This window comes from Dromiciops gliroides, chromosome 4 (assembly GCF_019393635.1).
Source record: "Dromiciops gliroides isolate mDroGli1 chromosome 4, mDroGli1.pri, whole genome shotgun sequence".
Classification (NCBI taxonomy): Eukaryota; Metazoa; Chordata; class Mammalia; order Microbiotheria; family Microbiotheriidae; genus Dromiciops; species Dromiciops gliroides.
In genome coordinates, this window is record NC_057864.1 from 25,864,280 (window position 1) to 26,103,089 (window position 238,810).

Below are 238,810 nucleotides of genomic sequence, written 5' to 3' on the forward strand. Positions count from 1 at the left end.
ACAGCAGCTTGTCTGAGGAACATCTAGGAGAGGGGAGTTAGTGGACTGTGCCGTGTGTCAGCCGTGGGACAGGGCAGCCAAAGGGATCTCTCACGTCATTAAGGGAGGTGCAGCTCCTAGGGATAAGCAATCTTGCACTGTGCTGTGGTCAGACTCAGGTAGAGTTCACCTGTTCACTTGTCGGGCACATTATAGCAATGACATTGATAAGCTGGAGACCACGCCAAGGAAGACAACCAGGACAGGGAAGGGCCTTGAGGGCACTCGGTTTAAGGATCCGTTGTGAGAACAGTAAATGCTGAGCTTGTAGCGGGGAAGGCTGGGGTGGGGGACGCGATAACCACCTCTAAGCACCTTCAGGGTTGACAAATGGAAGGACTTGCCTTCCTTGAACCCAGGAGCCAGATCTAGGACCTAGGGGATGAGGGGGAATTGCAGAGCGGCGGGTTTGGTTTGATATAAGCATTTTGTTCTCTGGACACCAAATGGGTTTCCTCTAAAGGTAGCGGGTTCGTCTCCTCAGTGAACAGAGGCTGGGTAGTCAGTGCCGGGGACATGGAAGAGGACATTCTTGTTCACGCTTGCCTGCAAGTCTGAGATCAGGAACTCTGTGAATCTGTGCAGTTCCCAAGCTAGGACAGACTCCTTCGGCCTCTGCTCCCATAGCCTGGTCTCCAATCTGTCCTCAGTCTTCGGATGCTCTCCGGACAGTCACTGACCTCCCTAAAATGGAACATCCAGAACAGAGCCCAATACTCCAGAGCTCTAAGCAGGACAAAAGGCGGGAAGTCTATCGAGTTCTTCACTGGAAACGCTGGGCTTTGTCGCTGGGTGGTCCACGGGTTTGGTTGTGAGGACACCTCCCTGCCTCCACGAGCAATTTCTTTATACAAGGGGCAGCCAGGCGTGCCAAGAGAGAGCCTTAGAAATTGGCACCGGGGCAGAGACCGTTCCTGAAAGCTGTCTGGGAGTGTCCTGCCCATGACTCACCTTCCAAAACCTGCACGTAATGAGCATATGAAGCACATCTCTCCAGAGGCAAGGTGGGAGTCCTGTCCGGCTGCCGGCAATGTTTCCACCAGGATCGTCCCACCCCTTGCAGCTATGTGAGCTAGACAAGGCTGTCTTTGTTCAGAAAGTCCTGGCTGTGAGCGGGAGGTGCCTGAGCCCTCCACCTGGGCTCTGGCTGGCCCAGGGGTTCAGGATTGGAAGTGCCCTGAACGGGTTCGACCGTTCTCAGCCATGCCAGCAGGCACGAGCTGGCACAAACTAGCACAGTGACTCGCAGTGCCTGAGCACTTCCAGACAAGGATTGCTACCTTGGAATAGGCTCAAAATTTGGAATCAGAAGATCTGAGTTCTAGGCCCAGCTCTGAACCAGCTGTGCAACTGGAGACAAGGCCCTGAACTGGTCATGAGTCCCATGGAATGGGCCTGAGCCTCAGGGCCTTTCTGAGGTCATCTGTGTGACAACATGGAGTCGTGGATAGAGTGTGGGACTTGGAGTCAGAAATGCTTGAGTTCAAGTCCTGCCTGGGACACTCATTAGCTTAGTTCAGCATAGGTGCTTAATCAATGGTTATCAATTGATTGTGAGAACCTGGACAAGTCATTTTATCTCTCTGGACCTCAATTTTCTCAGCTGAAAGATGGGTTGGAGAGGACTTGGTGACCTCCAAGGTCCTTTCCAGCTGTTTCCATCTGATCCTCTGGCTCTCTGAACAGGTTAGTTGGGGGCCACTCTCTGCCCCCCTCCCCACTGCCTTCCTGCAACCTCCTAAGAGCCTGCTTGCAGGGTAGGCTCCAGATGATCTGGCTTGGCTCACTGCCCATTCCCAGCCTTCGTTCTCCCCTGGAAAAGCCTGGGCAGTTTTAATATTAATGATATGACATCACACCATTGGGAAAACAAGAACACTTTACTTAAAATAGTAAACTTGTGATATGAAAAAGAAAAACTAATACATCCTGGGTAGACCCAGCCAGGCCAACCCCTGTGACCCCCAGCCCACCACTCTGCATCCTCTCAACCCCTAGGGAGAACCAGGGAGTCCTGAGCCCAGTCTCGTGGCCCCTCTCCAGCCTAGGGGTCAAGCTAGGGAAAAGAAGCTGGAAGGGTTGGGATAACAACTTCTCCATCACCATAGCAATGGAACATGTTCACAATCTGGAAATCACTGCTGTTGGAGGGAGGCTGGACCCTGCTCCCTCCCGCTTGGGAGGCGAGGCCTGCTGGGGTCTGGAAGAACCTGGCCTTCACGATCCCACGAGCCGGGTCTGAGCCAGGGCCAGGAAACATTCCGGCTCTACATGAGCTGCCAGCAGGCAGCCTCAGCAAGAGAAGAGGGGGCATGTGCAAGTCCCCCAAACCTGGCGGAGTGTGGCCCAAGGGGCCTCTCACTTCCCTAGCTTTCTCTTCCTCCTCCTCCTCCTCCTCCTCCTCTTCTTCTTCTTCTTCTTCTTCTTCTTCTTCTTCTTCTTCTTCTTCTTCTTCTTCTTCTTCTTCTTCTCCTCCTCCTCCTCCTCCTCCTCCTTCTCCCTCTTCTCTCTGCAGCTCTCTGTATCTCTGTCTCTTTATCTCTCTGACTGTCTCTCTGTGTGTCTCTGTCTCTGTCTGTCTCTCTGTCTCTCTTTCTGTCTGTCTCTCCTTCACTATATGTTAGTACAGCTCTCCAGGGACCAGCATTTATTCCATTAGAATCCATGCTGATGTTACTCTGCCACTTTTGTCCCTTATTAGGGCAAATAGCACTATTGTAAACTCCCAGCAGAAGCAGTACGGTGTTAGTACCAAAAAGATGGACTTTTTCCAATGTAAAACAATAATAATGGTGATGACAGTGCTGACAACAGGCACTAGGGTTTTTTTTGTTTGTTTGTTTTTGTTTTTTTAGTGAGGCAATTAGGGTTAAGTGACTTGCCCAGGGTCACACAGCTAGTAAGTGTTAAGTGTCTGAGGCCGGATTTGAACTCAGGTCCTCCTGACTCCAGGGCCGGTACTCTAACCACTGCACCACCTCACTGCCCCTTCCAACAGGCACTGTTATAGAGAACTTAGAGTTGCAAAGAATTTTACATGTTATTTCATTATATTCTTCTAACAACATGAGGAAGTGGGTGTAGCTATTATCTGCATTTTACAGATAAGGAAACTGAGGCAGACGATGATTAAATGAGTCGCTTCATTAGTGTCTGAGGCAGTGTCTGAAGGCAGATGTCTCTGACTACCTTACATCGATAACAACTCTTCACCATACAATTTATTTCAGTTCAATAAACAGACATCAAGAGCTTTACACAAGGAGTTTACATTGTGTTGGACTGGGGAAGATCTGAACCAGACACTCATATATCTGATACCAGGTTGGGGGAGACATGGGGACAAAAGAGAGATGATCAGGGAGTACTGAACAACAGAGAGGTCGCTCTAAGCTGGGGGCACCAGGGGAGGCTTCATGGAAGAGGGCAAGCAACCTAGTGATTGAAAGAAGAGAAGAATGCAGACACATGGAGGGAGTGCCTATATGACCTTGGGGGACACACAACTTCTCTGGCCCAAAATAAGAGGGTTGGACTAGATGGTCCCATGAGTCCCTTACAGCTCCAACCCTGTGATCCTAAGACCCCATGACATTAGAGAGAGGCTCCTGTCCTCAAGGAGCTCACAGTCCAGTGAGGGCCCTGATCCCACAGAGTTTTTCAGTGCCAGGGAGGACATATGGTTCTGGGGCCAAGGTCTGGGCATTCTGCCTTACTTCCTTTCCTTTTCTTCTCTTTTCAGGAATATGTTTCCTGCAAACCTAGTTGAAGCCACCTTCAAACAGGTGAGTAGGTTAGTGTTGGGATGGGATGGGATGGGATAGGGTGGGATGGGAGGGAGGCAACCCATAACAGTCCTACAGGGTCAAACTTGTCCAAATTGGGAAGGTGGCAACATTTTCAAACAATGCCCTTACCTCTCCCTTCATGTGACCCTTTCCCACTGGGCATCCTCCTGTCCTCCCTGTCCCCCCACCATCAAATACTCATGATGCCCTGGTATGGCCACTTGATTACCCAAGACCCAACCTTCTCTTTCCTCACCGACTTGCTCCCAACAAAGAATTCCATCTGCCCAAGGGTCTACATTCTGCTTCCTGAGCTGGGGTTCTTCATGGATCACAAATTCAATATCCATCAAAAGCATTTTGTTTCTATCTGTGTATCTGTAGCACTTAGGATGGAGCTTGGAAAATATTAGACACTTAACAAATGTTTGTTGAATTAAATTGAACCAAATCAGAAAGTCTGAGTCAGCAGCTAGTAAAAAGAACAGCCTTGGGTTGTCCACCATCTACAACAAGGCAGAAGCCAATCCCATCCTCCTCCTCCATGGTCAGCTCACACCCAGAGTGGTCTCTGCAGTTCTAGACCCAGGCTTTTGGAGGAATGCTGATGACCTGGGATATCTCCAAAGTAATCAGGACCTTGAGCGCATGAGGATCAGATGAATAGACTAGAGAACAGAAGACTGCTCTCTTCTACTATCCAAAGGGTCATCAAAGAGAACAGGGAACCGATTGGCTTGGGAAGGGGGCGTGGAGGAGCAAGGGGGGGAGAGTTATAGAGGGGGAGGAAATCTCTGGTTAATATAACCCAGAACATCCTAAGAATCCGAAATGTCCAAAGCCAGAATGAGCTTCCCATTTGGTCTCGAGTTCCCTCTCCCTGGAAGTGTTCTACCAGAGGGTTCAAGATCCCCTTTTGGGAATGCTGTGTGACCCTGGATGAGTCACTTCCCTTCTCTGGGATTCAGTTTCCTTGCTTCTCATGTGGGAATAATGATCTCCATCCTGTTGAAACCAACAGGGCAATTGTGAAGGCCAAACAAGATCAGGAATGGGAAGCGTAAGTGTAATAAGTAGTTGTTATATTAGTTAATGTGCCACTGTCATTAAATATTGATTAAAAATTCTATTTGGAGCTGGAAGGGAAATTAGTGGCCACCGAGTCAAACCCCCTCATTTTTTGTGGTGAGGCAATTGGGGTTAAGTGACTTGCCCAGGGTCACACAGCTAGTAAGTGTCAAGTGTCTAAGGCCGAATTTGAACTCAGGTCCTCCTGACTCCAGGGCCAGTGCTCTATCCACTGCACCACCTAGCTGCCCCCCAACCCCCTCATTTTAAAGATGAAGAAACTGGAGCAGACTGAAGTTAAGGGACTTGCCCAAGGTCACACAGCTACTATGTAAGGTGGGATTTGAACTCAGGTCTTCCTGACTCTAAAGCAAGCTCTGCATTTGCTACACTATGCTGACTCTAATAATGTCTTAATTATCTAATGGTATACACGTATCATGATTAATAATTATCAAAGCCCCTTTTTAAGCCCAACCCATAATTTTATTGGTATAGAAAACTCTCACTGACGAAACTCCCCCTACCAATTCCAATCAACACCTGCTTTGTACCTCTCGGTCTTAGGGAATTGTCTGAGGCACTAACAAGTCAAATGACTTGCCTAGAGTCACACGGCCAGAATGTGTCAGAGGCAAGATTTGAAACCAGGTATATCCAACTCCAAGGCCTAGCTTTCTATTGAACGTTCTACTCTTCCTCTTTATTATTATTATTATTATTAAATAATGATGTTTATCATTATTATAATCACCATATGGTTTAATAATCATTCAATGCCACAAACACTTATTAAGTGCCTACTGTATGCATAGTACTATAGGTAACAATTCTCTGACCTTCCCTTTGCTTCCACCCTGACTGCTTTCCTGGGACATGGTACGGATGGGGATCTTATCCAACAGTACCGTACCAAGACCACCCCAATGGTCAAGTCCAACAAGGCAGTGGCATCAGAGGAAGCCCCTCAGCGGATCCTTATCTACGGGGTCCAGGAGGAGAATGGCTCCCAGGTACAGAACTTCGCCCTGGACCTCACACCTCCCCCAGAGGTGGTGTACAAGTCAGAGCCAGGCACCAGCGATGGCATGAATGTGCTGGGGATTGTCATCTTCTCAGCCACCATGGGTAAGTGTCCTCAACTTGGGTTCAGAGTCACCTTTCCCTGAGGTCTTTATCTCCTGGAGGCATGATCAGGGGAGGTAGAAAAAAAACCCACCCACACCTGAGGCCTACCATAAGTGTCCCTGGCTAGGAGAAGGGAGAGCTGCACTTTGTCTAACTCACAGTATGACCTTGAGAGAATCACTTTTCCTCTCTAGGCCTCAGTTTCCTCATTTGTAAAATGAAGGATTAGAATAGAGCATTGATGATGGCCTTCCCAGTTCTAATATTTTCTGTTCTACCATTCTCTGCTCCGACATTTGATGTTCTGAGGTTCCTCCCAGCTCTTTCTGTGTAGAGGGTATTCTCAGGAAAATCCAGGTAAAACCTTCTAACATCTCTCTTGTATCAGAGAAAGAGGAAAAGGACACAGAGGCACAAAAACATTTATGGCAAAGAATGGGACACTGAGGCAGTGCCCATCAATTGGGAGACAGCTAAACAAGTTATGGTATAAGAATGTGATGGAATTCTATTGTTCTGTAAGAAATGATGAAAGGGATGGTTTCAGAAAAGCCTGGGAAGACTTGTATGAACTGATGCAAAGTAAAGTGAGCAGAACCAGGAGGACTATTTACAGAATGGTCAAAAGAATGAAAAGGAAAACAAATTTGAAAGACCTAAAAAAATTACAAAAAAATAAGGAAAGACCTAAGCTTCCTGATCAATGTAATGACCAGCTATGATTCCAAAGGACCTCTGATGAAACATGCTGCCCACCTTCTGGCAGAGAGGTGATGAGTTCAAGGTGCAAAATGAGGCATACATTACTGGGTACAGTCAATGAAGAAATTTGGGTTTTTGACTATGCATATTTGTTACAAGGCTTTTCTTATTCTTTTAACTGTTTTTGTTGTCTGATTGGGAGGGGATATATAAATACTTGTTAACTGAACAAAGGAAAGCAAAACAAAATTGAATTTTTAAAAAATCTCCCTCATCTCCTTAGGGAAGGGGGGTAGTAAAATCCCTCTGAAAATACTAAGTCCTTACAGACCAAGTTAACACAGATGAGGCCTTCCTTCTGTCATTGAGACATGTCCTTGACAAACCCTGGCTTTCATTGAATTAACCCCCATCATCTCATTGCTGATAATGTTAACACCCCAGTTTGTCTTTGAACTTGGATAAAAAAAAAAAGGAGAGTGAGATGGGACTAGATCAACCCATCAGCAAGCATTTTAAGCATCTGCTGTATGCCAGGCATTCTGCAGCTGTATGTAGAATGGAAATAATCTCTAGGGCAGCTAGGTGGCGCAGTGGATAAAGCACCAGCCCTGGATTCAAGAGGACCTGAGTTCAAATCTGGCCTCAGACACTTGACATTAACTAGCTATGTAACCCTGGGCAAGTCACTTAGCCCTCATTGCCCTGCAAAAAAGAAAAAAAATTGGGGATGAGGAGTAGGAGTAGACAGGAGGGAAGGAGAGCTGAAATGGACTGGAGAAGCTGCCCAGAAAGGGACAGATCTGGATGAATAGGAGTGAAGCTTGTGAGATAAGACCACTTAGCCCCATGACCCCTCAATGTATCCCCGGGAGAGAAGAACCACAAGACTCCAGAGAAAGAAAGGAACCCAAGGCAGCAACAGAACAGTGAGGAACGTTTGGACCCAGCTCATTGACTTTAAGTTGACAAAATACCATCTTTTCTCCAACCTTTCTGGAAAATCTGTCCTCCAGTCCTTTGTCACACATCCCGGTTGCCATGATATTTCAAAGATCTTTAACAGTGGCTCAGAAATAGCTTGCGCCATTCCTTCCATGATGCAAGTTGGAGCCCCGCCCCCTTCAGTTCTAATTCCTTAACTCCCCCTTGAGTTGGCAGGCCAGGTGCCCAGAGAATAGTTGATACCAGTACTTTCACTCAATGTTCTTGGGGGTAACTCTGAATGGGCTCAGAGTTTCTAGAACTGTTGTTCACAAGCCCCCACCAGCGAGCTCCCCATTGGTTACCAGTCAGGATTGATTAGCTTTGAGTAAGAGTATTTAATAAGCAGATATATCAAAAGCAATTATAGCCATATTTCCCCAAACTAAACACGTACTCTCCCCTTGCATGCAAAAGGTTCTGGAGAGAATAGGCTTGACCTTAGAGCTTATATGTAGACAAAACGTAGGCTCTTAGCTCCTGATTAGTGAGAGTTCTTTTCTCCCTTTGTGGAGTCTTCATGAAACTCCCTTTGTGTATCACTCTTTGCTGGGCTCTAAGGATCAATGTCCTTGTGGAGTTCTAAAGCTATCTTTCCTCGGTGTGTCAAGTTTGTCTTTGGCATGTCTCTCAGTACCTGATGTAGATGCTTCCATGAGCCACTGCTGCATGAAAATACTTACTGATGCTGTTGGGAAGTCTGGATCTCCCAAGTTCACCTGGTCAGCGCAGAGAGAGTCAAGGAGAGAAAAAAATAAAACTCTCTTCTCAACCCTCCCCACCCCCGCAAAAAGGCAATTTGCTCTAAGGAGTCTTCACCATTGGATTCAACAAGTATCTGACTGAATGGCTACCAGAATGCATAGTTCTAAACTTACTTTCTGTTGTATTCACAGCCCTGCAGGATATGACTAATTCTATTCAACCAATTATAAGATATTTCCTGTGTGACATCATTTGTTTTTAATCCAATGACCCAAAGCCTTTCTGGTTCTTTCAGATTAATTAAGAATTTGTCCATGCCTCATTGACTTTTTGTTTTGTTTTGTTATTATTATTGTTATTGTTTTCGTTTTTGTTTTCGTTTTTTGCTGGGCAATGGGGGTTAAGTGACTTGCCCAGGGTCACACAGCTAGTAAGTGTCAAGTGTCTGAGGCAGGATTTGAACTCAAGTCCTCCTGAATCCAGGGCCAGTGCTTTATCCACTGCGCCACCTAGCTGCCCCCCCCATTGACTTTTGATTGACTGACTGATTCAATAGAGCTGTTTGGGCCTTTTGGGATTATTTGGGGTGAGGGTGGACACCCACCTTTATGCTAAAGTGTAGTTGATATGACCCATGTAATTTGAAAAGGATTCATAATTATATCAATAGATGCAGAGAAAGTCTTTGACAAAGTATAACACTCACGTATGCTAAAAAAAATAACACAATAAAGCATAGGAATAGATGGGCCATTTTAATATGATAAAAAAAAACATCCAAACCCCAAATATACTATTATTTGCAATGAGGAGACACTAGAATTTCCCAATAGATACAAGAGTAAAGCAAGCATATTCCCTTTTCCCACTGGTATTTGACATAATTCTAGAAATCCTAGCAATGACAATGAAATAACAGAAATGAAAGGTGTAAAGGTATAGGCAAAAAGAAGACAAAAACTATCCTTATTGGATGACAACATGATAGTTTATTTGTAAAACCCCAGAAAATCAGCAGAAAAACTGGAATGGGGGGCAGCTAGGTGGCACAGTGAATAAAGCACTGGCCCTGGATTCAGGAGGACCTGAATTCAAAACCAGTCTCAGACACTTGACACTTACTAGCTGTGTGACCCTGGCCAAGTCACTTAACCCTCATTGCCCCACACAAAAAAGAAGAAAAAATTTAAATAAAAAAAGAAAAACTGGAATGAATAATTGCTTCAGTAAATTTTCAGGATACAAAATAATCCCATGAAACCAACAGCATCTGATTTCTATAGAAATCAGAAAATCTAGAAGAAAATGATAGAAAGGAAATCACAGTGAAAATAACTACAAAATGCACAAAATATCTAGGAATCAAACTACCAGAGCAACTCTTTAGAGAAATAAAGAACAACTTAAATAATTGGAAAGCCAGTGATGATGGCTGGGCATGCTTGATACAATACAAATGGTAATAAATATTAATTTATAGATTTGGTGCCATATCAAACTATCAAAGAGATGCTTTATAAAGCTGGACAAGATAATAACAAAATTCATTTGGCAAAATAAAAGGTCTAGAATCTTAAGGTTTCAATAATTTCAAAAGGAGAAATGAAGGAGAAATAGCATTTTCAGACATCAAATTATAGAATAAAGCATCAATTGTCAAAACTGTTTGGCAGTGGTTTAAAAAAAAACACCACCAAAAAAAGCAGGTGAATTGAACAGACTAAACAAGGAAGAATCAGAAACAATTGACCACAATAACTCAGTATTCAGTAGACCTGAGAATATTAATAACTTGGAGAAGAGCTTCCTATTTGACAAGAACTACCAAGAAAACCGGAAAGCAGTTTGGCAGAAATTAAATTTAGACCAACATCTTATACCATATACTACAATAAGCACAAAATGGACATGTCATCTGACTATTAAGAGATCACACTACAAAAAAATAAAATAATCACATGAAGGACCTTTCATAACTATTGTTTGGAGAATTCTTGACTTGAAAAGGATAAAGGGACATTTTCTAAAAATAAAAATAGTTTTGATTTCATGAAATTAAAAAGGTTTTGCATGTACAAAATCAACACTAGAAGAACAAGTGAAGCTGTCACTGGCAATGGCTTTTCCCCAAATATCTCTGACAAGAGCCTGATTGCCAATGTATATAGGAAATCAATACAAATACAAATATAAGAACAAAAATCGTTCCTTAATGTATAAGTAAGTGGAAAGAAGATATGAATAGTTTTCTAAAGCAGGATCACTAATTATAGGCATCCATATGAAAGATTTCTCCAAAATATTATTAAGAGAAATGTAAATAAAAACAGCCCTGACGGGGCAGCTAGGTGTCTCAGTGGATAGAGCACTGGCCCTGGAGTCAGGAGGACCTGAGTTCAAATGTGGCCTCAGACACTTAACACTTACTAGCTGTGTGACCCTGAGCAAGTCACGTAACCCCAATTGCCTTACTAAAAAAACAAAAACAAAAACAAAACAGCCCTGAAATTTCACCTCACAACCTGATGATTGGCAAAGAGGACAAAAGTAGGCAATAGTCAGTATTGAAGGGGTTGTGGAAAGACAAGCACACTAATATACTATTGGTGGATCTATGAATTGGTCCAATTGTGAAAACAACTTGGAAAAAGCTGTGAAGAGGGTGACTAAAACACTGACAACCTTTAAGGCACAGATTCTGCTGCATGGCAATGACACCAAGGTGGTCAATAACAACAACAAAAAAAAGCCCCATATATATCAAAATATGTATAGCAGCACTTTAAAAAAAAATGCTATTTTCTTAATCACTCTTTTTTTTTTTTGTGAGGCAATTGGGGTTAAGTGACTTGCCCAGGGTCACACAACTAGTAAGTTGTCATGGGTCTGAGGCTGGATTTGAACTCAGGTCCTCCTGAATCCAGGGCCAGTGCTCTATCCACTATACCACCTAGTTGCCCCAGCACTTTTTATAGTAGCAAAGAACTGAAAACAAAAGAGATGGCCAGCTAAAATTATTGTTAATAGTACTTGTGTGTGTTATACTTCTGCATCCATGGATGCCTGTGTCCACTGCAGGGATCATGCTGGGCCGCATGGGGGACAGCGGAGCTCCCCTGGTTAGCTTCTGCCAGTGCCTGAATGAGTCTGTTATGAAGATCGTGGCTGTGGCTGTGTGGTGAGTGTGCAGGGACTGGAGGCATGCATGCTCAGAAGAGCTCACCTCCCTAGGTTACTTTACAGACTGAAAAGTGTTTGCATTAACCCTCTGATGGAAGGAGTGCAGGGTTTATCACCCCCATCTAAAAGAGGTTCAGAGAACGGAGGAGACTTGTCCAGAGTCACACATTTAATGAATGTCAGGAGTGGAAACACGGTGAAGTGGACAGAGGAAAGGACATGGGATCAAGGGAGATAGTATCACCACCACCATCTTCTTTACCATTATCGCCATCACCACCATCATCACTGCCACAGTAACCATTGAGGTTCACAAAGTGCCTTACAAATATTATATCACTTGATCCACATAACAACCCTGGGAGGTAAGTACTGTCATCATCCCCATTTTGAAGAGGAAACTAAGTTTAGAAGAGGTTAAATGACCTGCCCAGGGTCACACAGTAAGTAACTGAATCAGAATTTGAACTCGGGTCTTCTTGACTCGAGGTTCAGCATCCTATCCATTTCACTGCTTGGCTGCCATGGTTCAAATTCTGCTTCTGATACTTGATGAATGGGACCCTGGGTTTTGTGCCCCAGTTTCTTCAGTGGTTAAATGGGGATTAATAGTATTTGGAATGCCTACCTCCCAGGGTCATCTGACATTCTATGTTACACTTGGTTCTAAGGCTCCTCCCAGCTCTGACACTCTCTGTTCTAAGGCTCCTCCAGGCTTTGATATTCCATGTTCTAAGGTTCCCTCCCAACTCTATCAGTCTGTCTCCTAACTCCAGGCCCTCTCTGATCAGTGCCCACTGGGGAGATGCCCAAACATGGCTGTCCAAGTTCCCTTGGAGCCTCAGAGAGAGCACAGTGGGCTAGGGATGGTCAGTGAAGGCTGCCCAGGGAGGTGGTATCTATCTGGGCAGGGTTTTCAAGGCCACATCGTGAGAACTGCCTGCTGTGCTCTTACAGGTACTTCCCCTTCGGAATCGTGTTCCTCATTGCCGGGAAGATCTTGGAGATGGACGACCCCACGGCCATCGGGAAGAAGCTCGGCTTCTATGCTGTCACTGTGGTGTGTGGCCTGGTGGTGCACGGACTTCTCATCCTCCCCATGCTCTACTTTGCCATCACCAAGAAGAACCCCATCGTCTTCATCCGGGGCGTCCTTCAAGCCTTGCTCATCGCCTTGGCCACCTCTTCCAGGTAGAACCATAGGCTTAACGGCCCCCACCCCGATTTTAGAGTTCCAAGTATCTGACGCTCTTAGAATCCCAGATCCACTGAATCTGATTTAGAACCATAGTCTCCTAATGTTCTAGAACCACAGAATGACAGAGTCAAATCTTGGTTTCAGAAAATTTTAGTCATAAAGCTTAACCTCATCTTGCTCAATTCTATCAGGAGGCTCATTTGCCAAGGACACACAGCTAATGTTCAGTAAGACAGAGATTGGAACCAAAATCCTCTGCTTCCAAGTCATAAGATAGAGCTGGAACGGAGTAGGGAGCATGGGGATAGTATGGGAGGGGTTTCTCCGGATTGGAGTGCTGCTAAGAGGTCAGGGCTAGTCTGTGCCTGCAGAAGAAGCCATTTCCAGATAAATTTGGCTCTTGGCTAAAGTCCTGGCCTCATTAAACCCAGGCATCTGGGGCTGGTTAAAGGTAGGCCTTGCTGCCATCGCAACCACCACCCTTGGCCCGTTGGCTCCAAACCTAGACTCCTGGGCTCAGAGAATAGCAAATCTGGGGAGGGTGGGGGTAGAATGGGTCCTAGAACAGAGAATGTCAGAGCTGGAGGAATGGGGGGTGGGACTTAGAATAGGGACTGTCAGAGTTGGGAGGGGCTTTAGAATAGAGAATATCAGAGCTAGGAAGGATCCTAGAACATAGAATGTCAGAACTGGGAGGTGCCTTAAAACAGAGAATGTCAGAGATGGGAGGGAGCTTAGAATATATAATATAACTTGGGGGAGGGGATCTTAAAAGGAAAACAGGGGCAGCTAGGTGGCACAGTGGATAGAGCACCAGCCCTGGAGTCAGGAGTACTTGAGTTCAAATCCGGCCTCAGACACTTAACACTTACTAGCTGTGTGACCCTGGGCAAGACACTTAACCCCAATTGCCTCACTAAAAAAAAAAAAAAGGAAAACAAATACACTGAACCCAATTCTATGATCTGGCCTGAGAATTTCCTGGAGCCAGACCACACACTTGGGTTCAAAGAATCATCTTTACAAACCACTTCAAAAACAATATGAGTGGGGCAGCTAGGTGGCGTAGTGGATAGAGCACTGGCCCTGGATTCAGGAGGACCTGAGTCCTTAACCCCAAGTCACTTAACCCCAATTGCCTCTCAAAAAAAAACCAAAAAACAATACTAGCAAGGAGTAGTCGGACAGTAGTTATCCTGAGCAAGATCTGAGGGTTGTAATGGACCACAAGCTCAGCAGTGCAAGATGGCAGCCAAGAACTCTAATACAGTTGGGGCAGAGCTTAAGGAATAGGAACGGGATTGTGCCACTGTCCCCCACCTTCATTAGACCTTGTCTGGAGTCCTGTGTTGAGTTCCAGGCTCCCCAGTTTAAGGACATTCATTACCTGGAGTGTGGAAAGAGGAGGGGTAACCAGCAGGACCCTGAGTCCATGTCACAGGATGGGCTGTTTAGCCTGGAGAAGAGAAGACTTGTGGGGAGGAGCAGGACATGGTGCCCTCTTTGAGTTCTTGTCTTGTGGAGAAGAGATCAGCCTAGTTCTGTGTGGCCCTGAGGACAGAACCAGGAGCAATGGAGGGGGGGGGCAGATTCAAGCTTGAGATAAAGAAAGCTGGGCCCAAGGAGAATGGACCGACCTGACAGGTAGTGAGCTCCCTGTTACTGGAGGTGTTCATGAGAAGGGCAAAGGATCATTGGTTAAGTACATTATTATGGGGATCCCTTTTTAGTTTCGAGTGGGACTCGCTTGCCAGTGGCCTTGAAGGTGTCTTCCAGCTCTGAGGTTCTGTGAGGGCCCCCCAAGCTCCACCAGGTTCCCACAGGGCCCAGCTTATGGCTGACCCTGCTCCCTCAGCATCATGTCTTCCATGGGTCTAAAGGGGAAGAAAGAAAGGTTAGTGAGTCAGTCAACAAGCATTTTGCAAGCACCTACTGTGTGCCAGGCACTGTTCTAAGCAAGAGGGACACAAAGAAAGGCAAATATGCAGCCCCTGCCCTCCAAAGCCGCCTCCTTTCCCACAGCTCAGCCACTCTGCCCATCACCTTCAAGTGCCTGCTGGAAAACAACCACATCGACCGGCGCATTGCCCGCTTCGTGCTCCCCGTGGGCGCAACCATCAACATGGATGGCACGGCCCTCTATGAAGCTGTGGCGGCCATATTCATCGCCCAAGTCAACAACTATGAGCTGGATTTTGGCCAGATCATCACCATCAGGTGCCAGCCCCCAGCCCTGCACCCAGGGAGCACGGAAAGGAGGAGGGGGAGGAGGGCAAGACCAGGGTCAAAGCCCCTCCCACCACTCACTGTGGGAAATCTATCACAGTTAATGTTCTAGGGACCGCTGCACAGGCGGCTGAAATGACTGCCTTTCGTAGCTCAAGAGGGCTAGTAGGGTGTAGTTATAGCATTGTTGTCATTGCTCCTGTCCTCACCCATGCCCCTGGGGGGACTCGTTCTCCACAGGAGTCTTGTGCATTGGGCTTTGCTGAGAGCAGCCTGAGGCCTTCACATAGAGAGCCCCAGAGGGCAGGGGATGACTCTGCGTCACGAGGGCAGTGCCGGGCGGCACCCTCTGAACCTTTCTTTCCTCCTCTCCCCGGGGACCATGTGTCACAGGTCACGGAACCTGAATGTCAAAGATCATGGCGCCCTCATTGGGTTGGGCTTTCTGATGGGCCCCAGCCTTGTGTCTCCTCTCTCCCTCTATTCCTTCTTCCTGCTCTAGCATCACAGCTACAGCGGCCAGCATCGGGGCAGCGGGGATCCCACAGGCAGGGCTCGTCACCATGGTCATCGTGCTCACCTCCGTGGGGCTGCCCACCGATGACATCACGCTCATCATCGCCGTCGACTGGGCCCTGTGAGTCACCCAGTCTCTTTGGCAGGGGTAGGGAGAGTCCCCGTGGGGATCACGTAGGGGTGCGGGCATAGCAGTGGCCTTAGACCCTTTGACCCCTGCCCATTGACCTTTGCCCAGCCCAGTGCTGGACTCACCCATAGAGGGATTATGCAGTTTCCTGCATGGTGTTTTGCTGGGTTCTGGGAATGTCCCAGTCTCCGTGTCAGGTCGGAGACATTCGCAAAGAAGATAATTTGCAATTAGCACCTTGTTGGTCAGCCAATGGTTGCTTCCAAAGCGCTTGACCCAGAGTTTGTCCTCAGGAGGCTCAATCCTCTCCTCCCACACCCTCAGCATGCTGCCTATTTGGCTCATTAGCTTGGCAAACCCTTTTAGCTCAGAGGGCAAAGGCACCATTTGGCCCAGGGAAGAGCTGAGTTACCTAGGGACGGATCCCCGCAGATGGGGCTGCGTGACTGGGGACCTGAAATCCGTGGTTTGGCTTCTCAGAGACCGTTTCCGGACGATGATCAATGTCCTGGGTGACGCGCTGGCTGCCGGCATCATGGCTCACATCTGCCGGAAGGATTTTGCCCGCGACGCAGGCACAGAGGTAAGAATGAGGCTCCAGCCTCTTCACTCCCCTCCTCTACCTGAAGCCAGGCCTGGCCGTCCCATCTGATCCCATAGACCTCAGTGACACTAAAGCTCCCTGCCTTCTTGTTCTTAAAAACCAATAGGGGGGCAGCTAGGTGGCGCAGTGGATAGAGCACCGGTCCTGGATTCCGGAGGACCTGAGTTCAAATCCGGCCTCAGACACTTGGCACTTACTAGCTGTGTGACCCTGGGCAAGTCACTTAACCCCCATTGCCCCACCAAAAAAAAAAAACCAATAGTGATAATTCTATAAAAGGCAGTGTGGGAAAGTGGTCAGAGCACGTGGCTGAGAACTAGACTCAGTTACCACCTTGCTACGTGACCTTGGACAAGTCACTTTTCCTTGGGCCTCGGTTGGCTCCTCTGTTAAATGGGAATATTTATACCCACCAGCCACATAGGCTTGGCCTGGGCTCAGAGGAGATGACAGAATAGAAAAGAATTTCCAGAGTTTAAAAGCACTACATAAGAAAGAGCAAGAGCTAGGAATTATTTAATGACAAATTAAAGGAACGTTTACTAAGCCCCAGCTGCGCTGGCTCCTGGCAGAGACACCAAGGCTGGCTAAAGCAGCGTCTCTGTGCTCGCGGATCAGACGGTGTCACTGGACGATGAGACAAGGACAGAGAGGAGCGAGACAAAGGAGGCGACGCATGCAGCAGAAGGCTTTGTTGTTCAGCCATTTTCAATGCCATTCTCCGTGACCCCGTTTGGAGTTTTCTTGGCAAAGATGCTGGAGCAGCTTGTCATCTCGTCTCTAGCATCAAGGAAAGCTTTACAAAGGCGGCTAGGCTTTACAAGATATATGGGAGTTCAAGAATCAGAGAGCAGGAAAGAGGAAAGGAAAAAAACCTTCTTAACAACTGCGCTACCCCAGAAGTGACAGGGGCTGCTTGAGGGGGAGTGAGCTCCCTGTCACTGGAGCCCTGCAGACTGAGGCTGGATAGGCTGCTTGTCTTGTCTCAGGTAGGAGGCTGGTCCAGGTGCCCACTGAGGCCCATCCCAACTCCAACCAGCTGGGATTCTGTAAGAGATTACAGGGCCTTGTCACGGGTCCCATCTCACAAGATGCTCTCAACCACCCTGTGGCCAGGCAGGCGCTATTGTTCCTGTCCTACAAATGAGGAAACTGAGGTCCAGAGGGAGCAAAAATGACTTGTCCCAGGTTACCCAGTGCATTAGAAATAGAACAAGTACAGGGACCCAAGTTTCTGGCTCCCAGCTGGGGTCTTTTCTCCCACTCTCTCAGCTCTGAGATGGGCGTTCTCCCCACCTGCAGGATCTGGGAGCTGTCAGTCCAATCTGTACCTGACCAAGAACCGCCCCCCCACACACACACACAATAACATCCTGACAAGGGTTATCCAGCCTTCACCCCTCCCATGTTGTGGGAAGCTCACTACCTACTATCCCAAGGCCACCCCTTCTATCTTGTCTGGACAGCACTGCTTCCTTGTTCTGGATCAAGAGTTAGTCCCCCTGTCACTTCCCACTGTTCCTTGTTCTGTCCTTGGAGGCCAAGCTGAACCAGCCTCATCCCTCTGAGGTCTAACCTCAATCTCTCTTGCTGCTACCACCAAGCCTCGTTGCCTCCCCATTCCTTTTCTGTCCCTCCAGGGCCAGAAGCCACCACCCTGTGACACCAAACCTGTCAGCTTGGAAGAGATCGTGGCATCGCAGAGAAATGGCTGTGTGAAGAGTATGACAGGGGCCCATGGGCCAGCCCTGGACACCGCCCTCCTCTCTCACCATGTCCCCGTGCAAGTGGAACAAGACGACGAGCCAGTTCGGCCCGGGTCCAGCACGGATCACTGCACCATCGAGATCAACGAGCTGGAGACCAATGTCTAGGCAGCCTCCCCAGCCCACAGCCCAGTGCCATGGGGAGGCCCTCGGAGGCTTCCCGGGGCCTCCTCTCTGATTCAGGATTCTGAGGATTGCCCAGAGCCTGGATCAATGCTTCAGGGAGGGCCCATGCCTTCGGGAAGTCCCTGCTCTCTCTGTGCCCGGAAGCAGCCTGACCCAGCCTTGCTCTCTGGCTCAGTTGGCTTGGAGGCATTATCTTGGTAAAGCAATGCCTGCCTCTTTTCCCCTGGGCTGCCCAGCTCAGACCTCCGGTGACTCCTGGGTCCTAAAACCCCAGCCCCTAAGCCACTCTTTGCTGGGGGCTTCATCAGGGGACCCTGACTGCAGCTCCCTGCCAGAAACCGGGGGTGCCCTCAGGGGCCAAGGGAGAGGAGCCTGTGAGAAGCTGTGGCCTTCGGATCCAGAGCCTGGGCTCCAGGACCTCCTAGGGCTGCACTTTGCTCTGCCCAAGGGCATTCCATAGGGACTCCAAGTACCCATCAGCTCTGGCAGGGGCTCCCTCAGGGGGAGGCTGGGGACTGTGTCAGGACCTCTGAAAGTGGGGTCTCCAGACACCCAGCCCAGCAGCCCTGCTTCTGTCTCTCCTGACATCAACAGGACATGTCAAACTGCATCCTGGGGTTAAAGGATAGGCATATGCATTGGGAGGACAAGGACAAGACTGCTCCTAATTGTTGTGGGAGTGTATTTATAATAAACCTGAAGCTTGGGGAAAAGCCTGGATGTTTGAACCAGAAGGGAAGGCAGAGGTGGGGAAGGTGGAAGGTGACGGCAGACAAGGAGGCAAGGGGAGGGTTATTAGCAGCAGCAGCAGCCTGGCTGGTGGGTAAAGAGCCATCTTTGGAGTCAGTCAATAAGTATTTATTAAGTACCTACTATGTGCCAGGCACTGTGCTAAGCATTTTATACATATTTTTCCCTTGATCTTCACAAGAACCTTGCAAGGTAGGTGATATTCTTATCAACATTTTACAGTTAGGAAAACTGAGGCAGAGGTTAAGCAGCCTCTAATAAGAGCCTAAGGCTGGATTTGAACTCAGGTCTTCCAGGTCTAGTGCTCTATCTACTATACCACCTAACTTCTCTCAAAACCCTTTATAAATATGTATGGTCAAGTAAAATAAATTTCCTCCTTAGCCACATCTGGGGTGGGGGTGGGGGAGCTTCAATCTATCACCTCTCTATCTGGAGGTTAGTAGCATCTGGGAAAATGTTACTATTCCACATTAAATCTAAAAGTGTACTGTGTATTTTTGGAAAGTCAGTTGTTAAACATTTTCAGTATGCCCCCGGTCTATTTCCACAAGACACAGGACGTCTGGGTCCCAACATTGTAGCAGACCATCATTGAAGGTCCCGCACTCTCAGGACCTCCCTTTTCTCCATCAGGATGTGAAGGCTTCCACTGACCTTAAGGACCCTTGGATAAACTTCAGGGCAAAGTTCACCATCCCTAAGAAATATTTGTCTGGATGCCCTCAGCGTCCATCAAATCCAGCTCAGATATGGAAGGAATCCCTCCTCTGACACAGCTGACAAGGAGTCGTCCAGCCTGTGCTTAGAGGCCTCCAGTGAGGGGCTGCTGGGGGGAGCCTGTTCCACGTCGGGACCGCTCTCATTGGTGGAAAGGTTCTTCTGATCCCAAGCCTCTGCTGGCCCCTCTTCATCCTCCCCGTCCTCCCATCAGGCCCTCTGGGGCCAGAACCTTCTCCACCTGACAGGCCTTCAGATACTTGGGGACCACTCCCATCCTCCCCCCTACTCTCCAAGCTGAACAGCGCATTTCCTTCCACTCATCCTCACATGACACAGACCCAGGGCTCTCCACCATCTTGTTTGCCTTCTCTGGACACTCTCCAGCTTACTGTGCCCTTTTTAACCACAGTGCCCAGAACAGAACCCAATAACCCGGGGAAGAGACCATGTCACCTTCCTCTTCTGGAAGTTCGGCCCCTCTTGAGGTGGCCCAGGTTCTCATTGGCCTTTTGAAAAGCCCTTTACCAAGGATCAAAGACAGAGCTAGAAGGCTTAGAGGACATCTAGTTTAATCCCCTTATGTTACAGAGGAAGAAACTGAGGCACAGAAAAGTTGAGGGATTCACATGCTCCTACTCACCCAGGTTGATCTGCAGTCCATCCAAAATGCCCATGTCCCTTCCAGAATGGCTGCGTCAATCCTTAATGCTAGCAGACTGGGCTCTGGTGAATGGCTCAGACTATTATTGATGGAAGAGCTGCTGGTTGAGTGTTCCCCAAGCCTGCCCCAGATGCTCTTGTTTATGATGGTGAGAAAGCTAATGGACCCCCAGGAATTCCCAACATGTTGGTGAAGATCTGCCAACGTCCATTCCCCCATGTCCATCCATCCTTAACCAACTGTGATTCCTCCAGAGTGGGCGCTCTCTCCTCAACACAGCTCACAACTTCCCCAGGGCTTATTAGAAGGCCTTAGAGAAAGCCCGGAACTAAAAACTTCATGCTTCTTTAGCCAACCTGAGGTCGACAGTCTTCAAACTTACCTGGGATGGTCGTCAGACAAGAGAAAGTGTCCATCACTGGGCCTGTCCAGAAAGCCATTCCAACAGGGGAAGACTCATCCTAAGAACCCTGTCTGAGAATCCAGGGTCACTCCCACACCACAATAAGGCATCCGTGGAGGTGAGAGCTGTCAGCGCTGCATCGGTCAAATGCTGGGAGGTTCATAAGTGTCCCTGAAAAGGGCACAACCAAGTATACATAACCCCTGCCCATCCCTGGCACTGATTCTAAGGGGTTAGAGGCCCCACACAAACTTGGCTCGTTAGAGATCCAAGCTCCCTGTACACTACCCATAGATCTGAAGCCAGTGGAAAGGGATATTGGCTACGGATGGTGACCTGATTGAGGCCTTGGCTCTTGACTCAGGGAATCTGGCTCACTTTATTCAAGAGGACCTGCTACATCTGTGACTGAGAAAGGCCAAGGATCCCCTTGTTAGCCTCTGCTCAAATCTGTTCTCACAACACCTGGGTCTCTTTCTTGCATACTGTGCATTTGTCTGTGTGCTGGGGTGGGAGTAATTATGATGTGGAGGTAACTGGGCAATCTGCTGTGGCCTGAAGATGTCCTGTAAGTCTGAGTCCTTAGAGAGGTGATTGTAGATACAGCAGAAGCCGTCTCACTGGTGTAGGGGTGGGAGGAAGGAAGGAGAGGGCTTACAGCACCCTGAGCTCCAAAGGAGACTGGGATCGTCTTGCCTGGACACTTGCCCCCAAATCCACCTCAGATACAGCCATGTCTGCTCCCTCAGGGTTGTGGGGAAGGGTGACCCTCTACCTGGCAGGCCAAGTCAGCAGGTCTCATACCTCACCAGGCTCTGTCCAAGGTACGCAACTGGGCAAGAAAAGCTTTGCAGTGTCCTGCCTTAAATGTGGTGCCGAGCCAGATATGGTGGGTCTGGCCAAGGTAGAGAGAGAATGGGGGACTATCCTTTCCTTGCTCCTGATAGCTATGCCCCACCCCCTCCCCACACACAACGGAGCCCAAGATTGTGTTCAGGGGCTCCCAAGACCATAAAATCCTCCAATTTTTTTCAGACAAACTGCTGTCCAAGAAGGCTTCCAGCACCTCTACTTAGGAAGCAGATTTTATTTAACCCAAGTGTAAAACATTTGTCCAATTATTACATTTTTACCTTTTTTAGATTTAGCCCATCTTTCAGTCTGTCACTATATGGATCCTGATCCTGTCATTGAATGTATTAGCTTGCTTCAAATGTGACGAGCGTATCATCATTTCCTCTATCTGAACGTATCATCATTTCCTCTATCTGAACCTTTGATTTTAAAAAATATATCAAACAGCCTCAGGCTCTCCAATGGTCAGTCCTTCCAAGGTGACGCTGAATCCTTGGCAACTACTCTGTAGCTCTGACCATCCAAGCAATCTGGCCTCCCTCTACATAAATTAGGGTTTAGCCCTGATCCCTTCCTCTTTTCCATAAGGGCAGCAGGAGAGGTTCTAGCCAATGGTTTTCAAGATGTGCAGTTGTAACATCTTTGTTTTGTTTTGGGTTGTTTTTTCCAGTTGTAACATCTTTGTTTTGTTTTGGGTTGTTTTTTTCAGTTGTAACATCTTGTCGTGACGGGGCGGGGGTGGTCAGGGGAAGAGGTCGTTTATCGGCTGGCTGGAAGACACTGACAGGCAAATGGCATAGTGTAGTTCTCAGCCTGGCAGAACTGTCCCACAAAAGGATAAGGAAGTTCAAGGTCAGAGGGATGAAGAAGGTAAGATGACATTTGAGGTTTCTTGGTTGGCCTATCCTTGACCACATCCCAAGGCTCCCAAGGAAGATGAAGTGAAGCAGTCTGCAGCCCAGCCAGTTCACAGAAAGCCAGGAGGCAATGGGGAGAAGATGAGAGGCTACCCCATGATAGAATTGGGAGCAGAAAGGCCCATGAAAAGAACAACAGGGGACTTCTTCTCCCCCCCCCACTCCAACCAACTGCGACCCTCTGGAGTCATGAGTTAATCAGCATTTGGGGACATTTTATTGTATGAACCTCCTTGGTGAAATGCTAGGTGGGGTGGGGATAGGGAAAACAAAAAGTGAGGCCAAACAATTTAGCTGAGTCCCTAAATGGCTGGGTTTGGAGCATGTCTATAAACTGGTTATCGCCGTGGTGAGGCCACTGGTCCTCCTTGAGAATGAAGGATGAACAACAAGCTGATTAAAGACTGCCTCATGGGGCAGCTAGGTGGCGCAGTGGATAGAGCACCAGCCCTGGATTCAGGAGAACCTGAGTTCAAATCTGACCTCAGACACTTGACACTAGCTGTGTGACCCTGGGCAAGTCACTTAACCCCAATTGCCTCACCAAAAAAAAAAAAAAAAAAAAAAAAAAAAAAAAAAAAGACTGCCTCAGCCTGGGAAAAGTTATTAGTATTGTAGCCATTTACATATATTTCCAGTTAAGTTCTTTTTGCCAATTCTCTATCCAAGTTAAAAAAAAAAAGAAAAAAAGGAAAAAAAAGACCACGGTTCAATACACTTTGGCCTGTCTGGGTGGGGTGCCATCAGTGACATGGAACAGATTTGGGGAGAATATGGAATTTCCAAGTGGGAACAGGGTCTGACTGAGTAAATCCACACTAACCCTTAGACAAATACTCAAAGCCAACTAGAAAGAGATGGAGCCGGAGGGGAGAAGGTGGCTGGTCCTCTGGGGATTGCCAAGGATTTAACACCTTCCTAGAGATTATTCTGGCATTTGGTGAACACATAGGCATCTAGGTGAATGTAAGACCTCCCAGAACCTGGTTCTTTTGGGGACTTGGATCGGGTTAGTGGCCAATAACGTCCCCTGGTGGTTAAATGGCATCTAGCTCATTCCCCTGATGTACCAATTTTATAATCCTGTCAAAAAGGGAAATAAGTTTCGTCTAGAGTGAGATCTGCTCTTGATGAAGCTCTTTGTGATTGTTGTAAAAAACATTTCTAAACGTTTGCTGTTGCTTTAACAATGCATTCTAGAACTTTCCTGGGCACCAAAGTCAAGCCTATTGGCCTACAGTTGGCAGAGTTCACTATCTTTCCCTGTGTATACACACACACACACACACACACACACACACACACAGAGTCACCTTCACACACACTTACACATACTCAGACTCTCACACACTCACCCCTTTTTGAAGAATCAGGGCATTTGTCCTTCTCCAGACCCGTGGTGCCTCTCCTGGTTTCCACAATCTTCCAAAGATTGTGATAGACACAATTATGACTCAGCAACCATGTCTGTATTGTTGGAGAAAAGGTCTACACGGACAAGGTCACTGAACCATCTATATGTCTGGGTCCTGACAAACCAGGGAGGGTGGCCTGAATGGGGGTGGACCTCAAGGTTGTGCCGCGAAACAATTGCCCGGAGAAGACTGAAAGGGGACAGCACCCTATCTGTGTGGGAAGGGTTGTCACAGAAGAATTGGCACCAGAAGGCAGGATTAGGAGCAAAGGGGGCGGGGAGGTGACAAGGGGGTAAACTGAGGCTTGTTGGGGAAAACTTCCTTACAAATAGGCAGGCTTCCTGCTTCCACAGGGAGTGAGTCTCTTGTCATCTGAGTTTCTGTGATAGCCGGAGATGCTGTAGGGGATACTCCTGCCCAGAGAGACCTTCTAGGATATCATGAAGCCATCTCTGGGTGAGAGGAAGGTGTCTGTTGGGCTGCAGAGAAATGGGCGGTGATAGCAGAAGGACAGTGGCCAGGCTTTTGTTTTCCCCTCATCAGTGGCCAAGGGTGAGCAGGAGAACCCTGACCCTCTCTAGACAACACGAGGCTGCTATTCCACAGGCAGAAATCTCACTGGCTCTTTGGGTGTCTGTCTATATCCCACTGTTGACTCATTCTGAGCTTGTGTTCAATCAAGAGTCCAGAGATCTTTTTCTCTGCTTTCTGATCCCTTCACCCAGTCCTCAATCTCTCCCACCCTGGAGTTTCTGAAGCCAAGTGAAGGGCGCCTAACAGTCCTTCTCTCCCTGCTGGTTTCAGCCCAGTCAGTCAATAAGCATTTATTAAGCACCTACTGTGTGGCAGGCACTTTGCTAAGTATCCAACCTTCCAACCCATTAAAACACCATTATTACAGGGTAGGAACACCAAGAGACCAGAAACCCAGAAGGAAAGAAAAAATAAACAAACACGTACACATGCAGGCACCCAGGGCCAGAAGGGAAGGAATATGCTTTTTATATTATTTTTTTCTTTAACAAGGCAAAAAATGATTTTTTTCTTTCTTTAAAAACAAAATTAGACAAAACATGAAGAAATCCACCACCACTGAACCTGATGGAATTAAACGATACTTTCCAAAGGGTGGGGACTGACCGCATTGTGGGAGGGAATCTCTGCCTGCCTCTTTCCCCCCAAATACCCAGATCAGCCACCACCCCAAGCCCCCCCGCCTCACAACGAGGCAGCCGGAACATCAAGCCTAACCCGCCTCCCCCCCCCCCCCCAGGACAAGATGCCTTCAGCCACTGTCTGGTCAAAGGCCCGGCAGAGCCCCGGAGGTTTTCTCAGAGGCTGAAGAAATCTTCAGGCACTGAAAATGGCCCTGGGCTCTGTAAAGAACACTGAATTAGAGGTATGACCTTGGACAAGTCATGGGGCCTCCCTACTGGGCTCTACATCCTCTGAAGCCTCGAGTTCAGGGGCACACTTGTCACTTTGGGAGAGAAGGCAGGTTAGATAAAGGGTGAAGATGTTGGCACCCAGCCCACACTTGGCTGGCCCAGGGTTCTTGAGGTGGTGGGAGGGGGCAAGGAGAGGGAGGAGAATGGTGAAGAACCTTCCCAGGAGGTTCCTGCTCACAGGGAGGGGAAGGAACAAAAGCCAGCTTTTGTGGAGTGTGAGGCCATGGAGATTGGGAGATCCTGAGCCTTTTTCCATTGGGGTCTGGAAATGGCTGGAGATGGAAGGGCCACATTGCTCTCTTCATGTGTGGAGCTAGTTCTGAATGTCTGTCTATCTGGGCTTGTGGGTGACTGGATGCTGACGTGTGAGACTCTACATGTGATTGCACATGTGGCTGGGGGGCTGGGGTGGGATGGAGGATGACTGCTTAAGCGTAGCTATGATTTTGTGTACGAGTGAGAGAGACAGAGACAGAGAGACATAGAGACAGAGACAGAAACAGAGACAGAGAGACAGAGACATAGAGACAAAGAGAGAGAGACATAGAGATACAGATAGAGACAGGCAGAGAGAGACAGAGAGACAAAGAGAGGCAGAAGAGAGACAGAGATACACAGAGAGATGGAGAGGCTGACTGTGTGGGTAGGTAGGGCTATGACCTGTGTGTCTGGTATAAATAGAGAGAGGCATCACTTTCCATCCGATGTCCTGTGGGAGACACAAGCAGAGACCAAGATGAAGTCTTGTGAGGCTGACTGGGCTCATGCCCCTTTCTTGTGGCCCCTCCCTGACTTCAGAGACTTCCCTTAACTTAGCATCTAGTTAGCAAAAGGCTCCCATGAGATGTGGAACAGCCTGATCTAGCCCCCACTGGACATACACAGGGACACAGCCACAGTAACACACACACACTTATCATGGATACATTTACACCATCATACCCCACCCTCACATACTCCATCACAGTCACACACCTACATGGCCATAAAGCAACACTCAACCATGTACAAATCCACACAGTAATACATTGTGTCAACAGTCTCCTCCATGCTCCAACCTCCTAAATGAACAAATGACATGCCACAAGCCCTGGACTCCACTAAGAGTAAGACTGCTTCCACCCCAGTGCTCCAGCAGAGTCCTGCCTAGATCTCTTGCCACAGCAGGAAGAGGCTTGAGACTGTGAGACTCTAGGAAAAGGGGAGCAGGCTAGAGTTAAAGAGGAATTTCGGGACAGGAAGACATGTTGGAGAAGCAGGTGCCCAAAGGAGACAAGAATCTCCCACTGCCCAGGGGGTTCAGGGGAGGAACTCTGTCTGGGATGACCCTTCTTGGCACCTGGCTGGGTTGCTTCCTACCTATTAGTCCAGCCCTGCCTGGTACCTGCCCCCCTGCCCTGCCCCAACCCCACACTTACCTGGGCCAGTCCAGCTCATGTGGCTATCTCATTTCCTCCTCCTCTTCCTCCTCTTCTTCCTCGCCTTCCTCCTCTTCTTCTTCCTCTTCTTCTTGGCGCCCACGGTTCTTGGACCCCTCACCAAGCTCAAAGTTACCCTCAATGTCCAGCACCTGCAGGTGCATCAACCTTTTGAAGGTACTTTCCCTCACGGCCCCCACAGCCAGCTTGTTAAACCTGCACAGACCAATAAGATGAAATTCAACTGGGATAAATGTAAAGCCTTTAGAGGCAGGATGGTGGAGTACACAGAGAGTTGACCTTGTAATCAGGAAAACCTGAGTTCAAATCCAACCTCAGACACTAGTGATGTGATCCTGGGCAAGTCTTTGAACCTCTGCCTGCCTCAATTCCTCAACTGCAAAAATGGGAATAATAATAGCACCTACCTCCCAGGGTTATTACGAAGATCAAATGAGAAAATAACTATAAAGTGCTTAGCACAGGTGGTTGATATATAATAATAACGTATCAATAAATGGTTATGAAAAAGTTTAAATTTAAATGGGTTTTAAAAATCCATTTTATAAGATATATATCTTATATAGAAGTATATCTTATACCTAAATACAAGTATAAGACTTGGCTGGATAGCAGTTCATTAGAAAATGATCTGGGGGCTTAGGTGGACCAATGTCATAAAGCAGTCAAAAAATAGGCTACAATCAGTAAGAGAGGTATGGGGTGTAAAACTATTGAGGTGATAAGAAGGTCAGACTACATTTGAAATGCTCGTTCCCCTTTGGGATGCCACATTTTAGGAAAGATGATTGATGAGCTGAAGACTGTCCAGAAGGCGGCAGGGAGGATAATGAAGAGCCCCATGAACCCGCCAGAGAAGGATCAGTTGCAGGACCTAGGGACGTTTAGCCTAAAGAAGGAAGCTTGAGAGCATATGATGTTTGTCTTTAAGCACCTCAAAGACCATCACAGAGAGAAGAACTCCACCCGGACGTGCTTGGCACAGAGGCCGGAACTAGGAGAGGCAAAGGGAAGCTGCACTCGGTTCTTAGTCAGAAAATGCTCCAGAGCTCTCCATGCGTGGGACGGGCCACCTCTAAACACGGCGGCAGCTTCTCCTCACTGACAGTTCTGAAGGAGAGGCTGGATGGCCTTTGGTTGGGCTTGTGCTTCTTCAAGCATGGGTCAGACTGGCCACTGCCGATCTCCCTCCCCATGCTATAAATCAGTGCTCAAAGACTTGGATGTGGACTCTTGGACCAGGGCTTGGGTGCAAGAATGACAGGTTCTTGGCCAGGACTGTTGGTCATCTAAGAAGGGCCAGCAAAGCGATATTTGCCAAGAGACTTGTGGCTCTGATCCAAAGTGGTTGTGGAGGGAGAGGGAGGAAACATCCCACATGCATCTGCTAATCCAGAGACCACAAGGAGTAGAAAGCAGGAGGAAAGACATCCTGGGAGAAGGCCCGTAACACTCAGAAGACGATGTCTAAGAGGAAGGGGAGGGGTTGGTGCTATCCATCCGATACTCATGGCTGGAGGCATCTACCCACAAATGTATGGGTCATCAGCCTTGGCCTTCAGGACCCCAACAGTACAGGGGTGATACAGGATCAAAACGGTGCAATGGAGAGAGCTGCTGTGGTTCTTCTTTCAATCTAGTAGTGTTTGCAATGACATAGAGAACTCTGGTATGAGGGGCTGATGCAAAGGGGGAATTGCTTGCAACTTAAAGAATCCTACATTTAGACCTGGAAAGGACCTTAGAGGTTGAATCCAGCTCACTCATTTAATGGCTGGGGAAACTGAGGCATAGAGAGGTTAAGTGACTTGTCCCAAGTCATACAGTTGGGAAGTGTTTAAGGCAAGACTTGAACTCAGGTTTTCTTGATCCACTATGCCCCCTAACTTCCTCATTGTCCATATTCATACAACCAGTATGTGTCAGAGGTCCTTGAACCTGATACCAAGGCTGTCCCCCTATCCACTCTACCAGGGCCTCCTCTTTTTTGTGTCTAGGACCCTTTTGTCTGAAAGGATCCTTTTTCAGAAGGCTTTTTTAAAGTGCTCAAAACAAAAGCCATATGCTTACAAAGAAAACCAATTCTATTGAAGTAAAGATGTGATTTCCCCATCCAAGTTCACCTGGAATCTCTCCATGGACCTATTTCACCCCAGGTAAAGATTTCTTCCAGTACACTGAGATGTAGAGGCATGGAAACATGAGATTTCTTATTTAAAACAAAGAGAGTGAACTGAAGGGGAGGTGCAGTATATCAAGAAAATACACCATGTGAAGAAATCCAAAATCTGGAATGGGGAAGAATGGTGGAGAGCATTTGGGTGAAGAACAAGGGAGAGGGAAACTGACCCAATAATGTGGGAAAGGCAGGCTACAGATGATCTAGCCAGAAAGAGGAAAGAGACTGTGAGTCCTGGAAATAGAAAGGATAGGAATCTTTACCATAAGTATTGTGGGGAGTGGCAGAAGGGAGAGTGTTGTCTATGGTGTGATGCACACCTGAGATCTGGGAAGAATAAATTTCAAAGAAGTCAGAGGAAGGAGTTCATTTATGAAGTACTGTGTTCCATTCTGGACAGAGATTTTAGAAAAGACCTTGACAAGATAGAACCGGGATAGGGGAGGGGAGGGTGTCAAGTATGTTGAGGGGACTCAGGACCATGTCAAAAGAGGCTCAACTGAAAGAAATGAGGGTGCTAAACATAGAGAATAGAAGTCTTGGAGAGGACATCATAAATGTCTTCCAATATCAGAACCAGGAGTGACCAGCAGAAGTTGCAGAGAGGTCAATTTCAAATCAACATAGGAAGAACTTCCTAGCACTGAGCTGTCCAGCAATGAAAAGAGCTGACTCTTAAGGTAGTGGGGTTGTCCAGGAAAGGCTGGCTAGCCCTTGTTGGAGCGGCTCAAGGAGAGAATTCTTGCTCAAACATGGATCAGACTAGGGGGCCTCTGAGGTCCCATTCTATTTCTGAGGTTCTGGGGTAAGACCCAAGAAGCCTAGCCAACTCACAAGGCTGACAGTCCCTTGGAGGCTGAAGCTCCATTTTCTGTTTCTCCTATCTCTCCCATAATTCCAAGTGCATAAATGGGCACACAGCAGGTGCTCAATAAAGACTTGTTGGTGGAGCAGCGAGGTGGCGCAGTGGATAGAGCACTGGCCCTGAAGTCAGGAGTACCTGAGTTCAAATCCGGCCTCAGACACTTAACACTTACTAGCTGTGTGACCCTGGGCAAGTCACTTAACCCCAATTGCATCAAAAAAAAAAAAAAGACTTGTTGGTTCTAATCTTGTCTCTGAAGCTAACCCATTATGTTATCCTGGACAAACAAAGCCTCCATTTCTTCCCCAGTAGGATGGGGAGGCTGTGTTGAATAACCTTCCAGTTCTCTTCCAACTCTGATATCCTGTGTCCTAATTTTATGTTCTAAGGTCCTGTCCATTCCAATAGTCACCATTCTAATGTTCTGTGCTAAATGATTTGAACAAAGAAAATCTTGGCCAGGGATCTGGGGAGGGGGGCAGGGTGCAGCGAGGGGGGTGCTGGGGAATAAGTAGAAGGAGAAGTACTCAGAGGAAGCCCAAGGTTCCCTGGGTGTGTCCTGGCCCTGGATCCTGGGGGCCCACCAAGCCTCCTACCTGAGAAAGATCCCCTTGAGATTGGGGGTCGACTCAAAGGCATTTTCAGACACGGTGCTAATCTTGTTGTTCTGTAGGTAGAGGTACTCCAGGGACTCGGGCAGCCCCTCTGGGATCTCTGTGAGCTGGTTCCCGGCCATGTTGAGCAGCTGAAGGGGGTGTGGGGAGGTGGGGAGATAGATAGGAAGGGATTAAGAGGAGAGGGATCGGAATTAAATTCCTCTAGATTTGGAGAAGAATCAAGAATGAGGTGGGAGCAGGAATACCATCCCAAGCCTCCAGATCCCCCACCCTCCCTCTGCCCCACGAATTGACTCACCACATTAGCTCTTAAGAGATAGGATTGAATACTCTGTTACACAACAGTGCAAAGGGTGTGGTCCCATTTTACAGAAGAGGGAGGGAGCTGCCACCCAGAGACTTTCCCAGGTCACATGGCTGCAAGGGGAGAGCCAAGCCTGGAGTGTCCAGCTGTGAGCTAGGAGACCTTCAGTCAGTCAGTCGATTCAGTTCAACAGATGTTCAGTGATGCTACCTGAGTGTAAGGCATTCTAATGATCACAAGGTTGTAGCTTTGGGGAATTGAGAGCTGAAAGGTCATCTGGACCAACCTTCTCTTTCACAGATGAGGACACTACTGAGGGTCCAGCAGCTAGTCAGTGTTGGAGCTGGGATTTGGACACTCAAGTCTTCCTGATCCCAAGCCCAGAGTTTTATACACTGATCTGATGAGAGGGAGATGTAGGGGGAGACAACTACTCAAACAACTCCAATATGAGGGGCAAACATGATAAATACAAAGAAGGAATTGGTCCGGGCAAATTAGTACAAGAAAAGTTGGAAAAGTCAGCATCATATCCAGGAGGGCTTCCTGAGGGAGGTGTCTTCTGAGTTAGGTTTTAAAAGGAGGGGACTTTAGCAGATGGGGAGGGAAGCTGGAGGGGGATGGAGTTGATTCCAGGCACTGAAGATGTCATGAGTAAAGAAACAGAAAATGGGAGAGAGATGAGGTGAGATTCAGTTCCTCTTGTTTCTTGTGTGGGGATCTGGTCTCCTCCGTTGAAGTGGAAGTTCCCTGAGGACAAGGACCGTATCCTCCTCTGCTGTCCCTCTCCCCAGCCTGCCTCTGATTGGTCTCCTTGACACAAGCCTCTCCCCGTTCCAATACGCTCTCTCCACAGACACCAACTGATGTTCCCAAAGCCCTGTTCTGACCGTGTCACTCCCCTGCTCAAGCAGACGCAGGGGCTCCCTACTGCCCACAGGAGCAAACACAAATTCCCAATTGGCTTTTAAAGCCCTGCACAATGTGGCTCCAGCCAGAGCTTGCACACTTGTTGCATGGGATTCTCCTTTGCACACTCCCTGACTTGGCCGAGCCGTCCTGTGGGCTGTTTCCCCTAGCCCATCCCTGCCTGTGCCCAGGCTTGCCCCTCACACCGAGAATATGAGCTTCATCCTATCTCTGCCTGAGGGTTCCTTGGAAGCTTGGTGCAAGTGCTAGGATCTACGGGAAGGCCAGCCAGATCCTGCCAATCCTGAGTGCCCCCAAATGACTTTGGATCAAACAATCAAAAGATAGTTACTGGGCACTTTTTTGCGGGGCAATGAGGGTTAAGTGACTTGCTCAGGGTCACACAGCTAGTGTCAAGTGTCTGAGCTCCGATTTGAACTCAGGTCCTCCTGAATCCAAGGCCAGTGCTCTATCCACTGCGCCACCTAGCGGCCTCGCTGAGTACTTCTAAGGACATAGTACTTTCCCCCAAGAGAACAGAAGCTCCCTGAGGGGTATCATTTCTTGTCTTTGTAAACATGCCTAGCACATAGTAGGTGCTTACTTAATGCCTGCTGAACTGAACTGAATCCTGACTCCATCCTGGAGGATCACAGGATCACAAACTTGGAGAAAATGGAGTCTATTCCCCGCCCCTCCATTTTACAGCTAAGGAAAGTGAGGCCCAGAGATACCCAAGGCCACACAGGCAGTAAGAGGCATCTGAGCCAAGGTCCTCTGTTTTCTAAAACCGCACCCATTCTCCTGACTCTCAGCCAAGTCATTGATTTAAAAAAAAAGTTAGGCAGCAGCACAGGGCCAAGCACAGAACCCTGCGGTACTCCACTAGAGACTTCCTTGCACCCTTCATTGAGCCATTAACGAGGACACTTTAAGGTTGGACACTGCTTCAAAGTCACAGGCTGTGCTTTTGCCTTTCTTCAAATCCTCAGCATTCAGTACATTGAAGGGGCCCAAGGTGAAAGAATGACAAATGCTTGTTGACTGACAACAGAACCACAGGACGGTATTGAGGGGGAGGGGCTCCAGAGGGCACGAGTCTCACCTGCCTTTGAGCAGGAGGAAACAAGCAATGGAAGATGACAGCAGAAGGAAGGAAGGGCCTGATCAAATCCCACGAGGTGTCAGCAGTGGGGAACCCTTCTAGGGACCTCAAGGGGACCTGTAAGAACTGCCAGACGGGAGGACTGAGGGAGTTGGGTGGTGCTCTAGTGGCCTGGAGGCAGGAAGACCTGAGATCAAATCCCGGCACAGACATTTAATGGCTGTGTGACTCCAGGCAGGTCACTAACACCTCTTTGTGCCTCGGTTTCCCTATCTATACAATGAGGATTAGAACAGCATCTACCTCCCAAAGTTGTTGTAAGGATCACAGGAAAGTACCTTGCAAACCTTAAAGGGCTACACAGATAGAAGCTCTCATCATCTTCATTCAAAGGTCCATTCCCACTCATTCACTGAATAGAGTGTTGCCCATGGGGAAGCGCTCTAGAACCATGCACAACATGATTTCTCCAAGGTCAAGAGCACGGAAACCCCTGGAGAGCAGGCTCGGCTGGTCTCCTTCCTGCCCTGTGCCCCATTTCCTCCGAGCTGGTCCTTCAGATGTGGACCACCAGGGATCACAGTCTCGGACCTTCTCTCATCCAAGTGAACAATACAAGCCGTGTCATAGAGCTGTGCTCCTCGAACGAGGCCCTCACTTCACCGAGAGGGCAAGGTGCAGACAAGACCCAGACAAGGAAAGTGACTTACGTAGGCTCACCCAGCTGGAAAGCATCTGATAGATTAACCTACACCAAGGTGATTGATGGCTTAGCAGGCATCCTGTGTACCTTCCGAGGTTAGGCTCTCACTGGGACCATACACAAATGATGCTCCATCTCTCAGACCCAGCACAGGCTGTGCCCCATTGACACCACCCTTGGTGAAAGCCAGGGTCCCGTCTACACCAACAAGGAGACCATGAGTGGTCCTCTCTGCCTACCTATATCTTCCAACGTGCCAGGGGGCCTGGGATCTCACTGATGAAGGCGCTGCCTCCAACCAAAGATCCAAGCCCATCCTGAGAGCCCGTGCCTTCATAAAAGCCCATCCCAGGTCACAAATGGACATGGCTAGAGAGGTGGCAATGTGTAATGACAACAATAATAACAATTACTAACATTTCTGTGGCACTTTAAGGTTTGCAGACACTTTATATGTGTTATTTCATTTTATCCTCCCAACCCTGATGGGTGGGCACCGTTATTATCCCCACTTTACAGATAAAGAAACTGAGGCCAAGTGAAGTGAAATGACCTACCTATACTCACACATCTCACAAGTGTCTGAGGCAGGATTTTAACTTATCTGTCTCTCTGTTTCTTTCCTTCTTTGGGGGTAGGGTCAGGGAGTCTGGGCCCATAATTTAATCCACATAGAGAACTCCCAGTGTGCAAATTGCCTCCACCAATGCAGGTCAGCAGATTTTCTGTAAGTGATAGAGCCTCAGTGAGCTGCCCCAGCCACTGAGGTCAGATGACTTGCCTAAGCTCACCAAGCTAGTTTGTTATCACAGATGGGATTTGAACCCAGGGCTTCCTTTCTGCTGAGCCTGCTAACGTGGCTGACCCCATCCTCAGGTCTGTATAATATTGTACATATTGTGTGCCTGATGTACCTGACCGCTTCATGATAAATATGTGTGTGTTGTATATATGCGTGTTAGGAGACTGAAGTGAAAGAGGTGGCTGGTTAGATGGTGCTGGGTGGGAACACAGCCCAGACCCTCCCCATCCCCATGCATGTTCTCTTAGGTCCCAGGTTAAACTGGACCAGACAAGGTGGGCAGCACGCAGTGAGTGCAGTGAAAAAACCACCACCTTTGGAGTCCAAAGGTTCCCAGTCCTAGTTTGGCCAGTTATCACCTGTGTGCTCTTGACACAAGCACCCGGAAGGGGAGAGATTGGCCTAAGTGATCTCCCAGCTTCCTCCTAGCTCCTCTGGCAGCTCCCAGGCTGCCAGCTCCTGGGCACCCAGGGCCCCTGGCCAGGCTGTGGGGCTGGGGGGCAGCTGGCACGGCTCCCTACCTGGAGGCTGGTGAGGTCGGCCCAGGTCCGCGGAGTCAGCGCCCGGCTCTTGAGACCGTTGTTGGTAAGGTACAACTCCCGCAGCTGGGCCATGCCCGCCAGGGCCCCTCGGGCGATGGCCCCCAGGTAGTTGTTCTTCAGCTTGAGCACCTGCACGTTCTTGGGCAGGCCCAGAGGCAGCGTCTGCAGGAGGTTTCCGGACAGGTCCAGGGACTTGAGCAGCCGCAGCTTGCGGAAGGCGTCCCGGTGGACGTGGGGGCTCGTGATCTTGTTGTAGCTAAGGTTGAGCTCCTCCAGGAAGTAGGTGGTGGCGAAGTCATTGCGCGCAATGCCGGAGATCTGGTTGTGGAGGATCATGAGGGTCCTGACCCGGCGGGGGAGCCCACTGGGCACGCGCTCCAGGACGTTGTTGTACAGGTGCACCGTGTGAAGCTTCTTCAGGCCCTGGAAGGCCAGTGGGTGGATGCCCTTGGCCTTCAGCTTATTGCTGTGGAGCAGCAGGTACTCCAGATTCCGGATCTGGGTCAGCACATCGGGACCCACCGTGCGGATGGCGTTCTTCTCCAGGTGCAGGAGCACAATGTTCCGGGGCAGCCCTGCGGGGATCTCAGACAGGTTGTTGCTGGACAGGTCGAGGTACTCGAGGCTGGAAAGTTTCCTGGGAGGGAAGAGAGAGAGAGAGAGAGAGAGGGAGAGGGGGGGGGAGGGAGGGAGAGAGAGAAGAGGGTGAAGGGGAGGGCAAGACTGAGACACATCAGAGCTGAAACCCAAATTCTAGCAGCAACATTAGTTCCTACACGGAGTCTATAGAGAGCAGGCCTTGGAGACTGGGTTCCAGTCCCTCTTCTGACCACCCTACACAAGATCCTTCACCTCTCAATGCTCTAGATAACTCTACTTTACAAAGGTGACACCTGCATTGGTCAAGAGACTTTCCTCGCCTGGGAATTCTCTATATCAGTGAAATCCCAAGCACGGTCCCTGTTCTCCTTACTCTTCTGTTACCAAGATTAACTATTTAAGTAAGGCCTCAGACTCATCTGTTTGCTCACTCGTTCTCATCATCTCAGATGGGTGCAATGATCTCTGCTGAGTCCAGCAGGCCGGCCCCAAGGTCTCTTATGAGCTGAAGCCCAAATTCACTCATTGCCTGTTGGACAGCTCCACCCGGATGTGCTGCACTGGCATCCAGGACAAACTCGACGTGGCCAAAGTGAATTTATTCTGTTCTCCACCAAATCCATCCCTTATTCAAACTCTCCTATTTCTCCGTAGGGCATCACTATCTTTCCAGTCACCTGGATTCACAAACTCCAAATAGACTCTGGCTTCTTTAAGAATATTTATCCACTTAACTAACGCCCCCCCCTCCCCCCCACTTTTTTTTTTTTAGTGAGGCAATTGGGGTTAAGTGACTTGCCCAGGGTCACACAGCTAGTAAGTGTTAAGTGTCTGAGGCCGGATTTGAACTCAGGTATTCCTGACTCCAGGGCCAGTGCTCTATCCACTACACCACCTAGCTGCTCACACACACTTCTTAGGTCTAACCAGTTGCCAAGTTTTGTCCACAGCCACTCTCAATTCTTCCCTCCTCTCTACTCACACAGCCCCCAACCCATTTCAGACTCTTACATTCACCTCGAACTAGGCTACTGCAATAATTGGTCTTAATTGGTTTTCCTGCCTTGAGTCTCTCCCCTGCCCAATCCATCTTCCTCATAGCTATCAAAGTGTTATGTCTAAAATCCAGGCTTGATCACTCCCCCCTCAAAGATCTTTAATAGCTCTCTACTGTCTATGGGTTAAAATACCAACTTGTTGGCCTGGCATTTAAAGCCATCCACCATCTGGCTCTGGCCTAACTTTACACATTTGTTTCTTTCACTCCTTTCCCATGTTCTAGCTGGTAGTAAGCTACTTGCTGCCCGCCAAACTCAGCAGGCCATTTCCCATCTCTTCATCTTTAATGTTTGTTGAACTGAACTAAACTCTGGGAGTTAAGGAGTCATCTAAGCATTATCACCCATTTTACGGAAGAGGAGGCAGACTCAAGTGACATGCCCTCAGTCACACAGCCAAGAAGGGTCAGAGATGGACACAAAACCAAACCTTCCAAGGACCCCTGACTTCTCCTTCTGCTCTGCCACTCCAGGCTAGCTACCCTGCCTACCATCTCCCCATCCCTGCCCCAATCTTCTGCCTCGTCCCACTTTCCTCCAAAAAGGCCGTGTTCAGTCCACGTGCCTCCTCCTCCTCCCCTCCTCACCCTGGGGACTGGTGGAGTCCAGAATTCTCCCAAGTTCAAAAACCCTAACTCTGCCTGTAGCCAACTTCTCTGAGGACAGGGGAGTTACTGGAAATGCCTGGGAGGCTTCTGGCTGGGAGCCCCAGTGTGGCCTGACAGGCCCTGGCCCCGTTCTCCAGCACAAGACCCAGAGGTCAGCAGCAGACCAAGGATTTGGCACTGGCCCCAGGTCATCAGAGAACTGGCCCTGACCATAGGCCCTCCAGCTAAAGCTGGGGGCATGAGAGTGGAGATGGTGGATTTCTCCCTTTCCACCAGCCTCATCTCCACAATACAGCACCCTGTCTTGTACAATCCTAAAGATTAGACTTTGTTTCCATTTTATAAAGGAGGAATGGCTTTGCCCAGGGTCACCCACAGGATGGGAGAGCCAGGCCCTGAATCCCCATTCCTAGTGCTGAGTCTGTATCACACAGCTCATACTTGACTCTGGGCCTCAGTGGGTCGGCTTTAAATAACTGCCTGGTGGTGGGGGCAGCTAGGAGGCACAGTGGATAAAGCATCAGCCCTGGATTCAGGAGGACCTGAGTTCAAATCCAGCTTCAGACACTTAACACTTACTAGCTGTGTGACCCTGGGCAAGTCACTTAACCCCTATTGCCCCGCAAAAAAATAAATAGCTGCCATGGGAGAGACTCCTCCACCCAGCTGGACACAAGTTCCTTAAGTGCAGCTCAATGCCTCCTAAAGGTTTATCCCAGAACATAAAAGCAGGGAATGGGAAAATATAGAACATTAGCACTGGCCAGGGACCTCTTCTCATTATTATCTCCTCCAACAACTTAAGGCTTACAAACCACCTTTCTCGCAAGAACTCTAAGAAGCATCAAGTGCCAAAATTACTCTCCCCATTTCACAGATGGATGAATTGAGTTTCCAAAAGATTAAGTCCCTTGCTCACAGAGCCAGGACTAGAACACAAGTCTCCTGACTCCCAGACCAAAATCCTGACCTGCCTGGCCCATCTAAGCCAGGATGAGGGACAGATCCGCAAAAATCTTCTTTTCTTTCCCTGGCTCTGAGCTTGTCCATGAATGTTTCCTTTGTCTTGGGGCGGGGGGGGGGGGGGTCCCAGACTCAGAGCCACAACACTAACCTCCAAGGCTTCTTCTGGATATGGCAAGTTGGTGATTGGTGCCCCTTCTGGGCTCTCTGAGTGTCCTGGAGTGTGTGTGTAGGGGGGTCAGCAGGACCAGAAGCAGCCGCTCACCAGGCCTATCCACGATGCTGCTAATGCTGCCTGTTCTCTGCCTCATCCCAGAGACTGACTCAGGTGGTTCCTGCTCTCCCCTGACCTCACCCATGATCCACCATCTTCCATCTCCATGCCTCTACCTTCAGTGCCCTCTGTGTCAGGTTTGCCCTCCTCATCTCCATCTCTAAGAATCCCTGGTTTACTTCACAACTCGGATCCAATACCACCCTTCTGCAGGAGGCCTTGTTTGGGCCCCCAGATGCTAAACTTCCCCTCCACAGCTGCTCTGTATGGGTCTGGCACACACCTATCCATGTACAATGCCATCTCCCCCAGTGGAATGGACCGTTTTCCTTTCGTCTCTGGATCCCTCTTACTTAGAGGGTGCTTCATAAATGCTTTCTGATGATCGATCATACTTCTGCTAATCCTGGTGGAAACCACCATATATCTGTGAGCCAGCCCTGGCCTGACATCGGAGGATGCTGAGCAGGGGACGGATTGGTCAGCTGGCCTGGTCAGCTGCCCTTGGCCCACATCCAGACCCTACAGTGACTCTAGCACCCAGGGTGGGCCAGGGGAGAGAGAGTCCCTAATAAATGGGGCTTGGCAGAGATACCCGTGAGCCGTGTGAGTGCAGGCAAGTCCTGCCACCTCTGAACCTCACCATCAACTCCCACCTCTGTAAAGTGGGGATACTCATATTGACATCAGCTGCCTCCCACGGGGATTATGAAGAAAACATTGTGTAAACAAGTCACCATAACAGTTCACTTTCCTGTAGGATTGTAAACTTTGCCAAGTGCTCACCTGATGGGAAGCCCAATTTGTAAGGCATGGAGGGTAATGGAAATGTGCACCACCATTAATGGCCAAGGCCTGGGAAGGCGCTCTTCCCAAGGGCCCCACTTACTCTTCAGCCTTCAAGCTCACAGCTCTTGCCTTAACAATGGGCTTCCCCAAGAAAGGGGGGTCATCAGGGTGGGAGGGGAGAAGAGCAGCCAGGCTCAAGAGAAGGAGCCTGCCCAACGATGGGGCTGGCTACAGTGCAGTAGTTAGGAAGCCAAACTCGAGAGTTGGGAAAACCTGGGTTCAAATCCTATTCATCCAAGCCTGGGAAAACCCCTTCCCATCTCTAGGTCTCGGTGTCCTCATCTGTGAAAGCAGAAGGGTGGCCTCCAGGGCTCTAGGGCCCTTCCCAGTTCCAAGCTCTGACCCTGTGCAGAGGCTCACCAGAAGGTCTCGTTGTCCATGCCCTCATTAGTTAGGTAATTATTCTGCAGGTAGAGTTCCCGAAGGCTGGTGAGCTCGCTGAAGGCTCCCGGGGGGATCTTCTCCAACTTGTTATTCTGAGGAGGAGAGAGGAGAGCAAGGTGGAATGAGAGGGGCTGGGGCTGGGTGACTCCAGAGCCCCAGAAACCCTGGAGCCATAGCAAGGCAGGAGAGGAGAGATGCCCTGGAGAGGGGGCAGGGTCCCAAGAGGAGGAAAAGGGCCAGGCATTCAGATACCCAACCATGGGGATTATGAAACTTCTCTCCATCTTCAACCTCATCCTTTCTTGAGCCTTTTATCTTCTGGTTCTCACTGAGACCTGGCTCCTTCCTGATGGTACAGTCTCCTGGCCCCGCTTTCTCCCAGTCCTCTCTCCCCCCACTCACAGGCTGAGGCTGGGGGTGGGGTCGGACTGTTCCTTGCCCCCCACTCCCCATGGTCGCTTCCAAGCTCACCCTCTGCCCCCATAACTCGGTCACCTCTCCTCCTCTGAGATTCGCTCAATCCACACTGGCCAGCCAATCCAGATTCTGGTGGCTCTTGTCCCCTGACCTCTAGGACGCTGCCTTTCCTTCCTCAATGAGTTCTGTGCCTGGCTCGAAGTGCTTCTCTCCTCCTCAGCTCCTGCCCTCACTCTAGGGGCCTTCAGCCTAGATAGTGACACCCCCGTAATCACTCCAACCTCACGGGTCCTCAGCTTGCTCATTTCCCATGACCCCTCCTCATCCCACCCCAGCTGCGCAGACTCCGGATCTCCCCATCAACAAAGACACCACATCGGAGAACTCTGAACTCCGTCACCACTGTGCCTCTTCCTCCGCCCTGTTCTCTGTCCACATCATGGTCCCCCATCCTCTGACCCCTCAGCTCCTTCCCAGACCACCAGACCTGGCCTGGCTTACTCTCCTCCTTCATCCATCTTGAGCCCTTGGTGACCCAGTCCTCTTCTTTGCCATCTTGCTAACCTCACCAGCCTTGGGTCCCTCCCACAGACCACTGCCTTTACACCCACTCACATGCTGCTGAGTGAAGATGGGGAGAATCAGGAAGCTGCTGCTGCTGCCCCGAGGCCCCTTAAGTGGACCTGGGCTGAGCAGCCTTTTACACCTCCCTAATTAACTCCCCACAAGTAGCTCTTCCAAAGCTCTCCATCCCCTTCAAGCCTCCCAGAGCTCCCCTTCTCCGTCCTCTCAGATGAGAACCTGGTCTCATATTTCACTGAGAAACTGAACCACTCACTAACCTTCTCTAACCCCGCTCCTCCTCCTCTCCCATCCCCCAGAAGCCTTCTGCCACCATCTCCTCCGGGAAGGCCTCCAGAGCTCTCTCCTACCCTCTGCCCCTCACAAGTAGCAGTTTCGACCCTCTCCCCAGGGCCGGGGTTGCTCCCAGCCCCCCTCACCTTCAGGTGCAGCTTGTACAAGGCCCGGGGCAGGTTCTTGGGCACATACTTGAGGAAGTTGCTGGACATGATGAGGATCTCCACGTTGTGGGAGCCATTGAACATGTTGTCTGGGAGCCCGGCATCGGCCAGCTTGTTATTGTGAAGGTAGACAGACCTGAGGGAGCAAGGGCCACACTGCCCTGAGGCAGGGCCTATGTGGCAGCTCTGAGCCCCCCCCCCACACACACACACACACATACATACAAAGCTTATTTCCAGCCCACCCATGGCCCTCCCACCCAATAATGCAACTGGAAAGATCCAGCCCAACCCCCTTCCACTCCCAGGAGCCCAGCCCTCCTGAGGGCTTATGGGTGGGCTCTCTCTACCATCATGCATTACTCTCTAATTTGGGGCAGCTGGAAGGTCATCAAGGGTGGGAACCATGTCCCCTCCTTTCTGTCTCCCCCACAGTGTAAATCAATACAGATTTGGATTCATCCCCTTGTTAACCAAAGGGTTGGATACACAAATGAATGAATACAGTGAATGCATCGAGTGAATGAATGAAGAATGTACCAAATGAATGTCCAAAGACTATTGTGCACAGAGGGAAAAGGAGGGGAGATGTGTGTGTAGATGGGACATTGGGTTCACACATTTATTTCAGTCACTCAAAGGCTTCCAGTCCAGGCTGCCCCTAAATAGAATGGTCAGCAGGGGAGGGGTGTGGAAGGCTCCCCCTTCCTGGAGGGCTTCAAGCAAAGACTAGACGCCCACTTGTAAGGGCTGGATGTTGAGCATTCCTGCTGGATGGAGGATTCCTGCTCAATTAAGACTGGATGAGGGGGGCAGCTAGGTGGCGTAGTGGATAAAGCACTGTCCCTGGGTTCAGGAGGACCTGAGTTCAAATCCGTCCTCAGACACTTGACACTTACTAGCTGTGTGACCCTGGGCAAGTCACTTAACCCCCACTGCCCTACAAAAAACCAAAACAAAACAAAAAAAAGATTGAAAAAGACTGGATGAGGGGGGCAGTTAGGTGATGCAGTGGATAAAGCACTGGTCCTGGATTCAGGAGGACCTGAGTTAAAATCTGGTCTCAGACACTTGACATTTACTAGCTGTGTGACCCTGGGCAAGTCACTTAACCCTCATTGCCCTGCCCCACCCCCAAAAAAAAGTAGACGGGAAAGATCTTTTGGGAATACGGAATGCTAAGAAAAGCAGGTAAGTAGTACAGTGGACAGAGCCCTGGGCCTAGAGTCAGGAAGTTCTGATTTCAAATCTAGCCTCAGATACTAACTCTTTGAGCCTGGACAAATCATTTAACCTCTTTCTGCTTTAGTTTTCTCATCTGTAAAATGGGGGTAATAATAGCACCTACCCCCCAAGGTTGTGGCAAAGGTCAAATGAGATTATAGTTGTAAAAGCACTTTGCAAGCCTTAAAGCACTATGTGAATGCTAACTATTATTATTATTGTTCTTGCTGAACAAGAAAGAACTAAGGTCACCAAGTATTAGAGCCAGAAGGGGCCTACTCCCTTGTTTTACAGATAAGGAAACTGAGGCCCAGAGGGGAGTGGTGGCTTTCCTAAGATCTAAGCCATGTGACTCACAGTTCAGGGCTCTCCCCTCTGGGCCATGCCAATAGCTGGCACAAAGGCTGTTGGAGAGCAAGTCTATGTAGGATGACTGCTGCTGGTTTATCATTCTAGGTTTGTGCAGGGTGAGTGTTGTGTGTGTATGTGCTCGAATGTGTGTATAAGCCCCAGTGTATGTCTGACTGCACATGAATTTGAGTGTGAGTGAACAAGTGTCAGGGCGTGAGCATAAAGGTCAATGTGGATGGGTGGTAAGTCTGTGCAAATGACAAGAGTGTGTGCAGAACAAGGGAGTGTGAGCAAATGGGTGTGAGTGGGTGGGTATGAACGTGTAAGACACACACACAGAGACAGAGACAGACACAGAGAGAGGCTGTATTCCAAAACTGACGATGAACAGTTAAAGTCATTTAGGAAATTCCTTTAAAAACCCAAAACGTTTGTATTGAGTGTAAATGTGATCAGGTTAATAAGCCAGTCTCCCAGGCTCCGGAGCCCAGAGAAGGGAAGCCAGGGCCTTGTCCCTCAGCTTCATGTCCACCTTCTTGGGCTTCCAGGAGGGGCAGGGGCAGGGGCAGGCGGGTGGTGAAATTCCCATTCTTGGTCTTTAAGCCTAGGATCCCAGAAGCTTTGCTGGGCACACAGACAAGCCCATCTGCAGACAGGCTGATCCCCTTCTGCCTCTGGGCCCCGCCAGGTGCCCCAGGATAGGCTTTGTGAGCTGGGATATGGGCGAGGTACAGGAAATTCCACAGGCTCAGCCCTTCCTATCCTCAAGCTCTCAGCCTCCCCTCCCCATGGGAAGTGCCAGGAGAGGGAGAAAAGTGGCAGCCACTGAGAGAGGAAGCTCCCAGTGCCACAGTGACCCCGCACCAGTGAGCTGAGGCTGGAAGGGGAGAAAGAGGCTTGGGTTCAAATCCTGACTCTGACTAGCTTTGGATAAGTCATTTCCTCCTCTGAGCTGATTGCTCCCCTGGCCCCCTTGCAGCAGTACCTCCTTCCCAGGGGCATCAGGAAGGCATGACTAGAGATCATTCCCAGTGAGGCCCAGAGTCTTCTGGGGTTCTTCCCCCTGCTACTGAGCCAGGAGGGGTCAGAGGCCTGAGGGGAGCATCGATCCACCAACAAGCAGATAGCTTAGTCATATCACCTATGGTATGTTCTGTTTGTGCTTTCCCAGAAGGAGAAAGGAAAAGGGGAGCAGGGGCCTGACCCCCAAAGAACCCCTGCTCAAGACGGGCCTCTTGGAGACTCGGCTCCCCTATAACAGACTGCCAGCCTCTCGCCAGTCTGCCATCTTGGAAGAGGCAGCAGCAGTGGATTAGTGGAAAGAACACGGGTCAGAAAATCAGGCTCTTGGCTCTGCCACTAACTGGCTGGGCAACCTCAGACAAGCTCCCAGACCTCCCATGGCCTCCTCTGTAAATGGGGGCTGCATTAGATGTCTCTGGGGTTCCTTCCAGCTCTAAAGCTAAGATCTTATGAGGCACCGAAAGGGGAAGTGATTGGTCCAGGGTCACACATCGGCCAGGAGAAAGTTAACTCTCAGCTTTTCAGTCTGGCTCTCTCCCGTCTCATATTTTCCCCAAGGGAAAAAACAATTAGCATACTGCATCCCCTTCCTTCTCTCTCTCCCTCCCCTGATCCACCAAACTGAAGAAGGGTTGGTCAGTCGGTCAGTCACTCAACAAGCATTACTAAGTCCTTACTATGAGCCAGGAGCCATGCTAAGCCACACACTCCCATAAAATGGACGTGGATCCATCCCAGGACTCCTATGGGCCACCCCCCCACCCCACCGTGCTGTGAACCCACTATCACTGCCACGACCCTGTTCCACTCTGACCTCTGACCTCAAGTTTGGCTTCTGGCCGAAGGTGAGCCCGTAGATCTTGGTGAGGAAGTTGGCAGCAAAGTCGGCACTGACCAGGGCACTCGGCAGGAACCTCGGAGCCAGAGTTAGCTGGAAAGGGGGCCGGATCGGGTGGGGAGAAGATCAGAGACAGATGAGTGATGATGGATGGATAGATGAGTATCTAACAGGATAACAGACAGACAGACGAGTGGGTGAGCAGACAAGAAGACAGACAAACAGGCAGGTAAATGGACATGTAGATGAGTGGATGGACAATTAGATGGATGAGGAGAAAAATGGAGCCCGGAACAGGCCAAGAGCAGTGCCAAGCCCTTCCCCAATCACATTGGCAACAGGACACTGGCTGGATGACTTCCCACTTGGCTCCGGGGAAGAAAATGGATGCCAGGTGGCTTCAAAGTGCCTTCCCAGGGATGAACAGGGAGGAATTGATTTCCAGCCCATTCCATTGAAAGTTCTTGGCTTCCCCTCTTAAGAATAGATTGATGGCCTTCACTTCTCAATAAAACCATTTCTGACTCGACTCTGTCCCTGAGTTTTGCAGCAGGTTCTAGGGAAGAAAGATCCTCCCCAAACCATCCCCTCACATACCAGGCTCATTTCCCCCCACCTGCCCCCAAGCCCTGCCTCCTCCTTGGAACCTCCCCTGGAGGTTTTCCCCTGGAGAAGCTGGTGACAATGCTGGGTCAGAAATATGCAGATGGATATTTCCCTCCAGGTATGGAAGAAGCACAGGAGAGCTCTGTCAGAGCTAAAAGGGACCTTGGAGGTCCTGGGGCCCAAGCATTTTACAGAAGAAGAAACTGAGGCCCAGAGAGAGGATAGGGCTTCTCTCTGCCCCCCCACTCACCATGAAGACCTATTTGGGAGGTCAGGCTTTGGGGTAGAGGCCCCCAGGGGCTTAGGCCATGACAGAGGGAAGGCTGCCAACCCTCATGCCGCTGGCAAGGGGCCTTCACAGAATTCCCTCCAAAACAGTCTCACATTTGAAGTGAGCTCAGAGGCCACCTATTCCAACCTTAACCCTGAGGGAAGAAATGATTTTTTCCAGACATCTAGGAAAAGGTGAGCTCAGGGCAGCCGCTAGAGCCCAGCAGCCCCTACCACCTTGCGGTTAATGACGTGCTAGATTCTACCTGGAGCCTGTTGGCGGCCAAGTCCAGGCTCCTTCTGCCACCTGCTCAGAGAGGAGCTCTTGGCCATGCCTTACATGAGCCCCCTTCCCAAGCCTTGTGGCCTGGAAGGAAATCAGGCCCTCAGAGAATCTGCGTGAGCCAAGCAACTCCTCCCCCTCTCACACCACCCCCCCAACTCAAATCTCACCCCAAGCCTACCTTGTTGTTGGCCAGGTACAGGTAATTCAGGTTTGTCAGCTGCTTAAAAGCTTCCTCCGGGAGCCCTTCAAATGAATGAATGAAGGCAGGTCAGTACCTTGGACAGAGGAGGATGCTCAGGGCTAGAGAGCTAGGCACATCGCCCCCTGGGGTCTTAGCCTGGCACTCAGGGCTCCACTATAGGGTCCCAGTCAAGCTTTCCAGCATCTTCCTCTTCTGCTATTTCCAGTCTCATCAGCTTCTAGAGTTAGAAGGATCAGAGCTAGAGGCAGCTGGTGAGAGTCTGGTCTGGGGTTCAAATCACTGTCAAGACATCAGTGAACCAGGGCACCCTCACTCTACCCATCATCCCCACCTGAAACTTGGGCTCCATACCAAGAACCACTGTAGCCTCTGATAGGGGAGTTGTCCAAGCTTCCAGCTCACTTCCCAGCCACCTCCACACCACACGGCCTGCTCTCTGGCCACCAACACCCCCCCCCCCGACCTTCTCTGGTTCCCCTCCCATGTATTTGTTTCCCATTAGAATCTAAGCACCCCATGAACTGATTCAACCTTTCTAGAAAGAGACTTGGAACCCTCTTTGTCCATCAATCCCACTACTAGGCCCATACTCCAGAGAAAAGGGAAAAGGACCCATGCATTCAAAAACTATTTAGAGAAGCTCTTTTTGCTGTGTCAAAGACCTGGAAACTGAGGGGGGTCCCCATCAATTAAAGAATCATGGTTTCAGAGAATCGTGAGAATACTTGCATGAACTGATACAGAGTGAGATGAGCAGAATCAGAAAACAATGTATCAAATAACATTGAACAACTCTGAAGACTTAGAAACTCTGATCAAGGCAATGATTACCAAGGAGGACAGAAGATGCAGAGAGAGCTGACAGATAGTTCTTTGTCTACAATACCCCTCTGAGGTAAAGTCCTGAAAATATCATTCTACCCATTTTATAGATGACAAAGCAGGCCCATAGAGGTGAAAGGATCTGCCCAGAATCACACAACTAGTAGGTACTGGAGCAAGGAAGATTTGAACCCAGGTCTCTTGGATCTAATTCCAAGGTTCTTTCTACTTGACCACCCAACCTGTAGGCAGTGACCAGAGTAACTATACAGATTTAGGATCTCTGTGGCCAATTTCTTTTTAAGTTTCTTATCAAATATTAGAGAGGCAGCCACGGGCTAGTTCAAAGAGCGCCTTGCTGGAAGTTAAGGGACATGGATTCAAATCCCACCTTGGCCACTAATTTGCTGTGTAGCCCAGAGCAGGCCAGGCATCATGACTCTCTAGGACTCAGCTTGCTTCTCTGTCCAATGAGGAAGCTCTCTTACCTATCTCCCTCCTAGGAGGGCTGTAACCTTAGGCAAGTCATTTCCCCGATCTGGGTCTCAACTTTTTCATCTCTAAAATGGGAACAATGGGACCTGCCCTGACTCCCTTAGAACTTGTTTTGTTCTTTTTCCTTCCCTTTCTCTTGGAGGGTAGTTATGAGGATTGGGTGAAGTAATGTGGAAGTGCTTTATGGAAAAAGTATAAATGATTGGAGAGATGGGAGGGAAGGAGACAGTAACCATGATGGATCACTGCCTTCAGGAGTACCCTGACCTTAGGCTGCATCGGAGGTAACACATGAGGAGGGTAGAAACAAATCCAATAGGGACAAAGGTAAAGGATTCCACAAGGGCTTAAAAAAATCTACTTCACAGATACTAGGGTCCTGGCAAGACTGTTCTTTGAAGAAGATCAAGGGGGCTGAGTGGGCCACCAGTTCAATATGAATATAGAGTGTGATGTGGCAGTCAAGACAATTCAATTCGATTTTGGGCTACATAGAGAAAGGCCCAATGTCCAAGAAGAGGTAGGAGACAGTTCCACCATCCTGAGCCCTGGCCAGACCCCATTTGGAGTCCTGGGCTCAGTTCTGGGCATCCCATTTGAGACAAGTCATTGATAAGATGTCCAGAGAAGGGCAGCCCTAGTGATGGGGGAGGGGCCTCAAGAATCTGTGTCACATGTAGCCCCACACGTTTAGCCTGAGGAAAAGAAGCTATTGGAGCCAGGAGAGGAGGGGGCAGAGTTTGGGACAGTGTGAGAATATCTATCAGTGGGATGGCTTGCCCCAGGAGGTAGTAAGCTCCCCGTCACTAGAGAGATTCCAGCCCAGCTTGGATGAACCCTGGGGGCTCTGAGGCACCTCTCACTCCAACACTCTGGGATTCTACCTGTTCTCTTACTCCTTCTCTGGTCCTTCACTTCTCAGGACTGGAAGGAGACAAAGCACATTAGGAATCTCCAAAGGAGATTTCAGAGTCAAGGTTGCTGAGTGCCAACCTCCCCACCATCCTCCCGACCCTGGAGGACCAGCCTTCCTTTGCCCTGGGTTGGTGAAGACACTCCCAAACACCCAGGGCAAGCCATAGGCAGGCGCCTCCCCCCTCCCCCAGCCAAGGCTCATGCCCTGATACCTTCAGTGCCCCCATCCCACACTCCTGTAGGTCTCTCTAGTCCTCTCCCTACCCAGGGCCTCCTCACCTCGGGATGTCAGCCGGTTATTCTGAAGGTTGAGGGTCTCGAGCCTGTGCAGTCGAGAAAGCTCATCAGGGTAGATTTTCTCCAACTGGTTATTCTGTTCGAGAGGAGATGGGGAATGTTAGGGACCTCCAAGGCTTTCTCCTCTCTGAGCCTCAGTTTCTCTCCCCAGTAAAATGACAGCACTGGACCAGGCCAGGATTTCCCACACCAACCCAGTGACAGGAACCATCAGTGACCCTAAGGCGTGCCCCGGGGGCAAAGAGCCAGCAGAGAACCAGATGATGTCATCATGGGGGCATCCCAGGGAGTGCCCTGCACACAGAGAATGAATAGAGGAGTGGCTCAGAAAACAGATCCCCAGCCTGGCACAGATAGCAGCAGCATCCAGCAATGGCAGGGACTCCAGCTACCCAGACTCTCCTCTCTCTGTCTGTCTCTCTGTCTGTCTCTCTATCTGTCTCTCTGTCTCTGTCTCTCTGTCTCTGTCTCTGTCTCTGTGTATCTTTCTGTCTCTATATCTCTCTGTCTGTCTGTTTCTCTGTCTCTGTCTCTTTGTCTCTGTCTCTGTCTCTCTGTGTCTGTCTCTCTGTCTCCATCTCTGTTTCTCTGTCTCTCTCTGTATCTGTGTGTGTGTGTGTGTGTGTGTGTGTGTGTGTGTGTATCTCTGTGTCTGTCTGTCTGTTCCTTCTCTGGAGATGGATAAGTTTTTCCAGGCTTTTCTGAGAGCATCCTGAGATTCTGAGGGCACCCAGGGTGATGATTTGGAGAAGAAAGGAAGATCAAGGGTCATCTAAAGAAACAGATGTGGATGCTCAGGGAACTCAGCAACCAGCTGAGGAGCAACAAGGCACTGAGCAGTTAAGAAGCGCTGACTGTGCCCCAGACCTCTGGCTAGGAGCTGAGGATACTGAGATGAAAGTAAAACAGCCTCTGCCCTCAGGGAGCTTATACTCTGCTCCAGGAGACAACTTGCACACATCTAAGTACATAGACAGGAATAAAGGACAATGCTCATGGGGGGGAGGGGCAGAATCTGGCCTGTACTGTTCCAAGCTGAGCTGTAAAGGAAACTAGATTCTCACAGGGGGAGAACAGGAGGAAGCTCCTATTTCAGGCATGGGAAACAGCCTGTGCAAAAGCCCAAAGATGGTAAATAGAACATCACATGTGAGGAAGAAGGCACAAGGAGGGCATGAAGGGGAGTAATGTATAATAAGGCAGGGAAGGAGGTTGGAGACAAGTCGTGAAGGGCTCTAAGCATCAAATGGGGACTGCATTTCATCCTAGAGCAGGAATTCTTAACCTGACCTGGACCATCAAGGAGTCAATGGGTAGAGTTCAGAGGAATCTATAAATTTGGATAGGAAACACGTTACTTTTTCACTTAAATATAATTGATTTCCTTTGTAATTCTATGCATGTAAAAAAATCCCCATTATTTCTGATGATGAGCAGGATGCTCTCAGGTAAACCTGGAAAGACTTACATGAACTGATGCAAAGTGAAATGATCAGAACTGTAACGATTGGAATGACGCCACCTGCTGGAGACTTACTGTAGAAGAGTTCCTCCCATGAAGCGAAGGTCTTTGAGGGCAAGACCAGGAGTCTTTTCTTTGGCGTCAGGAAGTGACGCGGGCTAGTGGGAGGAGGAAGAAAGAGACTGGCGCTCAGTCTCGTGCTCTTTCCTTTGGACTCTGGTGGAGAGCGGAGCTAGAAATGTGCTCTCCCTTTAATAGATAGAGGAATCTAGGCCTTTCTTCTCTCTTTACCAAATTCTTATTCTCCTTAATAAATGCTTAAAAGTCTAACTCTTGCTAAAGCTTATAATTTATTGGCAACCACTCATTAGATATTTTAGACAGACTAGCTAGAATTTTAGCCCTTAACAACACACACAAAAAAGGTTAAGAAACCCTGTCCTAGAAAATATAGGAAGATACCATAGTTTATGGAGAAAAGAAGTCACATGGTCAGATCTTTACTTTAGAGAGAGCATTTTGGCAGCTGTCTGGACTCCTTGGAGAGGGGAGGGTCCAGGTGAGAGGTGATGAGGGCCTAAACAAGGGCAGTGGCTGTGTGAGTAAAGAGAAGAGGACAGAGGTGAGAACTGCTCTGAAGGCACAGTCCAGAAGACTGGAGTTTCAGAAAAGCCTAGGAAGATTTGCATCAACTGATAGAGTAAAGTGAGCAGAACCAGAAGAACAATTTATGCGAAAACAACTATACTAAAAAGACAAACAATTTCAAAGGACTTGGACACTCAGCTGGACACAAAGACCAACCATAATTGCCGAAGGCTAATGATGAACCATGCTACCCTCCCTCCTGATGGATTCCAAGTAAAACTGGGGTGGGGGGGGCGGGGAACACAGTGAACATGGCCAATGTGGGAATTCGTTTTGCTTGAGTCCACAGCTAGCTCCTGATGACTGCAAATAATGGTGATTATTTGAATTTGCGTGGTATATTTCCACTGGACTAGAACAATTACCACATTTTCCCTAATTATAACTTTGAATGGTATGAATTCAAATACATGCAACCACTTCATGGGACTCAATATCTGCACTGATTAGATCCTCGCTGTACATGTTTGCTACGAGGGTTGTTTTTCTTGCTTCCTCAATGGGCTGGAGGCAGGGAGGAGGTGGGAAGGTGAGAATAAAAATAAAAAATATCTATATTTTTAAAAGACAGCAACTGATGGAATGTGTGGGTGAGGATGAATACATTAGCATTTTATTAGCATAAGAACAAACAGTCAGGCATGACTCAGAATGAGAGGAAGACATCAAGGAAAGCTGGACAACCCCACAATAGGGAGTTGAAGTGATCCTGAAGGAAATAAGAAGCTCCGAGAATGACTTCCCAATGCTTGGGTTGCATGGGGCAATGAGAACTGACGAAAGAGAGAAATGCAATATTGTTTGACTCTTAATTTCTTTTTTTTTTCTCTGACCAAGCAGGATCTGATGCTCACAATAAGTTAGGAGACAGTAAGGAGCACTGAATAGCACAACATCCTGGGGCCTGAGAAAACTGGCAGATGGGATGGCCTTCTCTTTCATGATAATTGGAAAGTTTGCCCCTCTCCAGTCAATCAAATCAAACTGTAGGCCAGTGAGCTTGACTTAAATTCCTGGGAAAGGCTAGAATGAATTATCGAAGTGATGATCAGTGATCCTCTAGAAAAGAGAGCAGGAGAGACCAAGGGCCAGCCAACCTTCATCAAGAACAGGTCGTGCCAGGCTAACCTCACTTCCTTTTTGGACAGGCCTACTAGACTAGTAGATGAGGAGAAAGCTGTGGATCTGGCTTACCTAGATTTGAGTGAAGCATTTGATAAAGAAGCCCAAACTCTTCTTGTGAAAAGGATGGACATATGTGGCCTGGGTGATAATATCGTTAGATGGATTCAGACCTGCATGCATGGCCTCAGTCAAGTAGGAGTCATTAATGCTATAATGTCAATGGGGTGGTGGAGTACCGCAGGGCTCTGTGCTTAGCTCTGGGCTGTTTAATATCCACAAGACAGACAGACATGGAAGGCTTATCAAATTCCAAAGAAGGCTAGAGCATTGGGTTGAATTTTTCAGATGAAATCCAGTAGGGATAAATATAGTTTTACCCTTGAGTTCAAATAACCAACTTCACAAGGACAAGCTAGGGGAGGCAGGGCTAAGCTGAAGTTTGTCTGGAAAAGACTGGATTTTATTAAACTCCAAGCTTGTTATATACATCAATCATGTGATGGGATGGTCAGAAGAGCTGATAAGCTCTAATAAGCTGTGAGGCAGCAGCATTAAAGGAGGCCACCCTTCCAGGAAGAAGGAGGTCCCCCTGTGGTACTCCCTGGTCAGTGGACATTGGTAGGACTGCGTTGGGTTTGGGGTGCCCAGCTTTGGGTGCCCAGGATAAAGTGGAGAACATCCAGAGGATAGTGGTCAGAAGGAGGAAGGGTCTTGAGTTCTTTGTTTATGAGAATCACCTGGTCTTGGTGAGCCTGGAGAAGACCCAGGAGGCACATGATGCCCAGGTCTCAGGTCTAAGGCTGTTGTTCAGAAAGGGCCAAGATTTGTTCTGTTTAGCCCCAAAGGGCAAAAAGAGAGCAAAGAGGAACATTGCAAATTTAGGCAAATTTGGGTTTATCAGGGAAAACCTCCTAAGAATTTGAACACTCCCAAAGAGGAATGAGCTGTCTTCCCCCTTCTGGAAGATGACCAAGCAGAGGTCACATGACCACTTACTGGGTACATGGCAGGGGGAGGGAGTTGAAGGGAGATATCAGGGAAGGGGTTGGACTAAGATGCCACTGAGATGTCTTCCAACCCTTCTGGATTATGAATCCACTACCCCCCTTCTCCCACATACAGGGAGATAGCTTAAGGGAATGTCAAAACTGATGAATAGAAATTAGAAATCATAAGAACTCACACATGAATATAAATTACTATTGTAAATTATAATTTTCACACCCCAAAATGTTGCACTTAATAAGTATTTTCAATAAGAATCAATCAAGCACTGGAATAGAAATGTTGCATTTAATATTTTAGAAGGGAAAATAGCACTGGGATTGGCATTTTGGGGGGGTGGGGGAAAGGGGGTTAAGTGACCTGCCCAGGGTCACACAGCTATTATTAGCTGTGTCAAGTGTCTGAGGCCAGATTTGAACTCAGGTCCTCCTGAATCCAGAGCCGGTGCTTTATCCACTGCGCCACCTAGCTACCCCCTGGGATTGGCATTTTTTAACAGAATTCTGATCCATGTGTAATTTGGAAAATTCTTAAGAACATTTCAGCTCCAAGACTCTATGTCCTACACATTTTATGTTCTTGGAATCACAGGACTTAGAGCTAGACCTCGGAGATTACCTAATCCACCTCCATCATTTTACAGATAGGGAAACTGAGGCCCTAGAAATAACAGCTAGCATGTCTATAGCACTTTAAGGTTTAAAAGTCGCCAATGATCTCCTAATTGCTCAATCTAATGGCCTTCCCTCAATCCCCATCTTTGCTGACCTCTCTGTAGCCTCTGGCACTGTTGATCCCCCTCTTCTCCCCAGTTTCTCCTCTGTATGTTTTCATGACACTGCTCTCTCTTGGTTTTCCTTCTTTCTGTCTGACTGCTCCTTCCCAGTCTCCTCTGCTGCTGCTTCCTCTAAGTCATGCCCACTAAACACAAGTGTCTGTCCCCAAGGCTCTGTCTTGGTGCTCTTCTCCCTCCATATTCTCTCATCTGGTGTGATCTGATGTGATGAGATCACATCAGTTCCTATGGGTTTGATGATCATCTCTAAACAAGTCATTCCCAGATCTATTTATCAAGCCTTAACCTCTCTCCTAAGCTCTAGTTTCACATCACCTACTATCTCTTGGATATCTTTTTTTGTTTGTTTTGTTTTTTGTTGTTGTTTTTTTTTTAGTGAGGCAATTGGGGTTAAGTGACTTATGGGGTTAAGGGTCACACAGCTAGTTAAGTATTAAGTGTCTGAGGCCGGACCTGAACTCAGGAACTCCTGACTCCAGGGCCGGTGCTCTATCCACTGCGCCATCTAGCTGCCCCTCTTGGATATCTTTAATTGAATGTCCTATAGGCACCTCAAATTCACCATGTCCAAGACTGGATTCATTATCTTTCCTCAAACTTTCTCAATTATCTCTCCAATTTCTTTATTCTTGTTGAAGGTACCAACATCCCCCCAGTCACTTGGGCTTGCCACCGGGAGCAGGCAGCAAAGCACGTTCTCTGTAAACATTTAGATCAACTAAAGTGTCACGGGAGAGGCAGAGATGATTCAATTGCAGAGCACAACAAAGGAAAAATCACGTCCAACTGGGGAGACCAAGGAGAAGGGAGACAGAACAGCTGACAGTCTGGCAGGGGAACAGGCAGAGACCTTACATTGTATGTTTAAGAAAAGAGCTTGAAAGAGTCCAGAGAAAGAAAAGGGAGACTTACAGGGGGACAGGGAAGCTTCTTGGAGGAGGGGATATTGAAGGACAAGGCAGATTCCTTCAGGTGGAGGTGAGCAGCGGGGCAGGGAGACCAGATACGGGTAAGTGCTTTGACCAAGAACCAATGACAGCACATCTTGGGGCTCACTGGTTTGGGGGATGGAGGTCACTTAGCTTATCCAGAGAACAGAGGGTATCTTACAGCTTTGGAGTTTTTTGGAGTGGGGGCAGAGTGCATCAACACCAGCTGGGAAAACCCCCTGAAAACTTTTTTTAAAGCATCATACAAGCATCAGTCATTCTCACATAATATCTATATCTATATATGTCTACATGCACATACGCGATCTTAGGTTCCTAAAAGTAAAGCTGAGAGGTACCTTACAGCAGAGGCTCTTACCCTTGGGGATAGATTTCAAGGGATCAATGAATTTGAATAGTAAAAAAAGAAATCTTTCAACATAATGGGTTTCTTTTGTAACTGGGTATTTTACGCTTTTAAAAACATGGTGCTGAGGCTTCCCCAAACCATGACACGAGAAAGGTTAAGCATTCTTGCCAATAGAGTGTCTAGACCAGTTTCCTCAACTTACAGAAGAGACTGAGGTCTAGGGAGGTTAAGAGTATGTCGCTGTTTGCATGTAGTCTCCTTCATTAGAATGTGAGCACCAGGGGCGGCTAGGTGGCGCAGTGGATAGAGCACCAGCCCTGGATTCAGGAGGACCTGAGTTCGAATCCGACCTCAGACACTTGACACTTAGTAGCTGTGTGACCCTGGGCAAGTCACTTAACCCTCATTGCCCTGCAAAATAAATAGATACATAAATAAATGATTTAAAAAAAAAAGAATGTGAACTCCTTGAGTGCAGGGACTGTCTTCTTGCTTATCTTTGCATGCTCAGCACACTGCTTGGCATGTAGTAGGTGCTTAATAAATGTTTGTTGATTGACTTGTTGAGTTGATTGAGGTTGTATAGGTAGGAAACAGTAAGGGTGGGTTTTGAACCCACATTTGCTATCTCCAAATGCAACACTCTTTCCTCTCTTTCTCCATTAGGTGTCGGATGTAATGGATAGAGAGGTCAGTCAGGGGCAGCAAGCACTGGCTTCAAGCCCCATCTCACCCAACTTAGCTGTGTGACCCTCAGCAAATTTCTGAATGTAAATTCTTGGTGCATTGATGATTAGCAGCTGTGGAGGGGTTTTTCCATACCGGAAGTTTCCTACACTGATTAAACTCTCAAGTTTGGATTTTGTCCCAAATATGTGATGTTTGTAAGGTGCTTCAGTTAGGGTCAAGATCTCGCCTGGAGACCCGGCGGGGTTGTTATGTGACAAAGGCCGTGTTCCTAGTGTGTAGAGGGAAGCGTCCTGCTCTTACCTGCAAGGACAGGTGATTGGTGTACTCAGGGAGGTCCCCAGGGAACTCCCGGAGGTCAATGCCTCCACAGTCCACCACACCCTCTTGTGTGCACACACATTCGCGGGGGCAATCGAGGCTCCCCTGACCCGGCTCCGGCCTCAGAAAAAGGATGGGATCCTCCAGAAATTCGTTGTCTTCGTCGGTCTGACCGTGAGCACCGTGGGGCCCCCAGGCCCATGCCCAGAACACCACCAGGAATGTCCTGCTTGGGACCATTGCCTCTGAAAAGGAAGGAAAGACACTGTGAGGACGGCTGAGGGCTGGAGAACCTGCTCTCCTCTGGCCCCTGGCCCCCAAACACACCTCGGCGCTGGAGGGAGTCCGGAAGCCTTCTGGTCCAGCCCATCCTCGGTCGAGAATCCCCCCCCCCCCCATATGCTGAGGGTGTGCCCCTCCCACCTTCTCTGAAAGCCCTCAGTGGAGCGACCCAAGGAGGCCCCTGCCACCCCTAGGTGTCACCAGTTCTAATCCAGACCACCATAACCCCGACTCTTAACAAGTCCCCCCCCAGGCTTCTTCGCTAGAACCACAGTGCTAGATGTGTAGTTGGGAGGATCTGGGTTCAAATCCTGATTCTGACACTTGTGAGCCCAGAGTCATCCCTCTCAGCCTCAGTTTCCTCATCTGTAAAAGGGCATAAAAACTCTTGGCAGTGGTGTCTGAGTCTGTGCATCTGTCAGGTTCTTATGGCACTGAATGTGGTGCATGGGGAGGAGGCGGGGGGGGGGGGCGGGGTCTGGACATAGGAGCGTCTATTTCTGTTTATGTCTGGACCTCCAGGTGTCACAGCGATGCATCCATGGGGACACATGGCTCATACGGATGGGCTGAAGGGAATGGAGCTGATGATGGCTGCTAAAGATGAAGTGGCTGGTGAGAAAAGATGGGGAAGGCCAGGACAGGCACCTTCTAGGTGGGACTCGTGAAACTGCCCACTTGCTGCTTCCCGGAGGATTCCGTGGCTCGCCTCGTGGGCTCTGCTGTGTGCCCACATGCCACAGGCACCAGCTGGGAGGTCCATGAGGTGGCAGGAGCCACGTTGGGCACCAGAAAGCTTTGGGGCAAGGGGTTGCTTTGCTTCGTTTTTTGAGCTACATGTCTTACCATGAGGATGAAGCTCTCTTGTTCTCCTTAAACAGGCAATATTTAGGAGGGCCAAAGCCTCCCATGGAGGCCTCAGCTCCTTTTCCATAGAATTCAGAACTCGAACACCCACTAGTCTGGGGCTGCCCCCCCCTCCCTCCCAGCCACAGGGCAGCAAGCAGGATGATCCCTCCTGGGATACAGACTACCAAGAGCAAGCCCCCTGGGGCCTAGTCAGTCACCACACATTTATTAAGCCCCTGCTGTGTACCAGGAAACCCCTGGGGATACAAGGAAAGGCAAAAACAGCTGCTGCCCTTGAGGAACTCCCAGTCTATGGGGGAGACAACAGTTAAGGGAGCAGGTACATGTCAGATCTGCACAGAAGAGAGAAGAGATCCTTTCAGAGGGGAGGCATTGGGGGAGGGGGAGGGACACCTAGGAAAGGCCTCCACTTGCAGGTGGGATCTGAGTTGGATCTTGAGGAGAGACTAGGAGGCAAGGGGCAGAACCTTTCAGGCACAGGGGAAGGCCTGTTAGAGGCAGGATGTCCAGGGGAACAAGGAGGCCACTTTGGCAGCATTTCAACTTTGCTTGAAGAGTGTGTGAAGAAGAAGAATGGGGCTTCAATGGTGGCCAATGCCAAGGTATGCCAGGCCTTTGAGAACCAAGCTGAGGAGTTTATATTTGAACCCAGAGGAGACAGGAGGCTCCTGGAGCTTACCGAGCAGGGGAGGTAACACAGTCAGACCTGGGCTTGGGAATACCAAAATGGCGGATGTGTGGGTATAGACTGAAGATCTGAGGAAGGGACGGCTTCAGAAAGGGAGGTGATGAGGTACATGTCAGACCAGATTGCCCCCCCTCCCCGACGCCTTCCAGTCCTCAAATGCCCCAATGCTGCGACAGCCTCAGCCCCACTACACGCACCTGCATGCACACCTACACACATGCCACCGTCCCACATTCTCATCCCTACGTCTGTGCCCTTGCACTGAGGACACCAGCCCTTGGGAAACTACAGCAGCGGCTGCTCCCTTTGACATAAACGCCTCTTCTGTGCCCCTTTGCCTTCTGGGTGCCCAGGCTCCTCAGGCCGCCTACCACAGTGCCCACATCTTTGGGTGATCCCAAGTTATCTCCCCCGACTTTCTCCATCAAAATGCCCAACTCCCATCAGGGGCAGTGGGACTTCAGGAGACCTGGAGTGAGAGACACCAGCTTCAGCTTCCTATACCATCAAGCCATCCACTGGGGCTACATTACTATGCACCCAGAACCCACCCACTGACCTGCTTCTCTCCACCCAGGTCATCTTCCTCCACACTGGATGTGAGGCCCAGCCTCCATACCCAGGCATTCCAGAATCCAAGCCCCAGTGCCCAGGGAAGTTAGTCTGCTCATCTTTAGAGTTCAGTACTTCAGTCCCTGCTGGCACCTCCAGTGGTGGTGCCCTCATTGCCTCCCAAGGCATCCCATTCCAGCCAAGGGTTACCACAATCATAGTCAATACATTTTTATTAAGCACTTACTATGTGCCAGGTATATCATCATAATAATGCTGTTCAGTCACTTCAGTCATGTCTGACTCTTGGTGACCCCATTTGGGGTTTTCTTGGCAAAGATACTGGAGGGGTTTGCCATTTCCTTCTTCCAGCTCATTTTACAGATGAGGAAACTGAGACAAGCAGGGTGAAGTGACTTACCCAGGGTCACACAGCTAGTAAGTGTCTGAAGCCAGATTTGAACTCAAGAAGATGAGTCTTCTGACTTCAGGCCCAGCTCCCTGTGCACTATGACACCACCTAGCTGCCGTAGTAGTAGTAGTAGTAGTAGTAGTAGTAGTAGTAGTAGTAGTAGTAGCTAATGTTTATATATTACTTTAAGGTTTACAGAACACTTTACATGTTTTATTTCATTTGATCCTCACAAGTCTTTGAATTAGGTACTAGTATTATTCCAAATTTACAGATAAGGAAACCAAGGCTGACAGTAGAAGTCAACAAGCATATATATATATATATATATATATATATATTTTGGGGGGGGGCAGGGCAGTGAAGGTTAAGTGACTTGCCCAGGGTCACATAGCTAGTAAGTGTCAAGTGTCTGAGGCTGGATTTGAACTCAGGTCCTCCTGAATCCAGGGCCGGTGCTCTATCCACTGCGCCACCTAGCTGCCCCCAACAAGCATATATTAAAGGCTTACTATGTGCCAGGAATCGTACCGCAGGCTGGGGATGCAAAGAAAGGCAAGAACACAGTCCTTGCCCCCTCCCCCAGGAGTTCACATTTTGATGAGAAGACAACAAGCAAACAACTATGAATATACCAGCTCATGGAGCAGGTCAGGGCTTCCCGGTTCCAACACTCTACCCACTGCACCACCTAGTGGCCCAGCTGATTCCCCCTGAAGGCAGGGGTCAACGTGGTGAGTTCTCCAAGCTGGGTTAGGGGGGTCCTCAGGCCGCATACAGTCTCTTGGTGGCTCTGTCCCCAAAAGTCTTTCCCACGGGGTTCAACCTGCCAGGGTGGCTCCCGGGAGGCCGTCTGTGTATCCCTCTCACAACACGCCTAGCCTTGAAAACCCCCAGTGGGGGCGAACCCACTCCATGCCTGGGCAGCCTATTTGACTTGTGAACAATTCCACTTGTAAAGAGATTTCCCCTGGCATCTAGCCCCCTCCCCTGCCTACTCCTGGTTCTGCCCACAGGTACCAAGCAGAAGAGGCCCATACCTTCTTTTACAAGACAGCCCTACAAGTCCTCCAAGACACCTTCTGCAGGCTAAGTATTACAACCTCATATACCGGGGCATTAAGGTCCTTCGGTTCAGCAGATGCCCATTGTGCAGTGTGAGAGGCAGTGGTGCCTGCCTGCAGGCTCTGGGGCCCTGGGACCCTTCACTCCCCAGTACTCAGTGCAGGGAAGGCTCCAGCCTACTCACGGGTTCTCAAAGTGTAGGCCAGGGACCCCTGGGGTCCCTGAGACCCTTTCAGGAGATTTGCAAGATCAAAACAATTTCCATGGGGGCAGCTAGGTGGTGCAGTGGATAGAGCACCAGCCCTGGATTCAGGAGGACCTGAGTTCAAAGCCGATCTCAGACACTTAACAATTACTAGCTATGTAACCCTAGGCAAGTTACTTAACCCCAATTGCCTCACCAAAAAACAAACAAACAAAAAAACCACAAACAACAATTTCCATAATAATGCTGACATTTTTAACTTCTAACATGTTAAATATTGGCAGACTTAATGCACTTAAATAAAAGCTCTTTGTGGGGCGGCTAGGTGGCACAGTGGATAAAGCACCAGCCCTGGATTCAGGAGTACCTGAGTTCAAATCCAGCCTCAGACACTTGACACTTACTAGCTGTGTGACCCTGGGCAAGTCACTTAACCCCCACTGCCCTGCAAAAAAATTTTAAAATAAAAAAATAAAAGCTCTTTGGGGGATTCATTAAAAATGGAAAGGAAAAGTCCCGAGATTTAAAAGTTTGAGAACCTGCAGTTCTGACACATAGTATACCAATGAAACCCCTAGTCCTCTGTCCCTATCCCTACGCGAAAGACAGTGTGTAAACATTGGGCATACAAAGACACAGATTAAATAGTCCCTGTGGCACCCAACACATTCACACACCAAGTATTGTGAGAGGGAGCACTAGCATGCGGGGGGGGGGGGGAGATCAGGGGGGTGAACGAGCAGGAGGAAGGGGGCACCGGGGATAGGTACGGTTCAGACATGGGCAAAGACCCAAAATGCGGTGTAGGTGGAGAGAGCCATGGGGCGACTAGGTCTCCGTCCTGAGCATGCTCCTCTGGAACTGCGGCAACATGGTCACATCCTTAAAATGGGGATCCCAGCACGGAGCAGGATCTTCCAGCGGGGCCGGGGCAGATCAGGGCAGAGGACAGAGGGGCCACAGCCCCTCTCCTTCCTACCCCCCAAACAGCTCAAGATCTCGAGGGGGTTTGTGCTGCCAAACCACACTGTTGATTCATGCTGAGCTCGCAGGCCGCCGTCTAGGCTGGCCTCTGCCGGCTTGTATATGTGAGTGTAAGTGTAAGAGAGTTTACATTTCTTCCTATTAAATTCCATCCTTGTTATAGCCTGTGAAAATCTTTCTGCATTCTGTCACCGAGTGTGGTGACTACCCCTCCTAGCTCTGCGTCATCTGCAGACCTGATGGGCCTCCCATGCGTCTGTGTCGATCCAAGGCGTTGATAAAAATGTTTACCAGCGCCAGGCTGAGCCCAGACACCCGCAGCTCTGCACTGACAGCAGCCTCCCAGGCTGACATGGAGCCATGACACCTGCCTTCCAGTCAGGCCTCAATACCCCCACCTGCCTGTCTGTCTGCCTCTCCTTACTTTATCTTGTCCACAAGAACAGAGTGATTTTCTACCACAGGTCACAGGTATAGAACTGAGAGGGACCTCAAAGGTCCTTTAGTCCAGTCTTTTACATATAAGGAAACTGAGGTCTGGAGAGGGAAAGGGATGTGCCCAAAGTTGCCCAGGTAAAAAGTTTCTGGGGTGAGATTTGAACCCAGGTCCTGTGACCTCAGGGACGGAATCTTATCCACCATACCACAATGTCATCCATATATAATACCAAGGATGAAATAGCTATTGTGCTCCCTCATAGGGCAAATATTTTGTGAAAAACTTGATGCGACATTTCTCCCATGCCAATCACAAGAAAGGAGAGTGGGGAACACCTGAACCCCAGCCTAGGCACCCTGAGAGGCAGAAGCAGCCACAGGTTCTAGTAACCCCCTTTACAAATGGGAACACAGGCTCAGAAAGTGCCCTGCCCGGCCCAGCCCATCTGCAGGCGATAAGGAAAAAGCTTTTCTAGGGCTCCCCGAGTCCCAGAGTTCCTCGTTCTTCAGAATCAGCTTCAGGGCCTTCCTCTGATCAAGTTAGTCCCCCAAACACGCATTAAGGTCCCGCTCTGTGTCGCACACCCCGCAAGGTGTGAGGAAAGCCAGAACAAAACCAACAACCACAACACTCACTGCGTTCAAAGAGCTTGTCATCTGCTGGGAAGGAAGGTTACAGGGGCCCTTCATTCCAGGTCTGGGCTGCATTCTGAACTTACAGCCTCCACTGTAGCCCCTGCTCCCTGGGAGTCCCTTAGTGCAAAGAAGGGAATTCGCCTGGGCTGGGAGGGAAGTGTGACAAGCTCCAGCCTGGGGTTCTGGATCCAGCCCGAGGTTCTGGATCCAGCCTAGGGTTCTGCATCCAGTCTGGGGTTTGGGCCCCACCTGCCCCGGATCCACAGAGGACCCCAGGAAGTCCCCTCTCCTCTGGGAGCCTCCATTTCCAGCATGAGGAGTGGGTGACCTCTGAGCTTCCTGCCAGCTCTGACATGTAGGGGCTCTGGGGGGTTCGTCAGGGGCTTCTGATTCCACTATTTCCCAGTGTCCTTGGAGGTCTAGTCTCTGATCCCCAGGTTTGATGTTGGCCCTGAGCTTCCTGGGTGGCCCGCCCACCTCTGACTGAAGAAACAGTAACAGATGATGCAAAGAATAGAGGAATAACAAGGACCATGTGGCAGCTGGTGAACAATAGGCATAGATGTGATGTGGACCCTGGTCTCTGGGGCCACAGAATATTGGAGGGTGAGAAGGACAGGAACCTGAGAATAGAAATCTTCATCAGAGCTGGGGAGGGGAGCTTAGAACAGGGAAGGTCAGAGCTGGGAGGGCCTTAGAACAGGGAAGGTGAGAACTGGGAGGGGTGAGGTATAACAAGGGCAGCTGTCCTCTATCCTCCCAGACCAGAGGCACACAGGCCCCTGGAATACACAAGGTCTTTGCAGAAAGCACGAGTGGCCAAAGGGTGCATTCAAGGCCTCTGGTTCCCGGGAGCGCTCGTCTCTTCTCTTCTCCATGAGTCCTACAAAGGTCACCCCCAGAGAGAACAGGTCTTGGCTGGACTCCAAAGGCAGAATCTTGTAGAGTCCCAACGCTGCTGGATTCTCCTCCATATCTCAAGTCTGACCTCTGTGTCTCTCAGTTTCCAGGCCAGGCCATCATGGTCCCCCGGGGCCCCTGAAGGACAGAGCCTAGGGCTGAGGTCGATGGGAACTCCCCTTCCGAGGTTCAGAAACTCAATCCACCTCCCCTGAGGTACCTCTCTCTCAGAAGTCCATCTCCCGCCACCGGTGCCAGGGCTACCAGAGCCCTTGATGCTGAACAAGCTCCTGGGTCCTAGAGAGGCCCAGAGTGGGGCCAATTACAAGACATTTCCTGTCTGCTGTGGGCTCCCTTCATCTCTCAGATTGATTGTATGCCCCTCATTCATATTTTTGATCAATTGATTCCATCCAGCTGTCAGAGCTTTGGCGATTAAGAAAGGAAAGATAAGCCTCCACCTTATATAAGGAAATGCAGAATACACAATAAGCACCATAAATCAGGGCACTAGAAGGGGCGGGATTCTGGAATGGCTTTGTGAAGATGGTAGACCTTGTAGATGGTGGTTCTTGAAGAAAGAGGGATTCTGGGAGGCCGAGAGAAGAGGGGAGGGCATCCCAGGCGTCTCAGGCAACCCCTGGGCCAAAGGCCTACCCAGGAGATGAAGCGTCACATGTCGGGAGCAGAGAAGGCCAGAGCTGGGCTGGACAGCAGAGAACTGGGGGAGGAGGGATGTCCAGGGAGGCTGTGAAGAGGTCAGGGCCAGATTCTGAGAGCCTTGGAAAGCTAAAGAGAGGGATTTATGCTTGATCCCAGAGGCAACAGGCCCTGACTGGGCCGGGGAGTGAAAATCTAGCGACTGTGAAGGATGAACTGTACAGAGACACGGGGTCATGGGGTCATTCATCCTGTCACCAGGGAGCCACTTTCTACCTCCTGCTCTGGGCACAGTAATCAAATATGATCTTAATCACCTGCCCTACTGATCAGCTCACCCTCTGTACACAAAAATGAGGAAGCTGACACACCGAGAGGTTGAGGGACCTCCCCAAGGTCACGAGCCAGGCTCCAAACCTGACCTCAAGCACAGCACCCTTTCCATGCTCTCTACCACGCCGCCTCCCCGAATATGGGTTCCAGTCCTGCCTTTCCACTTATTACCTGAGAGATCTTGAATAAGTCATTGACCCCTCTGGGTGTCAAGTTTATCTCCTGTAAAATAAAGGGGTTTATAAAGTTCACAGAATTTAAAGCTAAAAGGAACCTTAAGAGACCATCCAACGTCAAATGGGGAAGCTAAGACCCAGGAAGGTTGTGGCTTGGCCAAGGTCACACGGTCAGCAAGTGACAATGCTGAGATCTGAACCCAGACCAATGACCTGAGGTTCTCTGCACCACACCGCACCATCTAGGCCAGATCCAATGGACTCTGATGCTCTTGATGCCCTTCACAATACCCTATAGTCTGCACTAGGGGTTTCAAAGATGCCTTCCACTCCAATGCTTGAGAAATATTTAACAAAATAAATAAAAATACAACAAAACATAGGTAATATTTCATTTTAAAATTAAGTCAAGGGTGGCTAGGTGGCACAATGGATAAAGCACCGGCCCTGGATTCAGGAGGACCTGAGTTCAAATCTGGCCACAGACACTTGACACTTACTAGCTGTATGACCTTGGGCAAGTCACTTAACTCTCATTGCCCTGCCAAAAAACACACACACACAAACCTAAGTCAATAGGCCTGCAGGGTGCCTTCTGTACACATTGTTGTTCCCATTTCTATTTGAGTTTGACACCACTGATCTACAATCCAGTGACTGCCTTCCCTTCTACAAGGCTGATGTTGGTCTTCAAGGATCTGAAAGGCCAAGAAGCGGAATAAAACCTGTTCGTCCAAAGAACAGAGATGATAATAATAATGGCATTTATACTGCACTTTAAGGTTTGTAAAATTCTTTACAAATATCGCCTAATTTGATCTTCACAACAACCCCGGGAGGTCATTGTTCTTTATTATTAACCCTATTTTACAGATGAGGAAACTGAGGCAAAGAGCAGTTAAGTGACTTGCCCAGGGTCACACAGCTAGGAAGTATCTGAAGCGGGTTTGAACTCCTGGCTTCCTGACTCACAGTCCTGTGTTCTCTCAGCTTAGACACCTCGCTGCCTAAAAGCAATAGACAGAAGCTTCAGATAAGCGAATTCAAGCTTAATGGACAAGAAAAACTTCCTAACCATTCCAGCTTTTCAAAAGTGCCATGGGCTGGCTTGGGAGGGAGCACTTCCCTTCCAACTCTTGAGTCTGTGAGTCCATGAAGGCTCAACACTCCCCCCTAGCAAAGCCTGAAGCATTGTCTCCAGAAGGTCCCTGTGAAAATGTCCGTGTTCTTTTAAAGGAAAAGAAGCAGCTAGGTGGTGCAATGGATGGAAGTGCTAGGGTTGGAGAGAGGAAGCTGCGAGTGCAAATCCTGCCTTGGACATTTAACTCCTGTCTGCCTTAGTTTCTCATCTGTAAGATGGGGATAATAATAACAGTTGTAAAGATCAAAGGAAATATTTGTGAAAGCGCCTTTGAGACCCCTCAGGCGCTATAGAAAAGCAAATTGTTAATGCTATTCTTTTTCTGTGCTCTTGGTCTCTGAGGGGCCTCAGGCTTGGGCCATGAGCGCCAAGGGCAGAGTTAAGACTAGGAGAAAGCATCACGTGGGCCCCAGGGCGCCTAAGCCAAGCTAAAGTAACCTGACTTCTCTGTGGGACCGGCCTCTGCTTGGACAGGGGCATCTGGGGGGAAGGGCCCGAGGGAGCCATCTGTTATGTCAAGCGTTGCAAGCCTTGGGAGCATGTGTGCTAGAAAGCTGTAGGTGTGGGCGTGAGGGGGGGACTCTGCCACCGACTCTTAGAGTGACCTCGGGTAAGGCTGTTCTCTCTGAGACTTGGTTTCTTCATCTGTAAAATTCAATTCAATTGTTGAAAGCCAAATCTGTTTTTACATATATTTTGGAAAATAAAATTCTAAAAAAATAAAAATTCAATTGTTGAAAGCCACAATCTCTAAAGGCCCAAGTCTCCCTAGCTACAAAATGAGGGTGCTAGACAATCTCTCCCCAATTCTATGAATCTGGGTATGTGGCCAAAAGGGAGGTTTTCACCGCTCATCTGCTGCTGGGGCTCAAACATCAGCTGAGCCAGAAAAGTGGCCTCCCCTTCAGAAAGGAGCAGGTAAATTCTGTCTCAAAGGGGTGGTCAACCGCAAGCATTTTTTTTTACACGCCTACCAAGCAAGTGTAAGGCAGGGCAGCTGTATGGCTCAGTGAGTAGAGCGCTGGCCTGGAGTCAGGATGACCTGAGTTCAAATCTGGCCTCAGACACTCACTAGTTGTGTGACCCTGGGCAAGTCACTTCACCCTGTTTGCCTCAGTTTCCTCATCTGTCAAATGAGCTGGAGAAGGAAATGGCAGACCGCTCTAATATGGGCCAAGGAAGCCCAAAATGGGGGGCCTAAAGAGATGGGCACAACAAGACCACTGAGCAAATGCCAGGCCTGTACTAGGTTCTAGGCTTACAAAGACAACAGGCAGTTTACAATCTCACGGGGAAAACCTGGACACATTTCAGTATATACAAAATAGATGCAAGTGAATACAAAGTAACTGGGAGGTGGAGTGAAAGGAGAGGGAAAGGCCCCACTCATCTAGAAAGGTGACCCTTGGTAGAGATGGGGAAGGGAGTTACTGAGAAGCAGATTTTGCCAGAGTATAATTAAGAACTTGTGTGTTTTCGGGGCTGTCCAAAAGGGAAATGGGATGTCCCCATGGAAAGTGGGCTCCTCATCCCCACCGGGATCGGAGCAGAGGCTGGATGAGCTTTGGAGGTCTGTCGCACAGTAGATTTCTGCTCAGGTAAAGAGGCGTCTAATAGGTCTCTTCCAGCCCTCAGATGCTATGACTCACTGAGGTAAGGGATGAGGGAAAGAAAAAAAGGGGAGATAAAATAATACACATTTCTTGAGCACATTAAGACTTACAAGTCTTACAAGGACCCATTTTACGGGTGAGGAAACTGAGGCCAGGAGATAGTGTGGTACAGTGAAAAAGATCAATGGATCGTTAGTGAGAGGATCCAGGTTCAAATCCTAGCTCTCTCTTCCACTTACTAGCTCTGTGACTCTAGGCAAGACAGTTGCTCTCTTGGACCTCAGTTTCCCTCTGAGGTCCTTTCTGGTATCCCGGTGACCCTCTGATTTCACACACACACACACACACACACACACACACACAGAGTACCGCGCGTGTGCCAGGGCTAGCCGCCAGACCTTTCAGCTAAGAGCTCCGAGCTCCGAGCTCTTTCCACCCGATTTCATCTCTGACACACTCCGACCAGACTGCAAACGGGCTTTACGGTCCAATCCAATCAACCTCATTAACCCCCGACCCCTTCTCTCTATCCGCCTCTCTACCAACATCTGTCTGCCCAGGGGCAGCAGGCTAGAGCAGAACGAGCGAGAGCCCTTCCCCGGAGGTTGCCAGTGGCTGAGCCCCAGAGTGTCGTGTGCGCCCGGGTCCGGGGTCAGGCTGCGGAGAAGGCTGGAGAGGCAGCGAAGCGAGCTTCAGCTCCCGCGGCTGCCCCCCCCCCCCCCGCCGCCCCAGCCCCTGCAAAGGTGTCCGTCTGACCCGTTAGGTCCCTCGCCCCAGCCCCACGCAGGGCTCCCCGCCCCCAATCCTCCCTCCAAAGCCGATCCTTTCCAGATGTGAGTCAAAGGAGAGGAGGGGGGAGGCGGGAGGGCGGAGTGGGGGTACTGCCTCCCTCCGGGCAGAAGAACCAGCCCCGCTGCCCCTTTGCCGCAGAGAAGCGGAGACAGAAATTTTCCAAAGCCCTGTCTGAGGCTGGGGGTGGGGTTGGGTTGGGTGGGGTGGGTGGGGTGGGGTGGAGAGAGCAACGGAGCCCGAGAGCCCCAGCCAGGGACCCCAGCCCTATCCGGGACAGGGCAGGGCAGCGCGAGGCGGGGCGGAGTGGGGCTGGTTGTGGACTGCTGTGTCGCTGCACCCCACTTCCCTTCCCAGCCCAGCCCTAGCCTTCAACGTGAGAGAAGCAGCAGCCCGGCTTTCCCCCTTCTCCCCCTTCTCCTCCCCCGCCGCCGCCCCCTGCCCGATCCCCGATCCCGGCTCCCGGATCGCCGGATCGGACCTACCTGCGGCGGCGGCCGCTTGCTACGACTCTCCCGGGGCTCTGCGCTGGGCTCCTCGGGCACTGGCTCCTTCCATTCAACTCAAGGCTCCCGCTCCGTCAACACAAGTTTTGTTGTCGGGTTTTCCTCACACACACCGCCCCCCCCGCCCCCCCCCCCCAGCCGCCTAGGCATGCATCTGCTGGACCGCTTCCTCCTCTGGACACAGGCGCAGGTTCCTGAACGCCAGTGTGGGGAGTGATTGGGTTTTTCTCCCGCCTCCCCCTCCTCACCCCTCTGCTCCTCGCCTCTTTGGCCTGTTCCCTTTCCTGGTGATTCAGAACCGTAGGACCGACCCCTCTCTGTCCCCCTGCTGCTGCCTGGTTTGGCCACACAGCTCCTGCCGCAGGAAATCCTGGCTGGGGGTGGCGGGGCAGGGATAGGACGCTCTGCTTCTGGCCCCCTCCCTGGTCCCCAGAGGGCTAGCCAGAGGGGCTTCCCTGCTGTGCCCCAGACTTCCCCTCTCCCCTAAGTTAAAATCCCAAAAGGATTTAAGTCAGGAACATTTTATTAAAGAAACCATGCCCCGGCTGGGAAAAAATACTCCAAGAATGGAAGCGAGGTCTTTGAGAAGAGACCAGAATCCCCGCTTCTCCAACTAGAAGAGGCTCATCCACTCCAACTCAACCCACGGCTGCCCAGAAACCCTTTCACCAGCATCCCCCAGAAGTGGTCAGTTTCTCAGCCTCCCACGGAGGGGACTCATGCCCATCTACCAGTCAAAATAGTACTTGCTTCAATCCGTTGGGAAGTTTACTAAAGCAATACCGATGAAAAGTTAGGGGGCTACATCAGCTCCAGTAGGTCAGCCTCTTTCCACTCACCCCCAGCCCAAGGGAGGTCTGGGGACCTTCCTAACAGAATAGGAACAAAGCTGAATTTTCCTGGAAACTACCCCTTCCCCCACCCCCGACATGCCCCCTCTCCTCTGCTCCCTGCCCCCCCCCTTAGACAACAATAAATTGGGCAGGGAGTCAGAGGTGCCTGCCTACCCCAATCACAAGACAGGGGAAGCAAACCCTCTCCCTGAACAGTGCCATATTGAGCCAATGAGCCAAGAATATTTCCAAGCAAACTAGTATTAACTACTAACAGCTGAAGCAACATTTTGTGTTTTGGCCTGAGTTACATATGTATAATGAACACAGAGGTGGTTCAGGCTTCACCATCAGGCCAGATGGCAACAATGCACCAAGTCCACAGCTCCTGGGGTGGAGGTGGGAAGGGGGGGAGGCTTCGACATGCATCCTCCTCTTTGCTAAGCTGGCCAGGAACAGAGCACTAGGCTCGACTGCCTTCTGACTAGGGCTAGCTAAGAGCCAGAAGTACCCCTGGGTGGGAAGGGAGGCTGACTTTCTGCCACCAGAAGAGGCCGGATGCTACCTGGACACCTGGCTTGTGCATCCCATCAATCTCCCCAGGCAGCATGCCAGCACTTGGGCTGCCTCTTGATTGGCTGCTGAGGCTCAGAGAGCATGCCTCCTTCCACCGGCTCCTGTGCCTTTGGCCAGAGGGGACTCTGCTGAGGAGGATTTTCACACGTTACCTCGGAAGGCAGATGAGTCAGTCAGTCAATTGGCCTTTATTAAGAACCTACTATGTGCCATGCACTCTGCTAAGCTCGGGAGATACAAAGAAAGGTAAAAGACAGACAAATAGTGCCTGCCCTCACAGAGCTTACACCAACTAGTTATAAACAAGCTATACACAGGATTAATCGGGGTAGTCTGAGCGGGAAGGCACTAAGATTAAGAACTTGGAAAGAGGCTTGAGCGGAGGCTTGAAGGCAGCCAGGAGGCAGAGATGATGAAGAGCATTCCAGGCCTGGGGCACAGCCAGTGAAAATGGCGACTTGGTGATGGTGACGTGCTCCCCTGGCCTTCCCTGCAGCCTGGGACAATGTCAGGAGACAGCAGGGGCAGGATGGGGCAGTCCTGGGAAGAGCACTGCCCGAAGCCACAGGACAGGATCCAATCTCACCTCTGACGCCTACTAGCTCTGGGATGGAGCAAACTCTTCCCCTCTCTGGGACTCAGTTTTCTCATCGGGGTAAAGAGCCTCTTGTGTCCCTTCCAGCTCCCAAGCTGGGATCCTCTGGGTCTGAGGTGAAAGGACCAGAGTGTGGATCCCAGCTCTGCCACAACTCAGAGAAGTTGCTCAGACCCCCCAAACTTCCCCTATAAAAAGGAAGGGGTCCCCTCTGCTGAGGCCCCGAGGAGATGCTTTAGTCACTAGACATCACTGCTCTCCCCTCAACCTGCAGCCCCACGATGGTCCCTTCGCCAGGCATGAGGAGAGCCCAGACCAGCTGGCTTCCCAGTGAGGAAGGGTTGGGGTGGTTGCTGAAATGGGGTTCAGGTGTGAGCCAGAGAACAAAGAGCTGCCAGGCCCACCACACACTGAAGGTCAGTCGAAGATTCTGTTAGGGAATGAGGGGAATACAAAAATAAGAGAGATGCTCATTAATGACAATAGTGAGGCAATCCATACTGTTAAGTCTTAATCATAGATTAATTCCAATTTAACAAACTTTTATCAGGTGCTCATTCTTTAGACACAAACATCAGTAACATACTCCTTGTCCACAGGTGCATACAAGACATGCTCAGGTAAAAGCTAACCAAATTAGACCAGCCCTGTCTTGAATAAATTTTAAAATACTAATATCAGGAGAAGAAGAAACCACCTCTGGTTGAGTATCTCTCATCATTTATTCTTAGATTCTAGTTGTACAAGTGCTCGGCTTTGGGAGCAATCTGCCATCCTTGGGGAGAGAGCCTGGCACACCAATGAGCTCAGAAAAACTCAGCCCCAGAGGTCTGTGGATCGAGGGAAAACCTAAGCAAGTTGTGACCCAGCCTACTAGGTTCTGGAGTGGTAGCTATCTGTACTGGTGAAGGGGATACACTCATGTCACTGAAATCACAAATCTTTTGAAGTAATGAAGTACCAAAAAAAACCAAACTATCTGAAAGGTTGCAAGGTTTTTGCTAATTTAAGACAAGAGATACTTGTGAAATCCATCTAAAGCTAGATAATCTCTCTGGAGCTAAGTCATCGGTGTTGCTTTCCCTTCATTGATACTCAGAAGCATTTGCTGTTTGCTCGTTTGTTCTTGTTCTTTTAGTTTTCCCTCATAAGGAAAGAAAAGTGATTTGTTTTTTAAAAAAAGGAAATCCTAACAAGAACAAACATCAAAACAAACTATTCACAGTCAAGAAATAGGAGGGAACAATGATCTGGAGATTTCATCTCCCTCCCAACACCATCTCCCCAAACTTAAAGAGAAAAATGGACTTTTGCTTTGGAGTCAACCTACCTCTCTCAGTCTTGTTCCAGCCCACACTGTCTAGAGAATGCTCTCCCCTTCATCCCCCTCCATCTCTGGGGATCCCTAGCAACCTCCAAGACTCAGCTCACAAGCCAACTCCTGTGCTTCCTGAGCCTCTCCCCGCCTCCCCAAGTTGTTAGCACTCTTCCCAACTTCCAAATTGCTTAGCAGAGTGTCATGGCCTAAGACCTGGGCTCAAGTCCCAACCCAGATACATACTAGCTGTGGGATCCTGGCCCATCAGGGAACTAGAAGGTGCTGACCAATGAGATCATAGCTCTAGCCCCTCACCTCATCTACTTACACAGATAGACTGTGCTCTCAGGAGAATGCAAGTTCTGGGGGGCTCCTCTGGCTAGGACCCACACTCCAAGCTTTCCAATCACTTTGTAAATATGTTATATGTAGGTAGATAGATAGATAGATGAGAGAGAGAGAGATGATAGAAAAAGGAAGGAAGGAAGGAGGGAAGGGAGGGAGGGAGGGAAGAAAGGGGAGAAAGGGAGAAAGGGGAGGAAGGAAGGAAGGAAGGAAGGAAGGAAGGAAGGAAGGAAGGAAGGAAGGAAGGAAGGAAGGAAGGAAGGAAGGAAGGAAGGAAGGAAGGAAGGAAGGAAGGGAGGGAGGGAGGGAAGAAAAAGAAAGAAAGAAAGAAAGAAAGAAAGAAAGAAAGAAAGAAAGAAAGAAAGAAAGAAAGAAAGAAAGAAAGGAAGGAAGGAAGGAAGGAAGGAAGGAAGGAAGGAAGGAAGGAAGAAAGAAAGAAAGAAAGAAAGAAAGAAAGAAAGAAAGAAAGAAAGAAAGAAAGAAAGAAAGAAAGAAAGAAAGAAAGAAAGAAAGAAAGAAAGAAAGAAAGCAGGCAGGAAGGCAGGAAAGAAGAACTGGGGACCTGAGCCAGTATGAAGATAAAGGGGAGCACAACCATGGCCCCGGGATCCTCCATGAAAGAGTCCCATGCTGCCCAAGCAGTCCCGAGGCGGCTGGGTAACTGTTTTCCTGTAGTATGTCGGGCTTTCAGTGGGAGACGGTGAGGATGAAGCTGGAATCACTGGAGAAGAGTGAGTTCAGGGTAGAGGAGCAGCGCCCTCCAAGGACCAAAGGCTTAGAGGCAAAGCGCCCACAGGATTCGTGTCTGTGGAGTGGTCACCAAGCATAGTACCTGCCCCTCCTGCGGGCCCAGGGCCAGGCTGAGGATACAAAATCAGAACTGAACACAGTCGTTGCCCTCTCTCCGGGAACTCACATTCTATGGGGGGGGGGGGGGGGAATAACCAGCACAGAAACAATTATATGCAAAGCACATAAAATAAATACGGGGTGGGTGGGGGGCACTTCCAGCCAGAAGGTCCGCAGGCCTGAGGCCGGGCTTGGAAGGGAGCTAGGCCTTCAAAGAGGCCGGGGTTCCGTCAGGACTTAGCTCAAAGCCCTTTGCCAAAGGTCTTTCAAGGTCTCTCTGCCTCACGGTCCCGTCCCCAGCCCCCACAGCGGGCGCCTTCTTTCCCATTTACAACGTCTCTGTCTTGAATGGAGAGTTGTGGGGACCTGTCTACCCCATTGGAATGGGAGCTCCTGGAGGGCAGAACAATGTTTTTGCCTTTCCTTATGTCTCCAGGGCATGGCGCTGTGCCTGGTATACAGGAAGCACTTAATAAATCCTCGCTGATGGTTATTTTGAAGAAGAGCAAGGTCAGTTTGGTTGTACTAAACACTTCACCAGGGGAAGGATCTGATGTATAAGGCGGCTGGAGAGGCAGTTTGGGATCAGGTTGTGAAGAGCTTTAAAGGAGAAACTGAGGGATCTGTCATTGATCTTAATGCAACCAGGGAGCCAGCGGAGCAGAAAGTGACCCCATCTGGCAGCAAATGTTAGGCTTTACGATTTCTTTCCCTCCCTCCTTCCTTCCTTCCTTCCTTCCTTTCCAGGGTAATGAGATTTAAGTGACTTGCCCAGGTCACATAGCTAGTTAATGTCAAGTGTCTGAGGCCGAATTTGAACTCAGATCCTCCTGAATCCAGGGCCAGTGCTTTCTCCACTGTGCCACCTAGCTGCCTGGCTTTATGATTTCTAACACATTTTCCTCACAATTCACCTGAGGTAGGGAGTGAAAGTATCTTTATCCCCATTGTTCTTGTTCAGTCGTGTCTGACTCTTCATGTCCCCATTTGGGGTTTTCTTAGCAAAGATGCTTGAGGGGGTTGCCATTTCCTTCTCTAGCTCACTTTACAGATGAAGAAACTGAGGCAAATGGGGTGAAGTGACTTGCCCAGGATCACACAGCTAAGAAGAGTCTGAGTTCAAATTTGAACTCAGGTCTTCCTGACTCCAGGCCTGGCACTTTCTCCACTGCACCACTTAGCTGCCTGGCCCCACTGTACTGTTGAACAAAACTAAGGTTGAGAGGAGGTACAGTGACTTGCCTAAGGTCACAAGGCTAGTAAATTACTGCACTTGGACCCAGGTGTGTTGACTCTGCATTTCGTTGGGGGGGGGGGCGGGGTTCTACTACACTATGCTGAACTAAAAGAATTTTTATAAACAGGAGTCACAGAGAAGCCCAAAGTCACCTCTACCAGGGGTAAATGTCTCCCTGTGAATCAGCCACACTCCATTTCTGCCCCACCCACCCCCAACCCACCTGGATCTGAGTGTCCCGGTGAACAGAACTCTGGTCCTGATCCACAGCTCACCAGTTTTCACCCTTGGGAAGTTCTCTCTGATATTCAGGCTCCAATTTCCTTTTCCTGTATTTCCTCCCATTCCTCCTAGTAACCAGGCAAAATAATTCCTCTCCCTTTTTGGTGTTTCCATCTCCTGAATATTTGTGAACTGATATCATGCCCTGCCCTCAGTTATCACTTTGCCAAGCAGAAGGCTCCTGCCTTCTCGAGTTAACTCGTCTCTCCGGCGCTGCTTCCTCCTGGGATGTTCTATCGACCCATGTACACACAGAGGTGTCCGTAACCCAACAAGAAGGGGGTCCGTCCATGCTGAGGAAGGCTCCTCCTGCTAAAAGTCAAGTAAAAGCACTAGCCTTCCACCATCAGGGAAAGAAAATAGGCACAACCGTCTGGAGAAATCCAGTTAGTTCAATGTGTATGCCTTTGTCCACTGGCAAAGAGGCTGGGGTTTGAAAAGAAGTGAGGCATGGTGGGAAAGGCACCAATGTCCTAAGATCAGATGTTACTTCAGGAGCCCCGATGGAACTCCGTTCTCCCCCTACTTTGCATAAAAATGTGAATCAAGAAAAGCCTCGGGCACTGAAAGGTAGAGCCCAGTCCAGCCCGGCTCCAGGCAGTGAGTGACCCTCTCCTCCCTGGAATCTAAACCCTTAGACAGAGAGCAAGGCATCCGGACCAACAGAACTGCATTCTCAGTCCTGCTGAGATTTATATCAATCTTAGTTCTTCTCAAATCCACGAACTTCTCCCAAAAGTCCTGCTAAGTAAGACTGTGGTTCAGACTACACTCACTGCCAAATGGAATCACGTTCCACATTTCCTGAGAGCTAAAATTCTCAACCAAGATTTTCTGTATTTACAGTGAACTGGGGATTTGTTCTATTTGCTGCAATATTAAGACAAAGATAAATGATGGGCATGCTCAGTGGATTCTGTAGCTTACGATTAAGAAGAATCCCTAATATTTGGCCAGATCCTGCTAGTAAAAAAAAAAAAAATCTGCTTCCTGGGAGGACATAAATCTTTCAGCCCCTAGTTAGTATTCAGTGCATTATGTCTGGCTTTTGCCAGATCTGGCCAGAGTTTCCCCAAAGAATCAATGGGTCTCTCCCCAAAGCCATCCTGCCAGGTCACTCATGCAATGGGACCACCTGGTTGCCCACCTTTCCTTCTGTTTGATGATTTCTTAGGCTTCCTTGGTGCTTATGAAAAGAAAGCACGTCTGTCAAGGAAGCGAGCTTTCTTTTCAAATCCTGGCTCTGCTATCTGTGTGATCTTTAAAACCCAAACTTTGTGAAAGCCAAACTGACATCTCCTTTTATAGAATGGATAATCATGGGGTGTAGAGCCAAAAGGTTCGTTAAAGAGACCGCTGTTGGCACAGTGGATGGGGTATTGGGCCCAGAGTCAGGAAGACCTGAGTTCGAATCCAGTCTCAGACAATCAGCTAGCTGTCATCCTGGGCAAGTCACTTAACCTCTGTTTGCTTCCATCTTAAATAACATCCCTTAACTCCCAGGATTACTGTGGGGATTGAAAGAGCTAATGTGGGTAAAGTGCTTAGCACAGTGTCTGACACATGTTAGGTATCATAGAACTCTTCCCTTCCCCTTAGAGATCAGCTAATCGAACCCCCTAATCTTATAGATAAGAACAGAGGCCCAGACAATTTGAGGAGCTTCCCCAGGGTCACATGGGCTTGTCAGAACTTTTAAAATCTACTTAATCTGGAGCAACCTATAAGAAACTAGACAGTCAATACAGATTTGAACTGACCTTAACTCTGAAGCCAGCTACAATTAAACGTAAAAGGATTCCCAGTAAATGCTCATGTTAAATAAACTGGTATGCCTGGGACAGACCCTGTCCCCTCTTTGCCCACACCCACCCCTTTCCATGGGGACCTTTTTCGGTTAAGGATATCCCATCCTTCTACTCACCAGCTTCTCTGTAGCCCCAAGGCTGTCTTCACTCTCTGCCACCTCCCCACATCTAATTAATTGCCAAGTCTTAGCAATTCACATCTCTCACTTGGGTCTCTCCTCTTCTGTACTCACTTGACTCCAACCACCTCTGGCTGAATATTACAAAAGGTCAAAAACCAGGCTCCTAGCCTCCAAATTTCTCCCTCTTTAATGAATCTTCTATATCATCAATTTAGGAGACCGAATATTGGGTTCTAGGAACAGTGAGGGGGCCAAAGTGAATGGTGAGGATTAAGGGATAAGACTGGACACAGGCGCGCGCGCGCGCGCACACACACACACACAAAGACTGGACAAGTAGGAAGAGACCAAGGTATGAAGAACTTGAAAAGCCCAACAGGTGTTCATTGAACAGGAGATTATGTTAAGATGACCAGTCTGGGGGCTGAATGGAGAATGAAGTGGAATGGGGAGAGACTTGAGGCAGGCAGAGACACCCATGGCTACTGCCATAGGCCAGTTGTGAGGTGATGAAGAACTGCACTGGGGTGGCAGTGTCAGAGGCAAGAAGGAGGCATATAAAAGAGATGTTATGGAGACAGAAACAAGATCTGTCAACTGATTTGCTGGGGGGGGGGGGCGGACAAGTGAAGAATGAAGGATGATATATCTAGGTTGCAAGCCTATGTGACTGGGCACTATGGTGGTGCCTCCAACAGTATGAGTGGTTTTGGACATGTTGAGTTTAAGAAGTCTACCGGACGTCCAGTTGCGGAACCGGATCTGAGAATCACCTGCATAGAGATAACTCAATTTATGGGAGCTGAAGATTTCACAGAGCTTCCAAAAATGCAGATCTGATCACCACTTCACTGCTCACCAACCCCACTGACTTCCTATTGCCATTAGGATCAAACTCAGACTCTTCCCTTTGGCATTTAAAGCCCCTCACAGCCTGGCTCCAATCTGTCTTTCCATGCACGTTACACATGACCACCCATCACTCTTTACTACCAAGGATAGTGGTATGATCCCATTTAGACTTTAAAATCAGAGGTCCAGGGGGCAGCTGGGTGGCGCAGTGGATAAAGCACCGGCCCTGAGTTCAAATCCGACCTCAGACACTTGGCACTTACTAGCTGTGTGACCCTGGGCAAGTCACTTAACCCCCATTGTCCCACCAAAAAATAATAATAATAATAATAAAAGGGAGTATTTAAAAAAAAATCAGAGGCCCAGACGTGTAAAATGAGGAAGGGGCAAAAGCCCTGAAGAAAACCCATATGCAGACAGCAGCTAGTCTAGACCAAGCTCACAAAGAGAAGGTCCTAGCTGGAGGTAACATAATTTATGAAGACGGAGAACAAACACTTAGAGGACATCTGCCTTCTCATCCAAAGGAGGCCACTAACTGTTAGCCCGTTCAGCTAGCTCACTTTCCCATCTCTACCCGATTTTTATAAGAATCACTTAAACGTGGGGGCAGCTGGGTGGCGCAGTGGATAGAGCACTGGCCCTGGATTCAGGAGGACCTGAGTTCAAATCTGGCCTGACATTTGACACTTACTAGCTGTGTGACTCTGGGCAAGTCACTTAACCCTCATTGCCCCACCAAAAGAAAAAGAAAAGAAAGGAAAAGAAAAAAGAAAGAAAGAAAAGAATCACTTAAACGTGCATTTGAGGCAATCTATGTTCAAAGGAGATGAGAACAGGCAAGCTCTGGCTATTTTCCACTGAAGACCACATTTTTATAGGGACACATCTGACTGAGAGATACAGAGAATCCAAGCTCCCACAATGGTGTCTGCCGACTCTGAAAAAGTCGTTGCCCCAAGAAAGCAAAGCCCACCCCTCTCTTCCAAGAAGAGGTTTTCCCAAGCATATAACGAAAGCTTCCAAGGTACAGGGAGTTCACTTTATCCAGGACCCTGCTGACTGCTTTCAAACGAGGCAGAAAACAGGGATGTGCTCACCACAGGTCTCTGTCCCCATCTAAATGCATCCTTTATAAGGGATTCCCTATGGATGGTACCATCTGGTGTGGTCCAGCCCACTGCAGAGGTCTTAACTGAGATCCATAACCACTTACAAGAGTGTAGGTTGTAAGTACTTGATTCAAATGTGGAACCTATTCCCAGCAGGTGGAGTAGAGTTCTGGACCTGAAGTCAGGAAGACCTGAGTTTGAATCTAGCCGCAGACACTACCAGTGTGACCCTGGAAAAGTGTTTTAATTTCTGTTTCCTGCCTCAGTTTTCTTGTCTGTAAAACAGGGATAATAAGAGGACTTGCCTCCCAAGGAGGTAAGGGAAGAGCATCACCCGAGGGAGGACTCCTTAAATATAGTCTGGGGGTGTGTGAAGGAAAAATGAGGTAGCCAGGGTACCTGGGGGGAAGACTGCTAAAAGTAGAGGAGATCAGAGGCAGCTAGGCGGCACAGTGGATAGAGCGGCCGGCCCTGGATTCAGGAGGACCTGAGTTCAAATCTGGCCTCAGGCACTTGACACAGCTAGTAAGCTAGCTGTGTGACCCTGGGCAAGTCACTTAACCCTCAATGCCCTGCCCCCCCCCCAAAAAAAATGTAGAGGAGATCTCTAGTGTTACCTAGAGAGGGAGAGAGGACACCTGAGGAGGGGCAGGTACAGTCAGCCCCACCCCCTACCAAAAACAAAAGGCTTTAGTAAAGCCAAGGCCCCCAAACCCATCCTCTGAGCAGATATTTCCAGAGCACTTGGCTCCAAGCCCAAGTTGAACCCTCCAGAACCACAGTCAAGGGGAGAGGCAAGATCACAAGCCAGTAAGGGTACAACACGCAGGAGTACAAGGGCCACTTAATGTGATTTCCTACAAATGCACATATTTTCACGACAAAAAAAATCTGCTCTCTGTGGCCTAGGGGAATTTCTTTTACGATGTCAGCCTGAATTTCTGTTGTTCATTCATTTCAGTCCCGTCCAAATCTCTGTGCCTCCATTTAGGGTTTTCTCGGCCGTTTCCTTCTCCAGCTCATTTTTACAGATGAAAAGACTGAGCTGCACAGGGTGAAGTGACTTGCCCAGGGGTCATACAGCTAGTACAGATCTGAACTCACCAGATAAGTCCTCCTGGACCCTGCATTCTATGTGCTGTGCAGGCTTCTGCCCCAAGCGGAATCCATCACAGTGACACAGAAAAGCCTCAGGGGGCTAGGGCAGGGACTGTCTTCTGCCTCATCCTATGCCCTTGGTGAGTACTACAGTGGCTGGCACACAGTAGGCACTCAATGCTTATTGGCTCACCATTCAAACTTTGCTTCGTCCACAAGTGCCTTTGTCACGGCTGTTTCCTTTCTCATTTTCCAAAAAATCCCAAGCAAAAAGAGCACACAAAATCAAAATAAAAACAAAGGAAACCAGGAAAAGCAAATTTAATCTTCTAGTAAATCTTTGATCAAAGTCATTATTTACCTCCATCTTAGGAAATTACAAGAAAGTTAAAAAGAAGTGTTGCATAATTAACATTCACACACCAGAAAAAGTAAATCAGGTTAAGCAATTTAACATATGAAGTAGTAAAGTTATAAGGAAGGAAGAAGGAAAAGTTTGCTTAATGAAGTCAAGCCAATAAATACTGTGCCTCTCAAAGCAATTTTATTGCCCACTTAATTGTGTTGGTTCAAGAATCTCACACACCTGATTTTTCAAAAAGAAAACCTCCCTCCTCATAAAGGGGTTTGATTTTAAAAGAGATGACAGAGGTCTCTCTCTCTCCGTGACTCTTTACTGATCCCTTTCAGTGACACAAAAACAAAGAATTAAATTCTTTTTAAAAATTCAAGTTCCATTACAGCATTTTTAAAAATATGAAGGAAAATAGATTAGGTTTTCAAGTGTACAACACTAATTACTGCCCAGCTAGTGGTATTTTGTTTCATCCAGTTCTCCCAAGGAAAACTCTAAAATTGAAATCTCAGCAGAATGATCCTTAAATTATTTTAGAAGCAAGATGAGATCTTTTGTTTACGGAGTTCTTGGATTTTGCTGCTCTACCCTGTGCCTCAATTTAAGCCAGACTATAATTACCCCATTAACTTTTCAGTGCCGAGTTTTATGTAATTGGGCAAGGTCACAGTAGTACTGCTGAGCTCTGTTAATACAGGGCTTAAAGAAGGACAAGGCCAATGCCCCCAATGGTCACACGAGTGCTGATCCATTGCTGGCTAGCTTCTGCCTGTGAGAACACAGACATACATGCATGTGTGTGTGTGTGCACACATGCACGCACACATAGTACACACCCCACACCAAATCCCATGCACATCCACAACGTCTCGATGGTCTGGAGAAGGCTTCTCCACGGCACTCAGAGTTTCGCTTTGCCAGGCTGCAGCTGGAGGCTCTGCAGCTTCATGGCCAGCCCCATATTGCCAGTAATTTTCAGTTTGCCTTGAAAGAAAGCCTGTAAGAGCAAAGAAAAAAAGCGTTACTTTGTGTTGTTCTCAGGCTCCGAGGCTTCTGATGTTTCCTGCACTTTCATGTGCTTGGATCGGCGGCTTATCCAGCTCATCTGAAATCCTTCACACACTGGGCTCGGCTCACGGGAAGCTGGGCTCAATTTCTTTCCTTTACAAAGCTTCAAGGAGAACCAAATTCCTCAAAAGCCACAGACTTTCTGAGCAACCATAAGACACTCCTGAGGCGTGTTCAAAGGGTGACCGGGGAGACTCTTGTGAAAGGCCTAGAGAGGGAAGAGGGGGAGAGGGCAGGATTACTGTATCCTCATGGACATGGAGGGCTGTGTGAAGAGTAAGGCGGGTCTTGTTCAGCCTGGCCCTTCGTGCAGAACCAGGAGCAAGGGGTGGAAATGAAAGAGAAGCTCAGATGTGTCCAGAAATAAAAATGACCTGGCTGCCTTGTGGGTGGCAGAGTGCTTCAAGACCTAGAAGAAGGTCCTAGTTCCACTGGAGGAGCACACCCTCTACCAGTGCAGACTGACATCCCTTTCCGTCCACCTGGACACTCTTCAGGAGTTGTGGGGGCTGAAGAATTCCTTCCCAGCAGCCCCTTAGGTGAGGGGGCCTCTCTAAATGAAGCCATGCAGGACAGACCTTGGGTGAGAAGCATCTTGTCCCTTGTCAGGCCCAGGCTCCAGGCCTTCCCAGAACTTGAGCCCCACTGGCATGACCTGAGAACCCAGGGCCAAGCACAAGGAGGACGTTGGTGGAGGCACACCGCTAATGATGGACACTCAGACAGGCTTTGCATGGACTATGGGGCAGTCGGATCCAGCAGGCAGCACACTGAACTTAGATACCAGCTGTAGGAATTCACCAGGGCAAGTCACCAAACCTCTCGTTTGCAGCTGTCTCATCTCTAATGGAAATGATATCTGGAGTGTTCACCACTGATTGTGAGAAGCAAATGGGACAATGTATGTGAAGTGCTTTGCAAACCTTAAACACTATATAAAAATCAGTGATTACTGTATTATTTAAGACTCAAAATAATCCTGTGAGGCAGGTGTTTTTGGTTTGGTTTTTTTGTTTGTTTTTTGGTGAGGCAACTGGGGCTAAGTGACTTGCCCAGGGTCACACAGCTAGTAAGTGTTAAGTGCCTGCGGCCGGATTTGAACTCAGGTCCTCCTGACTCCAGGGCCGGTGCTCTACCCACTGCACCACCTAGCTGCCCCTAGGCAGCTGTTATAGGTATAAGAATGGTAGGATCACAGATTTATAGCTGGAAAGGACCTGAGAGGCCAATATGGCCAACCCCCTTCTTTCTATACATGAGGAAACTAAGGCCCGGGAAGTGATGTGACTCACCCAAAGTCAGTCAGTCTGTCTGTCTCTTTGTCTCTGTCTCTCAGTGTCTGTCTGTCTGTCTGTCTGTCTGTCTCTCTCTCTCACACACACACACACACACACACACACACACACACACACACACACACACACACACACACACACACACACGAGCTTGACTTCCACTCGAGTCTTCTTACTCCAAACAGTGCTCTCTACTAGTCGTCACTGGGGATCCTTAAGAAGGCGTCAGACCAGCACACAATATCAGGATTTAGGAGTCTCAAGTAACTCAGTTGAAGGTCTCACCGTCGAGGCCCAGGAGGGTCCGTGGCCAAGGTCACCCAGGCAGACTCAAGGCCAGTGCTTGCATGCTTTGCTTGGGTCTGACTAGACGCCTTCTGAGGCTCCTCCAGACTCTGTGATGCGTCTGTTCTGCTGTCCTGAAGAACAGGCGAGAGAACCTTCACCACTACCCCGTTCTTTGAAGCCAGTTCCCACTGGAGGCCCCTCCAAAGGGGACTCCAATCTGCAATATTTGGCAGAGCAGGCCAGCCATCAATTTTCTTTAAAATTACTACACAGGGACTTGGTGTATGGAACTGCATCTACTGCAGTTGTTCTTTTTAGAAAAGCGCCAACCAGAATATATTCACAAGCCCTTGGAAGGCAGAACAACGTGGATTAAATATCACCTAATTCTTGGGCTGCCTGACAAAGGCTTTCTCCCCACAGAAGGGGCCCGCCAATTCAGGGGCACTCCTGTTACCGCTTGGCTCCGTGAGGAAAGTCAACCCAAGTTGTACTGGGAAGCCATCTTAACAACTACTAAATTTACCAAGTAATAAAATCGCAGGCAAACCCAGGAGAAATGGCAGAACTGGGAACACAGCATGCTGGATGTTTTTGATGCTTCGACACCCTTAAATCCAGAAATGTTTGGATGAAAAGTGCCTGGCGGGCCCCGCTTTTTTCAGCACGGAAATAAAAAAGTCACCGCATCACACTGGGGAATGTAAAGCACTCTGGCTTGCCCTGGGCTGCCTGGTAAGGATGACGAATTCCATTTTTCCTCTGTCTGGACAAAGTAAATGTTTCCTTTCTATATGGAATGGAGCCTCCTGCCCAGAGCTTTAAAGGGCAAGGGCTTCAGAGTGCAATCCATCGAATAGATGTCTTTTTAAAAAGAGCTCGCTGATGGGACGGCCGCTGAAGCCCCATCCCTGGTGACCGAGTCAGGCAGAACAAGTCTGTGCTTACAACAACGCTTCCTGAATTCGGCTCAACTGTATAAAAGCTGGTGGTGGACGAATCCACATGTTCGATGTTGGGCTGGCATGACCAAGAAGTTCTCAGAGATTCCCCTCAGCTGAGAAAGCAGGGCTGAGTTTTTTCTGAACCAGCCTTGCAGCACTTCTTCTACCACTGTGGCTGAGCTCTCAGTCAGGAGAGATGCCTGGGGACCCGAGAGGCCTGCCCAGCGCCACGGAGCCAGCACCAAGGTCAGAGGCAGTGTTAGAACACCCGCTGGGCTGAGCTGCTCTCTGGCAGAACATAAACCCGAGTCATTCATAAGGTTAGAATGGCTCTTGATGATCATTTAATCCAACCCTCTCAGAAGTCAAATGACTTTCCCAAGGTCACACAGCCGGTGCGTGCCAAAGCCAGGACCTGACCTCTGGCTCTGAATCCAGAGCTCTTCCCACCACGCCTGGCTGGCACCAGGTATTCTTTATGGGAGTTTTCTGTTGGTAGCAGAAAAGCATCCCCTTGTCTGAGCTGGAACCAGAGTCAGAGAATTCTAAATGATCAGTGTCCCACTGCCTCTGGTGCTTTCTGTGGGGCCCAGTGGAGCACTTGAACACACAAGAGAGGCAGCTGCTGCTTCTACCTTTGACAACCACCAGCACTTCTGTCGGGCCTTAAGGCTGGCAAAGCACCGTCCGTATTTTATCTGCTCTGAGCCCTACAACCTTCAGAGACAGATGAAGAAACTGAGGCAGGCAGAAGTCAAGTCACTGTACATATCTGGGGCCAGATGTGAACTCGGGTCTTCCTGCCTTCATGCTCAAAGGAGAGGAGCTTCCCCCAAAGCTGCTGCCCCCCGGCCAAATGGAAGGAGAACATTCTGGGTCTGGTGTAGCTCCGGCCCTGGGCTATCCATGGGGCCTGTGGTGGTGGCCTCTGACCCCCGCCCTCCCGACAGCATGGGTGGGGCTGGGTGTGGGAATGTGAACTGGGGGAGACCAAAGGGAAACTTCTTGCTGGTGTTGGTCATGATGCCCAAACCCCAGCAGCTCCTTGAGTCTAAAATAAAACAGGAGACAAGAGGAGAGAAAGGAGGACAGCGAGGGCTCTGCATCCACAGGCACGTCTGGTGGGCCTGCGTAGGGAGGAGCTGCAGGGAGGACAGTCTCTGTCATGGTCGGTGCTGTCCCCAGAGCATGGGCTGCCCCTGATGTGGTGGCTGTAAAGAGAGATGGCACGACCACTTCTCGGGGACGGGACAGGGGGCCTTACTCCAGGCCTGGGCCCCTGCCCACTCTGCAGCTCTGTGAAGCTGACAGAGCCGTCTGAGCCCCCACCAGAGGGCGCCGTGTCTCCTCCTCCACCCCACCCCCGCCGGCAATGAAGGTGATATTGTTTCCAGGCTCCTGGAGGTTGTCATTGGCCCACATGGACACGGCTACTAAGCAGCAGACCCAGATTTCTAACCCAGGGCTCCTACTCCAAGCCCAGGACTCTTTAAATGATCTCCCTGCCCCCTCTCCTAGCACACAGGCCTAGGGCCTAAAACCAATCAGGCGGCGGGCAGAAGAGCATCTTAATGAAAACAGAAAGATGCCTTGAAGTTCTGATGCTCACATGTTATTGCTTCTAAAGCACTAATATAAGGGAGGCTGGTAGGGTGGCACAGTGGGTAGAGCACCGGGCCTGGAGTAGGAAGACCTGAGTTTAAATCCTGCTTCTGACACTTCCTAGCCATGTGACCCTGGGCAAGTCACTCGATTTCTCCATGTCTCAGCTTCCTCACCTGTAAAGCACAGACAGTAAGAATAGCAGCTACTTCTCCCAGGGTTGTCGGGACAACCAAAGGAGGTAATCTGTGAGAGTCGCTTGGCCGTGTCAGTCACTGCGATGACCACTGTCATCATGTACACCAAGTGAAGTTTCAATTCTGTGAAACTTCCAGGGAAGAGAAAGCTCTGATCAAAGTTTTTAATCTTCACAGACAGAAAAGCAGCAGAGAAGTGCACAAGAGTCAACCTGACAGCCTTCTGCAAGTTACTTCCCCTCTGTGGCCCTCAGTTTCCCCATCTGCGCAATGAAGGGACAGCGGGGTGACCTCTTGGCCCGCCAGCTCTGACGTTCTGTGAGTGAGGGCAGCTGCTGATGAGTCGATGAGACTCACTTTTTTGTTTTGGGCGGGGCAATGAGAGTTAAGTGACTTGCCCAGGGTCACACAGCTAGTAAGTGTCAAGAGTCTGAGGCCGGATTTGAACTCAGGTCCTCCTGAATCCAGGGCTAGTGCTTTATCCACTGCGCCCCCTAGCTGCCCCTGAGACTCACTTTTTAACCTTTTCCCCTCTATCGCACTCACCGACTGCGGATTCATCTTGCCAGTCATTAGATCCAGTAAGTCCGTGTCAGCCATCGTAATGGTGCAGTCAGCCTTCTTATCTGTAACAGAGGCGGGAAGGGGAAGAAAGGAGGAAGGTGAGAGCACGGGCTCAGGAGCCAGAGCTCTCCCTCAAAGGGCTACTGTCCCAAACGACATCACCACGGCTAGACCAAGAGGATGTGTGGAGGGTCCCCCCTCTCTGACAGAAGCCTGACAGCCCTGGTCTATGGGGATGGACACACAGACAGCTCAGAGCCAGCTTCCAACAGAAATGTTCAAACGCTCTACAAACACCCACATGAGAAAGTGCTCCAAGTCCCAAGGAAGAGACATGTAAACTGAGGTCTCACGTCCTAGTCTGCAAACCGGCAAAGAGGAGAGACACGGTCAGCTAGAGGGGACGAAGGCTGGGCTGCCAGCCAGGGCAGCCGATGGTGTGGAACTCGCCTGTTCATTCCTTTCTGACCCAGCTGACCTCATGACAAGGGAGAGAGAGAAGTTCCACAGAGAGCAAAGTATTTAAGGCAGCATTCTCTGTAGCAGCAAAAAACTGGGAGTAAAGTGGGTACCCGTAAAGAGGGAAGTGGCTGAACAAACTGCCAACGTGGGAATGCAATGGCACATCAGCCATGACAGAGACATGGACAGACTGATGTGTGTTCACATGTGGGGACGGTGCCCACCACGATGTGGCGAGCTGCCCTCTGGCTGGGATGACCAGCCCCGGTCCAGAAGGACCAGGGGCAGGCTGTTGGCTTCCTGGCCACCTAAAGGCAGGAGGCTCTTCTGTGCTGCCCTAAGCTGGAGGCACAGGGTGGCCAAGCCTCAAAAGAGCTCACAGGATGCTCTGGGAAATGTGGTAAAATATGAAAGTTTTTAACAGTCGGTTAGGATAACTGAAAGACGCCAGTTTTTCAAGGACCACCCTTTTGGGGAGGAGATGAACAGTCCGCCTGCTGCGCATGTCAGACTGCCTGCCGGGTACAGTCCGCCTGCTGCGCATGTCAGACTGCCTGCCAGGTACAGTGCGCCTGCTGCGCATGTCAGACTGCCTGCCGGGTTTTTTTTTTTTTTTTTTTTTTTGGTTTTTGGTAATCACACCCTTGTAATCACAGAAGGCTTCCTGGGATCAGATAGGCCGTCAGTGCAGATCTGATGGGAAGGTGGCACAGGGGTTCTGGAAAGATGGATGGAAGGGCACCAAGGCCTGACAGACAGGGTGGGAATGCATGTAAGTCACTCTAACGCCCCACCTGCAGAGGAGAGTCTGAAGGTACTTAAGCGAACAAAACATGTTTTAAATTGAAAGCCATGAAGAAATAATCCATGAATACTAAAGACTCCAAGGCTTAGAAAAGCAATCACCTTCTCCCGTGGCGGTTCAAGTTGGGACATGCTAACAATGCTTTAATGTTGCTGCTTTCGAACAAACAGTCACTTGTTGGCCACATAAAAGGAGCAGCCACGCCCCCAGCTCCCAATGTCCACGTGCAGATTTCTAGTCGATCCCAGGTACCCACGAGTGTCAAGTGTCAGTTTCAGGGGGTTATCCTTGCCTGCAGGGGCACACCCCATGGGGGAGTCCTTAAACCGACACCAGTGGCCACCAGTGGCCACCAGTGGCCACCAGTGGCTGGGGCAATAATAAAGTTGTTGGATGTCTTTCCACAAGAGAAATATCTCTTAGGTGGGGAAGGGGGTGCAGTCAGTAGGCTTTTTATTGGACCTGAGAGCCAGGGCCCTGGAGTTAAGGCCCTGTTCCATGGCTGGACTCGCTGTCACCCTTGGGGAAGCCACTTCAGCGATTTGAAACTTAGTTTCCTCATCTGTCACAGGGGACGAACACTGACCCTGACAACCACTACACAAGTCTTTTGAGAATGAAATGAAATGTCAGAGGCCACCTCCTGCTCCCACCCACGGCTGCTCCCGCCGCCGTCCTCTATATGAGCTAAATCTACAGAATCCCGGCATCTCAGGGAGGCCACACAGCCTGAGCAGACCCTGAATAAGGGGCTCTTGGGAGGCCCGAGTGGCTGAGTGATTTTCTCATCCCCCCCCCCACCCCAATTCGCCTCCATGTACTCTATATCCCAGCCAGGCCAAAAACTCATAATTCCCAGAACGCACCTGGAACTTTGACAACTTTGTGTCTTTACTCTTCTGTTCCCTTCACTTGAAACATCTCCCCTACCCCCCCACCTCACACCTCCAGGAAGAAGCCTCCTACTTTTTGAGCCCCAGTGGGTGGGTTTGTTTTTTTCTGGTGGGGCAATGGGGGTTAAGTGACCTGCCCAGGGTCACACAGCTAGTAAGTGTCAAGTGTCTGAGGCCGGATTTGAACTCAGGTCCTTCTGAACTCAGGGCCAGTGCTTTATCCACTGTGCCACCTAGCTGCCCCCTCAAGCCCCAGTTGGAATGGGCCTTCCCTAGTCTCCCACCCTGGCTCCCACGGGCAGCTCCCCTCAAGGCCTCTACAAAGCCATCTGTCACTGCAGACCTTACCTCCACAACTTCTCATATCTAGGTGTCTGTCCCACCCCTGCTCCCCTCAGCCAGGCACCAGCCCAGTCTAAGCCTCCATTCCCCCTCACCTCCCTTCTGCCCATCTTCCACAGAGCTGTCATCAAGGCATCCTAAGAGCACAATTCTGGCCTCATCAGCTCAAGAACCCCCTGGGGCTCCCTGATGCCTTTAGGATCAAACCCAGGTCTGTGGCTGCCCAGCACACAGTGGGAGCGCAGCTGCAGCATGACTGACCTGAATTCACTGCCACGGAGCCTTTGCCATTTTTCACATCCACCACCCAGGTGGCTTCTTTCCCGCCGGGGCCATCTTTCACCTTGAAGGCAAAAACGCCACCAATTTTCTTCACATACTGTTCTCCTTCCTGTAAGTGGGGAGGCAAAATCAGAGTTAGAGGCTGGTCATCTGGAGGGGCTGGGTTTTGGTAAGCCCCCCAGACTCCTTAGGCACCATCCCCCAGGGAGCTCATGGGACGGCTTCCCCTCACAGCAGTGACCAAAGCTACAGGACGCCACTCGGCTTTCAAGTGGCCCAGTGACTCCACCACTCCATAGGCAAAAAGGAGGATTTTCTGACTGACCCAGCACTCTGTATCAGATGAAGAGCCTGGCCTGGCCTCTGATTGTGCTCACACAGCGTCCTGCACCCCGCTCCGCTCTTCCATCACAAGGTCACAGGCCAAGCTGGGTCAAAGCCAATTCGGTGAGCACCAAGGGCCTCCTGCATGCAGTGCACCAAGACAACGAGGCTCAAACGAATCCAGGCCCTTGGCTCAGAGGGTGGGTGGCAAAGCAGGAATGGAAAGGAGGACAGAGAAAAGGAAGGGTACGAAGCAGAAAGAACCCTGCACACAGCTCGAGGCCTCCCCCTGTGTGCTGAAGAGCCGCCGGCCCCCACCCCCACGGGCTGCCTCCCCCCCAACTGAACTGGTTCCGAGCAGGGTTACAGAGGGTTTTGCCAACAAGGACAAAAGTGGAAAGAAATCTCTTCTGGAGCTTCCTTTGGTATTTCCTAGTAAACACTGATTTACCAAAGGTCCGGGCGAGTCTCACTTTCTCCTGCCAACCAGAGGTGCAGGGAATGATATTCAAGAAACTGACGGTCGTGGGAGGAAGAAATCACCAAGTGGGAAGGCCCACAGAGCTGGGCCTTGGGCAAAGACCCAGTCCAAATGCTAGGGCAATCCTGCAGACGAGGCTACTGGCCGGCCCAGTGACGTCAAAGGAGAAAACTCTCAGGATGAGAAACCCCAAACCCTCTCTGACTCCTCACAAACTCCTCAGCAGAGGAGCTGAGGAACAGAGGAAGTGGCCTGCCCTGGGCCACAAAGCCAGTAAGTCAGCGTCAGAGGCAGCATTTGACCCAGGCCTCCCTGACTCCCCCCACCAGGCCCCGCTATCTCTACAACTCCAGGATAATCATTTGGGGCACTAGTTTATCTTTAAGAAATTAAATTTCTGCGGCGCTTGGCTCCTTCCTCCAGAGCCCTGTGAAAGAGGCAGTGTCAGCACAGCTCTCAGCCCCCCTGTCTCCAGGGCCCCAAAGCACCAGGAGGGCACTAGGTGGGGGGCTAAGTTACAATCCAGCCCCCTGGGCCTCTCGGTTGGCACCTAGGACGGTCCCACAAAACTCCCATCTAATCTTTCCCTCTGGATTGGACTGGGTGGCCTGTCGGCCCTCCTCAGCCACAACAGAAAAGAAGCAAAAGAACAAGAGAATTTTAGAAAAAATGAAAGCTCTTGAATGAACCTCGATTTTCTTGAGGGAGTTAAGGAAGTCCAGGTTAGAGCTTCATGGAAAGCAACTCCCTTGGCTCAGGGCCCAAACCACGTGAGCACTGGCTGAAGGAACTGGGGCCCTCAGCTTGGGGAAGAGAAGCCATGAGCGAGGACACGAGAACTGTCTCCTATGTCTCTGAAGAATTCGGCTAGAGGCTTCTGCTTGGCCCCCGGGCCAAAATGAGGCCAAATGGGTGGGGAATGCAGAAGCAGGCTTCCGGCCACTTGAGCCAAGACTTCCTAACAGTTAGAACCAACCCCAAGAGAAACGGGTAGCCCTGAGACACAGAGAAGCCCCCATCGTTGGAGAACGTCTTCACCAGCAGACTGGATGATGCTTATGCAGGTGACACTGGGTGGCAGCTGAGGTTCCTCGTCACTTGGGATATGTGAAAACAGAATTCTCCCAAACACATCCCTGGCAGAATCCAGAACACTGGGCCACGTGGCCTCCTGGACCAGCCGGTGTGACATCTCTTACGTTCTAAGTTTCTAAACTGCAGGGGGTTTCCAATTCACTTCCAGTTTGAGTTACACATGCCTTTTTTTTTAAATTCTGAGGATTTAAAATAACTCTGCAGCCATGTGGCGGCGCCTTCACCCCTTGGGCTCCTCCTTGGGCCTGTAGAATGAGGGAGGCTACATCGCCTGATCTTTGTACTTCAGATACTTTTGGGGCTTCCTACTAGAAAATGTTACAAAGGAAGTGCAAGGGAAGAAGGGAATGGATGGAGAGCCCCGACTCTTCTGGTTAATGCCATACATAAGCAAAGGGCAAGTGAAATAAGCCATGCACAATGGCTGTCTAAGTATCAGGAAAAGAATAGTCTTGAGATTTCTTTAGATGCAGGCACACAAGCCGCCAAGCACAGCAGACACATCTGCTCCAGCCTTAAAACAAGGCCTGTTTCCTAAAGGAGGTCTGTCCAGTCCTTATGTCCTAGGCACTAAAGCACTGATCTAGGCTCAGAAAATCAAACCGCGTTCCCCACCGGCTGACAGGACACACCAGTCCTGGTTGTCTCCCTGATGCAGAGGTAACCCAGAAGGTGCCCAGGGCTTGTCTTCTCCCCTGCCCATTCCCATGGCGCATTCATACTTGCTGACTGACCGGCCATCTTCCAGTCGCTTGCATTACAGAGCCTGGGCCTTTGGGACTGAGAAATGGAACTTGTAGGCCAGACCTGGCATCACAGGAGTGACTGAGACCCCTGCTCACACAAGCCCAAAGGCAGGACTGGACCCTAGGGCCTCGGCCTCCCTCTCCAAGGCTCCTCCCGTCATTTTCCATCCAAACCATCCCATGACTGTGTCGAAATCACCCATCTCTTCTCCTTTCCCTTGGGTCCTATCCCCTAACCCAGATCCTTCAAACAAAGAGGAGAAAGGTTACTGACCTCTTCCAGCTTCTTCTCAATCTCTTTAAAGATAAGATTTGCCTTAAATCCATCAGATGCTGCATGGGTGGGAAAAGCTTCAATTCGAAGACCTCTAAAAGAATGGAAAGAAACCATTCAGTTTACTTAACATTCCAAGCCAACAAGCACTCATTAAGCATCCCCACGTGGTAGGTGCTATGCTAGGCAATGGGGACAAGACAAAAACAGAACAATCGCTCCCGTCAGGGAACTCACAGTCTTTCAGGGGAGACATGTACACATCTAGGTACCTACAGAATAAACACAAAATAAAGAGATACAAAGCAGCTGGGCAAGGTGGGCATTAGCATAGAAGCAGGGGTCAGGCAAGGCTTTGGGTCCAAAGGAGTGATTGAAAGGCATCTGCATGGAGGACAGCAGCATGGGGAGCCATTGAAGTTTCCTGAGGGGAAGAGTGACACAGGGAACATCACATGATGCAGCAGACCCTGGAGCCCTGAGTGAAGAACAAGTGACAATTCCGCCTCAGACCCAGACCCTTATCCATCGTGTGCCTCAATTTCCTCATCTGTAAAATGGCTGGGGGGCAGAGGGGACCCAATGGTCGCTCCCTAGCTACGATCCTAATAGATGGTCAACTTGTACTTTAAGAAGATCCCTTTGTCACCTGGGCACAGGACAGACCAGCATGGAGAAAGGCCAGGCAGGGAGCCCAAATGGGCAGCCTTCACCCCCTCCCACCTGACCTGATGCATGAGCAGACTGGATGCATGGGGAGAAGTGGAGTAAGGCAGCAAGAGTAATACAAGCCCGGATCAGGCATGACCGCAGCCCTGGGGGACTCTGGACGCTGAGGTCCCTGTCCCTCCTCAGTGATAGCAAAGAGCTGGGGGAAAGAGAACAGGGTCTGCTCCAGCCGTGCTGAATGCGAGATGCTTCCAGGCTCCCCAGCAACAATGATGCTGAGGCCGTCAGGCCATGTGCGGCCCAGACCTGTGATCCCATCCGTGTGTGAAATGGCCACAGAAGCACAGCCTCTTAGGTCTGGAAGGGAAGCCGGCCCTTCTTCCTTCGGGCAGCACTAACCGCTAGCTTTTGTCTCCTTTCATCAAGCTGAATCGGGGGCCTTTGGAGCTTCTCCCTGGTTCTGCTCCTGGTTCTGCCTGCTGGGAGCACCGAGCAGGCAGACAGTAACTAATAAATCCATCGACCACCATTTCCTAAGCCCCTGCTGTGCATCAGGAACCATGTCGAGCACCGAGGATGGCCGGGCCCTGAAGGAGCATTCTAAGCCTCCTGACCTTTTGGGGATTTGCAGTCAGAGATGTTGCGCTACAATCCATCACTCCTCCCCCACTCCAAGCCTGGACTCAAGTACCTCCGAGGTGCCTTCTAGCCCTACAGCGATGACCCTACTCAGCTCTATCGTCTTCTCCAAGATCACAAAGAACCACACCATGTTAGAGCTGGAAAGAACCCTAAGCATCACCCAGGTCAATGCTCTCATTCGTACAGAGGGGAAGCTGAGGCAGAGAGAGAAGTGACCTGTCCAGGGTCACTCATGCTGGCCCGTTGCCGCTCTCTCCCCCGACTCCCTTCCGATAAAAACATTTCGTAGGCCAGCCAATGGGAGGCGGTCTGTATGTCCTCAGCAGCCCCCATGAGTGTGACCGTGTCACAGAGGAAGGTCAGCAGACACCGCAGTGAATGATTTACAGGTCTGCTGAGCTGGCACTCCCCTCTATCATCTCAATCACGGATAAAAATGGCAAGGGACCAAAGCTACCAAAGCTCGATCAGTACTTGAGAAGTCTCTCTCCAGGCAGAAGCTGAGTCAGACGGGACCTCCAAGGTCACCCGGTCCCACCCCTCCCAGGAGCCCCCGACAGACCGATCCCTGATGGGCTGAAGTCAGCCGGCCTCCATTCCACTAACCTTTAGGAGGCTGCTGTTGTACTAGACTGTCTCCTTCTATACTCGTCTCTGTACCGGGCTCTGGAGACAAGCAGAATCGAGCCGCTCTCTCTTCCTCAACAGCCTTTCAAATACAAGAAGGCCTTGAGCACTGGCATCACTGCCCCTGTGCACTGCTGACTTCTTATCTCAAATGTGGTCCACTTAAAAGTAAAATCAATGTGTCGAATTTTATAAAGTGTTTTTCTAAAAAGCCGAACTGTGGAAAACGATTATTTGCAATAAAGGATTCCCCTCAGGGTTCCCTCAGGCACCAGGTCACCCCACTGCATTTAGGGCTGAATAACTGGAAATGGCCCACAATTTCAGTGAGCCCAAGGCCTCTGATGTCACTGCCTTGGGAGCTAGCTCAGCAGCTCCAGGTCCGGAACTGCACCTGCCACACTGCTCTCTGCTGTGGGGGCACTGGGCTGCCCCCTTATCTCATTCTGCTCTATCTGTTATCAGGTTCTTCTGATTTGTACTGTTCACCGAGGGATCGATCACAGAGAACAAAGTTCTAGGACAAGGCCCATTGGCACTTAGCAGCTCCCTCAAACACTCCCCATCACCTCCAAAGTCATATGCTCAAAAAAGGTCATAGGCTCCTGGGTACCAGAGAAGTTTAAGACAAGAGAAAAAGCAAGTAAAAAAATGAACATCTTTCTACCCTGACAATGGCTAAGATGTTGGCAGCTACCAACCAGAAAACTGTTCCCCAAACAGTTCATCAAAGAGATGATGGACAAGCAAGGCACTGGGTGCAAATTCCTCCTTTGCCTCCAAGACCAGAAGAACGACGCTCTGCGGGAAGCAAAATACCACATTCTAACCAGACACCAACCCTGGAGGTCAACAAAGAAGTTGGGCTCCATGCACGTGGGGCAGCCCCGGAGATTTCTAAAGTATCACAACTGGGGTTAGGGTGGATCCTTGTTCCAAAAGCACCTCCTCAAGCCAATATGACTCCTGTCCACAGTCTCCAAGAAAACCTCCACGTGGGGGTTCACCCAACACGCCTGAGGGACCTTGCTCCAGGTCCTAGCACATTCCATGGGCTTCTGTTTGCCTCAGTTTCATCATCTGCAAAATGGGGATAACAGCACCTACCTCCCAGGGTTATTGTGAGGACCAAATGACATGTGTGTAAAGCACCCGAAACAGAGTGAGCTAGATACACCCTAGCAACCACTATTATGCCTCCATTCACCATCTAACCAGGCACCTCCTTTCCAAGCTATACAGGTCTTCATGAGCGACGTGCACCACGGAAGATGTCGATGTGCTGCTGCCCGTTTGCGCCCACCACAGGGCTTCCCCCCAAATCCAAAGGCACTTTTTCTGACCACACCAGTGTAAGAGTGGTCTTGGTCAGGAATGCCCTCGGCCAGGGCACACAGGGGCCTTTCCGACAAGTCGGCCTCTGAGAGCTCCCCTGGGGCCCTTCCCAGAATCCCTCAGCTGACACACGGCAGAGAGAAGCCTGGAGTGAGGCCTTCCTAGCTCTGCAGGCACCTCTCCGGACTAGAAAGAGCTCCCAAGGCCTCTCAGAAGGATCCTCTTGTTTTGTTGGGTGGGGAGGGAAGGTCACTGGGGTCCCTACAGAATCTTCCAGATACAACCCAGCCTGTTCTAATCCCATTTCGTGCCAGACCAGCTGGGGCAACTCAGTGAGATGCACCTGGAAGACACCCCCCCCCCACACACACACACCTCCAAGGAGCCCCCTCCCATCTGGAATCTGTGCTGGACATGTACCACCCCGCCCCAACAGGCACAAACACCTTTGGGGAGTCTATGCCAGCCTCTCCTATGCCTCGCTTGACATAATCTGAAGTTCATGCCCAGTTTTCTCTGTTGTGGCATCTGCTCGTGAAGAATGTAGGACTTCAACATGAGAGACCTGGAGAGCCTTGAAGGCTGTGTTTTCTTCTACCAAATCAAATGTGTTTTCATAGACAATAAGCAACAAACAGAGTGGGATCTCGCATTCTCTACCACAAATCTGTGAGAGACACAGAGAACCATGTGTCACACACACAGAGACAGCGTCGGTTTGACCTTAAATTGCCAAGTCAACAGAGCGTGTCCTTGTCACCAGACTCACATTTGAAGCCCTCCCAGTATAAAAGACAAGTCCTGTGAGTGGTTTTCCAGAACCCAGAGTCACTTCCACACCAGAACCTTGGTGGTAATGGGGCACAAAGGTGAATAACCAGCTGCTGGCCTAGCAGGGGGCAGAGGTGGGTCCCCAAATAACAATTCCATTATAATGTGCTAAGTGTAATAGAGCAGGCCAAACAGGTTCAAGAGATGGGGCAAGGGATCCCTTCTACCTTACAGGGAGCTGGAAACAAGGTCCTGAAGGAAGAGAAGGCTTTCAGGAGGCAGAGATGTGGCAAAGGCCATTCTAGGCTTGGGCAATGTCACAAGCAAAGAGAACCCAAGAGAATGGGACAAAAGTCCAACAGCAGCTACTCATTCAGTTTGGCTAAAATGCAGACCCTGTGAAAAGGAGCATGGGAAATAAGTACCCTGGGGACAGATGAGAGGAGGATTTAACGCCAGAATGAGGCGTTGGGTTTATCTCACAGGAAATGGGAAACCACTGGAGATCTGAGCAGGGGGCGATGTGTCACTCACAGGACAGAAAGAGGACTCTGACCACTGTGTGAAAGACAGACTGGAGAGAAAGTGGATGGATGGGAGGAGGCAGGGATGACATTCATTTAATACAGGCCAAAGGTCACAGAAGCCCAGATTAGTCAGAGGGAGAGATAAAGAGTTTTAGCAAATTACTAGATGGGGGCATGGGAGGGAGAGGGAAAAATGGAATACGATTCCAAAGTCTGAGGGCTGAGTGATGGGGACAATGGTGGCAGGGATGAGAGGGAAAGGGAGAAAGTCAGATTTGGGGAAGATGAGACCAGTTAGGGGCATGTTAAATGTGAGATACCAGCAGGGCAAAGGAAAATCAGAGCCTGGACAGGGAAGGCCAAAAGGCCCAACATGCAAATGACCAGAAGAGCAGGCAAGATAATACGAAGACCACTGAACAGAACCCAGTGGTATAGAGGTGGGAACTGAAGCTATGGGAGTGGAAGAGGCTGCCCCGGAGAAGAATAGAGAGGGGAAAAAATGAGGCCAGTCCACACTCGCAGGGAAGGGAGGAGACCAAAGAAAGGGCAGAGAAGTAAGAGGAAACCATGGTAGGACAGTGAGGGAAGTCAAGAAAGACAAGTCCCGAAGACAGAATGGTTACTGGTGTCCAATGCAGCACAGAGTCAGGAACATGAAGGTCATCTGAAAAGGCCATTTGCTCAGGATTCCCAAGTCCTCTGTGACTATGAAGAGCCAAGTTCCGATGGTGAGCAAGGAAGCTAGAATGCAGGGAATCCAAGAGAGGACTGTCCAAATTATTGTTTCTAAAAGGCTGGATGGGGAGAAGCAGCAACATGGGACAGTAGAATCAAGTTTAAACTTGCAGTCAGCAAGGACAAACTTACTGGCTGTGTGACCACAAGCAGCCACTTCCCTAAGCTTCGGGTTCCCCATCTGTAAAATCAGGACAATAATTCCCCGAGCTCTGGCTGCTGAGAGGATCAAACAAATGAAAATGTGACATGTCAGCTGGCATTTGGGGGGCAAGTTAGTTTGAGGGGGTAGCAAGGTTAAAAGAAGAGGGTTTTTGGAATAGTGGAACATGTTTGTAGGTAGAGGGGAGTCAAGAGAGGGAAGATACAATAAATATGACAGCTAGAAGAGTTTGATATTAAAAATCAGCTAGAAGAGTTTGATGTTAAAAAATAATGTACAAAGCACCGGCCCTGGATTTGAGGACCTGAATTCAAATTCAGCCTCAGACACTTGACACTAGTTGTATGACTCTGCACAGCTGGGCAAGTCACTTAATCCTCAATGCCCCAAACACACACACACAAAAAAGTAATATACTACTGTGATAAACTTGGCTCTTCTCAGCAACACAATGATCCGAGACAATGCCAAAAGACTTATGGTGGAAAATGCTCTTCACATTCAGAAAAAGAACTATGGAGTCTGAATACAAACTAAAGCATACTGTCTTCACTTTTGTTGTTGCTTTTTTGTTATTGTTCTTGTTTATTCTTTCTTGCATAAAAATGCCATAAGGAAAACCTTTTGTTCTGATTAATGTGGAATATGTTTAACATGATTGTAATGTATAACCTATATCAAATTGCTTGCTGGCCTCGGGAGAGGGGAGGGCAGGGAAGGTGGAAGAAAAATTTGGAACTCAAAAAATATCTTTACATGTAATTGAAAAATATTAAAAATTAAAATAATTTTAAAAGTAATGTATCAGACCACAGTTTCAAAATATAAACCTGTTCTAATTCTATACTTGGCTAGATCTCTTACTTAAAAATAAAATTCACATTTTCCCCAAGAGAAGGCAACACCCGGCCACGTTCAAAGCTGGTCTAAATGAAAGGAAGGTCAAACTACAAGACAAAAAACTCTCGAAGACAAAAGAAACGGGACTGCTCTCGTTTGGCTTTCTTCTTTAAAGACAGTTTTACCATCTGACTATGAGAGCAGAGTTTGGACCGACTGTTCTGATAATCCAAATACAATTACCATTATTGCTTTACAACGGGAATATTTACTGTCCTTCCCCTAATTACTAACAGTGAAATATGGGCCATTCCATTTAAGCCAGTGATAAAATGAAACTTTGTTCTTCTGCAGTCAAGGATATTTGATCTGGCTAACCAAGTCTTCCAAGTGACTCCTTGGTTAGGAAAGCCCTAGGGAAGGAACCCAAAATTAAGATCGAAGACGATAACAACTCCTCAAATGGCCATGGGAATTTTCCTCTCTGAATTGTATCTTGGGTAAAAATGAGTTTTCTCCCAATTCGATTAATTATAAAAGAAGATGTCACCGCCATAAGGACAGACAAATGGCTTCTCTACAGCAGAGATTTGCTTCATGGCAAGTACCAAAACAGATCACTTTAACATGCTAAGAGACTCACTCTAGAACCAGTAAGACCAGTAAGAGAACTCAGAACCCCCTGAGGCTTCAGAGGCTCCTCGAGGATTGAGACCAGCACAAGTCGCGACCTACCTCAGGGCCTTATCATCCTGCACCATCTTTGTCCCTGTTATCCTAGAAATCCTCCCAAGAGGCATTTCATACCAGTGGACCCTTGGGCCTTCTCCCTCATCCTCACAAGACTGGCCCAGCTGCTTTTGTCTGGTGTGTTGATTCTTTAATGACATCATTTGTGTTACCTTCTTCTTTTTTTTTTTTGGTGAGGCAATTGGGGTTAAGTGACTTGCCCAGGGTCACACAGTCAAGTGTCTGAGGCCGGATTTGAACTCAGGTACTCCTGAATCCAGGGACGGTGCTTTATCCACTGTGCCACCTAGCTGCCCCTGTGTTACCTTCTTACAAAGAAGCCACCCCTGATTACACACACTTAACACGGTGAGAAAGAAGTAGGGAAAGGAATTCACTTCAAGGACCCATGCTCCATCTCAGCAAGGGCCTGTGTGTAGGAGCCTGCTCCAACAAGCCAGATGCCCGGGCTTCTCAAAGGCAGCAGCTGGCTTAGCAGTTGCCTGAGGCTTGCCCAAGACTGGAGGCAGAATTTGAACCTGGGTCTTCCTGACTCAAAATCTGGCTCTCTAGTTTTATCCCATGCTTAAAGTAAGGGATGCTGTCAATAAGATGTACACGAGGGAAAGGGTGCAGTCAAAGACCTGGAGGTAGGCAGGCCAACAGCACAATGAACAGAAGCCTCACAGACAAGAATCATGCAGCATCTGTACCTGTGAGGGAGAACCCCTATATCAATGGCAAAGAGATCGTGAATCCAGTCGAGGATTATGTAAGTAATCTTTCTACAGTCATAAGAAGTAAGCATCTCTACTCAATGGCCACATAGGCTTGGGTCCTGGTATTTATCTCTATCAAGCACCTATTTAGGAATAATAAACAGCAGATCTGAGAAGCACACAACATAAAGAGAGGTGGACAGGCATTCTTCCAAAGTTTCCAGCCAGAACTTTTGGATCTAACAAGCCAACATGTTACGTAAGAAGTCAAATCAACAAATATGTACCAAAAAAGAAGAAAATATTTACTGAGCAGGATGGTGGGATACCAAGAAGTATAACACTCAGTTCTTGTTCTTGGAAAAAGCCAATTAGAAAAGTGACAAACACAAAAAGCTAGCCAAGTGCACAAACGACAAAAAACCCTCTTGACAGAAATGGAAGAACCAAAACTTGGTACATTAAAATTGGCACTTAATTTGTCTAAGCCAACTTTTATAGGGTCTGGGTAGGAAGATAGCACAGGCTAATTTCCACATATATTTTATGCATTTTAAATTAGGGAATGCATAAGAGATCTGAGAGTTAATCTATTAACCTCCCACCTATATGCGTATATAATTTAAATTTTGACCCAGAATAGACCAACACTGGAAGTTATTCGCAGTAAAACTTTACTCTTGGATAAAAGACTCAGTCAGAGTGGGCTTTTAAAGGAACATAGTCTTACTGCCACAGAGCAAATTGAATGAACAGAATATGCCTTAAACTCTGGATAAAATCTGACTTAACTGTCTACGTGTAGGATGCCCCCAATACAATGTAAATTCTTTAAGGCCAAGAACGGTTTCCTTTTCATCTTTGTGCCCCCACAGCGCTCAGCCCAGTGTGATGCTGTCCAAGCAGTTGGTCAGTCAGAGCCAGAGCCTGCGCCAGACCCCATACTCAGCACTGGGGAGACAAGACAGTCCCCCCCACCTTGGAGAAAACTAATGGGGAGACAACAAGCCAGCACAGATGTACACACACCCCTCTATTAAGAAGGTTCTTGAGAGCAGCTAGGTGGTGTAGTGGATAAAGCACGGGCCCTGGATTCAGGAGGATCTGAATTCAAATCCGGCCTCAGACACCTGACACTTACTAGCTGTGTGACCCTGGACAAGTCACTTAACCCTCAATGCCCTGCAAAAACAAAACAAAACAAACAAAAAAAGAAGGTTCTTAATAACTGCTGAATCGAATGAGCTGGGCCTCTTCAACAAAGAATGATTCCTAGTGCCTCTGTGAACAGAGTCTTCAAAATGTTTTGAAACCCAGGATGTTTGAAATCAATTGCCTCAACACTTTCTTGCGTGCCCTACATAAGTGAATCCTTTTTCCCAGCCACTTAAATGGGAAATTCCACTCTCCTCCTGTCAGACTGACAATCATTCTGAGTTAAGTGCATCTTAATGGATTTAGTATATAGTTAGAAAAAATGCTGTCTCTTCTCTAAAGTTGTGCTTCCTTCAGCTACCACTTAAAAGCAATTCATTAAAATTCACCCAATATTTTTTTCTAAAATTATATAAATTCTGCCTGGGACACAACACAAGGTAAATATTAACTCAGGTAACACAGGGGTAGATATCAGGGATTTTTTGGTTTTTTACTTTGAAACAGCTTTATTGGTTTGTAAGACTTTACACATTTGTTTTAATTACTCAAAACACTGTGCTATCAACTTGTAATTTTTTTCTATCAACCCCCACTTCAGCCTTAGCCTTTGTTAGTCCTCATGTTTCTTGTCTGTGTCACTCATAGTTCCGAAGCAGAGAATTATGTAGCGAGGGGCTTCTTTGTATGTGTATATTATCAGATGCTTTATAATGAACTTTTCTCCAATACTGGTTCAAAAAGGAATGATTTCCCCCAGTCACTAAATCTAAAACTCAGTTCAATTCAACAAACATGGTTCTGGGGATACAAAAATCGAGGATGACACAGTTACCACTCTTGAGAAGCATTAGCCTACCAAGGGAAACAGAAGCCCCTCATGGTTGCCTGCAATAAGAGGAAGGGGAAGAGGGCACTTGCAGTCTGAGAGCATGAGGGAGAGTTTCAAGGAAGAGGTGCCCGGAGCTTTGCCTGGAAAGAAAAGCGACTTCAAAGAGCCAGGACCTGGAGCAAGTGCTCCGAGCATGGGGGACACCCCCAGGAATGCAGAGGCGGAAATGTAGGATGAAATGGAGAATGTGGAGAAGCCCAACCTGGCCGAGAGGGCCACAGGTGTAAAGGAACAACGTGAAATAAGGAAGGAAGTTGGAGTCGGCCTCTAAAGGGTTTGGGGGTTGTCATTTATTCAACAAAAAATGACTGACCATTACAACACAGACGGACTTGTCGTCAGTGTTCTGGGAGATTCCAAGAGAAAAACCACGTAATGTAGAGGGCAAAATGAGTGAGTAAAAGAGATTCTAACAAGGCACTCCTCGAGGTTCAGAGGAGTGAGCAAACGTGATACCTGGGAGAGATCAAGAAAGTCTTGGAAAAGGAGGTAATGGATGAAGTCGTGAAAATGCGGGGGGCGGGTATTCAGAGGCAAGTCAGGCCAGAAGGGCTAATGGCACATCCTGGGATGGGTCACACAGCCAGTGACAAGCCTAGGTCCAGATGCTGCCAGGGTGAATAGGCAGTGACAGAAGAAAGCTTCAGAAGAAGAAGGAATTGTGGAAAAGAAAGCTGCCCTTTTAAACTAGGTCAACCCATCTGGGATTAAATACTACTTGGCCACACTCTGTGCCTGTGGCTACTCTCCTATGGCTACCTAGGAAAGCTGTACCTGGAAGTGCCCAGCACTTCGAGGTGATTCCGGATGCCAGGGTCAGAGGCCCGCTTAGGGGAAGCTCCTCTCCCATCCTTCCACAGAGGAGGAAACTGGGGCCCAGAGAGATGAACTGACTACCCCAGACAGAGCAGGGGGTGTCAGAGGCAAGATGGGAGCCCAGGGCCTCGGAGCCTGGGGCCCGTCCTTTCCTGACGTGGCCTCAGCACTGGCCTCTGATGCGGGATATGAATTCTGGAGATCTCTTCTTGCTTCCTCCCAGGCCACTATCCCTAGTGGCAGCTCAACAGGCACTGGGCACACCTTCTACACTAGCAGCTCAGCAGGCACCAGGCACACCTTCTACACTGGCAGTTCAGGAGGAACTGGCCACGCCTTCTACACTGGCAGCTCACCAAGCACTGGGCACACCTTCCTCACTGGCAGCTCAGGAGGAACTGGCCATGCCTTCTACACTGGCAGCTCACCAAGCACTGAGCACACCTTCCTCACTGGCAGCTCAGGAGGAACCGGCCACGCCTTCTATACTGGCAGCTCAGCAGGCACCAGGCACACCTTCTACACTGGCAGCTCACCAAGCACTGGGCACACCTTCTACACTGGCAGCTCGGCAGGCACTGGGCACATTTTCCTCACTGGATCCCCTCGACAGCCCGGAGGGAGACCTAAGGCTCTGAGAGGACCATCCCTTGTCCAGCCACTCAGAGAAGCTCTAGTATGAGCCTCCTGACAATCTGGAGTCTGACCAGCTCCATGGGGATGCCTCTAAATGCCCCTCAAACAAGACCTGCTGGTAACTGGGTCCAGGTGTGGGTGGCACAACAGCTGCTTGGTGGAGATTCTAAAAGGTAATTCCAGGAAGATACAATCAGTGCTGCTTAATGAGGCTACGCTGGCAGAACTTCCAAACCGACAACTTCCAACCAAGTAACTGCCTGTACTGACTTGAAAGGGACAGAGAGCTCCACCTGCCAGGGCCAGCTTTAAGTAAAAACGCCCAGCCATTCTTTAGGAAAAAAGGTCCTTCCAACAAATAACTGACCGTGCCAACACTCTGGTGAGAGGCCGAGGTCACTCTCTGTTATGGGCGATGCCTCACTACAGCCAGAGGTGTCTAGGTGACCAGGAAGCAGAAAAGGCCATAAAAACCTTCTTGTTGAGAACAGAACATAAGCTGAGGCCCTCCGAGTTTTCAAGGAAGGAAGATGAGCCTAAATGAGCACAATGGCCTGGTGACCGTCATGGAGAGCTGGCTTCCAGCCCTGGCTCCTTTGGTAACCTCCACATGGCCTGAGTTTGTCAATGACCCTTTAACTGAGAAATCCAGCGGTCTTTTCTCATCCTTCTTGACCCTGCCGACCACTTCCTTCCTCCTGAACGCTCTTTCCTTGCTCGCTTTTGATGCCGCTGTTCTCTCCTCTGGCCCGTTGGACATTCCTCCTCAGTCTTCTTTGCTGAGATATCCCCAGTGTCCTGCCCCTAATGTGTATCTCCCAAGGCTCTGTCCTGGGCTCTCTTCTCTTCCCTCACTACACTTAGTGATCTTCTCAGTCCCCACGGGTTCAACGATCATCTCTCTACAGGTATCTCGTCCAAGTCAGTCTCCTGGTCTCCAAACCCATATCACCAAGTACCTACAGGACATTTACAAATGAACGTCCTATCGGCACATCAGATTCAGCATCCTGCAATCCTGCTACTATTCACTTCTCCCCACCTGTCATGTACCCAATCAGCTGTCAAGCATTTCTTAAATTTTCTTTTATGAAAATCCCTCTCTCCTTACCACCACCCCCCCTTGCACTGAGACTGTAAGGAACACAAAACCCATATTACAAACATGTATACTCAAGCAAAACAAATCCCTGCGTTGGCCCTGTCCAAAAAACTAAGTTTTAAATTGCAGCCTGATTCAATCACCTTTTTATCTGGAGTTGGGGAGCATGTTTCATCATAAACCCTCAAGAATCGTGATTTGTCCTTGTGTCGATCAAAGATCTTAAGGCTTTTAAAGTTGTTTGTCTTTACAACATAATTGTTATTATACAAATTGTTCTCCTGGTTCTGCTCACTTCCCTGCATCAGTTCACATAAGTTTCACCATCTTCCTCTGAAATCACTGTCTTCATTGAGCAGCTAAGAAAGAGCCCCCAGTCAAGGTGAGCTCAAATCCAGTCTCAGATGCTTACTAGCTGTGTGACCCTGGGCAAGTCACTTCACCCTGTTTGCCTCAGTTTCCTCATCTGTAAAAGGAGCTGGAGAAGGAAATGACAAATCCCTCCAGCATCTCTGCCAAGAAAATATTAAATGGGGCCAAGAAGAACTGGACAAGAAGATATGAAAAAACAACTCAATGACAACCCAAAATCATCATGTTTTAAAACACAACAATGTTTCATCACAAACACGTCCAGCCATTCCACTCAGTTTCCAATTCTTTGCCCTCACGGAGGGAAGCACTATAAATATTTTTAAAGTTCACCTTGGACCACAGACTTAATGGTGTCACTGGGTCAAAGGGCATACCCGGTTTGGGGGGCATTATTCCAAAGTGCTTCCCAGAATGGGTGGCCGGGCTGACAGCTCCACCAACCATGAACTAGCGGGCCTCATCTCCTCCAGCCCCTCCAGCACTTTATCATCTTTCTTCTACATTAGCTTGGCCAACTGGAGGCTTGTTTTGTTTCCATTTGCACGTATCTAATGATCAGTGATCGGGGCATTTCCTATGGCTAAGGACGGGTTTCTTCTTCTCCAAGTCGCCAAGTCCTGTCTTTGCACCGTCCACCAACTGGGGGATGGCCGGTCGCCACACTTGCTTCTACTTCTAAAACCTCTTCCACTCCGTTCTCCTTCCCTCTGGTTAAATGTCCGTCACCCCAGCCCAGGCCTCCCTCACCTGCCCCACGGCGCTGGGCCCCTGTCCCCCCACGGGCACCGGGCACACCGAGGGTGCTTAAGAGCTGCACCTGCAGGAAGGTGGGGGGCCAAGGGGCCGCTCCCGAGCCTCCCCTCCCACCAAGCAAGTTTGGGGGCGGAGGGAGCCTCATCCCGAGCAGGGCGCCCCAGGTCCCTCCCCGGCCTGGGCCCGCACCTCACCTGCCGGCCACTGAAGCATCGTCGGGGAAGCCCATCCTGTACAGTGTCACCACCGCGGCTCCGCCAAGGCCCAGGTTATGCTGCAGTGCGACCTTCGCCCCCGGAACCTGCCTCGGGCCCGCCTCCCCGCGCAGCTGCCAGCAGAGCTCAGCGCACTGCGCCAGGCCTGCCGAGTCAAACACAGAGACACAGAGCGAGCCGTCAGTCAGGCCTGACAAGTCGCACCCGGAGCGAGCGAGCGAAGAGCGCCTGCCCCAGACTAGGGGCCGCCAAACCTACTTGGGGGCCGACCTCCAGAGTGAGAGGAGCTCTAGGCCAAGCCCCAGGCACCACTCTCCACCTCCCTCTCCCCACTTTCAGACCCTCAGGCTCACAACCTAGGAATTACCTTGCACTCCTCATTCTCACCGCCCCCCCCCCATCCAAACTGCTACCAAGACCAATCATTTCACCTCTGCAGCATCTTTTGCCTATTTCACTTTGGTAGCATCTCTTGCCAATTTCACCTCTGCTGCATCACTTGCCAATTTCACCTCTCCAGCATCTTTCCAATATGCCTCCTTCTCTTCTGACACTGCCCCCTCACCCTGGTGCAGGCCCTCATCACCCCATCACCTGGACTAGCTGCTGGGGGAGGGAGGGGTCTGCTGGCCTCCAGTCTTGCCCCGATCCAGACCAGCTTTCATTCAGTGGTTACCAACCTATTTCCAGACTGATTCCAAATTACTCCTCCTTGTGCTCTCCACAGTGTGGAGTGTACATGATGCCCAAACTTGGCCTGCTCACTGGTGCCCATACATATTTTCCCTGACCCGACTCATAGTTTTGCAGTGGCTGTGCCCATGCCTCTAATGTACTCCCTCTTCACCTCTTCTTTTTAGAATCCTTAGCTGCTTTCAAAGTTTAGTTCAAGTGCCACCTTGTACAAGAATCAGTCAGCAAATAGGTTGGTGTCTGAACAGGAAGGGCTTGAAAGGCCAAACAGAGGTGCCTGTAGTTTAACCCAGGGAAGCTAAGAGCCACTAGAGTAGGAAAGCATAAATTCATTCTGAGTAGGAGTGATGTGGTCAGATCCACACCTTAGGGCTATCCATTGGGCTATTTGGGAGGATCAATTTGAAAGGGAAGAGACTTGAGACAGAGCAACTAAGAATTAGGCTACTAGAGTGGGAGGAGGGCTTATTAATTCACCCCTTTGGACCTCAGTTTCCTCATCTATGAAACAAGGCTTAACTGAGCTCTAAGTTCCTTTCCAGCTCTGCAGAAGGATCTAGTATCCCATGAAAATGGTGAAGATCAGAATCGGTCTTTTTCCTTTACCTGGCTCCCAATTTCTTTGCCAGCACAGCTCATTGGAATAAGTCAGACTGGAACTCCTGTCACTGCATAGTCTTCTTCCTATTGTTACCCTTCCTTTTCATTTAGAGTTGACCCTGACTTCTGCGTCAATTCATCTGTGGTCTGACTCCGCAAAGACAGATGACAAAGCAGTGATTCCCACCTTTGTAACCACTGGGCTTCTGTGCTGGTCAAGCCTGACCACCCTGTGAGGCAGGAACAGCGCTAGTCTAACTCCATCTTAAAGATGAGGAATCTGAGGTGAGAGACCCTGGTCAGCGCCTGAGTCTTTGCCAAGGCCACATCCAAAGCTCCCTCCACTACGTCAGGTTACTGTGCATTGAGGTTACTTGGATATCTGTTATCAGCCCTTAGCAGCCCTTAAGGACTATGAAGGCACAGAGACCAAGATCTCATCCCTACTGCCTAATATAGCACACATGCAGGCCCTGATAAAAACTGAATCTCTTCATCTTATCAGTCACCAATGGATGATTATCACAGAGTGTTCTCAACACAGATGAAGTCCACACATACCCTGTGCTACATATATCTGGGAAGTTGTTTTTATTTAAACAATAAATCCTTTATTTCCTTGTCATTTTTCTCACTCTTACAGAAGTTGACAGCAGGTAGGAAATCTAGTTCTTTCATCTTTTTCATTGTTTATTCCCTCCCACCCTTTTTTGCTCTCCAAGAATGTTTCTGGGTAAACAAGAGTTTACTTGAGAGCCCCAACCTCTGGGAACAACAGAAATCAAAAGCTGACCTCAGAAATCCACTTACCCAGAAACCCTCACAGTCAGTTACTAAAAGACAAAATATTTTATAACAAGTTGCCTTTTGTTTTATTTCCTTATATAATCACCCCCATGAAACAGCTTTGCTCCCCTAAGCTTGGGGGGAAATATACTGTCAAAACATGGTAATGATGTCCTTATAAATGAAGAAGATTCTTTATTGGGGCTCCATCTAATCCCATTATCTAATTAATGGAAAAGAATGTATAAATGTAAAAGTGTTATACTCTACTGCTCGATTTCCTTTCTTATTGTCAATATCCATGCCTGAAGCCTAGTATAGTGGATAAAGAGCTGGCCTCAGCATCAGAAGATTTGGGTTTGAGTCAGGCCTCTTATGGCCACATTACGCTGGTCGACTCATTCTCAGAGCTCCATCAACTACCTAAGACTGAGGTGTGGTGAAGACAACACCCTGACTCGGTAGGAGAAGTTCCTCACCTGGGGCTCCCTACACTGAGGAAAATCAATGGTCCAGTCCAAAAAAAAATACCATTCACCGAACACCTCCCTACCTCTTTTGAATGGCCCATGAGAAGACTTATGGGGCACATAAAGATGAATGGGTCTGGGGCAGCTAGCTAGCGCAGTGGATAAAGCACCAATCCTGGATTCAAGAGGATGTGTGTTCAAATCTGGCTTCAGACTCTTGACACATACTAGCTGTGTGACCCTGGGCAAGTCACTTAACCCTCATTGCCCCACCAAAAAAAAAAAAAAAAACCAAACCAAGGTAAAATGGGTCATACCTTCCAGGAGTTTAGCAGAAGATACCCCAAAGCATAAATCAAGGCAGAGCATGATAAGTGCATAAGAGAAATAAACAGAGCTACGAAAGTTCAGAAAAGAAAAATCATTTGTGACCAGGAAGAAGCAGGAAAGGTTCCTGGAGAAAGTATTTGACCTAGGTCTTAAAGGGCAGAATTTCAACAGAGGGAGATGCATCAGCCCCCAGTCCCAGGTCCACACCTTCTGAGAAGTGAGATTTCATCTGATCTTGTCCAGAAAAAAAGCCACCAGGCTTCTTCCCAACCATCTCTAAACTGTGTCTCCCTCAGTCCCCCTCCCAGCCCTCTCCTCCCCCCTCAATGTGCTCTCTTCCCCTATTAGAGAATGTTCCTTAGAGGAAGGAGGGAATGCTTTGTAAATGCTTCTCCATCCCTTCATTCACAGGTGGGGATATTGAAGGATGCCATAAGTTCAGGCAAGAGAACAGAGGAAGAGATGCCCAGGACATATCTGGGGCCAGTCCTGCTGTGGCGTGGTTGGCTGGAGCTCACAGTAGGTGAGAGATGGGGGTGTGAACTAGGACTGGAAAGCTTGGATGGCCCCAGAGCAGGGGCTCTTCAGCTTCTTCACAACCTGGGCCCCCTGGGGAGTTAGTCTGGGGAAACCTTTCTCAGAATGTTTGTAAATGCATGAAATAAACTGCAGAGGATTACCCAGGAAAGCCAGGGTTAGCAGAAATGAGGATGTCGCTGCTTTCTCACCCAAGTTACCCGCTGACTCCGGGTTAAGAATCCCAGATGTGGAATACCAGGCAAAAGCACAAGTTTGGGAGCAGGGTAGTCACATGACATGGCTGGTGGCCAAGTATAGGCGTATTTGAGGAAAGAAGGGCCTTCTCAGGCTAGGAGGTGATTGCAACATTACAGACAAGGCAAAGAAAGACTAGACCAGGGCACTGGAAATATCAAGTCAGCCTCCTTAGTTGTACCAACGTTTTACTGTCCAGTCCTTTCAACAAGATAACCCGGAGCTGAGCAGAGGAGGATTGAGCCTATGGATGCCACAGGAAATCCAAGCAGGTCATCAGCTGATCAACGTGATAATCACTACAGTGGCAAAATTTTATTTTGGAAGGTACAACATCATGTTGTTTTAGCAGATCAACCTTCCTCATGCATTTCTGAGTTTATCTTTTTTTGATATTAACTACAGGCCAATGAGTCTGCCTTCACTTCGTGCATTATTTAAAGCATGGTTAGTAAACATGAAGAAAAGGCAGCAATGATCATTAAGGGCCAGTACCGCTTTATCAACCACAGATAAACCAGATTATCCTAAGGTCCTTTGGTGACAGGGTCACTAGGCTTGGAGATCGGAGTCACGCTGCACAAACAGCTTACCCAGACCAGAGCAAAGCCTCTGACAAAGTCTCTCCTAACAGAAAGGTGGGAGCTAGATGACAGGATGGGTAGGTGGGCTGAAAACTGGCTGAAGAGCAAGAGCCCAGAGGAGTCATTAAGGTCCATCTCCATTGCATGCCCCAGAACCTTCTTCCTAGCCCTGTGCTGTCTAACTTTTATCAACAACTTGGATGAAGACAGAAGAAAGGCTGAGGGAGCTCACAGATGATGGTGTCTATGTCTAAAAAGATCTCAACAGGCCAGAGCACCCTGGGCAGAATCCAGGAAGGCAAAATTCAACATAAAGTCTGAGGCATGGGTTCCAAACATCAACCTCACAGGGGTAAGATAGCCTGGAGAGCCAATAAGGGCTCAGTCTGAGCCAACACTGCCCTGGCAGCCCGGCTCTATTAAAGCAAGAAGAGCATCACAGGCAGACTTAGGAAGGTCACACTGCTCAGGACAGACCGAGAGGCCTGCTCTGCCACTTAACGGCCTGCGTGCCCCTCACCAGAAAAGTGAGGAGGCCGGATTAGGTTACCTCTAAGCCTACAGCCCAAATATATCATGCTAACATTGGGCTCCCATCTAGACAACACATTAATATAGTGGGCAACTCCCAGAGAAGGGTAAGGAGGCTAAGAAGGGAATGAGAGAAGGAGCAATGGAGGTAACAGAGGATGTTTGATTTACCTGACGAGCAGAGCAGGGGACAGGACAGGTATCGTCAGGCATTTGCAGGGAGGTCATGGGCAAAGAGGATGAGCCTTGTTCTGCCTGGCACCAGTGGGCCAAGCAAGAGCAATGGGGAAGAAGCTGAAAAGCAGCAGATTTGGGTGATATTGAAGAAAAAGCGTCCAAACTTCCAGAGAATGACCCAGAGTGAGCCTCCCACCCAGGGCTTCCCCGTGGCCTCAGGGCCCCTTGGATATTTCTGAAAGGGGATTTTTGTTCTTGTACCTAATGACCTTGATGGTCTCTGGAGGAAAGCCCCTCCAACCCAGATCCTGTGATATCACCCAAAGGAAATCCAATCTGTTTCAAACATTCATATTACAGTGAGATTGGATACTAAAACTTAGCTTGTTTCCCCAAGAACTCATTTCATGGGAGCTGATGAGAGAAAGCCTATCATTGAAAATTTACTGTAACAAGTCATATGCTGAAAGCTAACGAGACTTCCAGTTAGCCGATTTTCTACTTCAACAGACTTGATCGGCGCCAGCTCTTAGCTTTTAGCCAAGTAAAAAAGTGTTATGTAACGGAGGGGGTCAACTTTTTACCAGTAATACTACTACTGTACATTTATTTCTAAGTAGCTTGACTGGCCAGGCCTAAAAAAATTATCTTCCAGCTATTTCCAAGAGGAATTTATGTTTACAATTATGTTTATTAATTTCAAGCAGATGAACAACTTTATTTTAGTCCCCCAAATACTCTAACATGTAGCCAACTGATTGTTCTGCAAAGTTATTATTCCATTAACAAAGATATCACCAACTTTGCCAAATCTGATGTCCCTTGCCCCACCCCCAAATGTATTAAACATAGCCACAGAAATAAGGTGAAGACAGATGTCAATTTTAAACCACATTCAAGTGTTTTTGCTATTTATTTAAGATATCATGATCAGATGCAAAGGTCATGAAGGCACTGTTCCAAAATCATCTCACTTGAGCATGTATTATGTAAGAAAAAGCTAACTCCCAAGCCTCATGACACATGAAGGAGATCAAATCACATTGTGCTAAGTATTTTAAGGGGATTCAATTGTATGCAATCCATCTGTTGCTCAACGGGAACACTCAATTGTGCAATCTGAACCTTTCATCTGGAACATGTTCCCTCTCTCCTGGAAACCAAGCCTTTTATTCAATGGCCTCTTTAAACTGCTCTGTTAAAGGGGGCAAACAAGGAAGTCTGTTTCCAGTTTAAAGCAACAGTCAGACATGACACAGAGGCCAAGTCTCAAACATCCTAAGGAGGCTTCTTCAGATCAAAGGTACTAGTCAACCCAAGTTCTCCTATCCATCAACGGACCCTTCACAAGCGTTTGTTAAGCACCTACTATGTGTCAGGCACTGGGGAGACAATACAAAGAAGGAAAGACTTCCTGATGGGAAGGACAACAAACTAAGGAAGAGACAAGAACATGTTGCCATAAATAATCATGACAACAGCCCATATTTAGATAGTGCTTCCTATGTGCCAGGCACTGTGCCAAGCACTTTACAAATACGATTTCACTTGATCCTCACGACAACCCTGGGAGGGAGGTGCTATTGTAATCCCCATTAGAAACAGGCAAAGAGAGGTTCAGTGATCTGCCCAGGGTTACACAGCTGGTAAGTGTCTGAGGCCAGAAATGAGCCATAAAAATGGAGCACAAACATAAAGTGAATAAAGCAGCGAGGCCCCGAGAATGAGATCCCCCGGACGTCTACACTGTGTTGCACAGCAGTCCAGGATATTGACTTTCCCCAGGTTACATACAAAACTCTTCTGAAATAAACTAAGCCTCCATCCCTACCGGAGGCAGACTGAAAGCAAGGGCGGGTGGTGCTTAGGCCACCCAGGGAGAGAAGGGCACTGGACTCGCCACACCACTGGCAGAGTTCATAGCACTCCCCGTGACACTCAGCTGGCAAACAGGCCCCTCTGGCTGCTCCCGAGCTCCTTCCTCCATTGCTGGGATGAATCCTCCCCTCCTCATCCTGACCCTTCAGAATCCTTCCCTTCCTTCAAGGCTAACTCAGATGCTGCCTCCTCCGCGAAGCCTTCCCTGATCCTACCTAGCGACCTTTCTCTTCTGAAGTCTTTCTGGAGATTTGACCTCTCTACCCCTGTGGTGTGCTGTGCTTCTCTAGCTGTGGATGGGAGCAGCAGCTTGGCACTGGACCCTGGGGCTCACATCGGGTGACCAGATACTCACTGTGTGAACACAAACAAGTCAACTCCTAGTCTCAGTCTCCTCCTCTGTAAAAAGAGGATCACAACACACTGCTGCCCTCAGGGAGTCATTACAAGGAAAGCAGTGGGAGTTTGGAAGCTCTAGATAAATCCAAGTTGTGATTTGTGTTCTAACCATCTCCCCCAGGAGAACACAGGCTGCCCCAGCGTTAAGGACTCTATATCCTTCCCCGAATAGGCAATGAGGCAACCAGACTGAAATACGGACAACAGACAGCCCAGGGAAAGTGCAAAACAACATGTGGTAAGAGATAGGAGCTGATCTGGGCAACAAATGCCAATGCTGGGGAGTGAGGCGGGTAATTCTTCCTGTAAAAGATAAGCAGGATTGGTATTTATAGTCTGCTGAATTCCTTAGAAAAGTTAACAGACAGACGGATCATCCAAAGTGTGGGAACAGCAAACCCCTCATCCAGAAGATTTTCAAATCAAACAACTCTTTGGTGTACCCAAGATGGATTCTACTCTGTCACCCTAAATCCCGAGAAAGGGAGCCTCCATTCCAGGTGGATTCTTCACTCTCCTCTATGCGCACCCTGCACTGTGATCAATCAGGCAAAGGAGCACGACTGAGCATTCACCCTGTGCCAGCAAGGACAGTGCTAAGCACCAGGGCCTCAAAGATCAAACTGAAGCCGTCTCTGCCCTCCAGGACATTCCACTCTAATTCAGTAGCATCGGCATTTACTGTGCCTATAAACCGAATTTCAGTTGTGTCTGACTGTGACCCCATTTAGGGTTTTCTTGTCAGAGATACTGCCATTGCCTTCTCATTTTACAGAAGAGGAAACTGAGGCACACAGGGTGAAGCGACTTGCCCAGGGTCCCACAGCTTGTAAGTGTCTGAGGCTGGATCTGACCTCAGGAAGCTGGGCCTTCCTAACTCCAGGCCGGGTGCTCTATGCACTATGGCACCCCCCAGCACACAAATCAAATCAAAGGTAGCCTTGGAGGGGAGAAGACATTAGCAGCCAATGGAAGGACCAGGATGGACCTCATCCAGAAGGCAGCACTAGACCTGAGTCTTGAAGAAAGCCCAGGATTCCAGGAGGCACGAGTGACCATGACGATTTCAAGGGTTGGACCACAGCTCTCAGGACTGTCTACCTTTAACATCCCATGTGATTCTGTCTGTGCATCCCTAGCACTTAGCACAGTGCGCCGCACTGAGTAGGTGTTTGTTGACTTATCCTGTGACTTCGTGGGTTTTCATTATCGCCTCCCTCAAATGTCTCTTCCACATTCATCTCCAACACAAGCTCCAGCCACAGTTCTTGTCCCCTATTTCTTACCATTGACTAGATCTCTCCCCAGCCTCCCTGGCATCTAAAACTCAATTTATATTTCCCCCCAAATAAACGAGTCCAGCCCTCAGATTCTGCATTTCGGTTGATGATGAAATCATCCTCCCAGACACCCGACATGCTAACTCTGAAGTCGCCTCTGACTCTTCCCTCTCCCATCATCATTTAATCAGCTGTCAAGTCCTGCCTGGCATATCTATACATCTCTTCTATCTGTCCCCTCCCTTGCAGGAATCACCTTAATTAAAACCTGTCAGTCTACTGACCTCCACTATTCCGGCAGCAAACTAACTGGATTTGCTGCCTCTGCTCTCTCCCTTCTATAATATGCCCCAGATAATCTTTCCAATCTATTTCAACCATCACAGCTCTCCTCCAACTAACACCCCCCCCCTCCCCATGCCTACAAGCTAGGTGGCACAGTGGATAGAGCACCGGCCCTGGAGTCAGAAGGACCTGAGTTCAAATCCGGCCTCAGACACTTAACACTTACTAGCTGTGTGACCCTGGGCAAGTCACTTAACCCCAATTGCCTCACTAAAAAAAAAAAAAAGATAAGGAATTCACTCTGTAGCCTAGCCTTAATGCCCTCCATCATCTTTTCCCAGCTTTTCACCAGAGTCAAGCTGAATTTTATTCCATTCTCCATGTTCTTTTCTTGCCCCTGTTGCCTCAATGGTTTGGTTATGTCAACCACCTCTTCTCATTCCTGCGTCTTCCTGCAAGGCCCATCTCGAGGACCACATGGGCCATGACATCCTCCCTTCCCTACACTCATTCTTTCACACCCCCAGCTCGCAGGGCTCCTCTGCACTAATCCTACTGCCATGATCATTCCCCTCAGACAGAAAACTCCGGCGAGAAGGACTCGTCTTTTCTCAGTATCCCCAGTCAAAAGGATAGGGCCTCGTCCATCCATCTGAGATCTTACCCATAGAAGGAATTCCCGGTGTGGAAATCCCCTCTACTCTTAGCGAGCTGCCCAGGGCCCTGAGAAGTTAAGCCCTTTGCCAATGGTCACATAGACAGGACGTGTCAATGGCAAGCCTTGAACCCATGCCAGCCTGATTTCAAGGTGCCCAGCTCACTGTCCATTATACCCTTGCTGCCTCTTTGTCCATTATAAATGCTTGTTGACATATAGCCTATATCAGATTGCTTTCCATCTTGGGGAGGGGGGAGGGAAGGGAGGGTGGGAGAAAATTTTGGAACTAAAATCCTATGAAAACAAATGCTGAAAACTACATGTAACTGGAAAATAATAAAATACTTTTATGATTACAAAAAATAAAAATAAATGCTTGTTGGATTGAACATAACAGTGAGGCAAATGGTTAAAAGTGATTCTGGGGGCAGCTAGGTGGCACAGTGGATAGAGCACCGGCCCTGGAGTCAGGAGGACCTGAGTTCAAATCCGGCCTCAGACACTTAACACTTACTAGCTGTGTGACCCCGGGGAAGTCACTTAACCCCAATTGCCTCACCAAAAAAAAAAAAAAAAGTGATTCTGGCCTTGGGTAGATTAGATGGCCCAAGAAAAAAGACCAACAGTTCAATGGTGTTAAACAAATGGGTACAAGCCACAAACTAAGGTAGTAGGAGCAAAAAAATAGCATCCTGTCCTAATTCAGAGATCACAAAACTATAGCTGGAAAGAACTGAAAAACAATAAGGTTTTAAGCAGCCTTGAAAAGACCCCCGAGAGCAGGTAGGTGGCATAATGGATAAAGCACCAGCCCTGGATTCAGACAGACCTGAGTTCAAATCCAGCCTTAGACACTTGACACTTACTAGCTGTGTGACCCTGGGCAAGTCACTTAACCCTCATTGTCCTGCAAAAACAAAACAAAAACAAAAACCAGAAAGGCTCCCAAATCAGTGACTCTTCCAAAACAACTCTATTAACATTTGTAAAGATCAGCTGATTTGCTGTAATTTCTCAGTTTCCTGGGTCAAAATTGAAGAAAATTCTCACTAAAAGAAAACTGTCTGCATCTTTTCCTGGTCCCTCTCCCTGGCTCCTCCTACTCAAATGGCCTTCCATCTACTCACATCATATCTTCTCCATTTTATCATGACCTCCTTGGAGCAAAGCTTGTTCCTGCCTTTATGCACAGCAGCTGGCAAATAGTAAGGATTTAAAAGTGCTCATTCACTCTTTCTTAGCTGAAGAGGCAAAATCGACCAGTTTAATTCAACAAACATTTATTAAAAAAAAATAACCAAATTTATGTTTTAAACTGGCAGTTAAGCAGAAAATACATCATGTAAGCGCTTCTGCCCATTTGTCCTGGTTGGACAGTATTAAAGCAACTAGAACATCTCATTGATGCAGGCACCACATTTTTAAGGCAAATTCTATGGAAATGTCTAGCTCCTACCCAACTGGGTATGATCTCATGCCTACCCTGAGCCCATTCAGGTCCAGACACCACCCCCAACCATCCTGTCTTCCTGCCGCACACGTGGGAGCCCTCACGAGCTTCACTTTCTGATCTCTCAGAACCCTCCGCCATTCACTTTTCAAATAACCAGCAGAACAACAACTCAGAGGTCACCATCCCAGGGCACTTTCCAGGGATCTAAATTCTGTTTTGTGTGGCACTCCAGCCACTGGCGACACCTCACATGTCCTTGAAAAGTGGCCAAACTGTCAATATATGTCAAATAAGCATTGACTTTCCAGCATATCAGCCCCTTTCAGATGACTGAACTCATCAGGAGTTCCATGGTCTCCCCCCAGGAGCAGCAGCATCACCAGACACTTGCCCAAAGACTCAAGCACTGGAATGGGCCCCACCAAGGAATGTTGGGAAGTCTTTTTTATCTCCTGATAAAAAGATTTCGATCTAGTCCTGTCCACAGCCAGGAATGCAGATAAACTGACCACCCAAGGTCTGGAACAGTCTCTCTACACGTCTGCACCTGTTGCAATACTCCCCAGTCCCATGACCCAACTCTGAGGTCACCTCCCCCACGAAGTTTCCCTGATTGCAGCTTTAAAGTGATCGACCGCCTCCTCAATCTCTCCTACACACTGTGTTAACCTCTCCTAGGCACTCATCACACTATCACAGGAGTCAGAGTTCCCCATGTACTCCTCTCACCAAGGCCAGAAGATGCCCCGTGTTCCTTCTTTATCTCACCATGCTCAGCACAGTCTATCAAAAGCAGTAGGGGCTTAATCAGTGTTTGGTGAATTGAATCTAGTCTCCTCTATAGTTTTCACCTTCTGGGGGTGGTCAGTGACTATATCAAACAAAGGAAAAGGGATAAGAAGAGTCCAGTGTCTATAAGGTATGAGGCACAAAAGCTCCTAGATGATTGGGGTAAATATCATGAGCTATTTCACTGCACTGAGGTACAAGTGGACGAGCCAAGGAAAGTGGCTCAGGCCAGCTGGGCAGGAATGCAGACTGGGAACCCCCGGCACTTTGAGCCTGGCCAGGGAGCTCTGGGAGCCCGCTAACCTAAGTTAGCAGAGTGGATGAAATGACCAAGGCAAGGAGGGCACTGACGCAGAAGGAGTGAGGCTGGAGCCGTGAGGAAAATCCATATTTAAGGGCCAAGAGAGGAGCGGTTGGAAGGGCAGGAGGATAACCAGAAGGGTGCAGCACCACAGAAGCCAGGAGACAAGAGGCAACCGAGGAGTGAAGGAGGAGAAGAAGCGGGGCAGGAGGACGGGGGAGCCTCCAGACCTAGAGAGAAGGACACAATCTACCTCTTCAGCTGAGTGGAGCGGGCAAACACCAGGCAGAGAGAAACGAGGGAGAAGGAGCGCCCCCACTCAAGAGCAGGGGTCTTCATCTGGACCATGGGGAAAATCTCAGGGGCCCACAAACTTCTTCACGGACATGGATAATGGTCTTTAAACACAACAGATTCCTTCACGGCCCTACAGACTTGATGTGACGCACTTAACAACACCATTCTGAGGGGCCATAGGCTCCCCCAGACTGACGGCCCAAAGAAGGGAGGAATCCTTGCTCTGGAAGCACCATCCCAGCTCAGGGAACACACATTTCCCTTCAAACCACTCCCAGGACCACCCCGTTTGATGCACAACCCGAGATGAATAAGTATAAGATCTCTACTTGGGGATTACCTGTAGCCCCAAGGGGGTGGCCCTTGGAAATCAATCCACCGCTGGGGTTTATGACCCACTTCCCTCCATAAGTGTTGTCTCCTCTGTCAATCAGCTCTCCTGCCTTTCCTAAAAATAAAGGTCAAAAATGAAACTGAAGCTGACAGAAACACTTCTCAAGTTTGATGTTATGGCTGGGAACTTATTTAAGCAAACATTTCATATCGACGCAAATTAAAAACAGTTTTGACAGAGGGGAACTGGCACAATGGCATACACGAAAGAGCCTCCACTATGAGACGATCCAAACCGGAGGCTGTGAAATTGTCAAGAACAAGCTTAGGACCCAAGAAGAGAAAGAAAAAGACAAAAAAAAAAGGTCCCTGCTCTTTGCAGAACGGAGGGAGGGGTCTGTGGGCTCCCAATGCTGCAACTCCATCTCAAAGGGTTGATCGGTTTTACTGACAGTTTTTCCTCCTCCTCTTTTTCTGTTTTAATTGTTTGTGATAAGGGATAGCTCCCTGGGACAGGAGAAGGTGAGGGATACTGGGAGGAGAAAAAAGGCCCTTGTGTATTGAGCCGGAGGAGGAGCCTCTGGGCTTCCATGCCCCAGGAAGGTGCCTGTAACTTCCAACAGAGCTCTGGGTAGGAAGCCAGGAGCAAGGAAAGAGTTTACCTGGGGGCAGCTAGGTGGCACAGTGGATAAAGCACTGGCCCTGGATTCAGGAGGACCTGAGTTCAAATCTGGCCTCAGACACTTAACACTTACTAGCTGTGTGACCCTGGGCAAGTCACTTAACCCCAATTGCCTCACTAAAAAAAAAAAAAGAAAAAAGAAAGAGTCTACCTCAGTACAGTCAGTCAGAAGTAAATGGTAAAGATGCCGAGATCCCAGTTTGACAAAATCAAAGTTCACATTATTTATCTTCCAACCATTTTCTGTATTCTTCATAAACATTTACTAAGGAATCATTTAAGACTTCTCTATTTTCCACCAAACCCTAATTGGCACAGTGGCCATTCATTACATGTCCCTTACGTGTCCTTTAGCTATGAAAGCACAGGGCAAATTCTTCCCCACACCGTTCCACACAAATACAGAGGTTGACTTTTCCCGGACAGGACAAATACACCCCCCAACAAGGTCTTGTCATTTGGGCCCCAGGGTCCAAGAAGTACAGCACTGTATTGGGGGCTCAGCAATGACAGCTAAGTCTGTGCTAAGGGCCCAGAGCGCATCGGCCTCATCTTGGTCATCAGATTTTTTCAGGTTTTATTTCTAATCGTCCAGTTTTGTGTGTGTCAAACCTTCGTGATGGTCTCTCTTGGAAGAAGATGCAATGAGGCTTCATAGCAGTCAAGCAAGAATGAACCAGAGACAAGGGCCGCCCCTTGGCGTTCCTGGGTAAACGATGAGAGAGCGAGGGTACAAGGCAGCCCTACAGGGCCATGGAGGCACTTGGGGGAGCAGTCAGAGCAGCAGAGAGTAGGGCTATGCTGAAGCCCTTTCTCCCAGAGGGCATCTTTGACATTGTCAAAACTGGCACTGCCCCTCCTGATATTACCAACAAAGGAGTCTCACCTCACTGGGAGCCCCTCTAAATGCCTCTGGCCATCACATCCCTGCAGATGTGCAGTGTGCACATGCCCATTCATGCCTAGGGTTTCCAAACTATAGTCCTCCTCCTCCTCCTCCACTTGGCTAAGAGAACAATACCTGGGCACCTGCCCCTCCATTGGGGTGCTTGTTCCAACTGTCATGGGCCTTCTCAAAGGAGAAACTGCCAGAACCTGGTGCCATCTAAGAGCCTTCTCTCTGGATCCCGTGTCTCTAGTTCTTTACGCACACGGTTCTAGATCCAGAGGCAAGCAGGCCCCTTCGACCAGGACACAACCTCCTCATCTGACAGAGGAGTACAGCAAGGCCCAGAGAGGGGAAGCACTGCCCCAGGGTCACACAGCTACTAAGTGAGGACAGAGGATTTGAACCCAAGTCCTCTGACCCCTCTGATGCACTGCTTTCTCCCACTCCCCGATACTGCCTCTATATTTTCAGAGTCCGTGCTGAGCCCCCTTGACTGGGATGAAGATCATAGTCAAAAACTACAGTCAAAATGCAGAGATATGTTTAATGGGATTGTACATATATAACCTATATGGGATCACTTGCTGTCTTGGGGAGGGTGGAGAGTGGGAAGAGAGGGAGAAAAAGTTGAAACTAGAAATCTTATAAAAACAAATGTTGCAAACTCCATCTACATGTAACTGGAAAATAATAAAATACTTTTATGGAAAAAAAAAAAGAAAAAAACCATAGTCAAAGGTCACAGACTCTGAGGAGCTGGATATTTGTTCCCTAACCACAAGGACTAGATCACAGAATCATGGGAACTCAGAGCAGCAGAGCCCCCTGAGGCCTCTAGTCTAGCCGGGACAAATGCCCTCTACAGCACCCATCAAGCATTCTCCTCCCTCCTTTCGGGGAGGCCCTCCCCACTTCTGGCCAGAGCTCACCGACTGACTTTAACACAAAGGCTGCTTCTCTCAGGCCTCTGGCCCAGCTCCTGGCTCGGCCCTATGGGCCAAGCCAGCCAAACCTGCGCCGTCTGCCCATCCTTGAGCACAACCTTCCTAGCTCACAGAACCTCAGAGCTGGAAGGAGCCTCAACACCCACTCTTCCAACCTATTCCTGAGCAAGAATCCCCTTCTCCGGCCCTTCCGGGCTCTCCTCCTCGGCTCCACCTTCCTCCTCAGCCCTGATCAACAGGTGGCAGTGTGGGGCCCCCAGCCCAAGTCTCCTCCAGGCCAGGCATCCACTGCTCCTTCAAATGGCCTTCAGGGGGAAACAGGGGGGAGGGGGGACCCACCGCAGCTAAAGAAAAGGTGGGAGGGGAATCACCCTGATTACTTTGATTTCCCAAATTCCTCCCATGTTGTGGGTCCTAACCCTCAACAAGGCCTTAGGAATACCTGACCCGATCCGTGCCTCGGCCTAAGCCCAGCCTGCAAAGGGAGAAGTGGGAGTGGCCATTAGGAAGTGGGACAAGCCCTCCTCCCAAGGGTCCTGTCACCAACTAGCCCAGAAGGTCATGGGCCTCTTGTCAGAAGCAGAAGACACTTACTAGTTGTATGACCCTGGACAAGTCACTTAACCCCTGCCTGCCTCAGTTTCCTCATCTGTAAAGCGGTTAATAATAACACTGACCTCCCAAGGCTATTTTGAGGATCAAAGGAGATCATGAGGTCATGGGGCAAACCTGAAAGCACCCATAAAGGTGACCGTCCACCTTCCCCAGGACCAGGCATGCAGAGCGCCACAAATAGCAAGGCACTGGGCGGCTCGTACCTTCGGCACACAACCCCAGAGCTTCGTAAGTGATGAGCTCATTAGCAGAGAAACAGTCGTGAAGCTCAATGACATCCACATCCTTCGGCTGCAGCCCAGACCTCTCATAGCACCTTCTGGCTGCTTCTTTACTCAAGTCAAAGCCCACCTGAAGCCAAAAGGAGACACGGTAACAGCATCAATGTGAGGTCGCTTTGGCAAAAATCATTTACAGAACACGGTGGCCCTTGGCTAACTTGTACTTGGCCCAGCAGCAGCAGATCTTTGACCCGGAACCAAAGGGGCTTCTGCAGGACCCCCACCCCCGACAACGCACAGACTCTGTCTTGAAGCACAGGCCCCAACACCGTGCCTTACACACTCACAAACCCTCATCTACTACAGAACAAGCTCTAAAACATACCTCAGGTCCCTCCAGTAACACACCAATAATCAACTCATGTCTGCCTTCCACATACAGGCCTGTCCTGCCCATTGCTGACTGGCAGTGAGTGCCAAGTGCCAGTGACACAACAGCAAGTTCTCCATCTCTAGGGCAGCATCTGGTTATGAGATTGACCGCGTGCTACACGGGATGTGCTTAACTGAACCTCCACCCTCCTAAGCAGCATCTTCTGGAGGGATCCAGTTCAGCGAATAATTTCATTTGACTGGACGTTTTTCCACTAAATGCCCAGGAGCCCTGGGCTTGGCTAATGAGCTGATGATTGTGTAGGTGAATTCATTTTTTTTGTCAGACAGGTCTATGCTGGTACAGGAAACTCCCAACATTAAAACTTCCTCCATCGATGGACTCCAGCCATGAGTCCAGAGGTGCCTTGGGACCTGAGAAGGTAGGAGGCTTTCCTGCATGTGCCAGAGGAAGGGCCCCCAAGCCCGAGGCCAGCCCTCTGCCCGCCACGCCTCCCTGACTGGCATGTTAATTTAACAACCAGATTAAAACAAGAGGAAAAAGGGCTGCGATGACAGATAATACAAAGACTGTGTAATGATGATCATCTCCCAAGAGAAGACAAAAGAAACACTGAGTATTTCTCCAAAGAGAAGGTCTAAGTGGGAACAGAAAAGCTGCCTTCGAGTATCTGAAGGCCCCTCTTATTCTGCTTGGCCTAGAGGAACGAACTCAAAACCACGGGGAGACGGGACAACAGAGAGAGTCAGACCCGATGGGAACAGACACCAACTTGCCAGCAATCAGTGGGTCTCCCTGGAGACCTTCAAGAAAAGCCAGTAGAGCTCCTAGTTGGTGCCGGGCGGTCTCCAGGGGGCCCCCTCCCAGCCTAAGGATGTCTGTGATTGGTGAATCGAAGCAAAGGAGAAAGCAGAAGTGCAGACGCACCACTTTGATCATGCTGTTGTCCTTGAAGGTGCTTGTGAGGTCTGTCACCATCTCCTGGGCCACAATCTCCACAGCTCTGGACTGCAGGTTATGCTTGAGCACAAAAGATTCACTAGCTAGGATCGCTGCGGCCGCACCATCCGAAGTGGGACTGAAAAAAGCACGAATCATCATTTCCTCCCAGACCAAGCTCAGGCTTGGGAGGCACCCTAGGGCAGAGGCCCCTTCAGTGCCCAGGGCCTCCCGAGTGGACTCTACAGGTCCTGGACTTTCCGCCCTCCTTCCCTTAGTCTACTCCTACTTTGAAATGTTGGGTCCCAGATAAAAAAATAAAAACACGCTGAATCAAATGCACTATCACCCACATTTCTAGTAAAATGTTACAAACTGAAACCTGTATGAAGCAGCTATGAGGTGTGGGTCTCACTTCTCTACTCCGTCCCTACCCCCAGTGCACAGGATGCACCTTCCTGCACAAAGGCCAAAGAGGGACGAGCACCCAACAAAGGACCTCTAGGGGTCTCCGACTGCCCTGTGGCCAAGGTCAGCTGCCAAGACTGTTCCACATGCACACCCCGAGCCACAAAGGGCCTGCCTCCATCACCACCAGCCCCTTCCTGGGACCCTCCAGGGCCAGCCTGGAATCTCAGAGCAGGCTGCAGCTGGGGGGGGGGGGGATTCACCAGCAGCCAGCTGCGAGGGGCTGAAGGGTCACACTGCAGCTTCCTCTCAAGGGGGTTCCAAGCAAGAAAGTGAGGAGGTTCGGCACAGTATGACCTGAAGAGCTGAGGCCAAAACGTGCCCCCTTCCTCTAGGCACAGCTGAGAATGGGGCCACGGGCAGCCAGTGGGGCTGCTGGGTCTCTTAGTTTGGTTATAAGGAAAGGTTCAAGCGGAGGGAAGACATTTAACAGGAACTTAAGGATAGTGTAAGGATTAAAGGTAACAATGACACTGGGTGAAGACACGGGAAAGCGTCTCCTTCCTCCCAGCAGAGGCAGGGTTTTGCTTATGGCCCGTTTGAACGGACTGAGATGGGGAGGGTGACACCAAGAAATGACTGATGCAAAAACAACCTAGCTAATATGAGAATGGTTTCCATGACTACACATGTATAACTTATTTTGAAATGCTTCAGTTCTAGTGGGGGGGGGGAGGAAAATTTTTTAACAAGGAATCGATAAAACTTAAAAAGAGAGAAAACCCAATGCTCTGAAATGAGGCATAAGCTATGAAAACTCAACAGAGAACCAAGTAAAGGGAAAGGAAATTCCCTAACAGTTTGGAGGTAAGAGAAGAAAGAGGGAAAGGCAGCAGTTACAAAGTGGCAGGGCAAGAATTCTGGCAGCGGGCTCCCTGGCAGAGTGTGCCAAGGCTGGGTGGTGCCCGCCCACCCCAGGACATAGAGTTTGCTGCAGATGCTACACAATAGTGGAATGATCATTCTTACCAACACTGTAAGACAGTCAGATAATCAAAGACTTTTCGAGAATTCATCACCTCGTCCAAGTTATACTTCTGCTGGAACTGGGAATACCTAAGGACGAGACGGACAGTTACTAGCGCATGGGAGGCCAGGGCTACCCAGCTGGAGAGGGGAGGCACAGAGGGAGAGAGCTACCACTGCGACAACAAAGGGTCTCTGGGAGCAGCTCCAGTGTTCATCTTCCCGGACGCAAAAATTAATTAAAAAAAAAACCAACCCTCACCCTTAAATGCTTTATTTTCCTCTCAAAGGAAAACATGATGACAAGTGTCAAAGCCAACCCAGCTGAAGCGGCTCCCTGTGGCCAGACCCTGTGCCATGTGGAGGAGTCATCTGATGAAGACTGAGCAGACAGAGGCCTCCTCCCTCCCTCTTCCTCCCCTCCCTCCTCCTCCTCCTCTTCCTCCCCTCCCTCCTCCTCCCTCCCTCTTCCTCCCCTCCCCTCCCCCTCCCTCTTCTTCCCCTCTGCCCACCCCTGACTTCCGGACAAAGCCCCGAGGCCTTGGCTGCCATCTCGCCTTGGAAGATTCCTCCAAGATGCCTTCCCCTCTTGGTGAAAGGAAGGGTAAAAACCAGGCAGGCTTCACTGCTCTCCTGGCTCCACACGGACTCTCAGTCCCCTCTTTGGTACCTTCTCAACTCCCTTTTCTGGGGGGTCTTCCCCAATTAGAATGTTAGCTCTTTGAGGACAGCCATTCTTTTCACTTGTATTTGTATCCCAAGCATTTTGCACAGTGCCTAGTATATAGTAAGCACTTAATAAATGCTTATTGTTGACTTGATTAAGTGCCTTCTGTATGCAGACCATTGTGCTGGGCAAAGGGGATTGCCAAATTCAGATATAAGAGGATCTTTGCCCACAAAAATCCTATGGTCCAAGAAGGTGATAAGATCCAACAAAGTACCTCATGCACAACAAAACTGCCTAAGTGCCTCGGGAAGGGATAAAACAAAGTCCTGTCCGAGGTCCAAGGGGGAAGGTAGTTACTGCTGGGGAAGTGATGGAAGGCCTCATGGAGGAGGTGGTCTCTGGGCTGGTCTTTAAAAGATGGGTAGAAATTCAACCCACAAAAGGGGGAGGGAGGCAGGCCAAGGGCACGGATGACCTATACAGAAGCATTACTGTGCTGTTCCAGCATTCTTTCTTGACCGCAATTCACAGGGAAGCTGGTGTCATGCCCCGTGGTCCCCTGAGGCCACACACGCAGTTGGGCTCAGCAGAGTGGCTAATGACCAGCATGAAGAACCAGTCACACAGGATGAGCATCGGGCCCACGCCCCATCTCTACCTCCAGAAGGAGACCACCCTCATCCTCTCTCTATGCAGTGGCCTCTTCCTTGGGCCTCCTGCCTCAGGCCTCTCCCCACAGCATCCACTCATTCATTCAACATTCAGCTCACATTTATTACTCTTGCCCTGTGCCAGGAACAGTGCTGGGTACTGGGCATACAAAGACACTGCCCTCAGAAACCCTACATTCCACTGGAGAGAAACAATACACACACAGCAAATTAAATACACACAAAGAAACTTCTAGGGAGGGGGCATTGTTGTCATCTGTCCTTCATTCTGGAAGAAGACCAATGACATCTTGATTTGTGAGTGACTTGGGGTTAAGTGAGGCAGAGCTGGGCAAAGGGAAGGGGAACTGGCAACTAGCAACAGGGCCCCTGATGTGGCACCTGAGCTGAGGCTTAAAGGGAGCCAGGAAGTCCATGACCTCGAGCAAGGAAAGGCATCTCAAGCACGGCGGCCGGCCAATGTGAGATAGCGGGGAGTCGGGGAGCAGCAAGACACCCCATTCAGTTGGCATTGAGTGTGTGTGAAGAACAGGCAATGTGCAATTGATCCACTTCTGACCACTTAAATTGCACAGAATAAGTGTGGCTGTTCCTTCCACGAGTTCAAACATCTGGAGACAATTGTCACATCGCACCGTTTCCAGCCTCAAGAATTTCAGCTCCTTCAACCATTACTAAACACACCGTGATTTCCATTGCTCTCACCATGCCATGGCCTGTGACCCATCAATGCTTCTCCTCAAACATGACTGGACTGAACAATCAGAGTCCAAAGGGGCCTGGCGCATAGCAGATGCTTAATAAATGCTAGTGGACGTGACTTGAACCTTTCATCTTATCCCAGTACCTCTGATCCACCCTCTTACTGGTGGCTGGCTTTGTTTCTGTAGAGAAGACCAAGGGAGGCAATGGACAGAGCAGGAAGAAAATTGGGTTTGGAGTCAGAACATAAGTCAGATTCTTGGCCCCTGCTTTATTATGAGCATTAAAGCTTTGCTTATCATTGCAGGAAACCCTGGATATTCATCCCACCATGTCTCAGGAGTACTTACGGGTTATTGATTGAATGCTTGTGATTCTTCCAAGCAATTTTTGCAAAATGTTCAATTTTTGTACCTGTGGAAAAGGCAAAGATCTGTTAAAGCACATAAATATCTCCCACCACTTTATTTACAAAACACTAATAAAAGGTAATGGTACCATAAAGTACCGGCCCTGGATTCAGGAGTGCCTGAGTTCAAATCCAGCCTCAGACACTTGACACTTACTAGCTGTATGACCCTGGACAAGTCATTTAATCCCAATTGCCTCACCAAAAAAAAAAAAAAGGTAATGGTACCTTCTATCTAACTAAATCATTCCACATTTCCTTCCTTACATGGAAAGCAGTATTGAATGGGCCTACCACATAAAAATCTATTCATAATTAAGTTGGAATGTACTTATCAAATTGAGTCAGTTAGTAAGCAGAAAAAAGTAAGGTGACCTGACCCAATGCTTAATTTCAAAAATGGTTCCTGGGGCTCACTAATAAGCTAGCAAAAACCCATGGGAGTCCGTTGGTAGCAAGAAGCTGCCAGAAACCCTCCAGAGATGGTACAATTTCTACCTTCCTCTGGATTTCTTTAATTTACAGTCATTCTTTAAGACCTATTAGATAGCCTTCCTCTTTCTCTCACTCAAGACCCTTTATAGGAGATTAGTGAAAACAAAGAGGAGGGGTCTTCAGCAGCAGGGACTGGATCTGAACAAAGGACTTCATACAGTGTTCTAACTTCTACTAGCACCCCAGCTGAAAAAGCAAAGCAAGGCTCATTCACTGGCAGCACTCAGATCCCATCCACTGTGGGGGCTGCCTGGATCAAAAAGATGTAACACCTCGGTCTACACGGTCAGCATGAAGAAGGGAAGACTCAGAGGGAACACAATTCCTGCCTCCCCACACCACAGGAAACACTGGATTAGGCCAGATCTGAGACCAACTAGTGGAAATTCTAAGAATGTGGATTTCATCAGCCAAATGAAAGGACCTTCCCAAAACTGGAATGGGGTTATGTCTCTGGAAGACATGAGCATCCCACCCATAAAGGTTGTTAGGGAGAAATTGTGCATGAGGAATCAAGGATAAAGTCCTCCAATTTCAAACTCTCAATTTTCTCATTTTCCAAATGTTTAGAAACATTAATAATCTACCGTATATGCTTGATAGGCATATCAAGAGCTCTTAGCGATTCTAAAACAACATGTGCAAATTCTGATAAAGTCTCAGGCTCAGTGAGAGGTCACGGGATGGGAAATCATATTCCAACTAAAATGTGTTTCCAATTTTAGTATTTTCTTGACATTTGTTTTTAATATCATAAAATCTGAAATAAGAAAAACCTTCCCAAATGGGGGATGTGTATACTAACACCCGGGCTGCCCCTGCCACCCACCATAACATGATGTGGCAGAGACACAGGACAATGGAGAAAGGCAAGGCAGGAAGAACTGCTACGGGCCTCTCCACGGGATATAGGGCAATCTCACCCAGCTGGACTACATGAAAGCTGGACTGGGAGCCCATCCGAGTTACACAGGAACCAACAGAGTGTCCCAAGGGAGCCCCGTGTGGACCCTCCTGCCCACAGGAGGAGCCGAGCAGCTGGCACGTGGCCAGCGATGTGTGAGCTTTCTGAGAGAGAAGACCACAGCTCAGGCTCCCCTCGGCCTCCTCCCTGCACAACAGAGACCCCAATGGCCAGGTTCTCCCCCACGTCTGCCTCGCCCAATCACGCTAAAGTATTTCAGAAGGTACCATATTTCTCCATGTGTTCTTTGCCGGCATGTCCAAACAACTGAGCTGCTACAGGAGCTGAGGACAGGCCATACTTGTCCACCATCATCTCCACGTGTTTGTCTATTGGATTGGTCCGGTCTGAGAACTGAGAGAAAAACAGAAATTCAAGGAGCTGACCAAATGATTCCTTCCTGATGGATGTGAAAGGGAAGCATGTTATTGTCCAGTACAGACTTGTGGGGAGACAGAGGGTGAGGAATAACTGGCCCATAAGGGTTGAGGACCAGGAAGGGCAGGAATGTCCCTGCCCCGCATCGTCCCAGGAGAGAAGCATCAAGTTCAGTCACCAGATCTATTCTAGAAATTCAATTCAACTTGATAAGCATTGATTCGTCAGCTGCTAAGAGCAAGGCACTGGGCTCACCCCCTAAAAGTCCCTTTCCTCAAAGAGCTTACATCCTAAAGTATGGCAGAGCAGAGGGTGCTGCATTTAGGGTCAGGAGGCCGTGACCTCAGGCAGTTCACTCAATCCCTGTGACTTCTGGGGCTGAGCCCCCACGGGCTCAGCATTTAAGCTTTTGTGCTAGGGAATACAAAGCAAACACAAAGTCATGGGGTGGTGGGGCACAGGGAGAAGACGGACAGGAAAGGGAGGGATTCCCAGGGCTGGAGGGGAAGGTGGGGACAGAGCATACCAGGAATGAGGGACAGTCTTGGCAATGACATCAAGGTGCCGTCACTGAGAGAGAACAGCAGGGGACCTGGAGAGAGGAGGGATGATGGGCAAAGTCTGGAGAGGCAGACAGGAGCCAAGGAACAAAGGAGCTGGCATCTCCACCTAGAGGGGCCCAGGGTGCTCCCTGTAATGATTGGAATGACGCCACCTACTGGAGACTTACTATAGGAAAGTTCTGCCATGGAGTGAAGGTCTTTGAGGGCAAGACCAGGAGTCTTTTCTTTGGCGTCAGGAAGTGACGTTTGCTTATGGGAGGAAGAAGGGGGGAGCCTGGTGCTCTGACTGGGCTCTCTTTTCCTGGGGATGCTGGTGGAGAAGGGAGCTAGAAATGCACTCTCCCTTTAATAGATAGGAATCCAGGCCTTTTCTTCTCTCTTTACCAAATTCTTATTCTCCTTAATAAATGCTTAAAAGCCTAACTCTTGCTAAAGGTTATAATTTATTGGCTACCACTCATTAGATATTTTAGACAGTTTAGCTAGAATTTTAGCCCTTAACATCCTGAGCAGGGCCGTGGCACCCTCAGCCTTGGGTTTTGGCAGCTCTGTAGAGGACGGAGGGAGGCCTGGAAGAGGCAAAATGGCTACGAATTCAGGCAAGAAGGAATGAGGGTCTGTCTGAACCAGGGTGGTGGCTACAGGAGGAAGAATCACCAAGCCGTGGGCCGCCAATGGCTCATTTGAATGGAGGCCTACTCCAGCCAAAGCCTACAACACCCCAAACTCAACGGTCACAAAATTCAACGAGAAACTGCAATAAAGGAAGGAGTGCATAATGAGGGCCAGAAACAGATCAAATTATGGGACTTGTTCTACCCCCAAACTGTGCTAAAAGTCAGCCAGAAAACCCCAGGCACTGGGGAAGGGGACTGCGACAAAACCAGACCAGACAAGTGAACCGGCATCCTCCCAACACCGCCCCAGACCAGTCAAAGACTCAGGGAGCCTGCAAGGCTCTGTCTCCAGAGGAAGAAGCACAAATAAAGGTCTCCCCTGAGAAAGTTCCAGGACTGTCAGAAGCCCCCAGGGATCAACAGTGGCAACACCAATGACTTCAAGGACCATAACACTGTGCTGAGATGCCAAAGACCTGAGGTTCCAAACCTCAGAGAGCCTGGAGGAGCCACAAGCAGGCTAGAATGAAGTGCGCCTTAGAACCTCAATGTCTTCAAAAGGTATCAAGGGAATTGAAGAAAAACACGACCTAGGAGTATATTGGTTCTGTACTGAGGGTTTTGGGAAACTGTTTTTACAACTTAGTATCTCCCTAGATCACCATGCATTGTCCCACTCTACCTTCATTTCCCCTTCTTTATCACCCCTCCTAGAAATTCATCCCTTATAACCAAAAAAAAAAAAAGAAAAAAAGAAAAGAAAGAAAAAAGAAAATAGCAAAATTGATCAATACATCAACAATAATTTGACAATACTTCCAACATTCCACACCACTGATACCCCACCATACACACATACACACAAAGGGGTGAGAGGTGTCTTCTCCTTTCTCTTCTTTGGGGTTAAGCCTGTCCTTTGTAATTTGGCAACATCCACCTTCGGTTGTCTCCAGGTGGTTTTTTCTTTCCACTCACATTGTTGTCCTTACTGTTTTCTTGGTTCTGCTTTCTTTACTTTTCCTTAATCCACATAGGTCTTTCCATGCTTCCTTCTATCCGTCCAATTTTTCATTGCTAGCAGCCCAATAATATTCCACTGAATTCGTGTGCCACAATTTGCTTAGCTAATCCTTAACTGATGGGCTGATGTCCACTTTGTTTCTAGTTATTTGCCACCACAATGAAGTGCTGCTAAAAATACCGTGAGTATATGGCGACTTTCTTTCTACCAGGGATCTACGTGGCATGTGTGGACCAGAGAAATCTCTAGGTCAAGGGGTATGGCCACGGGAGCCATTTTACGGACACAATTCGACACTGCTCTTCCAGAAGGGTGGTACTCATGCAAAGAGTTCTACCAATTCATGGATAGAATGACATTTCTTAAGCACCTACTGTGTGTCAGGCAGTGTACTAAGCACCATACCAATATTAACGTTATTATATTATTATTATATTATATAATTATTATATAATATAATTATTATTATATTGCATTAACGTGCTGGTCTTTCCACAACTCTAAAGCTCTCCTAGTCCCACCTCTGGCATCTTTGCCAATCTGTTGGGTGTGAGTCTGTGAAACCTCTGGGCTGTTTTGATGTGCCTGCCTCTTATTATTAGTGACATGGGGCACTGTCACATGGCTGTTACTCATGTGAAATTCTTTTTTTCTTTTTCTTTAATTTTTAATTTTTTGTTTTTGTAATTCATCTTTTGGGGAGTGTTTGCTCCTATCCCTCCACCACTTATCTGCTGGAAATAGCTTTTGGCCTTGTCAACTACTGAAGGTGGATCTTGGATACCAAACCTTTATGTGAGAAATTTAATTCATATTTTTCCCCCTTTGACCACATTTTTTTTCATCCTAGAAGCTGTAGTTTTGTTGAAATGTTATGTAATCCGAATAATGTATTCTATCTTTTATAATTGCCTCTATCCCTTCTTTGGTTAAGAATTCTCTTACCACGAGGTATGTATTCTGTTCTCTTATATTCTGAGGGGTTCAAGAGAGGAAAACAAAAGAGAGATGAAAGGAATACACTAGCTTGAAAATAAAGAAGGCAGGGCTCCTGCTTTTTCTCAGAATTGGGGGGCATCAGAAGGGTGTGCAAACAAACCAGACAGAGGAGGTCGGGCTCTGTCTCTCTCTGTCTCCCTGTCTCTGTCTGTCTGTCTGTCTGTCTCTCTCTCTCTCACACACACACACACACACACACACACACACACCCCAAAGTCAACAGGGAGACACGGTGGGAGACAAATGCCAGAGACAAAGTCCCGATCCAGAATAGGGGAGTAAGAGGAAAGAGAAGAACAGAGTTCTGGAGTGGAAGGGCCACCCATCCACTAGGGAAGAGCTGAACAAAGATGGCATCTGAGTGCAAAGTAATATAGGAAATGACATGAGGCAAATCCAGAGAGTCCTGGGAAATGAAGTGATGCATAGTCAAGTGAGTAGAACCAAGGGAACAATCGATATGAGGGATGCGAACCTTGTGAAGAAAACAACTTTGTTCCTGGCCTTAGGCGGAGATTGGCAAGGATGAAAGCACTGCCCACCTTCTGCCACAGAGGGGAGATGTGCAAGATGGGAAACAAGACTTCTTGTTTTGCTTGTTTGTGATGGGAGATCTGACTGTGTGTTTGTTTTTAATTAGAGGGCAGGTATCAATAGTGATGTCAAAAACCAAGGGTCATTAAAGGACCACAAGCACACAAAAGGGGATTCAGAAAGAAGCATGGATGGGTAAGGAGCATACGGGACAGAGAATGTGCTTTTTTAAAAAGCAGGGAGGATGAAAGGAAGAGTGACAGTTTCATTGCAGACCTTTTTTTGTTCTGCTGTTTATGGAAATGCTATTTTTAAGTTCAGAAAAGAAAAATAATTTTTAAAAAAAGAAAAGAAAAAAGGGGGCAGCTAGGTGGCACAGTGGATGGGACACCAGCACTGGATTCAGGAGGACCTGAGTTCAAATCCGAACTCAGACACTTGACTTACTAGCTGTGTGACTCTGGGCAAGTCACTTAACCCTCATTGCCCTGCCAAAAAACAAAACAAAACAAAACAAAAACTTTGCAGTATTAAAAAGAAAGAAAAAAAAAAAAACCACAAGACTTAGCAACCGATTGAATACGGGAGTGGGAATGAGGGAAGGGTGTTCGATGAGTCGGAGGCTACAAACCTGGAGCTCCCCCGACAGAAAAATGAGTTAGGAGGCAGGGTGGGGTCAGAGGGCAAAGCTTAAGTCTGTGTTCTACATGAGGAATCAGACAATGAACTTCAGAGATTACCGTGCACTAGGGAGAGGGGGACGTGCACATTCCCTTCTTCCCTTCATCAATCATTCTCCATGGTAGGGGAAAAAAAAAAAAGGCAGAAGAGAATCTAGGTGAATACAAGGAAGAGGTTAACAAAAAAGATGATGAACACTGATAAGGACGGTTATGAAATCTCCACAGTTGGCTACACAGATAAGGATCTTGGGTAGCTTCACCCGCCAGTGGGTGGTAATCTTGTTTTTCTATCAAAGACTAAGAATAGCCCACATTGAGTTCCACACTGAAGCAAAAAAAAACAAAAAACAGCTTCTTACATGGACACAACCACCAACATTCAAACCACCAGCTTTTTAAAAGAGGAATAAAAAATATAAAGGTGTATTAAACAAATTCAGCTCTACATCATGTCCAGTAAAGGAAAGAATGTGAGCAAGAAACATTAGGAGCAGAGACAGAAGAAAAAAAGGACAGAGACCAAGAGGGAAAAAGACAGGGAGAGGTTCATGGTCAAGGGGGAGAAGGAAAGGAAGTGGCCCCTACGAAGAGATTGTCTCCAGAGAAAGGCAGAAACAGAGGGAGTGCAGACAAAGGCTCAGAGGGTTCGGCTGAATCCTAATTAAGGTCAAGTACTTCTCAGGCCAGGCTGTTTCCAGGAGCACAGGGCTCAGTCACTGTGGCCTTCCGAAACTCTATTAGCTATACAAAATAACACCAATATTGTCAGATGATCTGCTGTGAATGACTTGGTGATTTTCAGCAATGCAATGATCCAAGATAATTCTGAAGGTCTTATGAAAAATGCAATCCATCTACAGAGAGAGAACTGATGGTATCTGAATACAGATTCAAGCATAATTTTTTTTTGTTAGCTCCTTTATCTGTTTTCTTTCACAACCTGGCTAACGTGGAAATATTTTGCATGACTGTTCATGTATAGCTTATACTGAATTGCTTGAGTTCTTGGGAAGGGGAGGGAGGAAGAGAATTTGGAACACAAAGTTTTAAAAAAAAATATGTCAAAATTTATATTTTACATGTAATTTGGGAAAATGAAATTCTTAAAAAAAAAAAAAGAAGAAGAAACTCTATCACCTGATATTGATCAGCGCACACACAGTTCTTCCAGGCTCTAATCTTGAGATCTTAAAAACCACCAAAATGAGTTGGGACAGGCATAACAAGTCCAACAGGGGAGACGGTATTTCCTTGAGAAAATCCGCATAACCTGGTGGCAAGTGAAAAAAGCAGAACCCGGAATACACCATACACAACTTTGATAATAATGTAAGGGAAAACAATGCTAAAAGGCAGCTGAATCCAACTGAAATGCAAGGATCATTCTTGCTCCTAGAAAACAGATAATGAAACACTTCTCTTGATGGAGGAGTGAGAGACTATAGGGGGAAAGCTACATGTGCAGCCAGACATGATGGCTGACTTGACTGCTTTTGATTATTTTTCTCCAGGCATAAGAGCTGACTGGGGAGGGGGTCAGGGGAGGGGAAGCACCAATAAAACTTTTTTTAAAAAATTAATTTCTGGGGCGGCTAGGTGGCGCAGTGGATAGAGCACCGGCCCTGGATTCAGGAGTTCCTGAGTTCAAATCCGGCCTCAGACACTTGACACTTACTAGCTGTGTGACCCTGGGCAAGTCACTTAACCCCATTGCCCCATAAAAAAAAAAAAATTAATTTCTTTGTGCTACAGCCTCGGGGCCAGAACACTATCCCGAAAGCTTCCTACCTGTAGTTTACACATTTGTCAGATGCCAAGAACCACAGGCTGATCCTTCTCCATGCTCCCCATGACAATACTGAACAAATGAGAAGAAGCCCCAGACCTTAGAGAGCTCCTGGCTTAACTGGGGATCGAAGACAAACAGACACAAATGAAGAAAGACATGAGCCATCTCTGACCAGTCTTTGGGACTGACGGGCCCTCACTCTGTGGGTGAGCGCTTTTCTCTCCCAGGCTGGCTCCAGCAATGCCATCCGGTGCTCGAGGAACGCATTAACTGAAGGTACGAATGGGAAATGAGTAGAGAAGAAAAGCAGACAGGCAGTAACACCGGCACAAAGCTACATAGAAAAGTGCAGATGGAAAGAAAAAAAGGCAGTGGCCAGCAGGGACCAGGAAGGCCTCTGGGAGAAGCCTCAGTCACTCTCAGTGGAGCTCTGAGCTGAGTCCTGAAAGGTAGATATACACTGATGGGGGTCTGTACCTTGAGGTATAGAAATGATGGGCTCCTGGGGCAGCATGAAGTGCCTCTGAGCGGGGAAAGGGGAGCAAGAAAAATCTATTGGCCTGGAGAGCAGCAGATCCAACTGAGAGGCCTTTAAACTGAGGGCAAGGGGCAACTGGGGGATGCCACAGGGCACAGAGACAGGAAGACCTGAGTTCAAATCCAGTATCAGGCAATTACTAGTAGCGTGACCCTAGGCAAGCCACTTAACCTCTTCCTGCCTCGGTCTCTTAATCTGGAGGAGGAGGAGGACAAGAAGGACGACGACAGCTAACATTTACAGCACACTTGCTGTGTGCCAGGCACTATCCTAAGCATTTTACATTTACCATCTCATTTGATCCTCACACAAACCTGCCTCCCAGGCTTGTTGTGCAGATCAAATGACAGAATATCTGTAAGTCATTTTGCAAACCAGAAACAGCAGTAGGAAGACAACTGCCCATTGGTAACACAGAAAATAATAAATCCTGATAGGCAGCAGATTAGGGGCGGAGAGGACCCATAATCCTCAGGAGACAGCAACCAGGAAATAGAGCACAGGGCCCATTCATTGCCTTAAACCTCCACAGAGCAAACAAGGCAAACTAGAAAAATGAAATCAAAGCAGTAAATTGAACTTCATCCATCCCCCTGGGCCTTATGCTACGTGACCTGTCCATGGAATCTGGCCAAGGAACGGCGAGTCACTTATGCTTCCCCAGCCCCCAATCCCACACCTGTAAAATGGGGATAACAACACCTATAGGACGCAACTCAGAGCAGGGCAGGGTATGAAGCTCAGCTGAGATAACAAAGGCAAAGGGCAAAGAGCAAGAAGGGTTATCAAAATGTCAGCTTTCAAATGATCATCACTTCTCTTCTTATCACATCTTATTCAGAAGGAATTAAGCAGGCGTGTGTGTGTGTGTGTGTGTGTGTGTGTGTGTGTCTGTTATAAACATGTCTGTATCAAAAGGATTATCCTGGAAAAGAGCGTTTAGACAAGTCCCTGTCAGCCCCTAAAAGCAGAATCCAGAACAATAGACAGAAGTCCAAGGGCTAAATGTTTAAGGAAAAACTTCCAAACAATTAAAGCTACCTCCAAGTGAGGGGCTGGCCCATCCCCAGAGGGCTCCACTGTCAGGCAGAGCAGAACCAGGGTCTCATACAGGTGGGGCAGCTTGGACAAGGCCCCTCTGAGATCCCTGCCCATTCAGAGACTTTGTGTTACTGCCCCTCAGTCAGCATCCTGCCACAGCAGGGGATCAGGGTAGGCCAGGAGGGGAAATCTGGGCATAGGCCAAAATAGCGTTTGGCTGATAGGCAAGCCTTCGTCATAATCCTGCATACATCTCACATCACAAACTACAGAAGGAGATAACGTATGACGCACTAGAGAAATGCTCACCGCTGCTCTTACCGAGATTGTATCTGACACATAAGAAGCTGGGGTCAGTCTTTATACCACAAAGACCTGAAACACTCACTTTAATTCCGAGGGAGCCCTTCTCCATCTTCTCAAACCCAAGCGCCAACACACAGTTTGCCAAACCTGAAGATAAAAGTTAGGGGTTTATCTCCAAATATTCAGAAGCACAGGAAACAAATCCAAGTTCATTAATCCTGGGGGGCAGGGACCCCTTGTATAAAGTGCAGGGTGTGCTTAGCAGGGCTTACAACATTTTCTTTTGAATACCAACATTCTCCCATTGAGATAATGAATGATTGAGTGTGTCCACTGGGTGGTGCTGTGCACAGAGTGCAGGGCCTGCAGTCACAAAGAATCTGAGTTCAAATCCAGCATCAGATACTTCCCAGCTGGGTGACCCTGGACAAGTCACTGGCCCTCTCAGCCTCGGTTTCTTCATCTGTAAAACTGGGGTAAGAGCACTCACCTCCTAGAGTAATGGCAAGGATCAAATGAGACATAAAGTACTACATAAATGCCAGCCGTTACCTAGTGATACAATGATCTTTGAACATGCAAAACTGCAGGAGGCCCAAAGGGCACACAGGGGAAGCCCCAAACAGTCACCGAGAGGTGCGAGCATATTGTTCACAGGCACGTACACAGCTTTGAAGGGTTCACAACACCCAATATACGTTCCTTTGTGTGCGTCCCCGCAACAACACTAGGAAGCAGAGTAGCACAGGTCTGGGTATTCCCATTTTACAGATGAGAAAACTGAGGGTCAAGCAGTGAATTGATTTGTCCATGGCCACATAGCCAAGAAGTGTCAGCTGAGATGTGAGCCCATATCTCCCTGGCTCCAGGTCCAGCCATTTATCCACTATGGTGACTTAAATGAGAAAAACAGCACAAACAACACAATCGAGGACATGTAAGAACAGAAAAGGATGCAGGAAATATAAAAAAATGTTTGTAGAGAAACATCTCCCAGCTGTGTGTAAGTGTATGAGTGTGTGGATGTGTGTGTGTGAGGACCAGAAGGGATGGCTGGGCTGTGATCTGCACCAGGGGAGAGGAGGAACACACAATGCAAAGCGATGAAGTGTCTTATTGGACAGTTGCCTATCAAAGGGCTAAGTGGGGCCTGCGGGAAGGCAATGACTGACCACAGAGACTCAAGAAAGGCTTCTTGGAGGAGGCAGTACTTGGGTGGGCCTGGAAGGTAAATAGGGATCAATAGCCATCAAGGGGAAGAAAAGGCACACCAGGCTTAGGAAAGAGCATGAAGCCAGGAGAGGCCAGAGCCAGGAGAGGCTCTCCTAAGGTAGTGAGCTCCAGCTCCATCTTGGGGAAGTGTTAAAGCAAAGGCTGAATGAACAGCTGTGGGATGGGCCTCATGCACCAAGCAGGAGCTGGGCTAGGGGACCCATGACACCAAGGGCCGCTCAGAAGCCTCTGCAGTGTCACAGGAACAGTCCCTGGCCCCTGCAGCTGTGCAGGGTCCGGTGCTGCGGGCACCAGGGGCGGGCTCTCTGCAAAGGGGTGTGCGTCCAGTTCTCTCTCTGTCCACAACAAGGACCTCAGCTGTCCTGCTTCGTGCGTGTGGCAGAATGACCAAAAGGGCACTGACACATCCAAAGGGCCCAAAGGGGCCACGCCGACAAAGCCCGCCGCGAGTCCGGGAGTCTTACCGCCCTGGACCAGCTGTCTAGCCATATACAAGGCCGTGGAGCCGGTGGAACAATTGTTATTCACATTGAAGATCGGAATTCCGGTCAGTCCCAAGCTGTGGTAGACAGCCCTCTGGCCAGAGGTGGATTCACCTGCGTACAAGAGAGCGACAGAAAGGAATGATGAAGGAGGAGCAGCGTCCCACAGCAACAAGGAGGCGCTTCTGGGGAGGTAAGATGCCTCAGAGCAGAACCCCCACCGAGCCCTGCAAGTGTCTAAGGAGCCTTCCACGGGGGCGGCTTACAGCAAGAGGAGGCACAGAGACACCGAGCTACACAGTACATAACGACAAGAGGAGTGGTGGTGAACAGCACGTTTAACATGGACTCTGTACTTCACAAAGCACTTTATGACAATCCCGGAAAATAGGGAATGCGCTATTCTTCCTGTTTGACAGATAGAGAAACTGAGGTTCAGAGACTTGGGAAGCGACTTGGCAAAGGTAGCTGGCCTGAGGCCAGGGTCAGGGCCTTCTCGGCCACCCTGAGCTACGGTCTGCAGTGTGACGTGCTCAGTGCAACAGGGAGCTTCCCAAAAGACAGGGAAGGCCTCATGGAGGAGGGGGCAGCACCCAAGTACTGGCTGCAAGAAGCAGGAAGGGCTGTCCAGGGCATGGTCAGGGAAATTAATGATGATGACAATAGCTAACATTTATACAGCAACAACCCTGTGCCAAGGACTGTGCTAAGTGACTTACAGTTATTATATCATCCTGAGAGGGAGGTGGAAACTAAGGCAAACAGAGGCAAAATGACTTGCCCAGGGTCACACATCCAGTTAGTATTTGAGACTAGATTAGAACTCAGGTCTTCCTGACTCCAGGCCCAGCACTCTATCCACTGCCCCATTTACTAATCCCCACTAGGAAAACGACAAGAGAGGGCTCTGAATGGTAGGTACAGAAGCTTGGTCCTTACTTTGTAGGCCATGGGGAGCCATGGAAGATTTGAAAGTGCAGTAACATGTCCTCACAAGAAAGATTATTCTGGAAGCAGCATGAAGATTGGATTAGAAGAGAGAAAGAATGGGGGTGGGCCCTTTGGGAGGTTACTGCAAAGCTCTGGGTGAGTGGTAACTGGGGGAGGGGGGTGGCCATGAAAAGAGAGGAAAGAGACAGATGGAGAAACATAGGAAAGGCGGAATCCACACAAATTCATAATTATTTGGGTCATAGAGGTAACAAGGAGGCAAATGCCGATACAGCAAACATGCTGGACACCAGGATACAAAAATGAAGCTTCATCCTGACCCACCCGAAGGCTCTTCTAGTCTAACCAGGAGATACATATACTCAAACGAGCTTCAGAGCGTGGTCCGGGGACCGTCCAGGGTCCCCCAAAACCTTGAAGCAGGTTCAAAACTATCTCCATAATAAAAGTAATAATAGGGTAACTCACAACAGAAATAACCCACATAAACAAAAGCTCTTTGGTGTCCTCGAGAATTTTCAAGAGCCCTGAGACCAAGAGCCCTGAGAGCTTAAGAACCACTGAGGTGCCCAAGTCACTCCAATGAGATTAGTGCATGGTGAATGCCACGAGAGGACAGAGGCGGAGCACTGTGGGGGACAAACAGCGAGGTCACTTTGGCTGGACCACTGGCATTTACCGGGAGGAGACTAAGGCGGCATTGAACAAACGCTTGATGACTTGGAGGACAGATTAGAGAGAAGGCTGTGAGGCAGAGAAACCAATGACGGTCTGGGTGTGGGGCCCTTGGGTCAGGGCCTACCAAACCCCGGTCTAGGAAGAAGTTCATGAGGTAAGTAAGGGTGTGAGTAACTATAAGGAGTCAGGTGTGAGAGATGGAGTGAAGACAAACACAAGAGCTGAGAGCTGACTGGATGTGCACAGTGAGGAAGGCGGAGAAGCTAAGGATGATACCCCAGCTGAGACTGCGGGAGACTAGAAGAAAGGAGACACCCTCAGAAACAGGAGGAAAGTCCAGAAGCAGAGTGGAAAGATCTCTTTTGGACATGTTGAATGATGAGACTTCTAAGAGGCTGCCAGGTGGCGCCATAGTACAAAGAAAACCAGGCCTGGAGTCAGGAAGACTCGTCAAATCTGGCCTCAGACACTTACTGGCTGTGTGACCCTAGGCAAGTCACTTCACCCTGTTTGCCTCAGTTTCCTCATCTGTAAAATGAGCTACAGAAGGAAAGGGCAAACCTCTCCAGTGTCTCTGCCAAGAAAACTCCAAACAAGGTCACAAAGAGTCAGACACAACCGAAAGGAACACGAAGCATCCATTTTTAAATGTCCAGCAGGGATCTGGCAACGTTGGACTGGAGCTCAGAATAAAGCCCGAGGCTGGATACGGAGATGTGGGAGTCATCAGCATAGAAAAGATCGCTGACCCATGGAGAAGAGGGTGCGGAATAGGGCCTAGAGGTGCATCGATGATGGGCCAGAAGAGACGCCTAAGGAGGTGCGGTCAGTCAGGTAGAAGCAGAGCCAAGAGGCAGCAGAGCCATAATAGCCCATGGGACGAGAGCAGTCAACAGGGACAAATCCTCCAGGGAGGTCAAGAAGGGCCAAGGAAAGCAACTGGAAACATTCCCTTCTCCAGCCGTCTCTCTGCAGACACAGAAGTCCGTGGGCATGGGACACCATATCTCACGTCACACTTTTGTATATCGGGGTGAGTTTTCCAGAACGGGTTTTTCCATTGAAATGAGAGATAACAATGATAATTATAATGGTAACTGACCATAAGCTTTTGCAAAGGCTTTTCATGAGGTTCTTGTTGCTCGTTCATGTCCAGCTCTTCGTGACTGCATTTAGGGTTTTCTTGGCAAAGATACTGGAGGGCATGACCATTTCCTGCTCCAGCTCATTTTACAATGAAAATATTATTGCCCTCACTTGACAGATAAGGCAGTGGTAGCTGAGAGGTGAGGAGACAGCTAGAGTGAGCATCCCAAGCAGGAACTGAGCCCACGTCTTCTTGACGCCCATGTCCAGTCGTTACCCATGAGAGCGAGGGGTGATGGCACTAACTCACCATACACATAGCCGACACATGCCTGCTCCACTTCCGAGTAAGAGATCTGGGCATCAGCCAGAGCCTTCAGGCCTATTCAAAAAACAATATTTTAACAAAAAGATTTTGTGAACTGACACTTAATACAAGAATTAAATTCTAGCATTCTCCAAAGTTTAAACAGCAAATCCATCCTTATACAGTCTCTCAGAGTCAAGCTTCATACATGTACCTTTGGTCTAACACAGTCATTCCTTCCACACTGTGACTTTGCCCATTATGGTTCCGATGTATCGTGGGTCGGCATAAGAAATTAAATGGGAATTTGGGGGAGTTTGGGGGAAGCCACAGATGATATATGAAAGCTTGACAGAAAAAGTTTAGAAACTTAGAAATGCATAAAATGTATGTATAGTATCGTATAGGATCTACATATTTTCTTTTAATATCATAATAATTCAGACGACTTCTCTGGTATGAAGCGAGGGCCAAAAGTTGTACACAAATTTCCCAGATTGCAGGGACGCTGTGCCCTTAATCCCCACCATGTGGAAGGGATGACTGTATAATAATTAAGGAACAGTTTAAATTAAGTCAGGGAAGGAGAAATCCAGCAGCTAGCTGATCCTGACATAGGTCAAAGCGCCAGAAGCCTCAGTCAGACAAATGGATGACCTACACCCTTTTTAGTAAAATAGCATTTAACCCCCCCTGAAGTCCTGAGGGAAGTGAGGGAAAGGGGAATGAGAGCTGTGTTACCCACAGCCAGGATTAAAGACTGAAGCTATAAGCAGTGAGGTCCTTCCACAGAGCAGGGCATCCTCAAGGAAGGGGTGTGACAAGGACAACATGGTGGCACCCACCACGGTGGAGATCTGTCAGGCAGGGCTCTCCCTCCAGACACAGAAGGGCAATCCCAGTTTGCTTGGTTAGACAGCTCAGGGCAGAGCACGTGTTCTGAAAGACTTTTTTGCACTAGGATCAGGAAACAGTCTGTCTGAACACTTCCCTGCCTGGGTTGCCGAGGGGCCACTTGGGCATAAGGATACCCAGCAGGCAGTGAGAAGCTAGGTCTCTGCACCACTAGAGCCCTTCTACTGAACCGCACTGATTCTCTCAAATGTCTATTTCTTAATCTTCTGATGAATTCTTTCTTACCCAGTTCCTGTTTGCTGATCTCTGGGCACCCTGATGCCCGTTCCTGGCCCGGCCTGCCTGACTCCCACTTGGGCTTTTTCACCGTCCATACACGGTCACACTTTTGGGGTCTCCCCTCACTGACACACAGACCATCGGTCCACGACACCAAGAAAGAGTAAGCACAGCTCAATTTAACAGATATTCCGCTTTAGGGTTTTAAAATGGTCCTGACTCAGGCTCCCAATCTCATCTGCAAAGCAAGAGCATTCCCTCCCCTAAACCAGGCTGGTAGTCTTGATCCCCCAGCACAGATGAGGGCCCATTTTCAACCAATACACAGGGCCGCCAACTGCAGACGACAGAGACCCCGCGCAGTCGAGTAACAACCATCCTACTGACCATGCAGCTGCCAAAAATGTGGGAAGGACAGCCTGACCCCAGGTGGAACGCCCTCTCCTGCTCCCCCCTAACTCATTAGCACTGACTCCTGGCACCAATGCCAGCCTGTGCCAGCTACAAGGCCCCCCCTCCCCTGAGGGTTTGGGACTTTCTGCACCAGAAAAAAAGAGGGATTAGAGATCAGCTTCTCCATGGGTTGCTTACCTGCTTCTTTTGCCAGGTCAGGGTAGTCCACTGAATCCTGAAGCCCAGGCTTCTGAAACTAGAAAAACAAGAGGAAAACAATCAGTACATGGACCGTGTCTCGATTTTACCAACTGGGTCTCGTAGATGCTAGAAATTCACATCATAAAGAACGGGGAGTAATTTTTCTTATTTTAATAATGACCGTGACCCAGGGAACAGAGATGTTGGTAATTTATTCAAATGTTGCTTGGTTATAGAGTTCAAAGGTCTTTAATAGTTAGCTATGAGAGAGGGGAGGCGGAGGTAGAGGGAAGTGGGGAAGAGGAGGCAGACAGAGCCTCAGGCCTGGCTGGAGGGCGACATACAAGCAAAGCATTGTCTTTGCCTGTTGGTTCTGCCCTGTTAAAACCCCAGGATCTGTAATAAGATGCTGACCCTACGTTTCCCATGTCCATCTGACGGCTCATTTTCATTGATGGTTATTGAGTTTATAATTTGATGTTTAATAACAACAATCCCCATCTTCAGCTGCTATGGCCAGACATTGCCTTGGAGCCTCCTGGCTTGGGCATGTGCCAACCCAAGCTGAAGCAGGAAGAGACAGAACCCACATGGGGTTTGCCCCCCCCCACCAGGGGGACACTCTGGAGATCAAAGTCATAGCTGGTGCTCCTGTCCCCAAGCTCCTCCTTCCATGTCTCTCCACGATAATTCTTGATGTTGTCCCTCCTTTCCTGCCCATTTCTCCATCCAAGACACTCCCCTATATTCTACTCCCCTTCCTATTTACTATCCTCAGAGCACTGGGTCTGTCTGGTGAAAAAACAAGGATTACTGCTTCCTCTGTCAGGCATCAGGCCAAACACTGGGGGTACAAATACACGCAAGAAGACAGCACCTGCCCTCAAGAAGCGCTCATTCTAATGAAGGAAATAACATCTAAAGGAGAGCATTCATCTCTTTGTCTTTACAACAGATTAAAGCAGGTTATTTACAACAGTCACTATTGACAGAACAAAATCAGAATTCTGGAGTTGAAAGGAAGCTCGAGAAATCAATTAGTCCAAAGCTTCTTAAGGTGTGGGTCGCATGAAGGGTCCTATAACTGAATGTGGGGGGGGGGGTCACAAAAAACGGCAACATACCTCCTATATACGTAGGGTAGCATAAAAATTTCGCAAGCAAAAAGGGATCACAGGTGGGAAAAGTTTAAGAAACCCTGATTTAGTCCACTCGTGGTTACTTTACAGAAGGGAAAATGGAGACCCAGGCAAGTGTGGTGGTTTGCCACGGGTGATGGTCAAAAGTGGTCATCTCCTGCCTCCTATTAGTTACTGGAGGTAGTACAAGGAGGCACGAAAGTTACAATTTTGAAAGTGGGGGGAGAAGGAGCACAAAGGAGGAAAAAATACTAGTTAATTGAGAAAAATTTAATTTTTAAAAAGACCTGTGAAAGATGATTCACATATGGCATTTCACTGTGGTGGTCATATACTGCATAACCAGAGCCACAGGCGCACCCCCGCCTCCAAAATCAGCCCCTTTCTATGGGAAGCGTTGGCTTCCGTACCTGAAAAGCACTCACTCCTCACCTTCAAGGTCTTAGTTCCTCCACAAACCCTCTCCCAATTTCCCCCAGGCATGAATGCCCTTCTACCTCGGACGTTACTGGGTATGTATGTTGCATTTATTTATCTGTGTACCTATTGTTGCCCCCAACAGAATGTATTTCTCCTTAAATTCAGGAGCCGTTTCAGGTTTTATTTTTTGTATTCTTGAGCAGTGCCCAGCACACAGAAGTGCTTCATAAATGCGTCCTGAATGAATGAATGAATGGATGGATGGATGGATGAATGAATGAACGAATGAACGAATGAACGAAAGAATGAACAAACGAACGAATGAACAAACAAACGAATGAAGCTAGTGCATCCGGCACAGCCCCTGCCAAGCCAGGTCTGTGTGATTAAGGGCCTTCGGAGCAAAAAGAAATAGGTCACAGATGGCTTGGGATAAGTGTAAGATGCTGTTGAAGAAGGCCTGGGTTTGGGTTCAAGGACCCCCTGACAGACTATGTGGAAGCCTCTTCTAGTTGTTCATGATTTCATGTGTCTATGCCCTTGTTTCACAAAGAGACTCTAAGTCAGCTCCAGAGCAGAATCGTGTCCTTCCTCAGCTTCTTCTGTATTACCTACATCACCCAGTAAAATGCTGGTCATACAATGAGCACTTAATAATTGTGTGGATGCATGTTAGGTATGAGGTGCCCTATAGGAAGATTCCTCAATTCCTGGTCCCATAAAGAACCAGTCTTGGAATGGTTTACAGCCCTTTGGACTGGAATGAACAAAATTAATGAATGAAAAAAACATTTATTATGTGCTTATTGTGTGCCTGATGGGAATACAAATAGGAAAGTGAGAAGGTCCCTGCTTACAAGGAGTTCCTCTTGTAATGGGAGGAGACAATATCTAAAGGGTCTGCCACAGGTTAGGATGCATCAGCAGGGCAAAAGGTAAGGCCTACTAGGGCAAAGGCATAGCAGCAGAGTTGAGTGTAATGCCAAGATAAACATGACTAATAACAAAAATGACTAACAGGGAGTCAACACTAGGCGATTAATAAATGTGTGTCAGTTAACTGATTGGTTAGATCTAAACCAGGAACTACTAAGAGAGAACCTAGCTGTCCTTAATGAATTCGAGCCACCTGGCTCAGATGAACGATAACGTCTGAACAGAAAGTCCCCAAACTCTCAGTGATGTGGGAAAGGACCCAAGAGTTAGGAAGGCACCAAAGGACTAGAGAAGGGAAAATAATCGACTTAGCAGAAAAGTAAAAAGAGCAGTTGCAAATTATAAGCCAATGACACAGACCTGGATTCCTGAGAAAATCTGCGAATGGGTCACTAAAGGATGGTGTCTGTCTAGAACAGGAAGCGACAACCACAAAGTCAGACTAGAGACACAATTCATCAAAACCAGGTCTGGCCAAGTGAACCCAATGTCCTTTTTTTTTTTTTTTGACAGCATCATTATATGAACCCAACATCCTTTTTATTATTTCAGGACAACATTGGCAGAGCAGGGCCACATAGCAAGCACATAGGGCTTACCTGGGATCTAATAAAGCATCTTCTGCCATACTTGTATTAAAAAACAAAACAGCCCCATTTCTCAACAGCTAAGTGGGCAATGATAGGAACAAAGCATTTTCAAAGGAAGCACGAGACAAATGAAGCCAGGAAACGAGCTCCAAATCACCAGTGGTAGGGAAATGCCCACAACGGAGGCTTCCCCTCACACCCTACAAGCTGACAAAGATGACAAAAATCAGGAACAGTCCATGTTGGAGAGGCTGTGGAAAGCCAGCAACACGAGTCTGCGGTGCATAAAGCTAGGAATGAGCCCAGCTCTTCTGGACCCCAGTTTGGAAGGATGAAAGAAAAGGGACTGAACTGCTCCCATCCTTTGAGAAAAGGAGCCCACTCTTGGGCACATGCCCTAAACACGGCAGGCCAAACACGGGCCAAAGTGCCAGCAATGCTGCCTCGGGCAGCAAGAAAATGGGAACAAAGGGAGCATCCATCAGTGAGGAAGTGGCTGGAAAAACCAGCTTATGAGCCCAGTGCAGTATGACTGCGCAGTAAGAAACAACAAGGAAGAGGAATTTGAAGAAGCAAGTCGGGAAGCGCTGGGGTTGTGGCTCTGAACAGATGAAGAGTCCAGCAAGCAGGACCAAAAGAAGACACAAGGACTACATCAGTGTGAATGGAAAGGTCACTCAAACTCAGTCATCAAAGACCAGAGCCTAAAAGACCTCCCTCCCCAAACAGAGAAGGGCAGAATGCTGTGTGCAGTTTTAGACAGTCACCGTATCCAGTGCTTTGCCTGACTGGTTTTCTTTGCTACGAGGAATGTGTCAAACTAGAAATGACTGGTGTAAAATTAAAAGGCATCAGTAAAACTCTTGTTAACGGGGACCTGGCCGATGGGAGCTGAACCTCAGAGCATGTGGGGCATTCTGCCGGCCCACCCAGAAGAGGGGGGATGACATGGAATGGAAGGCCCCTGCTCCCCCATCTGGAGCATGGCAGATATTCTGTTGCTGACTCTGGTCATCCTCCCCTGTGGTAAAGAGATGGGTTTCTGATTGGCTGTTGAGTGGGGCCTGGCATACGTTCAAAAGGCACTCATTGGCCAAACCAAGCCTCCATTTTGTGCTTTCCCACTGTAAGCCCTTGGTAGAAAGAAAAGCCTCCCTAGCAGACCACAGGAGAGCCATGAGCCCACGGCCCCAGTATTGCTTCCCTCTCTGCTGTGTCTGTACTTGCTGCTTCTAAGAAGCATGGGAGAGATAACTATAATTCTGTGAGTATCAAAAGGTTCCAATATCAAGCCCAAGAAACCGGGTGCTAGCATCCCTACCAGGACACCAAGTACCACTGAGGAGGTACATTGAGACAAGTACAAACCTGTCTGAGCAGCCCAGAGAGAGCAGAGATTCAGACTCATGTCTGTGACACACTTGGACATGAACCTGATGGGGTGAATGCTTTGTAGAAAAAGCTAAAAGTCTGAGCTCCCTATTCCTAGGTTTTGAGGTAATAGGGAAACATTAGGAAAGAATTAACTGAGGAGATATGGAAAAAACAGAAGTTACAAAGACTTTCCATCCCCCCCCCCATGCTCCCTCCTCATCTGTAGGATCTCACTCTCCCAAGCATCAAATCTTTCTACATTCGTGTATTCCTTTTACTCTCCCATCTCTTTCCCCTCTTCAGACCCTCATAACAGGGACAGCTAGGTGGCGCAGTGGATAAAGCACCAGTCCTGGATTCAGGAGTACCTGAGTTCAAATCTGACCTCAGACACTTGACACTTACTAGCTGTGTGACCCTGGGCAAGTCACTTAACCCCCATTACCCCACAAAAATAAAAACAAAAACAAAAAAAACAAAAAAAAAACAGACCCTCATAACAGAACCAATACACCCCCAGGTCCTGTTTTTCTTATTTAAACCCCTCCATACCCTGGGAAGATATGAAGGTGCTGGAGCGACACCTGTTTCCTCTCCTGCACTGGTGTTAGCACTATATCATTGTATAGTTCCTTCTAATGGTCCAAATAAAGTGACCCTCCTAGGTTGCAATGTGGCTACTCTGCTCTGGTCTTTTCATCAGAAATGCTTGAAAAGTCCTGTTTCACTAAATAGCCATTTGTTATCCTGTAAAATGATGCTCAGCATTTCAAGATAAGTGATCCTTAGTTGTAAGTCACATCTTAGGCCTTATGAAATATGCTTGTGTATTCCAAAATCAATCAGCAAGTCTTACAAGGCAATGGCAGAACGTGTCTAGAGGGAAAGTGTCCTAGAATGAACACCTTGGAAATTCTGATTGCAGGAGGAATACAGAAAAGAGAGAGACCAGATAATTATAGGAGTCATGAATCAGAGAATGAGGGTCTAGAGTAGATAGAGAGAATAGATAATGAAAAGAGAGAAATCCTTTTTGAAAAAGGGGCACCAAAAAATGAAATTTTTTAAATGAATGAACAGGACTAGCTGAAAGTGAGGAGAGAAAAGGGAAATCTACTTGACTGAAAAGAAAGAAGAGGGAAAATTATATAACCAGTTAAAAGTAGGAGGGGAAAAGGAACTAATAAGCAAAACCCCAAAAGGAAAGAAAGAGGAACAAATAGAAGAGGGGGTGGGGGTAAGGAGAAAAAAGCCAATGGGCACAGGGCTACCTTAAAAAAAACTAAAGAAACATAATAATTTGTTTACATCAGAAGGAAAAAAATCATAACTTGAAAAAATCCTCAATATTAGAGACTGATGGAAGAAAATATAAACCTAACTCTTATAGTTTTAAATGTGAATGGAGATTCAACAATCCCATAAAACAAAAAAGAGTAACAAATTGGATAAGAAAACAAAACCTTACAATCTGTTGCTTAAAAGGCACACATTTTAAAAACAAACATACACAAAAGAAAACTGAGGATACAGGGAAAAATTTTACTATACATGAAGTGAATCCAAAAAAGTAGGAGTTGCAATCATGCTATCAGATAAAGAAAAATCAAACATTCAAAAAAAATAAAGGGATAGACAAGAAAATTATGTTATGCTGTTAAGTGGCAGAGGCACTAACTTGTCCTTGGATTGTTTAACATTTTTATCAATGCCTTAAATAAAGTATCAAATTTGCAGAAGACAAAAAGCTGGGAGGAATAACTAACAGGATGTAGGATAGAATCCAGAAAGATCTGACAAGCTACAAACACTGGGCCAGACCTACTGAGATGAGAAAAATATAAAGTCTCATACACAGATCAATCACCTCACAAGTTCAAAGTAGGAGATGTGTGCGGGAGATGGTCTTCTGTAAAAGCTCTGCAGGATATAGTTGCTTTGACCACCTGGGAAAGAGCTTCAAGGAAGATAGAACAGCTTCTTCGAGAACTACAAGGGCTGCCACCTGGAAGAACAAGAGTCCCCATTCTGCATGTCCCAGAGAAACAGCTGTGAGGAAATGGGGAATGGTCTCCTCTCAATAAGTACATAATAGTCACCATTCAAATTACACTCCCCAGGACCAGTTGGAGGAAAAAGGTCTCAGTCCCCCTCCTTCCCTTCCAGCAAACAAGATCACATGGTTCAAGGAGCCCTGAGCTGGTCTCAATTAGGTCCTCTCCTGGGCTGTGTCCATATAAGGGAAGATTGAAGAAATGCCCCTGGGTCACCTCCCCTATTGGCTAAGAACCCAAAGAATAATTATGGAAATTAAGGTTAGGAATACTTCGTTCTGGTTAGCTAATTTTTGTGCATAGATTGTAACTCTTGAGTAATCATACCAGTGATGAAAAAGGGGAGGGGCCATTTGCGTTAGGGACTAGGATCTGCAAGCCCCCATTGTCTGCACCCACCATCGGCAGACTGAATTGCCCATTCTGGTGATAATGACAATAAATGAGCCTTTGACACATCACCTATGCTGAGTTCCAGAGAATTATTGAGCAGGCATCGTTTTCCTCACACGGCAAAGGCATATTTTAGGTTTGAAGGAAGGAAAAACTCCCTAATGGCCTATCCCGGATGGTCACTGGGCTCCCTTTCAAGTCCTGTGTTTCTTTTTTTTTTCCTTTTTTTTTTTGCAGGGCAATGGGGGTTAAGTGACTTGCCCAGGGTCACACAGCTAGTAAGTGTCAAGTGTCTGAGGCCGGATTTGAACTCAGGTACTCCTGAATCCAGGGCCGGTGCTTTATCCACTGTGCCACCTAGCCACCCCCAAGTCCTGTGATTCTATAAACTATATTCAGAAGATGACAAACAGCTGGCACATCAGGAACTGGCTGGATTTTATGCAATAGTGAAACCCACTAGAGAAATCACCTGACTGGAGAACATCATAGGAGTATCACACAATGTTTGGGGTGGAAAAGACCTAAGAGGCCACTGAAGCTCCAAATTGGAAGGACCTCCAGAAACCATCTACTCCAACCCCCTATCCCCTAGCCTGAGTGTCAGCCCAAGCCCCAAACTGATTAAAATGTAGGGGCAGCTAGGTGCCGCAGTAGATAGAGCACCAGCCCTGGAATCAGGAGTACCTGAGTTCAAATCCGGCCTCAGACACTTAACACTTACTAGCTGTGTGACCCTGGGCAAGTCACTTAACCCCAACTGCCTCAAAAAAAAAAATGTAACTGGAGAATATTTGACAAAATAAAGATGCAACAGAACATGGTTGCCCATCCTCTGGCATGGTTCCCACAGCCCTCAGGAATAAAGCTGGCAAACTTGCCAGCTTCAAAAGACACATAGAGGGTGAGTGCCTTTTCCCCTGGGATTCCACCTTGCTCCCCCAAGGGCTTCTGGGTCCCAAATGCCACCTTCTGTGGGCATAGAGGAAAGAACACTTTCCTCTAGATTTGATGTCCGGAGAGCTGCATTTAAACCCTAGCTCTGGCACTAGGATAAAAATGGAAAGTGCCCTGTGAGTGCACAGCCTGAGTTCCAATTCCAGCTGCAGCTTGTCTGAGTTGTTTTGTTTTCTTTTTTTTCTTATCACCTAAAGCCTGGCTGAGTTACTTACAATGTGGGTGACCATGAGCAGTCATTTCTCCCTTTTTGTCTCTTAGTCTCCTCATCTATAAAATAAGGAGGGTGGATGAGAGGCCCTCTAAGGTTCCCCCCCCTCCCAGTCCTAAATCTGTAATCCTCAAATCTCTCAGATCTAAATCCTATGGCCCTATAACCCTCCCCCTTTTCTCCTAACAAGTGTCTACTGGGTGCCAACTATGTGCTGACACCAGGCTCCAATAGATCTGAGGCTTCGCAAGGAAGGAGGCTGTTTTTCCCTGACGTTAAAACTGGACCCACAGGAGGTGCTCAGTAAATGCTTGTCCTAGGGGCAGCTAGGTGGCGCAGTGGATAGAGCACCGGCCCTGGAGTCAGGAGGACCTGAGTTAAAATCTGTCCTCAGACACTTAACACTTACTAGCTGTGTGACCCTGGGCAAGTCCCTTAACCCCAATTGCCTCAACCAATCAATCAATCAATAAACAAATGCTTGTCCTTGACTCCTCCCACTCATCCAACATTTCCAATTTGTTGCCAACGCTAATCGTATCTGCACAGATTATGCGCCCTTTTCTTAGCTGACACTGCAACCACCCTGGGTAGATCCTTCATCCCCTCCCACGTGGCCAATGACAATACCTGCTGGGGGAGAAGGGGAGCGGGGGTCTCCCCGTCTCGTGTCTCTCCCTTCCAATCCACCCCCCATCCAGCCCCCAAAGTGATCTTCCTATAGCGCAGGTCTGATCCCGTCACCCTCCCTCCACTACTCTGTAAACTCCGGGGATCCCTATTGCCTCCACAAGCAAACACAACATCGGCTACTTGGCATCCAAAGCCCCCTCTCCTCCCGGTCCAGGCTTCTTGCGCCTCCCCGCCCCCCCAAACCCGGCCGTTCCTTGCCGTCCACGCTCCATCTCCAGACTCCGGGCATTTGCCCTGGCCGTGCCCCGTGCCCGGGTGGCCTCTCTTCCTCCGGCTGAAATCCCACGTCCTCCGGGAAGCCCTCCCCCACCCCTCTTGCTCCCGGCGCCTTCCTTCTTGTGAGTTAGCCACATTTTATCGGGGCTCCCCCATTAGGCAGGGAGCTCCCCGAGGGCAGGGCCAGGCTGGGCCGTTACCTTGGTCATCCCCACGCCCACCACGAACACGCGCCGGGAGGGGACGCTCGACCTCGAGAGAGCGGCAGCCATGGCGAGAGGGCGCTGAAGGCCTGACCTCAGGAACTCACTGACGGGACGGATTGACAGGACAGGAGAGCAGGCTCCCGAAGGGGCGGGACGGCCGTGGGGGCGGGGCGGGGGCGGGGCGGGGGCGGGGCGAGGCCTCTGCGTCATCCGGCAGAGCCGAACTCGAAGCCCTGGGACACATGCTCCTCCCATCGGCGCCCTAGGGACGGGTGTGCGCGTGCGCCAGTCCGGGCCCAACTCAAGTCGCTTCTTGGCTTCACCCTCATCCACGCACAGGCACCCAGCCCCCACCTTCGTGCCCTTCTGGGTGCGCGTGCGCGTCGCCACTCATTGCCCAGCTTGTTCTTGACTCAGTCCTCCCTTGTTGGTATAGGTGTGCGTGAAGTTGCAATCAATCAAACAATCCATACACGTTTGTTAAGCGCCTAGACTGTGCCAGGCGCTGTGCTAAATGCTTTACAAGTGCTATCTCCTTAGAAGGTAAAAGCAGCCAGCACTCTGTGGGCACCCCCCCCCAGGGGGAATGGATGTTTGGGAGAGTAGCCTAGAGCCCATTCTGTGCTTGTAGTCACCTTGCAGCCCCCGCAGGCCCCTCTTCGATTCATCCTCCGATGTCGCCGCCGCCTGTAACACTTGCTGGGAGCTGAGGAGAAGGGTAAAAGTGATGGGCAAACAGGTATAGCCCAAAGTCAGGCAGAAGAGGACCTGCTCCAGCAGCCGGGAGCTACGGAGGAATGCAGAGTGAAGGAGTGTAGAGAGGAGCTAAGGCCCTCAAGAAGCTGGCCTGGGTGTAGCCCCTCAGGGACGGCTGCCCAAGACAATGGCTTTATGGAGCAGAGGCCAAGCAGACTGTTGGACGATGGGGCGCATAAAAGCCTGTTCTTATTTCCCAAGAGCCCTGATCTCAGTTCTGTTTGTTTTCACTGACCTGTAAATAAACTTTGCTTATTCATGGAAAACACAAAAACTCCAACCCTTCCTTCAAGGCTGGCCTCCAAGAAGAAGCCTTCCCAGGCCACTCTAATCCCCAGGTGGTCTTTTTGTCCACCACAGAATTGATGATCCTTAGACCACTTTTTGAAGGCTCAGCATGGATGTCTGGCATATTCATAGGATCACAGATATCTATAGGTAGGAAGAACTTCACAGGCCATTTTACAGATGGGGAAACTGAGGACAGCCAGGGAATGAGGAACAGAGCTGAGGGTCTCAGCCACTAGAACCAGTGTCCTTGTAGAGGATGAGAAGAGAGGGAGAAGCAGCACAGGTCTGTCCAGAATGCTGGCTCCCCAGGCTGCCCCATATGAAACCAGGCACTCACTCCCCAACCTTGGACCTGGACTCTGACTGGAGATTGGGGCCCCACCTCCTGGGCTGTTACCAGCTGGCAGACAGACTTGGACCTGGCTGGACCAGGTGCTGCCTTGATCCCTGCAATGGGCAATGAGGCAAGGCACTCACACCACGCACTGTTAATTTAATTCCCTTTCCTTTTAGTGCCCCCATCTCTCAATCACCTGTAAGAAGAGGAACAAGACAATCCAATCCAATGGACCCTCAGCTCTGAGACAGAACCTTTCTCCTTATCGTGCTTAGACCAAAGCCATTTCCAAATTGTCCTCCTCACCCCCTTCCCACCAGCGCTCAGACTTTAACTCTCGGACCCTGTTCTCTGACAGGCAAACTCACCTTGACTTATCAGGAACCAGACCACCAGATTATTTTCACCCTCAATATAATATAATACTTTAAGGTTGACTTAGTGCTTTTATCTCATTTGATCCTCCAAAGAACCCTGGAATCTAGGCCCTATTACTATTATCCTTTCACATTCTTAATATGAATGTATGGATCACCTGGATTCGATGGAGGTGCCTTATTATCCAAAAATATTTTTGATGAAAGCCTGGGTTAATAGGAACAAAATGTCCTTCAACTGAACTCCAAACTGAACCCAGATAGCTGGCAGATAAAAGTCCCTACCTGGTGACTTCTTTCCCTAGGATAGTAAGTTCCTATCTTATGGGAACATCTGGGCATCCTCATCCTTGCCAGACTCCTTTTTGGAATCCTGTAATCTTAACATGATGTTTCTGTATTTTCCCCATACTTGTTAAAACTGAAATTATTAAAACTGCTTTGCATTACATCTATTCTTTTTTATTTTTTTAAGGACCTAAGTGGTTTTTTAATCCAATCCCTTCATTTAATTTCATTCATTTATTTATTTGTTTATCTATTTATTTATTTATTCCTCTACTTATGCATTCATTCACTCACTCATTCATTCATTTATTTGTTTGTTTATTGTGGGGCAATGAGGGGGGGTATTTGTTTTTTTGCTTTTTTTTTGTTTTCTTTTTGTTTTTGTTTTTTGCGGGGCAATGAGAGTTAAGTGACTTGCCCAGAGTCACACAGCTAGTAAGTGTTAAGTGTCTGAGGCCGGGTTTGAACTCAGGTCCTCCTCAGCCTCCTCCAGGGCTGGTGCTTTATCTACTGCACCACCTAGCTGCTTTTGGGTTGATTTGTATCATGCTAATAAAACTGACACCCTGAGCTCCCTTCTTAGGAAGGTGTCTCTGAATGATTCATGCTGTTTCTTCTTGGGACAAATAAACTGGTACTATGTTTTTCCTGTCTGTCTCTGATCCAGTTTTTCCTTAAGGAGACATGTTCTCCAATCTGGGGATTTTTTGGTAGTGATGTAGGAGGCAAAAAAGGGGTTAATAGAAAAATATAAGACCCAAGCTCTAGTACAGATATTAGCTCTAAAAGGGAGTCAGATCCCAGTTAATAGATAACTTATGTTAGGTTCTTGTACCCATAGTGATCAACATCCATAACGAACCAGAACGGGTCAGGTCAAAATAACAATAAAGGAAAAAGACAACCTATGGAAATTCTAATGAAAAATGATTATATTTTGAAACTAGCCATGGGAATCAGAAAGAGACATGCGCAGAAAAGGCCAAATTTGTCCCCATATTCACCTTATGACATGTAAACCCCCAAAACACACCTCCACTGAAAAAGGTACCTCGGGGGTTGGCTTAAGACACCCAGGAACTCCAAATTAGGATAAGCCCTCCCTTGTAACACCCCTAGGTGGAGATTATTATAATGAGACTGATAATCAATTTATCCATACTATAAATATAACTGTCTTTCCTTTCCTTATTTGAGAGATACCTTTCCACTTTTCTGGTTCTCTCCCTGTGGTCACTCACAGTATTACAATAAAACTTAGGAAACTGAGTCATTGAGTCTTGTAATTCTTTTGGGATGACTCACAATCAATTTGACCCCAAATTCTAGCCCACGTCAGTGGGAGAATAGGTATGGGGCTTTTGTTTTTTGTTTTTTGTTTTTTTGCAGGGCAATGAGAGTTAAGTGACTTGCCCAGGGTCACACAGCTAGTAAGTGTCAAGTGTCTGAGGCCAGATTTGAACTCAGGATTTGAACTGAGGCCAGTGCTTTATCCACTTTGCCACCTAAGTGCCCCTGGGGAGGACAGGTATGGAAACAGGAGATAATATAAAATTAATTTCTCTGATCTGTTTAATTTTTTTGTAGGAGACAGGCAAATAAAAACTATATTTAATTTTTGACAACATATAGGGAAACTGAGGCTAGAAGAGATTAAGTGACTTGCCCAGTCTCGGCTAACAAATGTCTGAGACAAGATTTGAACTCAAGTCTTTCTAATTCCTGGTCCAGAGTTCTAGCCATGATGCCAACTAGCTGCCACAGCTGCTTTTTATTAATGACTTAGATCAAAGGTCTCCATATTTTTTGTTCAAATACCCCTTGCAGTAAAAACTTTATATCTTTATGTCTTTACTTATTTAGAAATCTTATACATTTACTGCTGATGTTATTGTTTGTCCTGTGTTTTTGAAAAGGACTTAGCTTGACTTATGTGTGAATTGGATTTAAGTGAGGCAGTTACATAGTCAGCCTCACTGCTCTTCCTGACTCACCAAAGTCTAGTGGCAAGACAAAAATCAAGATGACGGGCGATAGCCCAGGAGTCACCTTGATGTCCTCGATGCCTGACCAAGCTCTATTTATTACCAGGTACATTATGAAACCCACACAAAAATAGGAATTTTAACAAGATGAAATAACACTCCATCCTCCAGTCAATGGGGAGCCAGAGTTGTTTATCAAGAATAGACTGGGAAACAGAGATTTCAGGCAGGAAGATCAAGGAGGAGGTTTGGCAATGGTCCAGGCGAGGATCGCTGGGGGCCTGAACAAAGATGGTAAAAGGGGCACAGATGTGAGAAATGTGGAGGAAGTAGAAATGGTGAGATCTGACAATAGGGTGGGCATGAGAGGTCAGGAAGAGTGAAAACTTTAGTCTGACACTTGGGTTGTGAGTCTGGGTGACTGGGAGGATGGTGGTGCCCTTGACAGTAAAAGGGAAGTTGGGAAGAGGGGAGGTTTCATGGAAAAATGATTGAATGAGAGCTGTGAGATATGACAAGCCATTCATGTCTGCTCACCCCATGAAGGCCGGGCTCCTGAGAACATATAGTCCGCCCCTCAAGGGGTTCCTCTCCCACCATGAGTTAAGTCAATCTCGGGGTTAGGGGAGGGGAATGATGAGGGGGGAGCAGGGATTTTCCTAAGGACATCTGCAGCATTCAAACATCCCAACAAAGCTAGGCTCAAAGTCCAGAAAAGAGAGATTAATAGATATAGGGCATAAATATAAAGCAAGCTTAATAAGGAACAATAAACTCTGAGACTTCCAATAAAAACTGAGTTCTAGTTTATTTTATTAATACTAATAATAGCTAACATCTCTATAGCCCTTTCAGATTTGCAAAATATTTTTATAAATGTCATCTCATTTTATTCTCACAAGTACACTGAGAGGTACTTGGTCTTATTATCTCCATTTAGCAGTTGAAAAAATAGAGCCAGCCGGAAGTTAAATGACTTGTTCAGGATCACACAGCTGGTCAGTATCTGTGACTGGATTTGAGTTCAGGTCTTCCTGACTCCAGGCCCAAAAGCACCATCTAGCTGCCCAAGTCTTTTAAAAGTTTCTTAGGGTTGTCATAGTTCCTAAAAGTGCAGATTTCCTTGAAGCTTTGTTTACGGATCTGCATGTCCAGGACTGGAATTTAGCTAAAGCAGCTGGAAATTCACTTTTTAACTTCTATTAAAAGTGTAGCTTGGATCCTGGATCTTCAGCCCTTTTCTTTTTTTTCTTTTTTTTTTTTTTTTAGGCAATGGGGGTTAAGTGACTTGCCAACGGTCACACAGCTAGTAAGTGTCAAGTGTCTGAGGCCGGATTTGAACTCAGGTACTCCTGAATCCAGGGCCGGTGCTTTAACCACTTCGCCATCTAGCTGCCCCCTTCAGCCCTTTTCTTTTTTTTTTTTTTTTTGTTTGTTTGTTTGTTGTTTTTTTTAGTGAGGCAATTGGGGTTAAGTGACTTGCCCAGGATCACACAGCTAGTAAGTGTTAAGTGTCTGAGGCCGGATTTGAACTCAGGCAGCCCTTTTCTTAATGAAAGGTAACAATGCTTCTTTCCAACATCGTGATCTGGGCAGGGAAGTGAATGTCCCAATTGTCCTTTCTGCTGACTTGAGCACTTGCTCCCTTAGAACCTGCTCCAAAATCTCAGGATCAAAGGCTGTAGCTTCCTGGAAGTCTTCTCAGTAACTTTATAGCTGTGGTCTTGATTTCCTGTGATAAAATAAGGTGACTTTCAAGTCAAGTCCTGGACTAGCGTTTAGTAAGTGCCAGCCTATTGTAGGCTAGGCACTGTGCTAAGCCCTGGGGATGCAAAAAAGGACAAAAACCAGGCTTGCCCCAAAGAAGCTGCCAGTCAAATGGCAGAGACAACATATAAACAAGTCGTAGACAGGATAAAATCCTTTCTTCATGGACATTTTGGCATCGTCTAATTGCTTCTAATTCAATTATGTATATGTGTATATATATACGTATATATATATATATACGTATATATATATGTACAAACTGTAACGATTGGAATGACGCCACCTGCTGGAGACTTACTGTAGAGAAGCTGTGCCATGAGGTGAACATCTCTGAGGGCAAGACCATGGGTCTTTTCTTTGGCGTCAGGAAGTGACGTTTGCTGGTGGGAGGAGGAAGGGGGAACTGAGTGCACTGTCTCGTCTCTCTCTCTTTTCCTGGGGACTCTGGTGGAGAGCGGAGCTAGAAATGTGCTCTCTCTTTAATAGATAGGAATCTAGGCCTTTTCTTCTCTCTTTACCAAATTCTTATTCTCCTTAATAAATGCTTAAAAGCCTAACTCTTGCTAAAGCTTATAATTTATTGGCGACCACTCATTAGATATTTTAGACAGAATAGCTAGAATTTTAGCCCTTAACAATACACAGATATACATAATTCTATATATCACATATATATGCACATATATACACATATATGTATAAACTCTTTGAATTCTTAAAATTCTATTACTTTAATTCCATTTCTATAGAACACAGAACTTTTTAAAAAATAAAATTATTTTTCAGTTAAATATAAGGATAGTTTTCAACATTTGTTTTCATAGGATTTTTAGTTCCAAATTTTTCTCCCACCCTCCGTTCCCTCCCCCCTCCCCCAAATGGAAAGCAATCTGATATAGGTTATATATGTACAATCACATTAAACATATTTCTGCATTAGTCATATTGTGAAAGAAGAATCAGAGCTCAAGGGAAAAACCTCAAAAAAGAAAGAAAAAAACAGTCAAAAAGTAGAAACAGTATGGTTCAATCTGCATTCAGAATCCATTGATCATTTTTCTGGATGTTGAAAACATTTTCTATCATGAGTTCTTTGAAATTGTTTTGGATCATTGTACTACTGAGAAGAGCCATGTCTATCACAGTTGATCATCACACAATGTTACTGTTACTGTGTACAATGTTCTCCTGGTTCTGCTCCTCTCAGTCAGCATCAGTTCACGTAAATCCTTCCAGGTTTCTCTGAAATCTGGCTGCTCATCATTTCTTGCAGCACAATAGTATTCCATTACATTCATATATCACAACTTGTTTAGACATTCCCCAATTGATGGGCATTCCCTCAATTTCCAATTCTTTGCCACCAGAAAGAGAGCTGCTATAAATATTTTTGTACATGTGGGTATGTTTCCATCTTCTATTATCTCTTTGGGATACAGACCTAGTATGTACAATCCCATAGCCCTCTGGGCATAGTTCCAAATTGCTGTCCAGAATGGTTAGATCAGGGGCAGCTAGGTGGCGTAGTGGATAAAACACCAGCCCTGGACTCAGGAGGACCTGAGTTCAAATGCAGCCTCAGACACTTGATATCCACTAGCTGTGTGACCCTGGGCAAGTCACTTAACCCCCCTTGCCCTGCCAAAAAACATAACAAAACAAAAACAGAATGGTTGGATCAGTTCATAGCTCCACCAACAATGCATTAGCGTTCCAATTTTTCCACAGCTTCTCCAACATTTATTATTTTCCTTTTTTGTCATATTGCCAATCTGATAGGTATGAGGTGGTACCTCAGAGTTGTTTAAATTTGTATTTCTCTAATCAATAGTGATTTAGAGCATTTTTTCACATGGCAATAGATAGCTTTGATTTCTTCATCAGAAAACTACCTGTTCATATCATTTGACCACTTCTCAATTGAGGGATGACTTACATTCTTATAAATTTGATTTAGTTCCCTAGGTATTTTAGAAATGAAGCCTTTATCAGAAATACTGTCTGTAAAGATTGTTTCCCAGATTTCTGCCTCCCTTCTAATTTTGGCTGCATTGCTTCTGTTTGTACAAAAACTTTTAAATTTAATGTAATCAAAGTCTTCCATCTTGCATTTTGTAATATTCCCTGTCTCTTATTTGGACATAAATTGTTTTCCTCTCCATAGATCTGAGAGGTAAACTACTCCTTCCTCTCCTAATTTATCTATGTTATCACCCTTTATGTCTAAATCCTGTGACCATTTTGACCTCATTTTGGTATACAGTGTAAGATGTTGGTCTATGCCTAGTTTCTGCCATTCTATCTTCCAGTTTTCCCAGAAGTTTTTGTCAAATACTGAGTTCCTATCCCAGAAGCTGGAGTCTTAGGGTTTATCAAACAGTAGATTACTATAGTCTTTTACTACTGTGTCTCCTGTGCCTAACCTATTCCATTGATTCACCACTCTATTTCTTAGCCAGTACCAAATAGTTTTGATGACTGCTGCTTTATTGTATAGCTTCAGATTTGGTGTGGCTAGCCCACCTTCCTGTACATTTTTTTTTCACTAGTTCCCTTGATATTCTTGACTTTTTAGAACACAGCAGCTTTAAAAAAAAAGAAAATGTAGCACAGTAATTTACCATATTCCAAATCTGTTTGAAAAATAAAATAAAATCAGCGACGAGGATCTCAGGGGAAAAAAAAGAAAATAATTTCACTCCTATGCTCTCATCACCATAGATATAGGGATGCATAGTTATTAAACTTTTCCATCATTGATACAGAGAAGTTTAATATAAGATGTAAGATGAGGAGGGTGGAACATTGTTGAGACAGCGTTCAATTTAAGTCAGTTCTAGGTCCAAAAGTCACAGACTGACCTTTTAGAACAAACTTTCTCAGTTCTGTTGGATCTGGGTGAAAGGTCGTCAACCTTTTTGGAATTGCTGAGTCATGTTTGTTGGTGTGGAAAAAATTCTTTTCATAACTGTCTCCTATGGAAAACAGAATGAGAAATTCATGGAACGGATCAGAGAGCAGTTAGGAAAACACAGCACCAGATTATTTGTCCCAAGAGCAAGTAGGTATGTACATGTGGAGACGCCTTCCAAAGAAAAAATTCAAAGACTCCTTTTTTAGTGAAAGTATATGGGGGCAGCTAGGTGGCTCAGTGGATAGAGCACTGGCCCTGTAGTCAGGAGGAGCTGTGTTCAAATCCGGCCTCAGACACTTAACAATTATTAGCTGTGTGACCCTAGGAAAGTCACTTAACCTCAATTGCCTCACCAAACAAAACAAAAAAAACAAAAACAAAAAACAAAACGAAAGTATATGAACTTTCTCTGCTCACTGGTGACAGAGTTTTAGTTTAAGCCATCTCCAATTGTCCTGATGTATATGTATCTTGCCACTGGACCCAGATGGCTCCAAAGGTGAGGGAGGTTGGTGACCTTGCACATCCCTGCCTCACTTAAATCCAATTCAGTTCAAGTCATGACACCACCTCCCGATGTCATGGGAAAAGAATGTATATGAAGGACAAACAAGCAACAACAACTACAACCCCACAGTACCAAGAGATTGACCTCATAGCAACCTGCAATGTTTTCAATGAAAGTAAGATTCAATCATCTATAAGTTGCCTTCAAAGGGAAGCAGTGTGATGTCTTGGATGGAGAGCCATCTCTAAAGTAAGGAAGACCTGGGTTCAAGTCTCACCTCTGTCAGATCCTGGCTGTGTGACCCTGAACAAGTCATTTAACTTTCAAGCAAACTCTCAAAAATTATACATTGCAGAAAGTATTACCCACCCAACTTTGTAGAGAGATTTTCTTCTTCTCAGAGTTCCCAGGTCCAGTCCCTGCCCCTATAAATCAGTACTTCTGGACACCTCCTCTGCTGACATGTAACCTGTAATCATGAAGAGAGCTGTTATACCTAGAATTCCCACGGGCTGCTTTACTTCCTGGGGATCAGAATCAACAGCAGAGAAAGTGGGGGGTCGCTGGCAGTGCCCATAGGCATGTATATCCTTTTGTCCTTTCTGTACATGCCATCCGTGGTTTGCATGTTGTCAATAAGCCAAGAGTATCCCATTTAAGAAGTCAAAGGCTGTATTTCTAGCCTTTGAAATCTAGAGCTAATCCAACAGAAATCCATTAGAATATCATGAGCGTGTCCTTGTTTTCCCCCATAGCACTGAAGTATTTGGTTTTACTCCACTCCATTACACACACACACACACACACACACACACACACCAGCCAGAGAGATGTTTTTTCCCCTCTAGGCTTTTGCACTTGGCAGTTTGCTAAAGGAAGAAGTCAAATGACTCTCAATTCATTGGCAAACCTACAATCCAATAGCAGACTCAGACAAATGTCCTCAGACAGACATGGAGGTTTGAAACCTTGAGCTAACTTTCTCTGGGTTTGCTTTTGTCTCCCTGGTATTCATCTCCTCTGTACTCTGGAGCTGAGACAGTTGTTCCCACATTTTTTTCCAGCTCTCCCCGACCCCATAAAAGCTCCAGGCTAAGTCTGATGCTCAATCCTCCATGATCACTGCAGACACAAAGCAAGTCAGGGGGGGTCCTCCTTGGCCTCAGAGCCAGCTTTCCAGAAGCTGACATTTTCTGATATTGTAGCCCTTACCTCTCGCCCTTCTCTGTCAGGCTTCCCAGTCCTTATCTTCTTTCTCTTGTCCATACCTTTTCATACCTTCCAACCGTAGTAGCAGCCTGATAGGCCTGGGTCTAGTAAGGGATGTGACACTCTGGCCATGGAGAAATGCGGTTGATCAGCTTGCTGGGGTCAGTTAGAGATGACTCTTTCCTTGGAGAAGCAAAGTCGTTGATTGACCAGGGAGTGGTTGGTCAAACAGATCATAAAGCAGCCACTCAGAAAGCTGGGCACCTTGAATTTACAGCATGAGCTTAGTTGGGAGCCAGTTGTGTTTGCTGTGTGATTAGGACCAGGTAGTGACAATAATCTCAAGTTAGAAATATGGAACTTTTATTATTCATATGTCTAAATAGCGAACATCATCATTTTCAAACTGCTGTCACTTTTCAGTCTTAGGTCTCTACCCCCACCCCCTCCTCTCCTCTATAAAACTGTCACCTTCTCTTTTGTTCAGGGAGTTGAAGTCTAGGCTTCTTCTCCCGACCATGCCTCTGTGTGCCAAATAATAAAAACTTTTACTTAAATTTTGATCAGATTGTGTGGGCAAGTAATTCTTTGAAAGAGGAATGTTGTCAAGAACCAATCGAGGCAAACACAACAGTGGTCACAACTGGGACACCACTATTCTCTTCACTGCTTCCCCTAATCCTATATGGTCCTGGGGGGGCAGCTAGGTGGCGCAGTGGATAAAGCACCGGCCCTGGATTCAGGAGGACCTGAGTTCAAATCCAGCCTCAGACACTTGACACTTACTAGCTGTGTGACCCTGGGCAAGTCACTTAACCCCCATTGCCCCGAAAAAAAACCAAACAAACAATCCTACCTGGTCCTCATTATTGCCATGTGACTCAGCACCCCACTCCTGGAATCAATCGATCTGGAATCAATCCAGTCATACTGCATAATTTGTTATTGTTCAGTCGTGTCCAACTCTTTGTGAGGTTTTCTTAGCAGAGATACTGGAATGGTTTGAATTTTCCTTTTCCAGCTCATTTAACACATAAGGAAACTGAAACAAACAGAGTTAAGTAACTTGCCCGGGGTCAAACAGCTAATAAGTGCCTAAGGTTGGATTGGAACTCATGAAGATGAGTCTTTTGATTCCAAGCCCAGTGTTCTATCCACCTTGCCCCTAGCTGCTTCACATCTATTAAGTGTCTGAGGTTGGATTTGAATTCAGGTCTTCCTGACTCCAGGCCCAGTGTTCTATTTGCTGCACCACCTAGCTTCCCCACTGGATAATGCTCAAGTTGAAATTATAGGCAGCTTGGTAGTGCAATGGTTAGATTGCTGGACTTAAGAGTCAGAAGGACCTAAATTCAAATCTAACCTTAGACACTTATTAGCTCTGTGACCCTGGGCAGGTCACTTAACTTCTCTTGGGCCCCTTCCCCATCCATAAAATGAGGAGAAGGGCCTCTGAGGTCTCTTCTGATCTGAATCTACAGGCTGAAGGCTTCAGAGGTGTTAGCCATTTTCTCCTGTCCTTTCAATCTCTCCCTGCTAACAGCAGCAGCAGAGAAGCTCAGAAGAGGCTTGTTTCCTCTACCCTTCATTAGCATTGCCCCTGGAAACCAGACCGTCCTCCCTTGGTCCTCTTCTCACTCCCAAGGGAGCCCCAGAAGCCCTTTTGGTGGCCCCCTCCATCCTTGGCAAGCCTTAGCCTATCCCTAACTTTAGCCTCCCTGACCGTACACCACTTTCTCTAGTCTTCCTCATTATGTGCCTCCGCTGCCATTATTTGTACCAGCTCATGATCTGGGCTTATCAATCAATAGTTTCCATCCTGACCCCTGAAGCCATCATTTGGGTCAACAACCCCTGGGAGAGGGGCCCATCATCTCCACCACCTGCCAGCTCTGGGGAGATGAGGGAGCCTAATCATGCAGCCAGACACCTGAGAGAAAGACGGGAAGTGGCATGTGCCCGTGCAATCAGATCTCAATCCCAGCCTCCTCTTGGGCCCCAGTGGAATGGCCCAGGCCCCTTATCCACAAGTCTTGAGGAGAGCAGAGCCCCCGAAATTAAGGGCTCTGTGTCCAGCCACAGCTACACAGCCCTATTGAGGGAAGCAACCCCTGTGGAGAAGGGGCCCATCTTCCTCAGTACTACCAATGTCGAGTTCTGACAAACAGGAGTGGCCATATACCCCACCCCCAGCAAAATTCCCAAAGCCATTATCCAGGGAAAAAACCCCAGTGGAGAAGGAGACAGCCATCCCCACGACCTACAGGATAAGCTAGCCAGCCTCGGTGAAACAACAAGGCATAAAAAGCATATGCTCCCTCCTGTCTCTCCCTTTGTATGCATTGAAAGTGAAGTATTGGGGCAGCTAGGTGGCGCAGTGGATAGAGCACAGGCCCTGGAGTCAGGAGGACCTGAGTTCAAATTTGGCCTCAGAAACTTAACACTTACTAGCTGTTTGACCCTGGGCAAGTCACTTAACCCCAATTGCCTCACTAAAAAAATAAAACAAAACAAACAAAAAAAAAAAGAAAGTGAAGTATTGAAGCTGATATCTATTTTAAGGAAAAGTAAATATCTAGAGGTTAGAAGTTTGTTTGTAATCTTGTGTTCCTATTCTACTGTACATATGGGAATGTTTCTTTTATTCGGTATTTAAATTCAATTTTTAAAAAATCATAGAAAATAAAAAGAATGGTTAAACAAATTATGTTATACAAATGTAATGGTGGAATCTTGCTGCTCAGTAAAAATTAATGAATATGAAGAATTCAGAGATGTATGAGAAGACTTATATGAACTGATGCAGAGTGAAGTGAGCAGAAATAGGAAAGTGTTATACACAATGACAACAATATAAATGAGAAGACCAAGAATAAGAAGAGCAAGAAGAACAAAAGAATCAAGAAGAACAAGAAGATTGTTGATGCTGTTAATGCAGGCTAGGGGTCCCTCAGCCCCATGGCAGATGGGAATAGTTTCATGTGCTGGGGAAAAGAATGTATAAACTCTAATAAACCACCAGAAGTCAACATGCAATTGGAGAGAGAAGCACTTGTAAGGCTCAAGGAGAAATGCAATTAGGAAAATGTTCTGGGAGTTTATTTTGAGCTGCAAGACCACTAGTCATGACAAGTTCCAGAATTTTCTCTCCTAAGGGCTATATTAGAGATCTAGTCCCCCGAGAAAGGGGCCAACCACCTCCTGCTAGAAGCTAAAGGGTACTACAGGGAGATAAATGTCTGGAAGCCCGGAAGAGCAAAGGGAGAAGAGGAAGGAGACATTTGCATAGATAAAATGATTAAGTCCTTAGGACCTGGTGAAGACTCCAAGGAAGAGGATACAGAGAGATAATACAGAGCCTGGGGAAATACCCACAGGAGCCAGGATATGGATGATGAGTCACAAAAGCAACTGAGAAGGAGCAATCAGATTGGTAAGAGATGAACCAGAACAGAGCAGCATCATGAAAACACAGAGAGAAGAAAATGTTCAAGAGGAGATTATGAACAGTGTCCAAGGCTGCAGAGAGGTCAAGAAGGATGAGGATTGAGAAAAGGCCATTGGATTTGGCAATTAAAAGATCAGTGGTAACTTTGGAGAGGGCAGTTTCAGTTAAGTAATGAGGTACAAAGTTAGACTGCAGAAAGGTGACATGCAAATGCTGTGTGCCTCTGGACAAGAGTGAGTAGATCTCAACAAGTGGAGATACAGGCAATATCGGAGGAAGAGGAAGGTCGTTCTTGAACAATCCCAAGACATAAGCTCAAGGTAAGGGGGCATTTACCACTCTGGTTTGGCCAGCACCTTAGAATAATAATAAGGTACAATGCCTTTTCTGTGTCCAGTCCTAGAAACCTATGACCCAGAGCTGTAGTGCTAAGATCACACATACAAGTGTTATTCCTGAAGCCTCCTTAATAACCCTCATGTCTTGGAGTTTCCCCTAGAAACATCAGAATGGTTCCAAGCAATCACTCAAGCTAACAAAATATTGATTATAAGAGAGTTTTGTTCATCCTTCATACACATGAAATTACACAGAACTCACACCCAAACCCATAAACAATCAAAACAATTCTCCTTCCTTCTGTGGTGGACCTCTGGCTCACCACGATCAGGTGTGGTTCTACAAATTTAGAGTACTACCCTAGATGGGGCTCCCTACCAGAAGAAATTCAGGGTTGATCCAGAGTCGGAAAGAAAAGCAGGACTCTTTTCTGGCAGGTCCCACCTTACTTAGGACCTCCCCAGGCCATGTCATTCATAGGACCAGCCAAGGGGCAGGCCTAGAGAGCTCATTCTCCTTGTAGCCCCTGTGCTGCATCATTCTTTCTCCCCCTTTCCTTCCTTCTCCCCTTCCTCCTCTCCTGAGTACTCTTCCATCCCCTGAGGTGCTGTTCAAATCCCTGGGCCCCTCTGCAGGGCACTTCCTGTTCCTGTTTGTAACTCCCTCCTTTATGTGGGTGAACCACCCACAGGTTTGCCTCTGCTCCAAAAAAAGAAACCAGTCATTCAACCAGCCTAACTCTAGCCTCGGGGCTCCTAACCTAGCATTGGTGGAATAAAAAAAAAAAGATAATTGTATTTCTTTTTTTTCCTTCCCCCCCCCCCCAATGAGGGTTAAGTGACTTGCCCAGGGCCACACAGCTAGTAAGTGTCAAGTGTCTGAGGCTGGATTTGAACTCAGGTCCTCCTGAATCCAGGGCCGGTGCTTTATCCACTGCACCACCTAGCTGCCCCTCCCCCCCACCATTTGCTTAGTTCTTAATTGCTTTCCAGAATATTTGGACCACCTCACATCTCCAAGAGGGCATTAATGTGTCTGTCCTCCCACAGCCTTTCCATCAATTGTCATTTTTCCTTTTTTGTCATTTTTGCCAATCTGGTGGCTATGAAGCAGAACCTCATAGTTGTTTTAATTTGCATGTCTCATTTACTTCGTGCATTTTCTCATATGGTTGTTGATAGCTTGTCTCTCTTATTTTGAAAATTGCCTCTTCAAGATGGCAGAGGAAAGGCAGTGAGCTCCTGAACTCATGACACAATCGCTCCAAAAACCATTCAAATAATGCCATAGGAAAATGCCCGGAGCAGCAAAAGTCACAGAAGAATGTGCTGAAATCATCTTCTAACCAAGAACGGCTTGGAAGGTCAGAAGGAGGGAGCTGCTGTGCTGATACAGGAGTTGATCCCAACCCCACAGACACCCTGACACAGATCTAGTCCCAGGAAGTCCTCACCAGAGAAGGAGACCCCCAGAGCCTCTGAATCAGCTGAAGCGCCAGTGTCATCTGGAACTAAGCTCACAGTCTGGTGAGTGGGCTGAGCCCTGGGCAGGGGGGAGACTACAGGGGTCTATGCTGGTGCTGAGGCAGAACTAGGATTTTACACCCCTGCTGAGAACCAGCAGGTAGGCTCGAGTAGAAGTGGCCCAGGTGGGGGAGGGGCACAGGCTCGTTGGAGCTAACAACCACAACACACAAAGCTGGTTGATTGGCAAGTTGGTCTGGGGTCATCTAAGGACCAGGGAACAGACCGGCGAGGGAAGAACCTGAGGGACTTCTTAAGCTTGGGATACTGCAGCCTGGAAATAGTGCCCCACTTTAAGGAGGTAAAAGTCTAGTAAAAGAAAGGCAAGATGAGCCAACAGAGAAAGGTGAGGCCCATAGAAAGTTTCTTCAGTAACAAGGAAGACCAAGAGGCACCCTCAGAGGAAGATGTCAGCATCAGGGCCCCTATATCTAAAGCTTCCAAGAAAAATATGAATTGGTCTCAGGCCATACAGGTGCTCAAAAAGGACTTTGAAGATAAAGTTAGAGAGGTAGAGGAAAAAATGGAAAGAGAAATGAGGGGGATGCAGGAAAGACATGAGAAAATTGCCTCTCCATATCCTTTGACCTCTGTTTCTTTCTCCCCTTGCTTTCTCAAAGCACAGTAGGGAAATACCTATTACTTTTAGACCTGCCTAACCCCCTTCATAGTGATTGCTAGGTGACACAGTGGATGGAGGGCTGGACCTGGAGGCAGGAAGACCTGAGTTCAAATCTGATCTCAGATACTAGCTGTGTGAGCCTGGGCAAGTCAATTCACCCTATTTGCCTCAGTTTCCTCTTCTGTAAAATGAGCTGGAGAATGAAATGGCAAACCACTCCAGTATCTATCTCTGCCAAGAAAACCCCAAATGAGGTCATGAAGAGTCCAACACGACTTGAAGACTCAACAACCCAACAAAAACCCCTTTCTTTCCCCTCAGGCCAGCTGGGAAGAAGTGGGTGGGGAGAGAATAAACCCAGGCTTTGGCCTACTAGTTGAGATATTGTTTTAGCATTTATTTAAATTTCTTCCAGCTCTATGAATGTATGAATCATCACATTGTAATTAACAGAAAATCTTGAGCCCTATGAATTTGGGGTTCAGAGTTGAGAGGATTAAATGAGATAACACATAAGAGCACTTTGCAAACTATTCAACTGGATCTGATCATGAAAAGTAAAGAAAATTGAATGAGAAATAAGATCTATTGAACCTGGGACATCAGCTCACCTAAGAGGGTTCAAGCCTTCTTCTGAGGCATGGTGGCAGTAGCTACTCTCAAAGAGCTGGAGCGCCATCTGGTGACGTAGACAGTATCTTACAGCCAGCTCCCTTAGCTGATTAAGTCATATTTGCTGGGCTGTCCAAAACTAACAAACTCCACAAATTCACAGGAGAAGAGTATCCTTGTGCCATCAATGGATTCCATGAATTTTATTTACACTGACTATCTCATGAACCCCCAGTCACTGCTAAAGCTGAAGGGGAGCTGGGAACTTCCTAGATATTTGAGTAAAATAAACTATAATTAAGAGAGGCAGCTAGGTGGTGCAATGGATAAAGCACTGGCCCTGGATTCTGGAGGACCTGAGTTCAAATCCGGCCTCAGACACTTGATACTTACTAGCTGGGTGACCCTGGGCAAGTCACTTAACCCTCATTGCCCTGCCAAAAAACAAACAAACAAAAAACTATAATTAGCTGTTGACTTTTAAAATATTTAATACCTTTGGTTCCATTGTTGTGTGGAGATGGCAGGGAAAGGGATGGAGGTCAGAAGAACTGTCAAATTCATTACAAAGCAGATCCCTTCAGCCCAAATCTGTTTCGCACCCACAAAAACAATCACCACATCTTTTAATAGCTCTGGGAATCTTTACACCAACTCCCACTGTTAAGTCAGGTAGGTTGGAGCAAAGCTAGTCATAGCTCCCCCTTAGTCTATGGGAGAGTCAGAGTGGTCTCTGTCGTTAATCAGTTTGAGCCCCCGTTCTGGTTTGTTGTCCTCATTATTAATTGCCAATGATTCCTGCCCCAGTATCATTAACACCAATTAGCTTTTACAAAGAGATAGCTGCTAAAAAAAAAATACAGTAAAAGGGAGCAGCTAGATTGTGCAGTGGATAAAGCACCAGCCTGGGATTCAGGAGGACCTGAGTTCAAATCTAGCCTCAGACACTTGACACTTACTAGCTGTGTGACCCTGGGCAAGTCACTTAACCCTCATTGCCCTGCTCCCCCCCAAAAAGATACAGTAAGAACAGAAGTACAATTTCCTGGAGTAAGAAATGGAATATCATTCCAGTATCTTTGCTAAGAAAACCCCAAATGGGGGCAGTTAGGTGGCGCAGTGGATAGAGCACCGGCCCTGGAGTCAGGAGTACCTGAGTTCAAATCCGGCCTCAGACACTTAACACTTACTAGCTGTGTGACCCTGGACAAGTCACTTAACCACAATTGCCTCACTGAAAAAAAAAAAAAAAAAGAAAAAAGAAAACCCCAAATGGGGTCATGGAAAAAAGTTAGACATGACTGAAACAACTCAGCAACAAAAAGAACCATTTCCTTCCAACACCTGGGGGGATACTCTCCCTTAGACCAGGGCTTCTTAAACTTTTTCCAGTCTTGACCCTTTTTTGCCCGAGAAATTTTTACACCATCCTGGGTATGTAAATATGTAAAATAAGTATGCAAATCAAACATTTACTGCCAAATTTTTTGTGACCCCCACATTCAGTTACACACAGTTTAAGAAGCTTTGCCCTAGACCACCTCAGTCTCACACTTAAAGCAGTTCCTACAAAACCTTTGTCCCACCCAGTTCAAGTCCAAATGCAGCATTATAGCATGATGTAATGGATGGAGCATGAAGACCTGTGTTCAAGGACTCCCTTATTAGGTGATTATTAGTTTGTGACCCTAGCCTAGTCAATTTCTGTGTCTCAGTTTCCTCAAATGTAAAATGAGGGGGTTATATTTAATGGCCTTCTAGCTCTAAATTTATGATCTTAAGTATGTCTAATGCAGATTTTGTTGATTTCTCATATTGTGATGACAAGATAAAACTTAGACCCCTTGTTTTCCAGAGTTAAGGCCCAGCAAGCAGACTGCACCCTGAGCTTGGCAGGACAATCCTTTGTGAGCACCCTCTGGGTGATCTCACCCTCTGAGCTAGTCACACAATTCACCAGGTGTCCTCTGATCAAAACCAAGCACTGGACAAAGTCAGAACGCCCTGTCTGCATTGAATTGAACTTGTCACATGCTTGCTGCTCCCTCACTGTCAGAGCTACTTACAGCTCACTGGGCACCAGCATAAGTATGAGATCTCTCCACACTTCCTCCGGTCCCCTCCACTAGGGGCAGGGCCCAGCACACCTGTCTACAGCTCCTCCTTGCTAACAAGCCTCTTTCCTCACTCTAACATTAAACTTCTAATTCCAGACTATTCTGTGTGGTTCTGGCCATTCCCAGGTTAAAGGCCAGCTCTGATCCGGTTGACAGTGAAAATGTCCCAATAGAACCGGAGTCTATGGAGCTTCATGCCTAGAGCTCACCTGTTGTCATCTCACATGGGTTGGGAATTGACAAGTAAGGGGAGGGCTCTACTCCCCAGCTCCGAACAAGGTGTGCTGACTATGTCCCATCCCCTTAGGGTGTGAAGATGAGGAGGCTTCTGATTGGCTGGATTGACCTGGAGGTGAAAATGCTTACACAAGTCATTTCTACTAGCCTTCCTGGCTGTGTTCAAGTGAGTAAGCCCTTGGTAGATCAGGAAGCCCAGGGCCTTTATCTCTACACTTCAGCCACTACCCCCTGGCCTGGGAGCTTGTGGGTCTGACTTTCTTTGTCTCTACGGTGTCTATTTTTCTTCCGTTTAGGCAAAGCAATAGTGGAGTGGGCTTCATGCTTGTGAGCTTCAAAAGGTCAGAATAGGGAAGTGCCAGAGAGCTCAGATCCCTGAAGGTTTTACCCGAGGCTGAGCATGGGGGAGGCCCCAGGAGGAGCCCTGAAGCACACTCTGCTTGACCCAGCCCAGTTTGGTCCATTGGCTACCACCTTGGGCCCGCCACTGCCCTTCACTGGGACTCGGCTTCCTGCGCTGTGAACTTGCTAGATGGTCTTCCCGCTCCGGCCGAACAGCTGGTGGGGTGAGCACCCCCACCGAGCTATAGGTCTAGGTGGGAGAGGACTTCAAAGAGCAATTCATTTGGGGGGGGGGGACGGGACCAAACGGTGCCCTTCATCCTGCCCAGGACAGGTAGGCTTGGCGTTCTCCCCTCCCACCTCACCCCGACATGGGCCCCTAACTGGGAGTCCAGGAGCCCGGGTTTGAGGCTGAATCATCGAGTGAGAACGGGAGGGGTGTCTTGATCCCCTTTATATTTATTCCGGAGGCACGTGCGGAGACAAACCCAGAAGCAGAGGCCTACAGAGACTTGGTGTCTCTTCTTCGGGAGGAGAGTTCCCTGAGGGCGGGGACCGCTTCGGCCCGGGTCTCACTGGGTTTAATTCGTGCTGCCTGAGAGGTTCTCCTTAGGGCCCGAGCAGCCCGTAGAGGAGAGCGGGCGGGCCCGGGGTCTGTCCAGCTGAGCGTCCGGCCCCTTCCGGCCCTTGGGCAAAGTCCCTGCCCTCCTGGGGCCCTCGGTTTCCTTTTCGGGAAGCAAGGGGGTGTGTCCGGAGGCGCCCCCTCCCTCGCTCCTGCCCGGCCCCCGCGGCAGCCCCGCTGCGCGTAGGTGGAGTCCTCGAGCCGCTGCCCCCCGCCCCGCCCACGTGGCTGCCGCGGCCATGCTGAGGACGCTCCCCCGAGTGCTGCGACCCCTGGCCCCCCGGGGCCCGGGCCGGAACACGGCCCGCGGCTGGGCCTCCCGGGACGAAGCTCTGGGCGCCGAGATCCAAGTGGGCGCCCTGCGAGGGGAGCGGGATGCAGGTGAGCGCGCCCCCGGGAGGGGGAGCTTCGACTTCCGGCTCCGACGGGGCGGGTGCGAGTCCAGCCGCGCCCCCTCCTTGGACCTCGGTTTCCCCGTCTGTGAAAGTCCGAGCTCGGACTAGGCCGCCGGCTGACCTCCAGGCACCCCTCCCTCTTGTAAATCTCTGCTCCTTTGGCCGGGGTGGGGGTGGGGGTGGGATGGGGGGGCGAGGGGCTGACCCCTCTCCTGGGACACCCCCCAGGGTCCTAGAAAGAGCCCGGGCTCGTCTGCTGTCCCTCGCCCGGTGACCTTGGGCAGACCACCGCCCCTCTCGGGAGTTCGGCCCCCTCCCCTGGCCAGGGAGAGGGCTGGCCTCCGGACCTCGGACTCTGCGTTCTGGGTTATGATGGTCTCAGCGTGGGACCTTTGGCTTCCCTTTCCTCGGGCTCTCTCACAGCCTCCTGTGCTCTCCTTCTGGGGGGGGGGTGTCCCAAGAACACCCCAGTCCCTCCCCCACTGCGTACCCTTCCCACCCAGCCTGACGTCACGACATCACCTTCTGTCTGTATTCTAATGTAGTATGTCCTAAGGTATTCCCTGTTCTAAGCAACCCCCGCCCCCCACTCCTACCCCCATGTCCCCTTTTCTAAGCACCTCCCCAGCTCTGGCATTCCCTGTTCTAAGACTCCTCCCAGCTCTGTCATCCCCTGTTCTAAGGTCTCTCCAGCTCTGACATTCCATGTTCTAAGGCTTCTCCCAGCTCTGACATCCCCTGTTGTGAGGCCTCTCTTGTTCTGACCTTCCCTGTTCTAAGACTCCTCCCAGCTCTGACATCCCCTGTTCTAAGGCTCCCCCAGTTCTGTCATCCCCTGTTCTAAGGCCTCTCCAGCTCTGTCATCCCCTGTTCTAAGGCCTCTCCAGCTCTGTCATCCCCTGTTCTAAGGCCTCTCCAACTCTGACCTTCCCTGTTCTAAGGCTCCTCCCAGCTCTGACCTTCCCTGTTCTAAGGCTCCCCCAGTTCTGTCATCCCCTGTTCTAAGGCTCCCCCAGTTCTGTCATCCCCTGTTCTAAGGCCTCTCCAGCTCTGACCTTCCCTCTTCTAAGGCTCCTTCCAACTCTGACCTTCCCTCTTCTAAAGATCTCATCTCTGACCTTCCCTGTTCTAAGGCCCCTGCCAGTTATCACTCTAAGCACCTGTTCCAAGGCCCTTCTCTGGTCTGACACTTCATGTTTCCAGATCCCTCCCAGCTCTGATGTTCTCTGCCTTAAGGACCCTCCCAGTTCTTACCTTCCTTGTCTTAACCCTCCATCTCAGATAGTTCTTGTCCAAGATCCTTTGCACCCTGCATGGATGTTCCCTGTTGTTACAGTTTCTTGGCTGATCTGTCTCTTCTAGCTCCTAGCTCCTGATTCAGAGCTGAGCCCAAGAAGGTGTCCTCTCTGGGCCCCGGGGACCCTGGCATCCCTGTCCCCAGTCCCCTGCAGTGACTGTAGCCCCAGGCCTGACAGATGTCTGAGTCACAAGTTTGCCCAGCCCTGGGGTGGGGGGAGGAGGGGTGGTGGAAAGTGGACTGACATAGGGCAGGGGCAGCCCCCTCCAAGGGAGAGCTGGCATGTGCCAAGGCCTGCCATGCAGGCTCCTTTTCAGTTAATGGGCCAAGCAGCTACCTTGGCCTTCACCTTGCCCTTAGGGGGACTGAGCCCCTCACCTCCCAAAGCAGCCCTTCCAGAGGCTGATTGCACTGGCTAGGATCCCCCCATAGCAGGACAGCCTGCCCTCCCACCCAGAGGCTGTGGGAGCTCTGAGTAACAAGTGGGGAGAGGGCCTGGGATTCTATCTAGGCTCTGCCCTTCCCTCTCTGGGCCTCCTCTCTGAATTGGGAGCCCAATCCCTCCAGATACTGTAATAAAATTAGAACACCAGGGTACCTACCTCAGGGGCTGGGTGGGTGGAAAGAACCCGGTATAAAAGTCAGCTCTTGCTTTCCTCAATCAGTGGGTGTCTTATCTTCCCAGGCCTGGGAGAGGCCTGAGGGTAGGGACCCAGGCTTCCCAAACTGTCTTCCCCCACCCCCTACCCACAATGCCAGGGACCCAGTGAACCCGAGCTCCTGGGATGGCCCAAGGGGGAAAGATGACCTGGGAAGGGGTGGGGGAATTAAGGTGAACTCTGAAGGGAGGGAAGGGCATGATTTTAAAGGCCCAACAGTCAGCTCCAGAAGGTGCCCAGGAGGGGAAGGAAGACCAGCCTCCAGAGCAATTTGGAGGCTGCCAGAAGACGATGGTGGGGAGGAGGGGAGGCAAGGCCTTGCAGGAGGGAGAGAGACAGAGAGAACCGGGGAGGAGGGAGAGCATCTGGCGAGGGGCACAGCCAGAGAACATGCCCAGTGTCTGGAGATGGAGTCTTTTGTGCTAGGAACGGTCCTGGACTGGTGCAGAGCAAAGGGGAAGCTGTACGCAAGTATAACTTATTTTGAATTGCTTGAGTTCTTGTGGGTAGGGAGTGGGAATGGAGGGAGGAAGAGAATTCGGAACACAAAGTTTTTAAAAATTGATTTTAAAATTTGTTTTTACATATATTTTGGAAAATAAAATTCTATTTTAAAATGTTAAAAAAAAAAAAGGACTGGAAAGCTGGGGGAGGGGCAGTCACCGAAGGCTCTCAAAGCCAGATGGAGAATTTCCCTTGTGATCTTGGAGGTCACAGGGAGCCCCTGAGGTGATTTGAGCTGGGACTCTAATTCCCTGCATTGGATAGATTGTGACTGAGGGGCCGCCTGCACCCCTGGGAGGTGGGGTCCATTGTTCCAGTGATTCCTTGGATTTCACAAGTGGCCTGTCCTCCTGACATCTAGCAGCAGATGGAGCTGTCTCTCTCCTTGATCCTCTCCCCTTTGGAACAGAATGCCTGGAGGGCAGGAATGGGGTTGTCCTTTATGTTCCCCATGCCAGGGTTGGATTTTGCCTGGGCTCAGTAGGCATACTGTTCTTTGGGGAGAAAAGTTTTCTTCTGGACCCTGCTGCAGCCAGAAACCCTCCCTAATCCTCCCCTTCCCCACCCTCCCTCTTTCAAAAAAAAAAAAAGACCTGCAGTTAATAAGTGGCAAGCGGATAGCACCTGGCAGCAGGAAGATCTGTTTGGCCTTGAGCTGTTTAACTTTTGAATCAATAATAGCAAGTGTTTGTTAGTATAGATCACTTTAAGATTAGCCAAGTGCTTACCTCTGTTAACTCATTTGACCCTCACCAACGACCCTGTAAGATAGGACTTGCTATAATCCCATCTTACAGATGGGGAAACTGAGGCACAGGGAGGTTAACTGACTTGCCCAGGGTCACATAGCTTGTAAGTGTCTGGGATCCAGATTCAAACTCAGATCTTCCTCACTCTTTAGTTAATTAATTAATTTATTTAAAGTTTTGAGTTCCCAATTCTACCCCTCTCTCATTCCTTCCCTCCCCCCAAGGTTGTAAGCAATTAGTATAGGTTATACATGTTCATGGTCTTTCTCACTCTTAAGCCCAGAACACTCTCCTCTGCGTTACCACCTGCCTCTTGAAAGTTTGCCAAGCATCTGAACTCTGCTAGGGAGAGGCTGATTCCCTCCAAGGGGTCTAGGAGGCAGAGAATGCTTCCCGGTGTCTAGCATTTCTCTGGCGGGAAGGTTGGCTTTCCCATGACCTGGGCTTGAGGGTCCCACGTAGACTCTTGGTAGTCATCACTGCCTTTCCAGCATGTTCACGAACTCTCTCCGACTGTTCTCTGATGTTGTCAAGGTCAAGGTCACCAGCTTCTGCTTGTGGCCTCCATTCACTTCCCCTTTTTGGGAAATCAGGCTGTGAGTACAAGACCTTGGGGACTTCCAGTCCACGCCTCTGTGACCTTTCTAAGGATGAGATCATATTTGTAAAGCATTTTGCAAACCTTCAAGCCTTTTATAACCACATTCTTAGTTTGGGCCCTCAGAGGCACTGTTTACTGCCTTCGGGGTTCTAAAGGTCTGGGGTTTCTAACACTACTTACAATGCGCCCCCACTGGTGGGCTCTCTTATTATTGAACAACCAAGTGAATTCCATAAGCTTTTAGGAAAGGGAGAAAGTATAGCAACAATATTTGGTACAAAACATTCCCCTCAAACCAGAGATGCACTCTCACCTTGTACATCCAGGATCCCTGGGGAGAGTGGGTTCAAGCTTAAAATACATGGTTATTGAGACATGAGTGTAAGATAGGGCACAAGGGTATCTCCCAGCTCCTTGCTCCTGGAGTCTCCTCCTCTCTTTGTGACACTGCTCTTGTTCTGTGCTCCTCCTGTATGTCTGGCCACATCTTCTTAGTGTCCTTTTCTGGGTGTTCCTCCAGATCCCATGATCCTCCTTCACATATTGGCTGCATGTCCCTGGGCAAATCACTTAAATCCCAGTCAAGAAACTCTTACGTTATGGAACAGTTGTGGATTTCAGTTAGTAAAAGGAGCTTCCTCACCAGATGTTCCCTATCTATGCTAGTGAAATGACAGGTTTAGACTCAACAAAATATAAATGAACTTAGTTATCTCCAACAAACACATAAACACTGAAACAGAACTTTAAATGATGATCATGTATGAGGTTTTTACTGTTTGCAAACCACTTCACGGTTTACAAAGCACCTGATAGTTTACAAAACTGTTTACAGCATCTTCTCTCCTGGCTTTCTAGGTATCGTTGAGATCTTGATGAATAGACCTCAGGCCCGAAATGCTTTGGGCAAAGTCTTTGTCAGTGAGGTGAGTGAACCTGGCCCTATAGTTTCCTCCAGGGTCTCCCTGCCCAGGTATGACCTTCCTATGCAAAAGGGCAAGAAACAGACTCCACAGGCTGGTGTCAGAGAGGGCAAACCCAGAGGGGTTCCCATCTCTATCCTTAGCCAAGCATCGCTTTGGCACTGGGGATTTGGGAGAGGACTTGAAAGGCTGTTACATGAATATGGATTATTGGCCTTGGTCTGCTTGGCCCCAGAGGGAAAACTAGGTACAAAGGGGGAAATTATAAAGAAGCAGATTGAGGCTTGAGGGCAGGAAAAAACGTTATAAAAATTCCAGAATTCTGGAATAGGAGAGCATCCAGCTAGACCAACTCACCCCATTAAAAGAGACCTGAAAAGTGGTCACCCTGTGTCTGCTTAAGGACAGCCGAGGAAGGGGAGGTAGCATTGTCCCCAAGGGGAATGGCTGCTTTTCAGTGGAAGATAGTGGGTCCCCTGCTTTCTGGAGGTCTTTAGGCAGGAGCTGGATGACCACTTGGGGATGTTGCAGAGGGAGTTCTCGACCAGGTCTGGACTGTACCTGGCCTCTGAGGTTCTGTTCAGGGACTCTGTGATTAGGAAGTTTTGGAGATTTCCTAATGTATTCAGTTCAATAAGCATTTATTAAGCCCCTACTGTATACAAAGGACTGTTCCAGGCCCTGAGGAAGCAGATAAAATGAACAAGTCCCTGCCCTTACAGAGCTTACATTCTATAAGAAAGTTAAGCAAGTATACGGATGAGGGCAAGAGTATTTAAGGGAGAACAGTAACCACTGGGGGTATCAGGAGGGCTCTCACGTCAGAGCCAACAATCTCGGAAAAGAGTTGGGGATGTACAAGGCAGAGGTGAGGAGGGAGTGTGCTCCACTCAAGGAGGGGACACAACTGGAGCAACGGCAGAAGGAATGCCAAGTTCTGGAGCAGCAAAGAGGGAGGTTTGTCTGCCACGCCCCCTCCAATCACAAGATCCCTGGCGTTCTCTCAGTGCCTCCCTGTGGGCTGAGGGTACTCCAACTCCTCCCTGGTGACAGACCAGATGTCTGTCATCTAAGGTCCCTCTGGGCTTGGGTTGAGGCAGGTTCATGGACCATCCCAGCTACCGTCCCCTGTAGGCTCCCCACCACACACTCAATGCACTACTAGCCCATCAGCTCTCCTGAAGGTTCATCATGAATGATACCCTATCTTCCATTGGCCATCCCCCATGCCTGGAGCCCTCTCCTCCTGCACCCCTGCCTCTTGGGGCCCTCCCAGAGCCACTCTTTCACGATATTTAACCTCCCTGGGCCTCAGTTTCCCCCTCTGTAAAAGTGTCTGAGACCCTTCCAGCTCTAGCTCTCTGCCCCCTCTCCAGTCACTAGGGCCCCTTTATTTTGATGTTAGTTTTTTTCCCACTCTCCTTTGCCCCCTTGGTAAAAGGTAAATTCGTGGAGAGCAGAGACTGCTTTGTCTTTTTGTCTCTGGATCCTTGGCACCAGCACATGCCTGGCAAATAAACGCTTGTAGAATTGATGACCCCTCTGAGGATGGAGCCCCCAGGAGGGTGGATAGGATATTCCCGATGGGCTGGGGCAGAAGACGCAATCACCTCCCTGGCTCAGAACACCAGCCCCAATCTCAGTCTGAGTTCTTGGCGACAGGCATTGATTTATGAGTCGCTTACTAGGTGCCAGGCACTATGCTAAACGCTAGGAAGATACAAAGACAGACAAAAACAGCCCCTTCCCTCCAGGTGCTTACAGTTAACATGCAAATAACTACAAATCGAATTACTGTCTACTGTGCAAATAGAAGTAATAGCGGCAGTTTACACAGTTACTCAGACACATTCTCCCCTCTCTCCCTACAACCATCTTTGGCTCTTCCTTTCCCTGGGCCCTTTTTTATGTGCTAGTCATCCAGATTGTTTTCTCTTTCAGTTGTCAGATGCCTTGGACGAGCTTCGCCTCGACAGGAGTGTCCGAGTGGTCCTGTTCAAGAGTGGTGTCAAGGGGGTATTCTGTGCAGGTGAGTGACATTCGGGGACACCTCTGAGATCAGAGGTCCCCATGTCCTTGGCCTTCTGACTGCCTGTTCTCTCTGTACCTGCATCCTTCCTAATCTGAGGTGATACCAAATAGGGCACTCACTCCAGTCCTCACCAGGGCAGAAGGCACTGAGGTTCAGTCCAATCCAACAAGCATTTATTAAACACCTACTGTGTGCTGGGCACTGGCGATATAAGGACAAAGAACAAGGCAGTCCCTGCCCTTGAGTAGTGTCCATTCTCTTAGGAGCACACTACCCACACCCCTCAACCTAATGTGGGTCTCCAGACAGTAGAGGTGTAGTAACCCAGATTGGGCTCCTCCATGGCCCTGGAGAAGTGATCTCCCTACTCGAGAGGACACCATCCTCTCATCACCTCCTGCCCCCGGACAGAGCCACTGAGCCTCCGGGAGCCCCCTCCCCCTCGTCAGCTGCTTGCCTGGAGGAAGAGGCTGGCCTGGGTATGAGCCCGCATTCCTGGCCTGGCTTTGAGCCAGTACAAGTCAATTCTTCACTGTCAGGCTGGCTGGGACTTGCTGCCTCCCTGCTCTGGGGCACGAACGTCCCTTGGGAGCTAGGAATGGGGCTAGCAATGCTGTACTGCTCCATCCTGCTCCCTGGCCCTCCTCCCCAGTGTTTGCTGGATTAAGGGGCCCCCAGAAGCCAGCTCATCCAGCCCCCCTCATTCTACCGGGAGGGGAAGGGATTTGTCTGACATCACACAGAGCGTGTGGAAGAGGTAGAATTTGAACCCAGGCCCTCCAGCACCAGCTCTGCTGCTCTTTCTGTGGTGCCCCACTGCTTCCTATGAGAGGAGGGGACAGCAGATGGGGGACCCAGAGACTCTTTGACGACTAACTGGGACTGGACCTTCAAGGATTCACCGATTCTTAGGACTTGGGGCCCTCACCGAGGCTCATCCTCCAGCCTACCCCGACAGGCCCCTTTGCAGCCTCCCTGATCAGGGCTGCCAGAGTGTCTCCAAGCCTCAGGGGGTGCTCCTCTAGCTCCTCCCGCTCCTCTCTAAGGGCCCCGCAGAGGCCCAGTCCTGACCCCCCTCCCCCATGTGCTCCGGCCCCTCCCAGGTGCTGATCTGAAAGAGCGAGAAAGAATGAGTGAGCCCGAGGTGGCCACCTTTGTGCACAAGCTCCGGAGTCTGATGAACCAGATCGGTAAGAGTCACAGGGGAGGAAGGTACAGGGCCCAAGGGCCCAGCCCAGTCCAGCCGGTGCATCCACGCCCAGGCATGGAGTAGGGCTCAGGCCTCACTCAGGTGGAGAGCTGGCCTGGCCTCTCATGGTTGCCCAGCCCCTCCTTCCTGAAGCAGCCCTTTCCACACTGGGACAGCTCCCTGCCCCTTCCCTCACTGTCTGGTTCTGTCCTCTGAGGCCAAGCAGAGCCAGGCTGATCCCTCAGCCCCTCAGATAACTGCAGACCGCTCATGTCCATCTCCCCCAGGCTGATCATTGCCAGGTCCCTCTCCTGATCCTCAGATGCCAGGGCCCCTGGGGGCCCTGGCCCACTCCGGCCCCCTGCCCCATCCCGCCTGCTCTCAGTGGTCAGGACTGTCACCCATTCTTCAGATGTGGAGAACTCTTGACGGGGCAGCCCAGGGCAGGCTCTGCTCTCTCACCTCCTCCGGAGCCAAGGAGGGAGGACCTTTCCACCCAAGGCCTCTCCGTCTAAGGCTTGGGCTACTTCCCGGGACCACACTTTAGAGAGCCGGTTCAGGGCAAAGGCTTAAATAAAAACTTGGTGGGGGGAACCGCCACCCTGGTGCCTCCACCCCCATCTCTGATGGAATAATCCTGGTAATGATCAGAGGCATTTCTGCTCAGGGCCTTCACAGATGCTCTCTTGTTATCTGCCCAACAGCTCTGGGAGATAAGGGCTAGAATGAACCCTCGTCACCGGTGAAGAAACCCAGGCAGGCTGGAAGGGAGGGGGGAGTGAAGCAACTCCGTCCATTTTGCTGAAAAGCTTTTTTTCTCTTGTTCTTGGCCACAAGGGATGGCTACTTGAATAGAGGAGGGGGAGGGACATATTCAGAAATGAAGGTCATGTAAAAAGAATCGAAAGCCCACCCCTCCAGGATGTCAAATTGTATTTAAGATGAATCGGGAATATACAGGTAGTTAGGAATGAGGGAAACCGCTCCCAGGGGCTTTACTGGGTAACAAAGAGAACTCTTTCTCTCCATTAGTAATTGAGCTCTTCTCGGCTCTGTCAAATGTGCCCGTTTTTGAGTCCAGGAAACTGAGGCCCAGGGAGGCTTAGCAGTGTGCCCAGGTGCTATCCTGAAACCAGCTGTGGCAGACAGAGTCCCAGGAGCCTTGGGCTGGGCCCTTTTTTTTATTTTTTGGGGGGGGCAGGACAGTGGGGGTTAAATGACTTGCCCAGAGTCACACAGCTAGTCAGTGTCAAGTGTCTGAGGTCGGATTTGAACTCAGGTCCTCCTGAATCCAGGGCCGGTGCTCCATCCACTGTGCCACCTAGCTGCCCCCCCTTTTAAAATTTTAATTTTATTTTATTTTATTTTATTTTATTTTATTTGGGGGGTTGGGTCCTTCTGATGGGGACAGTATTGAATCCTGTCCTTGGCCCTACCTTGGCCATAGGTCCCAGGCTGTGTCCTTGCATGTGTCCATTGTCCCCACAGCAACATTTCCTGCACCTACCATTGCAGCCATCGATGGGTTTGCTCTGGGGGGGGGCCTGGAGCTGGCCCTGGCCTGTGATCTCCGTGTGGCAGGTATGCTGTAAACAGGGTGGGGAGCTTGGAGGGGGGAGGGGGCGAGAGTCCCAGAAAGCCGGAATCCTGTCTTCCCTGAGGGAAGGAGAGCCTTGTGTGGGCTGGAACGCCCTAGGCAGAGCCAGCGTGAGGGCCGCCTTCAGAGGTCAGCCAGACCAGCCTCGTTTTACTGAAGAGGAAACTGAGGCCCAGGGAGAGAAAGTGACGTGTAGATAGCAAGCAGAAGAGACGAGGTTTGTCCTCAGGGCCTCTGGCCCCAGATTGGGTTCTCTTCCTCTCCCGAGACCCAGATGTCAAAGGTCACTTGCTTAGGGTCACATAGCCAGTGACTGCAAGAGTTGAGATTTAACCAGGTTCTTGGCACAACAGCATCGAACTGCCTCTGAGGGGGAGGGGAAGGCAGGGGAGGGAACAGCCTGAAGAGAGGCCCTGAGGTTGGAATAAGCAGGGCTTGAGAGCACAGGCCCTGGATTCAGGAGGACCTGAGTTCAAAAGCGGCCTCAGGCACTTGACACTTACTAGCTGTGTGACCCTGGGCAAGTCACTTAACCCTCATTGCCCTGCACCCCGCCCCCCCCCCAAAAAAAAGGAATAAGCAGGGCTTGAGAAATGAGGCTAAACAGGTGGGAACAGAGAGAAGGCCTGAGGGCAGGCAAGGAGTCATGAGGAAGTGGTAGACACGTCCTCCTATGTGCAAGGTGCTGTCCTTGGTGCTAGTGTGAGGAGAGAAAGGTGAAAAAGGTCAGGTGGTAGAGAGGCAGTGTGGGGGAGGGATGGATGGATAGATGGATGAGCAGTGAATGAATGAATGCATGAATAAACAAATGAATGAAAAGGCCTTTTTAAAGCACTTACTAGGGCAGCTAGATGGTACAGTGCATAGAGCACTGGCCCTGGAGTCAAGAGTACCTGAGTTCAGGTTGGCCTCAGACACTTGACACTAGCTGTGTGACCCTGGGCAAGTCACTTAACCCCAATTGCCTCACTGAAATTAATTAATTAATTAATTAAAACTAACTAAATAAATAAAGCACTTACTAAGTGCCAGGTCCTGTGTGTACAGACAAGCTAATGGATGCCAGGTTGGGTCTTACAGGTGTTAAGTTGGCATCCATTAACTTGTTTTTTTTAAATATTTTTATACTTGTAGTTCAGTACAATTGGATTCCTTTGTCATCCCATGCCTTTTATTTTATGTGTTTAAAAACATGATTCTGAAACAGGACCCTCGGCTTCCCCAGGCTGACTACCCCCAGAGCCCGGGACACTGGAGAGATGAAGAGCCCCTGGCCTTAAAGGCATTCCTATGAAAGAATAGGGGTGTAGGATCCTAGATCTGGAGCAGGAAGGGACAGTGGAAGCCATCTCGTCCAACCCTCTCATTTTATAGATAGAGAAACTGAGGCCCAGGGAGGTGGCATCTTGCCCAAGTTCACTCACTAGGAGGAAGTAACAGAGCCTGGGTTTGAACTCAGGGCCTTGAACTACATACAAATCCCGGGTTCTTTTCACAATGTCACTTCGAGCACTGGCCTTGGAGTTGGGAGACCTGGATCCAAGTTGTGTTTCTGCCTTTTAGCCGGGTCACCCTGGACAAGTCATTGACGGTCTCAGTTCCTGATGGGTAAAATGGCACGGCAGGGTCCCCCAGGCACAAGCTCCATAAACTGAAAACAATGACAGAAAAGGGAATTGTGGTCATTGCAGAGGCCCTTAAGTGAATGCCAGGCTGACAAGTCTGGCTTTTGTGTGCACAGGCATGGGGTTTGGAGAAGCTTTGCCTTGGTAGCTGGGGGGATGAGTGACATGGCAGGAGGCAGAGAGGTGAGTCATGGTGTCTGGGGGGGGAGTGGCCACATTTTGTATCCTTTCCAACTTCCATCTCCCTCCACGCTGACCCAGAGCAAACAGAGGAGCCTGGAACTTGGGAGCCTGAGTGGCTTAGGGAAAGGGCAATGGGGGGAGGGAGGCCTGGGGAGGATGGCAAGGGACTTTGACAAGGTCTCCTGTTTAAATAGCTTCTTCTGCCATCATGGGACTGATAGAGACTACCCGAGGACTCCTTCCAGGGGCAGGTACTTTGAGCCTCACCCTCCCTAACCCCATCCCCCGATTCCTTGTGTTTCTGCCACTCCCCCACCCCCACCTGGGCAGTCTTGGTTCAGCACCTCCTTGTGTTGGTGATGGGAGGAAGGGTGGGGCCTCGCCTTAGAGGAAGGATGAGTATAGAATTTGCCTCCCCTGGGAAACCTGTCATTGACCCCACCCCCCTTCTGATTGCTTTTGACCCTGCCCTCTGACCATGGCTGATGCCCCAAGCCCCTCTCTGCCTTCCTGCCTGGGCCCACACTCCCTTCTTGCAGGGGGGACCCAGCGCCTACCTCGGTGTGTGGGCGTGAGCATGGCCAAGGAGCTCATCTTCACAGGACGTCGAATCAATGGAGAAGAAGCGAAGGGCATTGGGCTGGTGAACTATGCAGTGCCCCAGAACCAGGAGGGCACTGCTGCCTACCACAGGTCCCTAGAGCTCGCCAGGGAGATAGCTCCACAGGTGATGGAGCTGGGGGGTAGGGCTGGGCCATTCTGGGTACTTAGTCAGGAGTAGGCCAAAAGTGTACGTGTCAGGAGTGAGGGGGAAGGCAGTGATTCAGAGTCCCAAGGGCCTAGAACGTGTAGAACGTGCCAGGCAGATAAAACCTCCTAGTCCTTCATTTGCTGGAAGGCTTGTTTTGTAGCTGGTGACTCCCAGCTTATCCAAGGAGTATATAAGCAGTCATATCTACTGTATAGGACTGGAGGGACTAGGAGAACCTAGCCAAGAGCCAATGGGAAGCGGGGAGGGGACCTGGGGCTCCAGGCGGCGTGGGGATGGGAGTTGGCATCTAGCTGGGAAGGGGGCATGGGCCCAATGGGGGCTGGAAGATCCCTACTGCCTGCTGTTCCTGCCCAGCACCCCCCCAGCGGGATCCGGGCAGGGGGAACATTGCCCAGTGATAACGACTGCCCCCTGTGGGGTTCGTGTTGCTGGTGGAAGTGTAGGGAGGGGTAACTCCATCCTCCCCACCCCCAGCTGCTGTTCCTCCTCTTCCTCTTTGAGGGAAGGGACTTTTTCATTTTGTCTTTGTGCCTAACACATAGTAGGTGCCTGTTGAATTTATTTCATTGGGTCTGTTTGCTCATTTATAAAATGAAGGTGTCACTTCTCTCAGGTCCCTTCCAGCTTTGATATTCTAGGACTTGCTCACGTTGGTGCCTGAGAGAAGGACTAGGAAATGCATTCATGAGTCTGAGTGGAGCACAGAGCTTTCTGGGTCAGGGCCCTGGCCTGGCTTAGCCTCATCTGGCCTGCTTCATGACTCAAGCCTGTCTCTTTCCCCTTGTAGGCCCCCATCGCAGTGAGAATGGGAAAAGTGGCCATTGACAAAGGAATGGAGGTGAGAAGGGGGTGGGGCTCGGCAAGGATAACTGAGGTGGGACCCAGGGGCTGCAAGCACAGGCTTCTGAGCTAGCTTGGTATGGGGAAACGAGCCCTGGCTCTGCCGGCAGAGGACCCAGGTTCAAATACTAGCTCGCCTACTCTGTGACCTTGGGCAAATCAATTTCCTGGGCCTCAAGTTTCTCTGCCAGGAGGCTAGACTAGATCCATGCTGCTGCTGCTTCTTTTTTTTTTTTTTTTTTTGCAGGGCAGTGAGGGTTAAGTGACTTGCCCAGGGTCACACAGCTAGTTAAGTGTCAAGTGTCTGAGGCTGGATTTGAACTCAGGTCCTCCTGAATCCAAGGCCAGTGCTTTATCCACTGCACCACCTAGATCCATGCTTCTTAACCTTTGTGGGTGCCCTGTACCCTTTGGTAGAGTCTGGTGACACTGTGGACCCCCTGTCAGAAGAGTTTGTGGATGCATAAAAAGGAAACATTTTATTGAAACAGTTATCCAAATGAAAAGATACAGCAAGTTCACGGCCCCCCAGAACTAGAGGGGCTCTAAGGTCCCTGACTGTTTGTTCCAAGTCTGACTACGTGGAAGTCATCCATCCAGTTTGTGAACAAGATGGCATGGCTGTGGTCACATTGGGGCATGTTTGTTGTGTGAAGCCAGCAAGGTTTTGGGCACTGCCTGGTCCTCTTCTACAAAGCAGATGCCTCAAGCCTTTCCCTGGCTCTGCTGAGGGGCTCTTCTCATCTGCAGGAGGATGCAGATAAAGGCCTTTGGAACTCAAGAGATGGCCTGTGGGTCCTGTCCTGTGCCCGACCCTAAGGCCCACAGGCATGTGGTGTGTACTTGGAGGACTGGAGACATAGCTTGAGTCAAGGACAGTGGTCCTCATCTGGAGCTCAGGTCTAAGATTCTGTAATCTCTAATGTCCCCTCCGGGCCTAGGGCCTGACAATCCCTGTGCCCTGTGCCTGTCTGGGTGTGAGGAGCAGAGGGCAGGAGAGCAGCCCTGGGCACCTGGCCTTTCTCTGGCACGCATAGCAGACACGGAGGGCTCTGCTCTGGGCCCTCCCTGCAGTGGGGAGGCCTTTGTCGGGGGGGACCTTGTCTTGGCTACCATCCTCTGCTCTCACACCCCAGGGGCAGCAACTTGGGAGAGGGAATACCTCATGAAATCCCCCAGGGGATAAGTAGGGATGGTTACCCAGGAGCCTTTTGCTGAGGAGGAAGAGGCTGGGGTCCATGACACAGAGTAGATCGGGTGCTTGAACCCTGGGACCAGGGAAGAATGAGGAACAACTGAGTCAGCCCCATCTGGTAGCCAAGGCTGTGCCAAGCTCTCCTGGCCTTTGACCAAGAATCTGTTCCTGTTCTGGAGCCTGAGTATTGACACAGGCTCGATGGTGTACCTGCTAGGAGTGTTAGCTAGCCACCAGGCTGCATCTGTGCCAGGCCCTACCTTGTGTGCCCACAGCCCGGGGCTGTGTTCCTTAGCTAAAGAGCAAGACACTGTAGCCCAGACACAGAACAGGTAGCCCCTGGGCCTCCCTCAGAGCCAACCTAGCCCAGCCTGGAAGGACCCCTAGGGACCCCCTGAAACTTCAGGCCAAATTGGGGAGTAGGGAGTTGTCAAGCCATAGGCCAGAGCCCAGCCTGGGCTGCTCCTGCTGAGCAAGGCCACAGGTATCGGAGCTGGGCTTTGGAGTCTGTCTGTCTGATGGAACCTCAGAGATCCTGGTTCTGCCCCCTTCATCAGCAGAATGAGGGTGTGAAACACAGCAGGGTTTCTTCACCTTTTCTAGCTCCAGGACCCCCTTGGCAGTGAGTCTGGTGAAACCTATGGACCCGGGGGCAGCTAGGTGGCGCAGTGGATAAAGCACTGGCCCTGGATTCAGGAGGACCTGAGTTCAAATCCAGCCTCAGACACTTGACACTTACTAGCTGTGTGACTCTGGGCAAGTCACTTAACCCCCCATTGCCCTGCAAAAAGAAAAAAAATAATAATCCCAGAAACCTATGGGCCCCTTCTCAATTATGTTTTTACAAACATCAAATAAAATACATAGGGATTACCAAGGAAACAAGTTCTGTTGAGTTGTTAGCAAAATACTTTTTAAAAAGCTCCTGGGCTGACTGACCCTCCTTGTTCTAAGAACTGGTGGGTCAAGACAGAAAGCTCACTGGCTCAGCTGGAGGTGCCTCTATTCCCCACCCCCTCGCCCGCTCCCCCCAGCCTCTCACAATGTCATCTGCATCCCCACAGGTGGACATCACATCCGGAATGGCCATCGAAGGAATGTGCTATGCCCAGGTATGTTGTGGCCAATGTATGCTGGATCACCTCCCCTGACTAGTCTGAGCTTGGGGCTGGGTGCGAGTGCTCGCCTTTCCCCCACCACACAGCTGTGTGATTTCAGGAGAGTCACGTCCCATCCCCGGGCCTTTGTTTCCTCAGCTCTCCGCCGAGGACAGTGCTTTGCTCACCCTCTAGGAGGGTGGGGAGAATCTCGTAGCTTTAGACTCTCTAACAGGGAGAGCTATCCCACAGTGCACTGGGCTGCCTGGGGAGGGGGTGAGCGCTTCGTCGCCCAGGCGGAGGCCAGATGCACCACTTGGCAGCTGCCTTACCACGGGATGCCTTTTCAGCTGTCGGTTGCACTTGGCGACCAAGGAGGGCCCTTTCTCACTCAGATCCAGTGATACTGTGAGCCATGATCTAGAGAGGTCAGAAGTGAAGGGTAGCTCTCCCACCAGCCCAGGACCCTGCCACTCGAGGAGACCTGGATGAGTTGTCCATCCACAAGATTTACGAAGTGCTCACTGCATCAGGACCCCTGATTAGACCCCAGAAGGGCCCAGGGTAGAGGCTAGTCTGGTCTGCACAGACCAGAACTCCAACGGATATCCCTGGACAGCTGTAGAGCCAGGTATTAATCATGGGGAGGTAGAGCCCTGAGGGGTGTGTGTATGTCCGTCTGGGGCTAAGGAGTCATTGACCAGAGGCTGTGTCTCCTCACGGACCCAGAGGCGTGGCTACAGGGATCCTGCCGCACACCTTCCCTATGCCAGCTGGACACTGGAAAGAATTACAATCGTGCATTTTTTCTCCCCACAGAACATCCCAACCCGGGACAGGCTGGAGGGCATGGCAGCCTTCCGGGAGAAGCGGCCACCCCGTTTTGTTGGCGAGTGAGTCTCTGACGGTGTGTCCAGGGGTGTCTGCCACCCTGCAGCCTGGGCCCCCAGAGGCAGGAGCACTTAGGAAAGTCAACCCTCTGTTCTGTCATAAAATCCTTCACTTTGGTTGGTACCTGCTTTGTTTTGTGTTCCCCCTGCATCATCCCTTGCTGCTCTGGCAGAACATTGGAGGCCACTGGGGCAGGGGGCCTTCTCCCATCGCAGACACACAGGGCCGTCCATCAGGATCCCTCACCCACCACACCCCTCAGCCCTACAGGTGTACCAAGAGCTCAGGGGGCAGGAGAGACTCGGGGGTCCCCTTTCTGGGTTTCATCCTCTCCATTAAATAAGGGATTGAACTAAAGCCCGCAATAACTAGCATCTGTGTTGCACTTTTAAAGTATGATCTTGTGATCCCCACAACCACCTTGGGAGGGAGATGCGATCCCCTTTTGCAGATGATTAAGGGGCTTGGGCGTGACCACACAGCTAGCCAGGGTCAGAAGTAAGATTCAAACACTGTGTCCTCCTGTTGACAGACAGACAGACAGGCAGACAGAGACCAGGCTGGGGACTTGGGGCTGACATTTTCTGGCCCAGCCTCCCAGGTACTGAGGAGACACTAACAGGCTGGGGCGCTCTCCTCCTATACCAGGGGTAGCTTTCTCAGCTTTGCCGAGCATGACCTTCAGAAGCCAAGTGTGCTCTTGGCCACGGGTGCCAGAAATGGCCCGGAAGGAGTGTCCTGTTCATGGTCCCTCCGTCCCTGACAGGTCCCTGACCACCCTGGGGACTCAGAAAATGTAAAACCTGGGCTGTGGGAAGTGAACTCATGGGTGTGGGCAGTGCCCACCTCATGGCACTAGTATAACCCTCATTTTTGGAGCCCCAAGGGGGTGAGTAGGAGAACAGCAGGGACACATCAAGTGTCCCTTCCTGCCCTCCTATATCTCAGTACTTGCGATCTCGTGAGGCAGATGTCACAGAGATTGTTATCAACACAGCTCCGACCCTGGCCCTCATCACTTCCCACCCGGATGTTGCAATTGCTGCCGGGGGGGGGGGTGAGGGAGGGTCCTGCCTGCCTCCAGTCTCTCTCCACCCCCAAAGCACAGTCTGAACATGTCCTGTGGCTCCCTATGACCTCCCTTCCCAACCTGACCCCCTCCTACCTCCCCAGACTTCTTACACTTTATTGCCCTCCCAGCATGCAATGATCTTGCTGCTGCTCAAACCAGCATTTGTCACCTGGCTCCTCACCATGCCTCCGCCTTGGCTGTCCACTGTGTCTAGAGTCCCAGCTAAAGTCTTTCCTCGGTCCTCTTCAATCTTCATGGCTTCCCTCTGAGATTATCTCTACTTTATCTGGGCCATGCCTTGTCTCCCCTTCCCCATGAGAATCTGAGAGCTGCTTCAAGGCAGGGACTATGTTTTTGCCCTTCTTTGTATCCCTGGGGCTTAGCACACTGCCTCACACAGTAGGTACTTCACAAATCCTTGTTCACTTGACTAAACTAGAAGATGAAAGAGTCCACAGCTAAATGTCAGCAGAGCACTCAGGTTCCCTGTGGAGAAGTAAGGGTGAGAAGACAGCCAAGATGGGAAGGAACCGAGCTTTGAAGGGCTTTAAATGCAAAACGAAGCTTCATGTGTGGTGACACAGGGGATAAAGCACCAGCCCTTCAAATCCAGCCTCAGACACTTGATATTTACTAACTGAGTGACCCTGGGCAAGTCACTTAACCCTCATTGCCCCATACACAAAAAGGGAAAAAGAAAAGAAACTTCATGTGTGATCCTCGTGCCACCTGGAAGCTACTGAGATTTACTGAGTAGGGGAGGTGACATCCGTCCACACCTGGGCTTTAGGAAATGGACTTTGTCAGTTGAGCAGAGGAGGGATGGGAGGAGCTGCAGACAGACAGGGTAGAAGTCCATAGCAATAGTCCAGGTAAAAGGTTCCAAGGGCCTGAATTCTTGAGACGTGCATGTCATTCCTTCAGAAAACTGGCATCAGCAGCCAGCAAGAGTCGAATCTCCTGGCTTTTTCTCAGTCCTCACCCACTTTGACCTCTCTGCAGCCTCTGACTCAGTGGATCTCTGTCTTTTCTCAGATACTCTCTAGTTTTTGTAGCACTGCCCTCCCCTGGTTCTACTACCCTGCCTGACCTCTCCTTATTACTCTAATGGCTGGCTCTTTCACTAGGTCACACCCACAGGCCACCTTTTCTATTCCAATCAGACTATCTCCTGTGTAATCTCACCTCTCACTTCATCTCTATGCACAGGATTCTCAGATCTGCTTATCTAAACCTAACCCTTTCTCCTGGTTCCCAGACCCCCATCACCCACCTGCATGTCCCATCTCAAACTGGATGTCCCAGTTTGGAAACTGGAAATATTAAAGTCAACATGTCCAAAATAATAATAGCTAGGGTAGACGTAAAACGTATGCACATTTTAAAAAATGTGTGTGGAGAGTAGGAGCTATGCTCAGCACTTTACAAATACTGTCTCATTAGAGAGGTAGGTATGATTACCCTCATTTTACAGCTGAGGAAACTGAGGCAGGGGTTAAATGAGTTGCCCAAGGTCACCCAGTTAGGAAGCATCTGAGGCCAAATTTTAACTCAGAACTTCCAGACTCCAGGCCCAGCACTCTATCCACTGCATCACATAGCTGCCTAAAGCTGAATTCATTCTTCCCCCCAAAAATGCTGCCTTCTTCTGAATTGCTTTTTTGTATTTAAAATTTGTTTTATTGATTCATTTTTCTTGTACATTAAATGAATTTCTGGATTCATAGCCACCATCATCACAACACAATAAGCACCCCCTTGTAAAACACTTGAACACACACACACACACACACACACACACATACCCCAAAACCAAACAATACAGGCACTATAGATGGCTACCAGCCTTTTCATCCTTGCCTCCCAGCTCACCCTCTGCCACTGCCCTGAAGTTTTCCACCTTTCTAATATAAGATTGGAAGGGGAGAAATTTTCTTGAAATGTTATATTAACATAGAACTTCTGAATTACTCTTAAGGGTGCTGTCACCCTCTTGGTCATCCAGGCTTACAACCTGTCACTTGGACACCTTACTTGCATTTACCCTGTTAGCACATCAGTTTGTTGCCGAATACTGTCATTTCATTATCTCTTGCATACATACCCCCTTCTGTCCTCTGACATTGTAGCCCCCACCCACCCAATGCAGGCCCCCATTACCTCAAGCCTGGACTATTGCAATAGCTGCTGGGGATGGGGGTCTGCCTGCCTGCCTCAAGTCTTTCTACATCCCATCCATCCATTCGACTGCCAAAATAACCTTCCTGAATTACAGGTCTGGGCCTGTCAGCCCCCTGACCACCTCTAAGGGCTCCTCACTATCTCTAGAATCAAATATGAAATCCTGCTTGGTCTTTAAAGTTCTCCACAACCCATTCTCACCAATCCAGTTATATGGGGCCTTCTTACCTGGCTCCTTTTGTTATCCTCTGGGCTTGTTTCACTGGCTGTCTCTCCCACACACCTGGAAACCTTCCCTCCTCACTTCTGCCTCCTGCTCCTGCTCCTGCTCAGATACCACCTTCTGCAGGTCCTTCCCATTTTCCCAGGCCCTCCCTGGATCCCTCTAGAACCTTCCCTCAGAGATTACTTCCAATTTATACTGTATATATCTTTTTTGGAGGGGCCAATGAGGGCTAAGTGACTTGCCCAGGGTCCACACAGCTGGTAAGTGTCCAGTGTCTGAGGCTGGATTTGAACTCAGGTACTCCTGAATCCAGGGCCAGCGCTTTAACCACTGCGCCATCTAGCTGCCCCCTAAACATTTTTTTTTCATCTTAAAAGTATTTTTTTCTAGTTACATGGAAAGATAGTTTTCAACATTTGGGGACAGGACAGGGCAATGAGGGTTAAGTGACTTGCCCAGGGTTACACAGCTAGTAAATGTCAAGTGTCTGAGACCAGATTTGAACTCAGGTCCTCCTGAGTCTAGGGCCAGTGCTCTATCCACTGTGCTAACTAGCTGCCCCTTCAACATTTATTTTTATAAGATTTTTAGTTCCAAATTTTTCTCCCTTCATCCCTTCCCTCCCCACTCCCCAAGACAGAAAGCAATCTGATATAGGTTATATATGTACAATCACATTTAACATGTTTCTGCATTATTCATATTGTGGAATAAGAATCAAAACAAAAGGGAAAAACCTCAAAAACCAAGTAGAAACAGTATGGTTCAATCTGCATTCAGATTCCACAGTTCTTTTTTCTGGATGTGGAGAACATTTTCCATTGTGAGTCCTTTGGAATTGTCTTGGATCATTGTATTGCTGAGAAGAGCTAAATTTATCACAGATAATGATCCAACAATGTTGCTGTTACTGTGTACAATGTACTCCTTGTTCTGTTCACTTCACTCAGCATCAGTCCACTTAAGTCTTTCCAGGTTTCTCTGAAATCGGCCTGCTTGTCATTTCTCACAGCACAATAATATTGCATTACATTTATATTCCACAACTTGTTCAGCCATTCCCCAAGTGATGGGCATTGCCGATTTCCAGTTCTTTGTCACCACAAAGAGAGCTGCTATAAATATTTTTGTACATGTGGGTCCCTTTCCCTTTTCTATGGTCTCTTTGGGATACAGACCTAGTAGTGGTATTACTGGAGCTCTAAGGGCCAAATTTAATATGGGGAGTGTTAATTAGGCGGCTTGCTGTAATATTGGGGTAAGAAAGGAGGTTAACAGCCTCTTAAAAAAACAAAACAGGGTTTATTAATGGGAACAAATTTGAAAACACAAGGTTAATAGAACTAGGGATAAAGAAAAAGGGAATTAGGGGAAGGAAAAAAATACAATCCACATTGTACACAGTATCATCAACATTATGTGTTGATCAGCTGTGATAGACTAGATTCTTCTCACCAATACAAGAAAGTTCCAAAGGACTCATGATGGAGAAGGCTCCAAATCCAGAAAAAAAGAACTGTGGAATATGGATGCTGATTGAACCATACTATTTCTTTTATTTTTGGTGCTGTTGTTTTTATTTTTTGAGGTTTTTCCTTTTTGCTCTGATTCTTCTCTTATAACATGACTCATGCAGAAATGTTTAATATTACATATATATATATATATATATATATAACCTATATCAGATTACCTGCTGTCTAGGGGAGGGAGAAAAATTTGAAATTGGAAATCTTACAAAAACAAATGTTGAAAACTATCTCTACATGTAACTGGATACAATCTACAACTCAGCACCACCTGGAAATCAGCAATTTCAAAGAGAAACCCACTGCACGGTGCTCCAGCATCTCGCTTCCTCCACAGCTCACACCAGAGTCAATCTCTCTTCCCTTCTCTCTCCCAGGAAACAGGGTGGCCACACACACACACACACACAGCCCCAAGCTAATTGACTGGAGGCCCTGATTGACAGAATTAACAGGCGGCTGTACAACTGCCAGCCTTCCCAACTTCTGGATGCTGAAGGTCACCTGACTCCCCTCACCCCAATTCTAGTCATGGTAATTTGGCCAGGCCCATGTAGGCGTGGGCACATGGTGATGACATGAGCTGCAGCACCATGGCAACAGCTGCAGTCAGTGGATAGAGCATCATGCCAGTGTGGAGGCAGCAGTGCCTGAGGCTGGCCCGGGCATGTGCCCGGGGCTTCTAATTTTAGCCAAAGATGGGGTCATAGAAACCTCAAATCACAATTCTTTACAGAGCAAAGGGTATGCACAGCCTCATAGCCCTTTAGGCATAATTCCAAATTGTTCTCCAGAATGGTTGGATCAGTTCACAACTCCATCAACAATGCATTAGTGTTCCAATTTTTCCACAGCTTCTCCAACATTTATTCCTTTTTTGTCATATTAGCCAATCCCATAGGTGTGAGGTGGTACTTCAGAGTTGTTTTAATTTTGCATTTCTCTAATAATAGTGATTTATCCACTGTGCCACCCTAGCTGCCCCCTCTCTAGTGTTTTTAATAGGAATGAGTGCTATATTTTGTCAAAACCTGCACCTATTTAGATAATCATGATTTGGGTTAGTTGTGTTACTGATGTGGTCGATTATGTTGATAGTTTTCCTAATGTTTAACCAGCCCTGCATACCTGGTATAAATCCCACCTGGTCATACGCTGAACATTTCTTCACGCCCAATAAAACTGGCAGCTATTCAAGTGCCAGTCTGGCCTCACAGGTATTAGTTGTGTGACCCTGAGCAAGTCACTCTAAACCTGCCTCGGTTTCCTTAAATGGAAAATAACGTTCTTTACCTCACAGGATTCCTGAGAGAATCAAATAGGATGTTTGTAAACCACAAAGTAGGCACTTAAGCGATATTTGTTCCTTTCCCATTACATTCATGTTCCATATTGGGTTTAACTGTTCCCCAATCAGTGGGCACCTGCTGTTTCCAATTCTTTGCTATCACAAAAAGATGCTGCTTATCCATAGCCTCCTTGACATCAACCTAGAATAGAATCTTTGGGTTAAGGACGTGGAAGGATTAGTCACTTTATTTGCATAGATTCAAACTGCTTTCCAAAATGGCGCCATCAATGATACCTCTCCAACACTGACTCCTCCCATCTTGTCATATCTGCCAATTTGGTGAGCATTCAGAGTTCTTTTGATCTGCCTTTCTTTTCCCAATGAGGAGAACACATGGGGAGGAAGGGAGACCAAGACAACTTTGTGAGGGGCAGGAGATGGATGTTTGGCTGAACTACGGAATGGATGAGTGGGGAATACAAAATCAGGCTAAAGAGATGGGCAAATGACAAACAAAATGGAGCCCTTAATGATGTGGTTAGTTCTGAGCTCTGGGAACCCAATTTAGTGGCCCTGTGGAGGAAGGCTTGACTGGAGATCAATCAGAAGGCCCCCACAATGCCAGGGCTTGGCCACAGGTAGCTGGGAGCTCCCATCAAAGGGAGAATGGAGATGGAGTCAAAGCCATCTGGCTGATAATGGTGAAGGGAGGAAGGGGGGGGGCAAGTGCCAAGTTGCATACCTGGGTGACTGGAAGGGTGTGGTAGGGAGACAGGTGGATGGGTCACAGAATCAAGAGTCTGAAGGGACCTCAGAGAATCAAAATAAAAACTATTGAATGGACCTCAGTTTACCCGAGGAGAATACTGGGGGCTGTGGGAGAGGGGACAGGGAGGCTGTTTCCCCTGCTCAGCCATCCTGTCACTGAAGGCCATTGTATGTATGTGAAAAGAGAAAGTCAGATCTGGTGCTTGTTGGCCTGGGAATCTAAGGAGCTGGAGGTGAGGTCTACCTCTGCTCCGGACAGCCTTTGGGACTGAGAAGGGAGATAGGGCTCCTCTTTGTAGGCTTCAGTCTTGACCAGTAAGTAGTGTGAGCGCTCACAACCTAACTAGGTTAGTCCCGGCCTGGCAGACTGGGCAACCATGGAAAACTCTTCTGTCACCCTTGGCCAGCCTGTCCCAGCCCCCACTCCAGCTGCTTGTGGGCAATGACATAAGAATAAGGACAGCGGGCATTTCTGTACCACTTTAATGTTTACAAATGCTCTCTTCACAACAACCTTGTGAGGTAGGTAGTGCAAGGAATGTTCCCATTTTATAGATGAGGAAACTGAGGCTCCAAGAGATTGGGTGATTTGCTGAGAGCTATAGTTTGGAGCGGTGGAGCTGGGGTCCAAACCCCAAAGGAACTGTGGGCCCTATTCTGGTGTCTGGTGCAAGCACCCTATCTGGGCCTTTAAAGTTCTAGACAATGGCAACAAAGATCAAGTACCGCTGAATCTCCAAAAGAAAAAAAACAGTCCCTGAGACTTTTGGTGGCCCTTTCATATTTTCAAAACCGAGACACATTTTTAAAAAAAACTTTTATTAAAAAAATGAAAGCCAAACAAAGGTTCTATTTCTAAAGTGACACATTATCGGGTGACTGTTCCAAGGCCCTTCACTCCAGGACCAGTCCTGGAATGAGCTGGGAGCCAGGACTTCCAAGTGAAATGTGGGGTCCCCCAGCATCCCTGCCCAACTGCTCTGTGCCGCCTGGGACCTCCCCCACCCTCCGACAACCAAGCAAACCAACCCAAGCTGGGAAACAACTCTCAGTGTCCACATGGCTTGGAAACAAACAGCCTTTTAACAGGCACTTTCCATTGTGGTCTTGCGAAGAGTAATATTATTTTGGCTCCAGCTCAGGAGTTGGTCGACAGAGAACGCCTGTGGCTTCTCTTTCCCCCAAACCGCCAGTAGAGGCAGAACCGCATTCCCTGCCCCTGGAATCATCTGACAGTGATTCTTGGCTGTGCCTGAGCCATGCTAAGCCAACCCTTTGTAAACCTGGACAATCCGTGATCGAGGTCGGCTGTGTGGACAACTCACAAACTCAAAGGCAGCATCCTTTAGACAGACATTCAATCGAAGGCAGGCAAGTGAGAAGGCAGAGGGTGAGAGCTCCTCTGGGAGCCCCCTTACGTCTGAAGAGGCATTTTATACATAGGGGACTTCTTGTAACTCATAAAATGCATGTGGAAGTCTACAAGGATGGATGCAGCAATCTGCTGCACGTGGGGCTCTGCCTGGCCGTGGTCCCGGATAGCCTGCAGGAGCTGCAGCCCACCCTCCTCGATGAGCATCCTGCAGTACTTGGTAGCTGGAAAAGTCAACACAGAAAGGACAGTCAGGGAAGAAGACATCCCCTGCGGCCGTACATGCTCAGTACTCAAAGACAGGGCTTGTGCTTGCTCATACTGCTAGCAACTCCACCCCTAGTCCCCATTTTCTGGTCTTTTCTCTTACAGTCATTCTCATTACTGGAGAAGACAAAAGCCAAGAACTAAGCAATCTGGCCCTTGTTTTCTACTGGGAAAAAAAAAGCCAAGTTTCCCCTTGCATCTGCAGCCATCACCAGTCATCTTGACTTCTGTCTTGCCACTGGACCCAGAAGGCTCTGGAGGAGAGAAGTGAGGCTGGTGACTGCACAAACCTCCCTTACTTCAATCCAATTCACCGCAAGTCACAATATCGCCTCCCCATGTCCTGGGACCTCTTCTCTATTCACATCTAGCAATGATCCCATCCCTGCCCAATACTTTTTTTTTTAAAGTGAGGCAATTGGGGTTAAGTGACTTGCCCAGGGTCACACAGCTAGTAAGTGTTAAGTGTCTCAGGCTGGATTTGAACTCAGGTACTCCTGACTCCAGGGCTGGTGCTCTATCCACTGCGACACCTAGCTGTCCCTGATACTCTTCTTTCTTACAATACTGATTCAGCTACAAACACCCCACTTCTTCAGACACCAGCCTAAGCTCATCCTGACATTACTTTCTGTATTCATCTCTTTCTAGATGTGTGTATCTCACTGATTACCTATTGTTGAACGTCTTAAAATTGCAGGTCCTGGAGACGTCTCAAATTCAACCCACCCAAAGCTGAACTTACTACCTTTCTCAACCAGCCTGGCTCCCTCCCCACTGTATCGCTGACTGCCACCCCTCTAGTTTCCCAGGTTACCAACCATGAGCTCCTTCTCACCCACATACCACATGCCCAACTCTGCCACTGCCATTTCTAACTCCTAAGCCTCTCCCACACAACCCTTCTTCTCCATTACCCCAGTGACCACTTTCCTCCCACTGGTGACATAGATCACACAGCAGCCTCCTCATTGGTCTGCCCAAAGGGATTTCCCACAGGTACAGATCTGACCTTGCCACTCTCTTACTCAACCAAAGTCAGTGGCTCCCTATTACCTCCAGGATCAAGCAGAACCTCCTGTTTAGCTTTTAAAGCCCTTCACAATCTGGCCCTAACTGCTCTCATCTCACTGGGTGTTATTCTCCCATGGGCACTCTTAGATGGAGCCAAAGTGGTCTTTTCTAGGTTCCTCTCTTCATTCCCTCCCATCACACACCGCCTCCCCCTCCTTCCCTGCACCTCAGAGTCTCTCTCTTGATCTAAGATGCAGCTCAAGCACTGTCTTCTGCATAAAGCCTTCCTGACATCCCTAAACCACTGGCATTTTAACTACTTTGTATCCACTTGCTATTTATGCTGGGTACATTTACACGTGTACATGAAATCCACCTTGCCATTACATTATGAACTCTGTGCAAGGAGGGACTGTACCCCCAGAAACCAGTACAGGCCTGGTACTAAGGAAGCACTTACTAAGTGCTTTTTGCTTCTGTTACTTGTTCTTACCTTCTTCTTTTAAAAATATAAGTAAATGTGATGGAAAATGCTCTCCACATCCAGAAAAAAAGAACTGTGGAATCTGAACGTAGATTGAACCAGACTGTTTCTACCTTTTTGTTTGTTTGTTTGTTTTGCGGGCCAATGGGGGTTAAGTGACTTGCCCAGAGTCACACAGCTAGTAAGTGTCAAGTGTTTGAGGCCGGATTTGAACTCAGGTCCTCCTGAATCCAGGGCCGGTGCTTTATCCACTGCACCACCTAGCTGCCCTGTTTCTACTTTTTAATGTTGTTTTCTTTGAGGTTTTTCTCTTGTGTTCTGATTCTTCTTTCACAACATGACTAATGCAGAAACATATTTAATGTGATTGTACATATGTAACCTAGATCAGATTGCTTTCTGTCTTGGGGAGGGAAGGGAGGGAGGGAGAAAAATTTGGAACTATAAAAATCTTACAAAAACAAATGTTATAGGGCAGCTAGGTGGCCTAGTGGATAAAGCACCGGCCCTGGATTCAGAAGGACCCAAGTTCAAATCCAACTTGACACTTACTAGCTATGTGATCCTGGGCAAGTCACTTAACCCTTACTGCCCCACCCTCCCCCCAAAATGTTGAAAACTTTCTTTACATGTAACTGGAAAAAAATAAAATACTTTTAAGATTGAAAAAAAAATAAAAGTCAAACCCTTATCACCTCTCACTCTGACTACTGCAGTTATCCAGTTCATCCCACATGTGGCTGCTCTATTAATATTTTTTTAATTTAATTTTTTTGCGTGGCAATGGGGGTTAAGTGACTTGCCCAGGGTCACACAGCTAGTATGTGTCAAGTGTCTAAGGTCGGATTTGGACTCAGGTACTCCTGAATCCAGGGCCGGTGCTTTATCCACTGTGCCACCTAGCTACCCCTATTAATATTCTTACAACACAGGTTTGAGCACATTATCCCCACCCCCATCCCTACCCCCAACCCCACTCAAAAAATTTCCACTGCACCCTACTGTCTCAATCCAACCACCATCTCTTCAGTCTGACATCCGATGCGCCCCACAAGCCAGTGTCTCTTGCTCCCAAGCTTGTTGCATACTATTAATACCTTTAGGCAAGATAAGTTCTACTTGGCCTGGCCTGCTAGTTTGTTCCCAACACTTGGTGATCCATGCCTGGGTCTCTATCCCTCATGTCTAGAATAAAGCCCTTAGATCTTCCCACCCCATCCCACCCCCATTTGTTAGCCATTTCTTCTTTGAATTTTTGAGTACAAAAGTAAGCAAGTAAATGTTGCATTCAGATGGTCACCCCCAGCAGAATGCAAGGTCCCTGCAGATAGGGCCCATTTTATTTTTGTCTTTGAATTTGAGAATAGCACATAATAAAACATATCGGCTTCTCTCTCAATCACTCCCCCCTCCAAAGTTTAAAATGGTGTCAGGGCTGAAAGAGTTAACCTAGACATGTGGTTTATGTAGTCTATTAGAGTACGTACGGTTCTTGCTGCAGACATGATGCATGGCCCACAGCGCCCAGAGCTGAACCTCAAAAATCGTGAAGTTGCTAAGTAATGGAAAAAATGATTTGAAGGACCTGTGGATTCCAAAGAAAGACATTTGGCAGTTAGGGCAACATTTGGTAACTTAACAATCATGTACATACATCTTAAAAAGTGAATCTGGGGCAGCTAGATGGCGCAGTGGTTAAAGCGCTGGCCCTGAATTCAGGAGTATCTGAGTTCAAATCTGGCCTCAGACACTTGACACTTACTAGCTGTGTGACCCTGGGCAAGTCACTTAACCCCTACTGCCCCACAAAAAACCCAAAAAAACCAAAAGTGAATCTGATGGCAGGTGATGACCATCACAGTATAGATGGAAAGGTGAAAAGTGATCAAAGGACCACCTCCACGACAAGCCCTGGGCTCATGTCAAGTGTACAATGGAGCCTTAGTTATTGAACTGCTTGGGTGGGGAAGACAGAGACCAAGGATGCTAATATTCTAAGTGACAAATTCACCCCACCCTCACCTGTATGTCACCAGTGCCACCATCTTACAACTCGGGCTGGGCCACTTCAGCACCGTCATGTACTGCAGGAGACAAGAACAAGCACCTGTCAGCATGTGGCCTCCCAGCACAGGGCCGCACAGTCTCACTGGGTCAGAAGGGGAGCTCCCTACCAGGTCATCTACAAGAGCACTCCTCTGGATGCTGCTCAGGGTCCATGCCTGCTCCCCCAGAGAGGTGAGATGGGAAATGATGCCAGCTGCAAAGTAGCTCACTTCCATCTCCACACTATGAAGCAACCGGCTCACATGAGTCATCAAGCTGCTCACCATTAGCTCAGAGGATAATTCTTTGACTTCAGCGACGTTGTTCTACAGGCAAGACAGAACAACAGAACTTAGGAAGGGGCAAAGAGCAGGAGCAATTACGAGCTTCTCCATTCTCCCTATTCCATGCACAGGACTTATCTAAACAGGCACCATCAAATGGGCAGGAATAAATGGCCATTCAGATCCTTTCCAACTATTCCTTGAAATCTTCCTGAAATGCTGCCCCTTCCTGCTGCTACCCAGGGGACTTAATGAGGCCTAATTCAAATGCTCTTTTTGTCATCAAGTCTTCCTCAGTTCTCACTCCCATCCCTCATCTGCTCTCATCAGTTTCGTTCACTCTCTTCTTAGGCATTCATCAACAGTCACTGGTTGGCAAGGTGGCTGCTTACACACTGAGGACCATTGACACAGAATGCTCACGGTAAGATGGTGGACTGCTGAGTATTGCCATCTGCCCCCTTCACAGTGTTCTCTGGATCTGTCATCCAACCCACCACAGCTCCCTAAGGGCCCCTGGGCCTCACCATCTGCCCCAAAGCTAAAACATCCCATATGTTTTCTACCCTAACTACGATGAAAAGGACAGTCTTGTTTCTTTTGCACTATCTCCAGCCCGTAGCCTGGCATGTGGTAAGTGCTTAACAAAGACTTTCCATTCTTAGTCTATCATATTCTAGTTTTAGCAGGCTGTAAGCTTCCTGGGGGTAAAGACAGTCTTGAGCCCTGTAGCTCCCTCAGTGCCCACTACAAAGCCATTCAGAGATCTAGGGTGGAACTTCATCAGGGCGGTCACCCCTTCACTGATGCTGGCTGCAACTATTATACAACTTGTTGTCAGCCTGGCAATAAACCATTCTGAATTTAGCCAGTCTGGTCCTCAGCCAAATGTGTAGCCCATCCCAATTCTACACTCAAGGCCTTACTGCTTTGGCAAGAACAGACCAAAGCTGTGTTCCACTGACATAAGCTTGGAGGACCAAAGGTCACCTCCATACTAAGTCAAGTTTTGGAAGAAGGCTTCAGTGGAGGATGTTAGGTAGATGTAGGAAGCAAGGTAGCTATATTATTCCAAAAGCTGTGCCCTTGGCAGGGAAAGACACTGGGAGGGATTAGCCTAATTTCTGGTTTTGATTCTCCTAAAGTATCCTTTCTATAGCCCCTCTTTCCACACAACTCCCCAGCACTGTGAGGCAGGTCAGGCAAACAGGATGGTTTCTATCTTGTAGAGAAGGAGACTGAAGCTCCACAAAGTCAGGGGGCTTGCCCAGTATCACTAGACCAAGAAGATCTCCCCTGGGACCTTCAGCCAACACACACATAGAGCATTTTCCCCTAGATATAAGTTTCTAATACTCTGGTTTAATCATTTTAATGAAAGAAAATGTGATTCATATTAATTAGAAGAAGTTGCCAGAATTAACTCCATGGAATTAATACGTATCTTACCAAAAGGCCAAGAACTCTGGTTTGTATTGTTGATTCTGATGGGAAAGTCTGTCAAAAGAAACACCTTGCAGTCAGTAACATCATCAAGAAGACTGGAGCTCCATGTCAAGCCCACCCTATCTGGTACCTCCAAGACTTGCACAAAGATGGCCAAGCCATGGTTCTCCACAAAGTGCTTGCAGGTAGCTGGGGACTCATCTGTGAGGTTCCACAGTGCTCTCAGGGTAAATGTGAGGGTAATATCTTCTAAATTCTCAGAGGTTTTTTGTTTCACTATTGCTAAGAGTTCCTAAAAAAGCAAAACGAGAAAGAATCCCATGTTCTGACAATTCAAATTGCCACAAAAATCTGACTTCATGACTTAAAGATATCATTCGCTCCATGTCTTAACATAGGTCTACAAATATTTCATTAGATTAGACAATTTCTAGAGGCAATTAATGCCAACTTCAGGTCGTCTTTGGGGCTGTGTTACTTACCAATTCAATCTGATGGGTGCAGAGAAAAATTTATCACTTAATCTGCTAATGAGAAGATGCCCATCACTTTCTACACTTATACCTATATGTGTATGTATATATATGTATATACTATATCACAGCATTCTGGGTCAGAAAAGATCACACATACATTGGCCTAATCCATAGTCTTTTAGGGATCTCCACTTGAGAAAATTAGATTTATATAAGAAACAAGTAACATGACATTATCTAATCAAGGACCAAATGATCGGGGATTCCTTCAAAGAAGGAAAGAGAACTGGATCTCATCATCATTAATTCAGGATACTCTGGAGATAAAATCTACAAATCTTAGACTTCTTATCATCAGATGTTTCTGGAGCTGCCCATTCGAAGCTTCAATGAAATATTCATGTCATTAGTATCAGCTTATTACCCTTTTGATTGCAGCAGTGAGGATGGATCCGGAGGCCAACAAAGACTTTGATCAATCATTAAACTGATGACTGAGCAATCAAACTGATCAATAAATACTGACTGAGTGCCTAATACAGACTGGGGCTACAGGGTCCCACAAAGAAGACTCTTCCTTCAAGGCTGTAAGGAGATCTATGATATCAGTACAGATGCAGTCACTTACTATTGCCAAACACACTCCACGCTTACTAATCCTTCTCCTATTGAGAGGCCACCCAGGATGATCCCCAGAACCTCCCAAATCCTGAAAACGGGAAGGTGGTATGGCACAGCATAAACTAACATCTTATACAGTATACCAAAATAAGGTCAAAATAGGTACATGATTTAGACATAAAGGGTAATACCACAGGTAAATTGGAGAGGAATAGTTTACCTCTCAGATCTACGGAGAAGAGAAGAATTTATGACCAAACAAGAGAGAGAATATTATGAAATGCAAAATGGATGATTTTGATTACATTATATTAAAAAGGTTTTGTACAAACAGAAGCAATGCAGCCAAAATCAGAAGGGAAGCAAAAAGCTGGGAAAAATTTTTACAGCCAGTGTTTCTAATAAAGGCCTCATTTCTAAAATATATAGGGAACTAAATCAAATTATAAGAATGCACGTCATCCCCCAATTGAGAAATGGTCAAAGGATATGAACAGGCAGTTTTCAGATGAAGAAATCAAAGCTATATATTGCCATATGAAAAAATGTTCTAAATCACTACTGATTGCAAATTAAAACAACTCTGAGGTACCACCTCACACCTATCAGATTGGCTAAAGTGACAAAAAAGGAAAATAATAAATGTTGGAGAAGCTGTGGAAAAATTGGAACAGTAATGCACTGTTGGTGGAGTTGTGAACTGATCCAACCATTATGGAGAGCAATTTGGAACTATGCCCAAAGGGCTATGGGGCTGTGCATTCCCTTTGACCCAGTAATACCACTATTAGAGGACCTACATGTACAAAAAATTTTATAGCAGCTCTCTTTGTTGTGGCAAAGAATTGGAAATCGAGGCAATGCCCATTAATTGGGGAATGACTAAATAAGTTGTGGTATATGAATGTAATGGAATACTATTGTGCTGTAAGAAATGATGAGCAAGAGGATTTCAGAGAAACCTGGAAAGACTTAAGTGGACTGATGCTGAGTGAAGTGAGCAGAACCAGGAAGAAGAACACTGTACACAGTAACAGCAACACTGTGTGATGATCAACTCTGATAGACTTGTCTCTTTTCTCAGAAGTGCAATGTTCCAAGATAATTCCAAAGAACCCATGATAGAAAATGTTCTCCACATCCAGAAAAAAGAACTGTGGATTCTGAATGCAGATCAAACCAGACTGTTTCTACTTTTTGGCTGTTTTGTTTTTTTCTTTTGTGAGGTTTTTCCCTTTTGTTCTGATTCTTCTTCCACAATGTGAATAATGCAGAAATATGTTTAATGTGATTGTACATATATAACCTATATCAGATTGCTGTCTTGGGGAAGGGGGAGAAAAGAGAGGGAGAAAAATTTGGAACTAAAAATCTTATGAAAACAAATGTTGAAAACTATCTTTACATGTAACTAGAAAATAATAAAATACTTTTATGATTAAAAAAAAAAAGAACCTCCCAAATCCTGACAAAGATGTTGAGACCTAGGGTTGTATCTGACACACCAAGGCACTGGAGAAAGTCAACAGTGAAGGCTGGTACTCACCATTATTTGGTCACAAAACAAAGGCAAAGGTTGGCAGCCTGATTCTTCAGATAAGTGAGCTTACCACAATTAAACCTTATGACCTGGTAGATAGTCATATATATGGTACAAGGAAAACTCAAAATGAGAAAGTAACGTGTCAGTCAACTCACCCTGACAACAATGAAAAGTTCTGCTTTTAGCTGTGCCGTCTGTTCAGGAGAGAGCTGTAAGCACAGAGGGGAGAAGTGATTATCTGTATTCCATCAAAATTTGGGAGAGATGGAAACCTGACCCAGTTAGGCATCATATCATACCTGAAGGGCCAGAATAGAGATGACGCTCACAGCCATTGTCTGCATATTTGGGTTTTCGTGCTTACAGAGCCATTTCATGACAAACTTGGCAGCATCAAACCTGAAAAAATAAGTTCTGACTTTTCTAATTCCCTAAGCCACATTATCATTGTTGAGGAAGGGGAAAGTGGGGCACAGATGTGACTTCTACCCTCAATCAAACACAACTCCCAGAATTCCAAAGCCTTAGTTCTGAAAACAAGTGTGGCATTAAGGCTTATGGGGAAAATGGTCATTTAAAGGCTTGTATTTGGGGGTTTGTTTTTTTTAAAGTAAACATAAAATAATTCCGTTAGGCTAATCATCAAATCACGGGATTGGGATAGCACCTACAGGCCGGAATAAAGACTTCTAATAAGAACAACAACAAAAAAAACTTGCATGAGCACACACGCACACACAAACTTTCCAGAAAAACTTCCAGAAAAACCAATGAGACTTCCAAGCACCCCAAGGAGGCTTACTGAACATGACACTTACCTGTTAAATGGGACGTCCTGAAGAATTCTGGCATTGGTTAAGGAAAGAAGACAATTCTTCTGTAGCTTTGCAGGAATCAAGAAAAGTAACTTTAGACAGAGAAGCATTTCAGACCATACAAAGTTTTAATTCTATTCCTCTATCCTGACACCCAAGGTTTGGGAGCAAGGCCTCTGGGGACTTCAGTAACCAAATCCCTCTGTGGGGATCCAAGATGGATAGCTCTGAAACAAATCAGTCTTTGGAGATTCCACTGCCCTCAGTGGCCCTGGCCCTCACCATTACCCTACCCACAGTGCTGCTGCCCAAGATTATAATGTTGATAACCAAAGGGTTGGACTCTGGGCCAAACCAATGGTAGTTTTACACATAAAAGTTCTGGCATGGATGGCTGCACTGTTTCTCCCTCTCAACTACTCTTTCTTTGTAGCAGAAATAAGCTATGCACATGAAGAAGTCCAATTAAGGAATGAAGAAAGATCTGGCATGGTTACGGCTGGGTATTATTCTGAACCATCCCCACCCAGTAACAACTATGCATGTCACACTGAGTACCTATTTTCTGCAGGATACTGTGCCACCTAGCACTTTCAGGGGACAGGAAACTTAAGGCCTGGTCCCAGTCCTTCAGGAGTTTAGAACATTAACTGGGGAGATGAGGCATAGAGCATCAACAATAACATAAAGAATGCATCTAAGGGTGAAATAAAGGTCAAAGGAAGCGCTAGAGTGGCTAGAGGGGCACCATTTGACCAGCAAGGATTGGGAAGAACATCAGGCACTACTCATCCAGATATTCTCCAAATGTATGCTTCCCATAACTCACAACAAGGCCTCCCTTAGTCAATAAATAAAGTAGGACAAGAAACTCGCCAGAGAAGTTGACAGTTCTGTCTCCGCTCCTTCCTTTTTCTTAACAGTAGGGTCAACCATTCAATTCAAACTACCTGCTGGACACTGATGCACTGCTGGTGGCACAAAACTGGTTCTACCATCCTGGAAATCCATTTTTAAGTATGCAAAAGGAAGTGACAAAAATGCCCATGCCAAGGATATCAGCAATATAAAGGAGGGTTCCAAATCCCCCCCCAATATTTATAATAGCAGAGAATTGGAATTAAATTACCTGCTGGTTATTAGGGAAATTTTTTAGGGCCTTGAGAAGTAAATGGATGACCTCTGACAACAAGCGGACAGGCACACCCATGGCCAGACCCTGCCGGGTTAAATTGAGGGTGCATGCACTGGCTGTGAACTGTACGGGCAAGTCCAGAGGGTGATTTCTCATTCCTACAGCCACAAGCTAAAGATGAATGAAAAAAACAAGTTACTACAAGACAACTGTTAAAACCAACATTCCCTTTTCCTACTTTGATATCAAACATAAAGTCATTTAAACCACAGAGCATTTAAGGCATCTAGGTGGCACAGTGGATCGAGTGCCAACCTTGGCATCAGGAAAACTCCTCCTGAGCTCAAATCTGGCCTCAGACAGTTGCTATCTATGTGACCCTGGGCAAGTCACTCTGTTTGCCTCAGTTTCCTCATTTGTAAAATGAGCTGGAGAAGGAAATGCCCAAAAAACCCCAATGGGGTCATGGAGCATCAGACACAACTGAACAACTGCACAAGTACTTAGGTGGGTTTTCTTGTTTTGTGGCATACCAGGAAAGTCCCCTGGACCTGATTCTGCTGCTAAGTTAGTGGGACTGGCGGGCAAATCATCTCCTCTATGGTCTTCAGCTTCCTCTCTGGCAGGTGAGGAGTTGCCTGGGATGACCTTGAAGGTACTTCCCAGCTCTGACATTCTGTTTGAAGATCTCTTCCAGTGCTAATGCTCTATGGGAACCAGAGTGGGTAACAGGAGGAACGCTGCACTAAAGTGGAAATGTTTTCCATGACTGAACATGTATAACTTATATTGAATTGCTTGAGTTCTTGAGGGGTGGGGAGGAAGGGAAGAAGAGAATTTAAAACACAAAGTTTTTAAAAATCAATGTGAAAATTTGTTTTTACATGTAAATAAATTTTTAAATTTATAAAAGACAAAAAAAAAGAAAATCACAGCCTTTGACTGTTTATATGAACTGGGAATTAGCTTTGTAAATGTCTAACTTCTTCATGGATGTTTTGATCTTTCTTACTTTTCCCAATCTATTATTTATCTTTTCATTATTTTTCCTGTACATTAATGAAATCAATCACACTTATTTATACCCCTTTTCTATTTAAGAGAATAAAACCCTGTCACCTCTACAATTTATGTACACAGCGCATTTTCTTCCACATCTTAAAAAGATTTTTTCTAACAATGTCCAAAGCTACCATCCAACTGAAACCCACTAAGGTACCTGGTATAAGATATGGGCCTAAATTAATTTCCCACCCACCTGCTGACCAGTTTTCCTAGGAACATTTTAAACAAATCCTTTCTCCATTTTTTGTTTCCTATCAGCCCAACAAGCAGACCTCTTTTTGAAATGAATTAAGCTAGAAGTCAAGTCTCTCCTCTGTCACATGGATCAGTTTCTCTATTTTTTCCTAGGCACCAGCTAGCATTGATTACCTGGTAATGGTTTAAAGCCTGGGACTGCAAGACCAGGTTACCTCCCCTCCCAACATACCTCTGGTTATTCCTGCTCATTTAAAAAAATATATACAAATTTCATAGTTCTACCTCTGAACACTTTCTAGTTACTCTATTTCAACCAAGTCCCATCTCTGTCTCTATCCCATCCATACCCTTCTGCCCCCCAATATACACTTATTAGCTGTGTGACTTGGGGTAAGTCACTTAACACCCTCATCTGTATAAACAAGGGAGAACACACCAGCACTGCACAGAATTGTTGAGAACAGTGGTGTCAAAATCAAAATGGAAACAGGGCCATAAAAGTATATTGACTTAGAAAACTACATATTAAAATTATCTGTCCTACTATATTTTTACTTATTTTATTCAATATTTTCCAATTAATTTTTTTTTTAGAGGGGGAGGCAAAAGGGGCTGTGACTTGCACAAGGTCATATAGCTACTAAGTGTCTGTATGGAGTTGAACTCAGGTCCTCCAGACTCCAGGGTTGGTGCTCTATCTACTGTGCCACCTAGCTACCCCTCAATTACATTTTTTTGGCCTTTTTTTTGTAGGGCAATGAGGGTTAAATGACTTGCCCAGGGTCACACAGCTAGTAAGTGTCAAGTGTCTGAGGCCAGATTTGAACTCAGGTCCTCCTGAATCCAGGGCTGGTGCTCTATCCACTGAGCCACCTAGCTGCCCCCCCCCCCCATTACATTTTAAAGCACTGTAGGCAGTGCGTCTGACCCGTCTGGTTTAGGGGATAAATGAGAATATATAAAAAATGGTTTGTAAAGCTTAAAACACTATAATGAATGGAGGCAATTACTATTTCCCTTAGTCATGGTAGCTTGATGTTCTACTAAATTAAGTAAAATCTCAAACAGTTGATCATTCTTGCAGATGAGGTTTTTTGTTTTCTTTACTGCTAATATAGGGTGCAGATGATTCTGTGGGTTAATCTTTGCATCTTTGCCTGGAATGAACCCACTTATTGTCTGTAGTCCTTTTTGAGGGTTGGGGGGCTGGGTTTTGTTATATCCTGTTATCTAAATGTTTTAACCTCCCCATTTCCAAAGCTAATTCCTCAAATACCTTATTACATTGGAAAGAATTTCAACTACAAGTTGGGAAAGGAGGCATCCTCATTTTAAACCTATTTTTAGTTGAATATTTTGCATGTAAAGAGTGACAGCAAGATGTAGTAGAGAGCCCCTGCAATAGGCCTGCAGCTGTGTGACCCTGGCCACAGGTCATGTGACCCATCAGAACCCCAGGTGACTCAAGACTGTAGCCTGCACTGGTGATGGGATCTGCTCATAGGAAGCTCCCTACAATTAAAAAACCTGCCCAGATTTAATTTCTGAATTTTCTGATGTTTCTCCATTGTACATGATGTTGGTTCTTGGCATAGGCTGGTTATTTTTTATTGTGAAGAAATTTTTTTTTTTGCTTTCATAATAAACATTTCATTAAAGGGTTTTCTTCCCCAGTACTTATATAATCACGCAGAATTTATGGCTTACATTATCTCATGATCTTCATGACTTTAAAATGGAAACAAAGACCCTTTTATTTAATGAGATTCTTCCTGTGAACCTGTCTAGTTGCAGCAGATCCACAGAAATACCCCAATCTCCCAAGAATTTTCTTTTTCTTTCTGAAGTGCAATAGCTGCTAAGGGGTCTGATGTCCCATGGTGAGTACCACGGGAGTTTTGGCCTGCTCTTTTTCCTGCCTATGGCCCATCTGTCCCTCCTTAGGAGGTCTGGTGGCCTCCTGCCCCTACAGGCTCAACCTAGTGGTGCGACAGTATAGACACCCAATCTTAGTGCACAGTGGAGTCTCATGAGACACACCAGCCTCAGCCTCTCTGGCTTCAGAGATTACAGGCCAGGGCCCATACCCCTGGTATCACCTCAAGAGTTAAAGTTAAGCATCACCCCAAAGATAACGATGAGGAGCACAGCGGGGAGAGTCCAGCCACGCCCATCACAAAAGAACTTCACTGGAAAAGTGGCATGAGGCTGTGATCAGAACGATGAGGGAGAGAGCAGGTAAAAAGTCCAGCCAGTCCCACAGAACCAGCGATGGAGAGGAGAGCCATCTATGCAATACCCACAGCTGGAGGAAGGGTGGAAGGTGGACCCACTAGGGAACATTTATGGGAGGACACAAACAGGCTGAAATGTGACATTCATTTGTTCACATCCAGATCTAAATAGATTTCCTTACGCTGAAGCAGCTTTCTATACCTGGTATAAACCCACTGAGGATTTACAAACCCTGTGAGACCAAGAGATTAAGGGATTTCCTCTGGTACTTCTGGTCACAATGATGATGGAATTTTAACCCAGAGCCAGTCCACAGCCCAGCCTCTCTCTACTGGGCCACCTCTAAGACAATGAGTTGGGATCTACTTTTCTATCTATAAATAGTCTTCATAAATTGATTCCTCATTTTTGGGAGGCTTGACTGAATGCAGCTGTTTAAGATAGTTCCAGTCAGGTGACTTTTTTTTACTAAGAGGCTAACTTTTGTTTTTTTAAAGAAAACAAATTGATTTTACCAATTCAATTACTCTTTTCAACTTTATAGTCTTTTTTTTTTTTTTGCAGGGCAATGGGGGTTAAGTGACTTGCCCAGGATCACACAGCTAGTAAGTGTCAAGTGTCTGAGGCAGAATTTGAACTCAGGTACTCCTGAATCCAGGGCTGGTGCCTTATCCACTGTGCCACTTAGCTGCCCCCTTTATAGTCTCTTTTTAAGAATTTCTTCCTTTTTTCTTGTCTTAATACCTTATTTGGGGTACTAGCTTAATTCACTTCTTTTCTCCTTTCTCTCCTATTAATATAGGCATTTCTCATGACCTTTCCATATAAATAACTAGGGATCGTTGAGAACCATCATTTGGTTTGTGCTATGGAGCCCATACACCAAAGTCCTGAGAGATTCACGGTTCTGTGCACACTCCTCTTTTGCTGTTATGTTTTATATTGGGAAATGCTCATTTTACTGGGTGTTAAATTCAGAATAAAACAAACATTTTTGGTTTTTGTTTCTACAAACTTCTTTGTTGATAACGACATCTAGAAAGGTGTCACTGACATGATACATCGTATATGAAGCTTGGTCCCTAACCTGCATTCTGGAGTTATAGAGATCCATGATGAAACTGTTAGCTTAGACTGGGGCTTCTTCAGCTTCTTCCACTTGAGGCCCGGGGTATAGAGGTATATCAAATAGGGACACATGACCTTTTACTGTTGCCAAACTTTTTGCAACCCCTACATTCAGTCACAAGCCCCGGTTTAAGAAGCTGGGACTTAGATGACTACACTTTCACCTCCATGCCATGAGGGAATGCTTCAGAGCAGACTCTTAATCCCTGCTGAACTGAGATGAGGTGAGACAGGCCACAGACTTAATCTAAACTAACAAAGAGGATATTATGGCCAAGAGTTACACCCCTCCCTACTTTCAATATTTTGTTGTTCAATTTAAAAGCAACTAGGTTGTGAGCTCCTTGAAGTTGAGAATCATGCCATACACATCTTTGTAGTCTGGAAAACCCTACTACAGGGTCTTACATAATGAGTGTCCAATGAAATGAAGGATTTGAATAAAATGTGGGGCACTAATAGATATAGCTACTAAAAAAATATGAAGGATATGCATTTATGGAAAGTCTATCAAACATTCCAACATCATCACTGCCAACAATGAGAATGCAAAGTGGTTTAAGAACTCCATGGCCTGAGGAAGGACCCCAATTAACAGTCAAGTCCAGTTTAGTTTTTACATTTTGATATTATTTTTATTTTATTTCCTATATCATCCAATATAACCATTTACAGGGCCACATACCCATCCTTCTTCCCATTCATTTTTCCCTATTGCTAAGTTCCTGTTCCTCCATTCTGATCTCAAACTCTGTGGAAATGTTTTTCTTAACATATACACAGAGACTGCTGATGGAAAAGCAGATATAAGTTAAGAACCAGATCCTGTTTGACTGAAGAACTGCTTTTGCCGTCAAGGGGCATAAGGTTACTCAAATAGCCAGGGCCACCAGTTCAAAACCACCAAGCTCCCATTTAGTGGGTGTTTTCCAGTTTATAGAGTGCTCTGCCTCCCAGGACTGCCCCCGAAACAACAATGCCAGGCAGGTTGTACAATTGCCCATCACACATCCCGTCATTTTACAGAAACTGAGAGCTAGGGAAAGGAAGTAGCAGGCAAAGTCACACCAAGTCCAGGATTTCGGAAGTCGAATCCTGGGCTGCCCTCCCTACACCCTAAATGCCTCAAGGATATAAGCTATTTGAGAGCAATGAGCAGCGGTCAGCAGTCATGACCCCCTGCTTTCTCCTCCTCCCTCCTTGCATCTCCCACTTCCACAGCAGGCAGGCAGGCCTCCCTTCAGGCTGACGCCATACCCAGGGAGCAACAGCTTCTTAAAAACCCCAAAGGCATCTGGTCATCTGGCAGGCTTACCATTTCTCCCCTCTACTTTGTGCAGACATGGTGAGTGTTCCTGTGATGATGATCACCACGAAAATAGATGGAAGCAGGCTGTTTTTCTCCAACCCAACAGCTATCTAATGAATACTTAAGTACCCCCAAGGAACCAAATCCTGACTGACTGAATGTCAGACAGCAGTTAAGTGGAAGCTTTTCCTACAAATGCTCTTTTCAGTTTAGGTGCAGAGTTACCTTTAAAACAGCTGGCTTGGTTATTTGCATATAAAATGTCTGGGTGAAGAGGCGGATGAGGGCTTCCTTCATAAAGCACACTCTCTCACTGTACCTCCTCAGGGCTTCGGATATCTGATTGACATTCGCCCCTCCAGCAACCTTAAAAAAAAAAAAAAGGTCCAGAAGACCTGAGTTTTCTCAGCTTTTCAAAACAGACTTAAAACTTTTTAAATTTAACTATGAAGTTACTTCAGAGATGACTCCTAGAATGTGAGTAATCCAAGAATACCTAGGAATGAAAATAAAACTACTTAGCAGCACTGCTATAATAAATTGGTCGCATTAAACCTTGTTATTTTAAAGGTAAGGAAAATAAAAACTTCAGAAGATATTTCAATGGAATACTATTAGGGGGCAGCTAGGTGGCACAGTGGATAGAGCACCAGCCCTGGAGTCAGGAGTACCTGAGTTCAAATCCAGCCTCAGACACTTAACACTTACTAGCTGTGTGACCCTGGGCAAGTCACTTAACCCCAATTGCCTCACTAAAAAAAAAAAAAAAGGAATACTATTCAACAGTATGTCATTGGAAGTTTTTTTTAAAATTGGCAAATATGAAACAAGACATGACCTTGTTGGTCTTTCTCAATACCCCCTCTAGTCTGTTAACAGGAACAATATGTGCCAATGGATAGATACCACATACATATTTTGAAAAGTAATGTAATTTTATCAGTGTTGTTATTCTCTCCACCGGTAAAGATTCATGGTTCTTTCGTTAGTTGTCAGGGCCAAGAAAATTTGTCACATGAGGCCATGAGTCATAGAGGCTGGTTCTGGTAAAACCCATGGCTTGGTGGGCCCTGTTCAAGATTGGGCTCAGCAGATATAGACTTGGAGAACCCAAGCACCTCAAAGGCACAATGAAGCATCTAAGGACGTTTAATGGAAAGTAACCCATGACATGGAATATGGTTAAAAGGCCATTTGATAGGTAGTCTATCAACTTAATTGACAGAGAGGTGGTATAGTGGATCAAGTGCTGGACCTGGAGTCAGGAAGATCTGAATTCAAATCCAACCTCAGATAATTACTTTCTGTGACCTTGACAAGTCACTTGACCAGTCTGCCTCAGTTTCCTCATCCATAAAATAGGGATAATAGCAACTTAGTTTTTCTCAGGGTAGTTGTGAGAACCAAGAAAGATAGTATTTGACAAGTGCTTTGCAAACCTTAAAACATTAGCTAAATATTAGCCATTACTATTACTAGACTGTGAGATTCTAGAGAGCAAGGGCTGTTTTTTGCCTTTCTTTGTATCTCCAGACTTTGCACAGGGCCTGGCACATAGTAGGTGCTTCAGCAATACTTTCTGACCAATTGAACTGGGAGGGAGAGTAAATGATACAAAATGTGTGGCCACAAAGTAACTAATTAACTGACTCCCCCACCCTTTCCTAAAACAGTGGCACCAAATGGTCTCAGGGCTCCTTTTCCTGAATGCCCTACAAGAGCCAGTCTATCTTCATGGGCCTCAGAAAAGTGGGTCCTCAAACTGGACTGTATGAGGTAAGCTCCTTTAGGGCAGGGATCTGGTCCAACCTCCCCACCCCCCATTTTACAGATGAAGACACTGAGTCCCGGAAAGTTAGCAAATGACAGAGGCAGGATCTGAACCCAGCTCTTTCCACTGTTCCACACTTAATTATGCCTGGCCCTCCTCAGCAAGGGCAGGGTAGCCTGCAGAAGACCACAATCATGCAAACATGCCAAACAGGTGCCTCAGAAAGCCTAACAGGCCAGGTCTGGCACTGACAAAGATGGGCATCACTGTACAGACATGGCACCTTTACAAGTCACTATGCACATCAGACTAGAACACACCATGAAGCCAGGGTCTGAGGTAAAGAAGTCAGAGTAGCCAGCGTCCGTAGCCAACAGTCCCACAAATTGCATCGCTGGCCGTTGCCGGACAAAAGCTTCAACAGCTTCATCAGTGATGTGTTTGCCCCCAGAGATATCTAGCGACAAGATGTTCGGCAGGATGTCTGTCTGCTGCAGCAAATGAAAGGCCAGGTCCGAGGTGAACTGCTGATCGTCAGAAATATCGAGGTGAACCAAGCCACGCAGTTCTCTGATGATGTCCAGGACCTGGGGCGTTGTCATCGTCAGGCACTTCAGATAGTGCATGGTGAGTGATTTGAGCCGGTTTTTGCAGGCAAGGAGTGCAGAGAGATCAGAGACTGAGGTGTTAGAAATGTCCAGACTCTCTAATTTCGGCAGCAAAGCGACATCTGCCAGGTCCCTGTTCTGAAAAGGAATATTGGAAACGCTTAAAACCCGCAGCCCGGCCAGCTGGCTAAAGCGAGGCACCACGGCCTCCTCGGTGGGCAGAGTTCCCGAGTTCAGCACGAGGCACTGAAGGTGTTGCCGGCTCCATGGACTGCTGCCAAGACCATTCAGGATATCTGGGATGGAGAGGTCTGCGCTCACACCGGCAGCATCCAGTTCAATAATTCTATGATGGCAGAAGGCTTTCAGGAAAGCGGCAGCAGAAATCTTGGCTTTCCGGATGCACACTTGTTTCAGCTGCATTTGGGTGCCTTGAAAAATGCCCACAGTTCGATCATTCAGCTTGCCTGCAAAGGAATTGTGATCCAAGCCCATTAAGTTAAGCAACTACTTCTAGGCTAGATTTTAATCACTTATCAGTAACAATAGTGACTAAAGTACTTTATGTCACAGAAAGGCCCCCGATTCTACTCACCACCTCCCTTTCACTACAGAAGCAGAAGATAAAACATAGCTGGTCAGAAGCATCAGACGTGTTAGTGAAACTGATGAACTGGACTTTTCCCTCTTTTAAGCTTCTTTTGGGGGGGGTGGGGAATGAGGGTCCAGTGACTTGCCCAGGGTCACACAGCTAGTAAGTGTCAAGTGTTTGAGGCCAGATTTGAACTCAGGTCCTCCTGAATCCAGGGCCAGTGCTTTATCCACTGTGCCACGGAGCTGCCCTTCTTGTAAGCTCTTGGTCCCAAGTCAATCCTCCCTCTTCCCTCTATGTGGTATCTCCTTCAGAAGAAGTCCCCGTACCCATCCTCCCAGTACTTACCAAAGGGCTTTGCATATAATAAGTGCTTTGTGCTTTCTTTCTTTCTTTCATCCAATGATTTTTTTAAAAAATAAATACAAATGTCAATCAGATATGATAGCTCTTTTAGAGAGGCAACAGTGGTCAGTGTACTGGAAGGAATGCTGGGTTCTGTCATGAGCCCCACTTCCATCCCCTACAGAAGGGCACAATCTGTAACCCAGCAGCACACCAGGGGGTGCACTGCTGCTTGGAGCCCTGCTGAGCCTCAGAGTCTGGATTCTTCACATTTTTCCAAGAAGGAAACTAAGGCCTGGCTCAGAGAGGACAAGAGATTGACCAAGTGTCAGAACTTGGAGTCTAACCCAGGATTTCAGGCTCCAATTTCAGGCTTCACTCCCCTTCCCATCACTATACGATGCCTCTGAAGCGTTTAGGAAAGAAAACCATTGAGGAAGATGGTACCATGCTGAGGTAGCTATTATACACACATACACAAAACACACACACACACACACACACACACACACACACACACACACACACGAGTGATGTGTATCAGAGTTCTGGTTTCATGAAACCCAAGGAGGCCTCTCAACTACTCACGAGGTATCACAAGGTATGACAAATGTCTTCTAAAACTACCCCAAATCCCACTCAAAGCAAAATTGATTTCAATTATTTTAACTTTGGCATTAATAACAATCATACTGGATGATCGAGCTGTGAACTAAGCCAATCACTCAGAAAAGCAATTTAGAACCCCCAAAAGCAAGACCGCTTCTAGATCTACATCCCAAAGAGATCAAAGACAGAGGGAAAGGACCCACATTGTAGCTAAGAAATAGAAACAAAGTGGGTACCTATCAAGTGGAGAAAGGCTGAACAAATCATGGTATGTGACAGTAATCGAATATCAGAAAGAAACAAAGAAGAATGGATTTAGAGAACCCCCGCAGGCCATGTAACGGAATGATGCTGAGTACAAGTCAGCAAAATGAGGGAAACTCTTTCTATGATGACCTATAAGCAATGCAACAAGCAACAACAGTTCCAGAAAAGGGATCATGAAACAAGCTTTTCTACTTCTTTGGGGAAAGTGGAAAACAAATGTGCAGACAGAGCCAATACAACACAAACTGGCTGTATTTTGTAATATTTGTTTGTTACAACAAAGGGCTTTTATGGGCATGTGGAGGGGGGTAGTAGTAAGTGATGTAAAAATAAATGCAATGAAACATTTAAAAAATACACAAAAGAGGGGCAGCTAGGTGGTACAGTGACTAGAAGACTGGCTCTGGAGTCAGGAAGTCCTGAGTTCAAATTTGGCTTTAGACACTTACTAGTTATAAGACCTTGTAAATCATTTAACCCCAAACGCCTCAAAAAATCTATTTAAAAACATACAAAAGGGGGCGCCTAGGTGGCACAGTGGGTAAAGCACCGGCCCTGGATTCAGGAGTTCCTGAGTTCAAATCCGGCCTCAGACACTTGACACTTACTAGCTGTGTGACCTTGGGCAAGTCACTTAAGCCCCATTGCCCTAACAAAAACAAAACACACAAAAAAAAGTGAAGGTAAAAACATACAAAAGAGAATAAGAGAAAGTTCAGAAGGGAAGAGACAAGCAGTACCAGATTAAATTTAACATAAAAAAAAAACTCACAAGCTTATGTAATCAACAGTTTCATATTATACTCTTCTTTTTCTGGACTTCATATATGCAAATGCCTGGCTTTTTGATGATTTTTCTAGTTCATAATAAAAAACAATTATGCTCCATCTACCACTTTCAGGACAGGAAAATCACAAACACAAACAATGACATTGGAGAAGGGTGTGCAAAAGGGGGAAAGAGAAAATTCCAAAATGCTGGTGTTGATCTTGGTTCTAGGTATTTATTTCTGGATAGCAAATGAAGTTAATGTTGGTACAGGATACCTGCCTAGTATCTGGTATTGACCTCACAGGTATTTTAGAAAGAAAAGCATAAAATGTTAGCATTTTAATGCACATTTTCTGGCCCAGCTTCCACACAAAAGCAGGGATCTTTTTATGGTTACCCCAACAAACTGTCACCTAACCTTTGGTGGAACACCTGTACTGACAGGGAACTCACTGTATATATATATATATATATATATATTTTTTTTGGTGAGGCAATTGGGGTTAAGCGACTTGCCTAGGGTCACACAGCTAGTAAGTGTTATGGGTCTGAGGCCGGATTTGAATTCAGGTCCTCCTGACTCCAGGGCCGGTGTTCTATCCACTGTGCCACCTAGCTGCCCCCACTGTATATATTTTTAAAAATAAATATTTTGACAACATATGAAACCCCTAGCATGCTGGCTGCCAATCGATGCCAACACCTCCTCCCCCCACACACCAATCCTAAAAAAGGTCAAGCAAAACATGACTAACATCTATTTATTACATGCAACTTTATACTTTCATGGTTGTTTGTTAGAAAAAAGGAAAAGTGTGGGTAGGGTGGGGGAAGAGCATCCATCATTTCTGATCCAAGTCCTTTTACCATTCAAAATTATCTTCATTTGGACTTATAATAATTATCTACACTAGAGCTTCTTAAATTTTTCCCACTCAAGACCCCTTTTCACCCAAGAAATTTTTATGCAACCCTGGGTATATAGGTATATAAAACAGGTCTACATAATTTTTTACTGTTGCCAAATTTTTCTCAACCCCCTAGTCAGTTACACAATTCCATTTGGAGTCCTGACCCACAGTTTAAGAAGCTTTAATCTATCTACATTGTTCTTTTGGCTCTTTTCTGTCCCTTCTATATCACTTCTTTTTTTTTTTTTTTTTAGTAAGGCAATGGGGGTTAAGTGACTTGCCCAGGGTCACACAGCTAGTAAGTGTTAAGTGTCTGAGGCCGGATTTGAACTCAGGTACTCCTGAATCCAAGGCCGGTGCTCTATCCACTGCGCCATCTAGCTGCCCCCCTTCTATATCACTTCATACTCAACATCTCCTATTTCTTTACTTGCCCATTACCACAAGGTGCTACAAAACCCCATGCTTAAATACTTCCCCCTGAGTAACCTGAGCTTACAACTCAGCAGAGAAAGGTCTGCTTGCTCCCTATGTGGACACCCATGGCTGGACTGCACTCCTGCTCCCTCACCTTCATTTACTTGAACCCCTAGCTTCCTTAAAAGCAAATCTCAGATGCTATCTCCCACTAGAGACCTTATTGATTTCCTCTCACCTCCATTATTATCTCCTCCCTCTTGAAATTACATTCTATATACTTTGTATATGAGCCAGCTAGGTGGTGCCACAAAGCATCAGGAAGACTCCTCTTGGTGAGTTCAAATCTGGCCTCAGACACCTACTACCTCTGAGACCCCGGGCAAGTCACTTAACACTGCCTCAGTTTTCACCATCTGTAAAATGATCTGGAGAAGAAAATGGCAAACCACTCCAGCATCTTTGCCAAAAAACGTCCAAATGAGGCCAGTCAGACACAACAAAAAAATGACTAACAATACTTTATATACACATCCCTGGAAGAGCGAAGCCTATTAATGTTTGTTGAATTGAGTAATTTATTTGTGTAAATCTACTTTCCCAGTAGAATATAAGCACTCTGAGAGCAAATTGTTTCATTTTTGGTTTTGAAACCCCAGTGCTGGAGCTATGGCCTTGGGCTCTCCAAAACAATGCACAAATGGATCTGAGTCCCCAGACAACTAATGATAACAAAGAAATTATCCAAAAAGATAGAACTGAGGATATCCCTTCAAATGAGGAATTAGGAAATGAGAGACGTGGACAAGAATTTTCCGATGTTATTGATGCCAAAAAAACTAAAAGTGCTTGAAGAGACAACCAGCTGCATCTCAAATGAGGATTCATTTGCCAATAGTAGTAATAATGCTGAGCACCCCAAAGACCCAAAGAGAAAACCTAAATTCTAAGGGTGATGTTGGTGAGCAAGCTGTGGCCAGATCTGTTTGACAGAGATGTCTGTCTGTCAATATGATGAGAAGCATCAAGGCAAAAGCAAATGGAAACTTTACCTCCAAAATGATGTAATGTGCTTTGCGGGGGAGAATGTTTGCCAAAGTTTCTGGAGGTGCGGAATGGTTAACTTGTGTCTGGCAGCTTGACTGCTGCCTAGACTCCAGTGAAGGTAGAACAGATAGGTCTGAAAAGTCTTTGTTTTGAATGAGTGATTTAGCAAGCTACCTTTCTATAGAACATTAGAAAAGCCCGTGGCAATCCTTGATGACCTCAGTTTGTTACCATTCTGTAAACAAACTTCCTTCTCATTATTTATATCCTCTCGAGGGCCTCAACACCCTTTTTCACCCACGCCAAAAAAGCCTTCTCACAGGCCAGCTCTGATTGGTTGGTTCCTCAGATCCACCACGTTAAGGAAAGTGCCCCAGCCAGCCAGGTCCTTACTCTTCCCCAGGCTCCACTCTAAATTCTCTGGACTTTCTCTAACAACTGCCTCTTCCTCCCTTCTCCCTCTCAGTTTTTTCTTTATGTAGTCTTCCTGCATTAGAGTGTAAGCCCCTTGAAGGCAGAGACTGTCTGCTAGCATTTGTATTCCAAATATAGTGCCTGGCACATAGTAAGCACTTAATGCTTTTTGACTCTAAAATATGGATGTTCAGTTTTATTTATTTAATTATTAAAGTAATGGGGTGCAGCTAGATGGCGCAGTGGATGGAGCACTGGCCCTGGAGTCAGGAGTACCTGAGTTCAGGTCTGGCCTCAGACACTTAACACTTACTAGCTGTGTGACCCTGGGCAATTCACTTAACCCCAATTGCCTCACCAAAAAAACCCAAAAAAACAATTATTAAAGTAATGGTGACTGCCAATAGCTGTTTAAGAAACAAGTACTGGGGCAGCTGGTGGCACAGTGGATAGAGCACTTGCCCTGGATGCAGGAGGACCTGAGTTCAAATCCGGCCTCAGACACTTAATATTTACTAGCTGTGTGACCCTGGGCAAGTCACTTAACCCCAACTGCCTCACTAAAAAAAAAAGAAACAAGTACTACTACAGAAAGAATGCCCGTTTTAAAAGTATTTTAAGTCATCTCTGGTTTTTTTCTGCTAGATAAAAATACACATCTTCTAAAACAAAACTTATTATTTAATAAATCAGCAATTAATGATTTAAGTTTTTTGTTTAATGACAAACAAGTATGAGGTAATGGGGAAAGCTGCAGTAGAAATACTTCTTACAAGAAAGTTTAAAGCTTAAAATTCTTCTTGTCCAGTTTGATTTGCCTAAAGTAAAACTGGTGAAGGCGGCCCCAGGAGAGTGCTGAGCTTGGGAGTTTGAATCCTGCCTCAAGGTTCTTGCTAAAGGCATCTGGGACCAAGTCACTTAGCCTCTTGGTGGGTCAGTTTCCTCATCTGCAAAATAACCTCATCTCTCAGAGTAGCTGTGGGGGATCAAATGAGATGCCTAAGTAAAAAGTGCTTCGTAAACCTCAGTGCCTTGAAAAGCCAGTTATTATCCTGATTATCTGGAATTATGATAAAGAAAAAAAAATCTGGAATTTACAATTTTTTCCAGGACCCATATTTGTAATTCAAAAGATTTATTTTATAATGCTAAACTTCTGGAGAAAAATGAAAAGTCATGTTTGTTCACTTGTAATTTGATTCTATGAATATTAAGCTTGGCACTATAAAAAATGGTTGCAATTGTATTGTGCAGTTAATCACTGTCCCCAGTCCCCTAATAGCCTAAAGGGGCTGAAATGCAAAACAAAAACAAAAAAAAAACCCACCTAGGGCAGTACTTTGCAGGAACAGATTCACATTTTATAGTGTTCAGAATTCTTATGTCACAAGAGCAACAAAATCCCATATATTAGGTACTTTTGGGCTCCAGACCTTTGCTTCATTGGTGTGGGGACCCCCTCCACTGATCTAATAGTTCTAGAAAGCTGCCCAGGAGCACCCCTAGTTATACAATATGTGTCAGAGACAGGACTTGTACATGAGTTTTTCTGATCAATGGCCAGAGTCCTTCACCAACTCCCTACTTTGTAATGGTGTGGCGACATTCCATTGCGGTCATAAAATCACAGTTTGTCATTTCTAGAGATTGGGCACAGTTAACCTGCACTTTTTTTTTTTTGCTATGACAAAGTTTTGCCACTAATGTTTTCATAAATAGGTTTCTCTTGGGACTATAAACCCACTAATGGGATTGGGGAGTCAAGTATATAAATAATTTTGTCTCTATTTTCCTAAAGTCCCTCCCAGCTCTAAATGCCTGGATTCTGCCTTCCCCCTCAGTTTAAGCCCAATTTAATTCAACATTAATTAAGCAACTAATATGTGCGAGGCACTAAGTCAGGTGCTGGGGATACCAAAACAAAAATGAAAAATCAGCACTCCTCAAAAGAACATTAACTTAAATTTAACCCGCATGAGAAGGAAGTGGAGAGAATTTAGATTAAACACTCATGGGGCAGTAAGGTTCATAATAAAGGGTCAATTCTAATGCCAAAGGGCAGTTCTGCTAGTTCCTAGGGAAATGCTTTCAATGGCCTGGAACTTGATTTCCTTGTCTGTAAAAGAGGGCGGGGGAGAAGCCTAGAAGGCCTCTCCCAAGATCCCTTAAAGCTCTAAAACCTTGATCGTGTGTCAGTGTATGAGCTTTCTGCACTGATTTCCTGCTCCCCCAGAACAATTCAGAAGATTTTCAAAAGAAGCAAAAACCTTTTAAATTTTCTCAGCCTTAGAAGGCGGAAAACCCAGAGAGTTTAGGGAGAATACTCATTACCCCTTACACTTACAAAATGGTCAGTGAGATTAGCAGGGCAGGGATTTCTACCCCCATTTTACAGATAAGGAAACAGAAGCTCAGAAACATTAAATACTAAAAGGAGGAGACTTGCCCTTCCCAAAAAGATCTGCATGACAAATTCTGGACAAATTACTTCCCCTTTCTGGCCCCCAAGTTCCCGGCGGGAAAACTAAGAGGGCCCCAGGTACCATAAGACCTTTGAAGTTCCCTTCTAGTTTGGGATTTCTCAGATGCTATTCAGTGAAATGACCAATTTGTAATTATTTTTTACAACAAAGCCATGGATCCTAAAGCTTTACTGAAAAATTTTGACTGCCGATAGATACCGGCTACATTTTATTACCATGAACTGTCATCATATGTAGCAGTCGATCAGCTACCTCCTGAGGGAAACTCCCCAGCTCGTGCAGGCGCAGGGTCCCATCAGGTCTTTTGGAACAGAACCTCTCCAGGTCAGTAGCCAGGGCGATTAGGCAGATGTCAATCAAGGAGTAGGGAGATGCTTCCTCCTACCAAACAAACCCCAAGCAGATACATTTTATTAAAACAAAAAAACCGAAAATTACTAAATAAACATAAGGCAAGGTAAAATATGACAGGGCAAAAAATTCAATCCACATTTATCTAATACTTCATAATCACGAAGTGCATCATACACCCCATGTATACTTTTATAAATGACAACTGAAATAAATCTCTGATTTATCTCAGTATCAAAGTAATTCTGGCAGATACAATGTTCTCCAGATTGTGGCTAGCCAATTTCAGCTACTACAAATTTATGCTTCCACTCTAAACTTAAAGGCTTCTCCTATTCCTCAAATTGCCATATTTTGATGGCAATGACCTACTTCTTCAACCAATGGAATCGCTGCCTCCTCCTCCAAAGTCCCTTCCCTCTGGCTAACACAATCCAGCAGACAGGAGCCCCACCTCCTATCCCACCTGCCCAAACTAGACCTTCCTCTCCCCAATGGCCCTTCCCATACACAGGAATACTCAGACCTCCCTAACGCTACAAATATAGACTTCCCTTGACTTTTAGGCCAGTTATCATTATCCCTGCTCTTCCCTCTCTTTCATAAACAACTTCCTTGAAAAAAACCTTCCTTACTGCCTGATGCCTCCACTTCCTCCACACCCAAAGAAACCTAACTAGCAACTAAAGATCAGTCCTGCCCTCCAAAGAGCTTCTACTCTACAGGTGGGACACAGGTCAACAGAGCAGGTATCCACACAGCCACAGAAAGGCAATGGGTTGTCCTACAAAAGGGCCCCTCTCAAGTCAGTGATTAGAAAGAATCAAATTCGACGACTCCCTCCCCCCAAATTATCCCTGAAGATTTCAGCCCTATATGACCTGCCCTTCCCACTGGATCATTTAATCTTGTGGTTTCAGACACACCACATTCCTGGTTCTCCATCTAAGCCGGTCTTCAGTATCTCTCTCCATCTAACTGCTTAAGGAGTGGCTCCTCAGTGGGGCACACAATGTCCCCATATTCCTCTAGGGTGAGTCAACTACCTTGGCTACCACAGATGCCCAAAGTCACTTTCAAGAAACCCTCCCTGAAGTTTCCTAAAGGGAAAAAGACCCTCTCCCACACCCTCAGGCCTCACACTGTACTTTACTAGCACTTCTACTATTGATTTACTCTGCTTTATATTTATTTCCGCAGGTCCCTTACTCTACTAGGCAAGCTACACCTTAAGACTCTTATCTCGATTTTGCATCTCCTAGCACAATGCACAGTAATCTATGCCGGTCAGTAATCTAAGCCTAAAAAGTTTGTTCAATTGTACTAAAACATATACAGGAGAGCTCAAAGATATGAAGTCTAAGCTAGGATTTTTGGAAGAAAGGGGCTCCAATTCAAACGACTTCCTGGGCTGTGTGCTAGTGTTCTTCACTCGCGTCGGAAAGGCAAAAAGATCTCTTTTGCCCCAAGAGCAAGAAGAAAAATTAGCTGAGACTAAAAAAGTATAGCCACACCTATTCATACAGGCACATCTTGTGTAATTCCAGGGCTAATGAGTGATGCAAGCAGATGGATGGATTTATGTTCTACCTGTCCTGATGTTGAAAATGGCTTTTTAAAAAAATCTTTTGTTGTATCACTGAAGCAGAAAATAGCAGTTTCCTTCTGAGTTCCTAATTAATTTTACTGTCGCTTTCTCCCTCAGCTCCCCTCAAAAATAAATGACTGGGGGGGGGGGATGAATGACTGGCAGGGGCGCCGTCGGATGGCACAGAGAAAAGAAATCCAAGTGTCAGAGAAAGTGTAGGGCACCCCCATCCTCGAAGCCTCCCCCAATCAGTCTGTGCTAAGCACCCCAACCGCTCGTGGTCAGGCTTTATCCTAGACCTTTCGGCCCCCAGAGGGGCTAGCAAAGTCTAGAAAGGTTTTACTCTTCCTAAAAAGTCTCGCTCGCGGAGGACGCGGTGGGGGGGGGGGGGAATGACAAGACAGAAGACTCATGTCCGGGGGGATGCTGGGTCAAGACAGCACACATAAGTAAGTATATAAGCGCAGGATCTTCCGCCCGCCCCCCACCCCCCACTGTCCAGCCTCTGCCCCCGCCCCAGGACGGCCCTCAGACGGGGTCTCTCCCCTGGCAAGCTGGGCGCTCCCGGAGGCCGGGGCTCGGCACAGCCCGACACACAGCAGGCTTTTACTAAGTGCTTCCTGACGTGGGTCAGGGCTTCCCCAACAGCACCCCCCGCTCCCCGCATCTTCACCTGCAGCACCTTCACCGCCCACCCCCCACCCCAGAGGAACGAGGGGTGAGCATTCATCAGGCGCCTGCTCCGGGCCGGGCACTGCGCTAAGCGCTTTACAAACGTCACCTTCCTTGGTGCCCCCCCCGCCGCCCCGCTCGGTCCGGCTGAGGTCCCCCCCTGCCCCGGCGCATCTCTCCGGCCCCCCTCCCGGGGCGCGGCGGCCGCTCCCCCACCTGGACCACGCAGCAGCCCGGAGGGTCCTCCAGGGCGTTTGGGGTGACGATGGTGCGGGGCCGCAGCCCCGGGTGCAGGAAGTGCACCATGGGGCCGGGGCCGGGCCCGGGAGGCCTCCCGGAGGCGCCGGAGCCGGAGTCCGGACGAGGCGGCGGCCGCCGGGGCGCGTGCTAGGCCGGGGCCGCCCCACCGGGACTAACGGCCGCCACCGCCGCAGCCACCGCTGCCAATGCCGCTGCTGCGGGGAAACAGGAAATCCGGCGGGGCGGGGCGAGGGGCCGGCGGGGGCGGGGCCGGAGGCGGGGCGGGCGCTTCTCTTCTGGCAGCCGGGAAAGGAGGCGACGCGGCGACCGCACGCGGAGACTACGGCCTGCGCCGCACGGCCTCCTCTCATAGGCCGAACCCAAAGTCCCGCCCCTCAGGACCAGCGGAGCTCCGCCTTTTGGAGGCAGGAACCAGAAAGCTCCGCCCCTCCAGCTGAAGCCCATTTCTCATAGGCACGATCCGAGAAGCCCCTCCTCTTATAGGCAGAGACCACCAAGTCTTTTCCTCCCATAGGCTGAGCCCGTGAAGCTCCTCCTCTTGGAGGCAGAGACTCAGAGGTTCTTCCCCTCCAGGTAGCGCCCATTAATCCCCTCCTCTCTTAGAAAGTGCTCTCAAGGAAGCCCCGCCCCTCACTGACCTCAGTTAACAAGCACTTCCCCAGGGGGAAGCCCGGAGCTGAAGCTGGCGATGGATACATAAAAGCAAAAACCGTCGTCTTCACTCTCCGAGGCGGGGGAGGCGAAGTTTAAACAACTTTGTATGGTGCAATAGTACTTTCCCCAGGTAATTCCCAGGAGAGGAGTTATTACTATGCCCACTCTAGGAGGAGAAAGACTTCTACCAGCTTCCTCCTCTCCTCTGGCCCGACGTCAGCCTCATCACCGGCACTATGGCCGCATCCGTCCCCTGGCCACAATTCTCACTCCAATCTGTCCTTCACTCAGCTGTCAAACGCTCTTCCTAAAGCCAAGTCTAATCACGTCTTTCCTTTATTCAGTGAGGTCCCTATTACCTCCAGAATCAAATATGAAATCTAATGGCTTTTAAAGCCCTTCATCACCTGGCCCCACCCCATCCTACCTTTCCAGTCTTCTTACATCATACTCACCTCCACCTGTCCCCTTGTTCCTTACACAAAGTCCCTCCATCTCTGGGCATTCCCTGGCTGTCCCCATGCGTGAAATTTCCTCTCTTCCCCTCTGCCTCCTGACTTCCTACGAGTCTCAGCTAAAATCCTGCTTTCTTCAAGAATCTTTTCCTCCTCTTTCCTTAATTCTAGCCCCTTCCCTCTATAATTTATCCCGTCTAAATCTCACGTATACCTAGTTGTTTGCATGTTGTTGTCCCCTTTCCCCAACCCCTCCCCCATTAGCCTGTGAGTTCCTTGGGGGTAGGAACTGTCTTAGTGTGGTGCCTCACACACAGAGGAGCTTAATCAATGTTTGTTGATAGAATTGGGATTTGAACTCAGATTCCAAGTCTGGGGTGCTAACTACTGTGCCACCATAAAGAGCCCCCAGCTCCATCTCATAGAGTTCTCCAATTCTTGCCCTTGAGATTCAGTGTCCTGTTATCTGTCCCCTCCCCACCCTTGGCAGGCTAGGCAACAAAAGTTTTGTAGGCCTCTTTACATCCCAGCTACACTAGGGAAAAGAGAAAGCGCTCTCTCTCTCTCTCTCTCTCTCTCTCTCTCTCTCTCACACACACACACACACACACACACACCTCCCTCCCCCATTTCTTTCCTATCCACTAACACTGACCTCCAGATTGTTCCTCAAAAAAACGACCCTCCATCTCCTAATATTTTCACAAGCTGTCCACCATGACCAGAAGGCTCTCTACCTTCATCTCACCCTCTTGGCTTCCCTGGCTTTCTTCCAGTCTCACCTTCCATAAGGAGTCTTTCCCCATTTCCCTAAATGCCAGTGCCTTCCTATTGTCAATTCTCTCCAATTTATTCCAGTCTGTATCTTGTTTGTACCTAGTTGACTAACTATCCATCTTTTATATTTCAGCCCCCAGGCCTTTGAAAACAAAGGCTGGGGGTCCTCTCCACTTACACGGTCAGCCAGGCCAAACAGCTACTGAGAACTACAAATGAATGAAAGATATTTATTAAACACTTACAGTGTGCCTGCCAAACACCAGGCTGCAGATACAAATCGAAAAGGCAAGCCCATCAGCCTTTCTATTACTCAAGTCCTCCAATTCTAAAATCTCTAGTTTAGATGACTTTGAAGGTCTCTTTAACCTCTAAATCTATGATTCTAAGAAGAGAGAAAAGCTGTGCCCTTGTTCAAGGTACCTGGCTGGAATTCACCATAGCCTTGGATACTGAAAGAATGGGTGGATGGATGGGATTGCAGATTCCTGCAAGAAATCTCTAAAAAGTTACATGGAACTGGAAGGGTGTCACAGGAATGGCATATATGTATGTATGTATGTATATATATATATATATATATATATATATATGAACCGTGGTGTGTAAAACTATATGTGGTCGCCTTATTTCTGTCCCAAGTTTGGGGAAAATTAGCTGGGATTTCTAATATATTTGTTACTTATAAATTGAAAACTTTAGCACCAGTTTTGGGCATTAAGCATTTATTAAAGCATACCAAGTATTAGTAAAAAGAGAATTCCTGGCTCAGAAAGTTAAGAAAAGGCCTATCTAGCCTAGAGATCAGTCTGGTCTGCTGCTTCTCCAAGTCCTCCTCCACAAGCAAGTCCCAGAGCCCAACTGAGAGTGCAAGCTTCCTCTGGGTCCTGAGGAGAAGTGGCCCCTACACACCACTCTAAGCTAATTGGCTAGCATCACCCAAATCCATTGGCTCACTGGACATGAGCAGAATGTGCTGAGGTCAAAGAACCCACCCCTGAGAGCCAGGCTCTCAGGTAGGTATGGTTTCAATCAAGTCAACTTTAAGTGAGTTAATCAGCAAAGTCAATGCAATCAATCTTAATATAATCCCCTAGAATGGGAGGGGGGCTCTCTGCATTCCAAAACCCATTATTTTCTCACAAAATATATATATATATGCACACATACACACAGAGCTTGGGGTGGGGGGACAGCAGGAAGAGAATGGACTTTGAAAATTACAGGCCAGTGACCTTGACTTCAATTGCCAGCACAAATCTAGAATTTATTATTAGAGTGAGTTAGCAAAAATCTAGGAAAAGAAGCAAGCAGCAGTTACAAGGAAGCAACGATGATGTGGCTTAGTCTAGAACAAGTCATACCAAATAAACCTTATTTCCCTTTTTGAAAAAGAGTGCATAATACTATTTATCATCATTGTAATCAAATCAATGCCGCTAATGCTTATAGGAGTGTCTATCAACTCTATTTCAGGTAGCTAGGTGATTCAGTGGATAGAGCACTGGGCCTGGAATCAGGAACACCTGAGTTCAAGTCCAGTCTTAGACTCTAGCTGTGTGACCCTGGGCAAGTTACTTAACTTCTATTTGCCAATAGCACCTCCTTCCCCAAGGTTGTTATGATGATCAAATGAAATAATTGTAAAGCACTTGGCACATAGTAAGTGTTACATAAATGTTAACTATTATTATTGCATGACTCCACTCACCATCTCTATGACTTCCCAGGCCAGAACATCCTTCTGGGACACAAAAGTTTCTTAAACTTGGGTCAAGACCCCATATGGGGCAAGTAATAGAATGTGGGGGTCGAGAACAATTTGGCAACAGTAAAAGGTTCCGTAGCCCTACCTATTTTGTATATCTATATACCTGGGGTTGCATAAAAATTTCTCCAGCAAAAGAGAGGATGTGAGTGGAAAAAGTTTCAGAAGCCCTGTGGGCCTCCACTCCCCATGTCCCCATATCTTCCCCTATTAGAATATAATATACACAGACTGTCTTGTCTTTTTTTTTTTTTTGTCTTTATCTCCAGCCCTTAGCCCAGTGTTTGGCACACTTAATGTGCTTAATCAATTCCTTTTGAATTCCTTTTGTTCACATGTAGCTCTCAGTAGCTCTGTTTGGCCAGGCTGGCTCCATAGGTGAGGGAGGAGCCTCAGTCTTTGTTTTCAAAGGCCAGAGGGGCTGTCATAATAAAAGATGGATAATGAGTCTAGAAACATTTCTATGTGTACCTGTTTGTCTTCCCTTTTTCAATGTCAGCACTTTGGGAGCCAGTACTGTTTGTTTCATTCTTTGTACTTACGGGCCTGGCACATAGGAGATACTTCATAAATGCTTACCTGATTGTATCGCTGGATCCCAGAGGGCAGGATTGGGGGGGGGGAGTGGGGGAAGGTTACTCTTGTAGAACCCCAATCCCCTGTATGCGAGCCCCAAGAAAACCTCCTGTTCGAGTGGCATGGTGGTTCAGCAATCACTAAAATGAGCCCCCACTGATGGATACATATTTTTTGGGCCAAATAAGGGGTACTTTAGTTCAAAGCAAAAGGGAGTTATATACTATCCCACCAGTGGAGAAAACAAACCCAGGGAATATGCATGACTTGAGAACACAGACTGGGGACCATGCATGAAATGGCTCACATATAGCTTGGAAAGCAACACCAAGAAGGAACTGAGAGGGTACATAGAGAATTACTGACATGATGTTTTCAGAAGCAATGTTAGTATAGTCTTACTCCCACCCCAAACTCACCCTGGGGTCACTTCCCCAACTACTACTCACACTGGCAGGTTGAATCCATAGAGGGTAGCTGACTATGACTCTCCACAGGGTTCTAGAGATAAACCTGAGGGACTGGAGTTTCTTTTTTTTCTCTTTTCTTTTTTTTTTTGGGGGGGGGGCAGGCAATGAAGGTTAAGTGGCTTGCCCAGGGTCACACAGCTAGTTAGTGTCAAGTGTCTGAGGTCAGATTTGAACTCAGGTCCTCCTGAATCCAGGGCCAGTGCTGGGACTGGAGTTTCAATATTGTTGGTCATGAGTCCCAATCTAGTGTGTTCTCCATTATCAATTAACCAGTAGACATCTACAGACAGTTCTCAGTTTATATAAATTCACATTACACAAATTCAACTTTATATAAAGTGTTTTGCAAACCTTCAATTGGCATGTAAATCAGGTGATGGGGAAAGATGACATCATCCCCTGAGAAGTCACTCTGTGCTGAGATGGGATTGGGGAGAGCTATTTCTTTTTTTTTTTTTTTTTGGTGAGGCAATTGGGGTTAAGTGACTTGCCCAGGGTCACACAGCTAGTAAGTGTTAAGTGTCTGAGGCCAAGTTTGAACTCAGGTCCTCCTGAATCCAGGGCCGGTGCTCTATCCACTGTACCACCTAGCTGCCCTGAGAGCTATTTCTAAGATATAAAGGGAGGTTGTTTCTTATACTACTAGATAATCTTGTTTGAGAAGCCAGAGCTAGTGGGGACTAGTATATGCAAGAGAAAACTACACATATAGAGCTCCTTATCTGTTAAAAATTATTGTTATCTTTTGTTTTTATATCATTTAAGTTTCCTCCTGTGTACCTCCTCCTCCCTCTCCCATCCATCCATCCCTAATTTAAAGGAAAAAAATAATGTAAGATATTGATGTACATTGTGGATGAACATTGTGATACCTAAAAGAGAGGGAAAAGAATTCTTTTAGTATAAACTACTAAAATACATGTATGAAGAAACTCCTTTCAGATGGGAATTAGATGTTTTGGGAGAGAAAATAATCTGTGGTATGGATTTTAAAACTCTGAACTCATTGTCAACGATGTAGAGTGAAGCCTTGCTTGTCTGGGAACAGGTTAATGTTTTAAGAGGAAAAGAATGATATTTTGCTTATTAAAAACTAAAGAAATGTTAAGTGGAAAGAAACAGTTTCACCAAGGAGAAACCTTAGTGTACTGAGAATTCCAGAGGCTTCAAAGCAAGATGGTAAGTCAACTCATTTGCAAATAACTGTTTTATGACTAAAGAGGGTAAAACTAAGAAAATGAGAGATCATGTGAACATCTGAAGGCATGATGGGGAAAGGATTTCTGGATGGCTAGGAAAAATTTGAGAAGCATTGATTTTTCTTTTCCTTTTTTAAGTTTTTGCAGGGCAATGAGGGTTAAGTGACTTGCCCAGGGTCACACAGCTAGTAAGTGTCAAGCCTCTGAGGTTGGATTTGAACTCAGGTCCTCCCGAATCCAGGGCCAGTGCTTTATCCACTGTGCCACCCAGCTGCCCCTCAAGGAGTATTGACTTTTTAAGTGAAAGGTGAGTTCCTGAGAGTCAGAAAGGTTTTCTTTAACAACAGCTACTACAAAGACAGGAAAAGGGGTGAGACAAAGGCAATTAAAAGTGACAGATGATTAATAATGGTGGTGGTGGTAATGGTGTTGGTTGGGCAAGGTAAAGCTCTAATGAGGATTTGTTCCTCTCTGCTGTGCACCTCTGGTTTGAGAAGGAAGGTTTGTAGGTATCCTAGTCAGCTGGTTTAAATGGTGAACCTGGGGGCAGTTAGGTGGTGCAGTGGATAGAGCACTGGCCCTGGATTCAGGAGGACCTGAGTTCAAATCCGTCCTCAGACACTTGACACTTAACTAGCTGTGTGACCCTGACAAGTCACTTAACCCTCACTGTGCCCCCACCCCCCCAAATTAAACCTGTCTAGTCCTTATAGCTCAGTGACCGCCAGTTTGCTGAGCTCTGTGGTTCTCTAATTTAGAGAATTGTTATTTACATTAAGAGGTAATACTTTCTAAAGGCCCTATTAAGAGTGTTGGTGGGGGGCAGCTAGGTGGCACAATGAATAAAGCACTGGCCCTGAATTCGGGAGTACCTGAGTTCAAATCTGGCCTCAGACACTTGGCACTTACTAGCTGTGTGACCCTGGTGGCGCTTACTAGCTGTGTGACCCTGGGCAAGTCACTTAACCCCCATTGCCCCAGCAACAACAACAACAACAAAAAAAATGTGGGCAGCTAGATGGCGCAGTGGATAGAGCACTGGCTCTGGAGTCAGAAGGACCTGAGTTCAAATCCGGCCTCAGACACTTAACACTTACTAGCTGTGTGACCCTGGGCAAGTCACTTAACCCCAATTGCCTCACTAAAAACAAAAAAGCAAAACAAAACACAAAAAAAAGAGTGTTGGTGAATTGAAAGAGCTTGTAAATGCTTTGTTTGAGTAGAGGGGAGTTTCCCAGGGAAGGGGTGGTGAGGGCCAACAGGGAGCAGAGCAGAGCAGAGAAGTGGTTCAAGGGGTCCAAGGTACATTGTAGACTGCAGTCCAGAGTTGTGGGTTATCCTAAGCATGAGTTTTCCTTCCCCATGTGTTTTCAGACCAGGTTCCCATAAGGGTGTGCTCACTCTTCACCATATCTATTGAATGTATAATTAGGAGAATGTGATACAGGTTTATAGTGATATATTTTATTGTTTATGCATTTTCTTTAATATTTTGATATCTGTAATGCTTTTCTTTTGCCTTACTAATAAGTTATATGGTTATATTTAAGATTTAAACCTGTCATTGTAAGTGGTTGGTTGTATTAAATAGAAATTATAATGGGAAGGAGCTTGTGCTAGAGTGGTGAGTAGAAGTGTATTTCACTTCCACAGTATTACCTTTAGGATTCTGTGTTTGAAAGAATCCTTTGATGGAGGCACATTTCTGGGAACTTAGACCTGAAGTGTGGAGGAGCCAGCCAAACCCAGAGAAGGGCAGGGGTGTTTATACCTCCCTCTGTGTAGAGAACCTCCACTGTGGCATCTCATTTAAGGTGTTACATAGTGGAGTCATTGGAATAACATGGATTTTCCAGTGTCACACATCTCATTTTCTTGGTTCTACTTCCCATCCTTTGCATCAGTCCAGGTCTTCTGATACTTTTCAGTATTCGTTTGATTTGTCATTTCTTACGGAGGAGTGACAGTCAATTACACTGATCTAGCATAGCCTTTCCACCATCGATGGGCCCCTCGTGTTTTTCCCAATTCTTTTCTGGTTCATAAAAAGGTGAAGAATGGCTTTCCTTGAAGCAGTGATGCGGCTACCTGGAATTCTGAAGGTGGGCTGCTCTAGGATACCGATTCCAGTCATGCTATCATGCCTTAGTCCCATACTTCCCTAACCCTAAGCCATACTGTTCTGACCCCACCGCACGTCCTTATACTGCTGTGGTGGGGAAGTCAGGACACCTACAACTATCCCTCTGCATCCTTTCCTCCTGCACATGTTCATGCAACTCACATTTATCACCCAGTTCATATCATGGTGGTCCTTTTCTATTACCCCTCTTCCCCCCAGGACATTCTCCTTCAATCCTCCATGTGCTTATTTCATAGCCTTTCTCTCCACCCCAACTCCTGCCCTCATCCTGGGGGCCTTCAACATGTGTGAGAACATTCCCTCAAATACCTTAACTTCCCAGGTCCTCCATCTACTCAATTCTCTGAACGCACTCTTGCCCCCCGCCCCCCTATGTTTACAGGGGGATGGTCACACCCTTGATCTTGCCAAGGGTTCCTGGTTCACACGAACTCTAACTTCTTTTCATTAACCATTTAGCATTTTTGCTGGCTGTCCTCTATGCATGTCCTCTTCTCACTCCTCTCTGCTTTCTGGCTTGCTTGAAGACCCGGCTGAAATCTCTCATTCTGTAGGAAGCTTTTCCCTATCCCATTTAATACAAGTGCCTTCCCTCTATTCATTCCCTCCAATTTATTCTGTCTATATCTTGTTTGGACATAGATGTCTATTTGTTGTCTCCCCTATTAGAGGGGCAGCTAGGTGGCAAAGTAGATGGAACACTGGCCTTAGAGTCAGGAGGACCTGAGTTCAAATCTCACCTCAGGCACTTACTAGCTGTGTGATCTTGGGTAAGTCACTTAACCCCAAATGCCTTAAACATCCGGGATCATTTCCAGTCATCCTGATGTATATCCTGCCACTGGACCCAGATGGCTCTGGAGGAGAGAGTGAGGCTGGTGACTTTGGACAACCCTCTCTGACTTAAATCCAATTCACTGCAAGTCATGACATCACCTCCTTGATGTAGAACAAGACTGCTGCCATCGCCACCAACAACCCCTATCAGAGCTCCTTTACAACAGGGATTGGTGGTGGTGGTGTTTGCTTTTCTTTGTATCTCCAAAGAGGCAGCTGGTGCTTGTCTGGAGACAAGAATACCTAAATATAAATTCTGCCTCAGGCCCTTCCTGCATGATCCTGGGCAAGTCACTGAACCACTGCCTGCCTCGGTTTCCTCAAATGGAAATGATAATAGCACCTACCTCCCAGAGCTATAATGAGGATCAACAGATGAGAGATTGGCAAAGGGCCAGACACACAGTGGGTGCTTCATTACCTGCTAGTTTGCTGACGGACTCCTCCACCTATCTGGTACTTCTCAGTCTCTGTTGCTGGATCTTCATTCGCTTTGTGCCTGCTGTGGGTATCCTCTGAGGCTCTGTCCTGGTCTCTCTTTTCTTTGTGGTCCGAACCGTCTCACTGGGTGATCTTATCAATTCCCATAGGTTCCACGATGATCTCTATTCAGATGACTCCCAGACCTCTATATCAAGTCTAAGCTCTCTCCTGACCTCCAGTATTGCCTTTGTGACCTCTCAAACTGGATGTTCCATAGACATCTGTAACTCAGTAAGTACAAAACAGCACCCATTGTCGTCCCCCCAAACCCTCTCTTCTTCTGAACTCTCAAAACCTGTGTTGTCCTCTCCTCTCCACACATCCAGAATGTTGCTAAGACTTCTCTTTTTTACCTTCATGCCTCTCATTGATGTCCCCTTCTCTCCCTTGCTGGCCACCACTTTTTTTATTTTTTTTGCAGGGCAATGAGGGTTAAGTGACTTGCCCAGGGTCACACAGCTAGTGTCAAGTGTCTGAGGCTGGATTTGAACTCAGGTCCTCCTGACTCCAGGGCCAGTGCTTTATCCACTGTGCCACCTAGCTGCTCCCGGCCACCACTCTTAATGAGAGCCCCCCATATCTCTCCCTGGCCTGATGCTGTAGCAGGCTACTGGTTAGTTGGTCTCAGGTCTTTCCCTCCTCACATCCCTCTCTGCTGCAGATGTGAGTGAACTGAAGTCAGCACAGGTCTGACAGGTCTGCTCAATAAACCCCAGTGTTTGCTGTTACCTCCAGGATCAAATATAAAACCCTGTTTGCTTGTTAAAGCCCCTCAATACCTGACTCCTCCCTACAACAGTCCCCCTAGCAAGGCGGCCAGTCTGAGCCCTTTGTTTCCTCTTACATCCCTCCACCCACTCCAGAGCCACTGTGTGGGGACTGGTGTTTGTCCTTGCTTCCGGAAGAGGATCCTGACATGGGGTGGTGATGTCTTGACTTGCAGTGAACTGGATTTAAGCAAAGCAAGATCACCAGCCGCCCTCTCTCTTCTGGAGCAGCCATCTGGGTCCAGTGGAGAGATACAGATCAGGACTAGAACTCTGTGCACGGAGCTTGCTCATTGAATCAATTATTGGTAAATGACTGACCTGAGGGAGGCAACTGCCACCATCTACTGACTGAGAAAAATTCGGGAGCCTTAGGCTGGAGGCATCATGGTGAAAGAAGAGAGGTCAGAGAGAGTGGAGCGGCACAGAGCTACCCCAGTGGAGAGCCATGGAAGCAACCCAGCTCAGGGAATCGAGTATGGAGTATGGGGTGCAGAGAATCAAGCCCTAAGGTCCTTGTTCACTACTGGGTGTCCCCAGGCTCTTCAGGGTGATTTGCTCACTGGTATACATGCATGATTTCTGGTGGGTTCTGATAGGAATTCCACTCATTTCTTTTAAATTTCAAATAAAACTTGCTTTGAGCTTTGGGAACCTGCGTGCTTTGAAGGGGAGGGGGTGACTATGCCCTTAACTGGGGAGGACTTCAAATACTGATGTTTCCAGTGAGCCAGAGAATTCTCCTCAAAGCATACCCGGGCCTTCCGGTCAGGAGAGGACCCCTGACACAAGTGTTATAAATGCTCTCCTTAAGCACAGTCCTAGGACAGACTTTTAGAGCTAGGAGGGACCTAAGAGATCCTGCGGTCCAACCCCCACTTTTGACAGGCCCAGATAAGGAAAGTGACTAATCCAATGTAGCCCAAGTTGGCAGACATAGATGAGAACATTTGAATGAACGAAAGAGCATTTATTATGAAGTGCTTACTGTATACAAAGCAGTGTGCTAGGCACTGGGGATACGTTTAGAACCGTGAGATAGTCCCTGCCCTCAAGAAGCTCACATTCTAGTGTGGAAAGACAGGTTTCAGTTGTATGTCAGATGAAAGGTCCCATGGTCTATAACAGGACCATAGCAAAGCGGATGGTATTCCCACTGATAAAACCTGAGGTTACGCCATTGGACGATGCCAAGGCCCTTGGTGGGGAGAACTTTTATTTTCTTCAGGTTGTAAGTAGATGGGGTGGGAGACGTAGCCCCTGCAGAAACAACTTCCAGGTCTCATCTACTCAGCAGTTACTTCCCTGGATGATGGAGGGAAGCAGGGCCAGTGGTCTTGGGGGTACCACCATTCCCAGGGTTCTTGGGTGCAGGGTCCTGGTCATCAAGGAAGCTCGTTAAATTTGTGGATGACACAAAGCTACTGAGGATCGCTAACAAAATGGATGGTAGAATTCAGACAATTTCTGACAGGCTAAAATGGAGGGCCTAATCTAGTAAGATAAAATCGGACTGGATTAAAAGTAAAAGGTTTTATATGACTTCAAAAGTTAATTCCCAAGTATGAGATGGGAAAGTCACGGTTAACTATCTAAGAAAGATCTGGGCGCTGGGGGGGAGGGTTAGTGAATAGCAAACTCCAAAATATGATGTGCACAGCCAAAAAAGCTAATTCAACGTTAGGCAGCATTGACAGATCAAGACTAGAAGGGTGATCTTCCCCCTGTCAACCAACAAGCATTTTACTGCGTATCCATGTGTCAAGGGCTGGGTGGACAGGACAAAAGGAAACCCCTCTACGCCTTCATGGACCTTGTTTTCTTGGGGGCAGATATGGCTAGGCTACTTCAACAGAGTAGTTCAGTGGTGAGGACACACACACAGAGTCCAGAGGAGAGCTCAATGCTTGAGTTCATGCCAGCAATGGACCAATGGAAAGACCTAGGGATGCTGACCCTGGAAGCACTCAGAAGGGACATGAGAGTGATGTTCTGTTATCCAAAGGGATTAGACTGTCCAGTCTGACCCCAGAGAGAAGAGTCAGTCAGGAATGACCAGGAGAGGTAAATGTCATCCTGATGCAGGGAAAACTTTTGGAACAAAGTTGTCCAGAAGCGAAATGGACCCAGTGTGTCCTTCGCTAAAGGGGCCACTCCTAAGAGGGGCTCTTATTTAGGTCCCAAGTGGACTAAATTGCCTCTGAGGCCCCTTCCAACTCCAAGATTTCGTCTTTGAGGTCAATGGCACAAGGAGAATGTGTCTTAATTGGGACCCTAAGAGCGGAACAAAAAAGAAAAGATGGGTGACGTAAAAAAGTCGTGGCATGGAATAGCAGGGGACAAGAGATAAATGTCCCTGCTTTTCTCAGTGGGGTCATTTGCTGAGAGATGAGCGAGAGGGTCCTGTTGGGGCCTGGGAGGGTCAGAGCTGCTGGTGGGGGGCTGGGCTAGAAAGGAGGAAAGAAGAATGGGACTCCCATTCAGCAGAGGGGACTCAGTGGAGATGAGCGTATGTTTCTGTAGTTGACTCCACAGCCTGAGCTGCTGAAGGAAGCTGAGCAGAAGGTGGATGCTGGGTGTAGAAGCCTGGAATGAAGGCAGTACAGGGGGGGAAAGAGCCAGAATGGAGGTGACCCATCTGCTGGGATGATGGGGAGAAACAGGCATTTAGAAAAAAATGATTGTCAGTCAATAAATACTTATCAAGGCCTACAATGTGCCAGGCACTGTGCTAATCCTTTGACAAATACCTTCTTTGAGCCTCACAACCCTGGGAGGTAGGTGCTGTTATTATCCCCATTTTTTGGTTG

At 47.9% G+C, this 238,810-nt stretch overlaps 5 protein-coding genes across 7 annotated transcripts in view; 2 read left to right on the forward strand and 3 right to left on the reverse strand.

The window, feature by feature from the left end:
* SLC1A7 (solute carrier family 1 member 7) overlaps positions 1-18,414 on the forward strand; it is an 88,978-nt gene extending 70,564 nt beyond the window's left edge. Inside the window, exons 4-11 of the mRNA XM_044004886.1 lie at positions 3,782-3,824; positions 5,801-6,023; positions 11,493-11,592; positions 12,552-12,785; positions 14,815-15,009; positions 15,521-15,655; positions 16,145-16,247; positions 17,915-18,414. Coding sequence (XP_043860821.1) covers positions 3,782-3,824; positions 5,801-6,023; positions 11,493-11,592; positions 12,552-12,785; positions 14,815-15,009; positions 15,521-15,655; positions 16,145-16,247; positions 17,915-18,142 — 1,261 coding nt within the window. The 3' untranslated portion in view covers positions 18,143-18,414. The remainder of the gene's footprint in view (positions 1-3,781; positions 3,825-5,800; positions 6,024-11,492; positions 11,593-12,551; positions 12,786-14,814; positions 15,010-15,520; positions 15,656-16,144; positions 16,248-17,914) is intronic.
* A 6,744-nt stretch (positions 18,415-25,158) lies between these two features.
* PODN (podocan) lies at positions 25,159-68,009 on the reverse strand. The gene is made up of 11 exons (XM_043999538.1): positions 67,874-68,009; positions 55,627-55,889; positions 48,284-48,377; positions 45,749-45,813; positions 44,392-44,501; positions 40,952-41,108; positions 39,510-39,625; positions 34,777-35,434; positions 30,412-30,560; positions 26,751-26,966; positions 25,159-26,041 (listed from the first exon to the last, which is right to left on the reverse strand). Exons 2-10 carry the CDS (start codon positions 55,882-55,884, stop codon positions 26,774-26,776), a joined length of 1,800 nt encoding a protein of 599 aa, XP_043855473.1. The 5' UTR covers positions 55,885-55,889; positions 67,874-68,009; the 3' UTR covers positions 25,159-26,041; positions 26,751-26,773.
* Positions 68,010-79,227: 11,218 nt separating this feature from the next.
* SCP2 (sterol carrier protein 2) lies at positions 79,228-151,570 on the reverse strand. 2 transcript variants are annotated; one of them, XM_044001267.1, is made up of 16 exons: positions 151,407-151,570; positions 142,221-142,278; positions 140,499-140,570; positions 137,456-137,587; positions 135,841-135,905; positions 127,517-127,643; positions 125,772-125,835; positions 123,382-123,468; positions 121,933-122,083; positions 120,594-120,741; positions 117,268-117,375; positions 104,622-104,787; positions 90,939-91,032; positions 87,998-88,127; positions 85,217-85,296; positions 79,228-80,273 (listed from the first exon to the last, which is right to left on the reverse strand). In XM_044001267.1, exons 1-16 carry the CDS (start codon positions 151,476-151,478, stop codon positions 80,178-80,180), a joined length of 1,650 nt encoding a protein of 549 aa, XP_043857202.1. In that variant the 5' UTR covers positions 151,479-151,570; the 3' UTR covers positions 79,228-80,177. The 2 variants fall into 2 exon arrangements, with proteins under 2 accessions (XP_043857202.1, XP_043857203.1); XM_044001268.1 differs by lacking the exon at positions 137,456-137,587 and having other exon boundaries at positions 151,407-151,569.
* Positions 151,571-171,806: 20,236 nt separating this feature from the next.
* ECHDC2 (enoyl-CoA hydratase domain containing 2) lies at positions 171,807-188,381 on the forward strand. Of its 2 annotated transcripts, XM_043999782.1 has the most exons (10): positions 171,810-172,090; positions 176,773-176,840; positions 178,779-178,866; positions 179,973-180,059; positions 181,547-181,639; positions 183,658-183,714; positions 184,003-184,190; positions 185,023-185,073; positions 187,335-187,382; positions 188,187-188,381. In XM_043999782.1, exons 1-10 carry the CDS (start codon positions 171,949-171,951, stop codon positions 188,262-188,264), a joined length of 900 nt encoding a protein of 299 aa, XP_043855717.1. In that variant the 5' UTR covers positions 171,810-171,948; the 3' UTR covers positions 188,265-188,381. The 2 variants fall into 2 exon arrangements, with proteins under 2 accessions (XP_043855718.1, XP_043855717.1); XM_043999783.1 differs by lacking the exon at positions 181,547-181,639 and having other exon boundaries at positions 171,807-172,090.
* A 7,438-nt stretch (positions 188,382-195,819) lies between these two features.
* Positions 195,820-226,025, reverse strand: ZYG11A (zyg-11 family member A, cell cycle regulator). The gene is made up of 14 exons (XM_043963303.1): positions 225,827-226,025; positions 223,215-223,380; positions 214,855-215,609; positions 212,989-213,129; positions 206,823-206,999; positions 205,697-205,761; positions 205,178-205,277; positions 205,034-205,087; positions 202,369-202,530; positions 202,242-202,289; positions 200,637-200,834; positions 200,485-200,546; positions 199,950-200,047; positions 195,820-196,921 (listed from the first exon to the last, which is right to left on the reverse strand). Exons 1-14 carry the CDS (start codon positions 225,914-225,916, stop codon positions 196,740-196,742), a joined length of 2,298 nt encoding a protein of 765 aa, XP_043819238.1. The 5' UTR covers positions 225,917-226,025; the 3' UTR covers positions 195,820-196,739.
* Positions 226,026-238,810: the final 12,785 nt, after the last annotated feature.

Excerpts from the sequence above, each read along its gene's own strand:
- ECHDC2 (XM_043999782.1), top strand. The coding sequence starts at position 171,949 with ATGCTGAGGACGCTCCCCCGAGTGCTGCGACCCCTGGCCCCCCGGGGC. Across the intron at positions 172,091-176,772 it reads GCGAGGGGAGCGGGATGCAG|GTATCGTTGAGATCTTGATG; the intron begins GTGAGCGCGCCC and ends CTGGCTTTCTAG. Across the intron at positions 180,060-181,546 it reads GAGTCTGATGAACCAGATCG|CAACATTTCCTGCACCTACC; the intron begins GTAAGAGTCACA and ends TTGTCCCCACAG.
- PODN (XM_043999538.1), bottom strand. The coding sequence starts at position 55,884 with ATGGTCCCAAGCAGGACATTCCTGGTGGTGTTCTGGGCATGGGCCTGG. Across the intron at positions 30,561-34,776 it reads CCGACCTCACCAGCCTCCAG|CTGCTCAACATGGCCGGGAA; the intron begins GTAGGGAGCCGT and ends CACCCCCTTCAG. Across the intron at positions 26,967-30,411 it reads CTCAAGGGGATCTTTCTCAG|GTTTAACAAGCTGGCTGTGG; the intron begins GTAGGAGGCTTG and ends TGGTCTGTGCAG.
- SCP2 (XM_044001267.1), bottom strand. The coding sequence starts at position 151,478 with ATGGCTGCCGCTCTCTCGAGGTCGAGCGTCCCCTCCCGGCGCGTGTTC. Across the intron at positions 104,788-117,267 it reads CCACCCCCTTGGGGCTACAG|GCCTGGCGCAGTGCGCTGAG; the intron begins GTAATCCCCAAG and ends TTGACTCGGCAG. Across the intron at positions 85,297-87,997 it reads CTCCGTGGCAGTGAATTCAG|ATAAGAAGGCTGACTGCACC; the intron begins GTCAGTCATGCT and ends CCTCTGTTACAG.
- ZYG11A (XM_043963303.1), bottom strand. The coding sequence starts at position 225,916 with ATGGTGCACTTCCTGCACCCGGGGCTGCGGCCCCGCACCATCGTCACC. Across the intron at positions 207,000-212,988 it reads CCAAGCCAGCTGTTTTAAAG|CTTGTGGCTGTAGGAATGAG; the intron begins GTAACTCTGCAC and ends ATTCATCTTTAG. Across the intron at positions 202,531-205,033 it reads AACTTTTCATTGTTGTCAGG|GAACTCTTAGCAATAGTGAA; the intron begins GTGAGTTGACTG and ends TTGCTTTTTTAG.